The sequence below is a fragment of the Paralichthys olivaceus genome, chromosome 8 (assembly GCF_024713975.1).
Source record: "Paralichthys olivaceus isolate ysfri-2021 chromosome 8, ASM2471397v2, whole genome shotgun sequence".
In the NCBI taxonomy this organism is placed as follows: Eukaryota; Metazoa; Chordata; class Actinopteri; order Pleuronectiformes; family Paralichthyidae; genus Paralichthys; species Paralichthys olivaceus.
Window position 1 is genome coordinate 18,269,989 of NC_091100.1, and position 268,630 is coordinate 18,538,618.

A 268,630-nucleotide genomic window follows, 5' to 3' on the forward strand; every position below is an offset into this window, starting at 1 on the left:
ATCCCATGTCTACATAGTGCATTCTTACAGTGCCCCAGTGTGTCTGGCCACTGCATCACACCAGGAACAGCCACGTTGGGCAAACATACTATGAGCTGCTACGCCGCATCAGAGCTCAGGTATATAACCACTGTTTCCAGTCGTGAGCAAAGCAAATGTATGTTATTGTTTTCCTGACCACTGAGCTGATATGGATTATCTGTGACCTGTCAGCGCTGTGGTGTGAAGATTCACCAGAATCCAGAGTCTTTTCAGAAGCTTTGCCTTCTTTGAAGGAGCTCAGGGAAAACTGTAAAAACAGAGACGCATCGAGTGTGCAACGAAGAAGACAAACCTCTAAAGCTCTCAAATCCTCCTCCAACAATATATAATTTAGACACTTAAACACTTTCCATATGTTTTTTAAGATACTAAACAAATACATGATCTAGACCATTGGTACTCAGGCAGGGGATCATGACCACCTAACGGGCCCTGAGAAGACTATGAGGGCCCCAAAATGTTTAAATGAATAAAAGTTATGATGAATAATCTCCAAAATCCTTTCATGTGTCTGATTGTTTCAGCACTTTACATCTTTATAAACCATTCAACTAAAATGTCTAAGGTACTCAGTGGTTAGCTGCTCATTTTCCAGTGAAGCTACTGAACTTAAAAAGTTGTGAATCACTGTTCTGGTGGCTACAGATCTTTTGCAGTAACAGCAGAGGAAAGATCATTGATAAAGAAAAGAAAATGCCCTCAGGTGACAGGAGAAATATTTTTACAATCTCACTCCATTATTTGTCTGGCAGCTACTCAATTTGATACATTTGGGAAGGGATGTGAAGTGAAGCCTGAGGCTTAAAGTATTTTAATGGCATATTGCATAATGTTCCCTTTAAACAATTCATAATACTTTTAAGGGTAATGTATATGAAAAGAGGCATTGTTATCCAATCAAATATTTTAATAAGGGTGAGGGTTTTATAAGCTTTAACAATTTTTCTAAGGCTTACACAGAGGTAAATTGTAATGAAAAAACTCGACACAGGACAAGAGAACAGAACATTCCAAACAGGCAGGTTTACAACGGGCACTGCACTAGCTTAATAAAATAAAGACTAATTTCTTACACTGCACTGTAACTCTGTTACTTTCACTCTTTAATTTCTTGTTTTATTCAGAACTTGTTTATCTTCTTCTTCCTCATTTGGATTATTATCGGGTGGTGACCAACGTCAAGGTGCATCACCGCTATCCATTTAATCTCTGTGTGATTTCTTTTAAACTTTGTGCTATGTTGCCTTTACATGTGTCATGATCCCTTTTGTGTTTTAAAGGTACAGTGTGTAGAATTTTGTGATATCTAGTGTTGAAATTCCATGTTGCAGCTGAACACCCCTCATCTCACCCTCCCCTTCCAAACAGGAAACAGAAACTGTGGTAGCTTCCGTTTTCATAAAAACTCAAAAGGTGTTTAGTTTGTCCAGTCTGGACTAATGTAAAAAACATGGCGGCCTCCGTAGAGAGGACTCCCTCGATGTAAATATTGAAGTATTTTAATATAAAGGGCCTTTTCTGGGGTAAAGAAAACTACAATTCATACAATTTAGATGTAATAATCTAGTGAAAACATCATGAGGATTATTCTACATTAAATTTCTGCCAATAGTTCCCTTTCACCTAAATTTTACACACTGGAGCTTTAAGTAAATAACTTTGAATGACCTTGTCGTTGAATTGACTGTACAAATAAACCAGCCTTTCCTTTCCTGACATTTTAAAGGTTCTTCAAGACAAAACAACAGAACTTTCTGGGAAGTTCTCAGCAGTGTCTTTGTCTCAGGGGCGTGACAGTCAGGCCTGCAGTGTGTTGAGCACATTGGACACGCCCATGGTTTTCTCGTCGCTTCCTATATAGACTACAGCTGGGTCCCTTCTTAAAGGGGAGGACGGGGGGGGGGGATCTGGCCTGTAACTCCACAGGCTTTAATGGATGTAAAATGTTAAATATGGAGAATGAAAGGAGCTCAGTGTTGTGTGAGCTGCTGACATGATGCACTGTATGTGAGCATGGCACAGAGAGGACGTCCTGGTCCCACTTCTGCCGACATCAGAGCAGCACGTTGGTTCCACCTTTAAGAAAAAACAGCCGGGACCTGCCCTTTAATTCTGCCTGCCTCTCCGCCATGTAGCCACTGTCGGCGTAACACAACAGCGGGACCCCTCATCCTCCACATCCCCAACGCCGCGTAAGCACAGCAGGCAGTGTCCTCTCCCTCCTTGCCATGCCCCGGGTCACCTCGCTGCTGCCCGCCCTGCTGTTCGTTCTCCTGCCGGGCCCGAGCCGGGGATATTTCCCCGAGGAGCGCTGGAGCCCCGAGTCCCCGCTCCTCGCTCCCCGGGTCGTCATCGCGCTGGTGTGCCGCAACTCGGCGCACTCCCTGCCGCTGTTCCTCGGTGCCCTCGAGCGCCTTAACTACCCGAAGGACCGCATTGCGCTGTGGTGAGTGTCAAGCCTCAATTACCAATAAATGCAATGTTATCATTCGTGCCAAAACTTATTTTATAATAGCCTATCATTGAATATTAAATGGACGCTTACGCAGCACAAAGTGTGGTTTGGCGTCATGGAAGACGCACTCAAGACGCGTCCAGCCCTGAAATTAATCTATTGAAATGAGGCCATGTTGGGCCGCTGTGATGGTCGCTTTATTTCCACAGTTTAAGTGAAAATGAGTGGAAGTCAGAGCAGCGTGGCTCCGTGCGCGCACCGGGGTGTCTCATGGAATTGGCCCCTGGAGCGGTGCGCAGAGGGGCGGGCTGCTGCAGCGGAGTGGTGCCCCCGTGAAAAAGTTCCATTCAGTCACAGAGCCTCTCTCTCCTTTTCTCCCCGACCTCCACCCCTTCCTCTTTTTTTTCCTCCTTCCCCCTCCCTCTCCAACTTCCATATATCTGCGCCGCAGACTCGGCAGGAAACCAGAGCTGTATTCTTTGTTTTTAGAATAAAAGTTTTGCACCACCTGAGCTGTCAAAATCTGGAACAATCCATATGCAAACAAACTGTGTGTGTGAAGCTGCCAATTATCAGCCTCTGCAGGACTTAACCTTCCTCTGTCACCAGCCTTCCTGATCACTCTTCTATCCAGCACTGCTCGCTTCCTCTTGTCTTTTTTGATGTTTCTGCCTCCAGATGTATTTTGAAAGATTAGGTTAATCTCTCCTTCAGCATTCAAAGCTGCAGGATTGTGTTTCATAGCAACCCAGTGACCCAGGAAAGACAGAGACAGAACAGTAGAGTGGTGCTTAAAGTGATTTCTAAGATTTTACAGACATGAACTCCGGAGAATGTCCAGACAACGTGGTCTAGACTTTCTGTGGCGTTTCACACACGAACAAAACAGCAGGAGACTGTCCACTCAGATTCATTTTCTTTTCATCCAGAGATATTTGTATTGTTTTTGTCATTTTTATTCAGTTTTGCGTCTGTCGTATGTTCATGCAAGCTATTGGGAAAGCTTGCGGTATCCTCCGGAGGATCTCCTGCCATTTTCTGGAGAATGTCAGGAGATTATCTGGAGTTCATTGCATGTCTAAATGCAGTTTATGTGAGTTTCAGACTAAACATTTTAAATATTCAGTGACATGAATTGAATAATTGCTGTAATTCATCTAAATGTTGAGCTGAATTCTTTCAGTGGTAAAATGAGGCATCCAACCATCCTTGTGTCTCTTTCAACAAACCAGCCCGATGTTCAGTTTTTTTCCCCTCACATCTGTGCCAGAAATTCCCCCTGTGTGTGTGCGTGCATGCAAGAGAGAGAGTGAGTGAGAGAGAGAGAGAGTGTGTGTGTGTGTGTGTGTGTTTGGGTGTGTGTGTGTGTGTGAGACCCTAAACTGTGGCCATGTGGCAGCCTGGGCCCAGTTTTCTCTGTGGTTATTTTCATCTACAGCACATTTTGTCTCTCATGGATGAACGGAAGTTTTGAAAGTTTTGAAATGCAGCATGAAAGACATAAACTGAGCTGCTGGCCCACCACCAGTTGATACCTGCACTTATCAGCCTGACAAGATAAGATGGAGTGCTTGGCAAGCGGCAACACACACCCACTGCAGGCAAACTGCATTATGGTGAGCGTGTGCTCTGCAGGGGCATGCATGATGGATGTTATTAATTTATACATCTTCCCCCTGTGTCATCTGCTTCTTTTCACAGTCGCATACCTGTCAGGCATGGTTCTATTGCCAGAGATGCAAATGTCCCAGATATTTCCATACAAGCTTTTTTTATCCACTTCCTCTTCCATTGAAAACTTCTATTGAAAACTTCACAGCAGTCAGATGTTTCTGTCAGATGAGGAGGGAAAGTTGGCCAGGTGCAGAGAAACAGAGAGGAAAAGGAAGATGGATCGGCAAGCTGGTCACATGCAGGTGCGGGGACGGCACTGCTGTGTTAACGTGCCGCAGACAGATGGGAAACTAACAGGCGCGGCATGCCGACTGTCACTCACTACATGACAGGGGTTTCAGTAAATCCATTTCTCTCATATTTGCACATTCCTTTCCTCTCTCGGCTTGTCTGCATGTCTGCCCCTCCCTCACTGACACACACTGAGATTTGTTGTGATAACACAGACAACAGACAGACGCTGCTCCTCCTCTTCTCAGCCCCCATTGTCTGATTTCCCTGTGCACTCCTGATGCTGTTGATGTGCAACTCTGCTCTAATGGCAACGAGGTCCTCCGAGAATGAAAAGCAAAAGGATAGTAAATCAATATAACACCGGCACCATGATTCATCCTAGGAGATGTTTTGATACCATTTTTCTCTTCACGACTACAATAATTAGACTTTGCTTATCGGTACCAAACACTGATTTGATACCAGTGCATTTTTAAAGAATAATAACTTGTTTGATATATTTTTAACAGAAGTATGTTTTTAAAACAAATACATACAGAAAATTAATAACATAGAACTTCTTTTATTATCTAGTTTGACAATCACAACTGAAGTTCCTTTTTTCATGTGGGACTTTCCAATGTGACATATTACCAAATTGCTGACCTTTTAGCTAGCTCTGGTTGATGCTACACTGCCGGAAATCATTTCCGCTTGACCGCTCTAAAAACAGTTCTTGCTAGTGGCAGTGCTGCAGATCTGCTGTTTTGGAGTGGCGAAGAAGAAGTGCTTTCTTGGAAATGGATATTGCAGTTTAAAATGTGATATCGGTTTGGTTTACTTTCAGCAGTATCAGCATTTATGATGATTTACGCCTTTGTATATGTTTAATCTAAACTAGTGCAGTGTGCCTTCTAAACCTGTCTGTTTGGAATAGGCTGTTTTGTTAATGCAGCTATCTGTCTGCAACTGGAAATGTGACCTGCAGTAATTTATCCACAGGAAGTAAAGACAGGCTCTGCAGAACCGTGAAGCTACTGCACAAAGAGCTGTACACCTGTCAAAAGCTCGACTCTGTACGTAGAAGACTGAACTGGAGATTCAGTTGTTGTTGCACTAGTTGTGAACATGCTGTTGTGGTAATCAACGTCACAGTTGCTGCTGCTACACAGGGCTGGTCACTTCAAAGTTTAAATAAAATTGAACGTATCACTTGTCCAAATCGTAAAAAATTCAAAACACTACACTGTTGTAAATAGTAGATATCTATATATGGACAGATGGATGATGTCTTATACAGGTGTTGGTGCACTTATCTCTAAAGCTTCATATCTCAGTATTATTTATGTTAACACTGGATTAAATGACTATGTGCAATATAAAAGGCTTCACTAGTGATGCGCCTGCAGAGACTTGTCACCCAGCTCTGCCGTCTGTGAGGGAATCTCTCTTTCTCTTCAAGTTGCATTTGTTTTCACAGGTCCCTTAGAAGTAGGCCCTAAAAGTAGTAGATCCTGGTATGACCCGAGGAAGGCTGTGCAGATACTGATAGGGTCCAGCTGGACCAGTCCCAAATGGCAGTTGCCATAGCGACCAAGGTCGTAGCACAGACCAGACGCTCGTAATGGATATGATAAACCGAGCCTCCGGTTGAGAGAGAGAGTGAGTTAGTCATAACAACAGAGTTACAAGGTACATGGTCGTCTCTTGGGAGAGTATGAAAATACACAAGGTGACTTTGGAGATTTATGGTTTACAATGTGATTCCCAATAGAATTCACTTTATTAAGTTCTCTATGTGTTTAAATACACCTGCAGAGAAGATAACCTTCAGAATTGGGCTAACATTAAACAGTGTTCTTGTACCACTCGTCTTTATTCTCCTCAGCCGAGCTTCAATGAAATGCTCAAAACATCTGGGTGTCCTGAAACGTCGTCCGTCACAAGTTAACCAGCTCACATATTTCACGCTCCCCATCAGTATTGTTCTCAGCAGCAGCAGCAGCAGCAGTTGGCAGCTGCTTTCTGTAAAAAAATACAAAATCTGTCTGATAAACCTGTTTCTGCCCAGCACCAGACAGCAGGAGATTTAGGCCCCAAATGAATGCTAATGCTGCTTCTCTGGACGTGCAACCAGGCAGGTTCTGGCAACATTTCCACCATAACTGCTTTATAATATGTTAGCGTTTGAACTTCTGTTTCAGCCAGTGCTGTTAATGTGCTGCTAATAGATGCACCGTATGAATGTGTGTGTGAATGGCACTGTAATTGAGTGGTCATCAAGACTAGAAAAGCGCTGTATAAATAAAAACCATTTACCATTTAATTTGTTTTCTAAACAAAAATATGTACGAAAAAATTTACTGTATCCGGATACATATGATGTTGTTGGATCTATTCCAATATAGTGATCGGAGAAAACTGATCTAAACTGATCTGCTTTTCTCCCTAATTTGAAATATATCTGTCTCACTGCATGGAACTGATTGGGATCATTCTTCTATGTGAAGTATAACGAGGATATAACTTCACATCTCTTTGTTTCTGTTACTATTTCTGCAGAGACATTACCTCACTGATATAAATGAATGTGGACCAGAAAACAATGGGACCCCTGCTGTGAGAATACCATATGAGTGGCAGAACAATAACTGCCGGCAGATATTCATAAGAAAGGCACGTTCATGCACTGAGACTGCTGCAATGCTCAAAATTCAGTCTGTGGCCGAATGCAAATGAATAAATGTGGAATTTTAAAATCAGTTGCACAAGGAAACCTTTATGATTTTACTTGTTCTCTCTTGTTGGATCAGTGTATTCCTGTTATATCACAGCTGTAATATTAAATACCACAGATTTTATCCATATTTCCGCCCCATGGCCACAGGTAACGGTGGATTTGTCTCACACAGTCGGTGGTGCAGCAGATCAAGGTGCACAGTTAAACGTGACTCTTTTTTTTTTTCTGTCTCAACCTCCCACAGGGTGGCGACAGATCACAACATAGACAACACCACAGCCATCCTGAGAGACTGGCTCATCAAGGTGCAGAATTACTATCACTATGTGGAGTGGAGACCTGAAGATGAACCCAGGTACTGAGTGAGTCTGAGTGTTTCAGTGTGTGTGTGTGAGACATTTTTCTAAGTGGCCTATGCTTGTCTCAGTTCCTTTGAGGAGGAGGTGGGGCCTAAACATTGGAATAATCTCCGTTATGAACATGTGATGAAGCTCCGTCAGGCCGGGCTGGACACCGCCCGCGAGATCTGGGCCGACTACCTCCTGGTATGTTGTCATCCACTCTTCTTGCTTTGTGCTCTCAGCGACTCTGTGACTCAGCATCAGATGTGTGTGCAGACGAGTGGAGTAACCTTCACAGCATTTTAAATACTCATCCATCTACTGCATCTGCTGATAGCTGTTCATGTGTATACATTGAAAATTAAAGTGACAAAATGAGTTACTAATGAAAATGTCATGTTTTATGCTGGTTTGTTGTTTAGATGACTGCTCAATAATGTTAAGTTGAATGTTAATTTCTTTTAAAAAATAAAAAAATAAAATAAAGAAGAAAAGGGTTTTAATTGCTAACAACAATAGCATGTTAGCAATTTCCCATTATCTAACTATTCCAATGTGACAGTGGTAACCACAACAATATATTATTTTTATCAGTATTATGTACAATTGGCAAATAGTGTTAAAATAATAAATCAACTCACCTCAACACATAGTTCAAACTCTTTATTATTTTTGTATAAATAAGTGTGTATATTTAAATGTATTCTTTTATTTTTAATTTTATAAACATTTTTATTATATTTAATAAGAATCTATGTAAGGTATCCGCGGGTTGCAGGGAGAGCTAATAATATTAATAATAATAAATGATAATTAAACATTATAAAGTATTTAAAAAAAATAATAATAAAGAGCTTTGACCAAAATTTATAATTATGAAATTGGCCGTATTGAATTCACTGGATGCTGAAGGAAATTATTTTTTGCTGGTGATCGACCTTTATTTTTTGGAGCCGCTCTTGGTGAGCTACACTGCAGCAAACACACAGACATGCTGCGTATATGTGTGTATATCACACACACACACACACAGGGTTTAAATGTCAAGTTCTACTGTTGACAAAACTGTTCTCCTTGGGACACGGAGCAGCATTTATTCAAAACACAGCAGTAGTGTGGTCTGTAGGTTAGGGTTGTTGAAGGAGCAGTGAGGAGCAGTGAGGAGCAGAGAGGAGCGGCTCTTTCACACTTCCTCTATGATCACTCACATGTTGCTGTGGCCCAATCAATCATTCGTTGTCAGCGAGTGACATTTTGTCTGTGCTTGTGTGTTGATTGTCATCAATATCATGCCCTTCTCTTGTGTGTGCAGGTGGCTGACTGTGACAACCTGCTCACCAATCAGGATGTGTTGTGGAAACTGATGATGGAGAACAAGACCATTGTTGCTCCCATGTTGGAGTCCAGAGCTGCCTACTCCAACTTCTGGTGCGGCATGACTTCACAGGTACTACAGACATGTCCCCACTTACACCTGTTAAAAAGCACATCTCACTGCACAGTGCATATCTGCTGCACCAGGTTTAGATTGGAGGAGCTGATTCACTAAGGATGTGGTGTTTGTATCTGCTTTGACCAATGTAGGAACACTTTTGTCAGCCAGATGGCAAAGATATAAACAGAAAGAACATTTTAAAATACTGAAGAGAGTGATTAGAAATCACATACAGTACAAAATGAAATGTATATTTGTATTAAAGGGAATTCAATTCACCCACTGTGCCGATGCAGCGGTGGGTGAAGTGTTCGAGAGAGGGGTGAACAGCGTTGCAGCCAAATACAATACAATTGAAGTAACTGGTGGCCACTTTTTCAAATGTAAAAATCAATTATACATCATAACAATTAACTACAAAACAAGTTGTTGTATGCACAGTTTGAAAATGTAAAATATTATCTGGAATGTGCAGACACTTGGGTGCACAGTCATGTCGGAATGATTTTGATTAATCAAACTTGCATATCTGATGTGTCACACTCTTGCCGCCTGTGATCTATTTCTGTGTGGGCACGGTGCCTTCAAGGACTCCGCTTTTTCTTCTTTTCAAATCCGAGTCGACATTTGAACATCGTTTTGTCCTCCAGCACAAAATAAACCAACATCCACTGTGTGTCTGCCTCTGATTCCTCCACAGAAATTCATTGACAGATAATAGCGCCTGTAGCCAATAGGGAAGAAGTGTCTTTATCGATCAATATTACTGTCAACTCAATTAATTTAGAAGCAAAACAAGGAGTTCCAGAAATGATGTTTTAAACTGACATACAGTTGATTGATGAACTTTCAGCAGCAGTTTCAAGTCAAATCAAAGAAGTTTCCCCGACAGCTCTTTTATTTCATGTGGAGATGATATACATCACGTGTATACTGTATGTCTGTATTTCTACTCAAACCTGCAGGGTTACTACAAGCGTACACCAGCCTACATGCCGATCCGTAAGCAGGAGCGTCGTGGCTGTTTCGCTGTACCCATGGTCCACTCTACCTACCTGGTGGACCTCCGGAAAGAGGCCACCCGTCAGCTGGCGTTTTACCCGCCGCACCCGGAGTACAGCTGGGCCTTGGATGATGTCATCGTCTTTGCCTACTCAGCTCGCATGGCGGGTGAGACGAATGTGGGAAAGACATACTTGTCATCTGGAGGGATTATTATTTAACGTCTTTATGGAAATGCTAAGTTGTGTATGTGTACGCATTTTGTGCCTTTCTGTCCTCTCGTCTCAGATGTACAGATGTATGTGTGCAACAAAGAAGCATATGGGTACTTCCCGGTGCCGATGCGCTCCCACGCTACCCTGCAGGACGAGATAGAGAGCTTCTTGCACACACAGCTCGAGGTCATGGGTGAGTCAAGATGTCAAAGTGGGCGCAGACTGTGATTAAACCTGATCATTGATTGATTGATCCATTGTTATCCCAACAATCTTTCTCTAGTAATCTAATGTTGTGCTACTCTATAGTAATGTGTTTTAAGTATTACTGTATGGATTACAGGATGCGTATAATAATAATTACAATACTCATACAGTAATGCTAAAGCATATATATATACACCACTGTTTTATTATTTTAAATACAGATTAGTGACAAATTAAAGAAAAAAACAACATATAGACATTATATGGTGTTAGTGCTTCTTATCTCCTTGTCACTTTTAATGACAAAGTGAAACCATGCTTTTTTTATTTTAATGAATGTATTAAAAATCAAACTTCCTGAAGACATTAAATCTTGATAAATGATGACTCTTTTCACCATCATTGTCTTGTACTTGACAGCAAACTGAATGTCTGCAGGTTTTGAGCTCGGTCAGAAAAGAAGAAACATTTAAATACGTCAACTCTGATCCTTGACTAACAATCCAGAAAATAATTAATCAATAATGAAAATAATAATTCTTCGCAGCCGTGCAATGACGCCTTGTACCTTGAATGGAAGCACCTGCATTGTTGTTTGTATTTGTATTTAACTCATTTGTTTAATTTAAAGTTAAGTTCAATCATTTAATTCTAAGTTTTTTCTTACATTTGTCGCCCATCTGTACGCTCTCTACATACACACTAATATCAAAGTAGAAGTTAAAGTACGGTTCATTTTCTGGAGCTCCCAGTTGTTCCCTGCACCACAGTTTGGGAAACACATTTAACATTCTCTTTGTGACTTCCTCCCTTTTTTTCCTTTGAAAGTGAAAAATCCTCCACTGGAGCACTCCAGCTTCCTGTCTCTTCCTCCCAAGCAGTCTAACAAGATGGGCTTTGATGAGGTACACACACACACACAGACACACACACACACACACACACACACACACACACTCACACTAAGGCTCACACAATAACCAAAGCACACGTGTGAGATCTTGTGTTTCTCTTTGCACCCAGGTGTTCATGATAAATCTGGTGCAGAGATCTGACCGTCGTGAGCGCATGCTGAGAACTCTGTACGAGCAGGAGATCAGCTGTAAGGTTGTCGCTGCTGTGGATGGCAAGTACGTTTCTCATCTTGTTTCTCTCCCACTGCCTGTGTCTTCCTGATTTGTGCCTCTGCAACACCGTGTAGATTGATGTAGGGAGGCAGGGCTGAGACAAACAACCAGGTGAACCAAAGCAGGGTGCGTGTTGTCTTCTAAAGAATCCTTGAACACATAGATGAAGCTTGACTGGGGGAAAAATTATTCTAATCTTTATGTAGGTTGTGTTTTACATATTCAATCATATCTTCTTAACACCAGCCTTTTGTATATTTGTATCCTACATTTTGCTGCAGCCTGTTTTCACAAACACACATTTATATAATTTATTGTTTCCATCTCTTATCTCCTCTCTCTCTCAGAGCTCTGAACTTGTCGGAGATCGAGTCTATGGGGATTAAGATGCTTCCAGGCTACAAAGACCCTTATCATGGTCGACCTCTCACCAAGGGTGAACTGGGTTGTTTCCTCTCTCATTACAACATCTGGAAGGAGGTGAGACTCTCTCGTACACGTCCAGGCCTCCAGGTTTAACTGTACATGGAAGATAACGTTTGCTAGTGAAAGGCACAGTAACTCAGTTTGTGTGAGGAAAGGCACCTTGTTTTATTTATCTTTTAATAACTGCACTAGTCTTTTGTGAAATATGTTTTGTAGCAGCTGTTTCTTCAAAAGAAATGTGTTCTCTTTGTATTTTGACTCCAGTATTTTTCAGGGAAGATGAATGAACACAACAGGAACACAAAGTGTACAATGTTGTTACCATTACTTCTCGATTTGTAATAATTTCGATCAAGAGTCCAAATGTTATTATACCCGGAAAGAATTTTAGCACCTTTTCCATCTTCCTTACATTGATCACACTATTGTGTAATCAGGCTCACCAGCTTCTCAGCAGCACTGTCATGCTCTTAATCCATAAGTGTGTGTGTTTTAGATCGTGGACCGTGGCCTGCAGACATCCCTGGTCATCGAGGACGACCTTCGCTTCGAGATATTCTTCAAACGTCGTCTACAGTCTCTCCTGGAGGAGGTGACGACTCACAAGCTGGACTGGGATCTCATGTGAGTCACGCTCCAGTGAGCGGGAGGGGAAAACACGATGTAGTAAACAGAGAGGATTATCATCCCCCTGCAGTGAAATCCGTCCATCTGTCACACATGATATCTCAGACGCCGCTATTCACAGGCTGAAAACACTACTGGAAATAATGCGCCTTACCATCCCACTGCTAAGAGCTTTGCTCCAGCAGTTTCACATTCACAGAGAGACGTGCAAAGAGCCACTGAAATAGAAGCGCAAGATGGGAATACTCCGGAAGTCCTGTTGATTTTCTGCATGTGAGAGGACAGACAGTTTGAGCCCTTTTAAAACTTGGATGGACATGAAACTCCTTCCTCATCTTTTGCATTGACATGACAGCAATAGATAATTTATTTAATTCAACAGCTGAAAGTCTGAAACAATGTTCATCTCTTTGTGACATAGTTTACATTGGACCTAGTTCGTTTTGGATTTCACATTGTACTTTAGGAAGTGAACTAAAGACTTTTGTATGACATACGTACGTCCTGTCGACATCACCTACGAGGGCTGCGTTTATCTGTACTTGACATTGACTGGTTTGCAGATTGGTGTGTAAATGAACATGAAAATGATTGAACCGGTTCATTTTGTTATTTTGTTGGCACAGTAATATCATTATAGTATCACTAACAAATTCACCAACTTCAGGTGCAGTTCTTGACCAATTTGAATGCAGCTAATGACACATTATATTGTCAGAGATGATATCATCATATTCAAAGACTACAAGCTGCCTCTGCTTCTTTTTTTTTTTCTTCTGTTGTTGAATGCTGTCTCAACTTCCTGCAATTTTTCTGAACCATCCAAAAAAGAGTTGACACATTCTAAACGATACAAACCATGCTTCCAAACCACCTCTTTTCATTACCCAAAATTCTGGTCCATTGATCTGGAGCGTGAACCGAGGCCCCTTTCATTATTATATTTTGATTGAGACTAAACTGAAAAATCAGAAGGTCTGTACAAAAAGATTTAGGTGTTAAAAACTATATCAGCCTTTGTACATTAAAATAGAAGAGTAGAAATCAACTTTGAATTCTAAAGAGGGCTTTGATTTAAAAAGAACTTCACTGAGCTTAACGTTCTGCCACATGCACCACTAGCAGCAATCTGAGGCTAAAAATGGGCTCCTTCCCTCTGCAATATACACAACTTCCCTGAGTCCAATTATCCGCTCTCATAGCTTCTCATATCGCTGCTGCACAGACGACTCAACTACACCTGTCATTCCTGCAGGATGACCCCACAGTCTCGCATGGATGAAGGAATGCTCCCTCCCGACCAATCAGTGTCTCCTTTGTGTCATGTTTGATGACCAGTTATGCGTCTCTCACCATGTTGCATCTGTCCTCCTGGTCGTGTCACTTTTCAGAATACAACACAAGATAAATCAGGCCTCACCTGACTCAGTATGCCACCCAGCAGCCCATGGTTATCCCTCGTGTTGATTACTGCGACACCCCTCTGGCAGGCCTGCGTTCATGCGCAGTGAAACCCTGACAGATGGTCCGAAATGCGATGACAGGTCTCGTCTGCAGTCAATCAGCTACACATGATTTAAATTCGAGTCACTGATGTTTGTCTACAGTTTGACTTCTGGGTCTGCACCTATCTGCTTGAACTCAATCATACGGGCTTATGCTTCTTCTCGGCCACTAAGTCCAGACTTTTCTCAGCTGTGGTGAAACAAGCTACCAAATGTTCAGAACTGGGGCGTCCCTGTCTTTCTACATGAACCTGGTGAAGACTCCTCTCCTCCTCCAACACCTCCTCCGACTGCTCAGACTTGTTAAGAACAGAATGTAACGTATTTTTTTGGGCTGCAGAGATGTTTTTGTTTACAACGCATGTACAGCGGCGTCGTCTCATTGTGAGATATTTGTATTCTTTTTTTCATTTTTGTGTCTTTTTCGCGTGTTAAAGAACATCATCAACACAACCACTTGCTCTTAGTGAATATTGTGGAAGGTCTCCTGCTGTATTCTCCACTTAAATTGTGAAATTCTCACATTCAGCCCGACTGGAGAATGTCCGAAGCTTCTCCAGAGTTCTTTTTGTGCTAGAAAGCAGCGTAACGGTCACTTTCAGTGGACTTCTTTAACTTGTTAATCAGATTTAGCACCGCAGAACTCAGTTCAAGTTCTCTTACTGTTCTGAAGCATTCGTCCACCAGTTGTAAGTGGCTTTGGACAAATTCTGCTGCCAAATGCGTACATGTGAATGAAAGAATAATATTTTATTTGAACATTGTAACACGTCCAGCAGTTTGAAACAGTTTCCTTTTGAGTTTAAGGTTTAGATAAAAACATTTCCAGGAAATAGTTACTTTTTTCGAAAAAAGTTAGGTTAGGTTCATCATTTTTGTACTAATGATATTTAATAATTTTATTTCCTTTGCTCTCACATTCTTGTACAGTTACATCGGACGGAAGCGGATGCAGGTGGACCATTCGGAGAAGTCTTTACCCAACATACACAATCTGGTGGAGGCTGACTACTCCTACTGGACGCTCGGCTACATGTTGTCATTACAAGGAGCTCAGAAGCTCCTCATGGCCGATCCTCTGAGCAAGATGCTCCCTGTTGATGAGTTCCTCCCTGTCATGTATGACAAACATCCAGTGTGAGTATAACCCCCTCTGCCCCGCTACCCTTCATCTTCTCTCTGTTCCCTCTCATCTGCCTTTTCTTTTTGCTTCTGGCCTCAAGCCCTCTTGTTTATCCAATCTTTGTTTCACTCATCAGTTCAGAGTACATGGACCACTTTGAGAGGCGGGACCTGCACGCTTTTTCTGCCGAGCCTCTCCTGGTCTATCCGACCCACTACACAGGAGACCCTGGCTACATCAGCGACACGGAAACCTCTGTGGTTTGGGATAACGAAACGGTCTCAACTGACTGGGATCGAGCCAGGTCGAGGAAAACTCAGGAGCAGGAGGAGCTGAGCTTCGAAGCCCAGAACTCTGACGTGCTGCAGTCAGAACTGGAGAACTGGAGCGCACGGGACGAGCTGTGATGGGGGGTGGGGAGATAAGGATGAGGTAGATGGAAGACAGACAAAGCTGTGATCACATGGGGCGATGGATGAGGAGGGAAGGAATAAAACAGAAAGCAGGAGAAGAGGTAGAAAGGCAGAGCAGACGGACATGTGGCTGATTGAGCATAGAAGCTTTTCCTTGTTCGTTTCTCTCTGTCCACTATTTCATCTGTCTCTTAAGAGAGAAGGTTAGATGTAGTGATTACTCATGTATAGTCAGCAGCTTTTGTTTTATTTATTGCATCCAACGCACATTCCTTGACCACAGTCTGGTCCTTTTAATTATTCCATTATTTTTATTAAACATTTGCTCAGATTTGTCCCAATCAGTATTTTAAATAAATTCCTTCTTAGGTGATTTTACTAAACAAAAAATGCATTATATCCTCTAACATGCCTAGAAATGACTGCCGGTAACATTTCAACTGTCCAGCATAATTTCATATCACTTAAACTTCCCATATAAAAGCTGCAGTATGGTTTGGGTTTGAAATGAGACCACAGAAAAACAATATATTACTTTATTTGGAATAAAACGTGTTTCAGAGTAACTTTTTTTTGTACAGTGCTTTTTCTCTGTGTCATTGGCTCCAGCCTGGCTTTTGAATACTTTGCCTAGAAATGAATGCCTGTTGCAACCTCTCATCACCAGTTGCAAATGTCTGTTCTACCGACAATTACTTCTCCTGATTTATTTTTATAATAATCCTCAAGAAGTAAACTATCCTGTAAATCACAATGACAGACAGAAAAAACTTATTGAAGGTACACTTATTTGTTTTTTCTGCTTTCCTCTTCAGTTGTTCGTCTTGTGGGTCACAAGGGTCCTCACAAGTCCAAACCACTCTGTCTTCCTCATCACCTCTTTTATTAACTACACGCTTTTTAGCTCAAAGTAGCCAGTGTGTTATTTATTATACATTACTTAACCTTCTGTATGTTTTTCACTCGTGAATGTATTAGCGTTTTTACTTTTACACTTCAACAACCTCAGTTTGCTTTAGTGTCTGTATTTTTCAACACGCCTTATGTTGCAGTTTTGAATGAAACTTTATACTTTTGTTGCATTGTGATCAGAAAATGTTTCACATTTTGCTGTAGTGTCTTTCTTCTTTTTCTTTAATGCTTCCTTTTTTTTTAATACCAAAGAGCGAATAAAACCTTTTATATTGAACGTCTTAATAAATGTTTTTCTTGTTCTACAGAACGTCTATAGAAAAGTGAGTGCACTGGAGTAAAGGTACCTCAAAGCTCAGTGAAAAGTACTTGGTCACACTGACTGTAAAAAAAAAGTTTCATTTCAAGATTCATTTCTAGCCAAAGCTCAAGTGGCTGAACATCAAAATACACTGCACCGCCTCTCTTCCTGGCACACAAACGAACGTCCAACAGCTCAGTTGAGACATTTCTTTTAATTAGTGCCTGCTGGTGTTTGCCTTCCCTGCCGGTACATAATAGTCAGTTTGCTGCTTATTCGCTGTGTTTACTCAGACGATCCCGTAATGGCTGCTGACCTGTGGAGCATGACTCTGCAGTACCGACTGCATCACTTCCATCATATTTGTGTCCAACAAAGATTTTGTCACTGAATCAGAAAATACATTAAAAATGTTACTCAGTACTTCAAATTATTTTTTAAAAAGTAAACTGCTGGTAATGTTTTCCTGATTCACCATCTTAGTTTAGCACATTAGCCATTTTCTAATTTGCACTAAAAGATATTCAGTACGCTACAGTTGAGGATCGTATACTGTTGAGCACTTGCATGTATTTGACAAATTGAAAATTTGCTCTAATGATTGTATCGGATGAAAACAATTTACAACTCAGTGAGAACATGAACGTCTTCACCAAAATCAATCACAAACATGTTGGTCTTGATCATAGACTGTATACAGATGTGTCTGCACTGAAATGAAGATAAAATTTCTCAGATACATATGCTGCGATCTCTTTTGGAGCCAGAGTCTGTGCAGTAGCGATCAGGGGATGGAGCTGTGGTATCGAGGTACTACTGAGACACACACTCGACATATAGAGAGTCCCAGCTGTCAATCATGATGTTTCAGTGTGATAAGAACGACCTTAAATAATAGACATTTATTTGACATGTACTTTCACTTTTGAATTTGGTCCATGTCCCATCCACTAACATGGAGGAGGCCAGGTTTATGAGCTGTACTGCAGCCAACCACCAGGGGGCGATCCAGGTGATTTGGCCTCACTTTTGCAAAGCCATTATGTCGTCCATCTTGATTTGCTGTCTATGGTTTTTACAAACAGATTGAATTGCCTCCCATAAACATGAGCATGTCGGGTGTGTGTTTGCTCAAATTCTGTAATGCACAGTATGTGTAGTGTGTCATGGTTGGCTGTTTGTATGTGTGTGTGTGTGTGTATGTGTGTGTGTGTGTGTCCGTGTAGTCTGTGCGACTCAGACTAATCCCTTCAGATCTCTCTTTCCTCCCCACCTCTATATTTACCTCACCCCTCTCTGAGATTAACCCCGGCGTTTTCTGCAAGTGCCTCGGCAGATCAATTGCCACTTCTCTACAGTTGGACCTTCTGAGTTTTACTGCAACCAGCTCCACTTAAACTATCGACTGTCTCAGTTCATTTCCTTGACGCTCTGCATCCTGGCTGTCAAACCACCTTGATAACAGGATGCAAAGGAATCATTATCACACTCTGAGGGCTAGAAGAGTGACATCAGTAATTAGCGAGACTCCAACTAGCTGCATTAGTGCAGGATAAGTTAGGAGGGCTCACTTGAAGCTCACACAAAACACATCTCCTTCCTATCTTCCTATGTTTGTGTTCTTCCATTTGACCTACATGTCTGTCCTCGCTTCACAATCCAATTTGTCCTCTTCATCCATCCTTTGCATCCCCTCCCTTCTCCTCATTAAGTAATAAGATTGTTGCTGTTGAGCTGGAGTTTTAAGGCCTACAGACACACACACACACACACACACACACACACACACACACACACACACACACACACACAGGAGCAGCAACCTCTGCCCCTGAGTTACAGCCCTGCCACACCTCCAGCGATCTATAATCTCTCTCAGTGGACGACAGTGAGCAGTGTGAAGATAACTCGGTGCTGAAGAGGCAGTGAGAGGTGTCACTTAAATAACAACGTATTTAAAGGAAGACGGCAGACGCAGAGAAAGAATGCAATGGCATGAAAGAGAGAAGAAACTCTGGACATATTTCTTTACCTGTGGGAGTTGAGGAGTTTCAAGGTGAGGTAAATTATTTTTGGTGTATTCAGCTGCCACTGCACCTACACAGACTGATGGGCTGTTAAATTAGCCACTAACAAAACAAGGCAGCATTGGTCGTATATATCTGGTGCAATCGATCAGCTTCAAAAAGTGAAGCGGATGATTGTGAAATAACGTCTCCAAATGTAGGATTTAATCACTGACCTTTCCAAGTCTTACAGTAAATCCTCCTCTCTTTTTTTTCTCCAGTTAAAGTCCAAGCGCTGCTCAATTTCAAACATATTTCTCCTACATCAGCCTTGGAAGTTTCAGTCCAGAGCTGCAGTCTCAAATAGATCTGGCACAGCTCAGAGCCAGAGAGCCAAAACTAATTTGCGAGGTTATCGCTGTCAATTCTCGGCCTGCAGCGACTGCAGCGACAGTGAAATACAGGCTGGCCGAGACAGATAAAGCACATTTCTCAGCTGTTGAGGCCTGAACTTTATTTCTAAAGCTGAAATTTATTTTAGATGCAGTTTTTTTGTTCTGAACCATAAATCTCCTCTCAGAAAACCCAGTCTCATAAAAGCCTTATTCATCCCGGTTAGCTGGTTGTGGCTGGGCTGCAGTGTTGTTGTTAGATTATGATTATTTTTGTCTAGAAAAAAACCTGAACTAGATGTCCTTCAGTCGGCCGCAACATCAATAAGTCAGTGAGCAGCATCAGTGAATTGAATATAAGGCCAAAATGTTTTTACTGAAAAATAGAGAAGGTTACATTTGTGGACCTATTTCTTAATGATAATAATAATAATGTACAAATGTATAATTTCATTTGTATAGTGCTTTTAACAATTCTCAATGGCACTTTACATAGGATTAAAAAGAGCAGATAAAAGCAGATCAAAGAAAAAAAACTATAAACACAACATTCACATAATAATCACAATTGAAATATAAGATGAATGTTATTTTTAAATAGTGTTTAGAAGGTGGGCAGTTTGGACGGAAGGACCCAACTATGAGGAGCAGGGTATTTGTCTTTAAATGTCTTTCTCGCAGCTAAACAATCATATAGAAGACTGTATTTCATCAGGATAACAGGAAGTCCTGATTATATGTATTGTATATGTATGTCTTAAGGTGTAGGTTTGCTTGTGCTGCTCGATCGCTGTCAGACACATCTGACACAGTCCTGATGCAGCAGATTAGCTGCATGTTTTTTAGGAGGGTTTTCCAAACTTTAAAGAGTAACATAGAGCACCAGATTAAAAAGCTGTATTTTTGTGTATTTCACAGGCGATGAACAGCACTGATAAACATTATGCTTCTGTACTGTAGCACATGTGTATTTACAGATTTTAACACTTCTTCTGTCCACATAGGGCTTTCACCCTTCCCTGCTGCTTTCCTGTCATCATGGTGGACTTGTTCCTGAACCGAGTTCTAGTCGAGAACAACTGGGATCAGGATGAACTCAACACTGAGCGCGAAATCATCGGGATCCTGGAAAACCGCATCGTGCTGCTGTTCTTTGCCTCCTCCGAGTGCAAAAAGTGCCAGGAGTTTGTTCCTGTTCTGAATGAGTTCTTTACAAGGCTGAAGGATCCGGCCTACATCGAATACCCCAAACTGCTTGCACTCATCTTTGTCAGGTTTCTGTCTTTCCTTCATTTTTTCTTAGCTCTTAATGCAGGGATTTAATTTCACTGTTTTGTCATTTATAATATTTCAATTTCCCATGTCCTCTCTCTCTGCAGCATGGACCAATCAGAGGAGCAGCAGGAGAGAGTCCTCAAAGAGATGCACAAGAGGGTTCTGTTTCTGGTGTTTGAGGACCCGTACAGGAAGTAGGTGGATGCTAATGTGTGAATGTGTGAGAAGCTGCATAAGGCTTCGGGGCAAACTCAGTTCAATATGACAATGGAATTCAATAAAGCACGTACCCCTGCCAAGACCCAACTTGCCTGAATTTCAATCAAGCAGCACCAAATTGTACAAAATCATCAGTATCAGTTTCCTAAACATGCCTGATTGTTTTCCATCAAGATCAGTGAGTTATGTCCTGGGAAATTGGTGAACATGTCAAAAAAGAAAGCCCCATTTTGCGTGTTAAAACAATTGATTAAGCTAATCCTGGACCAGCCTCTTTGTCCACATCTACTCCTAAAATGTAATGGTTTCTTTCCTGGTCCACGTCCCATTCTTCCACTAAGAAAATAAGTTCAGTAATTTTTAAGAAATCAAACAAGATTAAAAACATTTACTTCCTTGGTGGAGGTAAAAAAGTCTGTTCCATGGAACAATGATATTTCAGAATTATTTGCATTTGAAATACATGCACTTTCTTTGTCTGTGCTTCAGGGAGCTGCAGGCCATGTTCAAGGTAAAGGACGTTCCAACAGCCGTGGTCCTTCGTCCAGACGGCTCCGTCCTCTGCCCGAACGCCGTGCAGGACATCTGTCGGTTCGGCTCCGACTGCTTCAGTAACTGGCAGGAGTCGGCGGAGCTCATCGAGAGAAGCTTCATGCTCAACGAGGAGTTTGACAACCTTAATCTGCGCAGTGCCACTGAACCTGTGAGGAGACTTAAGTACAAGACAGAGGACGACAAGAGAAAAAAAAAATGGTGGAAGTTGTGGGGCAAGGCCAAAGATGGATATACAGAGGAAGAAGAGAAGGATGAAGAGTGGGATGAAGAGAGAAAGGAGGGAAATAAAGGACCATGGAGGAGAAGATGAAGAGAGAGGGTGTAAAAAAAAAAATAGAAAAAGGCAAAACCTTTTGTGTTGATCCTCTCTAGTAAGGATGTCTTACTGCACTTCAGGTCCAGTGTCCTGTGTAATTTCATTTCATTCACTGAAAATGCAGCTTATTCAAGAAATATTTTCCTGCCTGTTGTAGCACGTACTGAAGAATCTTAAAAGGGCACACTGAGCTTCTTGTCATGTAATGGCATGTAGAAGCATAACATAGTGTACAGTGTGGTTCTATAGATCACAAGGGAAAAGATCCAGATGCTCACTCTTAAGAAATCTGCCATGTTGCTGTTTCTACTGCTACATATTGTATTTCTTATATTATGATTATTCTGTTATTGAGGTGTTAAAATACGATCCTGTTTAGTTTTATCAATTTGCCTATAATGTCTGCAGTTAACTGAGAATGAAAGGTTTTCAGCCATGTCAGCTGAAAAGTTTTCAAACACAGAAACACACATGTTCAGAACTTGTCTCTGCGGAATTTGTTGCATTCACTTGAGAAAAAATATGCTGCTGTTTTTCTTAATGTATTAGATAGCTCAAAATCCTTTTACTTTCCATCTGATCATTCTCAGAGTCTTGAGGTTTCTGCGCAAGCTAATAACAATAACATCTATTTCGCTTTAGCTGTTTTTTACACGCACTGAACTCTGGAGATTCTCTGCACTTTCTCTTGTGGAGGATTTGAGAGCCTCCGGATCATCTGCAGACTTTCTAGCCCCTTAGTAGAGAATCCGCAGAGATTTGGGACAATACGATGTGAGAACACAGTGGAGGATCCCCTGCTGGATTCACAATGAGTGAGTGGGGGGTTGTTGATGCTTCTAACAGGCAACAGACGCAAAAACGAAAACACAAACAAAAAGAAAACAAATATCTCCTTGTGAAAAAGTGGTGTCACACATAAAGAATTCACCATCAAAGATGTCCAGAGAGTTTGTGGTGCAAAGAACCGACACCAGTGTCTTGCCTCTTGCCTCTGCAGCGGAGTTAATACATCACTTCCTGCCTCTGCCTGCTGCACACGGCTGCTCCACCCCTCGCCTGAATCCTGTGGAGGATTTGCAACTGTTGTGAACGTGTCTGTGCAGAGAACCTCCTGCTGTGTTGTTCATGTGTTAGAGGATCCTGCGAGTAAAGTCCGGACTTTATCCATAAATACAAGGATCTGCCAATGTCTTAATCCCAAACCAAAACCAGGATGGCACTCAGTATTGTGCTTACCTCCATGATGGCACCAAATTTCACAAACTCATTTATGTCAATTCCCAAAGATCCAAGATCCATAAATTCTTTTCTGGGGAAATGGTGAAAATATTGAAAGAAAGTAAACATTCTTGATCTGCCCCTTTTCCAGATCCAGACCAACATTTATCAAAAAACAAACAAACAAACAAATGGACAGGGGTGAAAATCATAGACTGTATGTAAGGTAATAAAACAGGTAATAAAACTGGATCAAACTACACAGGTGGGACATGCTTGTTCCGATGAGACTAAATGAGAACTTCTCTTTTTGAGGTATAGGCTATCTCATTAATTACGAAAAAGAAGAGCTGATTCTTTTTTTTTTTTTTTCATGAAAACCCTATTCTGAGATAACAATGTCATTAATTGAGCAGATTTTAAATTATATTTTCTTTTTGAGTGCAACATGCCCGGAACATACAAGCACTGATATATGTGTTTAAACTGCTTTTCAGGAGACAGGAATCAAATACCAACTCAACTGTGCAGCTCTCCAGATTTATTTTAGCTTTTATTTTATTCTGTTGTTCTCCTTTTCAGACCCAGTAACTCACCTCATATAACTCCATCTCTAGATATGTCGGGCAACTGTTTTGAAAACTACAACCTAAGTACAGACGACGATACGCAGCTCTTTGCTCCTGCAGCTCTGCTGGATGTATAAATTGAGAACTGTTTGCCAACACTTGGTCATAATATGTAACGACTTTGTGTTTCTCTGCTTTTTTCTGTTTTAGCATTTTTAAGCCCACAAGTGGAAAAAAAAAACATGAGTTATTGCAGCTTTAAACTAAATATAGGCGCTGGCGCCTGCTGGTGTTTTAACACTCACATTAATATTTTATTAAACACTGGGTTATCTATTTTTTAGAATTATTTTTGCAACTCTTTGTTATATCGTGGTTTGTCTCCTGAGATTTTTATTTTGGTACTAAATAGTTAAACAAGTACAAGTTGTATTGTTCTTTAAAAAGAGAAATAAATGATCTTTACTGCTAACACACACTGTGTCTGTCTCTCACTGCTGTGGCTTTACGGCCAAACCAGGCTGAGTCAAACTATATGACCAGATATTCCCTGTAGTTCTGCCCCTCCATTACCTACTGAACAATAAAGGTCTCACTGTGGCTCACTTCATTAGCTCTTTCTCTTTTTTTTCTAACATGTCTCTTATTCTGTTATCTCTGTGGAATTCATTCACACGTATATGCTTGCTTAGTCACTGCCCTCTCTCACACACACACCCACACACACACAGACTGTGATCACTTCATACCACTTGTCCCTCTGTCACCTTGTCTTTCAAATCCCTCTCTCCCAGACAAAGGAGAGGGAGGTGGAGTGCGTGAGCGACACACAGGACAGAGGAGGGAGTGAAGAGCCACTGGCATCAAGGTGAAGGAGAGAGAGTCGATGAGTGAGTATGATTCACACTGACAGGCAGTGAACTGACTCAAGTGCGGCCCAAGAAGAAATGAGAAGAACAAAAACTTTAAATTAATGCTGGTCTCGTTTTTGGATTTGCTGCCTGGAGGAGATAATATTTGTTCGAGGTAAGCAACTGTGAGGATTATCCGATTGAACAGTGGGAAAGATTATGTGTGATTAATGGATAGGTGTGTGAATATGACTGAGTGGAAACATACTGTTCAGTACTATACATACTGTCTTTATGCACTGACATGTTCGCATGTAAAACCCTCAGAACTGTAACTGTGCATTTTCCTTGATTTCCCATTGACCCAATGAACTTGTCTGAAGATGTTTGAATCTCCCCCTAAAGCCTCCTAAGCCTCAGTCCTTATCCCTGTTGACCCTTCATCATGGTGGACCTGTTCATCGATCGGGTCCTGGTGAAGAACAACAAAGAACATGATGAGCTGGACACGGATCGTGAGATCGTCATGCAGCTGCAGAACCGTATCCTGATGCTCTTCTTCGCCTCGGCTGCGTGTGACGGCTGCCAGCAGTTTGCTGTCACGCTCAGCGACTTCTTCAAACGGTTGACGGACGAATTCTATGTGGATCGCTCTGCTCAGCTGGTTCTCTTATACATCAGGTACAACACACACACACACACACAAACACACAAACACAAACACACACTAAAGTTAATTAAAGTTTTGTAAGTTATTTTTGAAACAGTTTTGTTTCGGTGAAATGCTCTTCATATCCTGATATAAAAAACAAAGTCTTCTGTGACCCTCGCAGGACTGTAATTGTCATGACACTGGCAGGCAGGCAAGTTGTAAGAGAAGATCTGTTTATTCAGTCCAAGAAACAGGCAGAGTCAAAACCAGGAGATCAAAATCAGGCAAACAAATCTATCAAGGGTCAGGCAGGTATCTGAAGTCCAAGAAGGCAAAACAGGGTCAGAACAAGAGGGCAAAAGTGAAAATACTGGAGAACTTGGCAAAACACAACACAAGACAATCTGGAAGGGATCAAGTGAAAATGACTGGATTATATACTGAGGAACTAATGAGTAAATGGACTGCAGGTGAGGAGGTGGGCGGGGAAAACCAGGAGAGGGAAATGAGATGATTGCAGGGCAGGGAAGAAAGGCAGGCTCTGAAATGACAGGAGAGTTAGTGATGAGTCATGGAACCAAAATAAACATAAAGACAAACTAAGAGTTAGTGTAACTACGTTAGAGTAATAAACACGACTGATCATTTCAGTCGGAACAAATGAAATGATCGGCTGGCATACCTGTCTGTCACTAACAGACCTGCCTGTGCTCTCATGAAGCCACCACTGAAAAAGAGACAATAGTCACAAGTTAGCATGTGAGTGTCATAAATGTCAGCCTCTAACGGTTGTCAGGGGGCGTACCTGTCAGCATCCAATGTCATGCATTTACAAAGTAGGTGTGTTTGTGTAACCTTAATCTTAATCTGTTGTCTCAAATGATGCTGAATATTCTCAGATGTGATATGTCGTTCCATCATTTCCTTCTCAATCATGCCTTCTCATCTGTTCATATCTTCATCAGAACCAAGTATCCTCATAAGAGCAGAACAGACATGAAGACATTGACCTTTAAAGAGATATTTTTAAATTGAATTTTAAAAACCCATCCATATTTCCCAGCAAGTGATTTCTCTTTCATTCATCAGTTTGGACGAGTCAGAGGAAGAGCAAGAGAGCTTCCTCAAAGAGCTGCCCAAGAAGTGCCTGTTCCTGGCCTATGAGGACCCCTACAGGAGGTGTGTGAGACTGGCCAGTCAGTTGTGTGCACACCCTGCTGATGGATGATTGCAACGTAAATATACCACCCTGCCTTAATCCATTAGCTCTGTGGCGATGTGTATGCCAGCATGTGTGTGTGTGTGTGTCCCCAGGGAGCTGGAGGCCATATTTAATGTGGAGGAGCTGCCCACAGTGGTGGTGCTGCGGCCTGACTGCTCCATCCTCGCCCCCAACGCAGTGGAGGAGATCCTGTTCTTTGGCCGGCACTGCTACCGCAACTGGCAGGAGGCGGCGGAACTCATCGACAGGAACTTCATGATCAGTGAGGACTTCGAGGGGAAATCCATGCGCAGCTTTAGCGACCCTGTGAGAAGACTCAAGTACAAGGTGGAAGATGAGAAGAAGAAAAAGAAGAGGAAGAAGGGCAGAGGTTGGGGTAAAGGCCGAGAGGGGGAGGTGGATGGAGAAGAGGAAGGAGGAGGAGGAGGGACATGGTGATGAAGACGAACAGCAAGAAGGAGAGACTGGAAAGGTTGCCATGATTAGTTAAAGCAATATTTCACAATGAAATATCAGACATTAATTAAAAAGTAGAAAAACTGATGTTAGTTGTGATTGGTCCTGACATCAAACACACCTCTGTCTGTGCACATGCTGACTACTAATAAAAAGTAATGTACCACACTGATGGAGCAATAAATGCTGCTACCTCAGCCAGACTCAGGAATGTCTTTGAATTCAGCCAAAAACCCAGTCAGGCCAAGGTTATGTCTGAGCCAAGTCTAACCATTACAGCTTGTTTTATTACACCATGGAGTCTATTCTGATCATTCCTCCATTTTCTATAACACGGCTCTGAAATCTATTTCTTTTTTTTCCACATGATGATTTGTTGCATCCAATCAAAACACGCCATGCACAATCTGAAACCAATGAATTAATCAGCACCATTAAGATAATTTTGTTTTATTGAGTGTTTATGAAAGTCATGCTGCACTTTACAGACTACACACAAGAAGCAATCAGAGCTATTCAATGGGATGCAAGTGAAATAATTGAAAATCTGGCTTTTATACATAATCAGTGATTTCCTTTAACTAACTCTGACTCATCGTCTTCTGCACCATAGAACGTGTTCAGCCTTTGCACACTTCTGTGCACACGGAAACTCTACTGATGATGCTTTTACATGTGATCAGTCAGAATCTTCATATGCAACATATCCACTAGCAACTACCACGCCCCAGCGATGAGTCTTTCAAAGGTTTCAATGGACACTGATGTGTTGGGTTTACAGGAAAGTGGAAGGGACGTTGAAGGAAGTGGTTGAGTTGAAGATGCCTCTCGTAGGCTAGTTTGGGAGGATGCACTGGTGACCGGGCGGATGGAGACTCAGTGTAGGGGGGTTCCGTCTCAGGCATCATTTCACACCAGCTTATCATGTGAATAGGTATGTGGGAAGGAGGATGAATTGATGTGGGTAGTGATGAGGGAAAGAGGATGAAGGGATGATGATATTGATGAGGAAAGGAGCATGAATGACGGATGAGCAGAGGAGGGGATGAGATAGAGGGATGAATGGATGTGGTATAGGAGAATGAATGGAGGTGGATAGAGATGAGAGAAGGAGGATGAAGGGATGAGTGTATTGATGAGGGAAGGAGGATGAAGGGATGAAAGAAGGAGGATAAATGGATGTGGGTCAGGATGAATAGAGGTAGGGGTAAGGTAGAGGGGTGAATGGATAAATGGATTTGGGTAAGGTTAAGGGAAAAGATTAATGGGTGGTGATAGGGATGAGAAGAGGTAGGGATGAGGTAGAGGGGTGAGTGGATGTGGGTAAGGATGAGAGAATGAGGATGAATGGATGTGGGTGAGGATGAGAGAAGGAGGATGAATGGATGTGGATGAGGATGAGCAGAGGTAGGGATGAGGTAGAGGGGTGAGTGGATGAAGGGATGGGAAAGGGTGGGTTGAATAATCTGACACAAACAGGGTGAGATGGGTTGACCATGTTGGCTTGACAGAGGAATAGAGGTGTAGTTGAGGCGTGGCCCTGCTCTTGATCCTATAGTTACCTGATAGTTCAAGAGGGAAGGTTGTGATCTGAACCTGAAGTACACTGTTTGCTGCATACAATTACTCCTTAGATGCATATACAAACAAAGCATCAGTGTTGATCTTTCTATTGCTGGAGAAATGAGTGTAGTGGTTGTAAAGCAGATGCAACGTGCAGGCAGAAGGATGATGAAGCCAGCATGTCCCCAGGTGTCATGGAGGTGTGACTGGTTGATTGGTGGGTTCTGTGAGCTTTATAGATGACAGTGACGGGATGATCGATGTTGAAGCATGCTGTGTCTGAGGCAGACTGACAAATAGGCCACATTTTCTGTCAGAGCTGCTCTAAACAAAGCTTTAAAGGATATTTTGCAAATGTCCGGGCTTGCTGGATGTGCTGCACTTGCAGGCGGCACAATAAACTCCCCTTCTCTCCTGCTCCTGGGATGGAAGACGTGAAAGTGTTCAAGCTAAATCAGAGCAGGTCAAATGTGTGGAAAGAGACAAAGGGCTAAATGAAGGGGAGCTGCTGTTTTATCCCCTGCTCCTTCTCTTTTGCCAACACAGCAGCTTGTTGTTGCTCACTAAGAAAAACCTTGATAATATAGTCGAAGCCCCCCTCCCTCCCCTTTCTCTCTTTCTCTCTCTCTTTCTGCATGTCTCTGCACACGCGCGTACACAAACACACAAGTGCACACACAAAAACGCACACGAGATTGCGCGCTCTCGAATGCAGAACGCGCAACAAGCTGGAGAGAGAGAGAGAGGCAGGAGAAGAGGAGAAGGACGGATGCAAGGCGAGGCCAGGAGCAGGAAACCTTATCTCTCTCTCTGCTCGTCCAGCTGCTCCTTTTTTAACCTCAGCATCATTTTATAACACGATCCCTGCTTTCCTTTTCTTTCTTTTTGTATCTTTGTATTTTAAAAGCTGCGTTCGCGTTCTGATGTGCCGCTGCGCCTCATCACGATTCCTCAAGGATATGCAAAGCGGCTGTTATCACGTCGACGGTAATTTCCATGAAATGCAAGGATGTAATTGAGCGACGTCGGAGGCGCTTATGATCAACGATGACAACAAGGCTGTAGGGATCGACGGCAGCTTTACAGGCAGAGAACGGTCTGCGCGTAAAATCTGCGTCTAATTATTGTTTTCGCCCAGCGGTCGCGCTATTTCCCTCCATCCGTCCATCGGGAGCTGTAGAAGGCCGATCGCCCCGCATCCTCTCTGGGCATGAAAACTCGTGGGAATTATGATACCAACGTGACGCGCAGTCACACAGCACTCAGCGGGGAAGACGACGCGCCTCGACAGGACGGAGGGAGGGTGTGAGGTCCAGCAGAGCGGAGCCCCGCACCGTGCGCTCATCACAGGAGGAGGAGGAGGAGGACGCCCAGTTGTTGTTGGACACATCGCGCTAATGACTGCTCTATAGCCCAGCAGGTATCACCCACCATCAATACCCCCCCTCTAAATATCTCATATAGTATTAGTATTATTTTCATGCGTCGGGCAGAGAGACAGCGCGGGGAGTACAGTGCGTGAGGGCGCGGAGAGACGGAATGCGGGAGACGCAGTGAGCGAAGAGGAGGAGGAGGTGGTGGAGGAGGAGGAGGAGGGAAACCGGAGGATTGACGGTAAGATATGGATATAGGCTATGAGGATGCACCCCGCCCATACTCTCTATATCTCCCTCTCTCCTCGCACGCACACGCGCACGTACGTGATCAGTGGGGATGGTGGAGGTGCCCTGCTCCTCTGCTGCTGCTGTCAGGGCCCATTTGATCACTGAGGGACAGGGGTCTGATTTGCTGCTGTGCTGGGCCTCACTCACTGCTGGCTGCCATTACAGCTGGGTCAGTAGTACAGGAGTGCTGTGAAATATTCATGGGCACGTGAACGGGCCTCCTCCTGAGGAGTGCAGTAGAGAAAGTGGCATATCATGATTTTCAGTGTCCCGTGTTGCATGGTCCAAAGGGTCTGCCATCGGTGGGTTGGTTTGTGAGACCCTCAGTGCAGTTGTCTGGTGAACCTGTGCACACTTCAAGTGCTGTGTATAAACGCAGAGTCTGGTTTGCAGGTTTGCCCAGATGGGAACATGAGGAGCGAAAGAGAGAGGAAGACGAGCGTATGCTGAGTGAGAGTCCATTATCAATATTTCAGAGAGGGGAAGAGAGGACTGGGTCAGTGGAGGAGGCCAGGGAGGGAGGCAGGGGTGACCATGAAGGAGGGGGGAGACAGACAGAGATGCAGCGGTGGAAGGACGACGAAGGAAAGATGAGTAAGGATGAGGAAAATGAGAGATGAGAATAGAAAAGGAATAGCTGTGTGGCTCCAACTCCTCTGTCAGGTGGAATTTCTTAAACACTTGTAACCTTGACTGTCAAGATTTTGTTTCTGTTGAATTTCTCATTTGTGTGATACTAGCAACAGCTTGAAGATTTTGCATATGAGAGGTGAAAATGATGAATAATTTGAAAATATTTATTGCCTACAGAGAAACGTTTGTGAACGCACATTGTAATAAGGTGACTCACTGTGTGCGTGTGTGTGTGCGTGTGTGTGTGTGTGTGTGTGTGTGTGTGTGTGTTTGTGTGTGTGTGGCTGCACTGTGCATGTTAGATCGAAAAGGAGAAGAAAAAACATAACAAGGTTTACTTCCATGTAGGGATCATTTACATCAATCACTGAGGTGAAAAAAGAAAATTGATTTGCTTACAGCACACAAACACGCACACACACACACACACACACACACACACGCACAGACAAGGATGGATTTGATGTCATTTGACTTGCTAATGCATCATATTGTTTTGTGTGTTACTTCGAACAGGTTCTCATCGTGTCTCTTTGCATCAGTCAGACACAGTGAGTTAGTTGTCTTGCGTACACGCTGAGCATCAATGCAGACCTGTTCCGAGCTGGGGGCGGATATATCAGTGTAATATTAATGCCATGACCCGAGACTGGCTGGTTCATATAGTAACAGAGTAGCTGATTACTTTCATTATGGAGCAACCGGCAAATTATTGTCATGATCAAGTATTAACTCAAAGTATCCAAAGCTTAGCGTGATGTAATGCCTGTTTTTTTTGCCCAACAATCAACAATTTAAAACCTTTGATCATATCTGACAATAAAAATTGTATATGATCGTATCTGAGATGCTGCATATTATGTTTTTTTGGAAATGTTTTGCTTGAAAAATTACTAAATGAAATCAAAATATTAGTTAATTCAATTGAAAGCTGTAATATTTCTGCTTATCATATAGTTGTGTCATCCTGGGACTGATGGCAGCATCACAGTTCAGTCATGCAAATTCCTGTTGTACTGGAGAGAGGAATGGAGATGGCCCGTTTGATTCTCAAATCCATATCCTTGTTTTTCTTTCTCAAAAGGCACAGATAATGTTTTTCTTTACATTGTATTACATAAGAATAGCTATTTATTACAATTTATTGTTGTGTTTGTTAATTCTCATGTCCAATTGGCTTGGGTGATATTGTTATACAATGTAATATATGAAATATACAATATTAATTATTTTAATGATCTTAAATTTGCTGAATAACTCATTTGTTGAGATGTTTGGTTCATCCTGTGAATTGAATATTCGACAAATCAAGTCACTGCAACACATTGATGAATGAAACCTCAAATCTGGTGGTTTACATCTCCTACAGATCCTCAGGGTCTACCTTCCTTCTGGTGCACGTTATCATCTCACAATATACCTATTGTCTGATGCGGCTGAATCACTTTCTGCCATCTTGCAAACAAAAGCCACCGGCTGCTCTCGGCACTGCTCTGTCTCACCTCGGTCAGTGATGGTAGAAGAAGCGGATGACATTTTGACACGCCTCAGGATCGCAATCTTGTTCTTTGTCCGAGTGACATGTTGAAACATCTAATATCATAGTAACATCTTGTGCTGACACACAAATCATGTTTAGTACAAAAGGGCACAGAGGGACATCAAGTCTGACACGACAGCCAGCAGACTACACTCCACCTTAGCGTTGGTTGAAATGACGCTTCCTCTGAAATGCCCCAGGTTGTGACTTTTCTGAATACGGTCTCATACCTAACTGAATGTTCCCGTCAGTTAGAAGGTGAAGGATTCTCATGTCGTGCTCTAGACATCAGAAGATGAAGTCGTTTCAAATGCTGAAAGAAAAGGAAAAGATTACACACACACACACACACACACACACGCACACACGCACAAGCACACAAACACACTCCCTTTATCATGCTGGATTCTCAAACTTTCCATCACATCATCCATTTAGGCTACATCATACCACTCATACATTTCTGCAACTCATTAAAAACCCTTTGCAAATATTTAACCAGCCCCGAGACGTTTGGTTCCTGGTCACTTCACATACTAGAATGTACATGTTCCAGGAACAACAAGGCTTTAATTGCAGCGTTTACCTGCTGTTTTATTATGAAAACTACGAGCAGAAAACTAAGATAGATCTAATCTCAGCCAGTGTGCTACATGGGTTTGCACAGCCGTAGGTACACGTTCAGTCCACACTGTCAGTCCTGCAGCATCCTATTTCCTAAGGTGGCTACTATCTAATTATTGGCAAGTGTTGATTTGAGCAAAAATACATTTTCTGCTGCTCACGCGTTCAGGTAACATTGATTTGATTGTTTATCTCATGATTAATTATTGTTGTATACAGCTGTCATATCTACAGTAAGCTCCAGTCAATAATCAGGAGGCGTGGCCTGAGGTATAGGGCCTTTTTATATCAAAGTGAATGTACCTATGAGTTTCTGACTCATTCACCCAACAAGTTCTCCAAATCAAGCTGCAAAATACATGATATGTCCAAGCTCTTTAACAATAGGCTACCACTAAAGAAATCATGTTCATCAATTGATTGATCATTTTGTCAATACATCTGAAAATAGTGGGAAAACACGCAGTATAATATCCACAGCCCAGTGTGATGTCCTCAAATCTCTTGTTTTGCCTTTGCTTGGGACCATTTTGGAGGAGTTGCGATTGTGATGTGTTTTTAATCATCTCTCACTGAGTCCTGTGAGAAAACATCTGGCTGGAAGTGTTTGTTGATATTTGAGAGTTGGGATGTTCTGCCAGAAGCAGACTGTTTTGGCCTGGACAAGTTAACACACACTGTCTGTCAATATGGTGCAACTATTAGTTGTGCGAAATGCTAGTGATGACAGTTTGTAGGAAAACAGATATACCGAACCTGTATCTCTGCCAAAAGGAGACCAACTGAGATGATGTCAAACTGTAAAATCTGACAAGTGGCTCTTGCTTACAGAATATCTAGGAGAGTGATTGCCTCAAAAAAGGTAAGTAAATATAACTATTGGTTATGTTTACTTCATATGTGGTTATTATTCAGATTCTAAACTTATTTGTAATTATTTAATTAATTTTATGAAGCTGTTCCAATTTCAAAATGTCTGGTAACATTACCTTGTTCTAAATTGAGCAGGTTAAACCACTTAAGTTAGTCTGACTTAACTGAATAGTTGTGTTTACTCACTAGAAACCAACAGTTAAATGAAATAAGTAAGCACAACAAAGAAAGAACCAAGTCGTATGCTACTTGAGCCGTTCCTCTTATAGCTGTGCCCAAACAGAACAGAAGATTTCTGTTGCTGAGAAGGGCAAAGGAGGAGGGAGGACTTAATATGGCATACAATATATGATAATATTTACAATGCAGAAATTGGTGGGATGTATGTTTGATACTGATCAAAATCTCACCCTATCATATCATTATCTTAGTGATTATTACCCCATAAACCTCACAACCACAACCCCCCTAAAAAAAAAATCTCTTGTAAAGAAACAGAGCCTTAAGACCCGGCTCCCTTCAAACAGCAGAAATTCCCATCACTAAAATATTCAGACTGGGCGATCAGCTTGAGCAAGACTTATCTGTAATCATAAAACTATGATGCAACGCTGGATGGTTCCTGTGCTGCTCTACTGCTCTACTACATTCAGTTCAGGAAGACCAGTTTAGTCAAGAGAATATATAGTTTTATACCAGTTTTAGGCAAAACAGGTAAATTACTCACATTACATAAGTTGACCACTCATGCAAAAAGCACAGGTATTATACAATTACTGAGTGTTTGTGTGTAATTGCTCTCTCTGTGCACCCCATAAAAAGGTTTCATTAAAAGACCATTTCACCTCTTGTTCGTCTGGGTTCACAATTTTTTCTTTACTTAAAGTTATTGTTTTGTCTTTGCCACCAAACCAAAATCAAAGAATATAAAATAGCTACCAGATTAGACAAAGAAAAACATCAAAACAACAGAAAGCTTAAACCAGCAAATGTTGGACCTTGGATTATTTTATAAGTAAAATATTTGCAGATTAATTTTCTAATCACTGCAGTCTCTTTTCAAGTCATAATTACAACTGGAAAAATTTGGATTATTCTAAAAACTTAATTATGACTTAATAACATGCCAATACCTGAAAACCACACTAACATGGAACCAGTGGATATGATGTTCTATCAGTGTGCAGTATTTCAATCCTCACAGGAGCACCGCAGGGCTTGCGTGGTGTTTCTCTCTGCGTTCGCAGGTATCTCAGACTTGGCAGTGACAAATTTCAGCTGCTCTGCCTGGCGCTGCACGATGATCAGCTACAAACAACACAGTGATAAATGAGCAAACACACGAGAAATCCTAGGATTCTCAGACCCTGAGAAAGTGCTTCTGAAACTGTGAGAGCGTGTTGTGCTGAGGGCAGGATTACGATCTGGATAAATATATGAGGGACCTTAATGTTTAATCAACAGTCCTGCAGCTTTTTAATAGACTCAATTCTTCAGGTTAAATACAATCTCTTGACTTCTCACAAACCATCCTTGTCTATGGAAAACTGAGGAGGCTTTTTGGCCCTTTGGCCTTCCATAGAGCACACATGCTGTTATTACCTCCACCAAGTAGGTTGTGTTTTCATCTGTGTTTGTTTAGTTGTTAGTCTGTCTGTTTGTGTAGTTTGCCGGATTATGCAAAAAATACTAAATGTATTATCATGTCATTCATTACTTCCACCAAGGAGGGTGTGTTCTCACATCTGTCCGTTCGTCTGTTTGTTGGTTTGTTTGCAGGCGACATTTTCATGAACATTAATGGAGGTATGAGCCACAGAAGAACATATTAACTTTTGTTGCAGATCCTGATCAGAGGGTGAATTCAGGAGTTATTTGTCTTTAACATTGTTGGGTTTTGTTTCTAAGAGAATAATGAATGGATCTAGATGTTATATACTGTATGAGCACTGGATTTTGAGATGTAGATATATGAAGACTAATGAGTACCAACCTAAAGCTCTGGATATACCTGCAAGCAATTTCCTGCTATTTTCTGTGTATATATTAAAGCCTGCCGCAGCATGTGTGCAGCAAAGACACAAATGCAGCACAGGTCCTCATGCTCTGAACTCAGCCCTGAGAGCCACCTGTGTTTCCTGCCTGCAACAAGCGAATGATTGACAGAGGGCGACACCTCCATTCCCCAGAGGCTGGCACTGACCAGACAAACACACAGGCTTTAAAACCCTGCAAGTGGCTCTGACTGTGGCGTGAAGGCCTCAGTCCTCTGGGAGCTGCAGAGGTCAACAGTCTGAAACACAGGCTTGGAGTCGCAGACGGCGCCATAGTGTTTTTTAAAAATCTTTTCTTAATCCTTAAACGTTGTCAGCGGTAGAGAGAGACAAGAAAATTCTCACCACTGTTATTATCAGAGAAGTATTTCAGCCATTAAAAGCTTGAGCTGTCAGAAGTCTAATCTCTCGTCCTCTCCCTCATTTCTTGATTGCCTCTCTCCATCACATTCACACACACTTTCTCTCTCTCTCTCACATGCACACAAACACACACACTCATTCATTCTTCCATTAGCAACACAACAGTATAAGTCTGTTTTGTCACTTTGTGCTTCATAGCGATCCACCCTCAGGCACTGATAGCTCTCTGACCAAAGGAGGGGGAGGTTACTCTCCCCTCTCTCCCCCTCTCTTTGTTGATTTCATGGCCTCCACCTCTCACAGTGTGAATCTTTGTACCTGCCCTGATTTCACATCAGTCTGAATGGTTTCCAGCACACTGACTTTTATTGGCGTTTATGTTTCATTCGCCTCTCAGCAGTGCAAATGTCAATTTTCATTCTTATTTATTGCTTCAATTTTTTTTGAGGAGCCAAACCACACAAGATGTCTTTGGCAGACTCCTGACTGACCCATCATTAGGGCATAATTTTCACAGTCATGTTGTTGATTGATGATTTTGTCTGTAATAAAAAAAAAAGTGAAAATGCCAATTACTGCTACTAAATCAAAGTCTTTAAATGTTTGCTTTATCCAGCCAGCAGTTCAAAACCCAAATATGTTGAATTTACAATAATATTTAAACACAACAAACCAGTATATTTCAGGAGTTGGAACCAACAGAGAATTGCTAACTTCCCTCATAAATAAATGAACCCCCTGAAGCTCATTGGCATGTGTCATGACACAATCTCATGCTGGGAAGTCAAACGCTGTTCAAACCCAGAGGAACTTCATTTCAAATTCAAGTGTTGAAAAACATTCAAATACTCGCTGAAACATGGACAGAAATTAATTTCAAAACATTGAAACTATTTGTGTGATGTAGTTATAAATTAAATTGAATCGACCGAAGAGGTGTAACACACAGTAGCAGCTTGGATCTGAAATGGCACCCACCTCCACCGTCCCTTTATACAACCACTTTTAAATTAAACACTAGATGTATTTTCAATCAAATCTTACACACACTCATATATATCAGTACCCTACATACCTGTATTCTTCCAACATACCCAGGAATTATTCTCTGAGAAATCAACAAAAATGTCTTTAGAAAATGTCCCACCTCGCAATGTTAGATAAAGTGTAAAAAACTCCTACACCCTGATCCAGATCTACACCCAAATTTGAAGGTTATTGACCCATCTTTTCATCAAGTTTCATGGCAAATCCATTCACAAGTTTTGTGTAACTCTACTAATTTAACAAATGTGGATGAAAACAGGGATTTAAATAACCTTAAACCTACACAAGGAGAGTCAGAAAGAGAAAACTACTGTCTTAATGCAGTATTTTAATTACCAACATAGTTTTGCATGATTTATCTGTTGTTACTGCGCCTCGATTAAGACTGTTAGGTACATTCAGATACGTCATTCAGGATGGTAAACGTAAACACAGTGAATACAATGTCTCTGTATGTACTTTGTGTATATGTACAGTACATTAATGCCTGTGCATATGTGTGTGTAATTTATTTCACTCCAGGCCCACTCCTCACACACTCTCACTTAGAGGCTGCTGCTCCTCCAAGTAGGCCGGCCGGTGGCCTGGGGCTGGATTTTGGTTGCAGGCAGAGAGCGCAGTGCTGCGAACAGGGGGCCTGGGTGTGTGGCTTTGTCAGGGCCCATCAGTGTCCTTGCTCTACTTACTCTGCATCAACACTTAAGGCTGTATGTGTGTGAGTGTGTGTGTCAGAGAGAGAGAGAGAGAGAGCAATGGGGGTAGCAAGCAAAAGAACATGCTGCCATAAGGGTTTTGGATGAGATGAGACGTATTGTGTGTTTGTTTGTGTGTGTGTGTGCATGTTTATGTATGTAATGAAAAAATGGAAAGGTTCTCTTTCCGCTGAGTCTCTATGTGTGTGTGTGTGTGTGTGTCACTGTGGTCTTTTATTACTACAGTCTTGTTGGTTCAGTGGACTTAAAGAAGGAAGAGATGTCTCTTACCTTTCTTCTCCATGGGTGTATGTGTGTGTGTGTGTGTGTGTGTGTGTGTGTGTGTGTGTGTGTGTGTGTGTGTGTGTGTGTGTGTGTGTGTGTGTGTATGTATGTGGGACTCCATACAGGCACAAGTCGTTGAATGCATGTTGGACATTTGTTAGGGAGTGACCTAAATCTGTCTGCCGTCATTACCTAACAAGAAGACGGAGAGAACAGCAAGTCACGAATAAATACACGCAAGGACACATGTACACGCACACACACTTCTGAGACCATGATGCTAGATTTTGTGCAGCAGCAGATTGGAAAATGCTAAGCAAGAGAGAATAAATGTGATGCCGTGCGTGCTGCAGTTCAGCCTTCATCCTCCCGTATGTCCGGGGCCAAGAGTTCAGTCTATATTAGGGAGTCGTATTACTGTTGTTCTCTTGTAGCTCGTCCGGCTGTGTCCCGTATGTTCCCTCGTAAAACTCCACAGCACAGCATCGCCCTCTGATCACCTGCGCCTTCAGTCAGCTGTTTATCCTGTTACCCCTGCCCTGCTGGGGGAGAGAGATCTCCGCCGCATCATTTATTTAGGATTACTGAAAAGTGGCCTAAGCCGAGCCCGGCCCTCTGCCTGGGTGTGTGTGTGTGTGTGTGTGTGTGTGGATATAAAGATTAAGGCTCTTTTATGGGTCAGTGGCCACTGTTGCTCCTGGCTAATTACGGACCTAAAACACGTACTCACACACTCGCGCTTTTACTCACAAACACACACTCAGATAAACACACCCTGCATATCTCTTCACTCTCGCTCTCTCTCTCCCTCATACACACTGCACTGTGCCATCTCCATGGTAACAGCAGATTGAGGGACTTTTCACAGCACTGATTGCCCAATTGTTATGTCTATTTCTCTCTCTCTCTCTTACTCCTCTCTGTCTGATTCTCTATTATTCTGCCCCCCCCCCACTCTGCCTGTTTTCTGACGGTCATTCTCTTATTGTCAGTCTGTTATATTGTCCATTTAAAACACACACACACACATGCTGTATACAGAGTTCTTCTTCAATCTCACACTTCTTCTGGTTTCTCTCCAGGCTCTCCTAACACGGCCGGTGGTGTGACGTGCTAACTCTTCCTGCCCGGCATGGCTGCGTCACTGTGGTTCCTGGGGGTGTGTGCGCTCAGCCTGGCTCACGTCGCCCCCTCCAGCCAAGGTAAGCGTAGCAGCACTGAGGTAGTAACCTGGTATGGTGCTAAAGAATTACGGAAATTTAAATGCAAAAGAACAATAGTTTGTGCCTGTGTGACGTAGATTTGTGACTCAGGCCTCATCCACACTACTAACTTTTGTTTGATCAACTCTGCTATGCTTGGCATCCACACCACTCTGTAGTTTTAGAGCTGCTAAAACTGTGAAGTTTGGAAACGCTGCTTGCTCCATTTTTGTTTTAAACCCCGGGGCTGTGTTTTAGTCTAGACAAGCAGAAACAGAGATGTTTGGAAACGACGTAGACACTCAAAACTGATTGTTGATTCGGTCTTTCCAGTCAAGACATAGCCTTCTCTGATTCATCAGGCTCCTATCACATAACCACCTTCTGGAAAAAAACCACTGGCATTAGCCTCGGCTACCAGTGTAGAATGAAACATCAATTACAAGCATTGCTGACCTGTTACCAGCTGTTCAGCAGCAACATGATTCATTTTACAATGATACAACTGCTTATATGTAAAGGAGACAAGATTCGAGCAATCTGTGTTTCACTTGATGTACATTTTCAGGGCTTCCACATGGAGTTTAACTTTGGTGAACCACAATACTGCGTATTCGCTAATGTGTAGCCGCTCACTCAGGTGTGTTAGAATGGACGAGGATTAATACTGATACGGAGCCAAAATGCTCTTGTAGACAGAGCTTGTTTTAGTTTGAAAATACCATTTTGAAGAAAACGTAGCAGTATGCTTGTAGCCTAACATGAAAGACATGTGAAGCTGGACTCAGATCACTCGAGCCACAGAAAAGCCCTGTCATCTTGGCAAAGTTTGGGAAATGCTGTGTCATGTGCAGCTCGCCAAAGGGATGGATTCAGTAGTAATCAGGTCATTCAGCACCACAGACAGTTACAGTTATCTGATCGCCAACATTACAGCTGAGTTTGATCCTGATGCTGCAGACACATTCTGCATGTGTGCATGATGATATATGATACTCCAGGTCATGTGAACAACTGGATTAAGGTAATAGTACTGCTTTCTGCCTGCAAAGGAAAGAAAATGAATTCCCATATTTGTCAAATAGTGTTGAGCACCTGACAATCAGTAGTAAAAGCTTTACCCTCCACACTGACTGGAAATATAAACTACTGTGATGCACCTATGCATCACTTCACATGCAGGTGTCACAGTGCAGGTGTGATGTGATTTATATCATCAATCACACTCTGCATCCAGCAATGCTTCCAGTTAGCGCTTTCACATGTTTTAAAGATTAAATAAAATCACACATGCTAATGCTTTCATCAATTGAATGTATGTAAGATGTTTGTATGACATTTACTTGAGGGATTATCAAGGCACCAACTCATGATATTACATATCTAATTTATTAGGTATAAAACAGGTATTTAAAGGGAAAATTCAACCAATTTCCCACATGAAGCTGTGGATCCTCATCACTTGTGTCCTTTTCAGTCTGGGGAACGAATCGCTCATAATGTCACGGTGGCTCTCGAGGGAGCTTTTCACTGTCCGAAAAAAACAAACCTAAATGATGTCATCAGAGTCAGCTCCGCCTGGGCTTTTAGACCACAAATCATAACAGCCTCATAGAGGCAGCGTATTTCAGCCTCTGCTGCAATTTTCACCATTTTCTTTAGCGGAGTGACTCTGGGGACGGCCAGGAGCTATCCACCACTTTGGTCCTGAAATATCTCCACTGCTATTACATAGATGGTCCTGAATTCTTTTTTCAGATGTTTATGTTGCTCAGACGATGAATCTTTCTGGTGATTCTGCAACACTTGTTCACGTTTGTGGTTTTTGGTTAAATGTCTCAAGATGTAATAAAAATTGGGAAAACTTCAATCCGCACACTGTGATTTTGAGTTAACATGTAGACATTACCAATCTACCAAGCTAAAAGTACTGTTCAAAAGCAGAGCCGCTGGTGTTGCTTGGAGTTTTCATCAACTTTATGAAAAGGTGCAGCACTAAATTGCTGGAGTAGCCCTTAAGCTCTACAAATAATTTCAGTCCCTTACGTCCTATGAAGAGATAACAATGACTTCGACTAAATTAAATCTGTCAACTAAATTCTCCAGTGGTGCAATCGTATAAATGTAAAATCTTGATTTTTGTTTTCTCTATTGCTTCTTCCACCTTTCAAATCTCACCCCTCCACCATCTTCCTCACCCCTGTCCCTTATTGGCAGCTATGTCCCGGGCTGCCATGCCATTTGGGCTGCTGCGCAGGGAGCTGGCATGCGAGGGTTATCCAATAGAGCTCCGCTGCCCTGGAAGTGACGTGGTGATGGTGGAAACTGCCAACTATGGACGCACCGACGACAAGATCTGTGATGCAGACCCCTTCCAAATGGAGAACACACAGTGTTACCTCCCCGATGCATTAAAGATTATGGCCCAGAGGTGTGTATGTGCTGGGATACACACTGTATACTGTGTTTATGTTAGAGCTTAAATGAGATGGCAGACACACACATTGTCTTGCAGTTCTTGTGCAGTTTGCATTTGAGTACATGTACATGTGAATGTTTTGAAAGCAGGTCAACCAATCAATGTGGCCTTCTACAGTTTCACACATACAGTTTGTGCCCACTGCCGCAAAACATACGTGTGGATTGGAAATGTAAGACAAAGCCGTCACTAGTGTTGTACATCATGTGTACGTGCAAGTGTAGTAACCTCTCCAGCAGAGTGTGAGTGCAGGGCTGCACCATTAGCTGTGTACTCAGCAGTGTTTTCCTAGAAGAACTGATCAATATTCACTGGGAGGGAGAGGAGACAAATGGAGTGTCCTTTGCTTCCCCTTTCCTGTCTTTTAATCACTCCCCCACCTTCTTTGTTTTCTCATTCCATCTTCCCTTTCACCAATCCATTAATCTATCCATCCATCCATCCATCTGCTGTTCTCCAGGTGTAACAACAGGACTCAGTGTGTCGTGGTCGCAGGGGTCGACGTGTTCCCAGACCCTTGCCCTGGAACATACAAGTACCTGGAGATCCAGTATGAGTGTGTCCCTTACAGTGAGTATGCATATATACATTAATGCACACATACACACACACACACACACACACACACACACACGCACACATGATTCCACGTAGATGTGTGCATGTTGACAAAAAAAGCAAAATAGAAATTTAACCTGTTTTTCAAGCTACATTTTAGGTTTTAAGGTGTTTTTTGTTCTTATAACCTCTGATGTCGACTGTGTCCCTGAAAGATTGAGGGAGAGAAAAGTTTTTTTTTCTCAGGAAGTGTGCGTGTCTGTGCGTGTGTGTGTAAAGTACAGACAGGAAGTTGGATGAAGAAAGAACAGAGTGAGAAACTGTAGGACATTTGCATACTACATGTCTTCTCTGTGTGTGTTTGTGTGTGTGTGTGTGTGAGTGAGTGCATGGGTAAGGGAGAGTGTGTATGCAATTGCGCGTGCATGCGTGTGTGTGTTTTCTTTTCCAGATTCACGCCACAGGAGTTGCTCTCTTTTCTCCACAGGAGCCTGATTAAGGAAAAAAGGACAAATCTGGGGGAGGTGGAGAGAAGGAAGGAAAGGGGAGGATGGGGGGTAGTGGAGGAGAGTAGGGAAGAGGAGTACACCGGGTCTCTTTTGGTGCTTCTCCCTTTCTTTTATGTGAACTATAATGTTTGTGGTGAGAGAATGAGCTCCAAAGTCTTTATCTGTGCAATTTTTTCTTTTCTTTCTTTCTCGCTTGCTTGTTTTCTTTCTTTCTCACTCGTTCTCTCTCTCTCTCTTTCTGTTCTCCTCTCGCGCTTGCTTTCTTGCTTTTCTTTTTTTCTTCACTTCCCTTCTTTCATCCTCTGACTTCTCTTTCTTTCTCTCCCTCTTTTTTTTCCTATGCTTGAGTAGAAGTGGACCAAAAAGGTAAAGACATATACATTGTAGCATCTTGATCTCTCCTTACCCCCCGACCCCTCTCTTTTCCTCTCCTCCTCTTCCTCTCTCTCCGACCATCTCTCTCTTCCTCTTATACCCTAGGACGTTGTTTCGTAGTCATGCTGGATGTTGCCCCCCCCTTTTTTCATTTCCTTCTCGGTTCTTTATTTTCCTCCATTTTATCCATCTCTTGTATGGAAACTCGCCTTTTATCCAATTTTATCCAGGTTCTGCACCTCGTCTCTCTTCTTCTTGTTTCTCTATTTCTCTCAGATTTCCTCCTCTCTTCTTCTTGGTCAATCTCTCTGTCTCCTATTTTCCCTCCTCGCTCTATTCGCAAACAAATCCGCAAACACATACGCAAACACAACGACTCACACAAACACGGACATAAACTTCTTTAAACTATTTCTCTGATCTACTTCCTGTTCGCACACAAGCACCCCCTCTTTCTTTCTCTCTTTCTGTGTTTCTTTCTGTCTTTCCTTCCTTCCTTCATCCTCCTCATGCTTATTTTCCCTTTTTCTTCCCTTGTAGGAAGAGCCCCTTATTTATCTTCATAGGAAAAATAAGACCAAATGTGTGTGATTGTGTATCCGTCCAGATGTGTGCTTACTAAGCACTGTTTATGTGTGTGTGAATGTGTGTGTATGTGTGTGTGTGTGCATGCCTATTTGCATGCCAGTGTGAGACTGTACAGTATACATATGTGTCCATACAGTTATTGACATGTGGGTGGACCAATCGTTGTGCTCGGTGTAACTAACCTGCCCTCTCATTCACTTCAAGGCAAAATTTAGCCCCGCCTTCTGCGTCCCTGATTCTACCTCACACTCTTTTTTCACTCTTTTTGCACTAACCCACAGACACACACACACACATGCAATCACACACAAAAGGACAGAAACACACTCACACACCTTTCATTGCAGTGTCCCTGTTGTATTACTCACCACACACACACTAACAGTGTGTGATTACACGTTTACCTCTCTTCTGTTGCTTGCCTCTCGAGATCAGCACAGGTGTTTTAAATGCCTCTCTCTTTTTCTCCTCATTCTTTTTTTCTTAATCTCGCTGCACCAACTGCATCTAATTCAATCCATTTTTCATGCATCGATCCATTTTCTTCCTGCACCTGCTCCACGGTCGCTCCACTCTTTTTCTCACTTCCTTCCCTGCTCTTTCCCTCCCACCCTCTCTCTCTCTTTCTTCTTCCTCACATCCTGCTACTCCTCTCTGACTCCCGTCTTCCAGTTTTCGTATGTCCTGGCTCGCTGCTCAGCATCCAGCCGACCTCCTCCTTCCTTGAGGCAGAGCATCAGTCTGGTGCGTGGTGTAAGGACCCGCTGCAGGCCGGGGACAGGCTATACGTCATGCCATGGACGCCATATAGGACAGAGGTGCTGTATGAGTACGCCTCCTGGGACGACTATCGCCAAAACAGAATCACAACCACCTACAAGTGAGTAATGTCTGTGTGACACTGAATGTCTTATGGACCCAGACAAAACAAGCAATCAATTTGAAGAGGTGTCCATGGGTCCTCTGGGTCTATAAACAATCTTTTTTAATTAATTTTTACGATAAATAACTTTTATTTGCTCTTGAGGGACAACTTCATATTCAGTTCAATCAATTTATTGACACAGAGCAGCATTTATTTTCTCAAAGAGAGATTAAAACCCTTGACAACTTTAAATAAGCAAAAATTAGACCTGCTGACTTGACCCCAGATTGATCAACAGGTCATTTCATTTAGAAGACAATTCTGAATTTGCCTCCCTGAGATCTCTAGAGTTCATCAGCTGACGTACAGAGGCAGATAAAAATCCAATCCACCTAAAACTGTGAAGAAGATTTTGTGTTCCTGTAGACACCATGACCTAAAACATCAAGCTGATTGTGAAATATGTTTCCAGGACCTTTAATTCTATTTCTCACTTAATTAAATCAACCACCTCTTCATTTAAGACTGTAACTCCACATGTGGACTACATATTTCTTGTCATTGTCTGTCCTAGGTTGCCTAGCCGTGTGGACGGTACAGGCTTTGTGGTTTATGATGGCGCTGTGTTTTACAACAAGGAGCGAACGCGCAATCTGGTCAAGTATGACCTGCGGACCCGTATCAAGAGCGGTGAGGCGGTGGTGGTTAATGCCAACTACCACGACACCTCACCTTACCGTTGGGGAGGGAAGTCAGACATCGATCTGGCGGTGGACGAAAACGGCCTTTGGGTGATCTACTCTACTGAAGCCAATAATGGACGCATTGTGGTCAGCCAGGTAGGTGCAAATGAAAAGAAATCAATGTTAAAAGAGAAAGGAAAAAAAGCAAAGGTTTTTAAATATGCCAAAGCTCTCTCACCTCCCATGTCTCCACTCTTTCCTTTTTGCAGGTGAACCCATACACCCTGCGGTTTGAGGGTACATGGGCCACCGGCTTTGACAAGCGCGGGGCGAGCAACGCCTTCATGGCCTGTGGTGTGCTCTATGCCGTGCGCTCCGTCTTCCAGGACGATGAAGGGCAGGCAGAGGGCCGGGTTGGCAGCGACATGGTGGTTTACGCCTACGACACCAGTCGTGGACAGGAGCTGCCTGTTCAGATACCGTTCCCCAACCCTTATCAGTACATATCCTCCATAGACTACAACCCCAGAGACAACCAGCTGTACGTGTGGAATAACTATTACGTACTGAGATACCCGCTACAGTTCACTCCGCCGCCGCCCACTAAAGGTTTGCAGAACAAGTGAAGATGTGTAATTGAACATGTGGTGAATCTAGAGAATGAACTGTGTTTTCATCCTCCACCCCCAGGTCCCCTCTCCTCTCTGATGACGACCGTACGCTCCTACACAGCTACTGTCGCTCTGACCCCGGTGCGACCGTCGGCCTCCCACCCAATTGGAGTCATCAATCGAGGGCCCTTTGACCAGCGGCCCATCACAGCCATGGTCCCTCTGACCCCTCGCCCTCCACTGCGTGTCCCCTTGGCTCCTGGAGGCCCCGGCCAGGTGGGCGGATGTGAGGGCCGGGTGGCACGAGGGGTGCAGTGGCCCCCTACTCTGAAGGGAGAGACGGTGGAGAGGCCGTGCCCTAAAGGTTCACTTGGTAGGTGTTGCATGTGTGAGCCTGTGATGTCAGTGCACGTGTGTGTGTGTGTGAAATCTGCACGTGTGTTTCTGTATCTCGTTTCCCTTTGAAATGTAGTCGGGTGTCCTCTCTTTGAACTGGCTTTCAGATGAGAGAGTAGAAGCGATAGAGAGGTTACAGTGTTTAGACGAAGTGAGTTCATCAACTCCTCCTCTCGCTGTGCAGCTGTCTTCCTCAGCCTGGTGCTCCCTCTGAGGAGAGGCTGTTATGAACATAATGTAGACAAGCCTGTGGTGCATCATGTTAATCGTGTTGGGCCTGACTTAAGCACAGAAGTGATGTTCACACTGGAGCATTATGTAACTTTAAATCATGTTCAGAACTGAAACGAGTGTTGCTGTTGTCTTATACTTGCAACTAATATGCAGAACTGGTGGGTTCTAGATGCTCTGTTTTTCATTAAATATCCCACAAACAGATATAAAAATAGATATTTAGTTCAAGAACTAGAACTAAAGACTTCTTAGTTTGGTCCCTGTCCTATCCACTAACATGGAGGCAGTGGGACATATAATGCAGCAAGCCACTGGGTTTGTGAGATGCTTTGGCTTCACTTTTGGGGAGCTGTCATGTTGTCCATCTTTATGGTTTTACCTCATAGTTTCGACCAGCACTAAAGAACAGACAAAGTAAGTGACCAGCTTGTGAAGAAACTTCAACAAACCAATAAACTAAATGAGAGAACAACCATTTTTATGATGAGGTGATGAAGACAAAACCCCAAAAGCCCAACGTAGTATAGTGATGGTGGGCAGAAACATGACTGCAAATGAACGCTAATGTCACTCCATGTATTCCTCGATATAATCATTTTATAACTTTATTACTTTATAAAATTATATTATATTTAGGGTCCACCTTTTTCTAACTTATTAAGAAGTTAATCCATCCCCAAATGGTCAAAACGTATATCAGTGCAGATACCTTTCCTGACCAGAAACATCCAAAAAAGATTTTAAAAAACTATTAGCATCATTTACAGAGACATATTTATTTTTTCTTCATATTTTTAGATTTCATTTTTTCCAGGTGTACAGTATATTTCATGAATATTTTGTGTCAGATGATTCACGTCAGGATCTGTAGAACATGACCTGTCCTCTCTCCTCTTGGACTGTCTTTGTCATGGTGTGTGTCTCTGCAGGTATAGCCTCCTATCAGTGCATGTCATCTCCAGTGGGCTGGAGCTCCAGAGGGCCTGACCTTTCCAACTGTACCTCTCCCTGGGTCAGCCAAATTGCACAGAAGGTTAGTCACACACACACACAGTCACACACACTGTGCAAATGTCCTAAAGCCAGACAGCAAGCCGTTCCCCCTTGAATGTCAAAATATTTGACATTATAAACGCCCCCGCCTCACTCTAGATTAAGAGCGGAGAGAACGCAGCCAACATCGCCGGGGAGTTGGTCAACCTGACCAGGGGGCGGATCTATGCCGGTGATGTCAGCATGTCCGTCAGGCTAATTGAACAGTTATTGGACATTCTGGACTCCCAGCTCCAAGCCCTGAGACCAGCCAATAAAGAGTCTGCAGCACGCAATTACAACAAGGTAAATGCTTCCTGTTGTCAGAGTGGATGTGTACTTGACCTTTCCTGGAAATGAAAGCTGAAAATGTCAGACTATGATGACTCTCACTATAAATGCTTTTGTTCTTTTCAGCTGCAGAAGAGGGAACGCACCTGCAGAGCTTACGTTCAGGTAAACGATAGATAGAAAGACAGACAGACAGACAGACAGACAGATAGATAGATAGATAGATAGATAAAGATGGATAAATTAATAACAAATCTTTCTTCTTGTCAGGCTGTCGTTCAGACAGTTGATAACCTGTTGGGTCCAGAGGCTCTCGTGTCCTGGGCTGACATGAGCAGTGTGGACCAATCACGCTCCGCATCACTGCTGTTAGACGCAGTCGAGAAAGGGGCGTTTCTATTGGCCAACAACCTATACGAAGGCCGTTTCAGTGACAGAGCACCAAATGTTGGTACGTGGCGGGTCAGTGGGGTTTTTTTTACACCTTGTGGAAAGTCACCAGCTAATCCAGACTTCTGTGTGCGTGCCTGTTCATGTACAGATCTGGAGGTGTATGTGCTAAACACAGAGGCGGACATACAGGACCTGACGTTCCCTCACTCCTACGACAGCGACAGCATCTTGCAGATATCAGCTCTGGCGCTGCAGCAGTACAGCAACAATGGTCTGTGACATGCAATGAGACTCATGAACATTTTGTACAAGTAAATCTCAGAAGTGTACGCAGCACAATAGACCATGGATAGGACAAGTAATGGATTGTGGAAGTGACACTAGTTTTTCATTATTAAAGTAAAGGAAAAAAGTCATTAACCTTATGAAAAAGGATATAAATGTCCCCCTCTTCACTGTGTCATCCTCTCCTCTTTGGTTGTCCTCTGCAGGCCAGGTGAAGCTGGTCCTCTCTCTCTATAAGAACTTGGGCTCCTTCCTGACAACCCAGAATTCCACTCTGAGGCTCGGGCTGGGGCTGGGCCAGGGCTCAGAGGTCAGGCGTAAGAGCCTGGTGGTCAACTCCCATGTGATCTCTGCCTCTGTGCACAGAGGATCCAACAGAGTGTACCTCTCTGAGCCCGTGATCTTCACCCTCAGGCACCTGCAGGTGTGTTTACCTCAAGATTAACACCCAGAATGAGCGAACCTCTGGCTGTGAACAACGTGGTCACTGTGTGTTTGTCTCTGCAGCTGGAGAACCACTTTGGCCCCAACTGCTCCTTCTGGAACACAACAGGGTTTTCTGGGAGCGGCAGGTGGGCGACGCAGGGCTGCCGCTTGCTGCACACCAACAACACACACACTACCTGCGCCTGCAACCACCTGTCCAGCTATGCTGTCCTCATGACTTATCAGCAACCTGTTGTAAGTAACACACACCACAAAAACAGCATGTCACACTATTAAATTCACCGTCACAGCAGACAGAAGCAAAATAATTAAATTTTTACTGCCAATATATCTCATTGAATTGTTCTATTTTCTTAGCCTGTAAGAGATTAACCATTTATACACACCATATCCTAGATTATATTTATATACACCATCCTCACAACTACAAAAATACAGATTACTCCGTTTTTAATGTTGTTCCTATCTGATTCGTTTCTGATTCGTTAAGTCAATTTCTGAAATATAATAAAAGGTTTAATTTTGAATAGATTTCAAAGTTATTTTAAAGAAGTACTTATGTAAAGTCATTCATTCTTATTTGCATAAAGCTGAGGTACCTATAAATTAATGTTGATACAATGTGTGATGTTCATTTATTTTTTATTTATACATTAACAGGGTGAGGGTTAGCACACAACATAACTAACTGCAGTGAAATATATACTAAATTACATTGTACTTAATTGTTGTACATAATTCATCACTTCAAAGACAAACCGTTATTTTCTTACATTAGTGTGTATGTGGTCAGCAGCTGATGTGAGGTTATAATGATTTTTTTTCTATTATCATAATTCTTGCATTTATGATTAAGTGGTGCAATGACCGAGAGATTGAAAGGCCAATGTTAGACATTAATATTACTAATGCTTTTTAGACTCCCAGGAGCCAGACATTAATTTTATAAATCCTCCAACCTCCATCTTCATACTCTTAAGTCCTCCTGACAACTATGCACCCATTCGCAATAGCACAGTAGGACTTCACCCCCACTGCGCTCTCCGAAATGCTGTTTAAAAATCAAGCAGAGAGGGGGTGATGAATGTGGGTTGTAGCTGTAGGAGAGAGAGAGAAAGAAAGAGAGTGATTTAAGCTGCAGGGTATTTTCCTCTGCCAGGAAATTGAATTCAAATGTTGTTTTTGATGAGTGTTTATACCATATATTTGACACAAGGACACACAACCAGAGGCAAAGACACACACACACTTCATTCCTTAACCACAAAAATACTCATCACCGACCTGCGTCAACAGCATTCATACATGCACGCTTTATGATTAACTTTGTATCTTCTCTCCTCTTCACCAGTTCGGGGTCGGCGTAGAAGAGCTTCTGGTCTATGTGGTTTCTTGGGTTGGCATCTCTGTAGCACTGGTGTGTTTGGCCACCTGCCTTACAACCCTGTGCTGCCAGGGGGCACCCTGGCACACAGACCACAGCACCATCCACTGCAACTTGTGGGCCAACCTGCTCATCACTGAACTGCTCTTCCTTGTTGGCGCCAACAAGACACAGTACACAGTGAGTGCTGAGATACTAGACTGATATAACACTGAAGTATTGGAAAGGCTAACAATATGTATAATACTAAGGGTAATATTGTGGTATCAGAAATGATTTGATATGGTTTGTAAAGCAGCTTTTTGGGGCCTAAAGTACCATTGTGTCACTCTACAGGTGGTGTGCTCCATCATTGCTGGCTTGCTGCACTTCTCGCTGCTCTCAGTGTTTTGCTGGTTGTGCCTGGAGGGGGTGGAACTTTACCTGCTGCAGCGGGAGGTATTTGAGGGTCGCAACTCCAGGAGGAAGTATTTCTACCTGTGTGGCTACTCCATTCCTGGGTTGGTGGTGGCCGTGTCTGCAGCAATAGACTTCAGAGGCTATGGCTCAAAGACGGCGTAAGTTGACTGTGTATTTGTGTAGATGAGTACATTTATTTGTGGAACCAATTCCAACATCAGTATATTTCTTGGTGTGTGTGTGTGTAGATGTTGGCTACGAACAGACAACTACTTCATCTGGAGTTTCCTTGGACCTGGTGCTGTCATCATCATGGTGAGAGTTCATGCTCACACACATCCCAAACTTTTCATATTAAGCACGAACATGTTATCAATTTATGTTGAGTCATTATTTAACTGTGTTTGACCTTGTTTCTTCCTTTTTGACCTCAGTTGAACCTTGTTGTCTTGGTGATGACCTTACATAAGATGCACAGCACCGCAGCTTTGAAGCCAGACTCCAGTCGCCATGACAACCTGAGGTTCGTATAGTGCCTTAGGCTCTTCTGTCGTGGGTGATTATGAGCAGAGCTGCACTTAGTAACAAAACAAAGCTGAATTATCAACTGTAACACGTCCTGGACTGATAAATACAAACTTTGATTTTCTTCTCTCAAAATTATCCTCTGGGAAACCTGTGAAAATGTTAAAGTGATTAAAAAAAAAAAACTATAACTTCCCCCTTATCTGTAGTGTCAGGGTTCGGTGGAGGGTGACGTGAGAGGGGGGACAGGGAACGGACTCAGTAGGGAAAAAGGGAAGGGAAGGACAAACTGAGGGGGAAACGTGACGAGAGCTGACGGGACACATGAACAGAACAGAACCAGAATCGAGATGACGGACAGGACCTGACCAGAAACGACAATGACGAACCAACAACCACAAGGGGGGAACACAAAGACTTATATACACACTGGAACTAATGAGTAACTGGGGACAGGTGGCACAAGACAAACAGGTGAACCTGATGAGGGCAGGAAGTCAATAGGTGAAAACACACAGGGAGCAAGGACTACAAAATAAAACAGGAAACACTGAACAAACTTATCAACAAGAACAAAATACAATAACCAAGACAGGGATGAACACAGGAGAGGCACAGGGTGAAACATAGCGAGGGACAAGGAGGGGAACACAGAGAACACAGGAGAATCACCGGGTGGAACATAGTGAGGGACAAGGAGGGGAACACAGGAGAGGGACACAGAACAACGCAGGAGAATCACAGGGTGGAGCACAGAGGAAGGCAGAAGGGAACATGAGAGGAACACTGAAAATACATAACCGTGACATGTAGCAACATTTAATGGGTTCTCTCCTGACCCAAAACTTGTAGGTTTCATAGAAATCCATTGGTAATCCTTTTTTTGGCCTAATCTTGCTCACAAACTAACATACAAATCAAGCAACGGGTGAAAACATTACCTCCTTGGTGAAGGTAATAAAACAGATGTGATAATAATACAGTCTTTTTTTGTCTTATTACAGCTCCAGCATTTAAGCAGCATTTTTAGTTAGTTTCAAGTCTTTCACAGCTTTTGGAAAACTACAGTGAAATGTGCAACAGCAGCCTCGATGGCTCCACAAAAGTATACAGTCTCTACATCCTTGAAAAGGTCAAACTTTAGTCAAGCTCTATAAATGAAACATAAAAGGAAAATAAACTTGCATTTGATAAAGTATAAAAGAAAGCTGTGGTGGCTAGAGGTTATTCCAAGTTTAAAATGCATCTGCATCCTCTTTTTATTCTATTTCTTCAGTTCCTGTTTCAAACACAAGACAGCTTGTTGAATTTGGGTGTGTTCACTTACCACCTAACTCCTTTGCTGTCTTGTGAAATGGAGAGTTAAATATTCTGTATTTCTCTGTATACTTGCTCCGATAGATTAAGTTGTTGCAGGAGCTTTTCTTTTTTTCAAAAATAAGATATAATTTATCTGTGTCCTCTTTCCCTTCGGTCTCTATCTCTGCAGGGCGTGGGCCGTGGGCTCCCTGACGCTGCTCTTCCTGCAGAGTGTCACCTGGTCCTCAGGCCTGATGTTCCTGTCTGCTCCCTCTCTCCTCCTGGCTTATCTCTTCTCCTCCCTCAACACCGCCCAGGGCCTCCTCATCACCATACTGCACTGCAGCCTCGCCAGGAAGGTCAGGCTCTGTGTGTGTGTGTGTGTGTGTGTGTTCTGCTCCTGTCTGTCATCATGTACGTTTTAACACATACATTTCATGTTTGAATATTCCGACTAGGGCCAGAAGGACTATGGCCGATGCCTGCGTCTCTCGCAGTGCTGTGCAACCTCCTCTTCCAGCTCTCCGGACTCGATGAAGGGTTCTGCCCTCCGGTCCAACAGCCGCTACACGAGCAGCCAGAGTCGGAGAGCCACTGCAAACAGACAGGTACTCTACAAAACAATGCGCCTCTCTCTCTTTCTCTCTGTCTTTCTCTCTGTGTGTCTGAGTCAGTTTTGACCTCTTGTGACCTTTTCCGCTCCCAGAGTCGCATCAGGAGGATGTGGAACGACACCGTTCGCCGGCAGACCGAATCATCTTTCATCGCTGCAGATGTGAACAACACTCCTACTCTCAACCGAGGTGACGATCATGCTCATTTGTCTTTTAAATCTCAGCCCTGTGGGTGAGGGATGTTTGGCATTTATTTTCTCCCGCTCCTCTCCTCCACCCTCAGCTGCTTTGGGAAACCACTTCCTCACTAATCCAGTGCTGCAGACTCATGCTGGAGCCTCCCCCTATGACACGATGCTGGCCCAGGGATACAATCAACCGTTCACCTCCACAGGTGCCTCTCAGTACAGTTTACTGGGATTCTTTCGCTGCTCTTCTCTATTTATTTTTTCTATACAGATTACTCTCTCCTCTGCTTTCTGTTGCTTTATTTGCCTGTCCTTTTACTTTTAAAAACACAGTAAGCTTGTGCAAGACCCCATTTGGACTTGGTATTAACATCCATCCTGAGAGATCCGATCACAAGTGGACATCACTGTTCACAATTAAAATGTGTCTCCGGTGACAACTTGTGATTAGATCTCATGTCCCTGCTCTATATACACAAATAATCACACATGTTATTTGTGTTCACGAAGACCAAATCGGTCTTTTTTATGGATGTGTTTGTGTATGTGAATGAGAGAGAGACAGGGACAGAGAGAGAGGAAGAGAGAAAGCAAGTGAGTGGAGACAGAAAGGGGGCTGAAAGGATGAATGTGCAGCGTGGTCTACTATAAAGAAGATTTTACTTATATTTATTTCTCATTTGAAAAAGAGAACCAGTCATCATGTGTTGGTCAGTGTGGACACTGAGGTGATGGCTATAAACAAAAACGACATATGGTCACTGAGAAGCGTAAAAATCAGGTGAGTAGTTGGTCCTTCACATGTGGTCCAGGACTCATTTGCATTCACATAGTGAAAACAATGTGGTGGCATGTGTCACAGACCAACTCCGGATGTTGTTTTACTGTTTGATCTCTGATCTCAGGACTCTTCTTGGTGCATTCACACATGTAGCACTGAACACTTGTGATCGGATCACTCAGGATGGATATTAATAAAAGGGCTAAACAGGGTCTAAGACTTTTGCACTTTAATTTCTGTACATTGGGAATGTTTGCAATTTAAAGCGCAAATGTTTTGTTGTGTCTGTCTTTTCTGATTTTCGTTTTTCAAACTGTTTGTTTTTTACATGTTTTTGATGCTCTCCCTCTCTGTCTCTCTGTCTTAACGTGGAGCAGTAGGAACCTTCAGAAACAAGCAGAGTACGAGCTCCTTTATTGTGCTCACTTAAAATCATTGAGCGCCACTTCCTTGTGCACTGTTGTTCTATTCATAGATCTGTGCAACACTTGCACACAGTAACGACTCATAGACCATGAAAGCATAATATGCATCTCCTCCATGTGCCTGCACACTGAACATTTTCATCAAATAATATTGTTAATACCTGAATCTTCTTGGTAATTCTGCACCCTCACTAGAGACAGGAAAACTAAACTCTGCACTCTCATGCATTCATTCATGTGCATCGCTTCATGTAATTCTTTAATTGCATCTCTGTCCTGCTGTAACTGTAGTCCTCCTGTTTCTCCTAACAGAGGGTGGCGTGTCCCAAAGCCAGGAGTCCTGTGGGTTGGACAGTGTGTGCCTCAACGGAGGCTACACCCCCAACACCTTCACCCTGCATGGTCTGGGGACGACACCTGGGTCCCGAGCCGGAGTGGTGGGTAGCACTGACCTCCTGAGAGAGGGAGGAGTCGGTATCGGAGGGGAGGACATCTCACCAGCCCTACTCACCCCGCACGGAGCCACAGATCTGGGCAGTGCTGGAATGCGCCGGAACCTGTCTGACGCTGCAGCGCTGGAGAAGATGATCATCTCAGAGCTGGTGCAGAGCAACCTAAGGCCCTCTGTCCCCATGCCGGTTCCTCCCGAGCGCTACGGCAGCCTGGCGAGGCCTCATCACCACGATAGGGCGGCCCTGATGCACACTGCCACACTGACTCGACACCCACAGCCAGCCCAGGACGGCTGGGCTGCCACCATGCAGCCAAACACACACCACAATGCACAAGATGGCTGGTCACATACAAGGCACCACACACAAGACGTCGAGACACATGCCACAACACGCGGGCAAGATCATGCTACAACGCCACGCTTACAAGATGGCTGGTCGCATGCATATACTTCTGGAGATACTGAGTCCCGTGAGCTTCTTAAAGACGGGGACAGGTCGCAGCTGCAAGGCACTCTGGGACGCCGCGGGCTACAGGACAGGCAGCAAGCACGTCCCCCTGATGTTCAGGCTCGGCCTTACTCAACACTCAGCCGCACCCCTGGTACTCTGTCCCGCCACCGCGGCACGGTGGAGTCGAGTGTAGGGACGGAAAGAGAAAGAGAAAGGGAGAGAGACTGGGATCGATACAGGGACAGGCCCCTTCCGCCTCCTCCTCCCCCTCCCCCACAGGAGTCTGAGCCCCTCTACAAGGCTCTGGAAGAGCCGCTGCTGTCGAAACAGAGGGAGGCAGGTGTGGAGGCGTGGAGAGGTGGCCAGAACAGAGAAAAGGAGGAGACATTTCACTTAAAAAGGGACGGATTGATTGAGGAATGGAGGGGAGGAGCCGAGCGAGGGAGGGATGATTCTTTTACCTCTCAGAAAAGAGACGGAGAGATTGATGAATGGAGAGGTGGAATGGAAAGAGGGAGGGATGAACCTCATCTGTTGGAGAAGCGAGATGGAAGATTGGAGGTGTGGCGAGGAGGAGCGGAGGCGGAGAAGGAAGAGACTTTCATAACCCAGAAGAAAGATTTCGGGATTGAGGTATGGAGAGGTGGGATGGAGAGAGAGAAGGAAGAAACCTTGTTTTTAAAAGACAGAGATGGATGGAGGGCAGGGGTTGAACGAGAGAATGAGAAACAGAAGGATAGAGCACTGGACGTGTGGAGAGGAGGGATGGATGTAGACAGGGAGGAATCTTTCCTGTTTGAGAGCAAAGATGGAGGTTTAGATGGGAGAAAAAGAGGGAAAGATAGAGGGTCTCTTCGGTATCATGGCGAGAGGGAGGATTCAGAGAGCTTTGCTCTGCCTTTGACCCCTGATCTTGACCTTGATCCTGACTCCTCACCAATCTACGCCAGAGATTCAAACCCCTCCCCACTCTACCCGGGGGAACGAAGCTCGCCGCCACTCAGCATCTTCCCCCGAAGCTCTCCCCCGACAAATATTTTCGCTCCACGAGACACCAACTCACCTCCCAACAACCTCTACTCTCGACACTCCCCCCAGGTGTACAGCCGAAGCAGCTCCCCTCCTCGCTTCTACACCCGCACCTCCCCTCCGACACTTTCATACCCCGACAGCAGCCCTGAAGGTCCGGAGGAGGTCAGCCCTGCCGGCCAGCGGCCCGCCCTGGAATTGCCCTACAGCCTGGGGCGACCCCCGCTGGGGCCACGGCCCAATCACCTGCAGACCTTCTACCAGCCGCCGCCGCTGGCAACCAATGGAGACGCAGCTTACACTGCAGAGCCCACCTCTGAGGGAGACGATGGACAGATGCAGCGGGTGACCAGCCTGTGACTAGGGCGGTGGTGATCGGGGCATAGAAACCAAGGAGGAGAAGGACGATGGCGATAATAACAACAACAAATGATGATTATGATGATCAAACTGATGGAAATGATGATGCGTATGATGATGAAGAAGATGCCAAGGAGGGATGAAGAAGGTACCGAAGATGAAAATGACAGCAATGGCTCCTCCCTGCTTCTATCTCCTGATCACCACGAGATTCCCCCCTCTCCATGTTTTGTTACTTTTCTATGACTGTGATCCATTTCTAACTCTTCCTCCTCCTCTTCCTCTCCCGCTCCTCTCCTTCCTGAAACCCTGCTGTGTCTTCCCGTCTCATCAGTGCTTATCCTTATTGGCCCATAGTCTACGTTTCTATGGATTCATCGGCTGGGTGTCGCCCCCTCCCTGTAGCAAGCAAACAGTGTGTCAAAGAAGCACTAATGTGTTGCCAAAAAATCCTTTCAAAGAACATGTGCATGACTTTATAGTGGCTTTACGAGGCTACATACCATAGGAGGGAAGTGCTGAATGCATATGTGCGAGTGTGTGTGTGTGTCTTGCTTGATGAGCATGCGTGTGTGAAAGGGCACGTGTGTGTGTATGAGCGTGTGTGTGCGTGTGTGTATATATACATCATTCTTGTATAATTAATGTATCACAGTGAAGCATTTTATCAATATCAACTGGGGGGCTTCTTACACACAAACCCCTGCTACTGAGTTTGAACTCTTGACCAATCCCATTTCACAATAAGACCAAAACCTCCGCCCCCCTCAAACACCTCCTCCTCCAACCTCCACCTGCCAGGTGATGGAACTCGTTGCCGTGGAGTTTGTCATAGCAACAGAACTCTTGACTACGGAGCCAGAGATCATATAAAAACCTCAGAACTTTTCTGCAACCCCCTGAGATCCTTGTACATATCGACCTCAAGTGTTCTGATTGTCTTGTATTGCTATTGAAGTTCAAGTAAACATGTGAAATAAATGTTTTGGTCTTTGTGTGGATGTACAGAGAGATGGAGGGTTTCAGAAAAAGGAGAATGACAGTAGAAACGATGGAGAACATGAAATTTACATACTTCCTTTAAATCTCTTGGCATACTTGAGGAACTTTTACTTTAAATACATACTGTGTATGCACACTATCTCTGACAGGGGATATTTGACTGATATTTAACTTTTTAAATACTTTGAGGTTAAAAGTATAAAATATATAAAAATAGCCTATACTTTTGCACAACTTAAGTTTGCAGGACAAAAGTATTACTACTTTTACTTCAGTTAAGGACCTGTGTATTTGTGCTACATCTGTTGATGAAAAAAACATATAAACTGTATATACTTTTTTTACATGGTGCTGTTTAAATAGCTTTATTGGCCTTAGTGTTGTCTTCGGAAAAGAAGAAAATTACAGTTAAAAAACAAGTCAGAGGAGTATACATATACATGAGTGAAAATAGTAAAGTAAGGTTTAGCTATGGTAAACTATTGTTGCTAAATAATTAGATGTTGGACTCCTTTGTTGTGGACTCATCACATAAATTATACTCATTATTCAAATTACCAGTGGCAAATATTTTATTTCCCTAAAGGTGTTCTTGAGATATCGTGTTCACAAGAACAGGACGTCACCATGACCTTGACCTTATACCTTTGACCACAAGAATTGAATCAATTCATCAAAATAAGCGTTTGTACTAAATTTGATATTCCCTTCCTGAGACCTTCCTGCGTTCAGACCAAAAACCTCACAGTGACCTTGACCTTTGACCAGCAAAGTCCATTAGACCATCTAATTCTAATGAGTATCCAGTCCAAATGAAATGAAGAAATTTCCTCAAGATGCTCATGAGTGATTGTGTTCACGGGAATGGGACCTACAGATGGATGGACAACCTGAAAACATAATATAATAATACAAATCAGTCAGATGATGTGTAATTGTGAGCATAGCCTCTTCCAGCTCATAGTTTTGGTTTAACTGCAAGACGTAGAGTGATGGTCTTTTAAAAGAATATGCATTAAGATGTTAATTCTTTACTCTCAAAATGATTATGTAATTGTATTTGAGTAAAAGACACAAAGTGAACTAAAATAGTCCCATTTTTTTAAGAAAATTGCCTTTTTCTTTATTGATCAGTGTGCTCTTGAAATAGTGAGTAGCCAAGAAAAATGCTGTACATATTAATATAAATCCAACCAAAAACTAGTCGCAAATGCATTCTTCTTCTATATTCAATATCTATCACATTCTCATAGTTATTCTTTTATCAGTAAACTACAAAATATGACATCGAAGTGGTACAATACACGAGGAAAGAAAATTGCTTTCTTGCTGTTTGTGCTTCCTTCAACAACCCAACCATATTCAATGGCATTATGTAGAAAATAAAAGAAATCAGATACACATTTGTATAAAATACATTCTACATAGCAAATCATTTTAAAGTGGTAATTAGTAATACTAACATGGAAAAAAGTGCTTTTACAGTATCATTCGATTTGTACAAAATCTGTATATATTTACAGGTGACGTTTCGAGTGGTAGTGGTCGCTGTGTGTGTTCAGTCTCATCTCACAGGTAAGTATCACATGTTAAGGTCATTCACAAGGACAAAAGGTCAAGTGCTCATGCTGATTATGCAACACTCTGGCGGAGCAGGCGCTGGAGTTTTCAGCTCGTTCCCTCTTCCTTTCTCACAGCTCATATGTCCTTTCACTGTTTCTCTCTCTGTCTGAGCACTGAGGTATGTGGTTGGACTTCACAGGAAATGGTCTCACATTCTTCACATCTCTTGTTTATCCGAGGCAGACTGTAGGCAGCAGGTGGATGTTGGTACCGGCAGTCGGGGGGTGGTGGGGGCCAGGTTTAGCAGACAGTGTGGTGGGGTGACAGGGGGGTGTCCAGGGTCTCAGTTGGAGAGAGGGCTGAACTGGAGCTTTTAAACATGGAGGAGATGTGGAAGGCCTGAGAATACACCGAGAGAAACGGGTTACTGCAAGTCAAAATGTCTTTTTTGAGCTGTCAACTAGATTATATATCTGCTCTTTGACGAAATACATACATGCTGGTTTTAGTATCAGATTTATTACCAAAATAGAAGAAAACAATCTACATGGGTTGAACATGGCTCATAACACAACTTAGTTTCAAATCATCTAGGACCTTGTAGGACCGATGCTAACATACGATGTCTCTACATCATGAGCTTTTCAAATCAATGCTGAAACTCAAACGGCTTGGGACGACTCATCAGGAAACGTCAGGTGAGAATCCTTCTACTTCATACGACATTTCTGTTGAAAAGTGTGTGTGATGCTACTGGATTCATAACTAACTTAGCTCTAGCAAACTTATGGGTTATATATGTGTGTGTGTTTTAGTGTGGGGTTGGGGAGGGGGTGTAAGTAAGTGTCAGCCCCACTTCCCATCACTGCATTCTCAAGGCATGTTTTTCATTTCCAGGGAGAGACACTTCATCCAAACCTTAGGGGTAAAGTTACACATTAACAGACTTGCACTGATGAACAAAAACCAGCAGACGAGGTATACTGACCACCCAGTAAGCAGTGAGGGCTCCCTGTATGTAGCCTGTCAGCACGTCGGACGGGTGGTGCTGGTAGTCTGAGATGCGGGTCAAGCCTGTGTAGACCGCCAGCAAAACCAGGAAGAACTGCAGCGCCGGCCTGAGCAGCCGAGCCCCACGCCACGTCAGCCTTGCCTGCAGGTAAAACTGCATCACAAAAACAAAACAGTGCTAATTAATGCAACAGTGCAGTCATCATCACAGCCTTTATTCCAACCTTACCCTGTCTTTACAAGAGTATCTCACCATTTATTAGTGCATGTTCCCTGATCTCCTGCTGTTTTAATTTGCTGTTAAAGCTCTTTACTGTTAATTCAGACTCAAACTCCACATTTACTTGAAGTTCAGTCACCACAGAGCTGCTATGAGTCACGTTTTTTTAACACAAATACTATCTTCCCTCACTTATTAAATCTAAGTGTTGAAATAATGGCTTTTATTCTAGGTATGACGGTGGGTTGAATGTATTTAACTAGAAAAGCACTCAGAGAAGGTATTCCTCTGCTAAGACTTATTGGCAACCATATCACCATAATGCATATTGAGATCAGATCTAATCTGGTTCATAAACAAACAGATAAACGTACAACAAAGAAAAGGATAGGAGTGAAAACATAACCACATCGGCAGGGGTAAAAATAAGGAAAAATGGTTTGGGGAGTAAGAAACTGATGTGGATCTCAACCTAATCAAATAAGAGAATCATAGTGGAATCGGGTGGCTGTGGCTCAGGAGGTAGAGCGGGTCGTCCACTAACCAGAAGGACAGTGGCTTGCTCCTCTTTGCATGAATGTGTGTGAATGGGTAAATGGCAAAAACTATACTGTCAAGCACTTTGAGTGGTCATCAAGACTAGAAAAGCTACTGTGGCTGAGGGGCTAGTGCAGTTGTCCTCCAACCAGAAGCCCTTACCGAAGTGTTCTTGGCAAGATGCAGAATCCCAAAAAACGGCCCCTCATAGATGTTGAATGCCCTAATTGTAATTGTAAGTCAGCATCAGCTAAATGAAATGTAAATAAAGACCACTCCCCACAAGCAAAGTCTGCCACCAGCACAATAGACACTGCCATTCGCCATAATATCAAAACAACAAATGAAGTAATATGTTTTGGAAGAATGGTATTTTTCCCTCCAGCAGCTTCTGATGTCTCCAGTTTTGATGACAATGGAGATTAACAACTCTGTTGTCGCTTACAGTAAGTCCTTCCTTTACTAATCATAGTACAGCACTACAGAAACATGAGGAAGTATTAGAGTTAAGGAAAGTAATCACAGATCAGCAAGCAGAGATTGCAAACACACACACACACACACACACACACACACACACAGATATGCACACATTCACATACTGTATGCAGGCACTTGCAAGCATGAACACAAAGTTTCAAATACACATATAAATGCAGGAGCTTACACACACACACACACACACACACACTCGAACACAATAGAGGAGAGCAGTGAGGCGGTGAGGCGAGGTCACACTCCTCCCACAGCAGAACAAAGCTGTCCCTGTTTGTCCCATTCCTCCATTCAGTTCCTCTCTTCCTCCCTCTGCTCTTTCATGCTCCCTCGTTCTGCTGCTAACTGGACTGATGATGGGTCCCCGTTTCATTCACTCCCGCTTTGTATTTCATACAGGGATGGTAATTGGAAATTGGAGAGACAGTAAATTGGGTTTGCCGGTGTTTGTGTGTGTGTGTGTGTGTGTGTGTGTGTGTGTGAAAGACAGAGTAGTAGACAGATAGAGATACTCACTGCTAAATAGAGCATCGTGTACATGGCAAAGGAAGCATGGCCAGAGAAGAAGGACTTCCTACAAACGTGGAGAAATATTTATGACATTATAAGTTCAATTTATACCTACTTCTTATATTATTATATTATTAATTATACCACAATTTACACTCACACACACATACATACATACATACATACCTCGCCTCTTCCTCTTCCTCTGGCTGTCGGCAGGTCACTGTTGCAATATAACTTCCTGGCGTGCAGTTGAGTGATGCATAAGTGACCCCACACACAGAGAGGAAGTGTGGTCGTAGCCGGCCCACACTCAGCTTGGCCATGTTGGTCAGTGATTGGCCGATGCAGCAGCCAAACAGGAAGCAGCCCAGCTCCTTGTACAGACAGGACACGTACAGGTTCCTGACAAAGGACTTGGAGCTGACGCCTCGGAAGCGTACCCTGTAACACTCCCCGAGGACGATCTGGTGTGAACACACAACCGCCATATTACAGTCTCCCTATCCTCCTCACAAGCTGGGACATGGTATACATACAGTTTGAGTAACAAGGTGACTGCTATGATGTGCACTCACTGTAAGGCCGGTGATGACGATGCCACCGGTGATGAGTAATTCATCTGGTATGGCCTCTCGGTGCAGATGAGGATAGGTGATGCTGGGGTCCCCACACATAAAGCCCCTTCTGTAAGGACTCACTGCCTTCAGCTCACATGCGAAGAAAGGGATGGTGGCTGCAAAGGAGGAGGAGGAGAAGGGAAATGAAAAGAATTTGATGGAGTGGGATATGGTTCGGTATTAGAAGAATCCCTGGGTGGGTACAGATATTCCTCTTTGTGGTGAGATAGGTGAGGTACTGGAGAGGATGAGAGGGAGGAGAAAAGTGGAGTAAAACTAGAGGTTGAGAAAGGGAAGGATTGTAAAGCTGTTGCCCTGCAGGGTACAGCATTTTTTTTTTTTACATTTTTGCATCTGTAGTGTGTTAGAAACCTGTGTTATCACATTAGCTCATTCAAACATTATCCAAAGTTTTTGCTGGGGGGGTTGGTAGGAAAAACTGCAGAGAAGGTCCGGAGCCTCGCACTCGGTCATTTGCGTTCTCACGTACAGTACAAAGAATGTCGGGTGATTATCTGGAGTTCAGAGCCTCTCTGAAAGCAGCTTCAGGGAGCACAGTAAAAAATGAGGTTACGTTTGATATACATATGTCCTATCGTCATCACCTGTGTGGGTCTATAGCCACTGATTGGTTTGTAGACGGAGTGCATGTGACATCCGCTAACTTTTTGGAATTAGGTGCATAGATAGTATTTCCGTTTGAATGGAGAAAATCAATTAACTTATTTTTGTTGCAACTGTAATGTAATTATGGTATTACTAGCATTAAAACTTGGTCCATTGGTTTTCTGAGGCGTCTTTCAGACCTGTTATTTTGGTTTGGCCTTTACTTAAGATTCCGAATGTCCATTCCACACAAGGTAAGGGTGGAAACGCCCTCAGTCTCATCACATTTCCGTTGGAACCAAAATAAGATCTAATACCCAGCATCAATGGACATATAATAAAACTGACAGGAGATATGACATAAGGGGATTGATGAAAGAGTAGAAGGTCAAATAAGGAGTAGTTTTACAGCAAAATAAGGGTGGGAACCAGGACTTTTCTCCTGAGAACCTAACGAGTTAGACAACTGTGAGGAATGTGAAGGTCACAACAGAACTGCTCCACTGGGACGAAAGACGCTTAAGTGACTGTAGAAAGCTCCCACGTCCTGACTGAATACAGACCGAATCCATTGAGACTGGAAATAGAAGAGTGAGGCAGGCCGAGCTCAAAACAGACCGAGTCTGGACTGCGCATGAGCAGTGTGTGTGTGTGTGTGTGAGTGTGTGTGTATGTGTGTGTGTATTTGTGTGTGTTGTGTGTATTTGTGTGTGTTGTGTGTGTTGATGAGAAGAGAGAGGGGATTTGTTTGTGACTTCAGTTCAACTCTCTCCTACAAAACAAAGAACGAATGCTGCAGCAGCTCTGAGCCAGAACCAGCCTCACACTGTCTCTGTCTGTCTCTGGTTGTCCTTGCTTTTCTCTCTCTCTCTCTCTCTCTATCTCTCTCCATCCATGTCTACACATTAGAGAGAGGAATGAGAGAGAGAGACAGAGAAAGAGAAAGAGAGATGTCTTGGACGGCTCCGTCATTTCTGCACACGTCCAATCGGTTGTCGGTGCAGACTACCTCTCAGTCCAGCTTTTTCCAATATAACCTACATTACATAACCACCCTACATTCACATATAGGAAACATGGGAGGGAGGGAGGGTCAACGATTACAGCAGTCACACACACACACACCGTGCATTTATTTATTTATAACAAATACAATTCCCCCCTGGCTTGACTCTACCCTGAGAACGGGAGGTTGTCATGGAAACTGTAGAATTCCCTGGGCAATGCACAAACCAGCTGGCACGGAGGGGCTCGGGAGCGCGCATTAGTGGAAAAAACATTGCCAGAGATACATGTTGATGGAGAGAGAGAGAGAGAAACTTTCTTTCTATTTTTCCTCTCTTCTTTCTTTCCTGCTTTCTCTCAATTTCTTCACAAACCCGAAGTTAAAGGTCCAGTGTGTAAGATTTAGGTGAAAGGGATCTATTGGCAGAAATTGAATATAAAATAATCTTAGCATTATTCTCACTTGTGTGTTTCATCTAAATTGTACAAATTGTTGTTTCTTTACCCTAGAATTGCACCTTTATATTTAAATACTTCGGGAGGGGGTCCTCTTTACAGAGGCTGCCATGTTTTTGACAGTTGTCCAGACTGGACAACTAAACACCTTTTGAGTTTTCATAAAAATTTAAGGCTACCACTGTTTTTTATGTTTGGAAGGGGAGGGTAAGGTGAGGGGTATTCAGCTGAAACATGCAAATTCAACACTTAATTCCACACACTGAACCTTTAAGTAGCTGCATGATATTCTGCAGACGGGCTTGAATGTCTTTGTTGACTAAATAAAAGAGGCAGAAACAAAGTGGAGAAGAGCTCAACGTGGTTGAAGTTAACCCTCACTACACTAGGAAGGATTGAGGTTTCAACTGTCATCAACAAACTTAAGAATGAATGGAGACTATGTGTAAGAATATAAAATTCGGTCCGTTATCGTGATAATCAGTTATTCTCTCAATCAATTCATTTTGCCTTATTGTATGCCATTTAATATTAAAACTGCTTTTAATCAATATAAACTGCCCCTCAGCACACCAGTATAAGTAACTGCATCGTCTGCATTTAAATGCATTCTCACACTGCATGCTGGACAAAATAACGGAGACATTTATGATATATGCTTATAATGTATATGCTTAGTATATTACTTAGTATATATACAATATGACATTGTTATACTTTAATACTGTAATAATATTATACACTTGTTATATAATGCATTCCAGTACAATCTAAATCAACAACAATGACCATATAGCAACTGCAAACTTTCAGATTTGTTGTATTTGCTGTTAATTGCACTGCAATTTTGTTGGAACACTTAATGAACACGTCAATAATAAAAACATTCAGCCTTGCATTCAACAGTTAGTTAACATCTCTCGTGTACCTGCGCTGAAGCCTGTATATTTATATTTACCAAGGAAGAGGCACAGGAGGTCTAAGCCGACCAGAAGTTTTCTTTTGGACAAAGCCGGTCCAGTTATCTCGATGAGTTTCTTCCCGGTGCCGTTCTCCATCCCCATCCCTGCTGCTGCTGCTGCTGCTGCGGCCAGGCTGCTCTTGTTGTCCGCCAGTCTGAGCTGGAGGTCCGCGCTGGAGACGCCGGCGCTCTGTGGCACAAATCTATCCAATATGACGACTATTGGCTCAGAGCGTACAAACTTGTTGGCGTCAGAAACCGTGGGAGAGTCCTCGAACTAAACGCTCATGTGCGAGGCTGCGGGGAGAGAGGGGACTGAGGTGTGAGCTGCCTCAGCACTTAATGCGCTTCCCTCCTCAGCACGTGTTGATTAGTTGTCAAAGTGGCATTTCCTTTTTACGCATTTTGGATTTCATCACAGAGTCTGCAGGGTGCAACGTCACCAGAAAGATATGCAGCGCATGGAAAAATCCTCACTGGTTGCAAAAGTCATCTCCTGGGGGTAAGGTCTCTCTCTCTCTCTCTCTCTCTCTCTCTCTCTCTCTCTCTCTCTCTCTCTCTCTGAGGTGAAACGCATCAATGCCTCACAGACGTGAGTGACGGTGATTGGCCAATTCTCCATAATTGACCTTTCACCTGCTTTTTAATTGAGAGTTATAATAGAAAGTTAGCTTTGCCTGACATATTTGCAGGTCATATAGGATTGATTGCTGGCCCTCTCTACTCCCTGTTGTCTCCTTAATATATAGGTACAAACTTATGAGCATGCAACTTATTAAGTATTCAAGTGACATAAGAACACAACATTAGCCTATGCAGTCCAAAGGCACAGGGTAGATAGGGGAGGAGACAGATGTCAGACCTAAAAATCCATCTCTTCAAGGTCTATGTAGCTTCATGGGCCAAATGAATAAATTAAATAGTAGAGAGACATCTGGAACAACTGCGAGAATAGTGTTTTTGATGAAGGAGTATCTGATGCCTCAAATTGTGAAAATGGTTATGTGCAATAATTTATGATTTATGGGTCAGCTTTTAAGTGACCTATAGCTTATATTAACAATTTATTAACCACATTCGTTTGGGAAATACACATATTAACTCTCTTGCTAAGAGGTAAATCATGTGTGTACAATACAGGCAGCTGCTGGTTATAGCATAATGATAAAGATCCACATGATGACAAGGATATAGGGAGCGATCCATCTATCCAGAGGTAACTGGCCAAGTAGGGTATTCCAGACATCCATCTCCCAAACCATGCTCCCCAGCTCTTCCTGTGGTATCTTGAGGCGTTTCAGGCCAGACAGGAAATGTAGTTCCTCCAGCGATTTGAGGTCTACCCCTGGGTCTGCTCACCATTGGGCATTAAACCTCCAACGAAAGGCGGTCTGGAGGCTTTAGATGCTAGAACCACCTCAACTCCCCTTTCTGACCCTTTTGAATCTTTGGTATTTTTTAATTTTTATTTATTTTAACAAATTCATTTTATATCACATCTTTGTCAGACAATCCCACCTAATTTCCTCTTTTTTTCTATTTCGGGAAAGTGAAGTCGGAGATTTGGCAATTGAAACTTAAAGGTCCAGTATGTAAGATTTAGTTGAAAGAGATCAATTGAGAGAAAGTGAATGTAAAATAATCCTTGTGATGTTTTCACTAGTGTGTTTCAGCTAAATTGTATGAATCTGTTGTTTTCTTTACCATAGAAAGGGCCCTTTTTATTGAAATACAAACTAAACACCTTTTGAGTTTTTATGACAACTGAAGGTTTCCGCAGGTTCTATTTCACTTTTGGAAGGAGAGGGTGAGGTGAGGGGTATCCAGCTGCAACATGAAACTTCAACACTATATGTCACTAAATATTACACACTGAACCTTTAACAGTCATGGTAGTTTGGGTTTCCATTTCACAGTTTTGTAAATAAGACAAAGTAGTTTCCAGTGTTGTAAGTGTAGTTTCATTATTATGTATATGAGTGTATGGAAATGTGTTGTAATTTAGCTTTGAGTGGAGAGGTGCACTTGTTTGCACTTGTTCTGAGAGCTGCTATGCCTGCAGCTGCAGCAAAGCTTTTAGGACAAAAAGGTTCTCTCCTGTAGGGGGCAGTAAACGCACCACCAGGGGAGGTTTTCATTTGTCTCTGCTGGTTGGCCATTTGTGCTTTCACATCTGTATGTTGGAAAACAGAAATAGTGAGCTAGCCACTAATTCTCATGTGAAGTGAAAACAGAGTCAGTGACGTCCCAGTTAGAAAACCCAGCACATCACAATAGTTTCTATTTTGTCACAAAGGCCAGTACGTAATCCTGACCACAGAAAATCCGTGTGTGTGTTTACATTCATAGCTTTACTAATTAATTGCCTTCAGTGAGTCTTTAAATTATTTTTGAAAAAGATCTCCTTTGGTATTTCATCATTGTCAGGAAGGGGTATGATGCCCCATGTATAAACTGACAAAGTAATTACCTTCATATACCACAATACAGCACAGCCCCTCGGTGACTAAGGCTGTATGTCAGATTCTTTGATGAAAGGTTGAAAAGCAGAGTCCTGAAACAATGTTTTGATTTCTTTAACCAACTGCTGACTAATCAAAACTTATCATTAAAAAACACTATTATATTAAGCACACACGTACACACACATGCTCCAGCACTCAGGATACAGCAATATAAAGCCAGAGCATGTTCTTATGGACAAAGTGCTGCTGTTTCTTGGCATGATTGCACTTTCATAGCCAAATATGGAAACTTTTGTGGAATTTATCTTTATGTGTGGTTGCGGCTGATCGTATTCTGACAGTTTGTATGTGTGTGGTCAGTTTCGGAAAGGAACACTTTTTTTTTGCGCTGCAGGAGCACATGACTGTCATTCTGTCTCGCAATGATAAACATCTCATTTTTTCTGTTTCATGCTGACTTCCCCATCCATCACCCACACACAAACAGTCCCTGCAAATTTTCTAACCAGCTGCTTCAACTTGTCATTCCTTGTGATATTTTAATTACTGAGGCACTTTTTGTAATATGTGTGTCATAAGCTTACATTACATCTTATGGGAAACTTAAATGTGGGGGAGGAATTCAAATTTACCTGTATATTGCAATATTCCAAACATTTTGTGTGTGTGTGTGTGTATGTGTGTGTGTGTGTGTATGTGTGTGTGTGTGTGTATGTGTGTGTGTGTGTGTGTGTGTATGAGTGTGTGTGTGTGTGTTTGTGTGTGTGTGTGTGACTGTGTGTGTGTGTATGAGTGTGTGTGAGTGTGTGTGAGTGTGTGTGTGTGTGTATGAGTGTGTGTGAGTGTGTGTGTTTGTGTGTGTGTGAGTGTATGTGTGTGTGTGTGTGTATGAGTGTGTGTGTGTGTGTGAGTGTGTGTGTGTGTGTTTGTGTGTGTGTGTGAGTGTGTTTGTGTGTATGAGTGTGTGTGAGTGTGTGTGTTTGTGTGTGTGTGAGTGTATGTGTGTGTGTGTGTGTGTGTGTGTGTGTGTGTGTGTGTGTGTGTGTGTGTGTGTGTGTGTTTGTGTGTGTGAAGACTTTACAGACTTGAAATAGTAAAGGGTTGCTCTCAAAGAAGATGAAAAATTCCCCCCCAAAAAAACTCAATGGGGGGAATGAGTGGAAAGGAATAACAGAGTTCCCCCTCCCAACTGGAGCTGTGCAATTGATAAGAAATTATTAACACATAATAAGCTTTGTGGACGGCATAATTACTTGCCGACAGGATCTTGTCGTTAGTCCCAGTTTGCTATAAAAAAAAAAACAGTGTCTTGAATGCATATAAAAGAAAGAAAGGGTTTTTTTCACCCCAGTCCAAATGTTTGTTGTTTTGTGTGTTTGCGAGCAAGATCACACAAAAACAGCCACCAGAAGGATGCAGTATGGGTCAGAGTAGAACTGACTGAAATTTTGTTGTGGATCTGGATCAGGGATGGAAAAAAGAAAATGTTTAAACTTTCTTTTACAATATGATATAGGGTGTTTCAACAGGCGTTTACAGTTAAGTACAGATCCAAATAAATACCAGGGGACTGTTGGGCCTTGTTGGAGCTATGTACTGACTATCTTTCCACTGTTTTTAATAATAAGCTCCACAAAGGAGGTTATGTTTTCACCCCTAACTCCTGGTTTGTTTGGTTGTTAGTCAACTGCACTACACAAAAAACTACCAGACAGATTACCACCAAATTGTATTTATTCATTTTACATTTTCACTTATTTCCCATCAAATAATTTATGGATCTTGATATCATTTGGTGCAGCTTGATTGAATTAGGTTTGAGTGATGTTAGTTGTTAATATGATTATTTGATTGATTCGATATTGTATTTGTGCTTTGGCAACACAAATGGTATGCCAATAAAAATGATTGAATTGAACTGAATGCTGAATGAGTTACTCCTAAAGGACAAGCCTTTTTCCACAGTGGCCATTTTGACATGAAACTGCTGGTAAACACGAGTAACTAATCACATAACTTTTTCTAAAATGCTCAATGTTCATGAGTTTTGACATGTTTCCTGAATAAATAGTGAAAATATAATTTTAATCATGTACAGTTTTTCTTTGTAGTTTCAAAATATATCTGGGGAAAAGGTTGCTGTATCCAACACCTTTATTTTTCCCTCTGAGATTATACCTTTGCATTTGCTACATAATGTTACTGCAGGCTGCATTAGCTTCAACCAGGTGTTTGTAGTTTTGTAGCTGTTTTGGGAATTTGGTGGAAAACTGTTTACCACAAACGTTTTTTCAAATTTGGATTAATTTAGATTTTTAGCAACATCCATCACAAGTTTAGCTGTCCCGGATACTGTGACCCACAGTCAGTAAATAGTTTTGCCTTACATTCACTTCCCTTTCAGTAACAGCCACAAACATTCCCTCGCCATTTCTCTGTGAGCGAACTGTGCAACGCAGATCAGCTGATCACATCTGGTATTACAGTCTATCCAAAACATGATGAATGGGCTGCAAGTTCTGCAAACTATTTCTTTATTTCATTGCAGGCTCACTATTTTAATTAACTCAGTGCAGCTTTCAGGACTGTAAAAAGGCAGAGTGATGCATATTCCACATCTCACTACCATACCTGCAACAGCTGCTCAGTCTTCATGATCAGGATCCGTGCCAACTGTAAAAATGGAAACACAATCTGCTCAGCCACAAAAGTATAAATACAGGGAATGAATTAAATGACACATTTGAAATAGCATCCAATATATGGATGTGACTTCAATGCAGAACAATAATATATGCTGTCAATGCTCTAAATCATAACACGATAAAAGTACAAATTACTGATCTTTCATTTTCCAGTGAAAACTGGAAAATCTCTCATACTTTTCTTATTCTCTGTACAGCGAAGAGTCCCTCCCTCTCGCTTTCTCTCTCTCCCTAGCTCTCGCTCTCGTTACACACACGCACGCACACACCGACACACACACTGTCTCTCTACCTCTAACATTGACCAAACAGTTACTTGTAACCTTTAGCACGTTTTCACCTTTAAATTGAATGATTTTCATAAACAAAGGGCGATAGTTCCCCACATCATGAATACCGTGACCGCACGTACACGCACACACACACACACACACTCACACACTCAGTACATTCACATAGAGGTGTGACGCTCTGAGCTTTTTTTCTTTATTTACACTCGTGAAGCACGTATCAAGTCTCACGCACACACCCCTGCATTAACTTGTGGGGAGAAAATAGTTTTCCAATGCGAGGATCCATTGGAAAAGTTCTAATTGACCATCTAGTTTCAGGTTAACGTTATTTAGACTTTCTCTGTGTCGTAATGATTTATTTCCCTTTCGTTTTCCGCCTGGCCCTGAGGCGCAGGCACACTTGCGCAACAGCAAAGTGAGAACTGCGGAAAGTCTGCTCGTCTGGTTTTCACGCCTTCTCAGCAGGGAGCGAAGGAGGGGGGTCGTGCGACAGGGAAACCCATGACTTCCGGATTTTTCCTGCCCACATGAAACCGTCCGCTCAGTATAGGTTCATAAAAAGGCACAATGGAGCACACAGACCCAACAGTCGCCCGATACCCACAGGACTTATCTCTGAGGACCTGGACCACCCCGGCACTTGGAGCTGTACCACCTGCAACTGCGTGCGTTTGAACATCTTGACCTGTGTTGACGCTCCAACACGAAGCTCGACGAAAACTCAGAAATGGACGTCGAGTCTCTCCAGAAGAGTGGCCATCGGCGCAGCAGCCGCCTGAACGCGTTCCTCGTCGTGTCCGTCATTTTCCTGTTCGTGGCCGTGGCAGCTGTGGCTGCTGGAGGAGTCATGGTGGTGATCGACCTGCGCTCCAAACTGAAGCCTCTCAGCTTTGACTTTGAGACAGTGAAGCTCACAGGACACGCTCCCTATCCAGAAAGCAAGGTGAGCCAATGACTCCTGTTTATTTGCCTAAACTTGGAATAAGTAACTTTTTTAAGTTTGACTCATGTCTTCTTCACATTTTAACCCACTTCACCCTTTTTGTTCTATCAACAGATGAATAAATTTGCATACCTGCGATTCAAATCAGGTAAGTCTTCTTTAATTTAATAATGCAAAGCGATTTAAATTAGACTAAACATGATATAAAACAAATAGTAGTCCGTTTTAAGTCCATGAACTAGTTCCCCTATCCTTTGTCTGCATCAGTAGAACGGTTAATGGTTAATGGATTGCACTGTAATTGCGCATATCTATATTGCGCAGAAATTCTTACCGGTGCCAAATCAGTTGATACTTACTGTAAGTTAACATGAGACAGTTACTTCACCGATAGAGCTGCTGTCGCACGGTGTAAACACCATCTAAAGGAAATGTGTTTGTCTCCTCCTGCAGGTCAGTTTGAGAACACCACCGCCATGCCCTGGACTCCAGTCCACTACGGTAAAAGAATGACTGTGGGAAGCAACTTCCTGTTTGAGCAGGACTCGCTTACGCTCAAACAGGTGGGGATTTACTTCATGTACATTGAGCTGAACTTCACCTGCACCTTCAGGTGCAAAGCAACCGTCCTCAGCGTGCGTGTGGGCGATGCGCTCACCTGTAAGGTGCAGCTTCCTGATGTGGCACATAAGGAACAAGTGTACAGGAAGTGCTGGACATTGACCCAGTTGGAAGAGCAGAGCCTGCAAACTCAGATGACAGTACCAGAGGACGGACTGCCGCTCTGGAAACTGGAGCAGAATGGCTCGGGATTAGGGATTTTCGTCGTGGACTAACATGGATGTTGTGGTGGAACTATTGTTGTCAAGATGCAGATATGCTCATGACCCCTGGCTCATATCTCAACAACAACACCAGTTTGCGTTGTCTTCAAGTCCAAGCATGTGGAAATGGGCAGGAGCTTGTGCCATTCTCCAAATTAAAGTTGTAAAATGGCGAAGCTCAGCAGGAAGATGGAATCACAGCAGAAGTCGCTGTCCTGATAATGCAAACAGGAAAAGACTAGACACTCACATCATTGTTTGTAAATATGTGTGACACTCTATGTGATGTATTTATTTCATGATGCTGAACTATTTATGGACTCATATTTATGATATTATTGCCATTTTTTTTAAAGAAATGTATTTTCATGTAGATTCCACTACATTAGTGTTGACGTGCAATACACTGTGCTTTTAAGCAGCCTATGTTGGGTTACATTGACATGACTTAATCAATTCATAAAAGTCTGGGAGCGTAAGGTTGAGGCTTATACAGAAATGTATGGTTATAATTCTGTTCCACCTCAGGGACCTCAATTAGATCTAATGGAGTTAACTCATGTAATCTCTACTGGCAAATTATGAGTCATGAATGAGGCTACACTTCAAATAACTGTTGCATAAACAATTGAACCTGATCAAAACATGAGCAGAATTATTTCAATGTATATTTATATGTGCACTAGCACTGACTACACATTATTAAATGTATTCTTACTGTAATCCATGTTAAACATGGACATTAATATGGATGTGGTGAGCGCTGAGTTCATAATGCTTTGAAAAGCAGAGGATGACAATTGTGAAAGTGGTTGTGACAAGTGGAATATATGAATTGTTTATGGGTAAGGGAAATTTCCCTTCTGCTGTTCAGCCAATACCGGGAACTGGATGTACATCACTTCCTGTTTGTTTACCATATATGTGGTGTTGAGGTAAAAGAACAACACAGGAAAAGAGCACAAGAAGCACTCATTTTCTTTGTCAAAGCTGAAAAACTTCATTAAATTCTAAAATTTTGAAAGTAGTTTTGCTTGATCTTTACTTCTGGAGAGATGCTTTCCCAAAAAAGATATAGTCATGTTTCTGTGTGTCTGGCTGTGTGTGTGTGTGTGTGTGTGTGTGTGTGTGTGTGTGTGTGTGTGTGTGTGTGTGTGTGTGCATGCGCGCGGTCACAATTTAAAAGGGCTGTTTGATGGTTAAGACATAGAGTTAGGTTCAGCTTGGTTATGTAGAGCGTGGGTGTTAGACATGTATTTGGAAACACAAGGTTAACCGCAAGGAAATGTATATAATATGATCGGTAATGATGCATTTCTTATTAACGAGTGTCTTCACAACTCTGGAAAGATGGGTGTGTTTTTCTACTCTTCTTCCTCCATTATTTTCATTACGGTCGGATACTCTTCAAAACAATTGATTCTCAAAATGAGAAATGAAAGAAATGTATTGCTTGAATTCAAAGTGTGAGATGTATTAATTAATATTCATCTAATATCTAATATCAATATCTTTATAACAGATATGTATTATTATAAATACTAGAATCACTCAGTTTCCAATATGAGCTTGTTATTTTTCATCAAGATCCATGAATTATTCGCTGGGAAGACGGTGAAAATCCCCCAAAAAACTTAAATGAAAAATAGATGTATGGCTAAGGACTCTGTATGTCAGAAAAGCTTTGTTTCATTGTCTTGCAATTAATTGTTAAACAGAATTATAAATTCACAAAATGTACCAATCCCTACTTTGTTTGAGTAAGATGTTCTCTAATTAATCTACCAGATGTCATTGCTGTATGATATGTTCAGGGTCAGTTATCCACATGTTTTGGTAATGTAGAAAATTGCAGCACTTTTGAAAGGTCTGTTAAGGTCATGGAAAGCCTGGGGGAAATTACATGGTAACCTCTGTGGTACAGACCTGGACAGAACACCAGACCTATGTGTAAAAAAAGAAAAGAAGGGGGAGGCAGTAGCTCAGTCCATAGAGACTTGGCTTGGGAACCGGAGGGTGGCCGTTTCAAGTCCAGCATAGATGGAAGCTGGAGAGGTGCCAGTTCACCTCTTGGGCACTGCGAGGTGCCCTTGAGCAAGGCACCGAACCCCCCAATTGCTCCCCGGGCGCCTTCATGGCTGCCCACTGTTCCGTGTGTGGTCGGTGTGTGGATTGTGTTCTGTGTGTTCCGTGTGTGCTCCGTTCACACGGATGGGTTGAATACAGAGGTCAAATTTCCCCATGTTTGCATGTTGCATGCTGTGTGTGGAACCATGAAGAGGAATCTTAATCTTAATATACAAAAAGCACTGGTATAATATACATAGCAAAGAAATGCATCCTGCTCAATCGGAAACAGCAAAGACCCAAGCGTTTCAACCATTCATAAAAACAACTGGAATGGTTCATCTGTACCATGAAAAATAAGGGTGGTGTTTTTCTGAGAACATCAGAACCCTTTATGACCGTATGAACCCTCCACCTGCTCTGGCTTCTGAACTATGCTTTGATTCAATGCAGAAAACCTATGACCATATTTGTCTTTTTGAAAATGAAGCAAGAAATAATTGAAAAAAAGGAAAGGAAAAACTAATCCATCGTTCACCCCGGATCCAGATCCTCACCCAAATTGTATGAGTTCTTCCCTGACGCATTCAATGTCATTCTGCCACGTTTTGTGGAAATCCATTACGCAGCTTTTGCGTAATCATGCTTAAAAACAAACAAACGGAAAGTGCTGAATCATAACCTCCTCAGCAGAGGTAATAATGACAAAATGATGAACCTGCAGAGAGTTATCACACCAATCTGTGGCCACCTCAGCTTTATGAGGCTATAAAATGAGCTGTTCAATCTGAAGCTTTATTGTTTTTATTCACCCTGACTGCTCTCTAGCATTTTCAGTACATTAGCTCTAAATATCTACTGCTCACCACCTGATTTACAAATGGTGCTAATAGTTAATATGCCAAGAAACCTGACAATGCACTAGCAGAAGAAGACAGTGATATAAACATTCTACCATTGAAAACAGATGCAAACAGAAATGCATTTATCATGTTTGTTTGACCTTAAAATCGTATCTTCTGTTTGCTCACAAGAAGACACCACAATGAATTTGAAATCCATGTTTATTGCTAGTGCTGCATTTGTTCGTTTCTGCACATCTTGGCTTGTCACCCTTGTGTGCATGTGTGTCCTCGTGCAAATAGTTGAGACAAACAACACAGGGACTCGACACCTCCATAGTTCTTCTATTGGTCAAAAGCCCCTTTAATAGTGAATTTGTAATGTAAATTTTGAGTGTGTGGTGTATTAGTAGATATGTATCAGTAAATAACCTAACATGAGTAGTTCTTTTGTGAGCAGAGCTGCAGGAGTGTCGTGTTGTTTATGTTTGTGTCACTCAGATGCACAGATGTTTGTTTGTGTCTCCGAGCAGGAAATGACCCACATCTCAGCAGCATCTGTGGTCAGTCATTCCACTTATCTAAAATGTTCTCAGCAGTGATGCATATCTTGCAACCTGTCTGCCTACCTGGTTATACAGTTTCCTGTACTTTTCTTCATTATTGTCAGGCATTTATTGCTTTCACCGCAAGAGTCTCTTATTGGCTGCCAAACTCATCTTTTCTTATAGTCCCTGTACTGACATGTCTCTTTTTTTTTCCACACTGTTGCTGTGAAACTGTGAAACGTTCCCCTGAACACAGAGAGAAGTGCTGAGTCACCCAAACCAAGCTCAGCACAGCAGAGCTCTCACCCCCTCCTCTTTCTCTCTTCAGTGCATCCATGCTCAACCACATCCTCCTCTGCTTGCACACACACATACACACACCATGTAGTTGTTTGTATATGTTGTGTAGCTTACAGATCTGTAATTGTGTCATGGCTTGCATGTCTTTGATTTGTCTGAATGTGCTTGAGGTATCAAAGCTGGTTCCAAACAATCTTTTATGTGTTTGCACAGTTTAGTTTATGAGCAGAAAAGAATGATAATCAACGTATCTGTGTGAGAAATGATTTAATCAGGAAGAGATGCCACCTCACATTTTTGTTTGATAAGAAAAGATTATTTATTCACATGAAAAATATGTAACAAACTATCCGGTAGAATATAACCTGAATATCAGATACACTTTTTATGATATGACAACTGAGTGTTGCTTTTTCATGCAAATACATTCATCGGGTAGAGTATATTCGATTATATACACCTTGTATAAATTGGATGCATGAAATTTAATACAACATGTTGTGTAAAAGAACTCAGACATATAATCTGATCACGAAAAGGGACAGACGTAATTCGTAATGCTTCTATGGAAGTATCATGAAGGCCCCCATGAAGTTGTCTGTAGATCCCGGACGAATCTTCTGCATATTCTCCAGCGTGACAAAGATTTGATCTCCTCTCTGCAGATGGAAAATCCCAGCCAGGAAGCTGTTCCACAGATATTCCCCGTTTGAAGTCTTCGCACTCTCAGGTTTTGGTGTCCGGCAGCGTAAACTAGATAAAAAAACAAGATGAGATTCCTCAACAGTAACTCACTTCACCACGATAAAGACAGCGCTGGCTTAGTTCGCCTTTAAGTACACAGTTGTGAAGTTACAAACAGGATGCAGCCGAGTAAGCACAGGTGCAGCAGCAGAGCGAGGAAGTCAAGTCTAACCTTTTTGATCTCATGAGTAATATTGAATGGCCGTAGGCGCTGGTGTCTTTCATGACCTTGTGCTGGATAAGTGAACACTCCAACACAGCATTCAATTGCACTTTGGAGTACAGGTAGTAGTAACCTTCCCTCTCCACCAACAGTCGACCTTTGTCATAGCTCATGTTGTGGGTGATGGCGTCGCCACTGTCATGTGTCCACTGCACCACATTGTTGTCCCCCCCAGGATTGTTGGAGCCTGAGAGAAAGACGTGATAAGAGAGTTTTTGAATGAAGAAGATACAAATTTTAATCAAATTCAGCCATTTGGGTCATTTACAATATTTAGTTTTAAAATGAGGGGAGGGCACTGACCCATCAGGTGGGCAAAGGGCCTCTGTTGAACCTCCTCTAGGTGTGGTTGCTGTATGGGAATCTCATTGAGCTCTGTTCAAGAAAACAGGTTTAGATCAGTCAATCAATCAACTGATGGATCAATCGAAGTAAAAAAACCTGATCTAAGTGTACACGTTTGGTTTTGCATGTTAGAGCCTGGAAGTTCTGTTTCAGCAACTTCATTTCATGCATTCAAATAAATGAAGTGAAGCATTAATGAATTTACCATATAACTGTGACTGTTCTTCCCTCTATGTACAACATAATCAATAATGATCAGTCCGTACCTTTAGATCCCACTTGACCCATTATTGTGCCATCCTGAAAGAGAAGAAAAGAAGTGAAAACTCAAAAATCCCTCTGGACCTGCACACATCTGGTATTGACATCTGGTTTTTGTGATGCCATCATAAGTGGACAGCTCTAAGTTCAGGTGTTAACACACACAGATCAGATAGGGATCCGATCGCACCAGACCATATTCCGAGATGGGAGATACTTTTCTTAAATTGGTGAAAACCTTCTTCACTACAGCTGCACGAGATTCATTCAACCCCTCCTGACTCCTCTTATCTCATTTCAGCACAGTGACACACAAACATTGGTCACATCTGTAAACTCAAACTGGGTCAAAACAAAATAATTAGGTCTTAACTCACACAAATGACATTTGCATGTTAATTTGCATGTAGCACGGGGACTGAAGATCTGATCACAAGTCACAGGAAACACAACATTCAGGGCACATTTTAGTTCCAGGTGTGAACACATGCACTTAGCACTGGCCACTTGTTATCGACTCTCTTAATACAGGTGTTCATACCATGTGTGTATGGGGCCACTGTAACCAGCTTTCGACCAAGGTGAACCTGGTTCGAGAGCTGTTTCGAAGTTGGTTCAACTTGCAAATCTTTTAAGAACCATGTTGCTTTTCACAGGTTAGAGTCGCCATATAGCCGTGTCATTATCGGTGTATATGTCTCTCTATACGTCTCTGATTTCCCAGGAATACTACCGCTGACTTCAATCACAACATCAACAATGGAAGAAGACAGCATCTCTTTTCGAGTGTTGCTCCTGTCTTTGGAAATCTTCATCCAAATACAATGGGTCCGAAGCATTTGTGCTGCTCGTCATGATTGCTTTTAGGTTGAGTTTGAAGACAACACACAACACAGTGGTGATTTTAATGGTGGTCCAAATGTTTTAGTTGGTATTATTGTTGTTGTTGATAACAATAATCCCGACTCCAGCCCCTGAAGTAAGCGATTTATTTGTCTAGACCAGCAAAGTGTTGGTGCCAGCTTTAAACCAGTTTTTGTGGCTGAGAGCCAGAGCTTTGGCTGCCAAAACTCAAAAAAATGGTTTGAGATTCGAAACTGGCTCTGACCCGGCCCTTGAATTTCCTTGGTGGAAAAGCCCTGGGACACTTATAGACAATGGTATTTACCTGCTGTTCAGATGATTTAGGGTTGGACAGGTTCAGGAAGTAAGGATGAGACCTTTCGTGGGAAAGGACCTGCAGTGAGACAGAGAAAAAAAAAAAGGAGAGCGAGAGATAAACACGTTTCAAAATGTGCGTGTTTGCAAACAAGATGGTAAAAGTTCAACAGCATGTAAGAACTGGAAGTGTCCTGCTACCTGGAGCTCTAAAGAAATGTATATGTAGAGCTGTAGAAATATCAAGTCATTCACAAATTCAATGTAGATACGCATTTTTTGTGGTGTTTGCAAACTAATGCTGTAACGTAATTCATTCTTGTCATTTACTAAAGGCAACAGATTGAATTATTGTTGCAAAAAACCACATAATAAATATAACATGTTACATGTCAACATTTTCTCCTACTGAGAAACCCAGTGAAGTTATGAGTCTTCTTCTGCTATTGCTTTGGTTTTCTTTATCCTTATATTTTGGATGATGTTGAAAGATGAACTTAACGTCAGCGTATTCAAGCAAGTGTAAACAGAATTATGAAATCTCCTCAGAAAAGTGAAGTTATATTGAAGGTTTGCACTTGAGATAAATAGGAAAGGGAAGTGGAACTAGGAACAGACACATTTAATCAACCTATATCTTAAAGAGTAGATGATTACCCATGCACAAATTTCAGCTATCCACGTCATGTAAAGTGAAATAGGGAAATTCTAGAGGAAAGGAATTTCCAAGTACTCTCTCTCCCTTTCACATAAATGAACAGACACACAATCACATGCAGGCATCATCCTGACCTCCGTTTTCTTGTACAGCGTGTAGATGAAAACCCCCTGCACGACAAGTCCCAACATGACCAGTCCCAACAGCAGGAGGAGAAACTGTATGCCTGCCCTTGCTCTCATGGGTTTCTTCTCCCCAGGCACGGAGTCACAGTTTGAGTAAGTGTCCACAACAAACACCTGGGGACAGGGGCCCACATCTGCATCTGCCATACCGCACCGGATCACACCTCCACCTGGGGCGCTGGAGCTGAAGTAGTGAGGAAAGGGATAAAGAAAGACCTTAGGGGTATTAGGTAGAGCAAAAGAACACGGGAATAGAAAGACAGAGAAAGAAAAAAAGTTTTGCAATGGAGTGACAAGAGAAAAAATTGAGAAATAATTGCCTGAGGGACATAAGACATGGAGACAGAGCCTCAGGCGTTTTCTCTACTCTGCTTACATGATGGTTGTAATGCAACCTGCTTCTGGGAAACTAAGTGATTTCTACATAATGTAACTACTGCGAGCGCACAAGACAAGACAGTAGAGGCAGGTTCTGTGAATCAGAAACAAAGACCTCAACCCTACAATTTCTTTTGAGAGTGTTTGAGGGAAATTACCTTGGATATCAATGTGCACCTGATGTTCCTCTAACAGCTCAGGCAATCATCCAGCAGTGGGGGGGGGAGGTTCTCACTCACACTCCCTTGAATCTCCTCTGGGATAAATTAGTAAAAATGTTTTTAAATGCAATAAATATGAATATAATCAACTACATTTAATGAAATACCACTCAGTGATTTACATTTTCTTGATACCTCACCTTTAAAATCTGACCCTCAGTCTGCACCAAACACAGATCCCAGCACTCCCTCACCTCTTGTGTCTGTTCGCCTGCTGTCAGCTATCACTAATATTGCCTTCAAGCGTGCTCATATATGCAGGAAATGAAGATGACATGGTTAACAGGGTGAGAGAGAGAGAGAGTAGTGTGCATGTGAGTGTGTGTGTGTGTTGGACACTCCCCAGAAACACTGAATGTAGTTGTCATCCCTCAGTTGACAGTTCCTTTTCTCTCTTCGATTTTTCCTTCATTGTATTTCATGTTCTGTTCAACACTTTCGGTTTGTTTTCAAAGTCTTTTTTTTTTTGTCAGTTTCTGAGAAACATGTTGCTTTGTGTAGCTGAGTTGTGTGTTTGTCACATGTGCATTGATTTCTCAGGGTGACTTAAATCTCAGTCTTTGTGACAGTAGAGGCGTTTAAGGAGGCTGAGTTTGGGGTTAAGCTAATTCACACCTGTTCTTTTTGGCTGCTACAACAGAATTGTCCTATCGCTTATTCATCTGCACTTAAATACATAATAAAGTGAGCATCACTCACACTCACAAGGCCACTCTGCCACGCCACATATTCGCCACTATTAGCCTCTCTGGTGAGCAACTCTTTGCTATTCTTTATTTTTGAGGAACTCAGGAGTCTAATTCCAGCTGTGTGCTGCAGAGGATTGGACGCAGAGAATGTAGCTCAAGTGTAACGCTTGATGTGGCAACATCTGCGTCTTCAGGATTTCCTCCCCTGCTTACTGTCACTGTTGCTACACACTTGTCATCTTCCATTTTGTATTAAAAGTGATTTATCAGAACAAGTTAAGGATCTGCTTTGTTGTACTTTTTGCACTTGCGACATACAATAATGCACGTGTGGAGAGCAGAATTGCAGAAATGGGGACAATTATAGATATTTATTTTTTATTTTATCATAGAAATACTTTTGTTTTTCTTTATAAAACTACTTATGTGCTGTACGTGAACATTGCTGTTGCATCTTCAGGAGTTATACATACATGTATAATAATAATAATTATACTTACTCAGTGTACCTTCATGTGTTCAGTCTGTCATTCACCACAGACACATACAGGTCACACAGTAGCTATAGTAACGGTCATGGTGGCGGTGGGTGAAGACCTCAGCTCCACGGTGATTGGAGGAGGATTGCTACTCTTCCTCCTCTGATTGGTCTGCGGCGCTGCGCTCGTTCTGGCTTCTCCGTCCAATCACAGCGTCGCAAAGTTGTGCTGCGGAAGAAGGACGCCGAGGAGATGGCTGAGCTCAGATAGCGTCGTGATTGTGGCCACCTTCACCATGGCGCTGGTCCGGAGGAGAGACGGAGGCTGCGGGGGGCGGCTGCTGGTCTTCGCGCTTGTTTTCGGCTGGTGCGTCGGGTCTGTGTGCTGCTTCGGACAGAGCCAGGACAGCGAGTTCACGTTCCTGGTGCCCGCCGGAAGATCCGAGTGCTTCTTTCAGACAGCGGCGAAGAACGGCACGATGGAGGTCGAATATCAGGTAACTACTGTGTGCGTACGCGTGTCTGGGTGTGCGCGCGTGTGGGTGCGCGCGCGTGTGTGGGCCATATACAGTCTATGGTGTGGGCTTGTGTGTGCTAACCGCAGCCCTCCAGCTAGCTGACACGCTTCTTGCATATTATTAATAAACCACGTCTGTGCGGCAGCTGATATGACAAGTCATCACCCGACGTAAACTCCACACTGTGGGAGTCAACCTGACTAATAATGAACCATTGCATTTACTCCAGAAAGGTTTGAAAATGTGTCATGGCAAACTTTATCAGTCCAGCACATCTCGTGTATGAATACAACGATATAACACACGTGCTTCACTTCACAGAGATCAGGGTTACGATATTTGGATGTAACAATACACTCCACACTGCTCAGAGGAGGTTTCTGTGAGTCACTGTGTAAATAAACTGCAGGCTTAGTCTGAAATCTTCACATCCTGGTTGTCTGTGGTCATCCAGCAAGTTAAAGAACTGAAGGGACATCCCAGTCCTGCTTCTAGTCCTGATTCTTATCCTGGGTCTAATCCTGTTTCTCGTCCTGGTTCTAGTTCTGCTTCTAGTCCAGGTTCTAGTCCTGATTCTAGTCCTGATTCTCATCCTGGGTCTAATCCTGTTTCTCGTCCTGGTTCTAGTTCTGCTTCTAGTTCTGGTTCTAGTCCTGGTTCTTGTGCTTTTTTTCTTCCTGGTTCTCGTCCTGGTTCTAGTCCTGGTTCTCATCCTGGTTCTAGTTCTGGTTCTAGTTCTGGTTCTTGTGCTTGTTTTCGTCCTGGTTGTAGTGCTGGTTCTTGTCCTGGCTCTAGTCCTGATCTTAGTCCTGGCCCTTGTCCTGGTGCAGTGTTGGGGCAACAGCTGGGAAAACATTTGTGCTCTTGAATTCTTCCACTCACTAGTCTAGTAGTGTTAACTAGTTCAATATCAGCATGTGGATGACAACAGCTAATGTTTATATAAAGACTCCCAACCTCCATCGGCATTCATCACAAGCACAATGCATGATGGTACATACTGCCTGGTTAGTAACCTTAGTTGTACACAACTTTTCACAATGCATTATGGGATACGAGTCCTCTACATAATAATTCTCACTTTAGACAGCACATAAAATGGTGAACATACTATATAGTGGATTATACAATTTTATCACGGCAGTCAGCAGATACTTGTTGGTTTTTTGGCCTGACATATAGTGTGAATTGTGGGACCTTATGTACACTTTGATTTTTGTGTATCTTTCTAAACAATAAATCCGTTTTACACGTGTTCACTTTGAGTAGCTCAGCAAATACGTTTCTAAATGGGAGATATCAGTTTTTGATTTTTAATAGATTTGTAGATTAGAAAATAGTCTCAAAACATTGTTATTAATTTATCAGCTTTGTTACTAAATGTTGATTGATGGGCGGAATTGTTAATTTTATCCAATTTTATCTGTTAAATCTACGACATAGTAAAGTGTGAAAAAACAGAAGGGGTTTATTTACACAGGAAAATTGTCTCCGAATGTAAAGATTCACTAGTCCAAAGCATGTTTGTCTAGTGGGAGAGTCAGAAAGACGTCATGCTCTCAACTGCATGTATTTTTAATCCCTCTTGAAAGTGTTTGGCCTCGTGGCATTGTGGTTAAGGCACTTGCCATATAACTGCAGTGTGCCTAATATGATTGCTGCTGAATGTCCCCAGTCTCTGTAAACATAGTTCTTATTCATATCTCAACTCTGATTATTGAATGAATTTTAAAAAAAGGGGAGAAACTTCTGATCATACTTTGAGTCTGCTGCTCAGTATGTGCATGTATTTGTGTTTACATCCAGGTGATCGCAGGTGCTGGTATGGATGTTGACTTCACCATACTTTCCCCAGAGGGAGTCCTGCTCATCATCGAATCCCGACGCTCTGACGGAGTCCACGTGTGAGTGCAACACCACTCTGGATCATATTTCATTTCTCAGCTCTGTCGGACTTGCTTTTTATATTTTATTCTCTCTTATCGCAGGGTGGATCCCACGGAGGAAGGGGACTATCAGATCTGCTTTGACAACAGCTTCAGCCGCTTCTCAGAGAAGATGGTGTTCTTTGAGATCATCATTGAGGGTCAGGGAGGAGACGTGGGTGGAGATGATGAGTGGACAGGCTTAGAGGAGCCTGAAGGAAGCCTGCTGGAGTACAAGCTCGAAGACATCAGGGTGAGATGCATGTTTGTGGTTCTGATGTTACTTCAAAAAAAGGAAATCTCATTCATCGAATCAGCTGACCTGTTTACAAAAGCCCTGTTGTTGGAAAAGATGTGTTTTAATAGAATCTAAACCACATCTAGGCAAGAAGGAGAACTGAGAACAGAGTTGTTTGGTATTTGTCTTCTTTCCATCAACATAAATACTATAAAGACAACTTTTATTTAAGATCAGAAGTGCCCTTGCTTTTGTAGCATTTGCCTCACAACCAAAACGTATTAGTCCCAGCTTGAAAACAGTCGGTCAAATGATTATTTTCCGTCTTTGTTCATTAGATATCAAGCGACCTTGCTCATAAGTCTCTTCAAAGACTAACATCAGCCTTATTCTTTTTTTTGTACTGTCAACAAATCCCAGGAAAATACAAACACCAACATTATTGTATGTTTGGCTACGTTTTTATATTATTTCTCTGTCCAAACTCTATGAAACACCCATCAGTCATCCCCACTGTCACAGGGTGATGTGATCCTTCATTATAATGAACATAGTACAACGGTTTTTAAATGCAGTTGATTTGAGGTCACTGTGCTGTAAATTCTCAGTGGATCACACAATGTTTATTAATCTGAAAATGGTCTCCAACAAAATGCCCCATGTAATAACCACGGGGCCTGGCGGTTATATGAATAGAAAACCATGTTCTGCAGTTTCTGACACATCTCTTTTGTCCTCAGTAGGAAGAAAGTGGCAGGGGAAGTGTGAAACTATTGACAGTCCAGCTCACGCATTGTGGGTTTTGGTCTTCTCGTCGAATTTGCTGACAGTGTGGAAAAGTAAAATAACATGAGCTTTATCTTTGAGCATTAACCTTTAGCTAATACGTGTCCACAACCACTAACACCAGCTGGGAATATTCGCTGCTCTGAGGGCAGCAGAGGGCGTGCCTGAAGTAAGCTGTGATGTCATTTTCCAAATACTCCATATTACATGTACACATGGATAAACAGAAACCTGAGTTTTTGAAAATATGTAATTCCCAAATGTAGAGGAAATATGTTTTTCTTAAAATATCTGCATTAGTGTGGACATGGCATCAGCAGCAGTTTTTTCTGCAGAGAGGAGTGTCCTGACTTTAGAACTATTGAAACATTTTCTGTACTTTTGAAACCAACTTGTCCATCTGTTATCTTGTTTTCTTAATTGTATCTCACCTATTTCCTCAGGAGTCCATGGACTCTCTGCACAGACGCTTGGAGCGCAGTCGGCAGATGCAGACGGTGCTGCGAGCCTTCGAGGCGCGGGACCGAAACCTGCTGGAAGATAACCTCTGGAGGGTCTCCTTCTGGTCCTGTGCCAGCATGATGGTGATGCTGTGTGTGGCCTTTACTCAGGTATGTAGATGCACTGGGGATACATTTTTAAGGTTTGCAAGAAGTCGGACCACAGAACACTCAACATCATGCTGTCTGTGTGTTTACTTGTCCATCCTCAGGTCTACACTGTCCGTAAACTGTTTGACGATAGGCGGAGAGTCTGCACATAAAGAAAACGTTGTGCTGCACTACAAGACGGGCTGGGAAGGAAAACAAGATGTTCAGCTGGTTACCCATTCAGATTGTGCGCCATCACTTTTCATTTTGTCTACATGACAGTTCAAGTTCAACTGTAGAGACTCATTCTTCAATCAGTTTGTGAGGCATAATTGAATTTCATTGCCGTAGATCATGAAGGGTAACCAGATAAGGAAAAGGAAGTTGAAGCTGGTAATTCCATTTCATTTAGTGCCTTTAATGTCAAATTTGACCACAGACCACTGAGAAAGTCCTTTTTGAAAGACGCAGTCGTCATAGACCAAACAGCAAAGCTTATGTTGCTGCCCTTTTTTAGGGGATTTTCTGCAAAAGGTGAAATTAACCTTATTAAAGTGTAAAGGTGAGCTATAAGACACAACTCAAAACAAATGGAGAGAACTCACAAATTGATAGTTTACAATGGATAACAATGTGCAATAGTGTTGTTGGCGTCTTCCTGAGTGTGAAATCCTGCCGTTATATTGATGAATTGTCCATTGGTCTGATTGTTAAGTTACTGAATTGTTTTAATGTTCCAGTCCAAGGTCATGTGGGCAAATAAGAATGTAGACTAGGTGACGCATTTTCCTATAACACGTATGTGTGTGTCCTTCTGCAGACACACACAGCGTGTCTGTTCAGATAAGCATTGACACAATTCAGTGAACAAATACATGTGTTTCTGGAGGATAAAAATTGCTTTTACTTTGATTTGTTTACTGTGTCAACAAGTGACATTTTGTTGTACTCAGATGGCCATAGAGTGGCATGACATATTCTATGAGATCATTTTCATAATCATGGGTGTCATTTATATTAATAAATACATTTTTTACACGGTTATATCCATGTGTGATATTAGTTGCCTTTTTAGTATAATAATGTTATAAGGGCCATATTGAAGAAAAGAAATCGTAAACTTTGTAATATAAATATTGATATTTTAAAATTATTTATGAGATAAGAAACAAGGAGAATCGGTACTCGCCTGAGTTCCACTCTTGGATCCATAATCTTGGACCAATGTCATTGTTTCTTGAGAAATTATAACAGATGTAACCAACATCAAGAGCGTGTGTTTTTTTTTTTCCAAGTCATGATACTTCTGATAATGTGGTGTAGATGTGACAAAGTATTCTGTTTGTGAAACCTATAGGCTACTAAAGAACAACACTTGCGACAGGTTGATCTTCTCATAATCTCGCTCTTACATGATAAGCAGCCGAAAATTTCGACTTGGTTCTCTAAGTCTCCAATTTGGTTTTCCCTTTAAGTGGCCCAAATACTCTGTTGTGTTTGAGAGATCTGACAAATGAATCATTTTTATAATTACCCACGCCAAAGAGGTTATGTTGTCATTGCTGTTTGTCTGTCACTCAACAGGATTATACAAAAACTACTGGACTGTTTTTATTCAAACTTGATGGAAAGATGTGGCATTGACCAAGAAAGAAGCCACTCTTTTATTGTATGGATCTGGTTATTTTCTCAGATATCCAGGGAATAATTAATTGATCCTGATGAAAAAAAAAAAACAGACATGTTCAGAGGACTTATATTTTTTGATTGTGTGACATTTGTTGCAGATCCCTCCCCCAAAACGTCTGGATCTAGTGAATTTAAATGTGGTTTCATTTGGGGCCTGTTGGGCCTTGGCAGATGAATGCACTCTACCATCATTCTGGTTTGTTCTTGAAACATTATTAATTGCTTCTTGTGCCAGTCAATCATGAGAAACCCTGGTACTGTTGACAGATGTGTTTATGGTAAATGGTTTGTACTTATATAGCACTTTTCTAGTCTTGCCATTCACCAATACATTCATACAGTGCATCTATGGGCAGTACTTTTTCTAATGCGGCCAATTCTGGGTTCAGTATCTTGACCAAGGACACTTTGTATATTTTCAAACAACATAACTAAGCTTATCACTATTTTTCCCAGAGCCATGGAGGAAGCCATCAGGAGCTGGACCCACATGTAGAGATGCTGTTTATTTTTGCAGATATTGATCCCTGGTTGTGTGACCTTATTAAACAATATTACCTTTCTCAAAAACAACATTGATATTATGTGACATTCAGCTGAAGTTGTTTTAAAGGTTCAGTGTGTAGGATTTAGTGGCATCTAGCTCTGGATATAACAACATATAGTACTGTATGTGGACCACGTCAATATGAAGTTTCCTGATCTTTTTTTATTCCTCTGTGCCAACTGGCATTATGTTTTCACGTTGTCCGTCCATTCATCCATTCATCCCATTCCTTCCAACACGATATCTCAAGATTGCCTTGAGGGAATTTCCTCAAATAAGGTACAAATATCCCTACTTAGGGATGAACTGATTACATTTTGATGGTCATTTTGGGACCTCACAAAGCAAATGTTTTGACATGTGAAAAAATATGTTGACATATGTACATGGAAACTGCACTAGTTACAGATCTTAACCAGTGCAACTAGTTCTTAATTTTACTTTAGAGATTCTAAGTGAGGAAGCAAATTCATGAGACAAAGTATTCAGGGAGTATTTATAGACACAGAGAAAAGTGAGATTTTTGATAAACATTCGACAATAAATGCTGAAAATAGCTAAATAACTAAATATACCTGTATGTACACAGATGACCAGAATAGTTATTATGTAATTCGCAGTAAGATCATTTTTAAATTGTGAATAATACTTTCCATGCAGCCACCTTTCCCTTCCTTTAGTGTCAAACTAAAACAGCTGTAGACAACGGAGACTTTTTGATGCACTTAAACTTCTGAGCAGACTCCTCCAGCTCCTGCTGACTGAGTCCAAGTTTGAGTGAGCAACATCTGTTTCCTTCACCAGTGGTTGGGACGAGAGGGGACTTGTGGGGGTCGCCTGTGTGAGGAGAAGATTATTAGAAGAAGGCTGTGAAGATTTCTGCTTTAGTTTCTGATCGTTAGTGGAGCAATAACACAAACATGACAGAGACAGAAAAGATCTCTAGAAACGAAAGGAATGGGACAGCATACCTCCATTCACTACACAAAAGCAATATGTAACTATCTTTACTCTGTGCTGCCACTGGCAACCACAGTTACCATGGTGAACCACAGCTCTATGATATAGTAAGGACAGAAGGTCATGCTGGTCTGCGCACAGAAAAGTGAAACATTCTTGCGGATGCTCGGTTCTCTGCGTTTCACTATTGTGCAAATCTGAAGGTTCTGGTCTGAGAGATGCACTAATCATATCATGAGCTGTTTGTGCAGTGCTTGACAGATACAAGAGATAATAAGGAAAAAATGAAAATGAAAAGCAAGTAGAAGCACCAGATACCACACTGTCTTTTTCTATGCTTTTATTAAGTTCATCACTTTATACATAGAGGCCCTTTTTTCTTGCATTATCTTTATTCCCCACTATGGCTTTTTAAGATGATACTTTGAAGTAATAACAAAATTGTTCGTGCTGGAGGCACTTTATCACCGAGGCTGTGAGAGGTAACCGTCAGGGGACGTTTTGGCTGGGCAAGATCACCTATTGTGTAATTATCAATAACACACCGTAAAACATCCCACTGCTGCGGTGCCGTGCCCCCGACCTTCCTCCTCCTGCATCTCATGTTTCATTGGCCCACAAAGGAAGGATACTAATACTACCTATTCATACATGTAATTAAGCTGAAGCACAGAAGTATCATTGGTCAGTGTAATTTTAATAAGCTCATTTGAAGGCGGACTTTATAGATCTAGACTTTTATCAAAAAGTGTTGCTTACTTACTGAGGTGCTTAGTGTTTAAAATTACAGACAAAACATTAGCAAGTCAAATTATTTCTAAATGTGTTTCTTTACCATTATATAAAAAAGTTATGATCATACATTGTTTCAAGGCACATTTCATTTCAAATGAAACAGAAATTCAAGATGACCTGCTTGATTCATGACCTGCGAATTTATCCCTTTTCATTATAATATAGGCAAAATTTCAACATGTTAAAAAAAAGCTACCTACGCAGGAAGTTACAAAATGACATACTGAAACAGCATCAGGAAATATAAACATGTAAATGTGTGTATTTCTAGTCAAGCAGGGAGGGCTCTGAAGGACGAATGACAGTGGGTCGGTTGGGAGCAGCCGGGGGTCTTCTGCTGCAGGAAGAGAGGTGAGAAAGAGGGTGGAGGGGAGGGAGGGAGGGATGAAACATGCAAGGCAAAATATCATGAGAAAGTCATGCACCAATGCCTCCCAAATCACCAAAAGTTACAATGCACAGAACATCCCTTCACCAGCAACGCCAAAGCCACAAGTAGCAAGAATTTAATGTTGTGTATTTGAGTGTGTAAGTGTGTGTGTGTGTGTGTGTGTGTGTGTGCACAGAACACGAGTGGATCCTACCTGGGAATCCCTGGCGGCAGCGCCGGAGGCACACGGGCCGGCCTCGATGGGACAAGAGGCACAGAACCAGAGTTGGCGTCACCAGCGTAGGCCGTTTGCCCCGGTGGAGGGCCGGGTCGAGAAGGCACGGGCGGCACTCCGAACGCTGGTGAGGGGTTAAGAGGGGCTGGAGGACCTGGGGTGGGCCCTCTCACATTTGGGGGTCGGCTGGGAGGGGGCGCTGCTGCTGAGGTGGGACGGGATGCTGCAGGAGGACTGAGAAACAGGGACAGAATTATTTTTCAGTTGAACATGAGATATCTATTACATTTAAGATAATAGATTCACAAGAATAAAGTCGCAAATTTAAGAGAATCAAGTGGGAATAATAAAGTTGAATTTGTGGTATTACCAGATCAAAGTAATACATTTATGAAAATAAAGTAATCATTTTAGGATATGTGACTTTAGAGGGGGAATATCAGAAGCTCAGCCTGTCGTCTCAATTAACATGAGAAATATAGTGAGTCTTGTTACGTTATACTTTGATATAAGTTTTTCAAATGACAAAACACTTTTAGAAACTCAGATTTTTAAATTTTTTTTTAGGAAACTAAGCGTCTATTATGAATAAAGATCCACAGGAATGTGGATGAAACTGGCTCTTACGTTTGGCGTGTTTGTCTGTGGTTTACTGCAGGGCTGTTGTTGGTTACATCTAGTCAAGAGGGTTATGTAGTTTCTAAAGAAACAATGTGAACCATCCTCAAGTTTCTTTGCCTTTTGGACTTTGTGTGACTACACTCAGTAATCTTAGACTGGAAATATTAGAGAATCCGTGCTGAATAATAAAGTCAGTTTAATGTTAGAATACATCAATAATAAATAAATACTTGTTTTATTAAATGCCTGAAACTAATAACGTGACTTTGATATACTGCCTGCTTATAGTAACATGAATTTTTAAGAACATTTATTTTGTTTTGATAACACATTTCTTTTAATGTCAACCATGCTATTAATATTACAACATGATGTTAAGAACTTTTGTGCATTTCCTTTCTTTATTGTTACCTTGGCTCCTTGGCCATCCAGGTGTCGTCCACTGGTGGAGGCACGGGTGTAGAAATAGTGGTGGTGCTTATGTCTCCAATTAAAACCAGAGCCTCTTTCAGAGCATGATACATCCTCAGCATCTCATCTCTCCTCTGAGCCTGCTCCGCTGACTCCTCCATCAAACTGCCCTGGTCTCCTGCTGAGTACAGATAGGCCAGCAGCTCCGAGTGGATGAAGTCCTTTGCCTGGAGACGGGGGTGGAAAAAGGATTAATATTGTAAGGACTGAGCTTTGTTACTGATTAATTACTTTTTATTTACCATACTCCTCTAGATCTGAGAACCTTTAAGGAAAAAGAAAGAGACAGTTAAGGCCGAGGACGTACGCTGTTGATCATGAGGTGCATGATGGTCTTGGGCATGAGGTCTCTGATGGACTTGTTGACGATGCCGATGTAGGAGTCCACCAGGTTGCGGATGGTCTCCACTTGTCGCTCCAGCTGAGGGTCCATTGACACGGTGTCGCTCGGATTCATTGCATCTTCGTTCTCAGGCTTGAGGAGACAAAGACAAAGAAGAAGAAAAGACGATGTGGTGATGTGTTTATTTGCGGTACGACTCTATGCTACTCTAATACATCTCACTGTACTCTGTTTTAGACTCCCCAACACTTTACACTAATGTTGACCACAAGTCTTTTTGAGGAAACTGAACATGTATCGAAACACCAGAGTTTTTTTTAATGCTGGACTTGAATCTTTGAGAAATATTCTTTGAATATTCTAGTGATGATCCCTGGCAGTGAACTTCCTGGTTCAGCTGGGCACTGTACAGTGTCAGCAGTTAACAGAATAATACTGTCATTAGCTTCACCAAAAAGATTATGTTTTCCTCTGCACTATATCTAAAAATAATTAATCTTATTATCTCCCAAAAAAATGTTGGCGTTTAACACTCTCACCCAAATAAATGCAGACAAAAAAGTGTCCTATACTAAGCCCCTTTCAACCCTGATGACATCATGATGGGTCTAAGCGCCAGATGGACCCACTTCACCACCCCACCCTCCACCTTCATTCCACTTTTTTCTCATATGGTGCATGACAAAACATTTTGCTCATTTTTCATGTCTCTCCTAATTTAAAATGTGAATACACTCTTGCATACCTGGTCCTTCTCTGGGTAAACTCCAGCTCTGAGGAACGAAGCCTTCCAGCTGTCAACATCCTCCTGAGTGTCACACGCCAGCTCAATCTGACGCAGGTCTTTGTACACATTCCTGTGGGACACAGGAGCACAGCTATTAATCAGATGAAAACAGATAAACGCCATAAACACTCTTGTTTTAGATGGAATCCACACCTCTGCTCAGTGTTGAAAATGGCGAAGACGTGTTTGCTGGACATGAAGCCTTTCTCCACATCTCTCAGCTTCAGGTTGTCCAGAGGTAGCATGTACTTCTTCTCTTTCTCCTGATTAAACACACAGCAGTGTTGTGATAAATAATAATGAAGAAACACAGAATTCTCTGCAAAAACACCTGCAACAACAGAGGAACTTGAAGCAATTTCTTTACGTGTACAATAAGTACGTATATATATATAGTATTTTACTATTCCATGGCAGTTTTACTGCATTCACAAGAATTGCAGTTTCAAAAATACCTAAAAGGTACGCTGACATGGAAAAGAGAGAATGGTGCCACTTTCTTTCCCACTCCTCACCCTGAATTTTTTATTAACAATAAAAAACATTCAGACCCCAAGCCCAATATAATTAGTTTCCACATGTGGCTACAGGGGGCGCTATTGCTCAGTGAAAGTTACATAGTGTTGCTTTAAAATAATCACACTAAATGACCTGAGCCGACTTACCTCCTCATCTTTATACCATGAGAGAGACTCAGCCGTTAGGACAAACCAGTAGTCCTTGGATCCTCCCTTCATGATACTGATGTTGATGGTGAGCCAGCCTCTGCGGATCACCTGCACATAAGAGCCCAACAGTTGACTATACACCGTACAACCTACCGGAGGAGAAATGTAGATCTACAGCAAGCAAACACTTGACACCTCAAACAACTGAAACCACAAAGTGGATAGTGTCAACATTAAATACAGCCATTGAAAAGCAGTAGGATTCACCATTGAAAAAAACATCACAGACAAATGATGACAGGTTTCAATGTGAAGTCACCTTCTCTGCATCCCACTCTTTGCAAGACTGACAGAAGACAAAGGGAAGAGACACACAAGGACAATAAGCAGACATATGCAGAACTCTCGTCTGACTATTGTAACCATGGATATCTTAAAGAAGTGGATGACACCAGATCAAGTACACCTCCACATGAGCCTGACATGTTGATGCTGTAATTAATGTTATTCAGTTTATTTTTTTTTAGATGAAAGCAAGATCCATCAGGAGAAGAAGGAAAAGCTGAGAACAAATAATACATTTAGTTCTAGTGGATGTTAGAGAGTAAATGAAGGCTGCAGCTTTAACTGCCTTTATAACCAGAGAAGGTATGTTTCACCAGTTCTGGCTGTAGGATGATGTTTGATGAATAACACGTTCAACCGTGTCTAAAGCAACATATTGATACATGTTTGAACTGTCCACACTCGAAGTCTGCAAAACCCTGATCGAATCTCTTTTTTTTCAATTTACAGATGATATGATAGGACGAGACAGGTCCTGTGTTTCAGCTCTGCTCCATTCTGTGTCTGTGTGCGTTTACTCCAGGTACTTCAGATTAGGCTGTCTGGAGGCTACGTTGTCATTGCTGTTCATTTTTCTGTTAGATCAAAAGAATAAATTCTTGGGCTGGTTTTGTTGAAACTTGGTGGAGGATTTTTTTTTAATCACTTTCTTTCACACTGCGAGATTGGTTGGATTACTATTGACAATGACATTTTTAGGGGACTGATAATACAACAAGACAAGGAAAGACACAGGGAGACATGTAAAAGGATCGAGGAAAACTTCATTGGTGTATTCGCTGGGCACAAAATTGTCATGAGAAAGAAGTGATACAATTTGGCCACCACTAGAATCTGGTTCTCACAGTACATCCAACTCTTTCACTTCCCTGTCTTTCAGCAAGGAGCACATATCTCTTGACTGACCGTTGACTCCCCCACCCACCCAAAGAGGAAGTGACCAGTGGCAGTGCGTGGGGTACGATACTTACAAGAATCTCCCCCTGGGCCATAAAAAAGGAGGAACAGAAGAGTAGAAAAGAGGAAAGGGAAATAAAAAGGGAAGACAAGAGGGGCACAGACAAGAGTACGTAAATGTGGAGCAACGTAGGGCACCAGTGATGAAGGGCTGAGACAATGTCAGAAAGAACAGGAAATAAACAAACAGCAGGAGAAAGCAGCTGCTATGGTGCTACAGTGGTGTAAGGCTTTTCTATGGGCTGTTTATGGTGTCTGTTGATTTACCTGGTTAGGCATGACCCTCTTCTTGGTAATGTTAGCAGCAGTTCTCTGCTGGGCACTACAGGAGAGAGATACTGTGATGTTAACTCAGACAAACTAATTACTCAGATCAAAGAATGAAGGAATAGACGAACAAAACCACATGGTGTTGCTTACATTTTAGTGGTCACTATAGCCTGACCCCTGCCACCCTTAAAGACTCCTAGACAGAACATTTTAATGAGGATTTGTTACATATTATATATTTAAAAGGATTGATCCATTCCCATCTTCCCAACTTCTTGAAGAGTCACGCTGATGCACTGTATCATATGATTCCCTGGTCATGGTTCTCTGTACCTAAAGCAGCTGAGGCTCTGATAATGTGTTGAGATGTTGTATGAGTGGAGTGATTCCATGTGCTGGTGGCAATGTCTCTGTACAACAGTACAAGTCCACAACAATAAAATTGTCACTTTAAACTGGAGCAGTTACACAGTGCTCCTGTAAATTCTGGCTTTCTCGAGAATTTTGACTGAGCAGTTTTTGCTATGCATCCAGTGTAGGTGAGATCCTGCTATCAGAGTGGTGAAGTTATATTTTTCACCTATTGATGTCCAGTATGTGTCCACAAACAACTAACTGCAGCACAGAAGCCAGTGATATATCTGAGAATGAAATGATTCAGAAATGCTAATCTTGCCACCAGAGGGCACTGATAAGTCTATTTTTCATTATTATACAGTGACAAATCATTTCCCCCTCAGGGGCTGGCTGTGGTGTAGGTCATAATCCCCAACTCCTCCATGTTAGCAGATATGACATGGACTAAACTGAGGAGTCAAAGTGCACACAATTACTTTTTAATTTTAGTTCGTTTCTAATCAGAGGGGTGTTTGTTCAATCAAGTTTTTTTCTAAGATTGAACTTGATCAGCTTTTTGTGGCTTCAGTAGGAAGAGGAGATATGGTTAATAGCATTGTTTTCAGTGTGTGGTCAGGATACATTTTTCTACCATTTCTAGTTGCCACTGAAAATGATTTCCCTCCCAACTAGATTCTGATTCAAACCATTATTGTCCCTACTTTTGATTTATCGTTTGATTCCCTGTGTACTGGCTGACTGATGTTACAGAGCACGGGACGGAGAACATGTGTTAATCAACTAAGGAACATTGCCAGAATTCTCCCTGTGTTACATTTAAAGATACAGAAACTATTTTACATGCTTTTGTCTCTTCACTCCCTGAACACTGCAACACTCTACTCGTCTTGATAGGGAATCTGGAGAGTGTCCTCACACAGTACAGAAGTGAGCTGAACGGTTTTAACCCTATAAACCAGTTGGAACTCATCTCCCGGTTTAAGTCTCTTTACACTGACATCCAGTCGATTATAAAAAATAATATTACGGTTATTTTAATTAAGTACAATTGGGCACTTAATGGTCTGACTCCCCAGTATATCACAGTCCTTTTATCCCCATTCCATCCTGCTCACATCTTGAGATCCTCTGCCAGGGGCCTTTTAACTGTGTCCTTTAAATGACAGCTTAATACATACTTGTATCATACTGCATTCACTGTTTTTATTCTAATTCTAGTTTTTATTATTGCGATGGGTGGTCTTGCTTGAATTTGAGTGTTTTTATTATTTTATTTATAATTTTGTGACTATGCCTAATTAATCAGTGTTTGCAGCTGACTCTTACTTTGCAAATCCGATGAAGTCCTCATGGTTAGTGTTGATGTAGGAGAGCTCAATGTCAATCAGCAGCAGAACCTTGAGGAGCGAAACAGGACAGAAGTTTTTATCATGTTCTCTTTCTCTCACAAACATACACACACACACACATTCACTTACACACACTCACCTGGTCTTTGGTCTTGCTGTCTCGCTCTCTGACATAGGTGGTGACGATCCTCTCTGTCTCTTCTCTTAGTCGAGGGTATGAGCCCAACTGTAAACACACACACACACACACACACACACACTGCTGCAGGCACCGTGACTTACACAACAATATAAACACATTGTTTATCCACATAAGCAGTTAACCAACCACTGACTGTAAATATGGTGCAAATACAAAAATATTAGGCAAGACACAAAGAGTGAGGAGGCATGCACTAATGAGTTCACTATCAGCTTGAGATTTCAGGTTCCAGGTTGAAGATAGAATAGAATCTGAGTTGCAATGAGACAGTGAATTAAAATCAGTATTAGTGTTTAATGATCTCAAGCTGTTAGAGAGTCTCAACAAATCAGGGAGGACTGAGGAGTCAGGTTTGAGTCCAGAAGGAGGTGAAGATTGAGAATGCTCTGGTGGAGTACTGCCAGGGTTTTTATTATTGGTGTCACTGGTGCAGTAAAGGGTTTATCACAGGTTAAGTACACACAAATCACCTTTGACAGGACAGGGTGAAGAACAGCCACTGTTGTGCCATTTTAAAATCAGCCACATTTCTTAGTGTGGGAGTGGGGATCTGATTTGGTGAATGAGGCAGGTGGAGGGGTGGTTATATCACAGGGCACAGTGCATGATGGGGTATGGGTGTGGGTCCAGGATCAGAGCAGGGAAGGTTTCCTAGTGTTGCCATTTAAGCGGGAACCAAAGGGAGTGTTGGGTGAAGCGTCAAAGCAGTGGAGAGGGGGCAAAGATCAGCAACACTAGACAAAGACAAGTTAGTTCAGTTGATTTTTTTCTTTTCTTTGACTGCTCTGAATCAATCTTTGCTCTTTGCTAACATTTATTTCCCCTTCACTCCATTCTCTTTCTGCCTGTCTCTATTTATCACTTCATTCCGTCAACCTGTTTACCTTTTCAGTGCACTTCCTGATCAGGGTGACAAGCTCGGTGACGACGAGGTCAACGCATTTCAGACAGGGGTCTTTCAGCTTAATGACCTGCTTTTTCACTATAGCCTCAAACGCCAAGTCAGGGGTGAACAGGCCTGTCCTGTGGTGAGGCGTCGTTGGATGTTTAATGTAAGGAGGTGTAGCATGGGCCACGGTGAGGACAAAGGGAACGTGGTAGAAAAAAAAAATGGCCCAAGTTGGATGGGAGAGTTTTGGGGAAACAGAAAGAGTTTCAAGAGGGAAAAGAAAGATGAAGGTGAGGAATATGACAAAGAAAAACAAGCATTTGGTTAGTTCTACTTCATGTTCAGAACACAAACAAGCTGCAGGTTCTCATACATGTTCATGGCAGTTTCTTGTCATGTCAGCCTGTGACTGTATGACTGGTCAGTCCACCACTTTGGTCCAGAATAAAATACCTCAACAAATGTCTGCAGGATTTCCATGAATTGTTCAGATGTTTACAGTTCCCAGAGGATGGGTCCTGATGATTTTGTTGCTCCTTTAACTTTTCCTCTATCGCCACCTTTTGCACAAAGCTATTCAATGCAGCAACAGACCAAACCCCCAACCTACAGATCTCTTGTGTTATTATGAAATTATTATAAACTTTTTTGGGGGCTTATTATGAAACTGTGGCTGAACAAATCAGAACATGGCAGGACAGCACAGGCTTGGTAATTATTTAGAAACACTGCTTTGACCTGGTGAGACAGGGCATTATCCTCAGTGGAGGTTCGTGGTCTCAGAGCCCTTCTAGTCTTCCTATTGGTCTCAGCTGTACTTCTCATCAGTGTTTGTTTGTTCGTTAGCAGGATTACACAAAAACCTCTCTAACTGATTTCCATGAAATGTTGTGAAGGGGTTGGGCACAAGCTACAGAAGAATGCATTGGAGCATATCTGTATAAAAGGGCAGATCCAGGAGTTAGCCTTGATGGAGGAATGCGTTCTCCAAGCGCCTTTCTACTTCTACAAATAAGAACATACACATGTTTAACATCTGGAGCGTTGCATGCTGACATTAGCATTTAGTTAAAACAACACTGTGCATGAGTAAAGCCTCTATAGTGTTGCTAGCACGACTATAGACTCTTGTTTAAGCTGTAGCCTAAAACCAAGCCTGCAGCTTGTTTTGCAATGAACTTGCACAGGAATGTGTAACAGTTTGTCTGCTTCTGACACCACACCAGTACAAACAGGACATTCATCTATATCTACTGATACTTGCTCAAGCAAACTTCAAAGCAGTGCTGTTAAAATGAAGCCCTCTGTTTGAATTCTGCACCATATTTTTCATTCCATAGCTGTGGCTTAACACAATCGTGTGGTTCCAACATGGCCCCCAGCAGCCCAGAAGTTGCCCAGTCTCTGTGTGTATGTACGGGTGTGGCAGCCAGGCAGGAGGCCATGCAGTGATACCTTATTGGTGCACTGTCTGACTGTGTTGATGAGCTCCTGGATGACCAGGTCGATGCATTTCAGACATGGAGTTTTCAGCTTTATGATCTGCTTTTTCACTATGGCCTCAAACGCCAGGTCAGGGGTGAAGAGGCCTGTCCTGGAGGACATACGAGACACACATGGAGACACGGAGCAGGAGAGGGGGACAGAAAGACACCCAAAGGGAGAATGTGAGACAGGCTAAAGGACTGGGAAGACGAGCAGACAGACACTGAGGACGACAAGATGGGAAGAAGTGGAAGAAGAACAGGAGGAGGTGGAGAGGCAGACAAATATACGGCCCATGAGCAGGCAGGAGGAACAAATAAAAACTGGTCACAGATCAATGAAAGTAAGGACAGACAGACAGATGGTCAGCACATTAAATGGAAACAGACACTGACAATTGAAGACAGAGAACACTGTACGTCTTTATGAAGCTGACAAACAAAAAAGCTGACGGACAGGTCAGTAGACAAATGTTAATGTTTTGTTTGCAGTCTGTCTCAACTTGCCTGACACCATGGATGTTCTTGATGGCATAGCTGATCTCTTTCCTCAGCTCCTTCTCATCAAACTCCATCTGAGACACGGTGCGAAAACACACACAGATTTTAAATGTTCTTCGTAAAATAAATCCTACTGTTCAGTGCCAATCGTTACACCGACACACAGACAGAAAGCCATTTAAGAATAATCTGAGTGCCCTTGCTTGTTATTGGAGTTATGAGAACTTAGGCAACATAGCTACAGTGTGACACCAGTATTGTACAGATGACTACATCAGGACAAGTACACAGGAGAATAAACAATAATAATAATAAAAATCATAGGAATAGAGAGCAGTTCCTGAACAAATTAAATTACAAATATATATGACTTTAATGTAAACAATGACATTTATGAAATATAATAAATATATACATATATGTAAATATAAATCATAACAATAGAGATATTCCATAAAAACCTCAATGACAAATATAGAAATGACTTTCATGTGAATTTAATGTAATTATTGAAATTTCTAATAATAAAAGTAACACTTATAATAGTCACCTTCACCAGCTCGAAGGGGAAGCGCTCGTGAAAGATGCGGTTGATCTTGGCTCCACCGGACAGGTTGGAGGTGTCCACCTGATCTCCAGAGCCCTCGATGCACTTCTCAAAGTCGACACCAAACTGCTGCACCATCCTGTAGATTGTACGTAGTTTAAGAAAAATGTCACAACTTTTTGCATGAATGTACTTGTGTGCCTGAATCTGAATGCCTAGGCACTGACTGAAGTAAGGCTTTGGTCTTGCGTGTGGGGTCATCAGGGCGGAAGTTCTTGTACTCCTCCACCTCCTTCTCCAGCGACAGCAGCTGGCTTTGCAGTTTGCTACGTAACCCCGGCAACGTGTCGCGGATGTGGTTGGTAAGTTGCTGGAAAATATAAATGAAAAAATATTTAAAGACCAGTCCGTTCTGGTATTGAATCTCAAGTTAAAGCATCCACATGCACTTTATTATCTAATGTGGCTAAGGTCAGAGCAGCAAATCTCCATGAGACAACACAGTGAGGCACAAATGATAACATCTAAATCAGTCCCAGGGTTTGTGTGTACGTATGATCATTATGTGTCTCACCTGGTTGAGGGTCTTCTGCAAGTGCGGTGTGCCCATGCGTTCTGCAATGTGTCTGTACGCAGGATGGGACAAGAAGAACTTCCTCTCAGCAGCCAAAGCAGCACGAATGTCTTTCTTCCCATCGATGTCCTTTTGACTGCGGTTCACCACCCCGATGTAACCTGAAGAAAAACACAGACCAACAGGAGAATGTATTTTGCCCCCAGAAACTGTAAGTATTTCACTGTTTAGTAAAGTGGTGGATTTAAATAGAGCCTTTAAAATATGTGTGTGGCCTCACCTCTGCGAAGCGGTAGAAGTTTGTTTTCCAGGATGTCTTGTGCATCTGTCCCTTCGTCCATCAGGTCCAGCTTAGTGATCACACCAATGGTCCGCAGACCTAAAGACCAAAGTGTCACAGGTAAAACTGATGCTCTAGCCAGTTTAATTTGAAGAAAAGGAGTGATGTTTGGTTGGGTAGGGTAGTCAGGTAGTCAACTGTACAGTCAACTCTAGCTGCACTGCTCCACTGCACTATCCACAGTCCTCTACCACTCACACACTCTCAGTCTGGAGGTCTATATGAAGCTGCAAAGATTTCCCATGTCTCCCTTTGCCTGTAAATACCTCTGGTGTTCTACATCAATATTGCTGCTTGCTGTTTCAGGCCCAGCACCATCACCCCAGCATCGACCTGCAGGCTCCAGCAGGAGGGCTGAGGACATTTGCTAACCACTCCCCGTTATCTCTATGTAACAAGAACCTAAATGCCCATCTCTATGTTGATGATGTGATAAGCATGTTGTCTGACTGAACCCATTCTGTGTTGCTAACCTGTTGTAGTTTCAGAACCTTGCAGCTTATTTGAAATAAACATAAACTGCAGCTGTGACTGATGAGAATGTCATTGGTTTGGTGAATCATTTTAAAGGACAATTTGATCAAACTGTGAAAAGAAAAGTTCAGAGATTTCCCAAAACTTTTATGACAGAGACCAATTGACACTAGAACAGCTAACAGTGCTTATATGCTAGAAACAACCTAAATAACTGGTGTAAAACATGTGAATATAACAAAGTTAACCTTGAGGTATGTGTATGCTGAAAAACAAAAATTGTTAACACAATAAAAATAAGTAATACAAATAAATTAAGGTTATATTAAAGTTCAATTCTATTAAAATTACTTTTATTTGCACAAACTTAATTAATTAATTTGTGTGTTACCAGTTAATTATTACTCAAAGTTGGTTCAACTATTTTAATTTCTCGGTGTGAGGTAAAATTCCTGTTTAAAAAGTGATAATTTACTAAAACTGCTAAATATATATATATATATAGTTATTATCATATTATATTGAAAATGTTTAATAAGATCCTCTGCATTGAATAAAAGGGGTGAAAAGCAGTGATAATTACATTTAATTATATCTCATCTGTGTTGCTGGAAAGTCTTTAACAATGTAAGTGTTAATTATTCAGATGAGTCGGTGCCTGTGCTGAGGCAGAAGATTTATAGAAAGAAGAAGAGAACTAATGGCTGCAAGATACAGCTGGGAAGACTTAGTGTTGAATTAGAGCAAACAATGGCTCCATTTAGAAACAGTCCAATATCAAAAGACGCACAGATCAACATGATCCTCCAAAAAAAACACTTGCATTCTTCAACACTTCCTCTTACCCTGAGGGTCCACCTCCTTGGCTATTTTGAGGGCGTCAGAGTTGGCCAGGTCACTGTTGGCCGGCGTGACGGCCAGGATCAGACAGCTCTCCTTAGTGATGAACTGCAGCAGCATGTCTCTGATCTGATGCTCGATGTCCTGAGGCTGGTCCCCCACTGCCACTTTGGTCATCCCCGGCAGGTCGATCAGGGTCAGATTCAGCACTGAGTCCACGAGAAGGAAGGACTCAGTCACACAGAGGTTGAAAACTCACTACTACAACACAATACGTTTTCACAGAGTGTGAATGTGTGTGTTACCATTAGGGGAGTAGACACGGAGGTTGATGGGGATCGGGGAGATGCCCTTGTTAGAGCCGGTCAGACGGTCGGTCTCTGCTTCAATCTCCTGACGGACTTCGTCAAAGTCCACAAACTTGCGGCCCTTACAGTGCAGGAACTCAGCATATTCTACATAGTAAAAATGAGAAATTCAGACAAGAGAGACATGAACAGGAGATTTATATACAAAGTCTTTACAAAATACTGTATTTTATATTATATTGTATTATTGTTAATATTGTATTTTATATATATTTTCTTTTAATCCTCTTTTTTTTACCTCCGCCCAAGGAGGATATGTTTTTTCGTCTGCACTTCTTTGTGTGTCTGCCTGTTAGTTAGCAGCATAGCACAAAAGCTAGTGGATGGATTACCACAACACTTGGTAGACAGATGTGGTTTGGGTCGGGGGAGGAAACAGTAAAGTTTTGTGCAGATCCAGGAAATTGTTTTAACGATCTATAACACTGTGAAATTGGGAGTTTTTCATTGATTTGAGAATAATTCATGGATCTTGATGAAAGGACTGATATTTATGAGTGTGTGCAATTTGACAATTAAATATGAAAAGATGAAGATGTAGGGCCTTTACAGAGGTATGAACTCTACTGAGCACCATTCTAGCTAATATGATAAACTGCTTATTCCTTAAGTGTTTTGACCTGATTAATCTCTTATTTTTAGTTTTTATTGTTCTATCATAATGTACTCAGTGTTGCATTTATGCCTAAATTATGCTATATAAATAAAGTTCATAACTATTATAAGACGATGTTCACATCTGCTATACATTTGCATGTATACAACTACAGGATCTCTATGTCAAGTTGATGGTATGTAACCCACGTTTCTAACCTTTTGCACATGGCATAAATTGATTCTCTTTTGTTTAGCTTTGTTAGTTTTTAGTTTAATGGGGACTAAAGAATATAAAAACCAGTAATGCCTGCAACTTGCCTGCTTTACTGTTAACCAGCTGGAGGATAAGAGGACGACGGGTGACAATACCAGACCCTCTGGGCAAAAAGTCCCTGAGGAAGAAACAGAAGTGAAGTTTAACAAACATACACTAGGGGGAAAGGATATTGACAAGAAAATGTCTGTTTTGGACCAGCAACACACACACGGCCTAGATTCACTATACTGATCCATGATGCTTCATTAAAATAAATACAAAAGATCTGGAAAGAAACAAAAAAAGGAAAAGTATTTCATTTTCAAAAGACACCAGAATACTGCAAATGTATCTGCTCATTCCAAGAACCAAGCTCTACATTTCCCTATGCTTCCTTTAATCACATATGCAGACCTCTATGTGAACGGGTGCAATATTCATACAAGACCAAGATTGACTTACAACCCTATCCATTATAAATAGTGCAGAGGGACAGGAACGTCTCCCTCTGTTCTCGTTACACACACGATCATGAGAATGGAAACTCCTGTTCAATAGAGCTGTGATCATTTCCAGGTCACTGGCAACACATCTCTCCGAGCCATGCCAACATGTCTGTCTGTGTCTGCGTGTGTGTGTGCCTCTGTGTTTGCCAGGTCAGTGGCAGAGACACAGTTGAGCTATATCGTAAGGTAACCAGGGCCACACACACACTAAGACAAACACACATTTGTATGCTCACACCCTGTGCCTGTTGTCCACTGCTGACAGAGCAGTCAGGAAGTTACACAACTGTGATCGCCATCCTCCTTCCTCATCTCTTCCTGTCACTCATGAAAGCAAATCAGAAATACGATGATTACCAGCAACACAATTCATTAATTCAATCGTGAAGTCATGTGTTCTGTGAATGTCTGCTGACAAACATTTACTATTTAAATGTGAAGGTGTGGTCTTTTTTTGTTATTGCAGAATAAATACCTCTGGGCTGTTGGTCTGACACTGTTTTAAGACATTTAATATTCTAGACCAGGGGCAGGCAGACTGTGGATTCGAACCCAGACACCATCTATTTACAATATATCGGTAAACTCTTTACACTTTATAATTCTTTTTTTTTATTCCTATAAAAGTTTCTACTTGACCTGAGAAAAAAAGGGCTTATTATTTTTTTTATTCATTAGAGTACTTATTTAGAATTCCTCCAGTCCAAAGCGAAAACTGATGATAAATATTATTACATTACACTTCCTTTGATTTGACAGTCATTTGTTGACTAAAAAGGTGTTGATACGTCTAATATTTCAATATTTATTGCACTGAAGTGCTAGTTAGACATAATGTTCTGATGCTTTGCTCGAGGAAATCATCTCTATCTGGACCTCTGAATTTTATTCAGTAGCACAACTCTAGACTTCTGGAGCGGAAACTATTTGAATCAATGAATCCATCAATGGAAAATTAATCTTCAACAGTTCTGATTGTGATACTTGTTATGATCTTTTAAATCCTGCTACTTAAATTTGAATATGATTGTGCTGACGTGCATCATTTATTCATTCTAAATGGCACAACGCAACATCTCAGGCTCGATACTTACTGACATTTTAAGAGACCTTTTTTTTTTACTGTTTACAGAGGTGCACTTTGGCTTTTTAGTTTGGTCCATGTCCAATCACTTAACACGGAGTAAGCAGTATTTATGACCAAATACTGTCGCCACTAACTACGTGGCTATGGAGACGCTTTGACTTCACGTTTGGGGAGCGGCCATGTTGTCCATCTTTATATACAGCCTATGATTCAATCCCATAAACACTTGGTCTAAAATCACGAAGAAGAAGAAAAAAGAACACACTGAATCAGTCATGGAAATTAAACTGTCGCAGCTTTGATTGACTTCAACGAGTTCTCACAGCCTGCGTTACACCTCCGCATGTCGCAGGCCTAATTAACAAACATATACCCTTTTGTGGCTATATGAGGTGCCCAGTGTGTCATATACACATGACAGTGCAGCTGGTGACATCACTGATGACCCCAGCACAAACACATCAATGCCCCTACTGTCTCCCCCGGCCACTGCTTGGGACTCGGAGACAAAAGGCAACAGGGGGAAAAAAGGAGACATGTCCGTCTAATCCACATTCCCTATCTCTTGGACAACAAATGAAATCATTCTCACATGTCGAGCAGTTAAGTGCTCTCATTTGTGGCTCGACCCTCACTTAGAGATAAAGACACAAAGCTGCTGCTGCTGCTGCTGCTGCTGATATCTTCAGTGGATTAGGCCTGAGCTGCAGCAACGTCTTCTTCCCCTTCCCTTTCCTCATTCCTGTAAAATGTCTCGACTGTTAAACAGAAAAAGTGACTCTTCCCCACATTGTTGGAAACTGGGCCGACTGAGCCCAGCATGTGGCATTAATGTTGTTCTTTCTGCTACTCATCATCCAGGATGATCCAGAACTGCTCATTGAAATTCCCTTGGTACTCACTCATCAACCACACAAAGAGAAAACGTGTTTGCATGCTGGGAGCACAGACCCCTGCCACTTTCATTCATACTTTCAGTGTCACTCACCAATTATTGATTTATTAATGACAATGACCTCATTAATGGCACTAACATTTTTTAGTATCTTACCCGGGAAAGTAAAACATCAACCTGACCTATGTAATATGACGTCCATGGATTTACTGCAGAGGGAAGGTAATCTCAAGGAGAAGCAGACTTTGTAAATGTTTGACAGGATGGAGCTCGTGTGAGGCTGCTGAGGGCATCACATTTTAACTGCACAGCTTGATTTGAATCTAAAGTCACCTTTTTAAACCCATTCCTCCAGAGTCAGTGTCTCACAACAGCTGTTTTCTTGCGTAAAATGCGTAATTATCCACCGTGAATTGCTCAGCTCCAAAATGGAAAGAATCCGTTAGGGGGAAAAAAACAGTAGGAACTGGGAGGCACCGACACACAGTGCGTAACAGAGCGCTTAGTTGGCGACTTTTACGCAAGAGTCTGGTTTGAATTATAAGAAAAAAACAGACTTGAACTAAGAAACATTCACATTGGCTGTATCAGATTAATCAAATAAAACATAAACGTTACAACCTGCCGACGAAATTCTCCAGCACCGAGCTCTTCCCTGCGCTCTGCCCGCCGACCACCGCTATCTGCGGCAGGTCCAAGTTGCAGCTCTGACCGATGGAGCTGAAGGCGTCCTGGAGCTTGTTGATGAGGGGAATGAGGTCTTCCATCCCCCGGTTTCCCATCGCGGCACCTCGGTGTGTCCAGCTGGGTCTTCTTCTCCCTCCCGGTCGAGTGGGAACCAGAGAGGGTCGCTCGCTCCTACAGCAAAGCCAAAAACTTCCCAGATGGCGCAGCGGTCTGCGGGTTTATCTCATCCAGCCACAGCGGAGGTCACGATCCAAGCGTCCTGACGGCGTCCAGAGCCCCGGGGAGCTTAACAGCTGCACGATCGCATGTTGGAAGTAGCGACATTAACACAGAAAAACTTCTGTCATCATCCGGTCAGGCGACACCCAGACAGGACAGTGTGGCTCCGCCTCCAGCGTCCGTGTGCGCACTCATTGGTCAGCTGGGATGTCAGTCAGGTCACAAGTACATGTCATCATTTTCATTTTCTATGGATTTGGATTGAATCTGACAAAGCAGGAGAATTCCAACAATAAGCTCATTATAAACTCAATGATTCTGTTTGGTGGGTTTCACATCCATAACTGCAGACAGGTTACCAATAGTTTCACAATATGTCCATGTAGTTTATGACACAGACACTTAAAAGTAATAAACTGTCCAAATTCACCTTGAGATTTTCGATGATAACATTTCCATGTTATAAATAATGTTTTTACTTCATGCATGTATGTACTTTTTAAGTATCTATGGTTTTATTTATTGTATTAAAATATACAAAAGTAGCAAAGCAGGGAAAATAGATTAAACACATGTTATAACAGTGAGCTTCAGTTGTAGTTTTAACTTCCTGTGTTTTGTGTGTTTGACTGCTCCATGGACTTCTGGTTATATTTCATGGTATTTTATTTTTTGTGTGCATCTCATTGTAAAATATTCTGTAGAGAAATAAGGTTCAGTTACTTTCTAGAGCAACTGTGTTTTTTCTTTGCATCTGTATTTCTGCTGATACACCAACAGCACCGAATATTTCATTTCCACGGAGTACAATTACTGTTTTAAACTATTACAACAAGAAGAATTAACACAGGGAAAAACCCGTGAGAAATACGTGTAAAAATAGTCACTCAAAAGCAAAAAAAACAGCTGCATTGGTCACTGAATCAGCCACACGATGGCGCTGCAGAGCAAAAGAAGATACACACGAAGTCACTGATTTGATAATATACATCCTGAATATAAAAGGAAGGCTCGATCAACTGAGAATACTGATGTCACAAACCTGCACATTTTAAAACTTTAAAAGGAATGAAATCACATTTCTTCAATAACAAGCTCATAACAATTGTAAGAACATTTCACTTTTTTTCCATGAACATAAATTCTGCAAATTGCATTTGTGAATAATGTTTAGGAATTTTCACAAACTGACCATTTACATGAAGCGTGTTCAGATATCTCAAAAAACTGGAAAATGTCAAGTCTATTGATAGCATTCAATAATCCTTTACACTATAGTGCAGTACAGCAAGTAGATAAATCAGTAAGGGGGGAAATCAAGAACTATGTCTAATTGATAAAACGTTAAAATACCCAGAGAATTATATTAGAATTCTTTAACACAGAAAAGATGTAGACCAATTATTAATAGCCTGTCATCCTATAAGTCAAGGGAGTTAAATCTAAGATACAATAAATGTCTATGAACCTTCATTATGATCTGTGCATGCATCAATTGTCTAATTCTGAGTCAATACAACCACAACCAGTGACTCTCTTCTTTGCTGTAGTAATTCCTGTGACCCTGTGGATAAAATGGTGCATATAAGTACTAACTGGAATGATAACCTAAGTTATAGTATGTGCAGTACCCTGTACATCTTTGTGCCTCCTTAAGTAAAGCTGAGTATCAATATACAACAAGCACATTTTTGCTGAGAATGACAGACTGTGGAATTCTTGTAGTTTCTAAATATTATATCCAGAGCACAAATACAAAATTCAGCATCCGTCGTTCAAAAACGCGTAATCACATAAAAGCTGAAGAATGTTTCTCCACACACGATATGTAAATCCTCCGCTGTATGTCCCACTGCAAATATCATTAAAACACTGACTTTATTTAAGTTCCTCAGGGTTTTTGACTGTAGAGTAGAGAGAAGAAGGCTGGGTGCCACCCTGAGTCATTCTGACTGATGAGTATTCAGGCTGAGGAAACATTTTATCCATGTCGGGATGTGGATTTTCATCTATGGAGACTGTGACAACGTCCTGCTGGAAACTGATGCTGGAATAGTGGAGCTGCTCTGCAGGAAGGTTAGCGGAGGCATAAACCGTCAGAATTGTATCTTCAGAGCTTGCCCCCTGGTTGGGTTCCTTTATCTCCTCATACACTCGATCGTTGTGATTTTCCTGGGGAGGAGGAGGAGTGTGACAGATGTGACGGATGCAGGTTTTACACATACTGTGAAAAAGTGAAATAAATGTAGGTTCATATGCACCTCTGAGTTTTGTTGAGCGTGTGTGCTCTGCATTGTTGATCCCCCTGCAGGACGTGCAAAGAAAAAATGTGCAAGTTAGGCTTTTCATAATTAATTTCAAATATTAATATGACCCCTAAATTACTGTATTAACATCTCTATGATAGGCTACCAACAAGCTTTTTGCCATTCACAGGAGAATTCAAGACAAAATGAACAAATGAGCAAATGAAAAGTTTGTGTGTATTAATGGGGTTTTACATGTTAGTGTACATGCTACTCTCATTCCTCACCTTGTCTCCTGCAGAGTTTATGTATGAACACTATGAGCACAATCCCAACTATCACCAACAACGCCAGACACACTACCATAACGCCAATCCTTCCTGCAACCACGACACAAGGAGAAAAAGCTGAAGGACACATGCAGGCAGCAGAGGACATGTCAGTGAATGTTTGTGTAGTAGAAGTGAATGGAAGTTATTTTTGTTTTTTTCTTCACAAGAATCAAAGTGATGAGGTCACCAGAGTCTGAATGGTCATCATGGTGGGTCGTTGTGGAAGATGGTGCTGCTGTTGTCTGCTGAGGTCCTGATTTTTCGGTTTTGATGCGTCCCTCTGTGGGTGGAGGGAAAAGAAGCCCCAAGATTAGAAGTGTGAAGGACAACATGAGGGACACACACACACACACACACACACACACACACACACACACGCACACACACACACACACACACACTCGTGTCTCCATGAATCGAAAGAGTGAAATTTCTGCACAAACACACACACACACACACACACATTCTAGTACTTCTATCTGAGTGAATACTCACAATTCATTCCCTGGCCTCGAATGCAACCATCACATCTAAACTTTAATCCTAACCCTCAAATCAGCTGAAGTGTCCTCACTTTCCCAAAATGGTCCCAACAAAAATATAAGTACAAAAACACACCCACAAATAAAAACCCATTCTGTGTCACATACATCCATAGTTCTTCTGTATTCCTGAGAAAACATCCGCTCAAGCAGTTTGGGCTGTAGTATTAAAATGCAACTTTACTCTGTAAGAGTTTGTAAAATATATCTTTTCTTTGAAGACTGAAAGTAAGTGAAAGTAGCTCCAGCACAAATATATTTCTAATTATTTTACTGAATCTTTTGCGTAGGTACAAAAAGAATGTGTGTTAGAGTGTTTCATGTTCTCAGAGTACTCACCTTTCAAAAGGTTGATTTTGGTGTAAGAAGCATTGTGCCATTTCCTGTCTGAGCCACACCAGTACGTTCCAAAGTCGGCTGTGACCAGATTGTTTATGTTCACCTGGAAGTGCTTCAATCTTTGGTTGTCCCTCATGGAAAACCTGTCTTTATCGGCTTTTGTTTCACCTTTTGTTGTCTGTATTAACACCTCACAGTTGAGAGGAATCTCCCCCTTGCACAGGGATTTTGTATTGTTCTCATGGGAGTCTGGGTAGGGACACTCAATTTGAGCAGTTTTCTTACTGTGAGTCGCTTTTGCAATTTTATCCGTGTCTGAAAAAAAAAAAAAATCAGGATAAATGCATTCACTGCTCTACAGACTCAATCATGTTTTTTACTGAAGAAGTGGAGTTTTATGGGTCAAAGACTCTGTTGTGTCGGTGAGTTTGGAAACAGGATGATTATAAAATCAGATCAATACTTACTTACAATCTGGAGATGGATCTGAGTTAAACATATTTTGACGTTATCATAAACGGTGCTCTGAACACACCGGTATCTTCCAGTATCCTCCTGCCTCAGCATGGCTATATTCACAGTGTAGACGCCCTGCTCTTTATGGTCTGTCAAAGAAAACCTGTCTTTCATTGTCTTAGGTGAAACGTGCATTGAAATCAAAGTTGTGCAATCAGAGCTTTCATTTTCTCGTTGGAAGTATTTGATGGTGCTTCCTTCAGCTCGAGGGTAGCTGCAGTTGATGTTAACAGAGCCTCCAAGAAATGCCGTCTGCCACACTGGTGCGTTGACACCTGCCAGAGAAATGTAGCATGACCGGGTGGGAACTGAAAGTGGAACTTTTCACATAGCCTCATACAGTTTTACTTTTTCTTTTCACTTCTTAAATAACACATTTCATATTGCATTACAAATGTTAAAATGCAGACGGTCTGCTTGTTTGCATAGGGCTACACTTTGTGTATGAACAAGCTCATTGAGGACATAAAGAACAATAAAACACTAAAACCTTGGGCCTCACTGATTTGGAAAAAATCTATTGAGACCTGCAGTGTCGTTGGTAGAGAAGGAAAAGCAATTCAGATGGTGACCTTGTTAGGCCCTGATGCACAGAAGGACATGATGCGACGCCTCTTGAACAAATCCAAGTTCAAACTGAGACGCACACACAAACACACATAAACCCAACTGTGAAACTAATACATTTTACACAATGTGTACATGTGGAACCTCATCACTCACAGTAAGAGTCAATATCTAAGTAGACAACAGGATTTCCTGGCATTTCAAAAAACATTATTAAATATCATTATGCATTAATAAGTATCATAGTACTGGTACTAATATTGGCTGTAATTAAATGTGAGATAACTTTTACAAATATACAGCTGGGTGTAGTTTAATCAGGAACTATGTATCACACTTCAGACATATACAGTAGCTGTGGAAATGATACAACTGTTTCCTTTAAAGAGTAGAAGTATTATAAGAAACATTTGAAATAATTTCCTAAGACATATGCTTAAGTACTCTTTATTTTACTTACATCTGATGTGCTCATCTTCTCCTTTACTCCCTGTCACAGACAGAGTACTCACAATAGCTGACATAAGAAATGCAGGGGGAAAAAAGTTATTTCATCACAACACAGTCAACAGGTTTTAGCCTAAATACATTTCACACTCAACAGAAACAAATACAAACAGGATAGTAATAATATTACCTGTCATTAAGCAAATGAAAAGTTTCATTGATATTCTCTCAGTCATGGTTCAGGTTTTCCAAGTGTACTGTGAGATGAATCTTATCTTTTGTCAGATACTGAGTTTAATAAAACTTCTCTTCTCTGATCTTCCTGTTTCACTCTCTCTTCAAACTTATCTGCATTATAATTCAAGACATTTGCATTTAGAAATTAGGATGTCAGTCTTTTTGTGGTGACAGAGGGTGTGACACAAACAGAAAGGCATAAGAGGAAGACAGATTACAGGAAGAGAGGTGGCTCTTGGCCAACTAAAATTCAATGTAACCATGTCTAACAATTTAACTAACTCTAACTCAGTAAAGTATTTGTCAAATTAATGTTGAGTTTTAATGTAAGGCAGAAAAACAAAACAGGAAAAGATAATAAAATATTCTCTTCAAGAAGGTTTTCTTTTTATTTAACTTGGACTTTTGGGTTCCTCCTAATAACATGTCCATCACAATAACATTGCATAAAAAATAAGCACAATTTAAATTAAATATATAAAGATAAACCCCATGAAATGTCACTCTTTGCCTGAAACAAACCATGCAGTGGCTCTGGAGGCGGGCTCTTGTTAATATTGCATGTGTGTGTGTGTGTGTGCGTGCATGTGTGCGTGTGTGTGTTTATTCTGGGTGTTTCACTTCTTCTTTGGAAAATACAAAATCGCACAGAAAAGAAGATCCCGTTTATCTTTTATTTTATTGCGGTTAAAAAGCATTTCTAAATAGTTTTTTTTACTAGAAGAGTTATTTCTGTCTCCATTGATCATAATTTATATGTCAGAAGAAATAACAAATGAACTCTGACTTCAGACAACAACCAGTGAATTCAGTCTAAGAAATGTGCAAGCAGTGGGTATTCACTGTACAGCAGATATTGTTGCTGTGAGCATGTTCAGCACTGAGTTCAGACATTACAATACACGGCTGATTCATCTGTTGCCATGTGTGTGATGATGGAGTATGTGGTCTCTGCAGGGCTAGGTGTGACACTGCTGCGGTCTGCCTGCGTGTTGAAGTTGACACAGGAGTAAAACAGTTCGTCTGATAGGTATCTGCTGGTCTTGGGGCCATCTGTGGCCTCATCGTCTTTAGCTGACGAAGAAGAAGTGATGATATCGTGGTTGTTTCCGGTCAGACTGGACGGCGATGCATAGTCAGTCTTCTGGTACTTTCCTGTGTGGAGAGTGATGTTACATCGACAAAGTTTTAAATGCCTGCAAAGTAAAATCTGTATTTTTCACTTTGACTTACTGAAAAATAATCAATATTTATACTGGCATAATTTTACATTAAAAGCAGCAAATAACCAAAATACAGTAGAATACATTGCCATCTGTTCAATGTTATCTTTTTCATGCATTATGTCCTGAACCAATATTCTGTCAATTTTATATATTTTGCCCAGAAATAATAGCATTTTCAAGAGGGTTGTACCGATGCAGACACAAGGACAACATGCAAACTAAGACCTAAGCCAAACTGGAATTCTAACCACAAACCATTGATCTAAAAATGAAAACACTGTATGAGCCTTGTATTTCTTCTTAATGAGCAGAAAATACAATAAATGGTTGGATGTAGTCTAAAATATGTTTACCTATGACCTACTAGCTTGGGTCTGTGCCAGGACCTGAGTCTGGTGAGTTTCGTTCTCAACGCTGATTGGCTTTCACGACATGGTTTCATATACATTTTTTTGCTCAAGGTCAAATGAAAAATTATTGTCTTTGTGTGCATGGCCACTTTGCATTGACTTTGTCTCATCACATGAAAACTTCCCTTAGCCTTTGGTGTGAACACATCAGCATTACACACACACCAGTGCTTCTACATGGTTGCTATGGCTCTCTGACACAGTGTCATGAGGTGCTTGTAATAGCGTTCAGGTCTTGGTTTTCCCATGTCTTTGCTATTGTGTATCATTTGGCTGTTGTGGTAGTTCTGGGCATAATATAAAAACTTCCATCATATCATATAAGCACTGTTTGTTTTTAACCAGAGGATGTGCTGATGTCTCCGTTTCGATGTTTGAAGAATATCAGCAGCACCACGGCCAGAGCCAGCAAAACCACCCCGAGGCCTATTCCAGTGTACATCAGTTTCTCTGGAGAAAGGAGACAACATCACATCTCAGTGGAGATACATCACTCAGGACTCTGTGTCTCACATATATGCATATCTACACACCTGCAGAATCTGACTTAGTAGGACCTGGTGCAGTAAATGCAAGATGTGCTGCATTTGTAGAAAATGCAAGATGTGCTGCATTTGTAGTAAATGCTTCACCTACAGTTGATTGTGAAAAGTCACCATCAGGGTCGTGTGTTCTTCCTGAAAGAAACAAATAAAACAGACAGAGTGATGTTTATCTTCTTCCTTGTCTCGTTTCTGTTATAGTGTCTCACTTCTTGTCTGTTGCAAAAAAGAGAAGATCAGTACGTAACACAAGCTGTCATGAAATGTCGATCACATTTTGTGAAAAGGAAATGGAATAAAAAGGTTAAAGTGATAAAGTGACGACAAATGACAACGCCATAAAAATAGTTTCTGTGCAGCGTGGACTGAACTCACCCTTTATTACTGTGAGGACGACTTTGTTGAACGTGTCCTTAAGAACTCTATCTATTCCACAAAAGTAGGTTCCTGTGTCGTCCTCTGTCAGATGAGAGATGGTCACAGAGAACGTGTTTCCTTTGTCTTCGATACTGTATCTGCTCTTACTCTCATCATTGCTTCTTATTAGGACGTCTTTATCCTTACAAGGATCCTTGCAGAAATATTTGATGTTTCCCTCTGCATTAGTGTGAGAGCATGATATTGTGACGTCTCCCCCCAGATCTCCTGTTACAGATGTAGCTTCAGTCTCCCAAAATCCTGCACAAGACACAGAGACAGCAACAAAAGTCCATTCAGCCTTCAACAACTATTTCCTATAAACTCTCATGTCAATAGATTCACTCCTGTAAAGCAGTGGTCCCCATTAACAATCCCTATGTGGAAGTTGTTGACAGAGTTTTCTTTAATGTGAGTATTTCCAGAAGTCCTCATAGGCAGATGTATGCAGTATTTCCCAAAACATCAAAAACCTGGAAAAATAACCTGAAATTTATGTTATATATTTTATAGTTTTTAACCCTGTCACTGTTTTTGCGGTTAGTTAAGCTGATTTAGAGGTGCACCCACTGTTTTATCTAAACAGCTCTCAACAGCAACTACAAATCTCAAAGTTTCCTCCCAGCTTCGTCAAAACAGTTTAAAAGACAACAGAGTTAATAGATGAGGCTGAAAATCAACAGCGAGGCAACAGGAAGTGTCATTTTTAAAATTAGAAATGTGAGAATGAAAAGTTGTGAGTGTGTTCACTGAAACAAAGACACAGAACACAAACTCAAATGAGTCAATATCAGGAAACTTACCTCCCACAAGAATCAGAATGAGGAAAACCTTGTCCATGCTACTCATACGTCTTTGTCACTTTCCCTTTGCCTTTTACTGATCTCTGGTTTCATGTCTTTGTAGCTGTGTTTCCTCTTTGCTGTTGCACCACCTATGTTTCAGTAGCTTCCTCTGTTTTAACCTCACTCTGAAACCACTTAGAAGATGTGAGTAGCACCTCGAACTACCCTCCCATCCTTGTCTCACTGGGAATATAATAGTACAGTGAATAACACATTCATGTAATATAACTTGATTTATTTGGGGAAAATGTATCTCATATCTAATTTTCCTTTCTTCTATTTCATCTAAAATTAAGAAAGCACAACATTACAATGAATTTTGAATTTATAATTGTTCATAAACAGTATAGGTTCATTCAAAACTTATAAAACATGGGCGTTTTGGTCACCAATCATACTATTATTAAAACTCTATTAGCACCAAGGTATCTCAGAAAGTAGGAAGTTACAACTGGTGGTTTAAGGTGCTGTGTAAAGTTTTAGTAATAAAAGACCCGAATTGTAAATAAACTGAGGGGTATCAACAGTTCATCTGCGTGGGTCCCTCTTTGGGACCACAAAGCTTGTGATAAACATGATCCTCCAACTGGCTGAGATCCAGATGTTGGTACTGGCAGACATGTCCTCGTACATCCACATCATAATATTCACTGAGAGTGACAGCGGACTCCCGGTGATTTGGCGTTAGGTGGGAGCAGAGGTCAGGAGGTGGGGGTGATGGAGCTGAAAGAGCAGCACGGTCCAAAGGTGAACAGGTGCAGCTGGGTTCAGGTTCAGTTCCTACACCAGGCGTCACTGTCTCATAGTCATTCGATGTCTGTGAAGGGAACAGAAACACGTCCTGTATAAGAGATCAAACTATTATCTCCATGAGATTGTGTGTTTGCAAGGTAATGTGGTGTCTTTAACAGGCCAAAAAGACTAAAATAACTTTCACACATGAAATTATCAAGACATTCACCAGAGGAACTGTACGTGTGAACTCAAATGACCAAATCCACTGGACTGGACCAGATGAACAGCTCTTCATTCTAAGTTTGTGTAATGTCTGATTGAGCCCCTGGCTGCAGACGTTTCTGTCACAGACTGACCTCTTCGTTCTGGGGTGGGCCTGATCTCTGGTGTTTGACAGCGTGCAGGAGACACAGTGTAAACAGACACACAAACAGTATGGCTGCCACACACATCGCCGCAGTCAGCAACAGTGACATGTTGAGCTCTGCAGGAAAGAACGACATGTCCAATTACCTCGAAGAAGATTTACACACTTTAGATTTGAGTAATATCAACGCAAATGGCACACACACACAAATATAAATCACTCACTGTCCATTGGGACGTCTGTGGGAAAGTTGGATACTTCATTTACTGAGTGCAAAGAAAAAAAAAAAGTATTTATGTTGTTTATTTATTTATAATATGTATTTACACACAAACAAGCTTCATAAACATATTTTAACAGGAATAGAAAGTTCAAAAAAGAGGAAGATGACCCTGACTTAGTTCTCATTTACGGTATGAATGGCCTGACATTTATACCCTGCAGGTTGACAGATCTATCTATCTATCTATCTATCTATCTATCTATCTATCTATCTATCTATCTATCTATCTCTCTATCTCTCTATCTATCTATCTATCTATCTATCTATCTATCTATCTATCTATCTATCTCTCTATCTATCTATCTATCTATCTATCTATCTATCTATCTATCTCTCTATCTCTCTATCTCTCTATCTCTCTATCTATCTATCTATCTCTCTATCTCTCTATCTATCTATCTATCTATCTATCTATCTACACATGGCTGTACCTTGAGAGACGTTCAGGTGTATGGCACTGATATGATCCGGGTGTAAGCTGACGTCCACCCCGCACCAGTATGTCCCACTGTCCTCTGGGACAAGTCTGTCCACTTTGACCAGGAAGAAGGCCGCAGTGGTGTTGTCGTACAGGGAGAAGCGTCCATTTGTTTCCCACTCGTTGTGTTGATCCGTGCGTATCAGGTGATTGTCATTGTCGTCCATACGGCAGAGGTACTTGGCGTTGCTCCACCAGCTCTGTGGGTATTCACATTTGAAGTAAAACGTCTGACCCTCCTCACCGGTCACGGCTGTGGTTCTGACACTGATCAGAGCTGTCAGAATGATAAACTCTGTTAGGTTTGTAATTAGTTTTTGGTTTGGATCAGTTTGAGTCTGTCACAGCAGCTTAAAAAGTCCTAATGCATAAAGGAATCAGCTTACCTGGGATTTGTGATGCTGTAAAGATAAGAGTTATAATTGTTGTCCATGAGATCCAGGCTGCTCCCATCACTCCCAGTTTACTTACAGATCACGCTGTCACACTCTCTGCTGCTATTGTGTTCAGTGAGGTGCTTTTCATGCCTCTTCCTCTTTTTTAAACAACCTGTCCACACATCACACTCAACCTATGAAAGTGAAATTATGAACTTATTGTAACTCGTGTGAGTCAAAAACAACCATCTCGTGTCCTCATAAACTATATCCCACACCAGCACATCCTGCTTCAGTTAAGGGGATAATGCAAGTTTAGTTTGTTGCATCCTGCAAGGTCGTCACATCTTCTATTATAATTCATCAAGGTAAAATAGAGCTGATCTAGTCTCGAAGAAGACTCAAAGTTTTTTTAACACACAGTTTACAGTTCATTTGTGTACAGCCCTTTCTCTATCACACACAGGGGTTACTGAGGTGAACACTTGGGTATGAGGAATGAGGGAGACTGGTATCAAACCACAAGCCCTCCGGTTAGTGGACGACCCGCTCTACCTTCTGAGCCACAGCAGCCCATGATCACAAACTAACAGCCGTGACAAGGATCATCACAAGCCTAAGGGATTTTTCAGAACATGCCAGTTCAATGTATTTTACCACTGACCTGCCATGAAGAAACAGAAAAAAAAGAAATGCATTCACTTTTTCTCAATTGACACTTGACATTAAAATTACTCATCTGTTCCAAATCCTATCGAAACTTTGTTTGGCTATTAATTTCACCAATGCACAACAAAATATACTTTGTTATAAATATGTAACTATCATTGTGCGTCTGTATCTTATCATGCATTAATAATATCTGATCTGTAGAACAACAGATTAACATTCTACTGACAAGCACATGGGGACTGATATTTAATTGGACCTTGATTTAATATGAATGTGATGAGATGACACGTGTCTGTTGTAGAGGACTGGATGAGGAAGCTTTGTTCATTTGATCACTTCTTGCCTCTTCTTTCATTACCCTATTTAACAGTTTCTTTGCTGGGATCCATTTCCCACCTCTCTTCTATCAGTTAGATTAATATTAATCTCTTCACATTATTCCAACAACACATCCTTTCTTTTCACTTCTTTATGAAGAAGATATCACTGTCCCATGTTAAACACAACGCAATAGGTTTCACTGTCATGTGGAAATGTGAAATTCTTATTTGGTGACTTTATTCATAAGACAGCTTGGAGTCACCAGAGTCTGAACTTTTAACATAAATACAGATCAGCCAAAAATGCGGGCTCAATTATAGTTTATAGTATTTTTGTAATTGATAAATTCATTTTTTTTTATTTCATACACACACAGCATCATCACATACATATGAAGAGCATGATACAGAAAATAACAACATAACAAAAACGAATTAAGAAACAAATAAACAAAACAGTGACCGCTGTAAATAACATGATGTCTTTCATGACCTATTTATAAAGGCTTAAAATGTTCTCATTTACCTCACTGATCTTCTCTCATGTCTCCATGCAAGAAGATAATGGGAGCCACAATTCTTCAAAACATGCCCATGACTGTGTTTTTCAGGAGCTCATTTCTCTAAAGTAAAGAGTTTTAATATTTGGTCCACAAACATCTTAAAATATGTATGTGAGCAAAAAAGGTGAGCTAAGCCATATTATATACCATCAACACAACATACAGACCATGTAGTTGTACATGTGCAGAAGCAGAGTGAGTCGTACAGTTCAGCCGCATAAAAACTCCATAACAACATACAAAACTCACATCTCTGAGATGAACTCAGGCTATTCAGACAAATTGAAGCCAAACCAAAGTGAGCGGGGCTCAGATTCAGTGGAATCACTGCAGGTTCTGTAGTAAACAACTGAGACAGTGCTCAAACCGCTGTCTGTCACTTTGATCATAGCATTCCTCAGTGCTGCGGGTGCATCGGTGTCTTTTCTGAGACAGCCATCACCGGCTCTTTGTGATATCATGGTGCTGAGGACATTTGCAGCTGAATGTCTTGACTCTGTAGCACCTCTGGAGCAGATGCTTTCACTGATATGAAGTGGTGCGCTGTACTTGACCTCTGCGTACACAGAAGTTGAAGGATCCTGTTTTGGGTGGTGAGCACCAGAGTTCTTCTCAGATAATCCCATCATCGACCACACTTCTTTTTCAGTGTCATTGTTCTCATTGTCGAACTGTTGAAAAGTGAAAAGAGATAAATCTGCATGTCATTGTGTGTTTGACTGTGGGCTGAATGTAATTTAAAAAAAATAAGACAGGTGACTCTCTCCCTGTCTAAATCTCTTTAAGATAATGAAGAAGTGTATTTCCTAAAAAGTTAAGTTATTGCATTAATTCCTGTATCACTGACAATAATTGTCTGAGCTGTGGTTTTAAATTGTTTAATGATGAATAAAGAACCATGTGGTGAAAGTGAATTTGGAAAACCCCCTCCACATGTCGACCGTGTTTAATTTGCTGTCAGCATTATCATCATGCGTCTCTGTAGAAAGAAGGTTGTTAGGCCGTGTGGAGACATATTGACGTGTTATCAACTCTCTGTCTCATACCTCTCCTTCATCTGCACTGACGAAGTCTCTGCGTTTCCTGAATCTTGTTGCCAGCAGCAGTGACACACTGAGCGTGGCGATGCTCCCAACAGTAGCGTACAGCACCATGTCTGGCCAAAGGCGAAAAGTGTCTCAATCATTTTTTGTTTGCGTCACAAGTTACACCAAATGATCAGATAGAAACTCACCTAGGCCGGTGTTCTGTTCTCCTGCAGACAATGACTTAGTAGGACCTGGTCCGTTTGTAGAAAATGCAAGATGTGCTGCATTTGTAGTAAATGCTTCACCTATAGTTGATTGTGAAAAGTCACCATCAGGGTCGTGTGTTCTTCCTGAAAGAAACAAATAAAACAGACAGAGTGATGTTTATCTTCTTCCTTGTCTCGTTTCTGTTATAGTGTCTCACTTCTTGTCTGTTGCAAAAAAGAGAAGATCAGTACGTAACACAAGCTGTCATGAAATGTCGATCACATTTTGTGAAAAGGAAATGGAATAAAAAGGTTAAAGTGATAAAGTGACGACAAATGACGACGTCATAAAAATAGTTTCTGTGCAGCGTGGACTGAACTCACCCTTCATTACTGTGAGGACGACTTTGTTGAACGTGTCCTTAAGAACTCTATCTATTCCACAAAAGTAGGTTCCTGTGTCGTCCTCTGTCAGATGAGAGATGGTCACAGAGAACGTGTTTCCTTTGTCTTCGATACTGTATCTGCTCTTACTCTCATCATCGCTTCTTATTAGGACGTCTTTATCCTTACAAGGATCCTTGCAGAAATATTTGATGTTTCCCTCTGCATTAGTTTGAGAGCATGGAATTGTGACGTCTCCCCCCAGATCTCCTGTTACAGATGTAGCTTCAGTCTCCCAAAATCCTGCACAAGACACAGAGACAGCAACAAAAGTCCATTCAGCCTTCAACAACTATTTCCTATAAACTCTCATGTCAATAGATTCACTCCTGTAAAGCAGTGGTCCCCATTAACAATCCCTATGTGGAAGTTGTTGACAGAGTTTTCTTTAATGTGAGTATTTCCAGAAGTCCTCATAGGCAGATGTATGCAGTATTTCCCAAAACATCAAAAACCTGGAAAAATAACCTGAAATTTATGTTATATATTTTATAGTATTTAACCCTGTCACTGTTTTTGCGGTTAGTTAAGCTGATTTAGAGGTGCACCCACTGTTTTATCTAAACAGCTCTCAACAGCAACTACAAATCTCAAAGTTTCCTCCCAGCTTCGTCAAAACAGTTTAAAAGACAACAGACTTCATAGATGAGGCTGAAAATCAACAGCGAGGCAACAGGAAGTGTCATTTTTAAAATTAGAAATGTGAGAATGAAAAGTTGTGAGTGTGTTCACTGAAACAAAGACACAGAACACAAACTCAAATGAGTCAATATCAGGAAACTTACCTCCCACAAGAATCAGAATGAGGAAAACCTTGTCCATTCTCCTCATACGTCTTTGTCACTTTCCCTTTGCCTTTTACTGATCTCTGGTTTCATGTCTTTGTAGCTGTGTTTCCTCTTTGCTGTTGCACCACCTATGTTTCAGTAGCTTCCTCTGTTTTAACCTCACTCTGAAACCACTTAGAAGATGTGAGTAGCACCTCGAACTACCCTCCCATCCTTGTCTCACTGGGAATATAATAGGACAGTGAATAACACATTCATGTAATATAACTTGATTTATTTGGGGAAAATGTATCTCATATCTAATTTTCCTCTCTTCCATTTCATCTAAAAGAAAGAAAGCACAACATTACAATGAATTTTGAATTTATAATTGTTCATAAACAGTATAGGTTCATTCAAAACTTATAAAACATGGGCGTTTTGGTCACCAATCATACTATTATTAAAACTCTATTAGCACCAAGGTATCTCAGAAAGTAGGAAGTTACAACTGGTGGTTTAAGGTGCTGTGTAAAGTTTTAGTAATAAAAGACCCGAATTGTAAATAAACTGAGGGGTATCAACAGTTCATCTGCGTGGGTCCCTCTTTGGGACCACAAAGCTTGTGATAAACATGATCCTCCAACTGGCTGAGATCCAGATGTTGGTACTGGCAGACATGTCCTCGTACATCCACATCATAATATTCACTGAGAGTGACAGCGGACTCCCGGTGATTTGGCGTTAGGTGGGAGCAGAGGTCAGGAGGTGGGGGTGATGGAGCTGAAAGAGCAGCACGGTCCAAAGGTGAACAGGTGCAGCTGGGTTCAGGTTCAGTTCCTACACCAGGCGTCATTGTCTCATAGTCATTCGATGTCTGTGAAGGGAACAGAAACACATCCTGTATAAGAGATCAAACTATTATCTCCATGAGATTGTGTGTTTGCAAGGTAATGTGGTGTCTTTAACAGGCCAAAAAGACTAAAATAACTTTCACACATGAAATTATCAAGACATTCACCAGAGGAACTGTACGTGTGAACTCAAATGACCAAATCCACTGGACTGGACCAGATGAACAGCTCTTCATTCTAAGTTTGTGTAAAGTCTGATTGAGCCCCTGGCTGCAGACGTTTCTGTCACAGACTGACCTCTTCGTTCTGGGGTGGGCCTGATCTCTGGTGTTTGACAGCGTGCAGGAGACACAGTGTAAACAGACACACAAACAGTATGGCTGCCACACACATCGCCGCAGTCAGCAACAGTGACATGTTGAGCTCTGCAGGAAAGAACGACATGTCCAATTACCTCGAAGAAGATTTACACACTTTAGATTTGAGTAATATCAACGCAAATGGCACACACACACAAATATTGTCCATTGGGACGTCTGTGGGAAAGTTGGATACTTCATTTATTAAGTGCAAAGACAAAAAAAAAGTATTTATGTTGTTTATTTATTTATAATATGTATTTACACACAAACAAGCTTCATAAACATATTTTAACAGGAATAGAAAGTTCAAAAAAGAGGAAGATGACCCTGACTTAGTTCTCATTTACGGTATGAATGGCCTGACATTTATACCCTGCAGGTTGACAGATCTATCTATCTATCTATCTATCTATCTATCTATCTATCTATCTATCTCTCTATCTCTCTATCTATCTATCTATCTATCTATCTATCTATCTACACATGGCTGTACCTTGAGAGACGTTCAGGTGTATGGCACTGATATGATCCGGGTGTAAGCTGACGTCCACCCCGCACCAGTATGTCCCACTGTCCTCTGGGACAAGTCTGTCCACTTTGACCAGGAAGAAGGCCGCAGTGGTGTTGTCGTACAGGGAGAAGCGTCCATTTGTTTCCCACTCGTTGTGTTGATCCGTGTGTATCAGGTGATTGTCATTGTCGTCCATACGGCAGAGGTACTTGGCGTTGCTCCACCAGCTCTGTGGGTATTCACATTTGAAGTAAAACGTCTGACCCTCCTCACCGGTCACGGCTGTGGTTCTGACACTGATCAGAGCTGTCAGAATGATAAACTCTGTTAGGTTTGTAGTTAGTTTTTGGTTTGGATCAGTTTGAGTCTGTCACAGCAGCTTAAAAAGTCCTAATGCATAAAGGAATCAGCTTACCTGGGATTTGTGATGCTGTAAAGATAAGAGTTATAATTGTTGTCCATGAGATCCAGGCTGCTCCCATCACTCCCAGTTTACTTACAGATCACGCTGTCACACTCTCTGCTGCTATTGTGTTCAGTGAGGTGCTTTTCATGCCTCTTCCTCTTTTTTAAACAACCTGTCCACACATCACACTCAACCTATGAAAGTGAAATTATGAACTTATTGTAACTCGTGTGAGTCAAAAACAACCATCTCATGTCCTCATAAACTATATCCCACACCAGCACATCCTGCTTCAGTTAAGGGGATAATGCAAGTTTAGTTTGTTGCATCCTGCAAGGTCGTCACATCTTCTATTATAATTCATCAAGGTAAAATAGAGCTGATCTAGTCTCGAAGAAGACTCAAAGTTTTTTTAACACACAGTTTACAGTTCATTTGTGTACAGCCCTTTCTCTATCACACACAGGGGTTACTGAGGTGGACACTTGGGTATGAGGAATGAGGGAGACTGGTATCAAACCACAAGCCCTCCGGTTAGTGGACGACCCGCTCTACCTTCTGAGCCACAGCAGCCCATGATCACAAACTAACAGCCGTGACAAGGATCATCACAAGCCTAAGGGATTTTTCAGAACATGCCAGTTCAATGTATTTTACCACTGACCTGCCATGAAGAAACAGAAAAAAAAGAAATGCATTCACTTTTTCTCAATTGACACTTGACATTAAAATTACTCATCTGTTCCAAATCCTATCGAAACTTTGTTTGGCTATTAATTTCACCAATGCACAACAAAATATACTTTGTTATAAATATGTAACTATCATTGTGCGTCTGTATCTTATCATGCATTAATAATATCTGATCTGTAGAACAACAGATTAACATTCCACTGACAAGCACATGGGGACTGATATTTAATTGGACCTTGATTTAATATGAATGTGATGAGATGACACGTGTCTGTTGTAGAGGACTGGATGAGGAAGCTTTGTTCATTTGATCACTTCTTGCCTCTTCTTTCATTACCCTATTTAACAGTTTCTTTGCTGGGATCCATTTCCCACCTCTCTTCTATCAGTTAGATTAATATTAATCTCTTCACATTATTCCAACAACACATCCTTTCTTTTCACTTCTTTATGAAGAAGATATCACTGTCCCATGTTAAACACAACGCAATAGGTTTCACTGTCATGTGGAAATGTGAAATTCTTATTTGGTGACTTTATTCATAAGACAGCTTGGAGTCACCAGAGTCTGAACTTTTAACATAAATACAAATCAGCCAAAAATGCGGGCTCAATTATAGTTTATAGTATTTTTGTAATTGATAAATTCATTTTTTTTTATTTCATACACACACAGCATCATCACATACATATGAAGAGCATGATACAGAAAATAACAACATAACAAAAACGAATTAAGAAACAAATAAACAAAACAGTGACCGCTGTAAATAACATGATGTCTTTCATGACCTATTTATAAAGGCTTAAAATGTTCTCATTTACCTCACTGATCTTCTCTCATGTCTCCATGCAAGAAGATAATGGGAGCCACAATTCTTCAAAAACATGCCCATGACTGTGTTTTTCAGGAGCTCATCCCTCTAAAGTAAAGAGTTTTAATATTTGGTCCACGAACATCTTAAAATATGTATGTGAGCAAAAAAAGTGAGCTAAGCCATATTATATACCATCAACACAACATACAGACCATGTAGTTGTACATGTGCAGAAGCAGAGTGAGTCGTACAGTTCAGCCGCATAAAAGCTCCATAACAACATACAAAACTCACATCTCTGAGATGAACTCAGGCTATTCAGACAAATTGAAGCCAAACCAAAGTGAGCGGGGCTCAGATTCAGTGGAATCACTGCAGGTTCTGTAGTAAACAACTGACACAGTGCTCAAACCGCTGTCTGTCACTTTGATCATAGCATTCCTCAGTGCTGCAGGTGCATCGGTGTCTTTTCTGAGACAGCCATCACCGGCTCTTTGTGATATCATGGTGCTGAGGACATTTGCAGCTGAATGTCTTGACTCTGTAGCACCTCTGGAGCAGATGTTTTCACTGATATGAAGTGGTGCGCTGTACTTGACCTCTGCGTACACAGAAGTTGAAGGATCCTGTTTTGGGTGGTGAGCACCAGAGTTCTTCTCAGATAATCCCATCATCGACCACACTTCTTTTTCAGTGTCATTGTTCTCATTGTTGAACTGTTGAAAAGTGAATAGAGATAAATCTGCATGTCATTGTGTGTTTGACTGTGGGCTGAATGTAATTTTTAAAAAAATAAGACTGGTGACTCTCTCCCTGTCTAAATCTCTTTAAGATAATGAAGAAGTGTATTTCCTAAAAAGTTATGTTATTGCATTAATTCCTGTATCACTGACAATAATTGTCTGAGCTGTGGTTTTAAATTGTTTAATGATGAATAAAGAACCATGTGGTGAAAGTGACTTTGGAAAACCCCCTCCACATGTCGACCATGTTTAATTTGCTGTCAGCATTATCATCATGCGTCTCTGTAGAAAGAAGGTTGTTAGGCCGTGTGGAGACATATTGACGTGTTATCAACTCTCTGTCTCATACCTCTCCTTCATCTGCACTGACGACGTCTCTGCGTTTCCTGAATCTTGTTGCCAGCAGCAGTGACACACTGAGCGTGGCGATGCTCCCAACAGTAGCGTACAGCACCATGTCTGGCCAAAGGCGAAAAGTGTCTCAATCAATTTTTGTTTGCGTCACAAGTTACACCAAATGATCAGATAGAAACTCACCTAGGCCGATGTTCTGTTTTGCAGAAGTGTAGTTTGAGTCTGTAAGACATGATCCAGTATTATTTCATTTAAATTCTGTTTATTATTCATTAATTAACTTCATATTCACATTAATAATAATATTTACTTGCCATCTGTTATCTGCTTTGTATGGACAGTGGTGTCCATTCCAGATGTGAGATGTGTTGATTTGGGAATATTCTGATTTGTCCATGTTACAGAAATGTCAGGTGTGACAGTCGTCTTCTTTGTCTTAACTTTATTGGGATCTGCGATGGAAATCAGATTCTTAACTCAGGTAAACATACAAATACAAGAAGTTTAAACTACTTAACATAACAAGTCAATAGGTTACTGTAAGCTAAACTTACCACATACCACATACAAATTAATAATGTGAATATCATGTAAATGTAAGAAACATCCATTCTTCAAAGAGGACAAGCTTAAATGCTCGCATTTGCATTTGACACCTGATGGTGAATGGGGAATGCAGAGAGAAAAATAAAATCAAGCGCACAAATAAATCCTACTCAAGGTGATAATGATAACATCATGCACTTACTTTCCTTTACATTCAGGATTACTGGAGCAAACGTGTCAACACCGGGACGATCCACTCCACACCAGTATTTCCCTGAATCTGGCAGCCTGAGCTTACGGAAGGTCACAATGAAGAATCCGTCCGCCGAGTCCACCAGAGTTATCCTCCCTGACTCAACCCTTCTACCAGATTGTACAGTAGCCAGTATGTCTTTATTTCCCTTACACGGATTCTTGCAGAAGTATTTATTTTTTTCTGAGGCAAATTTGTGGGAGCACCTGACTGAGAACTGACCTCCCTCGAAGACCTCTATATTGCCTCCATCTGTCCACATAGCTGCCAAAAATTTATTTTGTATCAAGAGTTAAAGCATCTTTAAATTTTGAATAAATAAAAAAATAAGCATTTATAGGAAGATACTTACCATATAAAAGACAAAAGAAGAGAGAAATGGTCTTCATTCTGATTGATTACGTACTCTGGAAATTTTCTTCTGTCTCTTGAAAAGTCTACACAGGGATTAATGTTTCCTCTCTACCACTGAACCATTTTGTGCAAATTAGATCACATATGCACTTAACCATCGGCCCTCTTCCTGTGTGATGAAAATAAATAGCTGCAGGCAACACATCAGCCAAAAGAAGTCCAGAAGTGCTGCATCATTGCTTGAAGTGGCCCACGTGTGAATGCAGTCTCCCCTGTTCCGTGATACTGTTCCCCAAATTGACAGCAGTGTGTGAGTGATGTATGGTAGTGCTGCACATGGATGCACTGTGTAAATGTGTGTGTAAGTGGGTGAATGACAAACCTGTACTATAACACCCTTGGAGTGGTCATCAAGACTAGAAAAACTAAATAAATACAGACGAAACAAGTGTTATAAGATGTGAGATCATTGCCAACTGCATTTTGGTCATAAAACTTTTAAAGTTCAAGTTCACAGTTCAAAGTGTTTATTGTTGCACTGTCCCTGTACACTGAAATTATTTCTTTGCCTTCCACTAGGAATACAGTTAAGATTTTTATAGCACAGTAATCTGACTAATAAACTAGAAAGTGCTGTGTATAGGCGTTAGAGGATGTGTAACCCGCCATCATTTTGTTTTCATGCAGTTGCCTAATCACAGAAACAAAGAAGTCAGTGATGTTGCACAATTAAAATATTAAATAACAAGAGCCATATGATAAAGAACAAGAGTGAGAGAGTGTGAAAACACCCATTGGACATGTTACTTCAATATTTCAAAAAGCCCGTTTCTACTTCTGCATAAACCCGACGCTGCAGTGTATGGTGTGGGAACAGTGTAACATTGTCCACTATGACGAGCTGGTCACCTATGTAAGTACACAGCACAGTGACACAGACAAAAGCAACTGGTCTGCTCTGTGGCATTGTTGTCCAGTGGCGGAACACACACAGTCACACAGAGATTCACTAAGGAGGTTATCATCCCTGTTTGGTGGCTTGTTTGTTTGTCAGGATTACACAAAACCTGCAAAACTGATTTCCATGAAACATGTTGGAAATATAGGCCAAGAAAGATCCAGTAAAAGTGGGAGATGCAGGACTTTTTTTCACTTAATTTAGAGCACTGATTTCCCAGGGAATAAAACATGGACCGTGATGAAAAAAATTCTGGATAATTTAGGGGACTGACGAGTGTGTGGATCCAAATAAAAATCTGGATTTCAATTTCATGTCATGTGCCTACACTTCTTTCAGCAGCTGTTCAGAAACAGATAGGGCTAGAAACCTTTAACTACCACCAATGTGTAGTTGAGATAACGTGGCCTTAGTTATGAGGATTGTTTGAATTCAAAGGGATTGTTGGGCTTTAGTGTCGGTATACCCTCTGTGGGAGTACTCGGCCCACTCTGGGAAAAGATGGCTTGTCGAGGATGACTGTTCAAAGTCCTTTATTATTATTATCCGCCTCGTCAGGCACACACACACATATAATACGGTCTCTCGACCCACACACGTCCACACGTCCAGTGGTCAGAGTGATGTAGATACACAGGATCAAAAGTATTGATGCTCACAATAATGTATCCATCACAGAAGTATAAACCAGCCGTAGCCAGGTGAAGCTTTTAGCTGCACTTCCTGTCTTTATGTTGTTGTGCTATTTTCTCATTCACATGAACACATTTGTGACTGCAGCAGGAGATTTAGATTTTTTTGTTTAATGTAGAATCAGCATGTGTTCATACAGTAACTCTTTAAGAATAACTGATTCCCTCTCTCCATGGAGCTCCTCTCTGTGGCTTATTTACTGTAATACATTAGGAACTTTGAAACTGACTTAAAGGGATAGTTCACCGAAAATTTAATTGAAGCGTTTGAGTCCACAAAATAATTCTGGAGTTCCAGGGTTAAACATCTTTGCAGCAGAATTGAAATATAATATAATTATTATGTCTGAAGTCACCATTGACTTCAATTGTATCAGATTCAGCTGCTACAGTGTTTACTTTTGAGACTCCAGAAGTGTTTTGGGGACTCAAACACTTCACCCAGCCCCCCATTGGCATAGTGGTGAGTAGATAATGAGTGAATATTCATTTTTCGGTGAACTATACCTTTAATCTCATTTTAGAGGATGAACAGCACAGCGGGGATGTCCCTGATGATAATCACTGTAAAAACTGCAGTATACCACAGAGAATTAACCCCCTTACTAATGTTACAATGTTATGCATCACATACCTGACATGCAAAGGAAGAATTCGCACCCCCACATAAATCTATTCAATGTTTGAACTTTATTTGATAAAACACGGAGGAAAGAGTGTGGCGAGGTGTCGGCTCAGAAACAGAATGATCCCGCTCAGTCCGCAGTTTGGGGATCCAGTGCCTGGTAGACGGCAGCATACTGAGAGGCATCCTGAGCACTGGACTCTGGATCAGGCTGTAAAGACTGCAGCTTTACCATCCCCTGAGTGCAGGCACCATCTGCATTTTCCTCACAGTAATCGGCCTGTGAAAAAATCAGAATAACCAGGAAGATAAAGATTGAAATAACTATTAGAGTTATACACCTAATACAAATAAATATGGTGAATAACAGAGTGGTTGCTCACCTCACCCTTGTTTGCTTCAGGTCTGCTCTGACCTTCTGACACAGAAAATGAGATTCATTAGCATCTTGGCAGTGTGTGTGTGTGTGTGTGTGTGTGTGTGTGTGTGTGTGTGTGTGTGTGTGTGTGTGTGTGTCCTCACCTGCATTACTCCTCCAGTGTCCGTAGAATACAAGAGGGATGAGTGCACAAACCAGGAGGGCCAGGCTCACCGAGATAATGATGACCACTGAGGTGTCTGCAAACAGCAGAGAGAGACATGCCTCAGGGCCTCCAAGCAAAATAACACAGTCTCTGATTTCTCATCTATTTTTTTCTTTGGGAAAGAGGAAAGAGCAACAGTTATTTTTGTAATACTCTCTGTGTTCGAATGACATGTTGTAATAAACTTTGTAATGTAGCGATGTATATTTCTCAGGTTATGGGAAAAGGGTTGTAGTTTTAGGCCATACTTACAACTCCAAGTGTCTTGTGCTGTGGCAGAATGAAGCAAAACTCTACAGCCCAACTTCCACAGCCCAATCTAAACCTACGTAAATTGTCTGTACTGAATATGACAAGCCACATGTTGTTTCTGTTCTGTCAATAAAACATTTTTACAGATTGATATCCAATTCACAACAACCTTGTCTGGATGGTGGCGCTATGACAAACATTTTAAGTTAAATCAAAACATTTCCCTTTCTGCAGAAGAAAGTTTAGAAAAAGCCTCCTGATGTCAAACTCACACAGTTTCAGTGAAGATCAGATTTACCAGAATTAAAAGAAATATATTTTTGGGAGGAGAGGCTCAGTTAGAGAGGAGGGAGGGGCTACATTTTTGACCAAATTACTATAATAACATTACTTTGAAATATGTAAGATGTTCTTTTTTTTGTTGTTGTCTTGAAGCTTAGTGTAGGAGCGTATAGCTGCAGACGGTGACCTTTGAGTACCTGTGAGGTTGATGGTGGCTTGCTTGTTTGTCTTCTCTGTGGTGGGCAGCGTTAGCGCTGCGGGGGACGGCTCAGCTGTGGTTTGAAAGCTGCCATTGGGCAGAGATCCAGGAGATCCAGGAGGAACAGTGGAAGCTTTGAGAGAGAGTGGGGCAGAGGAAACTGTTTGTGTCTGTGTGAGAGCTCATGTGACATTGTGACTGCCTTATAAAGAGTGAAGAAGCGTCACAAGACATATATTATGAGTAAATATAATTTCAAACTTTTCAAGCAAACAAGTAGATTGTCGGCTACAAGGACACCCTATTGGGCTCAGTGTGTTTAAAAGCTATCTTAAAAGTTTATTGTAAAAGTATGATCAAAAGATATTGATCATTGATAAGGATAGTTTACATGATAATTTTTTGTGGCTTTTTTAGCCTACATGACAGAAAGCCTAGTGTCTAGAAGATGAGGAGTTGCCATGGTTTAACAATCCTTCAGTTCAGAAAACATAACCTCCAACTGACACATTGACCTTCATTAATTTCTTCTGATGAATGAAGGATTTGTTCCAGCATTTCCTCATAAATTCTCGGATGTTTTACACATCTATCAAACAGACTCACCATCTAGTACTATTAGATTGACCTCCTGGTACAACACCTCAAAGCTATTCTCCACTCCGCAGCGGTATCGGCCGGTGTCCGCCCTCTTTAGCTCCTTTATGGTCACATTGAAGACCCCATATCCGCTGTTAACCTCCATGCTGTATCTCCCCCGCCAGGTGACCGCCGACCTCTTGCCCTCCGACTGAATGAGACGGTTTTCCACGGAGCAGACTCCTCTGCAGAAGTACATGTTGTCAAGTTGGGAGACGCTGTCTCTGGTCCAGCCAACGGAGCAGTGGATGGATACCTCTGCTCCAGCATGGCCTCTTACCTCCAGCACTGCAGAGGTCTTCACCCATGCTACTGTAGAAGGGATGGGATGAAAACATTAAACACACTTCGCAATATACCACTGCTTCGAAGTTAATTGATTCACAGTGTCTGAGTGCCCACATTATCTACAGCTACAGCTACAGACCTACAGCTCACCATATATATTTATATATTTTATCATATTATATCTTTCTATAAAGACTGGAAACAAGTTAACTTAGCAGAATCTTTAAGATCACTGATGATTAATTAATCTTGCTTGTTTGATCCATAAAAAATAGCTAGCCCCTGTTATGTAAGTCTTTAAGCGAAGCCAAGCTATGCTAAGCTAACCAGCAACTGACTGTAGCTTCTTAATGAACAGACATCCAAGTGGTGTTGACCTTCTAATGTCACTGTCTGTGTGACATTTGCTTATATACCTATTTACACAGCACAGATATCATTCATTTGCAGTTATGCATCTGGTCACCTGATGAATTTTAGTCCAATACTTATTCTCTTTTAGCTCTATCTTTGGTCATTACCACCTCAAGGGAAGAATATGGCTCCTTAGCTGCTAAAGTGAAGATTGAAGAACAGTGAGAGTGAACATTGAAGCTATTGGTCGGACAGCAAAAAAAAAAAGAGCTTTATCTCAATCAAAACTTAAAATCAAGGAGGCTGCAGGAGATAAATCTGTAGGTCACCACAGCAGCTCCTCTATCATTATTTTCACATTATCATTTGATTTTATAAAATATGAATAATAGTTGCTTTAAATGATGGATGGAACATGGGAAGTTCATTGCTTCACACAAAAATCTTTCATTGTTCATTTTATTTTACTTTGATTCCACTTTTGTTTTTACTCTTATTTCACATTATCTAATGTATCTGCAATGACCCATATGAATGTGAAAAAAAAAATGTCCCCATATTTTTTTTAATATATTAAGTTTTTGAGTCAATTCAGTATCAAACCATTATATCTTTTACCTTGTGTGTTATTTTTCTGTCAATAAAATGTTCATAAATCAACTGCAGATTCTGTATGACTGCACAATTTCAGGAATTGTGTACGACAATCAGCACAATTTCAAAGCTTCTGTAGTGGATACATGAGACATTTTTTTTCTGAATATCATTGGTGCAATTTATCCAAAAAAATAAGTCAATGAGCATTGAGGGTTTTCTCTGTTTTCTATGGCGAGATGCATCAAAACTCACCTGAGAAGTAATAAAGCACAGCGACATGAAGAATCTTCATTCTCTATCCAGGTTAAAAAATGAACGGAGTAAAATGTAAAATTCAGTCCAGCAGTATCAATAAATTGCAGCAGCCCGCTTCAAATTTGTCATCTGATTCCGTGCCATAAAACACGAGCGTCTCGAAGATCTGGAGACGCTACAAAGATGTGGCTGTGCAGTAAATAATTGCAGCCCCTCAGTCGTCCTCAGCTTGTGTGATCAGTAAAGGGGCATGATTCTGTTTTACCATGCCTGTTAAGCTACTAACAGAGGACATACAATATTGTGTAGTTCTCCGGCCTTCTCTCTCTCTCTCTTTATCCTCTCCTTCGCTCTGCTCTGAAGAACCAACTTTGGACTGTGATAGAGTATTACATTTTTGGTATTTATCTATATAGTTCAGGCTGTTGCAGCTCTCTGTGCCTCTGCTCATTTAGTACATGAGGCTGCAGGGCATCAGATTCAACAAACAGTCTGCTGACTGTGTCATGGGTGTCAGAGGACAACCCGAGGGCTGTCCCATAAAGCAAGAAAACCAGTCCGACCACACTTCAGGAAATAACAGTTATTTCCAGAGACATTTATTTCATGGAACGGATTAAAGTTTGAGCTTAATATCCAATGAAATGTACTTCCTACTTTCATCCTTTAACACTGGTTATAGGCTTAAACATCACCTTACCAGTCAGATATAAATTTCTCCTGTGGGACTGAAGTAAAGTCACTGTGGTGGGGAGTTCTTCACACTCTCCATTTGACTTGTTAAACAGGTTCCACTTCAATGCAGCGTTCTAACAGATCTGTAGAGAGACCCTGGTATTTGAACCTTTTGTGGGGTTGTTTGCATAATATGAGTCGATTAGGTCACATGAGTCACAGTGTGAATGGGAGTTAAGATGCCTGGGGAAGGATCTCAAGACTGCCTGATAAATGTTGTAGACCACCTCCCATTCCAGTTTGATGTCATTTTGCTGATTTTGTGAAGGTAACAGCTCCAGCCATACATTGAACCTGACAGACATTGGCTTTGACCCCCTCATGCAACTCTCATAGAATAAAAATGCATTTACATTGCATATTATATTGGATTTACACTTGACCCATCGGCATAGTGGTGAGTAGATAATGAGTGAACTTTCATATTTAAATGAAAATTCTTGAACTATCCCTTCAAGAATGTGATGTTAAGAATCTTAATCTGTTATTGAGCTAACCCCAAACCACAGTTAAAGTACTGTGCCCACATCAGCCCTCTTTTTTCTTTGACTCAGGTTGAAACAAGGTCACATTCAAAAGTGCTTTATTATCCTGTGGTGTGTGCCAGCATAGCCACACAAGCAAGGTATTGTTCTCGCCACAGTCTGTTTGTATGTGTGTGTGTACAAAATAACTTAACAACACACTCTCCTATTCCCCCATGCAAAGATCTACTACATCATTTCGGCCGAGTCTCAGCTTCTTCCACATTCATTTCAGGTGTTTCTTCATCCTGATGCTGCTGCTGCAGTCACACTTTGCTCTTATGGAAGGAGGCGGAGTCTAATGTAACCTGCCTGCTCTGATTGGATCAGTGAACCAGTGGCCCTCTTGTGATACATTACTTTGAAACCTAGAATGTCACCAATATTGAACAAGGCCCAACAGTCCCATTAAATTCAATCAAGCTGCACCAAATTGTACACACCCATAGATAACAGTTCCCTAAATATGCCTGATTGTTTTACATAAAAAAACGTTTTTTTTGTTGAAAGAATTTTATGTCAATGAGTGAAAAAACACCCTCCTGGATCTACCCTCTAATTGTGAGCTGCACCAAAGTGCAACAGGTTCTTCCCTGACCTGTACCACCAGGTTTCATGAAAATCCATCAAGTAGTTTTTGTGTAACCATGCAAACAAACAAACCAACAAAAAACCAGAGAGGAGTGAAAACATAACCTCCTTGGCTGAGGTTAATATAAAAAGAATGTGTAACATGTAACACTGTGAATTGTAAACATGTAATGGAGAGGAAAGTACAGATGCTGATATATGTAGTAGTGAAAACTAGAAAGCACCCAAAAATAAAAAGCTGAAAAATGTAACATAAATGTATTTGTTACATTCCACCACTTGGAACGCAAACTAAAACTTAAATACACTGAGAAATTATTCATGATTAAATGGAAATGATGTAATCATAACAACACTATGAAGGCAGCATCTGCATTAACTTTTGCATCCAAGAGACAGAATGTAAACCAATCATTAACTAATCATCCATTATCATGACCTTACCCTTAGCATTGCATGATTGGGGTATATACGGTGTTGGACAGGGTGTTCATCAACACTATAATGCTTTTCATTTCAATCTAGAACACTTACATAACAAAATTTCATCACTCCCTGCGTGAGCTACGTTGCTAGTTGATTTTAACAACGAGTTTCTCTGAGCACAAATATTCTTTCCAGAAATGTGCACTTCTGAAGTATGTAAGTACATCAAGTGAAAATCTTCATTGCAATTTCATACAAAAGAATAAAACTTCTCAGAGAGAATCTTTATTACAAGAGTTCTCACATAATAAAGCATATATGTTATATATTATAATACACTTATTTTTCATCAAAATATAATCTATTCATTAACCAAACACCAAACAATGCTGGTAATATTTACATTTTATCCTGTACAGCTGCACTATTTCATGCTGAGCATCTTCCCACGAGGGGAAGAGTAACACAGTGCTGGACAGTGAACATACATCTCCCTCATGAGTCTGCCCTTTAACATCTGCTGTAAATTTTACCTAAATGATTCATAAAGATAATATAAAAATAGTTGGCAGCTTCGTGTAAGCAAGTCCTGAAGGTCTTTTTGTCTTGTTCAAGATCGTGGGAGGACCTGAGCGATGGTGTCCCGGGCACTCTGACTGAGCCTATCTGGGAACTTGACCTCGTACTCCACTATGAGGTCACCTCGACGACCGGGCCGTTTGGGATAAGGCAGCCCTTCGCCGCTCACCCGCCGCCTCATCCCCGGCTGCACAATATCTGTCGTTGGCACGTTGACCGTCCTGTTGTCCAGTGTGGGTGCATTGACTGTGCAGCCACACAAAGCCTGATGGGATGGAGGGGAAAATAAAAGGCGAAAAAATATTAATTAAGATCATAATTAGAACCTAACAAGGATTTTCACAGATCATTTCCAGGTGAAAATTATAATTCTCAGGTTTACTCTTAAAGCAAAACTTTAATGAACAAAAAGGGATAAAGTTAAACATAATCTTAACTTACATCTCGGAGAGAGATCTTGGCTGTGTAAACGATGTCAGAGCCATCACGTTTAAACAGAGGATGTGGCTTGTCCTTCAACACAAAGACCACGTCAGCTGGAATGTTTCTGGGAGTCTCATCCCCCTCTTTAGGAAATGTGATTTTGGTGCCTTCTTTCCACCCCTTCTTTATCTGCACCTCCAGGATTTTATCTTCTGTCCTTAATGTTCGCCCGTCTGGGTTCAGTCGTTTGCGAGAGATCTTCATTTTCTTTGTGCAACCTGACAGGACCTCCTCCAAGGTCACCCGCAGATTGTGAACCACAGGGGGGTCCTGCTGCTTCTTTACAACACTACTGTGACCACCCATTCCTCCCATACCCGAGCTGAAGGAGCGGGGGAACCCGCCCATTCCACTGCCACCCATCCCAAAGCGAGCAAAAGGGTCGTCAGTGTCCATGTCTTCCTCCTTGCCCCCATTGCGGGCGCCGAAGAACTGTTCAAAGGGGTTACGCCCACCAAAGAACTCTGCAAATATGGCATGAGGGTCGCCCTGGAAGGTGTAACTGAAGGCGCCAGGACCATCACCACCACCAGCTGAGGGGCCGCCGCCTTTCAGACCTGAGAGAGAGAAACAATCATTTAATGTAACAAAATGTGGTACGTTACTTTAGAATGTTGAAATAGACTGAGGAGTGTCGTCCATGAGGGAGACATCCATTTACTGTGCTCACATATCTTCATGCTGTTAAATTTATCATTTACTCATTTGTTGCTGATACACAGAGCAAATATATACATGCAGATGCCATTATAATTCAAAATTGATGTATCTTATATGTTAAATCTAACCACTTGAATTCCCAGCGTGTAAACATCACCACCATAACCACAGTGGCAAAAACTTACAAAACCTACTGATATGGCTGTTGAGCTGTGAGCTATCGGCCTCCTTATTTCACATTTAATGTGGTATGGATGTATTACAACACACTTTCCACACAGGGATAGAACATGAGAACAATGTGAACCTGTGCAATGTTTATACCAGAGCTGCTGCCATGGTAACACCTACAACACTGCACCCATTTCCATCCATGACTCAAGTATCATACAGCAGGGGGTCTATAACTAGGGTCAGCGGACCCCCGAGGGTCCTTGAGGAAAGCCAGGGGGTCCCAACCAAAAAGAGGAAGAAGATTAACCCATTGGTAAAGTACGAACACAATGCATGACTATTGTGGCCCTGAATTTATACTTCCTGCAATGAAACGTCCAAAAGCAGAATTGCAGTGCATCGTGTGACATCTTCAAACAGTTAAATATATTAAGATGAGGATATTGAAGATAACAGGAGCTGGAATGGTGTTTTCCGCCCCACGTGTCAGGTCTCTGTGTATATGTACCACTGACTTTAGTGACGTCACAGTAAAAGCCCCTGCTCTTGCTTCAGATCGTTTCTAACTTCATGTAGAAACAAGTTCAGTGAGATCCAACTTTCCTGTCTCAACAACAACACCCAGCCCGGACTGAAGGCCTGGGCTGGGGGGAGCAGGAGGGCGCCATGACAGCCAGGACAACACGACTGTCTCCTGGTGCTGGTCCCGCGTGTCACTGCTGTTGTTATTGTTTCTGTCCGCTGTGGACATGTTGTTTAAGGTGTCACTGTAACGACCATGTTTAAGTGACTGGCTGATGAATCGTACCTTCTTCGCCGTAGCGATCGTAGATGTCCTTTTTGTTCGGGTCGCTCAAAACGTCGTAGGCTTCGGCGATTTCTTTGAATTTCTCCTCGGCTCCCGGTGACTTGTTCTTGTCGGGGTGATACTTCAGAGCCTGCTTACGATACGCTTTCTTGATGTCCTCCTCCGACGCTGCTTTGCTGATTCCCAAAATGTCGTAGTAGTCTTTGCCCATTGTGACCAACGCGCTGCTTATTCAGTGCGACATGAAACGTTCACGGACCCTGTCGGTGGAGATCAGCTGTGTCTGATGTGTCTGCCCGTCGAGCCCGGGTCTCTTTTTTTATAAGCCCGTAGAAACTTCCAGAGTTTTCCATAACCGTCCCGATCTGTCTGAGCTGTGACGAATCAGCAGGGACCCACCCAGTAGACCTACGCTGCCTTCAGGCCCTGTTGGAAATAATCCTCACAGTGACTCGCCGTGTCCAACATGAATCCCTCACGACACAGTAACATGGATCCGTGGCTCGTCTGGCGGTAATACTTTATTACTGATTGTGCTGCACGTAATTTTCTGTTTTAACCTCGACTCATTGCAACAAAAACAAATGTTGGACTTTCTTTGCAGTCAGCAAATTGCAATGCAACATACAACAAATAAATCAAGAAAAGTCGACATTGGCCTTGTGCTCAAAAACTTAAAGAGAAAAGAAAAGAAGAGATCTGATTAAACCCTGCACCACACCACAGAGGACCTGTGGACAGACTGTTGGCAGCAGCTTGTGTTGTACTTGGGTGTGGCCCAGATTTGAGGCCACTAAATCCCCCTGCATACCCTTTGCTGTTGTGGTGCACAACATGGACATGTAAGGCAGAACCATGTGGCACGTCAAGGTCAGACAAAATAATCCTAAATCTGGCCACACTATACCCTTACTTGGATACACACTTAAGTATAAACAGTGCACACCATTTGGATGTGTTTTCAAAGTCTGTTTGAGAGATTGTTGGGTAGAAATGATGGGCCACCTCTGAAAGATGGAGCATGCTGCCTGCTGGCATTTACACACAAAACAGGTTGATCAGTTATACTGTGTGGACTTATCCAATTTATATAGCCAGTCAGACAAGACCAAACATCACAATTAAATATAAAATGAGAGACATAATACTGTAACACTGCTCTGTCCGACTTTAAATTTTGTTTTAAATAGTTTTCAAATACTACAGGGATAGTGTTCATTGATCAAGAGAGCCAGAGTTAGTTCAGCTCATTTTCATCTGTTGTCCATGTAGCAAGTTTTTACAAGACAACCTGAAAAATGATATGAAATGACCTTATGTAATTAAAAATTTTAAAATATGTATTTTTGTGTTGTTTAGATTAAGTACACGTTGGTTATGTCTTGACTAATGCAAGCAATTCAAAGCCTGGGAGTGGCTGTTTGAATCTGTACTGGGCAATTAACAAACTTTATTAGGGTAGAATGGCAATTACAAGGAAATAACAATAGAAAATAGACTATTTAAAGGTGGAATCATTATTTTATATTATTTTGTTCCTACATCTAATTAATAATGAACTATTTGTATCGAAGCATGCACTTATATAAGTAACTGAAAATCTACTTCAGCTAGAAAGTCTCTTTATTTTATCTGGACTGTTCATTTACTATCTGTTCTTGTCCTTTTATTTGATTTGTTGTCCCTCTTATTGGGAAGCACTTTGTAAATGTGTTTTGAAAAGTGCTTTATACATTTTTATTTAGTTTGATTATGGGAGTAAATAGACAATTTTGACCTTTAGCAGCATAAAAGAGAGGCAGAGAAATAGGATCAAATAAGAATAGAAAACTTTATTTTGTTTGAGAATGAGGTAGACAAGTGATGAATGAATATTAAAATAAAGGCAATAGAATAAATTAAAAAAATAAAATGCTGTGTATGTGCATTATTTACACCTTTCATTGTAGTGGTTTGTATATAAATGTTATAAAGTAAAGTGCAGTGGCACAGGATGATTGCATGAGTGAGTAGAAAGAAAACATTTGTAAATAAATATAAGGACATATTGTGATGGGCAGATGACACAAATGTGCAGTTATTTTCTGTTAGAAATAGTGCAAATAGAATGAGTACAGTGACATGAGAAATCAAATCCATGCAGTATTTTACTTCATGTAGATAATGTTCTCCATATGTAGCCTAGATAAGAAGCTGAGCTACAGAAGAATATTATTATTATAATGATTGTATCTCTACAGTTAAAGGTAGAACTGGTCACAGATGAGCAGTTCGAGTTTGTCTTTGTCAGTCGGATCTGAAGTAAGCGCAAATAAATCCTATGACGTCAGCATAACCGTGACCTCTCCGCTTCCTCCAATCCCATTGGCTACGGCGTCGAGAGTGGGGGCGTGCTCGTCTGATTCCCTCCTATTGTGATTGGCTGTGATACCGGTTCGTCACCCGCCTGGCGTGGCCTCAGCAGACGTATATTACGCCTGTGATTGGACGTCGGCCTGTCACTCAGCGGAGTTAAGGAAGGGGCTGCGGAGCGCTGCCAAGATGAAGCACTACGAGGTGAGTGGCGTCAATGAAACTCTAAACCGTCAATGGCGCGGCACACGGAGCCAGACTCTGACCAGTCTCCATTGTTCGGAGCGTGTGTGGTTCTTGTGTGAACACGAGCGGAGCAGTGGCAGAGCTGCGAGGCTGTAAACACGGACAGGAAGCAGCGCACGCTGCTGCACCACCGCCGGGTACGAGCTGCTGTCTGACACAGGCCTACTGAGGCCGCTCGTTCACGATAAAGCGCCGTAATGAGTTAACTCATGTCACGGTGACAGCTAATGTGCACCCGCACGTATGAGGGATGAAGCCGCGTCGTGTATTTCTGAAGATGTCCACATGTCTCTGAGATAAATGGTCACCAGCATTACCGCCCCCTCTGGCTGGAATGAGCCACAGCGCTTCTTATCTTGTTATTACTCAATAATGCAGGTGAACAGTCAAGTGCGAAATCTCAGCCTGATAAAGCAGACCTCATGGATGAGGTGATTTATTATTAGTATTAGTATTAATATTAATATCATCATAACGGTCGAATCCTACTGAGCATTGGGGCAATATTGAAAAAAATGGCTTTCGAGTGTAAAGTCGTAATATTACGAGAATCAAGTCATAATTGAGAAAAAAGTCATAATATCACAGGAATAAAGTTGTAATTTAATGAGATAAAATCGTAATAATATTAATGATAACTTTATTTGTATAGCACTTATGAAAAAAAAGTTTACAAGTGCTTCACAAAATCCATGGCAAAAAATGAATGAACAAAGATAAAAGGTATTCAGTTCATTTTTAAGCTCCACACCATACGATATTATCGTCGAGCCATTAAGATATACAGAGAAACCCAACAGTTCCCACACTGAAGAGAGAAAAACTCATTAACTGAACAAAACCTGTAGAACCAGACTCAGTGTGGGCGGCCATCTGCCTTGACCGCATAATGTTATGTTAATAAAGTTGTAATTTAACAAGGAAAAAGTCTTAATAATACAAGAATAGAGTTGTAATCTACTGAGAAAAAAGTCATATTTGGAGAGTGAAGTTGTAATTCAATGAGAATAAAGAACAAAAACAGGAAATAAGCAGTGGGAGGAACCGATGCTCACCCTCACCCTGACCCTGGATCCAAAATCTTGATTACCTATTTCATCGTTTCTTGAGAAATCACTAATCACCTTGAATATCACATAGATTGCAGTTGCTTTGGTACCAACCATCCACAAAAGAAGCAACTCTCTCCTAGTCTGTCAGTTCTTTCCTCAGAATTGACACAGTTTCTTTCACATCTGTCCAAAGCTCTGATATTTATGATACTGTGGTGCTGATGTGACAAAGGATTATGTACTTCGTTATTTGTGAAACCTATAGTAAAGTATAACTTGACAAGATGGTCCACGTTCCTCTTTTTTAAATTTTAAGTGACGAATGATCAAGCATTTCTTCTGATATTCCCCATCTACCATGACACAAAGCCTAAATTTATATTATTCTCATAATAGTACGACTTTACTCTCATATTCCCACATTTTTCTTGTAACATTACAACTTAATTCTCAAAATTTCCGATTTCTTCTCCTTTAAGTGGAACTAAAACTCTGTTGACAATCGAGGGATAAAAAGGAAAAAACTGTTGAATTTTCCCTGAAAAAACCCTGTTATCACTATGCTACTTACCCATTGTACTACTGCTAGAACTGAAAGTGTGTCTACATGTGAACAAGTGGAATTTCTTGAGCAGATGAAACCCATCAGACAGGATCTGAAGCAGTCTGACAGAAACTGAGAAAACCAGTGGCTGCTCTGGTTCCACTTCTTTCTGTCAAAAGTAACCTATGAGGGACAAAACAACATTGACAACAATGAGATACACTGAGTTCATTTTGTCATTGATTTAAAATCAACATTGATTAAACATATAATTTAATTTGGATAAGAAATATCTTTATTTCATAACAAAATAAAACAAATAACACTACAAATCCTACTTGTTTTTCACACTCTATATTCCACTTATCATTCAGTCCTTGTACAGGTGTCAAACCTCAGGCCACTCCTGCGACCCTTAACCTCTGCTCGACTCACCTCTTCTATCCTCGTTTATCACTTCCTAAACTCTGTCACTCGTGGCTGACCTACCTGCATTTGAAAACTACTCACCTTGCACAATAAGCAAAATACAGAATCTGGCCATGGTACAAAGTTTTGCGGCTACAACACAGCTCGTTTAACAGGGTTACAAACTATGGTGTAACACCATGCAGCTGTGTGAGTGCAAAGGTTTTTCCCTACAGTCTATGGTTTTTACGCATGTGGCCTGAGAAACTGAATGATTATGAAAAGATTTTGTATTAGCTGTTCAACAGCATTGTAAGGAGGCAGAAATGTGAGGCCACTTCAAGTCAAAATATCTCAGCAACAACTCAAAAACCAAACTTTCTGGACATTATAAACTTGGTGAAAATGTGACACATTTTACAATTCAACTTATTCTGTCACAATTACTCATACTGCAGTTTTTTCTATTGAGAATATTTTTTCAATAAATGTGGCATTGGGAAAATGACATGACCACCAATTTTCTGTGACCTATAATAAGGGACATACAATTTCCTCATTGTGGGACTAATAAACAGACAGAGTCCAATCAAAAAAAATTGAGGTCATTTTTGTAAGCATTTGACGATTTTATCAAATCAATTCAAACTTAATAGCACATCAGTGGATTCCTTTCATGGTTTTGGCTTTTACTGTTTTCTTTCCTTTTACAGGGTACAACACGTCAAGCTAAAGTTAAACGGAGATACAAGGTCAAACTGAAAGTACATGCTTAAATTATACCTTTTTAAGTTGCAATCTTCACGATGTCTTGCAACAAAAATCAAATAGCAAGGTTTTTTCATTTGGTCACTGTACCAGTTTATTCTTCGTTTCATTGCATTTACACCAGATAGCACCAGAGAGCTGCATCGGCTCAACAGCGATCGACTTCATCACTTAAGTACAACATATGTGTGCAACATGTACAGGTTGTTAATCTTTCTAAACACAAACATCTTTAGATTTCAGATTGCCCTCCTACCTTGACAGTTGCAGGCAAAATTAATGGAAAGGAGTCGTCCACCGTCATAATCAAAGTTTACTTCTCTCAGATTCACTCTGACCCATGTGTCCATTGCATTGAAAGACTGTCACTGCCAAGCAGAGGCTTTATATAGATGCGAAGGGGGAGGTACAGTGGCAGTGGGTACGCCTGGCATAGAGGAAAGTGAGATGGGGTTATTTCCCCGAAGTCTCTACAGCAGTGTCAGGTTTCTTGCTCGTTTTAAGGGTCACTTGCACAGTACAACACATGCTCCATGTATTATTAGTTTGAGTTTTAACAGACAAGTAACTCAGTGAAAATTAGATTAAAAAATGAAATGCATCCCATCTGAAATGGCAAAATAAAGGAAACATACAGACACATTTTATTTTGTATTGTAGGCCACAAAAAATGAATCACTGAACGTCCTGTTTTACTTTTACTGTCAAGGATTTCAATGACGTTTACAATGACCCCAACATTCTGATTATTAGCCTTATCCAGAATAAGACATTATTTCGATTATGGCATTTTCAACAGCTAATAGAATATTCCATTGATATATTCACGTTGACATTTTACAGAGCATAACCTGATTATCACTCATGCCATTAAGTCCACTACACCCCAACCTTTAACCTGTTCACATGTCAGTGTCATATTCCGATGCCTTGATCGGGTTAATATTACAATATTTGTGTCTTAGTGAACATGTTTCAGGTCTGTAGATTCATCCGTTAAAGTGCATGAAAAATTGTTACGCCTACACTTAGGCTAAGCTAAGGTTAAGCCTTAAGCTTTGACACTTGTGACTATGTCTGTCATTCACTGTAGAAACTTTATCCAGACTGTTCATTAGAGAGCGAGGGGTGGGTTGGAGGGTGAGGGGGCTGGCTTTACCAAAGGGGAATGCCCTGAGTTAATCCCTTATAGTCTGGAGTGTTACCATCCCTCGGTGGCAGGAAAGAGCCACTCCCTGTGTGTGTGTGTGTGTGTGTGTGTGTGTGTGTGTGTGTGTGTGTGTGTGTGGTGGGTCGCTCAGTTGCCTCAGAACAGTGACGTTATAGTGTGATCAACATTGAGCCCATGACATCACTACGTAGGCGCTGATGGGAAGGGGCTGCTTATGCAGAGTCAGCAGTAGACATTTATATTTAGCTGGAAGAGGAAGACAGGGGGTCAAACTAGGAAAGAGGTGCTGCTGTTTGTCATAATTACGCTCCACCATCTTCCCACTTAGCCAGGAGATGAGATGTGTCAGAGGTCGTCAGTTGTCTTTTTTTAGGGGAGGGGTTGTGTTTCAAAACCAAGTCTGCTGCTGCTCTGACATGAAGCTGCTGCTCTTGGCTCGAGAAGTTTCCTTCACGGGATATTATATGCACAGATCTATTGTGGACGCTTTGCCAGGGGGATACTGGGCATTCCTGTGTTTGCAACTGTGCACACACACACACAAACACACACACACACACACCCACACACATGTGGTATATGTCTGCACTCTGGGGGGGGGGTGAGTGGTAGTTAAATAAAGCAGCAATGTGAAGGAATGAAAGAGGGAGGGAGAGTGAGAGAATGACAGAGAGGAGAAAGAAGAGGGAGGGGAGGGGGCGCAGATTTATTTCCACAGCTGAGTGCTGCCCCTCTCCTCTCAGGCTCAACGTGGATCTGTGATAGACAGCCGAGAGGAGGCAAGTGACAATAGAACTGAGGAGGAAGCGTGAGGGGAAGAAAGGAATAATCTTAAGAGCAGGAGGAGGATTGAGGACATGGATGCACTAGCACTAGAGGCCACCAGCGTCAAAAAGACGACCAACGGGACAGTGGCGGTGGCCCCGCTGCTGGCTCAAGCCCCGGTCAAACGCAAACCTGCCAAAAAAGCTAAAAAGGCTGTTGTTTTCTTTGAGGTGGAGATACTGGACGCCAAGACCAAGGACAAGCTCTGCTTCCTGGACAAGGTAAGAACTTTTTTATTTTTTTTTTCAATTTTATGTATGACAAATTTAATCTTGATGCAACTGTACTAACCTCACCTGTGCCGGAAGTCTTTTTAATAACAGCTTGTGTGTGCCTGTGTTTCACTAATCTGAACAGGTGAAACACGTCTGGTACCACACTACTAAAGCGTCTGTGTGTGTATGAGAGTCAGGCGTTTTCTAGACCATAGAGCTGCTGTAGCTGTTATAACTCATGAGACCCTTCCACACAACACTGCTGGGTGCAGTTCTCCGGGCGAGGCAGTGGGTCTTTGGCACAGACACGCACAGGACAAAATATCACAAACAACTGTTCAAGCGTCCACCCCGATGTGACAACAAGCGATGCATTTGTCGAGGTTAACATCTCACGTGACTGTCGGTGGTTCGACTCCATGTAGACATCATACTAGACATTAGCCTCATCCTATGTCCTCACAGCTGCAGGTGTGTGGGTGAGAACAACATCCCTCCTTCAGGAAAAAAAAGTTTGTTCTACGTATAAATGATCTCGTTCCAGATGAGCAACATGAGATGTTGTGAAGGAGAATCTCCTCATATGTATAATCAACCAGAAACAAAGGCACTGGAAAGATTCCAGTATTTGAAATGTAGCCACGTATCTGGAATACATTTCATCTGCTCTAATATGTGACTTTGAGATGAAAGGTGATTATCAACCTACTGATTAGTGACTTTGTTGTAAGTTGAAGGTCTCTGGATGTTGCTCGAAGTTTGTCAAATAGTACATTTTCTGTAAATGTTACCATGTAGTTCATCTCTTGTTATCTCTTGTTGTGCTTTAACAGAAACAAAAGTCTGATTCTATATTGCATTACTATAGTCATCTTTGTCCCCTCTTTGGGTGAATATACAAATTTAGGATCACCAGTGCTTTCAGGTTATAATGAACTAGATACATGAACTTATGTTACGTCACCTGTGGCCAGAGATGTCTTGTACATGAGACACACACACATGCTAATTGTGTAAATCTACATGATATAAAGCTTCCAATATTTTTTTTTGTGACTTAACAGAGGGAACCGAGTCAAAACTATAGATATTTTTATACTTTCCAGGTCATAGAGCATATATTTCTCTTGAGGACTTTTAAATTCAAGTGTTGTCATATTTACTTCCATCAGGGCGGTTATGTCCGTCTGTCCATTGGATGTTGTTGTTTTATAGCAGGATTATGCAAAAAAAATTGAACGGATTTCCATGAAACTTGGTGGAAGGTTGGGGCATGGGCCAAGGAAGAACACATTAAATGGGGATGTAGATCTGGAATTATAGACGGATCCAGGAATATGTTTTTCCTTTCTTTAGTAATTAATGGATCTCTATGGGAAACAATATTAGGCGTATAGCTAGAAGAGTGTTTGCAATTTGGTGTGGCTTGATTAAATTTAAGAGGACTGAATTTAAGTATTGCACTTCAGTATATAGCCAGTCTCGGTGTGATATTGACTAATGGATTTAGGTTGTGTTTACTGTTGTGATTAAAGGGTGTCACTGTTATATTTGACACATTTATTTTCAGAGGCTTTTTAAGCCTAATGTTTAATCAGGTATATCCAAAGTAATTAATTCTCATCAATCACTCTGTTATTTTAGTTTCAGACCAATTGAATTAGTTAGTGCTCTGCCTGTAGGTCTGTGCTGCAGCATTAGGATGGTTTAGTGTGTTGTTAGTGTGAGGTCTGCTGGAGTATAGAATTGCATTAGTGTTAGTTTACAGTGGTGTTATCAGGGCTGCTGCACAAGACCCCAAAAGTACAAGGTGCTATCTTTACTGGATTATACCTTGTTGTCGGCTTAGCAGAGTTTCCATGGTGAAGGCATGTACAATATTAACACCTTTGGATTGACAGAGATAGGTCTGGACTCTGGACCTTTATTTTGGGGGTTGGGGGTGTCACAGAGAGGTGGTTTCTCAATGATGTAATACTGCTGAAAATGGCATGTGGTCTTCAGGAGGACGTGAACAGAAGCCAGGTCATGCACGGTGCGACATTACTTCAGCCTGCAGCTGAGGGATCATAGAGACTGTGAGACAAATCACTTAAGAAAAGAAGTTCAATTGGAAAACAATGACAGAATGTTAGTGATGTTTATAATTTCTTAATTTCTGTCATGAGAATTAAAAGAGAGTGAATTTCAAGAAATTTGTCTCTTAACTTTCACTGTGAGAAAGACTATGGATACTTACGCTCAGTGTAATTTGTAATAACGTGGTGTTTTGAGGGTTATTCTCTCTTATATCTGTTCAATTTGATCAATTTTTGAAAGTTACTCTCAGAGCAAAAATGTGTGCACCACATCAACATGTAGATTAATGAACTCTTAAAGCCACAGAACATCACATTTTTCAAATTACATGCTTTCATAATTTCTTGCTTGTGCTCCGATATCTGTGTGCATTTGTGTTTATGTTTCTATAATAGATTTATATCCAGGTAGAGGTTTTACAAAAACATATTTACACATTTACTGCCAGAATGTTTGGAGTTTGGAGAAACTTGCCACTGAAGTCATAAACCACAACGACCTCAGAGAAACCGGACGCTGATGCCAAATCTATTAAAACGTTGTCATGTGCAGATGGTGTTTTTATTTAGTAATCGGCCGACAACTATCAGTTTCCATTCGCTTCACTTCACGAGTGAAGCAGTGGCCTAAAAGAGACACCGTTAGAACAGAGAGCAGCTTAATGCTGGTTCGTAAAGTCCAGTGTGTAAATGCAAACATAACTCATGAGTCAGTACAGTACTGGAAGGGCCTTTGCTGGCAGACTGGGAGAAGTGTGGTTGTGTGTATGTGTGTGTGTATGGGGGGGGTATGAGACATAGGCTACCTTTGGGTACAAATCAGAATAAAAACCAGTTAACAAGGGAAAAAGCATTCTTTAAGATCAGTGGTTTAGCTCATGTTTAGCGGGTGGTTTCCAGGAAATGAATGCAACATATGTAATGCTCCAAAAAGTGACCCTAGCGGTGTGTCTGTGTGTGTCTGTGTGTGTCTGTGTGTGTCTGTGTGTGTGTCTGTGTGTGTGTCTGTGTGTGTCTGTGTGTGTCTGTGTGTGTCTGTGTGTGTTTGTGTGTGTTTGTGTGTGTCTGTGTGTGTCTGTGTGTTTCTGTGTGTGTCTGTGTGTGTCTGTGTGTGTCTGTGTGTGTTTGTGTGTGTCTGTGTGTGTTTGTGCTCTCACGCGCTGAGGTTCTCTGAAACCCTAATACCAGCTGTTAAATAGCCCACATCCATGGGATGTGTGGGCACAGCCAGAGCTAAATTTACCACTAATCACCATCATAAATGGAAAACAGGATTATTATCTTATCCTGTGTGTGTGTGTGTATGTATGTATGTGTGTGTGTGTGTGTGTGTGTGTATGTGTGTGTGTTCGTGCATGTCCTGCCACTTATTTATTGTGTTGTTATTTGTAGGTCGAGCCAAATGCCACTATTGGGGAAATCAAGTCTATGTTCCACAAGAGCCGTGAGTGACGTTTCTGTGCAGACGACTAAAGCTTCATATATCAGATTTATGTAAATGTTCAAACAGCACACAGAAACACTGACTTTATTTCCTGTGTCTGTTTTCAGATCCTCAGTGGTACCCAGCACGACAGTCCATCCGCCTCGATCCCAGTAAGTCAACTGTGTGACAGTTTATCACAATGATTAAAGTTAATGTAGAACTTCTTTTTTTCTTAAATCAACACATGATTTAATGTAAATCTCAATAGAGTGAACGTGTGTGTTTTCCAGAGGGGAAGTCTCTGAAGGACGAGGATGTTCTGCAGCATCTTCCTGTGGGAACCACAGCAACCTTCTACTTCAGAGACCTGGGAGCTCAGATCAGCTGGGTCACGGTGAGTACGACACTGAGACGTCCAAACACGGGGAAGCAAGACGAGCCAACATATTCAGACCAGGTTCAACAGTCCAGACAAACTTGCACGCAGCAGAGTACGAGTGGGATCAAGCAGAGCTATATTGAGATATCCAACTGGGAAAAACGAGAGAAGGGGGCAGAAGGTTCCTCCTGACCCTGAGGTTAATTTGCTGCAGTGAAGTTCACTCTTAGAGGAGAGCCATGTAGGGAAGAGACACAATCAGCAGAGGGTTTTATTAATGTAGCTCTCTAACACCTCAACAGGCCAAGTTATAATCATATCAAGAGACTAGAGGCTAAAAAGTACGAATCACTACAGTCTTATCCTCTGACTTACCCCTGTCCTTTCTTTTTTCAGGTCTTTCTGACAGAGTACACTGGTCCTCTGGTCATCTACTTGATGTTCTACTTCAGGGTTCCTTTCATTTATGCACCTAAATATGATTTTACCACCAGCAAACACTGGGTCGTACAGTGAGTGTCTCCAACACACACCTACACGATTTTCATATGGTTACTTAGAGCGTTGGACCTCGTTCAGACCTCGTATCAACATCCGTCCTGAGTGATCTAATCACAAGTGGTCAGTGCCAAGTTCAGGTCTGAATGCATCGTGAATACATCCTGAGATCTGATGCCTCAGAGCACAATGGGAGGTGGCCTGAGACGCATGTGTCCCCGTTGTTTTCACTGTGCATCCTAGGCCACTTTGAAGGACTGCCTACTCAGCTGAATCAAACAGAGTTTTAAGTTTCCCAGTGTCTATACATTGATTTGTTTGATGCCAGAATATTAACACGGACTAAAACATAATGATTGATTCTTTTTTTTCAAATGGGTAAAATCTTTCTTCGTAGTAGAACTGTGTACATTACATTGATTCAATCAGACCCTGCTGACTCTGCTCAAACGCTTGAGCAGACACACACACGCACTCAGTCTAGGTTAATTATTATTAGGTTTTCATGAACACATGACGAACTTGCTTGTTTCCATATAGAGCAGGGAACTGAGATCTGATCACAAGTCGTCACAGGAGACACTTTTTAATGCCACGTGTGGACAGACAAACTTAGTTCAGCCAGGACCACTTTCATCAAAATTAATTTGATTTCAATAATGAATGCAATAAGTTATATCTGGTGGGATGGTTGCGTTCTGGGATCTCCCTGCCCCTCCACATGCATACCTACAGAGCCTAAGGAAGGGACAGTACACCTCCCTACCCATGAGCCTTCATGGATCCCCAGCACTGAACACGACATTGATGGGGTGGAGTTGAGTTGTGACGTAGCTTCGCAGAGGAAGAGTTGGCAGCTAAAGCTTAAATAAAACACACAATATGAGCTTTGCCAATTGAATGCAAAGGAGGGGATCGGCTGATGTGAGCTGGCACAGATATCTGCTGCTGTCAGACTCGACGTGTCTAAGCTAGCGCGATGCTTAATCACTGATCACTTGTGATTGTGTCTCGAAATGGACATTATATCCAGGTCTCTACGGAGCTTCTGTCTCCTCGTTTAAGAAAACACCCATTTACTTTCTTGGCAAAAATGTGTTACTGTTAGGTTCTCAGTAGCAGGAAGCATCCTCTTTAATTACTGCAGCAGGACTCACAGAAGTGCCTCTACTTTTTTTCCTCAGTCTCGCCTGCATGTGTCACTCCTTCCACTACGTCAAGAGACTTCTGGAGACACTGTTTGTCCACCGCTTCTCTCACGGAACGATGCCGCTACGCAACATCTTTAAGGTGAGATACATTATTATATTATCCGGTCCGAACGTCGCCACGTGTTAATGTGATGTAGATTGTGTGGAGCGAAAGGTGAATAAATAACTGTTTATGGTTTGACAAAGTGTATCTCTGCCACAACACGGACGCCTCAGTGACAGCGCTCCTGTCTTGTTTTCTGTTTCAGAACTGTACGTACTACTGGGGCTTCGCGGCATGGATGGCCTATTACATCAACCACCCGCTGTACACGCCGCCCAGTGAGTGTGCGTGTCCCCACCCCCGCAGACACAACAATCACACATACAGTGGCATTGTCTAGTTGTAGCTTCTTTGGATCACTGACAGTATGTTATTGTGTCTTGTTGCAGTCTATGGGGAGCAGCAGATAAGACTGGCCCTCATCATATTCTTGGTAAGAATCTGTGATGTGTCTTTAATTTGACTGATAAATGAAAACAACATCATTTAAATAACGTTTGTCCCATTTTTGATTTACAATATTTACTAAATATTTCTTTAATTATTTCGTTGCTACTCACTGAGTATTATCAGCATCAGTATGGTTGGTTTGCTAATTGCTCTGAAGAGGCCGGGTGGTTTGGCTGCACACAGGTGAATCTTGACATAGAGGTCTGGGATAGGTTGAGAAAGGTTAGTGATGTATTTACAAGGACAAGAGAGACGCCATTGTGTTGATGGTGAAATTATTTGCTTGACAAAGTACCATTAATCTCATCACAATACTCTCATGGACATTGGACTCTTAGATTTATTTTTTGGTTTAGAGTTTGACTTTAAAGTTTTCCCTTTTTTTTCTTGAGGACAAAAAGCCACTACAATGATGATGTACAAAAAGGGGTTTTGCAGACTCAGGCCCTAACTTTAAAAGAATCTATATCTTTTTCTCCACACACACGATGCAGTATGAAATCACTAATGAGGCTCTGTGAATGTTTTCTGTCTCAGTTCTGTCAGATCGGCAACTTTTCCATTCACATCGCTCTCCGGAACCTCCGTCCACCAGGTACTACTACCAGTTCTGGCCACAATCAATATTAAAATTAAAATAATTCACATTTTTCTTTTAGGAATAATGACATGTTATTCTCAGAGGTCATTGTAATAGAGTTCGATAAAATAGGATTTTTGTGTATTCAAAACATTGTAAAGTTACTGTTCATATCAAATATATTTGAATGCCTTTAAATCAAAGCCCCTGAAAACATAATTTTATATTTTAAGTATTTCTCTATAACATTTAATATCATAGCTCAAGCAGGGAGTATTGGACAGTGTGTTTTACTGTTGATATTAAAATCCAAACATGATTAGATGGATTTGAAAACAATTGTGACAATCCCTTTCTTATCCTCTCTCTTTATCCAGGCTCTAAGACCAGGAAGATTCCATATCCAACCAAGAACCCCTTCACCTGGATCTTCCTGCTGGTCTCCTGCCCCAACTACACCTATGAGGTAATGTGATTTGTTATGGCAGCTGATAGTTAGTTTTCTAATCAGTACAGCTTTAAGTCTCAGGAAACGATTGTCCCATTTCTATTATTGTATCCTCTGGACATTTTTGTGTTTTGCATTTTAACACTGAAAGTGGCGCGTTAGAGCTGCAGCTGCTGCCCTCTGCTGGTCAGTCTGTGTCTAACACCCCTCCTCCTGTTGCAGCTGGGCTCCTGGCTTGGCTTCACCGTCATGACACAGTGTCTCCCAGTGGCCTTCTTCACTTTGGTGGGTTTCATCCAGATGACCGTCTGGGCCAAAGGGAAGCATCGCAGCTACCTGAAGGAATTCCGCGACTACCCTCCCCTCCGCTCACCCATCCTGCCCTTCATCCTGTAGAGGACTTTTTCTGAACGCTCCCTCAACCCCTCCAGCCCCTCTGTAGTTGTAGGAGTCCAGTACTGTCAGCATTAACAGACAGGGTGCTGCTCCTCTTTTCTTTCGTCCAAAGTTTACACCAGAATTTCATGGATTGACTGACAGAATCTGTGTCCTCCTCCTTCATTTCCTCCCAACCCACATTTTCTTTCTCCCTTCCTGTTCTTCATCCCTGTCATGTTATGTGAAAATATAAAACAATACACTTGTGCTGTTTTTTTGTTTTTTTAATGACCGCTAACAAACTCATTCTGATTGGACAACTGGCCTATGTGCTTTTGATCTCCCAGAGCAGTCGTCACTCTCAAGCTACCCAGCGTTCATTGACAGACCTGCTGTGCGCAAGTAGTGAGACGTCCTCCTGCTCTTGCATCATCTGATACTGTTGTTTTGGGGCTGATTCTGCATCGAGTGAAATTCAGTTTTGATATCTATTGCTCTAAGTTTTAGACCATGACAGCATTTAATTTTGTTGATGTCTGAAGTAATTTATTAAAAAAGAAAAAAAAATGATGTGTTGCTCTTTTAGATTCATTACAGGTGTTTAAATAAAACTTAAATCTACACTAAAGGATCTTTTTACAAAGCTTTGGTTGATTTATAGGACAGAGCTTTACACAAAGATGAATTTCAATCATGTCAGACTATTATCTTTGGACTCCTGGGCAGAAATAATTAATTTAAAATCTCTTTCCCTTTTCCTCTCGCTCTCTGTGTTTTAATGTCGTATTACTGGATGTTTTTTTCGAAAGTATTCAGACCACAGTTGGTGAAGATTAATCAGTTTTGTTTATTGTGAACATCTTATATACAAAGAAGAATTGGAGGATGTACTGATTATGCGGCTTCAGCCTTGGCCTCGATTCTCTTCTTCCTCAGCTGGAGCCTCCTCTCCCTCTCGTACTCCTTCATTCGCATCACATAGCTTTAGGCAGAAAAACACAGGGTACATGGTCAGTGGCAAAGGTGAGTGCACATCACCACATTGGATTAAGTCAAGTTGTTAAAAAGGATCTTAAATATTGAGTGCTAGGTACTGGTGATAGTATCTCATGTTTTTTAATGTTTCAGTTTTGGCAAAAAGGCTTTTGTAAGTGAGTCCTAAAGGAAAGTTTTCACAGTTGTAAAGAGACCAATGTCTTAAAGGTCTGCTTGGACTGTAGTGCTCAGAAAAAATTGAAATGTGAATTTCTACAACAAAAAAAAACACCTACACTTGCTGAAAGAAATCTTGTGATATGATCAAAAGCTCCAGGGACAGCTACAAAGTAGACCTTGTGGTATCTTGAGCATAAAAACAGTTTCATCATACTGACAAATTCTAAAGAAACCACACCTAGAAATGTGTCTCCTGTAAAAACTTACTCCTGGTGTTCACAGTAGTCCCAGTCATGTTTCTCGTGCTTGCAGGCCAGGAAGTTGGGCCAGTTGTCTCTCTTGCACTTCATCAGTTTCAGGAGATGATGAGCACAGTAGTCCCTCTGCTCCAAAGGCAGCTGGGCCAAGTTCATCTGCTCCTGGCTCGCTACCATTTCTGGCAAAAAGAAAAAACATTTACTTTCAGTCATTATTCAGTGTACAAGCAACTGAAGTGACTTCATGGATGGTCGTGAGTCTAAATGACTGACTGAGAACAGTTGGTTTAAATCCTGTGCAGGGGGGTGACTGTACAATCTTCATTACACAGCACATACAGATCAAAGAAGTAGATTTACTAAATGCTCTGTAACACACATTTTAACACTGAACATGAACATTGGATTTACTAGCCCTCTCAAAGCCCTTTGAGATAATCAATCAAGCTAAATTGTACATGGTTTGAAAGTTTGACCTTTTTAAAGTGGGCCCACAGAGACTCACTTAGGGCTGGGCGATATGTCCAAAACTTATATCGAGATAAAAGGAAATTTTCATCAGTCGATATCAATAATTATCACTATTAATGTCACAATACGGTTTCTTTTACATTTAAAGATCCAGTGTGCAAGATTTAGGTGAAAGGGAACTATTGGCAGAAATGTAATGTATAATAATCCTCATGATGTTTTCACTAGTTCGTTTCATCTAAATTGTATGACTTGTAGTTTTCTTTACTCCAGAAAAGGCCCTTTATATTTACATGGAGGGGACCCTCTCTACGGAGGCAGCCAGGTTTTTTACAGTAGCCCAGACTGGACAAACTAAACACCTTTTGAGTTTTTATGACAATTAAAGGCTTCCACAGTTTCTTTTTCATGTTTGGAAAGGGAGGGTGAGTGAGGGGTGTTCAGCTGCAACATGCAACTTCAACACTAGATAATCACAAAACTCACTCTCATTTTTCTGTTCCCAATTTTAGATCCCGTTGAATTGTTGTTACTTACTAAAACTACTCCTCCTGCATGACATGAATAGTGTTTGTGAGTTACACCTCGTACTTTTGAATGCATCTGTGTTTGAGAAAGGCATAAATATACTGCAGTAATTCATTGTATGGGCACCTCATGTAGGACTGAGCAGCAATTGGTGATTAAAAAAAAGGATGTTAGTTCTAATGTAAAAACTCTACAATTTAAATGTGTTGGGTGATAATATCATTTATGTCAGATTTGACATTAAAGGTTCAGTGTGTAGAATTTAGTGACATCTAGTGCTGATGTTGCATGTTGCAGCTGAACACCCCTCCCCCTCCAAACATGACAGAGAACCTGTGGAAGCCTTCATTTCATTTCTGATGTTTTCATCCTAAGCAAATTACAATAAGTGCATTCAACCATGAGGGATCAAACCTAGAACAACAACAACCTTCAGTTGTCATAAAAACTCGAAAGGTGTTTAGATTGGAGCACTACTGTAAAAAACATGGCAGCCTCCGTAGAGAGGACCTGCCCCGATGTAAATATAAGTATTTACATTTAAAGGGCACATTCTGAGGTAAAGAAAACAACAATTTGGTCAATTTAGATGATCACACATTAGTGAAAACATCACAACGATTATTTTATATTCAATTTCTGCCAATAGATCCCTTTCACCTATATCTTACACACTGAACCTTTACCCTCTGTGCTCTTAAATAACTGGGACTTTTAGCTGAACATGTATATATCCAAATGGGATAACTAGTTTATGATTTGTGAAAAATATCATTAACTTGTTATAAGTATTTCTCTCATGTCTTGGGGTGGGGGGGGGGGGTGTCTTATCAAGCTACAGGTAACAAAATCCAGTTACCCAATAACATTAACTTGATGATTTTGATTCATCTTTTATTTATAAAAAGGTGTCAGGGCCAAGGGTTGACATGGGATGAAGGTAAATACACAAAACAGGTTGACCACACTTCTCCAACACCAGTTAGCTGCTAACTAGCACCAAGCTAGCTCGGGTTAACTTGAAATGAGCTAAACCAGCTTGGCTAATGATGACGTAAACAGTCAGCCAGGTTACTGTAAACACGTTATAAGATGGAGGTAGAAGAAACTCTGGGCTGACAGACCTCTCTCTTTCCGCCCATCGAAGCCGAACTGCGGATCGAACTCGTACTTCTTCGCCGGGTCCGGTTCGGTGTCCGTCTCGGTGATGTACCGTCTCACCAGGTGAGCCCCCATTATTGGCACCGGCGATGTTCTACACAAGAAACGGTCAAATGTGTTGGTCTGTCCCTGTTCGATGCTAAGCTAACATCCAACAAAGTGTTTCAGCTCTCTGCCATTCGGTCACCTCCACAAGCCCCTTGCTGCCGACTTCCGCTCTACACCGGAAATAAACAGCTGAGAGGTGTTTCAGAGAAACAGCTTCCCTCCGGATTCGGACAAATGACAAAGGTTCCGGTGGCCCATGGCTGGGGTCGTGGAGAATACTATGGAGAATATTTAAAGATATACTGGTAAACAGACTGTATATAAAGATATAATGAATGTATATAAAGATACAATGAATGAGTATAAAGATATAATGAATGTATATAAAGATACAATGAATGAGTATAAAGATACAATGAATGTATATAAAGATACAATGAATGAGTATAAAGATATAATGAATGTATATAAAGATACAATGAATGAGTATAAAGATACAATGAATGTATATAAAGATACAATGAATGAGTATAAAGATATAATGAATGTATATAAAGATACAATGAATGAGTATAAAGATACAATGAATGTATATAAAGATACAATGAATGAGTATAAAGATACAATGAATGTATATAAAGATACAATGAATGAGTATAAAGATACAATGAATGAGTATAAAGATACAATGAATGTATATAAAGATACAAATGTATAATGAATGTGTATGAAGATATAAACACCTAAGGTAAAAAGACTGTATATAAAGATACAAATGTATAATGAATGTATATAAAGATACAAATGTATAATAAATGTATATAAAGATATAAACACATAAGGTAAAAAGACTGTATACAAAGATACAAATGTATAATGAATGTATATAAAGATATAAACACCTAAGGTAAAAAGACTGTATATAAAGATACAAATGTATAATAAATGTATATAAAGATACAAATGTATAATAAATGTATATAAATATACAAATGTATAATGAATGTATATAAAGATACAAATGTATAATAAATGTATATAAAGATACAAATGTATAATGAATGTATATAAAGATATAAACACATAAGGTAAAAAGACTGTATACAAAAGTATAATGAATGTATATAAAGACACAAATGTATAAGGTAAAGAGACTATATATATGATTATAAAGGCATATGTATACATCTTGTGGTTATGGATGATGAAAAGTGACCGATTCAGCTATAAACTCACATAGACAATAAATAAAGGTATTCAGTGTAAACCGTGCAAATTGTATTGAGCTTTAGCTTTATTTCTCACTCATAGGTCCGTGCAATACCTAATTACACTCACTCAGAGATAACAGTTCCATTAATATGCTTTATTTTATTCATCTAGATACATGAACATTTCCCCAGGAAAAATGTTAAAAATTTCAAAAGAAAGCACAATCTTGCAATGTTCAAGGGAGTGAAAAAAGATTCCTGGATCCACCCCCTGATCCCCACCCACACCAAAATGTACTAGGTTCTTCCCTGACCCATATCACATCCTTCCACCAAGTTTCGTGGTAATCCGTCCAGTAGTATTTGCGTAATCCTGCTTAGTAACAAACAGAGAGCAGATGAAATCATGACTTCTTTCACTGAGGTAATAAACATTCCAATTTTAGCTAAGTGAAGGCCTCACATTCACATTATATCAGTGGCTTTGTGGGAATATATCATGTACAGAAAAGCAAAAAATCATTGTGTTGAGTGTTCAGAGATACTGACACATCTCTTTCAGATTTCTCAAATATAGATATATAATCTGGGCCTAAACGTTCTATTTACATTGATTGTATTTGAGTATATTCATACATCCTACTATTTAAAACTATTTACATCACTAGATATCAAAAAAGAGAATGGGAAAATATTTGTTAATGTCATTTGCATGAACTGACTCTTTAATATGCACCAGTCATGAAGCCCTGAGGAGCTATGTGTTGTGTCAGATTTAATACGTTTTATTTCAATTCATATTGTGTCTTATTAATGGTGCATCATCGTAAATACAAGGGTTGATCGAACAAACACTTTTTTAAAGTAGGTATTTTGCCTTGATATAGTAGGAAAAGTACAGGGTTTGTAATATTTCCACTAAAGACATAAAACATGGCTTTTATTAAAATGTTCTGCTAAAAAAATCAGAATGAGCAATGCGGCTAAATGGAAACAATTACATTCCCCATCAGTATCATTTCAGAGTGCTATAAACACATACAGTATCCCATACACTGCAAGATAAGACCGACCCTAAAGGCATGCAAAACAATTCATCTATCACATTTCAAACTCACACATACACAAGACCTTTTATCACAACCGGTGGGTTACTTTAGTGTTTGGTGTTATTATCCTTTAAAACGTAATTGTTTTTTCTACATGCCCAAATCTAACAGGTGTATTACCTTTTACATTGAAGCTCATCTATAAACCTATTTATGGCCAGACAGTCCAAATCTGAATTCTTGTTTGATTCATGTTATTACTCCTGTTTGGAAAAGTGTTTTTCTTCATTAATTCATTCATTCATTCATCTGTTTCTCTCCCTGCAGGGAAGCCAGGCACAGCAGTGATGGAGGAAAACCCTGTGCAGCTCTATGATGGGTTTTTTATCAATGATAGAGATCCTCTTCGCCTTCTTCTCTGTAGAGATTTGGCCTCCCTGAATCGGAGCCTGACCCCTGATCTCCAGACCGAGTACCAGTAGCAGAGGGGAACCTGGGAGGAGGAGGAAAAATGAATGTGCAGGAGTACGTAAAACACTTCAACTAAAACAAAGTCAGTTTGTCCATTACTACATCCTCTGCTGTGAAACATGTTTTTACCCCATGTTTAGTGTGTGTGTTCATGTGTGTGTGGGTGTTCCCAGTCCAAAGGCTGAACATACAAAAGACACAGCCACCCTTTAGTGAACTTTTTATCTTCCATGGCCTCTTTCTGTACCGAGCACACACTGGTACTGACTTGGTGGTGGTGTGTGTGTGTATGTATGTATGTTTGTTTATTTGTTTGTGTGTGTGTGTATGCATGTGTGTGTACCTGAAGTTTCCAAAACCTCGGCTCTGTTGCAGAGTTTGAGCAAACATCTCATACTTGCGGATGTCATTGTCACTGACAGAGCGACGGGCAAATCGCATTGCCTCTTCAAAGTGGTCCTTTCTGATCTCAGGGACTGGATCAAAGTCCTCATCCTGCACACAGGAATATACAAGGATATAACACTGTGTGTGTGTGTGTGTGTGTGTGTGTGCGTGCGTGTGTGTGTGTGTGTGTGTGTGTGTGTGCGTGTGTGTGTTCCCAGTCCGAAGGCTGAAAGTTACAGAACTAATAACCGCCCTTTAGGGAACTTTTTTGTATTCCACAATCTCTTTCTGTACCGAGCACACACAGCTTGGTACAGCTTTGAGGAGTGGTGCAGAGTATTTGTTACAATAAGCAAGAACACAGCGAAGCAGCAGTCTAACCATGGGGATGTCTGGTCTGTTCTGCCTCTGACGCTCCGCCTTGATCTCAGCCTCAATGGCCTCACGGATGGCCAGTTTGCAAGCTCGCTGGCAGATTTCTGTCAGGTCAGCTCCAGAGAAGCCATCTGTGATGTCAGACAGTAACGCCAGATCCACATCCTACAGGAAGAAGAGAACAGAGCCACAAAAATAGAAATACAGGTGCAGTGAAATACAAAATATTTGGAGTCACATCATCTAGAGAGTTGCCAAACATGTAAAATAAGAAACTCTTGCAAAGTTCTTTTCTTGGAGAAATAGGGTTGGCATATGTAAAGCAATTTTAATATTTAGTATTTTTAAGGGATGTTTTTACTCTAGACTATTTATTTTACAGCTTGAGTTACTATTTCTGCTATTTAATCTTGAATCAATAAGAAAGCCACTGCACAAAGAAATTTGTCCTTGTATGTGTGTGTAACTGACTCGTGCAACAGGGGATTTGCGCAGGTTGGCGTTCAGGATGGCGGAGCGAGATAGCTTGTCTGGGAGCGGGATATAGATGAGCTGGTCCAAACGGCCCGGCCGCAGGATGGCCGAGTCTATGATGTCGGGTCTGTTTGTGGCACCAATGATGAAAACATTCTTTTTGTCGGACATGCCGTCCATCTCTGTGAGGATCTGATTGATGACTCTGTCGGCGGCACCACTTGCGTCCCCACCACCGCCTCCTCTGGATTTGGCAATGGAGTCTAACTCGTCGAAAAACAAGATGCAGGGGGCTGCCTGTCTGGCCTGTACACAGAGAGGAAGTCAGAGATCAGAGAAGTTACAGTGGGAAACACAATGGATTGAAAAGTTGACCAAATACTATGATCTACTCAAAAGGTCCGGGTTGTGTTTCCTTCCAATATTACCGTTTACTTTTCCTCTTACCCTTACCTTATCAAAAACATCTCTGACATTGGCCTCTGATTCTCCGAACCACATGGTGAGCATCTCAGGGCCTTTTATGGAGATAAAGTTGGCCTGGCACTCGTGAGCAATAGCCTTAGCCAGGAGGGTTTTCCCACAGCCTGGAGGACCGTAGAACAACACACCACGAGACGGCGTCATCCCAAACTTCAGGAACTTGTCTGGATACTCAACTGGGTACTGAGGAAAGCAGGAAGAAGATTGATGGATTATTGATTGTTAATTGTTCACAGGTATGAGCAGTGCCTGCTGGTGTGAGTGTGTGAGAGTTTCTTCACCTGAACAAGCTCTTGTAGCTCTCTCTTGACCTCATCCAGTCCACCGATGTCCTCCCAGTTGACCTGAGGCACCTCTGCAACGGTCTCTCTCAGAGCCGATGGGTTGCTCTGACTCAGCGCCCACTGATGGAGGGACAGAACAGTATGAGATGCACTGCACTCATTAGCAAACATTGTGACTTTTATCGTGTGACTACGTGTGTGTGTGTACCTGGAAGTCATCCATGGTGACGGCCAGTGAGTTGAGCAGGTCAGCATCGATGGATTCATCCTCCAGGTCTATGAGAGTCATCTTCTTGCGGATGGCTTGCAGAGCAGCTTCTGAGCACAGAGCAGCCAGATCGGCGCCCACATGTCCGTGGGTCTCTCTGGCGATCTGAATATGTTGATCAACACCCCCATATAAGAATTGATGGTGGTGCATTTGCAGCGTGTAGCATTATTTTCAACCATTGCATGTTTTCATCAGTTTGTAATATTCATGGCACCAATAATTAAATCTAGTCTTTTTGCATCACATCTAATCATGTAAAAGTTACAGAAATCCACTGGATTGTATTGTACATTTAAGAATGACTGAGAACGTCTCCTGCTAAATAAAGAATTTTGTTTTATTTTTGTTCACTTGGGAAAGAAAATCCTAATCCTTAATTTACTTGCACCACTGCAATCTCTACACAGTGAACAAATTACACGAACAAGCAGGAATAAAACTTCAGGAGTTGACCAAGTGTATGTATTTTAAGCCAAGTGGCTTATGTTTCTTGAAGAAAGGCCTCTACAACTTTAACTGACTGAAGAATAAACTAGAAACACAAGCACTTCTGGACTTGTACAGCTCCTGAAGATATAACGACCTGGATGACCTTGAATCTTCACAGATACAGCAATTACAATCTTTTCATAAAGGTTCATAAGATAAAATTTTCATCAAACTAGAGTCTGATTCTAAATGTCCATCCTGAGGACATTAAAGAACCCCTCACTGAATGATATGCATTTGAAATAAATTCAATTATCTAGTATTTTCAGTTTACTGTCACATAAAACCAAAGAAAATCCACAGAATTAAAACACTGCTTGAAAAAACTGACTTTAAAAGTGAGTTGATGATCAAACCAGTTTACTTCTCTGGTTGCTGCACTGCGCTCTCTCACCTTCTCAATGTCGATGTCATCAGACAGCTTCATGTTCTTGGTGTGAATCTGCAGGATCTCCAGTCTGCCTGTAGAATCTGGAATCCCGATGTCAATTTCCCGGTCAAACCTGCCTGGAGAGAGACATCAGTTTATTTGTAAACGTGAGTGTGTGTGTGTGTGTGTGTGTGTGTGTGTGTGTGTGTGTGTGTGTCTGTCCTGACCAAAGCGTCTCAGGGCAGCGTCCACGCTGTTCGGTCGGTTTGTTGCTGCCATGACAACCACGTGAGCTCTTTGCTTCAGGCCATCCATCAGGGTCAGGAGCTGGGACACGATACGCCTCTCCACCTCACCGTGGGTCTACACACACAGACAAACAGTTGTCATTGTCTATTTTCTGACATGAAACATAAAATGCATCTAATGTGAGACATAGTTTCTGCACATAGTCTGCTCTGATACAACAGAAAAAGGCCTCCTAACTAGTTGTTGTCATTTACCTTCTCTCTCTTGGGAGCGATTGCATCCAGCTCATCAATAAAGATGATGGCTGGAGCATTTTTCTCTGCCTCCTCAAACGCCTTTCTCAGGTTGCTCTCAGACTCTCCCGCCAGCTTGCTCATGATCTCAGGACCTTGTCACAGAATAATGTGCAGCACGTAAAACATGTTTTGTCCAACATAGAGCCATTAATATGAAAAACGTGTGTAGATTAGAAGTTCCAATTGGATTCAAATAACTGTGAAGCCTTTTTATTTTTTTTTTTTTCACTTTGCAAGAGCAGGATCAGGTCATTTCTTCATCTCACTGGTACAAATGGTCTCACTGTGTTACTGTAAAGAAAGGCTCACCATTAATGAGGAAGAAGAAGGCACCAGTTTCGTTAGCTACGGCTCGGGCCACCAGGGTCTTCCCTGTACCTGCAGGGCCATACAGCAGGATGCCTCTGGGGGGCTGACAGAGAGGAGGGACAAACACACTGAGTCGAGATAGGACACATATCTAATGTTAGAATAGAAAGAAGCTGGTTTATGGGTGGATGGGGTCAGTGTGTGTGTGTGTGTGTGTGTGTGTGTGTGCGTGTGCGTGTGTGCGAGAGAGAGTGTGAGTGACACCTTAACTCCAATTGCCTTGAAGAGACCCGGGTGCCTGAGAGGAAGTTCAACCATCTCTTTAATCTGGGCCAGCTGCTTCCGACAGCCTCCGATGTCGTCATAGCCGATGTCATTGAGGTTCTCCTCCTCGTCCTGTCACAGGACAGAATGGAAAACTCAGATCAGGTGAACTGTGTGCATAGACTGTAGATAAAGATGGACAGCATGTCTTCACTTCCTCCCAGGCCAGAATATCCCAGATATGAACACTGTTGGGTTCGGTGGATGGAATCGTGTTTGTGAGGTCCCACCAATACATGAGCTTGACCAATCGTGAGTCAGATGTTCCAGCCCATTGCATCTACAGCTGCTAACCAAAAAGCAAACTTACTGGAAAACTCATCGAACATCATTGTGATAAAACCTAAAATCACTGATATCAACTTTGAGAAATATGTTTGAAGTGTATTTTGACTTTTTAGTTTGGTCCATGTCCCCAGGTACAGTTTATCATTCACAGTCAGTTATTATAGAATTGTAAAAGCCAAGTTATGCATGAAAAAAACAGTAAAGATAAAGATACACAACATGAAGTGAAGCCAAAGTACAGCTGCAGTCCATCTCATAAACCCTGCCTCCTCCATGTCAATAACTGGGACTCGGGTTGAAACTAAAAAGTCATAATAATAGTAAGATAATAGGAGGAAGTGGAGGCATGTCCATCAGACGTCATCTATCTTTATTTAATTTGCTTCCATTGTTTGTAAAGAGAATAGCTTTGATGGGATTCTATCCCACACACATCTGCAAAAGTGTTGCATTCCAACTGCTGTCTCAAGACAAATGATGACATTGTTTCTTTGGCACATCCATCCATCCATCCATCCAACCATCCATCCATTATGTCTTTCATTGTGACTCAGCAAACATGGTATAGAGGTTACAAACTGTTTTTTATTGTCCTTCCACAAAGTGTCCCCAGAATGTAATCACTGACGCCACACAAACAAGAGGCTCATTAATGTCCCACAGACCTCTCTTTTGATTGGCTCCCCCTCACAGTATATGACGGTGTCAGGGGCGACGATGCAGTGAGGACTGGGGTCCGTCTCCACAACCTTGAACTCCACTGCCCGCATGCTGCCCCTGACCAGGAAGATGTCATCTGACGGCACATGCGACAGGTGACGACACACAGGGTCATTTGAACTTGTTTGGGGCTTTTGTATCTGTGATGATTTCGGTGGTTGGCGGCGGCGGCGTACTGGTACCTTTGTGTATGGGCCGGTAAGCTTCCAGGAAATACGGTTTTAGGAAAACATCGAAGAGGCTCCCAGTCAGGCCCTCGATGGTATCGTCTATCGGGAGGACGTGGATCTTTTTTCCATACTTGATGTCACTGCAGGCGTGGATACTGTGATAACACACACACACACACACACACACACACACACACACACACACACACACACACACATTATCAGGTGCCCCATGCTTTCAGTTTGATGGCAAGATTTATTGATTTCACATTCAGATGTGAAATCAATATTGCTGAGCTGACCTGTTCTTCTCGTCAATGCTTTTCATTGTACTATTAAACTTGTGTTAACTAACATTATGACAAAAAACAACTGAGATGAACTCTGTGCCAGCCACCTGATGACATCACCAAGGCGGACTCTCAGGTTGCTGCGCGTCACACGATTCAGCCGGATCCGTTCTTCCCCACAGGTGTCGTCACTCAGGACGATGCACACAGTCTGACGTTGTTTCCGCCCCCTCAGCACCACCGTGTCCCCCCTGAAGAGCTGCAGCTCCTCCATCTTGTTCTGATGGAGACACATACACAGAGGACAAAGGACATCATAAAAGACATCACACAACCTGGACACCATCTACTTAACTGTCTTGTTTACAAATACTTTAACATTGACCCACTTTTAGATTATTTTACAAACTGTTTCTTCTAATCAGTGTTGCAAACATTAATTTTGTTGATGTTCTCAGAATTTATACTTCATTTGCTTAATTTAATATTTTCATTGTGTTTCATTCATTTTTCCACATTTTTATTTTTTTATTTTGCATAGGCGCAATTCAATTTAAATACACTACAATATTAGCACATGCATCACGTGCAATATTTATCCATCATATTCATCATGTCACCTTAGAACACTGCACAACAGCTATCATATTTATCATAACCACTTAAATATCCATATTATTTATAACATTAATTATACTGTATGTTCTTTGCACCCTCATTATCTTGACTTGTGATTTAAAGGAACTTAATGACTTAATGTTGTACTTCTTTTGCTTCTTTTTATATTTTTATTATATAGTCAGCTTTTTATATTTCTTTGTATTTTGTTTCTTTCTAAATCAGGCACAATTTGATTTGAGGATGACACACTATTTCGTTGTGCTTGCACAGTGACAATACAGTTCTTGACTATATTTGAATTTACACACACACACCTGTGACAGGCTGACAATGCTGCTGTCGTCACTGACATTTTCATCCACCACAAGTCTGTTGGGCCTGTGTTTCTGCTTCAGGATGGCCGTGGAGAAATCTTCTCCCTTCGGGCTTCAGAACAAGAGGCACATTATGACTCTGCTCTTCACTCGTAGCTCTGATTTCCTCATGTGACACTGAGCTGTATTTAGACTCTCTTGCATCTGACCATAGCAACTATGAGTCCGTAAATATGTGGAAATATTTTATTAATTCAATTTGAGTTTATAGTAAAAATCATCTTTAACATGCAGTAACAAGTCTATCATGTTCAAATGTGCATTAATAAGCATATATACAGTATATTAACCTATAGGCTGCGCCCACACAAGCACATACTGTACGTATGCAGCTGTTTTACTCACTCTGCTCCTCCTGAGCCCGGCATGACTGCTGTCCTTTGTCTTTGTCAGATATCTTCAGTTTTTCACACTCCAGGTTCCCCCCCTCGCTGCCGTCCTCACTTGTTCACCGTAGTGTATCTTCAGGAGCTGATGTAGTGTGGTCTGATTTCTGATCTGATCAGTGCCAGAGGTTTCAGGTTCAGCCCGATCTGATCTGCCCTGGTGTGGTTTCTGGTCTTCCCGAGGGCCCTACCAACATCAAGTCTCACTGTTTTCTTTTTCCACTGCTGCCTTGAGCCTCCATGTTTTTGTGGGAGCTGCAGTCTGTCTGTTTATCAGCAGAGGTATTAATATGGTTCCCTGTCTTATTTGTAACCCCATCATGTGCATACAAACACACACGCACAAATACACACGCACAAACACACACACAGTCTGGTGGACTCACCAACAAGCAGAGATCCCAAGCACTTACCTTGGAGAGTGTCCCAGGCCAGATATAGCATGATATTTCCTCCTCCCCTCTGCTACTGACAGCAAATACAAGCACAAGTGCAGAGCTGGTTGTGGAGAACACATCCTGACTTACTGTGAAATATTTATGGGCTTAAATAAATGCTACACACAGGCGGTTTTCCTTAATTTTTAAAAATGTGTTTTTGGTGCATGGTGTTTGACTTCTTGTCAGTGTGACTGAAGGGAGCTGTTGCTGAGATCCAGCTGCTGTTTAAACACACACACACACACGCACATACACCCACACACACACGCACATACACACACACACACAAAGCCGAACACACACACCTTTATCATACTTCTAACCCTTAACCTAACCCAACATCATCCTAAATCTTAACCTAAATCTAAACCTAAAGCTAACCACAGCCTAACCCCTAACCTTTACCTAACCTAAACCTAAACATAATGAAGACAAGTCCCCATTATGGGACTGTATAAAGATTTAGTAATTCCTAGAACATACACACAGGCACAAATTTACACAAGTGTGGTATAAACACTTTTTTAACAACAACAATATAACATTTGAAGCATTGTGGTGTCTTAATTTAATCTTTTATTACTAAAAATTGTCCTTTCACAAATAACAGGAGACAAGCAGCAGAGGCGACTGTACATCATCCCCCTGTGTGAGACTCAAACACATTCATCCTCTCCTGCACATGAGAACAGAAACGAATGAATCGACGTTAGCAGCGGCAGGAACCACTGCAAAACACCTTCCAACAACAGTAGTAACCTGAACATGTGTTCTTGGAAAAGAAAGAGTGGAAGTGAAGGAGGAATGAGGGGAGAGAGGTAGAGGCGGTTTGAAAAGAGATGTATTGAAGACAGAAACATAAAAAGACACTAAAATAAAAAAACATGGAATGTATGTTGTTACACTGCTGGGGGAGAGGGAGTTGTGTGACGATATGACAACATTTGGTTTGACCGGTAAAAAAACAGGAAAGAAATTTCTGGTGGTATGAGATTAGTTGATTGATTGACTCCGCTTCAGCATATTCAAGTTATTGCAGTGATTTATAAATGTTTAATGTATTTACTGGAGTATGTTTCAGTATATTTACATATTCACCCCACTACACACAGTGGAGAGTTGATTGTTCAGTTCAGCTGGCTGGTGTGTTTGATCAACGTTTTTCAGACTAGTGTTAGATCAGTCTTTATTTTGTTATTAGATTAGTCGAATGTGGGTTTAATGTAGAGATTAGCTCCACACAGGGGGTTATGTTTTCACTCCTGTACGTTTGTTTGTTGGTCAACAAGATTATACACATAAAATACAAAACTGAATTTGGAGGATGGGACATGGGCCAAGAAAATCTTGGAATATATCCAGGGATTGTTTTTATCACTTCCTTTAACTTTGCAAGATTCTTTTTGACATTTTCACAGATTTCCTCAGAAATAATTTATGGATCTTAAAATAAATCAGGCATTTTTAGGGAACAGATATAGATGAGTGTGTGCTATATGGTGCAGCTTAATTTAATTTAAGGGGACAGTTGGGCCTTGGTGGAGGTATGTGCTCTACTGAAGGACATTCTAGTGTTTTCCTTGCTGTTTGTCTGCCTGTCAGCAGAATTGCTTAAAGACTACTCAACTGATTTCAATGAAACTTTGTGTAGGGGTGGGGCATGACCTAAAGAGGAACCCATTACATTTTGGCGCAGATCTGGATCATAGGAAGTTTTTCAGCACATTTATTGATTAATCAGAGAATTTAAATGTTTAGAGGACTGATATTTGGTGCAGTTGGCAGATCTAAATAAAATTCTGAATTTGGTGAATTTAAATGTGGTTTCATAAGGGGATTGAAGTTGTGATCTACCCATCACACGTAGCAAATTAGTTTTACTTGGTCACTATTTGTGCAGGAGATAAATTCAGGCATCTGATTTTTAAGCCACAGTCAAAGTCTATCTTTGTGAAAGCAGACAATAATTTGGTCACGCATAGACCAGAGATCATTGCTGACTCTGTTTCAAACATTATGAGCATATTTTTTATCTTCAAAATCAACCACCTGCTGATCAACGAGCTGACGTGGTGCTGCAACCTCTCAGATGTGCAGGGAAATCATCAGCTTATTGCACCAGATGTTATCTTGACATTGAGGACTGCCATGGGTCGGCAACAACAAAACAGGATCTCAACCTTCCACTCTGGTCCACTTGCTCAATCCAACATGCTGCATTGATGTGTGTATCACCTAACACGCACCCAAGGCAAGAAACTCCTGCATTCCAGTCAAAAAAAAGGACCTCATTCAAAATCTGCATGAAGGTCAACATGAAAGAATGGTTTATGGAGAAACCATCTTGCAGGGTTTTATCAAGAAAATGCAAAGTGCTTGTTCGTTGTAAATAAAAAAGAAATTGCATCACTGTCTTGAACCTCCTGTATTTTACTAAAAGTCTGCTTTCTCCTGCCGATGTGTGCACTCAATTTGGTAGGAAATCCCTGTTGATGGTCTAGAGCAGTCGTAGAGGACGAGGGGAAACACAAACAGAGGTATGTGTCTTTGTTGAGATGAAAAGTAAAGCCTATACTGTATATCCTGCATGCATTTTATATAACTTGAGTTAATATGTAGACACAAACATATGTGTGTGTATATCATGTGAAGGTCGTTAGCAGTCGTCGTCCTCAAAGTGTGTTTTCTGCAGAACCTTCACATGGCGCTCATAGATCTTGAGTGCGGGGCCGAGCCGGATTGACAGGCCAGTCAAAACATCATGGCGCTGCATGAGAAGCAGAGACTTGCCATCGATTTCCTGGCGAAGAGAGAAGAGCAATGCAGATGCGGAGACTCAGGTTAAAGGTTCAACTGTTGAAAGGTTAAAGTACAGATATTAAACTTGTCTGTGGTGCCCTCTGGTGGTTGCTAAAGAGGATCACAGACTCACCTGGGTCATGAAGGCAGCAGCCTGCTCAGGGAAACCTGCTGCTGTGAAATAGCTGACCACATCTGACACCGTCCAGTCCACCGGGCTTCCACTGGCCCCCTCACACTTCATGAACCTACAAATATAAGTAAGAGGAGAGACCATTACAAAACCTGCAGGAGAAAGCCAGCTATGTCAGAACTGACAGTTTGAAGGAGGAATGCAGTTACCGCGGCCACGGAGGTCATGATTTTATCGGCAGTTTGTAAGTCAGTTTGTTAGTTACTTAGTAGGATTGAATAAAAAGTACTGGACAGATTACCAGGAAACTAAGTGGACTGGTGGACTTGGTGGAGGTGCTCTACTGATTGTCGTTCTAGTTCTGTCTTGTTTTTATTCATTGTTTTATTTCACATGTATACATTTTCTGTAGTTCGTTCATTTCTGGAGGATGATTAGAGTGGGAGCATTGGGATTTCTATGTTCTTACATTTGGTTAAACTGAACATTGAACATTTCATTGGTAGCGTCAACATGAGCAGTAGATAAATTGGTTTTAGAGTAATGTTGAATGACGCAGATGTTTCACTCTATTATAGGGTGATAATACAATACAACACTGAAGCTAAAATGACACACTGAGAATGGGTCGAAGTTCAGTTAAATAGTTTAGGACTTCAACTATTCAAACGTAACATTTGTTTGTCTGTTGAGAATCTGACTGAGAAGAAGTGAAAATGTCTGTGGTACAGCTCAGATAGAGCATCTCTAAGAAATGTAACAAGTATCTGTTATCCACAAATGATTAAAAATCAAATATATAATATAGTGAATTATACTTATTTGAATCAAAGCATGTCATAGCTTTAGACCAAGTAAATAGTAGTAATAGTAAACCTAGCAGGACTGCAGTGAGTGGGCTGTTGTTGCCAGGGTGGATTCAGTTTTACTGCAGGTTTGAAATGATAAAGACTTCAAATGAACTGTTTCTAAACTAGTGTCTCTGTATGCAGCATGTCTCCACCAACTAGTACAGTTTTATTTTACATACATGTCTTTCCATACTCAGGTGAGGTCACCGTGATCTTTGACCTTTGTGTGTAAGTTTTAGGTGAAAGGGATCTATTGGCAGAAATATTATATAAAATATTCCTAGTGATGTTTTCACTAATGTGTTTGATCTTAATTGTACAAATTGTTGTTTTCTTTACCGTAGAATTCCACCTTTATATTTAAATACTTTATATCTACATTGGGAGGCGGTCCTTTCTACAGAGGCCAGACTGGACAACTAAACACCTTTTGAGTTTTTATGACAACTGAAGCTGCCACAGGTTCTCTCTCATGCTTGGAAGGGGAGGGTGAGGTGAGGGGTGTTCAGCTGCAACATGACACTTCACCACAAGATGTCACTAAATTCTACACACTGAACCTTTAAGATAATGTGCTCACAAGTCAAAAAAGGCTTTTATGAACAGTGACATTGAGGTTTAAGTCAAAGGGTTTGTTTGTGACAGATGTAATGGAATTCCCATTGGGTGGTCCAGATATATCACATTCACAAGAACCTGACCTTTACCTTTGACCTTCAACCATTCAAATCTAATCAATTCATCTTTGAGCCCAACTAAATGTTTTTATTAAACTTGAAGACATTCCCTTTTAATGTTTCTGAGATTTTGTGTTCATAAAATCTAAAAAGTTTTGTAACATCAGATTAACCTCGACCTTTGGCTTTTGCCAGGACTGAGGCATAATGATTTCCACCTTATATTTACCTTTTTCTTAGCGTACATTCTACATGTTGATTATCCATTAGCCATCGACCAAAATGCAATGAAAAAATTTAGATTTCTGATTCCTTATTCGGAGTATTCTCTTCACATGAAAAGCAATCCAGGGGTTTTCAGGCTCATTTGGGTAAAACATTTGGACTTGTTCACAATAAATATAAAAGAATTTGTAGAACAACCCAAAAAACAAAGCAAGGTCAGATCAGAGCCCTATGACTGTTTTTGCTGTCTCTAGTAAGTCTGCCGTACTCACCCTCCACTGCTAACTCCTCCATTTATCCCTCGCTCCTCAGACAGGCCGGAGTCTCTCGGGGAGGCGGTGGGTGTGAGCAGGCAGGACGACACGCCGACCTCTGTCTTACACTCCATGTCTACGGAGGAAAAATTAAGCTCAATGGGATTCTCTGTTATCGCTGCAAACCGCTGAACACAAACAGGCACAAAGACACCCAAATTTTGCAATGATAAGTAAAACAGAACTCACTGTTGAAGCCTGAGGAGGTGTGGTTGATCCCATCGCGCTGTGGCTGGTTGTGTGTCTGGAGAGAAGAGAGGGCGGTCAAACAAAGATGAAGATAAAAAACGAGACGATGGCACAAAGACGATATCTATCCTCTGGAACGAGTCAGAGCGGAAAACTACGGGTGATAGAGCCGGAGGTAAAATCATGTTGAAAATATCAGCGGGACACAGCCTCGACCTAAAGTGAAGAATGAGGGAATTTGGCTTTGTGACAAAACTGCAACAAGCCATTTCAACCATCTGCAGTGGGAGTGTATATGAAGATGGTGTGAGGAAGGGGAGCACGAGTTTGACAAAGCTGAGGAGTCGTGCCCAGTGGAGAGTTAAAGTCTGTGAGTTTTTCTGCATGTGTCTCTGAAAAGATAAACCACTGCAGCACCTGGTTTGTTTGTCAGCAGGATCACACAAAAACTACTAAACATATTTCCGTGAAACTTGGTGCACAGATGGGTCAAGAACCTTTTACATTTTGGGGCAGGTCTGACACTGTAAATCACAATTTGTTCACTGAACACAAAACGTTTAATTAAGCGCTAAACGGTTACATGAAAGTTCTAACCTGATATAAAATATATGTGTCCATACAACAGACATTTTTGATAACACAACAAAATAAGTGTTTTTTGAGCATGTACTTCGACATCTACAGACAGGTATATAACAGGACATCAAACTACCAGGTTGCTGAATAATTATCTCCACGAAGGAGGTAATGTTTTCATCATTTGTCTGATAGTTAGCAGGAGTATGCAAAACCTGCTGAGCAAGCATACTACTGGTGGAATGATGCTGTATGGGTCATCTTTTTCACTTTCTTCAACATTGTGAGATATGGGCATTTAAAAAACCTTTTCAGAGATTTATAATGGAGTAATACAAATCCAGATCTAGTGAATTCAGATGTGTTTTCATTAAGGGACTGTTGGGCCTTGATGAAGGTTTTAACTATGGTGCCTGCCTTCTTATTTTTATGCTTATTAAACACAATGACAATGATGTGTTGTAACTTTTATGTTTAAAGAAATATGTTTTGCATTATTAAAGTCATATAAACACATAATATCATTATTCAGCTATGTGTGATGTGTGATTTTTAATTATTCATTTGATTAATGCCTAGTGAGTCAAAACCATCAGGACAGATTCACTTACCTGTGCTGCCATATGTGGCTGATCTGGGAGGTCAGCTCTCTCCTCCAGGCGTGCACTGTTACACTGCAACACCTCGACAACTCCCTGGACAGGTGGGGACGGAGTCCTCGCAAGAGAATCCACCCCTAAGAGAGCCGCTAAACGCACAGGAGAAGAGGGGAAGAACAAGAGAAATGATTATCAAGCACTAAGAAAGAAAACATTAAAATCACTGAAATCATTAAATGCAATAACATCCTAAATATGTACATGAAAACTTTAAATAAGTTTAATTCTAATAGGGAAAGAAAATCAAAACAGCCAGGAATACTGTTAGTTAATCATTTGTACTGTATTTGTATAAACAATATGATTTAATGGCACAAGACTGTTTAATTAACCTGCAACTTGCTTTACTTTGTACTCAGCACACATATTCACGCACATGCACGCACCTTTGCAACTGTGCTGTTGCTGCTGATGGGGGCTCCTCTGCTTTGACGCTGCCTGGATCTCAGCATCTTCTGCGGGCTCTTCCGTGAGCCCTGGTTCGGTTGTCATGGCTACAGGCGATGGTCCTCCCTCCTCATCAGAACTCCGGGGATCATCACCATCCTCCTCCTCCTCCTCTTCCTCGTTCTCTCCCGGTTCCACTTCTTTGCTGCCTGTTTCCATTGGCTCATTCTCCTGGACAGGAGACGAGGGCGGCGGCTGCAACAACACGTACACTTTCATCAGAAAAGGGGTTGAGGACTTGAGGGTGAATCAAGTGAGTGCGCAGCGCCTGAGTTGTATCCAAGTTGTTGCTCAGGATTGGCTCACCACACAGATTCTAAGTCTGCGGATGCAAAAGACTGTTTGCGCTTCCTCCTCGGTGGTGAAGGTGTGGATCGCCTCCCACTTAGACAGAAATACCGCAACTCAAGCGTGCGCCCGCAGAGAGGGAGGAGAGCGCGCTGTCAGGGCCGATACAAAGGATTCAAAGGGGCGCAAAAAGGGGGCGATGCGGCCTTAGCGAGAGGAGAAAACAGCAACAACAACAGTAACAACAATAACTACAAGGTTATAACCGCGCCTCAAAACCCATGCAAACTGTGATCTGCATGGACACATGATGCGCGACTGGTCAGTCTGCGCGACGTGAGAGAGGGAGGAGAGCGGCAGCGGCGCGTGTCAAGTTTACGACAGACAATAACATGAAAATACAGACTACAATGTTAGATAATCAGCTCAACAATCACACAAACAGAACGAACATAAGGCGCGGCTGCGCGGCATGGGAGCGGCGAGAGAGCGGCAGCGGCGCGTCTCAAGTTTAAGACAGACGCCGCCTACTACTGTACTGTGCGGCAGGCCCAGACGATCCCGCTGTGCTCGGCTGAAGTTCCTGAGAGGAATCACATGTTGTTGAAAACCAGGAACAAACCAGAGGCTGGTCGTGTGTGCGCTAATGCAGAGACGCTCTTTTATGGCTTGCGCGCTTATCCCGGGAGAGCCGGGGGATGCCGCTCCGGAACTGTCTGCACATAGATGTAATAACCCGCACCTTTTGTGCAGGAAGCCGAGCCACACACACACACACACACACACACACACACACACACACACACACACACACACACACACACACACACACACACACACACACACACACACACAAGCGGTCGCAGACATGCACACGCACAAAGACACGATCGTCTACTTTTGCATCGAGGTTTAACATGAAAAAACAAATATTTGGAGCAGCTGAGCGCGTCCTGCTGCAGCATCATTATTTTACCATCAAACCCACGCACTTCAGTTCTGTACAAGTGGGACGTGTTGGCCATATTAAGTTAGCATTGCCCACCTTCTTCGTCGGTGTGTGCTTGTTCTGCAGTGCGCTCTTCCCAAGTCTATCCGCGGACGCATTCTTCTTCGACGCCGGTTCCTCCACCATCACCATCCCCCTCAAGGGAAGAGTGATGTTCCCGCAGCGGGTCCTGCGCAGCCTGCCCCTCTCCACCTCTCGCTCCATGACCACTTTGACTTTGCCTCGGGTCAGCTTCTCTTCCGACAGCTGCTCCTGGCTGCTCAGGTAGCCCAGGATCTCCTTGAGTCCGAGCGGCTTCATGTGGCCTCTAGTCTCGGCGGTGGAAGAGGCGGCAGCGGCAGAGCCCCCCCGGTGGCTCCTCTCGGACAGGCGGCGAACAGAAGCCACCAGCCTGTCTCCCAGGTCGGAGGAGTTGGCGTGGGTCCCCGTCGCTCTGGTGCCCCCTCCTCCGACTCGAAGTTTGGGCTTGAGGGGGGCAGGCTGCCTCTGTTGTTGTTGCGGGAGGCTGCCGACGCTGCCGGTGTAAGTTTTGCTCTGGCTCTCAGCTCCGGACGGACCCTGCTCCTTTCCTCCGCCGACCGCATCACTCTTGCTCGGAATCGTCCTGCTGCCATCGCCGTGCGCGCTCGTTCCATGGCCGACACCGGGCTCCGGGCAGCCCCCCGCTCCCCGCTGCCCTAATCCCTTGTCTCTCGGTGCACTTGCTTTCTCCTCTTTGCAGCCGCTCCCGACAGCGCAGCCCGTTGTTGCGCCACAGCTGAGGCACCCGTTTCCGCTACTTCGGCTGGAGGCAGGCTTGAGCTTCTTGCCTGATGTCTGGGTGTGGGGAGCAGGGCTGGGCTCCGGCTCCTCTCCCTCCTCCTGGTCGGTGAAGCTGTGCGCACTGTCGCCGTTGTTGTTCAGATGGTCGTGTTTGGTCCGCTCCCTCGCTGCTGCCTCCGCACTGCCGCCGCCAACAGCCGCCGTCATAAACTCACTCTTCTTTCGGCTTTTCCTCTGCACCTTCGCCGCGTTCCGATACGATATGGAGCCCTTGTAGCTAACTTTGAGCACCGTCTGCTCTTGGATCAGTTTTTCCAGCTCTGTCCTGGTTCTGTCCGGGTCTGACCCGTGTCGTCTCCGGACCATTCGACAGATCCTCTCCAGGTCCGGACGCGCTTTCCTGGAGCGGAGAGAGTCGATTGTTTCCAGGATCCACTCTCGGTACTTATTGGGCTCGGACATCTTCTCCTGCGGCGGGTGCGGGGTGGGGGTTTGGTCCGGGTGCGTCTCCTTCCCCCTCTGTTGTCTCTGAAGTGACGCTGGAGCCGGAGTGCGATCCCCGGCAGGAGAACGAGGACGGAAGCCTGGCTGGTACGCTTGCGTTGGTTGGCCACATTGTGCGCTTAAGGTAGACCGAAGATGGCGCCTATAGTTCTCCGACGCAGACGCAAATGGCATTTAAGGTGGAATTTGTTCGCTTGGAGCGCATCGTAGATGTGTTCTTTGTTCGCAGCCTCGATCCGATCAACCGGCAGTTTCTAATAAGTGGAAAACACACAATCCAGACATCGAGTGTCGTGTTGTTTTTAAGCGTTACGGCGAACCAGAGCCAACAGATGGGTGGAGGACGGTTCCAGGGCGCATCAGGCGGCTGCGATGGATGTCTGACCTCTGGGCAACAAACAGTGTCATCATATAATATTCACTTTCCTGCGACTTTACAGCTGCTGATGCTGCAAAACAAACCAAAACGTCCAGGAAATACACTCAAGTTCAGTAGAATTTCACCAGTAAAACTTTATTGGAATGATACTCATGTTGCAAAATATTACACTTCATGTTTTTTATGCCACTGATCCCGTGACTTTAGACGCTTCCCTTTGCAGTATGTGTGTGTGTCTGTGTGTGCGTGTGTATGTGTGTGGCAGGGGTGGGGGAATAACACGGTTAACATTAGGAGGGGGGTCTCATTTCCCTAAAAAGTGCGACAGTATGAACCAGCATTGTGCCTGCATCGAGAGGGAGGAAGTCAGTATCACTGCAAAAAACACAGAGGACACAGAATAATATTGTTTTATAACTTCAAACATTTTGTCTGAGATGATGAGAGTCAACATTGAACTGGACATGGAGGAAATACAGCGAATGTGAAGTCTCGACAAGTGGTTTACAATGTCATAATGACAATAATAATAATATTTAAATAGCAGTTTGTAAATCAGACCATAACAACCTATAAATGAGCAGCTGACAAAATGAAGGTATGCAGCCACCAGCAGCTTTTGCCACCATCTCTCTGCTGATATGGTTTTTACTTCAGTTTGATGAATTAAGAGAGTTTTTCCAGCAGCTTCACCTCTGTACTGGTGAAATATGAAAAGTTGAGAAAAGTAGGAGAGCGGCGGGAATGTAATGGACCCAGTTGGTCTCAAGTTGCGTTGACTTGTTCACTGCCCCAGGTTCACTGTTTGTTCACATGGTGTGTGAATTTGAAGAACTGTTTCGGTAATATGCCAAACTTGAGCATCAGCTGACATTATAAGGGGTCTTAAAGTGGACCCTGCTTCGTCCCATAACCATGTCTCAAACTCCAGAGAGAAAGACCCTGGACAACCGGGAACTGTCTTGCCACGAGAAGACAACCACTACATTAAAAGGAATGCGAGTGCACAGGCTTGGAGGAGCATACACATTTTTTTGAAAAGTCCTGCAATGAGAAACTGGTAGCGTGTGGTTGAAGGTGAAAGAAGGTACTGAGTTACATTGTGTTAGCTGTGAAAGCTAAAGTTCTTGGAGCCTGAGCCTTAATAGAAGAAGTCGGCATATTTTGGCCTCAGCTGCAAACGTCATATTTTATGGAAGTGCAGTAAGACGTTGCTGGAGTGGCCCTTCACATGCTGCATATTCCCAACTAGTTTCACTTTATATCAATCAGTGAACCTGGGGCAGTAGAATATTCAAGCATAATGTACAGATGGTGGGGGGAATGGTGTTTTAATATGGGTCCAGGACCAAAATAGAAGGTTGATTCAGCCATGGAAACTGAGCTACGTAAACCTAAATATAATCTGGAATGGATTGTTTAACTCAAGCTTCATGCAAGTTGATTTTAAAAATATAATTTAAATAAAAATGATACATACATATAACTACACATTACAAATGTGCAGTTCTGAGAAAATGCTTGTTATATTTTTCGCCATATGTAAGCTACTTTTGGCAGGAAAGACAAAAGTGAGCAAAAAGATATCCAGAGTTTTAAATTATGAGAGAAAAACAAGAGGTGCCTATATGAACCAAATGATCAATTAGTATCAATTATCTTCATGATGGTCGCACATTAAAATACAGCTTTCTTATGGATGAAACTTGGTGTTTTACAAATTCTGATTGAAAGAATCCGACAATTCAACCTTTTTTGGGATCTGCTAACGTTCTCTGCTGTCACAGCTCAGGAGTTAAGGAGACGCTGGACACCTATAGCGCTATGTGTCGTGTACTGTAAATAGGCCGGTTCCATACTGTGCACTAGGAACATTCTTTGTCAATTCTCAGCACACTAGCTCTGTAATGCTCCAGGTGCTCTGTCTTCTCCTAACTTGTTCAAGAGATTACCAAATCCTCTTTACTTCATCTCCACATGAAAAAAATTAATTAATTAAAACCACGCATGTTTTCAACAGAGTTGCTGTAACATATAATACGTCTTTACAACAAAATTAGTGGGTATACGCAGGTTCTTTAAACGTGGGTAAACCCACAAAAAACACAATTAACTCTTTCCCCATTGCCAGTAGAGGAGTTTGCCTTTCTCTTTCTACAAACGCACCGAGTCACTCTCTCACCTCGCTGTCTTGCTAAATTAGCACAATCACCCGGGTGTCACGTTTCCAACACCGCCGATCGGAGCCGGAGCCGATAAAAACCTGTGTCGACCGCAGAGTTGTTTGACCCAGGATTAACTGCTGATTGTATCCGTTATCATTGCAGACAAAAGCCAGATGTTAGCAGGTGTAAGTGGTCTTATTGACCAGTGGAAAAGGGTCTTAAGACTGTCACATTTAGTGTGGTCCGAAAGGTGAAGGCTGGGTGCTGGGGGAGATGAACATAAACACAAGTTTCTATAGAAGACCACAGAGCCAAAGCACACTATCCAGAGCGCCACCAATGACTGGTCAAAGAGTTGTGTTGACCACCAGCCAGAAGCAGTTTGAGGTAGTCTGCCTCACATGGTCCCTTTCATTTGGAAATGACAAAGGGTCAAATGGTTGATTCCACATGCACAATCAACTTGACTAGTAGCTCTGAGCAGAGACAGCAAGTGCTTTCAAGACCAAACAGAATCATTAACGTTAGCAAAAGCAATTCTTCTGGAAGGGGGAGAACGAACGACGGAAGACGCTAACCAAAAACTCTTTGTGTTCCCTTATGCTTAACTTTAAGTTCGCACTGCACTGTATATATACGATAAGCACGCCTCCTTAACCGTCTGATCCTGACGACTTGCGTTGATAGGATGTCTATTGAGTGATATGTTCAAACCTGAGATACCATTATGTTACACTGTTCCTCAACAGCACAGATAAAACTGAGATATTTCCTAGATGTTCCCTTCTCGTTATTCCCTCGATTGTTAGCGTGACATGACATCATTAGAGCCACTAGAATTGAACAACATTTAAAAGTTGAGTGCTGTACATGTGCACGAAGCCCTGCTATGCTAACAATGATAAGAAGTAAAGATGGAATTACACAGAAAATGTCATTGACTTTTTTCCCCCCTTAAGTGTCATCTGAAATTTGAGCACAGGATCCATCGCTGTTTGTTTCTCTATTGGCTCATCATGCCACAGACATACAGTAAGAGTATGTTGTCTATGATATGAGAGGGTCCATGTTTACATCAAGAAAATTAAGCCTAAACTTCAAAACGAATAGTCATTTAAGCTGACAGTGCATACGTGTGTGAGACACCTTTAAACTTACTTGCTAACAGGCTCGTCCCGCTCAAAACGGAAAGAGCGAGTGAGAAGTCGGTTTTAAATTGCAGACTGAGACTTGAGCTTGTACAAGACTCGATTGGCTTCATGTCATGGCTTAGACTGCTGATGTCTGGATGTTGTGGTTCAGAAGTGAATAAAAGATGAAGGAAATGATAAAAGAGAGGGAGAAACCTTGTGTAGTGGCAACTCTAATTAAGTGGGGGTCCCAACACCCATGAATCTGAAGCACACGTTCATTATAAAGGGATTCATAAATAAGACAGAATAATGAATAAAATACAACAAAAACAGCAACAGAAAAGGCAACACTGCTGGTTATCAGTCTCCTTGTTCTTTTTCCCTTCTCTATCCCATTTTCCTCTCTTTTTTGTAGCTGGTGCTTGTGATTGGACAGGAGACAGTGCTCTCTCCCCAGGTCTCCCACTTGACCAGCGTACCTGTGACTCTCCCTACTACCTTTTTCTCTTCCTCTGTCGCTCTCTTAACTCTAGAACTCAGCAAACTCCTTGGCACATTTCTCAGTGAAGGAGACGCGGATCTCCTCCTCCTCATAGTCGTCAAAGTTGCTGGTGTCGCCTGGTCCTTTAAACTTAGGGACGAATGGAGCTTCCACCTGAACACAGTCAAAAACAGCCGATTTTAAAAAGCAAAGATAACGGAGGTGAACTCACATCCACACTAAATACATGCAAAGCATAATGGTACCTTTTTCTGGTAGATGGCAATCCAGTCGGTGGTCGCAAACCACTTGTGTCCCTTGATGTCGTTGACCCCGTTCTTGAGGTTGCCGTAACGTTTTGTGAGATCAACCTGAAGGATGAAACCAGAATGTTTTTCTCACTTTCACATTAGATTTACTTCTGAAAACAGAAAAAAAACATCATCAAAATGGCTGAAGTCTAGTTTTGGGTATATTTAGGGGAGTGATAGAGAGTTGATGCAGTTTCGTTTGATGCTCGAGTAAATTTAAGGTGACTGTTGGTCATTGGCAGAGGTGGATATATATATATATGTATATATATACATACATATAGATATGTATGATAGCCAAGACTAGAGAGTTAGGTCCTGACTTTCTCCAGAGGTTTCTTTTCACACATGAACTACTCAGTAGCCGGCTACTCAAGAGTTTCTGCGGACCTTATACTCGGGGACTAGATGGAGAAACTCTACAGAAACTCCAGAGGCTCTCAATCAGATTATTTGCGTTCACACAAACAGCCCCTGAGGAGAAACTCCTGAGGATCTCTGGAGATCTCTGGCGCATGTCTGAAAGCAGCTTATGAATCTAAATTTCACCTGTAGTAGATTCCTCAGGAGGTCCTTCAGGTCTGAACTGAAGTGAGATGGAAAACGAACCTGAGACAGAAGAGAAGAGGAGGGACACAGTGTCAGATTAGAGGTGTGAGATGATCATATGACTTTACAAATATAATAATAAAAAAATATTCCAAATTGTTAAAACACAAGAATAATCTTACAGCTACTTCATACAATATGTAATGTTTTTCACTTTGCGACAGCAGTGAGTATTTCCCAGGTAAAATCCTCAGTCACACAGGAAATGATTTTCCTGTGATTTATAAATTCTGACAAACCACGATGGTTTAAAAGGAAGTGCAGTAAAAAAGGATAAAAATCACTTCAAGGTTCAGTGTGTAGAATTTAGTGACGTACTTGTGGAGTTTCATGTTTCAGCTGAATGCTCATCTCATCAAAACTCGAAAGGTTTTTATTTTGTCCAGTTAGGACTACGGTTAAAAACATGGTGCCCTCCGTAGAGAGTACTCGCTCCTGATATTATTTTTATATTAAATATTTAAATATAAACTTATTCTACAAACAAATCTTATAATTTAAATAATACACTGTGAAAACATCACTAGGATTATTTTATATTCAATTTCTGCCAATAGATCCCTCTCACCTAGATCTTACACACTGAACCTTTAAGCTGTGGCAAAAACACAAAAACGATCTTGTGGGTTACAGCTCAGAGCGTTTCTGTTTACGATAAGTTAAAAATGAGTCACCACTGGGAGATGAACACCAAACAGACACAGTAAAAATGATGAAATAACATCAGTGTCATGAAAACATGTTATTAAAAAGATTATAAAACACATGAATCTGGATTATAACAGCCCAGCAATGACAAGAGAGAACTCAACATTATTCCAACAATCACAGATGACTGAAGGCCTATTGTTTGTATGTGCATCACTGTGAGTAGTTGTGCTTGCGTGTGTGGAGATATCTACATGCGTAACCATAACTTGCTGTGTCTCCTGAAATAAAAAGAAGAAGAGAAAAAGATGCGCCTAAGAAGGATACACACAAGGCTACTGTCTGTTTAAAAGGAGATTGTGTGTGTTTTTGAACTGTGTGTGTTTTTAATGAAATGGTTATAGAACAGGTTGTTTTCAGCCTAGTTCACAGTCCACCATCTTTAGCCTGGTCAGTGGCCAGACAGTTTTGGAAGTCACAAACAAAAGCCTCAGATCGGAGCCAGATCAACGCTCAAATGGTTGACGCCACTGTGTGTGAACTCTTTGTGATCTGAAAGGTTCTCCAACACGTCGAGACTCTGAATAGATTTCTGGCAGCCTAAATATCTGATCAAACTACAGCCAATCAGAGTGCAGGTCGGGGTGAAAGTATATGTTGTGGTGAGGTGCCCCCGGAGTTTTGCATATTGCTTTTATGCAAAGTACTAAATTAATTTAGTCCAAGGCTAGATCTGACAATGAGTTAGAAAAAAGTGTGGAGTTATCCTGAGTTACATAAAAGTTAATGGCAAAGTTGAGAATAATCACAATGATTTGCTATTTCTATACGAGTGCGATGTGACAAGAAGATCAGTTGGACTCACTGTGGGTTAGGGTTTGGTTGTGGGATCGAACGTAGTTTAGAGACCAGACATACTCGAGACATTGCAGAGTGGTCAAACTCACCTTCCCTGATACGATCTTTTCATAGATCTGAATTGGCTGGTCAGCAAAGAAGGGGGGGTATCCTGCTGCCATCTCATAGACGAGCACGCCCAGCGCCCACCAGTCCACAGCCTTGTTATACCCCTGGTGGAGAGAAGACAGTTAGAGATGGGTAATCAAGATTTTAATAAGACATGAATGACTTGTTTGTTATTATGAAATATTTTTTAGTCCGATTGATCCTGATTCATCTCATGCTACTATTCGACTGCATTTTATGTATCCAGCACAACATGCCTCCCATCTAAAGGTTCAGCTGCTTTGCTATAATATGGCACATCATGGGCAGTATTACAGTAGTCCAAATACTTTGTACCATCAGGTAAATTTACAAGGTTAATTTTTATGACTCATTTGCACAGCTTTCTTCTTGACCCAGTATTTATTCAGTTATTCTGTTTGCTTTTCAAAAATTGTTAAAATTAACTGTTACATTTTCTTCACGATTGACTCTCACACCGAGTTTAAGGAGGAGCAGTTGTGTCTCACCTTGCTGAGAATAATCTCTGGGGCCAGATATTCTGGGGTGCCACACAGTGTCCAGGTCCGGCCCTTTACACGTTTGGCAAAGCCAAAATCTGTCACCTGGGAGAGGAAAACATCCACAAGGAGGAGGGAATGAGGAGAAGAATGAACATGAGAAATGATACTCTCGGAACGCCTGGCAGAGTTTAAGCAAGTGAAAGAAGGACGGACAGACAGACAGACAGACGGCTGCAGAGAAAGGAGGAGAACGCATCTTTCCACAAGTTGTCGTTACACTGTTGACCAATAGAGGACAGCAGAGCTTGTGCTCGAGGAAGGAACCACCATGCCACAAACCAATCAGCAAACACAGATGATTGTAAATTCACACCACAGACATAGACACAAGCAGATGTGGCTGTTGATTTTTAGACACTTATATAGAGACTTAGAAGAGAGTGACGGCAAAAACCTCTATTTTGTATATTCTGTTTTTAACTAGCTCTGCCTTATTTCTAACAGTAATAATCCAACTGTGTTGACCGGCTTTATTTTCGAAGTGTCAACTATTTTTAAAAGTCTGGTTTAACTCAATTATCTAAATCACACATTTGGAGGTGAAAATATTTTTACTCAGTGAAACTGGGTCCAACCAGTGTAACTGTGATAAAGACAATAACAGTGGCAGTATATCATAACAATGGAAACAATATGTCATATCTAATGTTATATATCATACCTGCCCACGGTTCAACTACTACATGTTACGCTTGTTAAGACCAGGTACAAGCTGAGTCTGGTGAGATGGTGCCATTCAGGACATTTCACATAGATCTGTGTGTAATACTCCTGTTTAAAATAGTCAACACCTCGAAAGACAACCCACAAACAGTAACAGCACCGACTGAAGAGTGGCGCTATATCACTCTTGTTATTCATGCATTTGAGTCTATGACTGTTTTATCTTATTGAGGTTATTGTTCTGGGCTGTATTCATAAAGCACTTTTCCAGTATTATAGCCCACTGAGAGTGCTTTACGGTACGGGTCGAATTCACCCATTCATTCATTAATGCACACATTCATTCAGTGCTTCATACACCATTCATACACTGCCGGCAAAGCCGTCACAGGGAATTTGGGGTTCAGTATCTTGTCCAAGGACACTTCCGAATGCAGACTGGAAGAGCCAGGAATACTGACCTCCTGGTTAGTGGAAGACCGGATTTATTAGCTAGCTTCTCAGTCAAAGGTTGTCACATGGTTATACCTGTGTAACCAATGTGACATCTGGAATTGATGTTACTTGCCCCAAAAAATGTTAGAGCTGCAACACTTAATCGATGAATTGATTAGTTAAGAGACAGAAAAGTATAAACAATTTGCAAGTGAACTCTGTAACTCTAAAAGTTCATTCAGGCCGTATTCAGGTGCTTTACTACATATATGCATATTTGTACCGACAGGGATTTATATAAAGAAATAAAGAGTGAGACATTTCTAATCAGTTTTTTCTATCCCTGCATCAGGTGTTGTTTACCTGGATGTAGCCCTGTTGGTCTATGAGCAGGTTCTCAGGTTTCAGGTCTCTGTAGATCAGGTCCAAAGCGTGCAGATATTCAAAGGTCAGGACGATCTGAGCAGCGTAGAACCGAGCGTGAGGCTCACTGTATACACACACACACACACACACACACACACACACACACACACACACACACACACACACACACACACACACACACACACACACACACACACACACACACACACACACACACACACACACACACACACACAGGACGATAGACAGAGAGCAGTTTAGCAGAGTGTGTAGTACAGAAAAAAAGAAATAGAACAAAGTCCAACTCTAACCCTTAATTGAGAGAATACATCTTAATAGTAAAAAATTTGAATACAAGAGAGTAGAGAGAACACAGTTGATGTGAGAGTACACAGGTCACCATGTTTACTTCTGTATTTGCCTTTACACTGCTTCGCTGCAGTAAAACTTGACGCTGCGTACAGGCTACTAACCTAAATCTGCCAATTCTCCGTAGATGGGAAAACATCTCTCCACCCGGCACATATTCCATCACCATGTAGAGGTTAGTGTTGTCCTGGGGGAAGACAGAGGACCTGTTAGTGACACTCACCCTCGTACACACATGCATTTAATACATACACACAAACACAAGGGATGAGCAAGCGGACGACATAGAAACTGGTCATTTGGGTGAGTGTAAATTAATCTGTTGATATACTAAGGTTAATACCATATAAAAACTCTAATTAAGGCCATCCAAAAATCACCCTTTGGCAGAGCTACATCATCAAGGGGGATTTCATTCTTAATGCACTTGTCGCGCTGACTTCATGTAACGTTTGTTGTCGACTCTGCCATCTGTGTGCTGGACACCACACGTGGACGGGAATATTCTGTTAATAGGTTTATTTGAGGTGTCCACTGTGCATCTAAACAGCTTAACCCAAATAAGGATTTAATTGGAGCACGGCCATCCGCGGGGTAAGTCTGTACAAGCACAAGCAGAGAAGGAAGATGAAAGTAAGAAGCAGAAGGAGACAAATGCTGGTTTGCTTTAGTTAAGTGCGCCTGTGGGCTGCAGCCAAGCTCAGTTCACTCTGTATTTGTTGATAACTTATTGCTCTTAATAGGGTTAATTGTCAATGACGACCGGAGTTAAGGTCTTTGCAAACCATGTCAGTATTTTTGTTCAAAATTGTCGCACTTTTAAAAATAAATACAACCTCACGTTGTGTCAATCACGTTTACACACCAGCTCAAAAACTTTTGTCCTGGGAACAGTTTCGATTTGCTACGATTTTCCACGTCTGTAGTTTGAGCTGTTCAGGATCAACTGGATCACAGAAATAGGTTTTCATCTTTTTTATCTGCAGCCTCAGTGCTGGCAGTTTTATATAACTGGACCAGACTTCCTGAAACAGACTTGGGAAGAATTGGGATAATTTGGCTCCTTGATCAGAGGATGACATTCTCCTGGTTCCTGATTCTTAGGATTGGATTTTTAAAGAAGTGAGAGGACAAAGTCATCCTCACTGCTCGACTCCATTCTTTCTGAATTTTTCAGAACAAGACAATAATAAAAAGTTTCTGTGCGTGCGGATTTTTTATTAGATGATGATTTCAAAAAAGACAAAAAATATGGATTTGGTGTGCAAAGACCTTAATAAAAAGGATGAGATCAGTAAATTGATCTGAGAGAGTGGAGAAATGTGTGTAGGAATGGTGAATGTGTAAATTTGATTATCAGCTGACTGCAGTTCCTCTTAGTGTTTTAAGATCTTTGAGCTCATTGTTTTGTTTCACAATCTAAAATCTCCTCACTGTGTTTAAACAACATATAGGCGATATATCGATACATATTGAACATTTATTATATTTCTATTGATGACAATGATGAAATAATTATTCATATTGTTTTATTGTCCAGCCCTATGTCAGATTTTGTATTTCTTACTTAGGACAACTCACAACAACAACACAGATTATGACATAATATCATGGACAGTTCATGGGCTGAATCCTGAGTCAGCAGTTGAATGTGGCACTTGTTCTGTGTTTCTGCTCACCCATAATACACTGCTCACTCATTTAGAGACAGCTGGGTGTGCCAGGTACAATATGAATTATTTTCAATTAAAGTTCAGCATACCTTGAATGAGTACTCTAACCGCACCAGGAAGGGAAAACTGACAGCCTGAAGAATCCTCTTCTCATTCAGAGTGTGCTCTATCTGTTTGAGCTTCACCACCTGAGAGGCAGAGAGAGGGAGAAAGACAGAGGGAGAGAGTGTGACCATATGTATCTTTCAAAATAAAAAAGAAAGAAATTACGTCTAGAAGCCTAGATGTCCTCTGATATCCTCCTCTGGAGCCATGATCATGTTCTCGTCCAAGGGTACATGCGAGCCGTGGTAGCATTGCTACTTCAGCTAGCATCGCTACTACCGGTAGCAGACGTTTAAGCTAAAAACCGTTTCAAGTAGAATTTGAATGTCCAGGCTTACAGAGACTTGGATGACACCACAGGTGCAGTATGGAGGCATTTTATTTATTTATTTTTTGCGAACTATCCCTTTAACATGTTAATTATGTAAAACAGTGAAATGAATTTTGCCACTGTGTCAATATTTCTGTTTTAATAATGAATTGGGAAACAAATAGAGCTGAGCTGAGATAATGTGGATTCAGATTCAGCTGGGAATTAACACATTATATGCATCTTCAGTAGTTTTAAAACTGGTGCTGGTTTTAAAAGGACTGATAACACTAGTTTGAACTATTGTTCTCTGTTATAATAGCATCTTAAAACTTAATTTGCCTCCTTCAGATCACAGCAGCCTCAGTAAAAGACTTATGTTCACTGTATTGAAACTGTACTTAGCATTATATTTATTGCATGGGTGGCACATCATCTGCAAGCATTAACATTCGAATGATATATTGTTTTGATCAAGTTTTATCTGACACTACTGCTCCAAACATAACACCATATATCAGCTGAAGACAACGTACTAGACGGAATAAATATTTCCGAAAATGTTGAAAAGCTCTATTACTGGAAATAATCCAACTCATTTTTCCACTGACAAACAAGCATATAAAGTAATTTGGCTGCAGAGGGACACAAACTGTAGGAGTTGCTGGAACAGTAGAGATAAGAGATAAACTACACAGTCTGAGCAGGTGCTATCAAAAATGGCTACTAACATCAGCTGCTCTCATCCTGCAGATATCACCCTGTCCTTTAAGAGAGAACTCTTCCACTACAGGAGGTGCAATAGGAACATAAATGTAAAGAACTAATGTGGCTTTACAGTTATCTAAAGTCCCCAGCACATATAAGTACATATTAACAACTCTCATACGTGTGATGGCGTGTGCACATGAACCTGTAAGTCTCTGGACTGTTCTGCAAATCAGTGACAAGGAGCAGCTCTATGACAATAGTGGATTTACATCACTTTTTTGCACAAATGTCATCAAAAATATTTTAGGTATTACATTCACTGGATTAGCCAATTAGTAATATTAATAAAATATTTCACCACAAAAGGGGATCAGAGTGGATGGAAACTCAGGTAGTTTTATTTTAAATTAGCTCCCAAAATGACTCTGCTTGTGATGTGATCTACATATTTTCATAAGCAGGTTCAAAGACCTCGTAGGGGAAAAACAAAGATGCACCTGGATTTGTTGTGTCCCTGCGTCCTTGCACCAGCACGCACAATGAGCTCCAGGCCTTCTCTCGATTTCCATAAATGTCTCAGGCCTTGTAACAATTTCCACATCAATGACATGTCCATGTTTTCTATGAGCGTCCCGTACAAACGGTAACTGAACTTGCCCTTCATGTGTGGACACATTTAAACACACTCTACCGCCCCACTGCAACCCTCACGACCACCCGCCGACCCAGACTGACCTTCTGCTTGTTTAGGATCTTCATGGCATAATGCTGTCCCGTTTCTCTGTGTCTCACCAGCATAACTCGGCCAAACGAGCCTGTGCCCAGGGTTTTCAACCTCTCAAACTGCTCCAGGCCAGCAGTGTTCTGAACGCACAAAACATAAAGGGTTAGTTGTTTTTTTGTGAAAATAGGATGGAGGGGTTTGTGGTGTGGGATGTTATTTTAATTCTTATATATTTATTACATTTTATTGCTTGTTTTATTTTCTATTAATTCTTTTTTTGTATATATTATTTTTATATTCTTTTATTTTCACATTTTAAGCCTGTTCAGCACTTTGGTTAAATGTGGTTGTTTTAAATGTGCTGAGTAAATACGCTTCACTTATTACTATTATTTGCTTTCTGCGTTTCTTTACGTTGTGCATATTTTGCTTGTATGTGGGTGTGCGCAAATGTGCCTGTAAAATGCTGATCACTGCGATCATGTACTCAAAGTTCATTTATGTGTGGAGTTTTAATGACTGGATGACACAGTTGATTATCATCCAGGATCAGTCTCTAAATGTATTTACATTATCTGTATTATTGACATGATAAGATGGATAAAAAAAATCATAAGCAAAATGATTTAATTCAATTAAAAATAGGAACCATCGTCCCACATATTTTACAAAGCACTTTATGTGATCATCCAAATTATTTTAAAATTATCTAAAAAGATGTGCGACTTTCCTCCCAAGTATCAGCTGGTAGAACAGAAAAAAACACACGTGTTAAATAAATATAAATACAAGTGAAATGAAGAGTGTCATAAGAGAAAATAAAGAGAGCATCCCACATATAAACTATGTAACTTTGGTCACACAGAGGAGAACTGAAAGAGTACAGATTTTTTCCCAAAAATATAAAAAATAGCTAAATTTTATAGAGACAAAGTTATGTAATGTTGATAAAATAATATATAATCACACTAACCTGTGCAGGACTCTCCCACTTCTTGAGGAAGTCCTCTTTGGCTTTAGCAAGGAACTCCTTGACTGTGGAGGACAAAACCAGAAACTTTGGTGATGTGTGTAAAGAGCAAATACTTAACAGAGTGTCTTTTGAAATCATTTGTACTTATACAGTCCGGCTAATGCTGTCTCAATATTGCTTAGGTTTTTTAAATGCATGATGATGATTTTCCCTTTTTTGATCATTTCCAGATTTAATGAATACATAACACATAGAAAGTGCAAAAACTGAAAGCAAGACAAGGGGCCCAAACACACCTGGTATTAACAAGTGGTTTTTGTGATCCGATCACAAGCAGATAGCTCTAAGTAAAGGTGTGAATGCACTCAGATCGGATCACACTAGACCACGTTCGGAGGTGGTCTGGGCCACATGTTTTAAGATTAAGATTCCTTTTAAGATTAAGAATTCCTGTGTCCACATTCTTTTAGCAGTGTGAACACAAATCAGTCCTGGGCCACATATGAAGGACCTCCGACTCAGCTGCCATCTCTCACAACGAATCGAACATACACAATCACATCCGACACATCCGTAAACTCAGACTGGCTCAAAACAAAATTGCTTGGTCTTAACTAGCACAAATGACGTACGTGTCAATTTGCATGTAGAAGTGAGATCCGATCACAAGCCACAGGAGACACATTCAGGATGCATTTTATTGCCAGGTGTGAACACACATACTTAGCACGGGCCACTTGTGATCGGATCTCTCAGCACGGATGTTAATGCCAGGTGTGTACTGGGCCAAGGATGAGATGAAAAGGTGCCAAACACGTTTATGCAGATTATGCACCTTAAACATCCAGAACAATCCTGTTCTGTAAATATCACTTTAGATTAAGCTTTATTGTGTTAATTTGATTTTACGGTTGATCTCATATTTAAAGCGGCATTGTGTAAAATTTAGTGACATCTTGTGGTGAAGTGCAGCTGAATACCCCTCACCCAACCCTCCCCTTCCAAACATGACGGAGAACCTGTGGTAGCTTCAGGTGTCATAAAAAGTCTAAAGGTGTTTAGTTTGTACAGTTTTGGCTACTGTAAAAAAAAAAACATGGCTGCCTCTGTATGAGGACCCACTCCCGATGTAAATATAAAGTATTTAAATATTAAGGGCCCAGGGTAAAGAAAACAACAATTCGTACAATTTAGATGAAACACGCTAGTGAAGAAGAGAGGGATCGTGTCAAAGTTGGGTTTAAAACATTCTCTTCTTAAGGCCGTCTATTTTTTGTCCCTGAACAAGTTAAACACTAAAATTGCAGGATTAGAATTTTATGGCCAGGGAAACCAAATTAAAAGAAGCAAATGCATAGGTCACAGGTATAAAGTGCATGTTAACATTTAAACTTCACTGTAAATATTTACCTCCGACAAGGAGGTTATGTTTTCACCCCTGTGTTGCCCTGGTTTGTTTGTAAGCAAGATTACGCAAAAACTACGGGACAGATTACCACGAAACTTGGTGGTAGGATGCATAATGAGAAGAATCAATTTAATTAAATTTTTAACTTATTTAACCAAAAAAGGTGGAAAAGGAATTCTTACTTTCTTGACAATAAACTTTACTTTCTTTGTTGATTTCTCAAAGACTAGCTGTGCATCTTTAAGAAAAAAAAATTAGAAATCTTAAGAGTTGCTATTTATGAGTATGTGAAATTTGGTGCAGATCCAAATAAAAATCAGGAGCTAGTGAGTTTAAATGAGGTTTCATAAGGGCACAGTTGGGCCTTGGCCTCGTATGTGATCTTAGTTCCTATAAATCTCTCCAAACAGGTCGAGTTTTCAAGTCCCTGAAAAAGAAATATGGCTGAGTAAAGTGTACAAACACTATGACACTGGATTACACACTCAAACCACATCTCGTACTCTCCTTCCACCACATGTCTCCCTTTTCACTTAGCTGTTGAAAATATTTGGTTGATAAGATATTTCAAACATTCAAATGTTCTCTAAGTGTGTGTATGGGTACTCGGGCCAGCCAGCCAATATCAAGGCTGACTTCAGAGTTCTAATAAAGAAACAGAGGCAGGGGTCTGCCATACATTTACATACTGTCATACCATAACACTGGAGGGTCACTGGACCTACAGTACAGCAGACACACTGAGACCAGCTCAGACAGACCTGCAGACATACATGGCCTCAGTGTCATTTACAACAGGGTTTCTGTCCACAGCTCATACAGAACCTGAGCAGAGAAACATCACTACATCCTGCTCCATCCTGCCCCAGCATCCACATGAATCAGATCCAACAGATCCACAGCTGAACAATACTCACACTATGCATGCATTAATGTGTGAGTGTGTGTGGATTTAAATATATGTGATGTGTGTTCTTGGGAGCTGACACAAGCGGGATCTTCATGGATCGCAAAGCCGGAATAGGCCTGCGATGGACGGTGTGTGTGTTGTTGTGTGAAGCTAGCACAGCCTGTCGTATCACACCGTCTCTGCTCGTGTCATGGGGCCGGAGCGGAGCAGGTGCTGGCCGGGAGCGATGTGTGCTGGCGGAGGTACCCACCGCTTTCCATCTCGTTGCCCTTCCTGGCCGTGGGCGCGTTGCCCATGATGACAAGTGGACAACTGGCGATCCGTGGCTTTCTCGCCGCCCCGCCGCCTCCTCCTCAAGCCGGTCTTATCTCGATCACAGGTCTGAACTGCGTTTTCTTAAATCCAGCTGCGAGCTCCTGGTCGGTGGTAGCCTGACAGCTGCCGATGCGGTGCCACGGCGGAGACGGGAGAGCTCTGCGGGCTCGGCTCGCTCCCTCCACGGTGTCACCAGCGACAGCCAACGATGTCGAGCGTAACACCCACGGGAAGCTGTCGCTGCGGTCCCCCCGGTCGCTGGGGCTTCGCCGGACCTTCAGGCCGAGCTCCGTCACAGTTGGCCTGGACACGGTGGATCCAGTCTCCTCCTGTACCTCCTTGCAGCCCCCGCCGAGCGAGGCCCCCCCCCGGCTCCCCACCTCTCTCCCCCAGCCCCCCAAAAAAACCACCTTTGGGCGGGGGCGCGACGTTCTCAACCGAGAAGCTGCCAATATGATCGGCTTTCTGAAAGATGAAGCCTCGGCGGGGTCCGGCAGCAGCGGGAGTTGGTCCAGATCAACATCGGCCCCTGAAGGCTCGCAGACAGGCGGGATGACGGAACTACAGCCGAGCGCACGCCCCGCCCACTCTGCCATATACGGTGGGAGGGGGTTGATTGACGGCGTGAAGCGAGGCCGCGGATTGGCTGCATCTGTGGTAGAGAACGTTCTGATTGGCCGTTTGCAAAAAAAAAAAACGGCAGCGTCCAGCCGCCCTATAAAAACCGAGCGAGGGGGGCGTCAGCGACTATTTTCCTCCTGACGACGTGCGCGCCCACTTTCTCCTGGTCCCTGTTCTCCATTGGCTCAGAGCGGCCGAACCGTGGGAACCTCAGTGGAGGCGAGGATTGTGATTGGCTGACAGGAATGCGCGCCCCCACCCTTCCCTAAAAAGAAGAAGAAAAAGGACCCCCCCCCTTCATCACCGCCGCCGAGCGACTGATACACGTTTGGCTGAGTGACGTCAGCCGCGAGATATTTTTAGAAATGTTGGTCAGATTTTGAACGCACGCACGCGCGGCGCGGTCTGGCTGGCAGGGCTTCTAAACAGATAGCAGATAGGCGCGCGCGCGCGGAGGTAAGAGTGGATGTGATGCGGTGGGAAATGAATCACTCACTGGAAATAACAAAAGACGAGTGTCTTTTTACGATCGGTGATGGATGAAGAAAAAAACATACACAGAGTCTCATATCTATATATAAACTGTATTTCTCATATATATCTGCCTTGTGTATTTATTCACTGCAATGTGGTGCCAGTGTCAGTTTGAAACAAAGTGAAATTAAACAATGCACACGAATGTGCATTAAGTCTTATCTTAGTGCCTCCTAAGTCTATGTATCTATATATATAAAGGCAAAAATAATTAAATATCAATATCTAGCAGCAGCATATTGATCATCGTATCCCATGAGTCAGGATGATACATCCATATCATCTGCAATTACAAATTCCCCCATTGTGGGACTAATAAAGGATTATCTTGTCTTTTAATACTGTGTGTGTGTGTGTGTGTGTGTGTGTGTGTGTGTGTGTGTGTGTGTGACAACATCCTTTTCTAGACATAATCCTCATCCAGCAGTATCTCTCCCATCCTCTCCCCAAACCTGCATCACCTACAGGGGTGAGTGCAGCAGATGCCCAAGCATCATCAGGATGCTCAAAAGGCACAATTTCACATAGACCTATATCTGAATATCAATTCCAATAATAAGGATTGGATCTTTGAAATGAAATCATCAAATACTACAAACAGCTACTACCACCTGTTTTATTACATTAAAAAAAATGTATATTTTAAGTAATTTCAGTCCATTCTCAAAAATGTTTGCACTGTCGTATTCCTGTGTTCGGTTAATTGTTTAACTTTCCTGGCAAACTACAACCTCTGTCTGTAACCAACTTGTTTTCATTGTCACACAGCCCAGAATGAAAACGTGTTTAGTTCAGAGTGATATTAAACAAAGACAAGGAGCAAATATTTACAGCCACAGGCAGTTATAAGAGGTCAGGTGATGCCACACATGGATTCTGTCACCAAACACATATTTGAAGCATTTTTTTTTTTTTACAATCCACAGATTCCAGTGCTTTTACCTGGCATTTGTGTCTAACCAGTCACTGAGTATCATTAAACAGTGTAGACATGGGAGAAGCACACAGAGATAACAGATGTATGGATGAAGGATTTAGTCCCTCCATCTAAGAGGAGATAAAATGGGGAAGAGCAGACAGCCCCCGCCTCCCTATGGTTCTGCAGTTGCCTAGCAACTTGAGGCTAGAGTGAAAATGGTGGAGTGATGCTGCTGCATTTTATGAATGAAACTGGGAAAAAGAGAGGCAGAGAGGGGGAGGGTTAGAATGGGATGATGCACACTCACACACTCTCACACACGCTAGCACAGTCTCTCTGCTGCTGAGCTTCTGTCTTAACAAGTGAGGAAGGAAAGCAGCAGTGTAAGATGTGGCAATTATAATAAAGCTGCAAAAGGTCCACAAAACCAACTTTATTAATCCCATCACTGTTATAACAAATACTGAGGCAGATTATATAGTAAGTAAAAAAAGAAAATAGGTCTTCTTATCTGGAAGAAAAAATAAGCACTTAGTAAACATTATTTACAGTGAGCCTAAAATTTCAAAAGCAATTTGACTGCAATGTGGCCTCTGTTTCTCCTTCAGCTCCATGTTTCCTGCAGACAGACATCTTATGTAACATATTAAGAGTTGCTGTTCAAAGCAGCAGGTTTAAGTAAAGGGATGTACTCTGCACAGGCTGTCCAGCTAACTGCAGGTAAAGCTGCTCATTGCAACACACCCCTGAACATGGCCCATATTATAAAACTAAGATTTGTTTCCACCAGACGCTACTGATTTACATGAGATGACACAAATGTACAGAACAACGCATTGTTTTTCTATAAGCACCCAGAGCTACACCTATTCTGACATATATAGGGCTGCCCATAGCATGGACAGAGTGAACCAAACAGGTCAATATCAGTGTAGGAGTATGACTTGCAAGTCTCAGGGGCCATGAGGACACAACATTCCTGTTATACAATCACCACACCCTGATGACTCAAAATGTCTCTGGCTCAGCTATAACGTGATGCAAGACAGAGATATGTCAAAAAAAAATAAAAATAAAAAATAAGGCAATGCTGGTTATGAAGAGAGAGATAACTTTTGCCAGATATCCAAGATGCTATTGTGTTAAGTAATATAAAAAAAGTGTTCCCGCTGATATGTCCATGCTCTCTCATAATGTCCACACGTCACATAGATACATCCATGGCCTCCTTGTCCAGATGTGTGTGCTTTCGATGTGGGTGAGTTACAGAAAATAAGAGCTTCATGTCCGTTACGTCAAACTGATGATTCTTACATGCAGTCCATGGAGTTGTCTGGCATTAGTCCAAGAGGTGGCATCTTTCCTGTTATACAGGAAGGAGGGAGCATGCCGCTGATGTTTGGAGATGGGTCCACGTTCTCGCTGTCCTCCATCTTGTCCGCCAAGCCCTCCCAGTTGATATGAAAGCGGGTGACTCGAGGATTGGAGGCTAAAATATTCCTCTGGAGCTGAGAGGATGAAAGCATCGGGTTAGGTATCGACATTAGTTTAACAATAGGTCTTAGGTTTCTGTAAACACATTTTCATCAGACCCTTTCAGACCCTACCTGTTGAGGAATTTTTGAACACCCTCACACATTACATCTGTACACCATAAGGGGAATATTACCTGTCTAATTCCATACATACTCCCCTCTCAACCAGCAGTGCATTATAGTATCTACATTGAAGGACTTTCTTACCCAATTCAGATGTCCCAGACAGAGAGGCACCAACTCCAACTCTTTTGCGTATTACACCAGTGGCAAGATATAAGGACACAATATGATTTAGGTATGCATGCTTTAGACTTAACTATCCAATAGGATGCGAAAAAAACCTACATGTTGCAGCGAGAGTGAAGGCAATTCTATCCTTTCATAGATGTGCTGATGGAAGGGTGACGCAAGTAGAGGAAGATATATGGGGATGCTGTGGGAGACATCTTGAGACTTGGGGGTGACAGTTGCTCATGTTACTCTGTAAGCGCTTGAATATTGTTGCACCTTCTGGTCTCCTTGATGCATCAAGTCTACATTAAAATCTTCTGCATAAGACATCAGCTGCTGCCTGAGTTCTCCTTTCACCAGCTTCTTTTTTTTAAAGTGGGATGGGATTTTGTGTTTCTTCTTAAAGTTTAATACTGGAGACAATTTTGGCTCAATTTGATAGAGCACGATTAATTCATTGTGCCAATGATGGCATTTGGAGGCAGAGCCTGCGCACTGACGATCTGGGAAATGGGTCTGCAGAATTTAGGTCCCGCTGATACATGTGGTAGACCAATTGCGATTCAGTTTGAGCTGTGAATCATGACATTCCATCCTGCTTTTTAAATCATCAAATGACCAATTTAAATCTAATTTACTGGAAAAATCATTTGTGTGATGGGAACTACCTAAAATGAATCCATCCTGATTAAATAATTATTCAGCAACGAGTATTTGAGGATGGAGGAGGTGGGGTTTATATCCTACACTGGAGCCAGCCACTAGGTGGCGATAAAGACACTTGTTTTCTGTCCAAGATGTCACTGTTGAGCAGTGCAAGGTAGCAAGTAATTCTTTTCACATTCTGTAATTATTGATTGTTTAAATTAGAAATTAATTATTTTAATCAGTTAAGTATCATGGGGCACAATGTGTCATTAGTCAAATTACTTATATTGTGTGACCAACACTACTCCTCCATAAGGTTACCTTTCTAATCACTCTAATCTGAGAATCTAAAACTAGGGTATATGTTGCATTCGTCCTTGATACCTATAAGTATAACAGATGTTATACATATTATCAATCAATTCATTTACTGACTAATGGATCCAGGACTAATGCAATATCCTTATTCAATAGAGTAAGGTTCTGACATTGGTTAGAACCGACTGTGAATCTTTAAAACTCAAACTTCAAATTTAAATTAGGATGGTGCAGTCTAAACATTTTAGTAACGAAGAATTTGATCAGTGGCTTAGGACAAGACCGGAAAGATAAAATGTAATACTAATGTTACAAGGAGGCATCATTATCATGGATTAATTTATCGCTTCAAAACAGTGCTAAAATGATGCACCTAAATATGGCCTGCCCCTCTACTTCTTTTAGAATAAAGAGGGAATAAAAGATAGAAATAGAAAAGAAAAATTGTTATAGTTGTTTTTGATGGTGCTTTTGCCTGCAACACCTATTTCAGAACACCAGAGGACAACAGAAGACAATGTATAATTTAATAGACCCTTTTCATAAGCATGGCACATGTACTACACCATGTGTTTATACTTTATAATTATACAGGTCAGCCACTTTGATAATTTACACTTCTATCTGTGATAGAACTTGGCTTATTGATTTATTCAACATTTATTTTTCAGGACAGATTAAAAATCTATTTTTCAAGGGAAAATTGGCCAAAGGAGCCAGCAGCAGCACCAATAAAAACACAAGGTTGCAGACAATTTAAAAAAGAAAGAATAATCGTGCACAGAGATCCCACATTTTGAGATTGAGATTTCATAAGTAGGCACATTACAGACAGTGACTGACATCTGTGCGTGTGTTACCTGAGTATAGTCTGGTTTGAGAGGTGGGTTTTCTCGTAGTTCAGGGTCTGTGTATTCATTGTTGACATAGTACCCAATACGAATAAACTCCTGTCCACGGTAGGTGCAGGTTATGAGGACCACTGTCACTCCTACAGCGTCACTTTCTGGAATCAGCCCTGTGTTAGGAGCGTCAGCCTGAGGGGACCAACATGGAAAAAAATTACATCAAGGTCGACAGTTACCCAACTATTAGTGCAGTTACAACCATATGAATGAACCAAACCAAGGAATAAAATATATCAGGCAGAACTTTATCTCTAGCTAACAATTAACCACAGCTTACTCACCTGAAAGACAAACATGTGTCTGCCAGCTGGTACCGGGCCCACAAGAACAGAGTCTAGGACCTGGTCATATTCTTCACTCTCAGCTGAACCAACATAGATGATTTTCCACTCCAGGTCTGACAGCCATAAAGGACAACAGTGAGAAGGCATAGCTCAGTTTAAGGAATATCACACACACAAACACGAAACATGGGTATTCTATTGTTAAATCTTTGCTCTAAGACTACTTGTTGAATTTGACTGTCATATTAAGTAGAGACATTCTCATGCCAATTCCAGCACCTGGAATGCCTTTAATTCTGCCGAAAATTGCACTGCACTGCCACTGCAAGAACTGATTTTAGAGAGGTGAAGAAGAAACCATTTCTGGCTATGTAGCATTAGACAGAGCTAGTTCAAATGTCAGCACTTTGGCAATACAGTATTTCCGACTGGAAGTGCACCTCAAAAACTATTTAAAGGAAGAAATTGTGAATTCCAAGATATATTATTTCCTCTTTCAATTATGATTGTCAACTAGATAATACATTCTATGGCATTCATCCTCTGTATGCATTTGTTTTTCCAAAAGGTTTAACCTTAGCCTGGCCATACAACAAAAATAGCAATCATTTCCAGGGGTTAGCAGCATATAGCACATGAGTTGTTTTATTTTTTGATGGGCTTATAATGGATCAGTACTGCGTATCAGCCTATATGCAGAGTCCAGGTTTTGTAATCATAAGGGGAAATTTTATCAGAACATTTTTCATATTAAGTTGTATTATCTCAAAATAAAAGGTCCAAGTCTAGTTGAAATACCATCAGAGAAAATAACAATAAACAAATGAATACTTCCTCTTAGAGATCACTATGGAACCTGTTATCAGGGCATCTCTGGGCACTGTGGTTTACATTGACCTAAACTAACAATAAACAGAAATATGTCTCAGAACACAGTGTGGATAAAAATGTGGTTTTGCTTGTCGCCCAACAGTAAAAACACCGGAGCAAGGGTTCTCTCAAATAGTCTAAATATGATCACATCACACCCATTCTGGCATCATTGCACTGGCTACCCTTGTTGATTTTGAGAACTAATTTTATAATCAAATGACTTTTAAAAGCACTTTCCATAGCAGACGCTCTCTGCATTATGCTTCTGCTAGTAATCTTACATCTGCTAAGCAACATTCCTCTCTGTACCCAGGGACTGGAGACAGAAGGAGTCAGGGCTCCACAGCTGTGGAACAACCTCCCTCTGTCCATCAGAGGTTTAGTTATCGTCTTTGAAAAATACATCTTTATTAAATTGCTTTTAACTCTTGTAAGTTTGTTTCGTTGTTTTTATTTTCATATTGCTTTTAAATAAGCGGTTTTTTTTTTTTTTTGCTTTATTATATCCATTGTCCCTTGCATTAACTTGTTCAAACGTGTATTTGAATTAAGTGCTGTATGAATAAAGTCTGTTTTGATGATGTATCGGTGCAGTAGCTCCAGGCTGAGGGCACTTCGTGTTCAGTGTGTCCCTGGTGCCACTTGCTGTTTCCCTGTTGTCACCCGGCGGTTCGCGGCAACTCGCTCAGCTTGTCTGTTGCTACAGAAACATTACGCGCTCGACCAATCAGCTTAGCGGAAACAACTCGGAAGTACGTATCTGGGCCAATCGCTGCGAGCAGGGGGCGGGCCGCGGAGCGCAAACCCGCCAGCGCCAAAATTCAACAACTCGTCAAAAGAAACACGAGAAACGAGCGCAGAGGACCGTTCACACTGACGTCACCGCCTAACGCAGCGACGGGGCGCTCAGATCTTCACGCGGGATACCACATAAGTTAGCATTCTGCTAACGGGTACTCAAGAGCTAGCATCACTCATACTCAGTAAACTGGTATCACACGCAGACTGAACACAACACCAACCTTCCGGCAAATCCTCCATGCACTCGAACGTTATTTCAAACTGGAACGGGTTTCCAAACGGGCTCGGGTTGTCCAGCACAGCCACATTTAGCACCTGTACCTTGGCCATGGCGGAGCTGGAGACTAGATAGCTTAGATGCTAGGCGAACAAAGTGCTGTCTCTGCGTGCACAGGTTGTTTTGCACGCTGTCGCGTCGTCTGTCTTCAAGTGTGTGAGCTGAAGTTTAGTTCTCCTCTCTGACATCACCCGCGGCAGCTCCACTGACGGCGGAAATACGTCACTGACGCTTTCTTTTCTTCTTCGCCGTCTTTGTTTCCGCGGAACCACCCGCTCCGTCGTGGCGTGCTACTGCCTCCTACAGTTTATTTGTTAAACAACAGGTCAAAATGATGTTTTAGTCCTGGACCGTGCGCGTCTGTTCCTCCTGTCATGTATTATCATTGTAGTCACCGAGGAATATTTTCATTTTTGACAGCTAGGCATTATTTCTAGTATCCTCAGACTCTTTTACCAGAATTATTATTAAAGAATAATCATATTTTTTAAAGTTTCTACTAAATTTCCTGATTCAAGCAATGATAGGGGTGCATTTATATTATTCACAATATTATTCATATTATTATTATTTATATTGTTATTAATATTACTCATTTTATAACGTTATTTTATATTTTGTATTATTATTATTATTTCACCTCAAATAGACAAAAACAACATTTTCTTAGATGAGGATCCTCTGCCTCAGCATGGAATTTAAATACAATTGGTAACCCATTGATTATCTTGATTAAGAGCCAACACACGATCAATGCAGCATTTCATCATCGCTCTGGACTTTGTTTCCTGTGGCATCACATCAACAGAGAATCCTGTAAATGTACTAATATGCAGTACCACATGCCTTCGTCCCTAGGTGCACTATGACCTCTCCAGCACACAAAACCAGCCTGCCAGACATGAGGCAGTTAGACTAATAACTAATAAATGAATAATATATTTAAAATAACTAATAATAGTAAATTATAACTTATAGTAATTATAGTGTATGCGGAATACTATGACACATAACCTTCATATATCTTACTTTTATTATTCCACATGAATGCCTCTTATTGTAAAAATTCACCAATTTTATTTATAAATTTGTAAATGTAGCATATATGATGATATGCAAATGTATGTGTGTGTGTATATAATATATAGTTATACTATAAATAATGTACTGCTATATACAGTATATCTAATATACTGTGTATATATATATATATATATATATATATATATATATATATATAATATTATAGTAGGCTATATATGCATATATATGCCAATGTTTAATATAACATTTCCATATACTAATGCATATATACAGTTAACATCCTTGTGTAATGATCCTGTGCCACTGCACTTTACTCAAGTACATTTCTCCACAAAAACTATTTTTGTACAGAAGAGCGTATATTATGTACATATTCTTTGTATTTTTATCAACTTTTTATTTGCTGCTGTAAAAAGTGAATTTCTCTGGCATGAGATCAATAAAGTATCTTATCTAAACTCTGCTTGTGGGGCAGAAGTTTTTATTTTGCCACAAGGGAGTGTTTGTGAAATCTATGTTCTCTGTGTGCAGTAATCAAGCAGATCTCATGATGTCCCTTCTTACATGGTTCGTCACAGGCACAGAGCTGAGTATTTTGGAATGAACACTCAAAATAGTGTGAGGAAGTAAGGACAGAAAACGTTTTGATTAGAGCAACCACATGTGCTTAAGATGCCATCAACACAGACTCATTGTCAACACAACAATATAATCAACTAATGTAATGTTCATTTAAATTTTGTGAGAGGCTGCTGCATCACATTTCTTATGCATTTTTATTCACAGTATTTGTTTTCTCCGGATTTTCTTGCTAAACCAATTTAGCCAATAGAATCACAGCATTTCAGTTAGAGTAACATTTTCTGTTGTTACTGCTGCAGTTATTAATTGATTCATAGTTTATGAGTTGTCTTATATTCCACATCAAAGCAGATCAAACTCAAGCAGAGTATGAGTTTGATTAAAATAAGACACAGACAAAGAGATTAAGACCATTACATTTTAATCAACAAAATGCATGTAGTAACCTCTAAATCCTTCACATCTCATAGCAGAGAAAGTTTTACATAACAAAGGTAATGCAAAAAATAAAACCAATTTGAAATGGACAGTTTTCTCTCGAGTTACACTACTGCTGACATCCAAAGAGCAAGTACTGCTGGACCATCTGCTGCAAGCCCAAACAAGTTGGTCTGTGCTCCTCGGTTTGACACTCAGCTTCTGTGGGCCAGTACTCGATCCAGGTTCTCTCCCCAAGCACATAATGATACCTGTGGAGAGCAGAGTAAAATACCACATGTGAAAATATGATGGAATATGATATGAAAAAGGTGCAGAAACTAATGATCACATGGGTGCTGCAGTTCTTCAGACACAAAGAAACTTACGATTCATTTTGGTCATCTCTGTGAATATCTTTTGATGTGCCCATGATGAGGTACATTTTGCCTTTGCCCAGATCTAAAGACTCCCTGCAGTGTTGATAACTCAGGAATGTGCGCAGTTTCCCCTGAGGAGCCACATCGTAACTTCCTGCGATTAAAATAAGAGACAGAAGATGCTTGAGGATTGACTGCAAAGCTAAAGGAGAAGTGTAACATAAAGGAACAGTGAGACATTTTGGGGAATATTTGCTTTGTAGCTGAGAATTAAATGAAAGGATGGATTAACAAGAATGTTTGTGTAAAAATGAAGCTACAGCTGAAGCTAGCTAACTTATAGATGGAACCAGGAGCTGCACTTGGTCTGTTTAATCCTACCAACACCGATATCAATTAATTGTCTTTTCATCTGCCCCACTGCACATATCTAAATAAACGGGCTTTCTTTAAATGGGCAATTATTGCTCTGTGTGCTTACAGAAACAACAATGCAGGGGATACCAACGCCTCTTTTCTATTGGTCTTAACATGATTTAAATTTCAGATTGTTCACAGAGGTGATGAATACCTACCTTCTTTGATCCCTTCCAATATCCGCATTGTGTAAATGTCAGTAGACCCACCGTCTGTGAATTCCTCCAGTCTCACTTTGTACACTGAGGAAAGACAAGATACAGATTATAACCTCACTTATTTGATTATTCTAACAATCACTCACTTACACAAACACAAGTTGTTCAGATTGAAACACATCTTAACACACAAATGCAGACCACTTTCATTTCGTCTTACCAAAATCTATTTTACTGGTCGGTGTAGTCTCACAAGATTTTTCTATGCGCTGATCATTGCTGATCTTGCCCTTCTTCTGCATACTGCAGTTCTCTGGAAATAAACAGTAGGCACTAAGTGAATACACCAGTGATGACTTGATTAATTGACAACATGTGCAGGTGTATGGATGGATACTGTACGACTGCACTTAACAGACAATGGAGGATACTGAATGATCTATGCTCCGTGAAAAACTATGTTAGTGTTTGCAAGTTCCTTGAAGAATTTTATGTGTTGAGCATGTCTTTGCATGTTCTCCTTGTGTTTGTGTGGGATTTCTTTGCTTACTATTTCTTCCTCCCACAGTCGAAAGTTAAGCAGATTGGGGTTAGGTTAATTGGAGATTGTAGGTGTGGATGGATGGATGTTTTTTGTTTTCAAACAGACTCCACCCTGTTTACCTTCAGCACATGTGCACTCCTCATTTCTGCAGAGCCTCAGTAGCTGTCCAGCTTTCCTCTGTGGGTGATAGAACTGCACACACTGTGTTTCTGTAACAGGAAAGAAATAAACAGTGGAAAACCAGTGAAAATTAACATTAAATCCTAATATTGCCTGTTTATCTACCAATGAACTCTGACATCTATCTGCCACAGAGGAATAAAAGTTATGGTTTCAGCCTTGATTGTATGTCATGTAAAACAACTACAGAATGGATTTCAATGAAACTTGGTGGATGGAGGAGACATAGCCAAGGAAAGAAACCATTATATTTTGGTTCAGATCCAGAGAAAGGGGGGGGGGTCCAAAAAGTGTGTGTGAGGCTTACGGTCATAATATTCATAGACAGAAACGGCCGCTGGCTGTAAGACGCCCACTTTCATCTTCTGGTGAACCCTAAATGTGATCTCCTCTGGCCGTGTGTGAGAAACCTGCAGAGAAATGTTAAGCAAATGTGATGAACAAGGTCTAGAGAAAAAGAGGAAAGGGGGAAGAAGGCTTACATCTTACCTTGTCCAGGTAGATGATCAGTGAGCCTTTTTCTGAAAGGAGAGTGTTCATCTCATATTTTGCAAGAGTCCTGGCACGTCCTTTAGACAACTACACACACAAACATACAGTGTCAGACACCTTTCAAAACCATTAACATCTCCTTTCTCACGTTGCCTCTATGTGGGTATTCGTGTATCTGTAACAGCTCTTACTAAGTTCAAGTCATTAGTGTTGGGGGTGAAGCCAGTCAGCAAACCGATATCCAAGATCGACATGGTCGCATCACGCTCCTTGTCCTTATATCTGTGCAGGAAATGTACAATGTTCAATTAAATGAGACAGTTAAAACAATATGAAAAACACTTCAGTCAGTATTATTTCTTTATTGTACTTACAAGACCTCTATTTTCAGCTTAAATATACTCTCATCTGCATCAATCCTTTCTGGAAAAGGAAGATAATGCATGAGGATTAAATCCTCTCTCATAAAGAAGAAAAACTTGGCAGAATGATGGAGATGCAGCAGGAAAACACAGTTTGCAGTTATGCAAACAAAATAGACACATACAAGGAGACAAACAGAGAAATGACAGCAAATGATCACAACAAATAAAAATGAAGAGAAGGGCAAATTACCTGGGATAAGCTCCACTGACATGTTGAACTTCTGACAGTCGCTCTCCTTCTTTTGAGGTAGAGCATAATACAGCGACACCATCTGTCACACAATATCACATAAAATGGGTTTTTGTCATACAAGCTTTGTCGACACTAGGTAAAACATTTATCTGGTCTGATCTGGGATCAATAAAGAACAGATACACAGCAGATGATAGAGCTTACAATAAAAAATGTATTTTACTTACTGTCACTGTTGCTTCTCCTGTTCCTTTGGCAGTCACTTTCACATCCTGGTTTATATCATTGATCTGGTGATATAAAATACACACGCACACACATAAACAAACACTGGATCAGCAGAGGAAACAAACAGAAAGTAACATGCAGGTTTGTGTGTGAGAGTGTGCACTCACTTTAGATGTTCTTGTGGTATAGCTGTTGTCCGCGTTGAGGACAATCTTTTCAGGCTTTGACCTGCCTGGCAACAAGATGTCCACATTCAGATCGTACTCTGGTTCTTTAGCAGCGGCCCAGTACTCTGCTACAGCCTGGTACACTATAATGGTAGCCTGGAGATAGAGAAGGAGTGAGGGGGAGAAAATAATACTTTGAATAAAAAAATATATTTTTCATAGGTCCAGATTAATTTACACAACTTAAAGAACAATCTAAAGCTCAACTAATTGTTATACTTGGGGCAATTTAAGTTGTCAACCTCACGTTATTTTACCTCCAGCTTTTCTTGTTTTAGTTGATTAATTTGCTTTGAATAAAATTTCATGAAATGTAATTTTGTTTATTTTCTCTTTGCAATTTGTAAATGAGGTATCAACCTAAATGTATTCCAATGTTAAAGTAAAGTCTGAATGAATGAATGATAATTCAAATGCATGATAACTTGCTAGAGGTCCATATGGAGAGAATGTTTTGTTACCTGAGTTGAGCCATATCCTCCGCCCACCTTCTGCTGTTGGCTGAACCATCTCACAATAGGTCGGGCTTTTTCAAAGTCCTTTATCAACAGAGAAAAAAGGGTTGAGGTCTCTGTGATTTAGAATCAGTTTTGGTTGAGTTTTTTAGAAGCCAACCATATAAATTAGTTTTTTTCTATCATTGCAATTCTTCCTTGCAGAGACTCGACACTCACCTGATACAAGTAGTCAATTATCAGTGGTTATCAATGGTTTTTTACTTTACAAGAAAACTGCAACCAGCATTAGCACAGGCCGAGCAAACAGCCCATTCCAAACTGTTTTCTTTAGAACAGGCACTGCACTAGTCTGATAATCCCTCCAGCCTTTTAGTGAGGCAGCATGGTGTTGTGACTGTTCTGTATTATTGTGTATAGCTCGACATGCTGATGAAACACACTTACTGTAAGTGGGACATGCTTACCTTGGTCTTGACCAGAGCCAGAAGTGCGTAAGCTGTGGCCTCCAGTGTGTAAACACGACCCTTAGGTACAGGCCAGTGGGACAGCTCTGAAGAAAACAACCCAGACAAATCAACTCTCTACTACAAGGAAGAACTTGTGACAAACTTCAGTGACTTAGAATATCTAACTTTGCTTAAAAATGAGGAATTCAAATGTGAGCACATCCAAGCTTATTTACATGAGAATCCAACTGATAATGGAATTTTAAGGCAAATACAGATATTGTTATTTAACATTTTGTTTTTAATATATATATATTTGCAAATGTATATAATTTACAGACAACAATATTTTTTGTTTGTTTGCTTAATTGTTAGCAGGATTACACATTAACCACTCAACTGATTTTTATCAAAATTTGTCGAGAGGCGGGGCATGACAGAAACTAAAATAATACATTTTGATAGGATTTGGATTGGGGGACAGATCCAGGATTTTGTTTTCACTTTCTTTGACATGCATTTTGGCATTTTTTTGCCTTTGACATTTTTTTGTTTTCTCAGAGAATAATCCATGGATCTTGATGATCTGGATCTAGTGAATTTAAATGCGGTTTCACAAGGGGACTGTTGGGCTTTGGCAGAGGTATGCATTATATTTTTGGCTAGAATCCACCCATAATATCAATGTTGATCGGCTCTAATAAATGTAATTATTTGTGGATGTGTATTATATTTGCTTCCATACATTCATATAATATTGTTGGGTGGCAGCACCTGGAGAAGCAAACTTGTAGAGGACATCTTTGTTCAGTCTGCCTTCGTTGGCCAAGGCGTACGATGTTATTGCAACAGCATATGGGTTGGTGAGGCTTTCCAAACGCCTCTCCAGGTATAACACCGATTTTTCTACACTGCCTGGAAGACTCTGGGCATCAGGAGAGAAAAAAAGAGGATAAGGGGAATCAATATAATGAAACATGTAACGCAATGCTTGCAAAAAACCTGAAGGAGTAGAAAGTACAGATATTTGCTGATATGTGTAGTGTGTGGTAACCCAAACCCTAAAAGTGCCTGAAAAAGAATCTACTTAATAATGAATTAAGTGCGGTAACAAGTAAATATACTTTTTGAGCAGTAAATCTGCCACAAGTATTATTGTAACTGTATGTGCCGTGCAAGAACAGGAAGGTTGACAAGAGTGGCAGTAGTAAATAAGGGGTCAGGGGTCAGCCAATAGTTTCATAATGAGAGGTGAGTAAATTAAGAAATAAAAGGGGTGAAAGAAATGTATGCAGAGCAGGTACTCACATTAACAGTCGCAGCACATAGAGTCCGTGACTCCTGCATGGCGATGAGGCAGAAGGCTGTCATGGAGGCCTCTGAATCTGTGCCGCGCACATCACCCTAAACACACACAGATGCACAAACTTATTTCTATTTGTATATGGTGATGTAACTTGTAATGTTGGTCTTCATCTCCATTAAGTTAAAGACTGATGTTGATGAAATTAGTGCACGCACAATCATCTCTCCGTGGGCCACCCTTCCGACTTCTTTGAACACGCCGTCGGGTTGCTGCGCGTTGAGAATCAGGTACTTAACAGCGTCACAGATCACGTTGTTCTGCACTGCCACCAGACTGTTAGCCATGGCGAACACCTTGGCAACGTACGCTGTCAGCCTTAGGAAGGGGAAGGGGGTAATTATTAAGCTCTAATAACTTGCAAACGAAATACACCCTTCCTCTCATAGACATTACTTTACATAAGAGAATGTTCTACGTATGAGTTCATAGATGTTATGATGCCTCACCAGCTGCTGCTTCCGTGAGAGGCCCACACACTAAAAGATCCATCTTTTTTACGGTAGGCAAGCTCGTTCGTGTAGCCTGGACAAAAACAATACAAACAATGTTTTAACTGACTTTAACAAAAAAAAAGACAAACCTGGTGGAAACCTAAGTTGTGGATGTGTCTATGTGTTGTTAAGTTAAGCTGCTTTCAGACATGAAGGGGCTGTATGAGAGAACGCAAATGTCAGAGTGAGAGGCTCCAGAGCTTCTCCTGCCAGCCTCTGAGTAAAAGCTCTGGATAAAGTTCGAATGAGCTGATGTGAGCATGAAATCAGGAGTGAGTGGGTTTGTTGATGACGTTTCTAACATGCAAATGACACAAAAATGAAAAAAAGAATTCCAATATTTCTGGATGAAAAAGCGATGCCATACATGTAGAAGACACTGACAAAGATGTCAAGAGAGATTTTAGTGTGAAAGGAAAACTCCTGAGAAAGTCTGGACCCAATTGTGCAACATTCTCTTGAGTTCATGTCTGAAAACTGCTTGTGTGTTGTAGCTCAGATCTGTGGAGCAGGGGCGGCATGTTGTGTGTTGTTTGTTTTGATATCACTTCAGCCACAGTAAAATTAGGTATGTGCGAGTAAATACATCTGAGTGATCTTACCGGTCTTGATATGCTGGAGGGCTTCATTTCGTTTCTGAAAGCCCACAGTCTCCCACTGGTTGGTTTTGTCCAAATACGTGGCTGCAATGACGGGCAGGGTCATGTGAATCATGTTCTGCTCTCCGCAGCCTGATGGCTGGTAGATCAGGGTACCCATCGATTGCCCACTAATTGCGTTCTCTACCAGTTGACCAACGTTTTCCCTCCCTGTAGGCGCACACACCAACAGAAAAACCAAAGCACTTTCAATCAACAGAAAGAAACAAGCAAATAAGAACCAATGAATTAATTGTGTAGGAATGTGACACACTACATGTCCAAATGCACCGTGATCCCACCTGTCACAGAAATCTGTGTGGTAGTAGGTGTGTTTGGAACCATATCTTTCCTGGGGATTCTACTGTTGAGAATTTCCACCTGTTCACCTCCTGAAGAGAGAAACAGCATCAAATCAAGTAATAATAAAAACACAATATGACTACATTACTATTGAATGCAGTTGTTTATGTGGTAAACTCACCTGTTTTAGAGGGGTCTAGTGTTATAATCTGTGGTTGTTTAATCAGTACACCTTCAGGCTGGAAAAGAAACACCAGGACAAACATTAAAAATCACAACTGCTTTTTAAACGATATGTTGGTGTAGAAGAAAATAGGCGTAGGCAACCGGCTGCATTGTGAGCGTTATACATGCTTAGGTACTGTCACTTGCAGTAAACATAAACAAAGATGGAGACACTTGAGGAGATCAACATTTGGCTAATGTAAAGATCAAGACGCAAAAAGTCAATGAAACGTCATACAAATAATTCCACGCCTGGTCACACAGCTTCTTGATAGAACTCATCGCCATTTCTGCCCCTGATGACGTGCCCACTGACCCCATCAAGCTGTCAATACTGCCCCGACCTATTATGTGGTGATTAGATCTTGCATACATGTCTCATAAAACCTGCAAACTCCAACTAACATCTGGCTTTTGTTTGCAACAGCAATGGATACAATCGATATTCACTCCCTGGTGAAATAACTCTGCAGCAGACATGGGTTTGATCCGATCGGCAGTGATGGAGAGGTGACACCCGGTTGGGAGTGCCAATTGGGCAAGACAGCAAGGTGAGAGAGCACCTCAGTGTTTGGTGAGTTTGTGATGTAGAACATGATGCACCAGGGAAAAACAGAAAGGCAAACTCCTCTTCTGGCAATGGGAAAGGTGTCATTCACCTTTTTTAGCATGTTTACCTGCCTTTAAAAAACTGCTTATACCTGCTAATTGTGGTGTAAAAGAGGTATATTACAGAGTGTGTTTCTCTTACCACCACCCGCAGCACCTTCACGATTCCATCATTGAGTGATGAGTCTTTAACAGCTGCTTTGACCTCAATGTTGAATTGTCCTTCCTTCATGGGAATGATGACGAAGGGGACGGATCGTGTGGTTTGCTGCCCGACTTTGACCTCCTGGCGATACCTTGTGTGTTTAGAAGCCACGCTGCACACATTCTCCTCCTCAATCAGATCCACACGCACCTTGACAAAGAGACAAAGATAGAGCAAAGAGTGAGGTATATGTGCAGTGGATCAAAGATCTGCCTCAAGAAGGAGCAGATACATTTTATTATGAGGATTCTTCTTTGATGATTTCTTTGATATTTGACCATTTCAGGTACACTTTGATGTAAATAAAAGAAATTAACAACAATTTTATGGTTAAAATTGTTATTCCAAAAGAACATTTTGACCTTGAGAATGAGAAAGAGCCATGTTTGCCACTACAACACATCTCCAGGGTTTCTTCAGGTTTCAACAACTTAGATTTAAGACTTTTTAAGACCATAATAAAGGAAATTTAAGACCTGTGTCAAGTACAATTACATATATTTTCTAACAAACTACAGCGAGTATCAGTGTACTGTGACAAACTCTGACCAAGGTGTTTGTAGACTCAGCTATCAGTCCCATGTTGGTCTTGTTTTTTAGTTTTAATAGAGTATGCTAATATCTATATCACAAAGAAAGAACTATAGCACAAAGAGAAATTAGAAACTATGCATGAAGCCAAAATATTTATCTCAGAAATACATAATGGTAATCTTAAAGTGCAACTGATTTAGAATTAAATTACCTACTTAAACATATTTAAGACCTAGCATGTAATATCTTACCACATTTAAGACCCTTAAGCCTAAACTTCAACCAATTTTAGACCCTGAAGCCAGGAGAAACAATCACTTAAAGGTTCAGTTTGTAAAATTTAGGAGAAAAGAATCTATTGGCATAAATTGAATATAAAATAACCCTAGTGATGTTTTCTCTAGTGTGTGTCACTGTATATATTTATTGTTGTTTTCTATACCCTAGAAGAGGCCCTTTGTATTTAAATACTTTATATTTACACTGAGGGGGTCCTCTCTACGGAGGCCGTTTTCTTTGAAAACAGAGGGGAAAATGATCATGGTCTCATTGACTTTGGCCTGAAACAACAAAGCAGTGTCGCTCAGACTTACTGTGATAACGTCAGGGCTGTAGTTGTGGAGGATCGCCTTAATTTCTAGCTGCTCTCCCCGGACAGCAGAGTAGGGCAGTCTGAGATCGATGAAGAAGTCCTTCCTTACGATCACTTCCAATGGTTCTCCAACGCAGATTCCTTAAAGAAGAGAAGGATAAGATGTGATGAAACAAAGAATGAATAAAAAAGGGTGTGAGGGATGAGAGAGACTTAAGATGATAGTTCTACAACTAAAATTCAATGAATCGTCACCGTGGGTTCTTGACAGACTGATGCCAGTGAATTGCCAGGTTGTTATTGAGTCTTGCAAAGGAACTGGCTTCATAAATGATGTGGACTCACTGAAACGAAGAAAAGTTTAAAGAAGGTTTTCAATGTTAGTGGTGTCATGAACGAAGTATAGCATTTTTGAATGTCTATTTTAGTTGCCTCACCAGTTGGGTGTTTGTCGAGGGCAAGCAGGCAGTTGTATGTCTGACCACAGCCAACTCTCAGGGAACTTGGTGCGAGAAGAAATTTCATTGCTGTCCATGTAACTGTCGTCCTCCTCACCTGGAAAGTCATTAACAAGGAAGGTTACAACTTTGATTGCCTTATAACCACCAGTCTGACCCAAAGATCTTAAAGGATTGACACAAAAGTTAAGCCATCTTGGTCACCGCCTGGCGGCTGACTGTTGTATAGGTGATAAATCTGGCCTCCTCTAAAGCTGCTTTCAGACACGTTCTTCTCTGGAGGGGCTGTTTTTGAGAACGCAAATGTCCGACTGAGAGCATCCAAATTTTCTCCAGAGTTTCTCCAACCAGCCCCCTAGAAAAAACGCTGCATAATGTGAGCAGATGTGAGAATAAAGCATAAGGTTCTATGGAGGACTCAATGTGAGCAAGTGGGTATGTTGATGACGTTTCTTAAATGCGACAGAAGCAAAAATTAAGTGATAAATCGTTTCTGTCATTGTAGGTAGTTCTTATCAAAGTGATGTATGTTCAAGTGGTAATTTTTTCTGATGAGTTTCAAAAAAACTAGTTCTTTGATGACTGATTCATGATTGGTTGAGTGTGTGGCTCATACCCCTGATCACTACTGCTCAGACTCTGATTCCAAATACGCATGATGGCAGAGAGAAAGCAGAGATGTGTCTTCCATCTTTATATACAATCTATGGTCTGACCGTGGATGACCCACCCAGCCCTCATCCCCCCTTCCCTCATCACCCAATCTCTTACTGCGAGCCAAGTCGAGCTGATCCTGCTTCATTTCGCCCCGCAGGTTCTCCATCTCTTTGCAGCAGTGCAGGAAGGCATCGACACAGGATGCACCGTCCATGATGTACTCACTGCGCACCTCACAGGTGTATGACAGGATGGTCTCCTTCATGCCTTCTGAACAACACTCTCGCTGCAGTTCATTCTTATACTTATTCACTGGAAAGAGGGTTGAGGAGAGACAGAGGTGAGAAAGGATGAAGTACAAAATGAAAGGTGAGTATTTTAAATCAAGGCAAATTAGAAACAGAGACACATAAACTATTCAAGTCAGTCTTATCCACATTAGGGCCATTATTTATTCAAAATTCAAATAGTCATGTGTGGACTAGAAAGTTTAGAGCTGTACTACTTACCTAAGGTGGTCGTGACGTTCATTACAGTGGTAGCTCGTTTCCTCCTGGCGGGGACCGGACATTTCAATTCTGCAAATGCAACACAGACTAAATGTTAAGTAGAGTCACCGACAGAGGATATAGTTTGACCTTAATCTTGACAGTTTTATTAAATTAGTGTCACGTAAGAAGGAAAAACAAATGAGAGTAAAGCGGTGTCACCTTGTCTGTAGGGAGTCCCAGAGGCAGCACTGGACTCGAACAACAGTCCGGCATCGTAGAACACACTCATACTGTTCTTCCCTCCACCGGGTGTGCAGCCTGTGTCGTATTTCTCTATAATGTCCCACACCTGAACAGAGCGGAATTCATTTAGACACAGAGATACAAACGTACAGGTTGCGGCATGAAGGAAATAAATTAATCTCTGATACTCCAAAAGAAAGACGCACTTATGAACACGTGACAGATGCAAAAGTGAAATAAACAAATATCTCAAGATGAAAAAGCTGTGCCACACATGTACAAGACGCAGACGAAGATGTCAAGAGAGCTTTTGGTAATAAGGGCCGATGCCACTGTCAATGTGCTGTAAACAAAAACATGTGATCTCTGCAGCCGGATGAGTACATTACATCCTACCTGCTCACTACCCCCCTAAATGCTTCAGAGATTTCTGTGTTGTTGTGAACGTGTCTAAGCGGAGAATCTCCAGCTGCGTCATTCATGTCTGAATGTGCAAACTCCGGGGTTCATGTCTGAAACGAGCTATACTGAAAACTTGTTTTACATCGTTGTTAAAATCACCACCTTTTAAAATATTTCCACTGATAACGATAGAATAAACATAATTGCCTTTTTCTGGGTGATGCGGTGCTTGTTATTGAGAACGTAGACACCTTTGTCCACTGCCACCAGTCCCACCATGGCCTCTGGAACTCCGGTGACTTTCAGACCAAACATCTTGCGAGGCTCGTAGGACGGAGCAGGTCTTGATGATTCCAGCTTCAACTAAACATGAAGGGGAGGGCAATAAATGAATGGGACGTGCTGTTTTGTGCCTGTTGAAGCACACATAAAAATATACCCCACAAATACAGAACCAACTTTTTCACTTGCCGTGTTTTTTTTCTTCTCTTAATTAGTTTAACTCTGCAAAATCAGTGCTGTGAGTCTTACTGTGCCCATGCAGGAGTCCTTGACATCCACCCATACGGAATCTGACACCACCTCATTGTCATCTAGATGGTAGTAGGCTACAATGCGGAATGATGGCAGCATTACTTTGGTGATGGGAATTATCAGGGAAATCAGCACTTGGCCTCTTGTCCTGTAACGACCACTTTGGATCAACTGACCCCTGCTCAGGATCTAGGGACACAGATTCACACATCAGTAAAACGGGAGTTGATAGGTTACGTAGGTCGCAGAATGAGGCACAGAAAAACATCTCTCACCAGGTATGTGATGTCAGTGTCTTGATTTGACTGCTTTTTTAGGTTGAGGTTAACTTTTAGATTATCTCCTAATTCCAGCTCTGCTGTATCCACTCCTGCAAAAATAATATTTTGCAATGAGTGCGAGACACTGAAAAGTTCATGGCAAATACTTTGCCATCACTGTCATATCATCACTATCATCTGAAGTTATTTTTACTTACCTATGTGGATGTAGTTGTTGCTTTTAGTGTTATATGGGAGAGCTGTCATGGTGGCTTCTGCTTGTCTTGCAAGTGGAATAAGAGGATCGTTGGTCTTAGCCTGCAATAAGATACACACGTGGTTATAAGGAAACACATGTAAAAGATCTCTGTACTATCCTATCCAATCCCAACCTACTGTGGAATGACACTGAAGAGAATAGATGAGGGTTTTAAAGTCCTACTCCAGCAGTTGATTGTATCCCTAAAACTCATCACCTTAAAATGGCTTAAATGTAACACAGCACATTCCGTCCTAAGTCTGTGACTGGGATATGTACATATGCTTATGTGACCCTGCCCCAGATCCCCGTCTCTCCACCCTCACAGTGTAATCTGCGGCTGAGGAGCCTTTTCCAGTGACTGTGGCTTTATCCACACTACTATGTATTACTAAAATTATCTCTGCCAATGTGAGAGTTTGGCCCATATTAGTTTTTTATTCCCATCCATAATAACACACCTGAAAGTGCATATCACATGACCACATAGACTGGGCATGACATGCCAGTGTAGACAGGAAGATGTGCACATGCCGGTGTACACAGGAATTGCTCCAGGAATAGCTCATTTCTTTCGCATGTAACCAGTTGTATCATTGTAAAATGCAGAATTTAACTGCACAACACCTGTAATTGATTATCCATGTTGCGTTCAACAGTGGAAGCCAAGGCTAATGCCATTTGTTTTCAGGGTCATGTGATAGGAGTCTGAAAGTCGTGTCTGGAAAAGATCCAATCAGCAGGCGGTTGTGTGTGTCTACGTCATAATTTCCAAACATCTCAGTTTTAAATGATGTGAACACCAGGCTCATCCACAGCATAGTTGCTGTGTTTTCAAACAAATAGAAGTATGAATGCAGCCTTGGCCCCACCCGCAAGTCGACAGAATTGGTTTCTTAGGTTTGAGACATCACAAACACTTAATCTGTTTTTGTCTTCTTTTTTTAAACACTGGCATTTGTTAATTGCAGTGCTAATGTGGAAATACTCAGCCATGCTGCTGACTGCCTATTTCACTCAAAATTTTTCTTTTATACAATAGGAGTCAAGGGTTTTTATGCACAGTATATAAAAGGTATATAGAAGGCACAAAGGGGGACATGTAGGAATTTAAGATCCTACTCTTGCTTACTTCTTCTAGTAAATTTGTAACCAACAGAACCAAAATAACAAGCTAAATGTAGCTGAAACCTGCACAGAGCTGCAGAGTTGGGTGATAGGAATCAAATTGAAATAAATTGCAAAAGACAATTAATAATGTGCTTTGATGCAGGTTTCAGCATCCATTTGCAAATGAGCTGTGTTGTATAAAGGGGAAAAAATGAAAATCAAGACACTACGGTTCACTTACAGTGACTGGCAGTCTTGCCACTCCAGCCATTGTGTTGACTGTAAGCTTTGCAAAGCCATTGGCTGCAGTTAAACCCTTCACAGCACCTGGATCCACCACCACTGCAACACCTTGTGCTGGAGTTTCATCTGGATTTGTGACTTCAACCTGCCATTAAGGAAACAAAAAGTCAAATAGTGAGAAATTTCCACCTGTATTATCATAGCACACAGTTAATCACATCTTATTAAGGGCAAATGAAAGGAAGAATGATGAATATTGCCCAAGTGCCGTCATTCCACGTGGGCCAAAACAATTTTAGAAAATTGAAACAAATTCAAGAAATATAGAACGTTGCTGTAATTTGATAAAATTGCAAAAATGCGTCAGAGATTTACCACAATATCGAAGGTCATTCCCGGTTTGAAATATTTGGGCGTTTTCCTGAAGTGGATGGTGTAGGGTGATTTGACAATCTGGATACCTCTCAACTCTGCCTCCACCATCTCACCACCTGTGCAGAAACACAAACGCACACACAGGCTCATTACATTTGTTCACATTCTAAACTAATATGAAAATTTTCATTTCTGACACATATCCTATATGAAGTTTTTAATTTGGCTGATACCTTGGATGTTTTTAGACATCTATGACATTGAATAAGATGTTAGAGCTGCTGAATCACACATGATCAGACATGCTGAAATGGCACAAACACACAGTTTGTCTTTCTTACCGCTCTCTGTCAGCACACTGACGGCTACAAATAATGAATTCCCCACCAGGGCATTGATATCCTGGAAGCTCTGTGTGATTTGCTGTCTCTTCAGTTGGACCAACCCGATACCATTGTCGATCTAATGTGACATAACACAAAAAAAATGTAAACACAATATAGTGGAACAGTTGGACAGTAAGCAGTTAACAGTTGGAGGTACTGGTCAGCCTGGCTTCATTCTGAACATCATGAATATTTAATATCAGCAGATAGGAATGTGACAATGTAATGAAATGCAATGCAACTGGCAAACTGACAGACAGACAGACACAGAACAATATTATAGCATGTGCTCACCGATATTCTCTGAAGAGAGCTGGGGAAGCTTTTCTTCTCACCCTCAAGCACAACCCCAAATACCACGTATGCTGTGCCACTCACCTCTTCACCAAACAGATACCTAAAAGCCAGAAGCGAAGGTTTAAACACACAAAGAAGAAAAATTGGACCATTAAAATTGGGATCATCAAAATGTAGCAATGAAATGGGCAGATCCAGGGTTAGAGCCAGGGAGCACTGGCCCCAGTTGAAATCTGATAGGGCCCTGAAGTGACCATGTCGTGTAAGTGGTCCTTTTCTTAATAAATAAAAAATAAAAATGAGTTACTAACAATACTTGCAGAACAAAATGTGGTTGAACAAGGAAAGCCTTTGACAATATATTCAATGATAAGTGGCTTTGCTCAAAACTATCGAGCTAACAGTGAACAAGGAATGACTTAAATGTGCACCTTTTTGGATCAGGAGTTACACATGGATGTTGGATATTTAATTGGTCCCTCATTGTAAATTGTTTTTCTAAATTAGAAAAATCTTAGATCCACCACTTATCAATGACAATGGACTAAGTCAGCAAAAGCTCCAACACAACCAATTCATTCGATCAGTCCACTAATGAAAACACTTCTCTGTAGAGCCACAAAACAAAAACCTTCACATACGTAGCTTTGATGTTGATGGTGAGATCTTCACTCTCCACATAGAAGAAGGGGCTTGTAGACGTCAGTTTCACCTCAAAACTGGGCAGCACTAAAACATGAAAAATTGAATATATCAAGTAAGTTTATTGTGTAAGTAAAAATAGATGAATGCTCTGTAGGTTTTACAGTAAATATCACAGGTAAAAAGGGACTCACCATATTCTTTGACCTCGAACTCTGCAGAGAAGCTCTCCTGTGGGTTGCTGTGGAACTTAGCCACGACTTTCCAAAGTCCAGGGCTGCATGCACACACAAACACACACAAAGACACACACAGACATAGACACACACACACACAAACACACACAAAGACACACACAGACATAGACACACACACACACACACAAACACACACAAGCAACAATTAGACTTAAAATGTCTGAAAATGACAAATACTGCATCTAAAGTACCCAGGTTGGCCCTCTAATAAATCATGAAGTCTGTCACTGTTCTGTTAATTCTGTCTATCCAATAGACTCTATATAAAGATAAACAACATGATGCCCCCCCAAATAATTGAATTGAACTCAACTGAATTTAATTTCATTGAATTTATTTTAATACTCACCTGACAATTTCAGCAAGTTTGTATTCTCCAGAGTGGATTCCTGATTTCAGAGAGACTGGATCAAGAGGTAAAACGATGTCTTCAGGAGTCTAAAAATAAAAATCATTGGGCAACCATTAACAGCGAACCCTGCCACTTATAGTGAAGTATAACAACAACAAAGACTTTTCAACAACATCCCTCAGTGTTATCAACTCAATGACGGACACTTGTTCAATTAGTGATGGAAAAACTGTTACAACAGATCCCTCAAAACATGAAATGTTACTTTGAGGAACGAGGTCCGCTAAATGTTTTTTGTAATTTTTTTAATCTAGGAATACGTGGGAGACAAAGGTGAAAGATGGGAAATGATGTGCCATTGAGCTGATTATAATTATAATTCTTATTACGTGTTAAAATACAAAGTTAAAATTCCATACCACAAACTCAATGGCAATGGAAGCTTCGTTTTGAATTTGTTCATCCCTCTCTACCGGCTCCATGGTGGGTGTCACTGCAAACATCCTGTAAAGAACTGACAGTAAGAGAGACAGAGGTTTATTTACAGTGCAGTTGTTCATCAAAAAATAGAAAAAAAAATGCATCAGTCCAGCTGATAGAAATAAATCAGATGATATATTTTACACTGGCCTACATGCAGAAATATGGGTGAGTTCCTCAGCGCTGAAGTGGTAATGAACTGACCTTTACTGTTGGGGGTGTAGATTGTCTTGTCAGTCTGGATGAAGATGAAGCCAGACTGGAAGGACACCAAGACGACTTTCTCCAGCAAGCGGTCGGGGAACTGAGCTTGTAGGTAGACGTACTGCTTCAGTCTGGGGTCTTTGCTGAAGCCTCCAGCAGGGATCTGACGGCAGCATGTAGACAAATGAACGTGTGCAAGGAGCATTTCTCTCTGAGGTAGTGATAGAAAATGACGCCATTTAACAGCAACAGTGTTTCACATACCCTTATTTGTCCAAGTGCCTGGAAGTTTTGCCCACTGGTAAGCGTCACAGATGTGGTTGCCAACCTATTGACCTTGGTCGGATGGTTCATCACGTTGATATCGACTTTAATGTCTCCTCCTGTGCAGTCTTGACACTCCACAAAGATGTTTTCTGTCGTTCCTACGCGCAACAAGTTCGGGGCAGACATCACCTTCCTACAGAATATAGGAGGGAAAGAAAAAGATAGAAAACATACTGTCATCTATTTGCACGCGCTCACACAGAGAAAATTTGTTTTGGCCCAGACCGTCACACTGCCACTGTGTAATCCAGCCCATACAGCAAAGAATAATGGCAATTGAGTGGTCTGATCCTATTTGCTAGATCTGGGCAACATCTAAGCCATAGCAATACTGCATGTCAACCAAAGGTGGCCTGAACTTGTTTTGTGGTATTTGGGCCATATTCACCCTTTACCATGTGCACGGCACGTTTCCAAAAAACGATCCCATTTGCAAGAAGCAGACTCCTTTCTTTGTCTGACAAGTAGGCATTTTAAAGCTACATCCGCTATGTTTAACAGCTTGCTGTACTATTTTGATTTGACTATGTACTATTAAATACTTTGCCAATTTAAATATTTTACTCACAGACCAAGATGAGCTTTCAATTGTCACTGAAGGTTTATTTGAATTTGGCATGTTGCATATGATTGCGTGAAAATATTGGTTATTTAATGAGTAGATTAAAATATAGATACATATAAATTGCTGAAAATGTTTTGTTATGTTCAAGTTTTTAATTAGTCATATTAAAAATTCATAATGATTATATATATATTAAAATAGCTGAAAGAAATTGCTTTAGATGCTTAATAAAGACTATAGGTTCAGTGGGGTTAATGATTCATCTAAGTGAATTTTTTTTCATAGCAGCCTCCTCTCTTTTTCTCTCTTTTTTTTCCTCTGCTTTTCAGGCACCAAACCACTGTCTCAGAGTGTGTGCTAAAGTTTCTATTCATCTAAATCAGATAAAACAAATTTCATCACGTCTCTGGACTCTGTTTGCTTTGTCTGCTCTGAACTTCTCTCTCCCCGAATACATCAGACTATCCACTTTCAAACCGCTACTCAAAACTCACCTCTTCAGAATTGCCTTCAATCTATAATGTTATGTTTTTTATCCGAGTTCCTTCAAAAGGCTATACAAACAAGATTCATTATTATTATTATTAGTCAAAAGATCTGTAATAGTTTATGGGTTCTTTCCTGGTCCATGAACAATTGTTCCACAAAGTTTTGTGGAAACCCGCTCAGTATTTATTGGCGTAATCCTGCTGAAAAACAAATGGACAGGGTTGAAAACATAAACTCTCTGGCAGAGGTTAAAAAGGCAGATCTACTCACAGTGGAGCTCCATCAACCAGTGAGGCGATAGAGGCAAAGGCCAGCGAGGCCAGCAGCCACAGTTGAGTCCTACCCATCCTCCTTCCGGATTCTGTTCTGCTGACAATGTAGACTCTTGCTCTGCTGCTCCCTCCTTTTTATCCTTTCACCTCCCTCCTCCACGTACTTCAACTCCCCACCAGTTCACCATCCCCTTCCCAAAGCCCTCTGCACACATGTCAACACAAACACAACTACACAATTTCCCAGCAGCAGTTGAGAAACTGATCAGTTCAGATAAAGGTTATCACCTCTGTGAAGAAAAAGATAAACAAGAAAATCGATACTGGTCAACATCTGACTTATTGCTAAACATGAATAAACAGGTCATTGCAGAAGCTATTCTGCCTTAGCCATCTACGGACATTGATACTTTTTTAAATTACACATTTGCTTTTTTTGTTTTGTTTAGAAATTCAATAGTTCTTCTGAGTTTGCTGATTCAGAGCACACACACAATCACACACAAGCTAACACACAGTCACCGACCTTTAGTGGGATGAACAAAGAGTTTCAAAATGTGGGATTTTTTTCCAATTACAATCAGTTTCAAAGGATTATAGTTATTTGATTGTTTTTATTCTTTATTCAATTATATAATTCTTCATCACAAAATTCCATGGCTCAATGGATTCAATTAGGCCTTGAAGGTGTATTTTTCGATGACTGGATACATCAAAAGTTTTATCCCATTGTTTTAAAATTATACAATCAGGCTGCAATTATGTGGATACTGAATTAATATCTTTTTAATGGTTATGCTCAGGCACTCAGGAATTGTTAAAGGTACAGTTCTTTATGTGTGAAAGGCAAACTCTGGAAAATGTCTACATTTTCAGATTTCTTGTCTGAAAACAGCTTCTGTGCCACAAGGCTCCATGAAGAAAAGGTGCACAGGCTAGAAAGCCCTACACATATATCTACATCCCATTTACATTATTTTAACAGGTTTTGATCAAACAAAGAGATATTTCCTCTCAGAGTTGCTGAAATCAACTCGAAATAGGGTTGTGCCCCAACCGATCACTGAAGAAATACTGCCATCCACTGACCACATCTCACAACATGTTGAAACTGCATATTGTTTGACAACAAGTTAACAATTACATAAATTATGCAATCGTGTTTTGACCATCTCAGGAATATTCCCAAAAATTTGATCCAAATATTAGAGATGCAGAAACAATCATACATGCTTTTATTACCTTGCGCCTTGATTAATGCAAATTCCTTTTCTCTGGTCTTAATCAGAAAATCTTGAAACGATTGCAGCTTCTACAGTTCAATCAATGTTCAGCAGCCAGACTTGTAACTAGAGCCAAGAGACATGATAACATCACACCTGTTTTTACATTGGCTCCCAGTTTTTCTTTTAGATTGATTCTAAAATGTATGTTTTTTAAGGCTCTTCAGGAACCAGGCCACCATTTCTAATCTTTTAAGTCCTTTTAATTTACCTCTGCGCAGCTTGAGATCTGTGGGCAATGGTCTGTGGTCACTTTCTGAATCCAGGCTGAAAACTAGTGGGACAGAGCATTTGCCATCAAGGCCCCAAAGCGCTTGGAATGAGACAATGATTATTATTGTTCTTTTATTTCATTTATTATTAACATTGTCATATTATGTATCTCTTTCTGAATTTCAACCAATTCTCTGGTAATGTGTAAATCTTGAGGGAAAAAATCAATCATGTGTAGGGATCCTCTGCCAAAAGTGGATTTAAATTTGCTTAATAGGGGTGTAGGCTGATTTCAGCCACTGTGTGGTCACATGGATAAGAAACCTGTAACTATCACCAGTGTTGCTTTAGCTGAAGCTTGTTTTGATTTAAAAGAAATGTTGGTGCTTGACACAGTGTCTTTGTTCTGCACGTCAGCATTGCTATTTGGCCATGAGCACAGTTTGTTTGATTACTATTTGAAAGTAGGCCACATGCACAGAGCAGATAGCTCAACTGACAAACTGAACTCAGCACAAGGCTTCTTCTCTCTAATCATTTATCCCAAGCTTTCATGAGGTCTGATTGATGGGATTGATTTGTATTCTCCAAGGCTGATAATCAATCAGTGAATCCACAAATATTTTCTGTAGTGAGCTCTGTGAATTATTACAGAAATAAAGACTAGAAAATACTAAAAAGACATGGCAAAAAGAATATGAACGAGAGAAAGATTTAAGTAACGTGGGGTGAGAGAGCTCAATGCACTGCAAATTCCCATGGAACTTCAGCCAGCTGAGGTTCATCACTTGTTTGTGATTCAGGAAGTTGTCTGTATTTGCACTTGTTGTCACTTTTTGCAATGCATGTTTAGGCAAATTGATGAAGATGTTTTCTTACTCTTCTATTTGCATGCATTGTCTTGTTTTGAAGTGCGTTGAGCTCTCCCGGCCACCGTAGATATACACCAGTTTCTGATTAGTGTAGGCCGGACATGTGACTGGGCTCATTTGCATCCGCGCAGGCAGGTGGATGAGGTCAGGTGAGGTGAAAATAGTTTCAGCCATGCCGCGACAGGGTGACTCTCCTGCCCGCTGGAGAATGAGTTTCATCGGTCTCCCGGAAATATCTTGCCTTTGAACCAAAGGGTCGACACTGAAGGGCACGTGGGTGGGACGCTCCACACCTGGCAGGTGAGGCCACTTCATCACACGTTTACCCGCAGTAAAGGTAAACAAATAAACACGCAGTCCACGGTCAGAGCTGAAGGTAAAGTGTGTGTCAGCGTCAGGAAGGCTGCAGCAGCTCCGTCTCTCCTCCACCTGTTGGCTCAGGGCAGCAGCTGGAGCCGCGGCGCACTCACCTGAGCGGCGGAGGAGGAGGAGGCGGCACCGGTCAGACAGGTGCAGCAGGATCTGCCGCATTCCACCGTGCGCAGGTATGCGTCCGCGCTGTGGTGGCGACACAGAGGTGCTGTGGCATTTGGTTTGTCCCACGATTAGAGAGGAAATGAACGTGTAGTGTGTGAGTTAGAGGAGGTTAACACATTATCGTCACACGAGAAGAAGGAGCTACTCGTCTGTGTCAGGACATTTATGGTGAGGTGATTGTTTGTCCTTTTATCTTTATGGTTTTCACCAAGTGTTAGTCTGTGGTTTGGGTGTTTACCTATCACAGGAATGTATGTCAGTTTTATAGACCCGCCCACGCACCCATTCTTCGGTGACTGCATGTGTGAGGGATTCGTCTAATTCAAGCTGCAAACGTATAATTCATATATTTGAGTTGTTCTATGCATTATTTAATGCTCTCAATTTAATACTCATTTATTTTTTAAATGTTATTAAATGCAGAAAGATGACAAAGATCACTATTTACCCAAAGCTATAAAAAACTTTCGAGAATCTGAATTGATTACTATTCATTTTCTGTAGCTTTGTTTGAACTTTCAACTGCAATGACTGATTCATTGAATTAAAGCTGATTAATAAATTAATCATCACCATAAAGCTATACTGATGATTAACTAATTAAATAGTGTTTCTTTCTGTTGTGCTTTTTGTGAACATAAACTTTTGATGGTGTCACTTACACCTATTTTTCTATTTTCAGTCTAAATGATCAATCTATTATCAATCTGTGCATTAATCAATTAGAAGAAAAGATAGCTAGTTGCACATGCAGACATGCAGTATACTCCATTTCAGGTTTCTTGGCTTTTTGGTTATAATGGACTCACAGCCCTCAACAATTTAATGCAATCCAACAGGCTTGCTGTAAAGACTGCATGTAAGATGTGTGTGTCTGTGTCTGTGTGTCTGTCTGTCTGTCTGTCTGTGTGTCGGAGAGGTCTGAATTCAGTGGTTACTGTTGAGTCCATACTTTCCCATGTTCCTCCTATAGACAACATCATATCCTGGTGGGATTTTAAACACTATGCTGCTGTTGTTGTCATGGTTATAACATTATACTCTTGTTCAACATTTAAAGTTGTCTTCCAAGTCAGTGTGAAGAATTGATCAGAACTTTCTACTGCTATAAATCCCTCCCACGTCTGGAAAAAGAATATTTACATTACAGTTGTGTTGGTTTCAGGTCTCGTCTTCATTTGCTTTAACCACCAGCACCAACATTTTTTGACTTCATTCACTTTCAGAAGTGTATTTTATCGTTAAATGGAAACAATTAAATGTTTAGTAAAAATTTGGTTATGGATTAATTTGTCATTGTCACAATTGTCATTGTGAAAGAAAAATATTTTTAAAAGACTTTCAAACTTACACATCTTTGTGTTTGGGAGTTGGTTGGCAGGGTTGAGCAAAAACCATGAATGAAAACCACAAGACTTGGTGGATAATTGCAGCATAGGTCAGTTAGGGTGTTTACTAGCGGATCCAGTGTTGACCATTCTTCTTGATCTTTATGAAAACAATTAGAAATGGCTTTTATGAATGGGTGCAATTCGGTGAAGATTGCCCCAAAAAATCCAGATCTAGTGAATTTCAATATGGTTTCATATGGACTGATGGGCCTTGGTGCTCTACTGAGCTCTTGTGTTCTTTATGGTCTGAAATTAACTAAATGATTCTTAATGAATCAGATCAATGAATTGATCAGGGAAATACTGATACTGCAGATTAAGTGATGAGTAGAACCGTCATCAGCTGTACGTGTACCGACCCCTCTGACATCCTGACCTGTGTGTGACTCCCTCCCCCAGGTCTCTATCACCATGGCGATGCAGGTGTCGATGCCCCCTGCGGTGTCAGTATTCGTCTCCACCGGACTCTCCCTACTCAGTTTGACGCTGCTGCTGCTGCTGTGTGTCATCAGGAAGAAACGGAGGATGGAGGGAACATACAGGCCCAGTGCGGAGGAGAGGAAACAGACAGGAGCAGCAGGATCTGAGAAACCTGGCCTGCCTCTGCCGCTGCCCAAAGAGGAACGACTCATATGATAGAAGTGGCCTTGCATGCCTTCTCTCCTCTGTCACTGTGTAAACCTGTGGATAGATTCCTGCTGGTTTCTAATGTAGTGCTGCTGCTAATCTGAGATCATCCACGTTTGTGTTCTGCACCAGGAATCTTCACATAACATTTTGTGCTGCACCTTTTCATCCCCGGTGATGACACATAGACTGAACAGACTGTCCAGCACATGTGTCACTGCATGAGAAGAGGAAATATGTCATGAGTTAATATTCCCTCATGAGTTAATATTCCCTCATCTTAACTAGTTACTCCCTTTATCTGCCACATGAGGGATATGAGCTTAAGTATATTTTGTATTTGTACAGAGGTCACTGTAATTGTATATTTATAATGTGTATAAAAATGTATAAAACATGTCTAGAGGAAGAATATTGATTAAAAGACACTAACAATGCACTTTTAAGTCCGCTCAATTTCATAGAAAAACTCAAAATCAGTGTTCACAGTGTTCTGTAAATAAACCAACAATGTGCACACCCAGTGCTGCAGCTCTTTCTGTTTATTATTACCAAAGTTACCAAATATGAGGTTATTATCCTCAGCGTTTGTCTGTTTTCTCTTGGCATTAGCTCATGGAGACTTTCAAACACATGCGGTTGTATAATACTCAAACTTGTGTATCTGACAAGCTGTAGCTGATACTGTATGTAAACCACTCAGTGTCCTCACTGTTTAGAAATTCATTTATTTCTTGTGTTTAGCCGTGGTTCCAGTCCTCTCCGTCAAGTAAACTAGGTTCATATTATTCAAAAATTAGTTAAAATATTCTCACGATTTATCACCTGACCGTTTGTGTCGCCAAGAATGAGTTTGTTGACCTGAGCCACACGGTGCTGTAGTTTATTTTGACTTGATAACACATAATGTAACTGCAGCTGAAAATGGATGTCAATACAGCAAATTAACTCTAGTATGTGAAACGTTTAACTAAAAAGTGCTCCACTGTTCTTGGTGCCTTTTTTCAAAAGTAAAAATATATATTTGTCCCAATTTTTTTTGCATCAGCGACAGTTTTCAGGTTGTCTGTCCCATTCTTGTGAACACGATATCTCAAGAATGTCTTGAAATGTCATGAAGAATGAGCTGGTTACAGTTGGGTCAAAGGTCGAGGTCAGTGTGAACTCTGACCATGTTCGACCATGTGAATGTGAACACAATATATCAGGAATACCTTCAGGGAATTCTTTCAAATTTCTTTCTTTTCAGTTCAAGATCTACGGTCTGGAGGTTAAAGGTCATGGTGGCCTCACAAAACATGATGTCTCAAGTCTGCCTTTAGGGCAGTTTGGCAATGCTGAATTACATCTTCAATAGCAACAACCGGACTTGTCACCACCAACAACAAACAGCGTTATCATTTAAGCTTCAAATTTCTTCTTAAGTTCAGACACTTTGATGGGAGGGGCCTTTTTCTCCTCATGGACCTCTGGGCAGTTGTTCTCTGATGTATCTAAGTGACGTGGCAGGACGTGGTGGGTTTGTGTGTTCTCCTTGCTCCACAACACGTTGCCCGGTCTCCCAGGTTCAGACGAACCCATGATCCTGGACCTCACCTGAAAGCTCTGGCTGGATGTGTGACAATGGTAGCGTTCCACAGCAGACTGCACTTTCGGCGTAGAGGGGGTTTGTCTTAACTCTTGCTCTGTTTTCATTACTGCTTCTTCACACTTTTTTTCCTGGCCTGCTGGAGGTTGATGGTCAGCGACGAGGCTCTGAGGCCCAGGAGAAGCTGTGCTCTCTGGATTGGCACTCTCCTGTTGTCCCTGCTGCTCCTTCACCATGTTGCGATCATGGGGATTCAGTTTTATAAGTTTGTTTAAGGATCTTGTAACCTCTTTTTCTTGGTTGTCCTGGTTCTCATGTCTCTCTTCTGTGGCTACACCTTTTTGTATTTTATCTGTTTCTCTGTGTCCTTCAGTTACCTCGTTACTCTTATTTCTCTCATCTTCTATTTTTTCGTTTATCCCTTCATCCTCTCGCTTGTCTTTCACTGGTTCTTCTCCTAGGCTCTCTCTCATTTCCTCACCTCCTTTCTTTCTCTGTTCCTCAAACTCCTCTTCCTTAAATGTATTTGTGTTTTCTTTTTCTCCTCCTTGGTTCCCATTTAATACTTCTTTCACTTCTTCCTGTTTCTCTCCATACTCTCTCAGTCCTCTTTCATTTTCATCACTTTCACATCTTGCCTGTAGACTCTCCGGCTCCTCGTGCTCTGGTACCCTAATGTCTAGGTACGGCCAATCAAAGTCCTCCGTCACGTCTTCTGTGGTTTCCAGATTCCAGCTATGCAGGCTGCCACTGCCGCTGATGGACAGACACAGGCTCTCCTGGCTGGGGTTGATTGGACCAAACTGGAATAATAGAAATAGCCCATTAGACTATAGTGTGTGTGTGTGTGTGTGTGTGTGTGTGTGTGTGTGTGTGTGTGTGTGTGTGTGTGTGTGTGTGTGTTTGTGTGTGTGTTCTTACCTTTGTGATATAATCATGACTGTCTGGACCGAACAGATCCAGGCTCCGGGTGCCGTACAGAACGCCACGGTCATGGAAGCTGCGGGAGCTGAGGGTGTCAAAAATCTCCCCGAGCAAATCCATCTCCTCTGGGTCACACAGCAGCGTATCTTCCCCCTCTTCTTCATCCTTCTGGAGGTCAGAGTCAGGCTCAACCACAGCCTCAGACACAGCTCTAAGAACAGAGTGACACAAACAGGCTGGATATTCTCATGTTTTACCTGGGTTTCCCCGTTTCTCTGTCTCTTAACTCCTCTGGTCAAAGACATTCACTTACTTTAAGTACATCCAAATATAATATAATATAAAATCCAACAATTCATCATTGTTGGATTGTTTGGATTCTGGACAGCTCAATCTGCTACAATACATCGCATTTTGTAAACCCGCCAGATGTTTGTGTGCAAGCTCTTACTTTGAAAGAATAGTTTGTAACTACAGCTGTGAGATAAATTTATTGAAATAACATGTGCAATAAATCCCTCTGAAATGAATTGGATTAAACCAGCAAAAAATCAAAATACCCCAGTAAAGTACATGCCTCAAAACTGCATAAAAGCACAGTACTTAGGTCAATGTACTTTGTTACTTTGCACGCCTGCTCACCCATCCGATGTATCTCCTGTGTCCTTCATGTTGTTCTGGTCTCTGGGGCCCCTGAATCTGTGCACAGGCCGACGGGGACGTGGCTGATACCAGGCGACACAGACACAAAGCGTTAAAAATGAATGAGGCTGATGTGTGCAAATGAGACATGTGATTGTTTTGAGAGAGGTCTCACTATCCCGAAGTGTTGTGTGATTGGCAGGCGATCCTGCAGGCAGTCAGATTGGGCACGGCGGTGTGACACTGATCCTCCTCTCTGCAGGGTGTGTTCTTCATTGTGGGCCTGCAATGTACACACAAAACAGGAAGGATGGCAGAAGTGACACAGCGAACTTCTGCAGAATTTACACCAAACAAAGCGCATGCCAAGATAAACAGGAGCCCACCTTGTGCATCAGCAGGTTTTTCAGACCAGACTTGGTGAGACCTTTGGCCTTGGAGGGAATAAAACAGATGATGAGGAGAATTGTGTTGGCGCTGCACACAACATTCACTTGCTGCACTCCTCCCAACACAAACACCTCTACTCACCCTCATGTGTGCTTTGGACTTCATGTTGAGGATTAGCGCTCCTCCTCCTTTCTGTCAAGAATGCAAAAGCAGCCGTGTTGCATTTTTCAACAAGTTTGGAAAACAAAATGCCCAAATACAAAAGTGTATCACTAAAGATGAAAAGAACTCACCTTTAAATTACCAACTAACTGCTGATATGATTTACTTGTTCCTGCAGATCAACAGACATACAGAGGATAAGTGATAAGTCAGTAATGGAACATTTGAGACACACACACATTGAGACACACACCAGCTGTTGTTTCACACTTTTGGATTTCTTCTTCGAAGAGGTCATCTGGTTCCTTCCCTTTGTTGAGAATATCCAGGCGGCCATCTACGAACTAAAACAATACAAATATTATTTATTATTTGAAAGACAGGATTATTTCAACAACAACTGGATTTTAATGTCAATTCTGTGGCTTTAACCACGTGGAAATACCAAGTCCCATATAATTTACCACACAGATTTGGTGAAAAAATCCATTATATTATTAATCTAAAATCAAAGGATGTGTGAGACATTTATTATAACCAGCTGCAACATTTCACTTCTGTTCTCTGCCATACGACCTCCTCTTCACTGTTATAACTGCGGTATTTATCCAGCAGATGGCAGCGCAGGGTTTACCTGTTTGAAGAGCTGTAAGTGAACAGCACTCTGCAGGAACTGCCTCATACTGTGAGATTTGTGATCTAGAAACAGCTTCTCACTGAAACATATTTCACCTTCCTGCAAAGAAGAACAGAGAGAGAGATAAAGAGTCAGAATAGATATACACAGACCTTCTGTTCCGACCTGATAAAGCAGATTTGCTGAGTTTACATGTATATTTAAGGAGAGATGTTATGTTCATATTTAGGTTCAAAAGTTTGTATGTAATAGTCCTACTCAGGTTGACCATGACGAATAAGCAAAGGCAATCTCATAACCAAAATGACCCAATCGCTAAGTGGATGTGAGTGTCTACGTCATCGTTTTCATCCAGACTAAACTGGAGTTTTCAAACTTAGTCAGGGTTCTAAAACTCCGGAGTAGTGTGGACACCAGGAGTATCTGCAGCAGAGTTGGTGTGCTTTAAATGAAAATGGATTGATGCGGATAAGGCCCGATAAAGTCCAGTCAACACTGATTGGCCAGTACCTTAACTTTCCAGACCTATCACATACACACGAAACATATTTGACACACTAGAGGAGAGAAAACCTAGAAAAGTAGAATGTCTCCTTTAAAGTGCAAACTATTATTTACCCAATGAGTGAGTGACTCACCTCGTGAGTTTGCAGTGCATCCCTGTAGCCTCCAAACAGCAGAGCCTGAGCTTTCAGGAAGGCCAGAGCGACCCCGCAGCCAGGAGACACGGCGTGACGCTTCAGACACAGCTTCAGCCCAGACATCTGGAAACAGTTTCCCCGACACAACATTAATATGGATGAACCTACAATGCTACTGCTGTAAACTAATCACGATCACAACGGCAACCTTCCATCAAATGAATATGAGGAGGGAGTGTGTAAGGTGAAAGAGGGAGGAAACGTTTTGTCTTTTATCTGACACTGCAGTAGTTCTTCCATCCCAGGAACTTTCCACAATTACACATTCCAAAATGTCCCTGCTCAGGTGATTTAACTATTTGGCTTTTGCGAAAAAACTTTTTGGGGCAGACTACCAAACCTACAGCTGCTGCAAAATTTGGCCAAATCCAAAATAACAACATTGTCTTGTTGTTTTAATTGACCTCACCTTGGTTCTTCATATATGGAGGAAATACACAAGAATGTGTAAAAGTGACTTCAAAGTTCAGTTCCTGTAGTTTGACTACCATGCATCACCTCGTTCTGTGCTACAGACCATCATCTAAAAAAAGCTTTTAGTTAATGTTTCAGTCAAATTTTCCTTATGACACAAACAAAATGACAAAGTGTTAAGCAGGAAACAAAAAGGAGACTCATATAGAATCACAAAAAAAGCACACAATCCTACATACAGAGAATTTATTACCACATCTGAAGGTATCCTCTTAAGGTCATCAAAGGGCGTCTCTAGAGTGTTTGTGTCCACATTTAGAATGACAACTTCTTCCAACCCACGACTCCTCACCATCTGTCAGACACACACAGACAAGTCATTTCTGAGGACAAACCTGGTGGTAGATTTTCAAAGGTTTGGTATTTGACTGAAGCAGTTTTTTCATCAATTTACCTCAGCTAGACTGGTGTGGACCCCTATTAGGTAAGGCATAGGTGCACTGTAACCAAATAAAACCTTTTATTAATCCAAGGTCAGTGCACAGGAAGCTGACGAGATGGACAGATTCTTACCAGCAGTAGTCAAGTAAGTGAGGTGGCAGGACAGGTATGAAGATGTGTTGCCAGTACATGGGGTATAACACAGCGCTGAGTGCATGCACACAAGACGTCAGCTACAAAAACAAAATGGAAGGCAGAGTTAGACGATAACAATGCAAAGGACACACAAACATGTCCGCGTGGTCATGTCATGTTGGCTGGTATGTGATTTCAAGGCAGCACAATGATGGATATTATATTTTCACCCCTGTCCATTTGTTTGTTTGTTTGTATGGTGGATTTCCCAATATTAATAGAATAAATTCATAATTTAATGAAAAAAAGAATCATAATAAATACAGAAACAACCAGTGCTTGTTGGACTGTCATTCTGGATCCACATTCTCAATCACTAATCTCATTGTTTCCTTGGAAACCATGAAAACCCTTTGAGTATCATTCAGATGTAACTAACTACAACTCTGCAGTCGTCCGCTTTCAAACTTCCCTTCATGCAAAAAAAAGCCACTTCCTCCAAGTCCGCATGGTTCTTTTTTCAGAATAGACACAGTTTCTCTCAAACTGTTGAAGGTCCTGATATTTATGATGTGGAGCTGATGATCCAATAAATGAAATATTTTGTTATTTGTGAAACTTATACTTAAGTGTAAGATGCTCTCCCCATTTCACTGCGACTGATTATATTATATATTATTATATATGATATTATTTTCGACAAGCTTGAGTGATTTCAGTCTTCACTGGAGGTTAGGTGTGTGCTGAAGGGTTATTTGTAGACATTATGACAAGTATGATTTTAAAAAAGGGTAGTGCTACCTTTTTAAGGCAAGGCACTAACCTTTTTTAGGCAAGGCAAAAATAATACAATAAAAAATAGTAGGATGAATATTGTGAGTCTTACAGTGCTGAGTTTGCTGGCAATGATCAGAATGCGTCTCTCAAACAGCATGCTGGCATAGACCTGGAGCATGTTCCCGACATCTACTGCCACAATCAGCTCTGTTAAGTTCCTCTGGTAAACACACACACACACACACAGTAAACCAGTTTAAATGGGCAAAGTATATTGCACAAAAACCCACTCGCTTTACAAAGGATTATTTTAATCTGACAAACTCACATTTTCAGGGATGGAAGGGAGACTTCTGGGGTCTGGAGCAATAAAGTATGGAACCTGGTCAAAATGGTTGAAACAGACAAATGTTAATAAACCTGTGTGACTTAAATGAATAACGTATTTTTTGCTGGATTAGTATTTTCAGCATCATTCAAACAAGTGAGCATCAAAGGCTACAGGATCAGACTTTGGAGTTTCATTGCAAAATTCTGGGAGAATTTTTTTTTCCTGCTATTGTCCTTCATTGTGTTTCCACAGGTTTTCATCATTAATGAGGTACTAATCCATTCCTGTGCTTGATTAAACTTCATCTTCACTTTGAAGCAACACTGAATTACCGCAAAGAAATATTAATATAACTCAAAGAAACGCGATATGGGAGAGTACTTGCAAGAAAGTAAACGCTGTGGGTAAAACAAAAACAACAACATTAAGAGAAGATGGCAGGACATGAAAAAATAGCTCAAAATAAAACCTAAACCAAATGAAAGAGGTGGGGGGCTGGTGGAAGAGATGCCTCTGACCAATATTGAGCAGCAGGTGCAGTTCACTTTCTGAAAAAAAAAAAGTTCTCTTCATGCCATCTCCTCCTCACCACAATAACTGCAGCCATCTGCATGCAACTCTGTGCTGATTAGCTTCTACCTTTCAGACGTTCTAAATACAGACACCGTAACAATCACCGCAATTATTTTGAGGCTCCATTCTTACAATCCCAAGTCAGTGAACCGTCAATCTAATTTAGGAGCTGCTATTTTATTGTTAAAAAATGTTGCATATTTTTTCTTTAAGTTCCCACTAATGCACTCTACAGTTCTTGAATCAATAGTACTAAGTTGTTAAAACGAGGTTAAAACTTGAATATTGTCTATACTTTTGAATCCAGGAATTGTTTTAGTGTATGAATATGTAAGAGGCAGATTTTTTAGAATGAAATGCAAAAATCCACAAAATCCACTCAGCTGTACCTTTGAGGTATTTCTCATAAGACTGCGGTCAGTAAAATCACGGGTTATGAATACATAACAGTAAGTGAGTTAACAAACTGACTGAATGTAGGATGTTAATGGTGTTAAAGTTTGAGTCGAGGGCTGAGAGACAAGGTTTTAGTCTGTACACATGCAGGTTTAGTCAACAAGCACAGACAGCTGACGTTTTCCAGCAGGAGTTAGTTCGTCTCTGCTCAGCAGGACTCACCCCCTCTTGTCCCTCTGGGTGTCCGACAGGATGGGACACCCCTGTGCTGACCAATAGCTGCTCTCCCTCAGAAAAAAAAACAGCACACTAACCACCAACAGAAAACAGCCATAAAGTTGAGGTTTCACCCCTGGTTGTTATTGGCTTATTAGAGATTTACCATCTGCAGAGTGACAGATCCCGCTGTCATTGGTACGGGCTGCTGGTAGAGAGCAGTCAACAGTGCTTTCATCTCATTGGTCTGTTGAGAAGACATTATGTTAATTATACCGTATGAAAGACTAATGTAGAAGCTGAAACAAAGACAATAGCTGTGGAAACTCACCTGTCCTTTTGTCAGGTAATCAGCCAAGTTATTGAGAAGTTTGTAAAACACCTCAAACCATGGAAGATAACTGATTTGAATGGAAGAAAAATGGGTTTAATTGAATTGTTAAAGTCATGATTTAACTTGACGCATTCACACACGCACACACACACGTACCTGAGTATGCAAAGGCAGGTGTGTGTGCTGTTGGCAAGACGACAGAAGCCGAAGCGTTGGCATCCCTCAAGGTCAGTGAGAACGAAAGTGAAGTGCTGCACGGCCACCCCAGCCCTCACTCTGAGCACATGAACAGAGGTGGACACATGGAAAACAAAAACAGGCAAGAAGCTGGAGTGAGGTGCAGACCAGCCAGTTTCTACTCACCTCTGTATGTCATATGGGAAGCAGAATCTAGGTAACGTATGATAGGACTCCTAGAAGAGAGAAATAAGCAAAAGCAAGTCACCTCAAGAGATCAGGAGTCTGCAGCCATGCTGGTGTATCTGTGAGGCTGTAGATGCAGGTATTTGTTGGAGTGTCCTGCTGCTAATTCAAATTTTACCTCCATCAAAGAGGTTATGTTTTTGTATGTGTTTGTTATTTAGCTGGATTACACAAGAACTACTATTAAACATTGGTCTGGATCCAGATCCTGACTTTTTTTCCCAGATCTTTAACAGTCCAAGACGTTTAGGGGACTGATATTTATGAGTGTGTGCAATTTTGTGCAGATCCAAATAAAAATCCAGATCTAGTGAATTTAAATGTCATGTCATGAGGGGACTGTTGGGCCTTGGCGGAGGTATGCCCATTCTAATCATTCCGGAAGCTAAAGGAACAAGAGTAGAGAAAATCAACACTGGTTTTCAGACTAAAAGGAATCATCTTTTTTTTATTAACATGTGTCAGTCCCTTTACTCTGATGAAGGCCCTGCACCAAAACAATGAAATCCATTGGTGGAATAAAGAAGAATCTTCTGGTTAATCGGCTATAGAGTTGTGTTGTTAAGTAGCTCTAATGTAGCATGTTAACACGCTAACATTTGCTAATTGGTGGACACAAGTACATCTCAGGCTGATGGGAATGTGAAATGTTTATCAAATTAAAACTAGTGCAGATACTGCAGCTATATGAACAATCAGGGGATTACCAAAGATGTTGAACAGGAGAAGTCACCAAATCAATCAAGTTATAACTAGAATGTCACTCAGTAGAGCACACAGCTCAGTCAAGAGCTGTCCCCTTATGAAATCATTCAAATTCACAAGATAATCCTGCCAACTATCAAACAAACATAAACTCCCTAGTGGAGGTCAAAGTTCATCCTCTGGGTATCATGATTGTCTGAAGAAAGAAATCATGGCAGTCCATGAAATAGTTAATACGATATTATAATCTGCACCACAGTGGTGAATGGATGAACCAATTGACATTACAATCTGTAGAACCAAGCTGCTGCTGAGGCTAAAACAAGCTGCCGTGGTCATAACCGCCACCAAAAAGGTCAATGTCTTCATTGCTGTTTGGTGGTTTGTATGTGTGACTGATTTTATTGAAACTTAGTTGAAAGATGGGGCATGGGCTAAGAAATAAACCATCACATTTCGGCATGGATCCAAACAAAGGGTCAATCATTTATGAATATTGATGAAAAAAACAGGCATATTTAGGGAACTGATATCTATGGTGGACTCTACTCTACTGAGTGTCATTCTAGTTTATGAATGTGACATTATATCCACAAACATAATGTTACAGGTGCAGGAGACAGGGGCTACCTCATCACTGAAGTCCTCGGGAAACTGAAACAACACACCAGGATCTGTAAATGTAAAAGAAATGAATAGACATCCTCGCCCAGCTTTACAAGGCAGAAAGAAAATAAAGTATAAATGGTAAATGATCAGAAATGGGCAAATTCATTAACTATCGCATGAGAATACGAAATGTTTTTTAAACCCGTTCAGCTCGCTAAGTTGTCTGTCACATCACCACATGTTCGCATCTGTTTCAAATATGACTAGACAGCAGGCTGTGTGGTTTGACTGATCACATGACAGGAAGCACAAGCAACTCTCAGCTCTACAGAAACACCACGCACTAAGTCTTAACATTTTATTATTTTACTACACAGAAAATGATCTGGAGATGCTTTTTTGTTTTTGAAGCCAATCTCAGAGGGTGATAAACAGTCATGCTGTGCGTCAGGCTGAAAAATGATGAGAAGATAATGAGCTAAGTCAGAGGAAAGTGTTTCAGGAACAAGTTTTTATCAACTTCTCTTTGACTGACAAATCACTACACTCATGTAGATCACTGTCCTGCCTAACCTGGCCCTGCAGGGAATGGGGACAGAGGCCTCACCTTTGTCTCTGGCAACAGGGCAAGTTGCTTCAAAGAACCAGTGGAAGGTTCGATCAGGGTTTTGTCTGACAGGAAAGACATATAGCAAAGATGTTCAAGATGTAGTACAGTGCATTACCATTAACCACACATCAATGTTGAATTTACTCTAGATTCATCACTTCTCTGGAAGCACAATTCTCTAAACTTTCTGCTCACAGTGAAATAAAAGATAAGGGTAAATGTGATGTCTTCATTATAGACAAAGAGAGAGAGATGTCTAGACGGATGGATGGATGGATGGATGGATGGATAGATTAAGGTATTGGGCACATAGCACACAAAACAAGATGTGAAAATATAACTCTACAAATATTAACAGTAAAGATCTAAAAATTCAAGAAAGTATAATAATCGAGAGAAATAGAGAGATCACAATGTGCATTATACAAATATATATATTATTAAACTTAGTTCTTGTGTAGTTTCATCAACGGGTCCAACATGAAATGTATATAAGTGATTCAGGGGCAACAGAGCTGCTACAGCAAACTTCCTGTGCAGTTGCGAGAGGAAGTAATGAAAACCACAAGAACAGAGTGATGATGATGATGATGATGATGATGATGAAAGTAGAAGAAGAAAATGACTTGATATAACTTACTTCAGTCTGGAGCCCATGCTGTCTGAATGTGCTCGTGTCCATGTGTTAGTCCAGGGGGGTAGAGGTGTTCAGCAGGTGCCCACCCTGATGTGGTGTATGTGAAGATAGAGGACAGCAGAAACAGCAGTCTGCACAAACAGCGACAGAGTGACCCAACACTTCCTGATTTGTCTCATTATGTGTTGTGTCAATGTATGCGTGACGTCTGTTGTAAACCACCTCTTCTGAGCTCTTCATTGCTCAGCCTTTACTTATTGAAAAGATCTAATCGTATGTATCTGCATGAGAGGATCCAAATTGTAGAATAACATCTCTGCATTAAGAACCATTACTGAATTCCTATGATTTGATTTTTAATTTCCAGTTTTAAACTTTTAAAAGCTGAAATGGCCATTATTAAACTCATTAAACAAGTGATCTCCATGATTTTGTAATGTGCCAACAACATTAAAGCTGTTTGATATTTTGTTTGTTTAGGGCTGATTAATGTAGTGGAATGTAAAAGTAAGTAAAGTACAATGACTTCCTTACTAAATACACCTTCTGTGCCTTATTTAATCTAGATTTATTATTAGGTAATTTTCACTTTACATACATGAGCAAATATCTGTACTCTCTACTCCACCACATTTTTACACTGCACATGTTTACATTGTTTTTTTATATTTTGAAAATGAATAATTGGTGCAATGAAGGCCAAGACTCCATAATGATGTAGGGGATGTCTGCAAGTACTTTGACTTTTAATACTTTAAGTATATTTAGAAGTACTTACTTTCTTTTACTCGGTAGAAAGGTTGATGCTTTTACTTTTCTACATTTTGTCTATTAATTTGTACTTTAAACTTAAGTTAAATGCTTGAGTTCTCCCTCCACCACTGTTTATGAAACAGTGTTGACTACAGGAATATTTCTATAATGTTATAATCTTCCAAGTAAACAGGCTGGGTTGGTACTTCTATCATATCAGAACATTTGCTAATATTGGTTTCATAGTGGAAAACAAGCAGTGTCCATATCCTGCTGAGGAACCCAGCTCAAAGATCACACTGACTCCTTGTGGTCATTAAGCAACATTACAACATCTAACAATACAGGTCTCCATTTTAGTTTCATACTGACATCGAGAGGAAAACCCTCTTTTTGATTCATTCTATTTAGTCTTAACAATTCTAAAGAGATATTTTTGGAGAGGTTGCTAGCAGGATGAGCTTTACTGAAATAATATGAATTAAAACCATCTACGATATTTGGAAAATTATTTTAAAATAAAAACAGTAGTTTTTTAAATTATGTATCAAACACAAGTTCTTCAAACACACAGAAAGATACTTTTTCCAACAGGTTTATTTCAATCAATGTCAAATAAGACGAGTGATCAGATATTGGTGAGTTGAACGGTTTTATTGATGGAACTGCTCGGTGATAAATGAACATCACCTGAAGGCTACAGAACAAAGAGCACAAGCACACGTGTTAGCTATCTCTACATGAGAACTAAGATGGGAGGGTCAGCACAGTGTTACAAATCCTACTCAAGGTGGAGAGAGGAAGAGAGATGTAAGAGAGAGGAATGAAAAGAAAACAGAGAATACAGGGGGAAGAGAGCAAGGGAAGAAGGGGGCTGTAAAATAAAGAGTAGTGAACAGAGTAGGGCTGAAGTCGGGGGAAGAATGAATGGTTGGATGGAGTTGTGACGAGTGCAGTGGAGAAATGATGAGTGAATTCAGCCTCAGGCCAGTTCCTCTTCTCCCTCCTCCTCAAACTCGCCCTCCTCAGCCGTGGCATCCTGGTACTGCTGGTACTCGGACACCAGGTCATTCATGTTGCTCTCCGCCTCAGTGAACTCCATCTCATCCATGCCCTCGCCGGTGTACCAGTGGAGGAAGGCCTTTCGGCGGAACATGGCAGTGAACTGCTCGGAGATGCGCTTGAACAGCTCTTGGATGGCTGTGCTGTTGCCGATGAAGGTGGCAGCCATCTTGAGCCCACGGGGAGGGATGTCGCACACTGCAGTCTTGACGTTGTTGGGGATCCACTCCACAAAGTAGCTGCTGTTCTTGTTCTGCACATTCAGCATCTGCTCGTCCACTTCCTTCATCGACATTCGCCCGCGGAAGATGGCTGCCACGGTCAGGTAGCGGCCGTGGCGTGGGTCGCAGGCGGCCATCATGTTCTTGGCATCGAACATCTGCTGAGTGAGTTCGGGCACAGAGAGGGCTCTGTACTGCTGGCTACCGCGGCTGGTCAGGGGGGCAAAGCCGGGCATGAAGAAGTGCAGACGTGGAAATGGCACCATGTTGACGGCCAATTTGCGGAGGTCAGCGTTGAGCTGGCCGGGGAAACGCAGGCATGTTGTCACACCGCTCATGGTGGCAGAGACTAGGTGGTTGAGGTCTCCGTAAGTGGGTGTGGTGAGTTTGAGGGTGCGGAAGCAGATGTCATACAGGGCCTCGTTGTCGATGCAGTAGGTCTCATCTGTGTTCTCAACCAGCTGGTGGACAGACAGGGTGGCGTTGTAGGGCTCCACCACTGTGTCTGACACCTGGAGATGGAACACGCAGAGGTCAGGGCACTGAAGAGCCAGAAAACGTTAAAAAACCAACAAAAAGAAATGGGACATAATCTCTGTACCTTAGGAGAGGGCACCACGCTGAAGGTGTTCATGATACGATCTGGGTACTCTTCGCGGATCTTGCTGATGAGCAGTGTTCCCATGCCAGAACCGGTGCCACCGCCCAGGGAGTGTGTGAGCTGGAAACCCTGGAGGCAGTCGCAGCTCTCGGCCTCCTTCCTCACTACGTCCATGACGGAGTCCACCAGCTCAGCTCCCTCTGTGTAGTGGCCCTTGGCCCAGTTGTTACCTGCTCCACTCTGGCCTGGAGGCAAAGGACTCATTACAATCTGCCCTTTGAATGTTTATATCATTAATAACATCATTACACCCACAAGTATTAATAATACGACTTTCATATGGCAAGCAGTCCGATAGAGCTTAAATATGACAGCTACACAACTGTTCCTGGTTTGTCTCTATCTCTCTCTCTCTCCCTTCTCCGTCTTCTTTTCCACCCACCTCTCCTCTCTTTTTTCTCTGCTCACTCCAATCAGTCGAACCAGATGGTCACCCACATTGAATCTAGAGGTTTCTTCCTGTAAAAAGTGTTTGCTCGTTATGAGTTTCTCTATAATTTTTAAGGTCTTGACCTTACTATGTAAAAGCAACTTGTGATAATGTAAGTTGTTACTTGGCAAAATACAAATAAAACTTGTTGACTGTTTAGCCTTATTTATCGTTACTGTCTTAGTTTGTCATTTCAACTCTAAAACTGTTTTAATTCTCAATATAGACAGCATAGATGTGCATGTGTGTGACTGTGACTGTACCAAAGACAAAGTTGTCTGGTCTGAAGAGCTGGCCAAAGGGGCCGGAGCGGACAGAGTCCATGGTGCCTGGCTCCAGATCCACTAGGATGGCCCTCGGGACGTATTTCCCACCTTGAACACAACAAGCATGTGTTAAAACTATCTATTAGAAAATACATATCACAGTAGTATGTGTGTGGTTGTGTTTTTACCTGAAGCCTCATTGTAGTAGACGTTGATTCTGTCCAGCTGCAGGTCACTGTCTCCATGATAACTGCCGGTCGGGTCGATGCCGTGCTCATCACTGATCACCTCCCAGAACTGCGACAGGACAGAGGGTGAGATTAGAGACCAGTTGGTAAAATCTTTGACAGTGTGAAGTTATATATTGAGTGAACAGAAATGACCTGCTGTTTATATTACACTTGACAACATGGTCCAGATGTTGAGTATCCCTTGTACATTTGAAGGTCTTCTGCACTTTGTATTTAGGTTACCAAGTACCAGTAGATGTTAGCAGGTGTTAGTGGCTGCCAGTGGATGTTAAGGACATAACTTCCCTTAGCACCATCAAGTGTTTAGGCTTTGTAATCATTGATACAGGCCGAACTTGAGTACACTGAGGCTAAAGGTGAAATCTGACTGGCTACTGGATTGTATGGCAGTACTTTGAAAGCCATGTGGCCCGCTCAGTAGATCAGACATCATTACCTCTATGCCTTTTTAAACTAAACGCTTTCCAATGTTCTGCCGCACTCATTTTTTCCACAACACCAGTTGATGCTATCCGATGTTAGTGACCATCAGTGGATGTTAGGGACAATCTTCAGTTGTTTCGGTCTTTTGATCACAAGACAACCTCTTCTAAGGCAGGTTGATCACACCTGGGTGCATGTCACTTGTATCTTAGAGCCCAGTTACGATTTTTGCTACTGATCCAGAGCCATTGGCTGCAGCGTTCTGCAGTGTGTGATGTTTCTTTTATGGTTTGGTGCAGGGCTTGTCCATGGATCCCCAGATCTTTGAGTAACCTGATGATGGATGTTGCAAGGAAACCCCTGCAGCCAACCTCCACAGGGCAGACTAATGCTTTTCAGCTACGTTGCTCTGCCTCAAAACCCATTTCTGCATACTGCAGCCTTTTCCTCTCATTCGCTTTATCAACATTATCCTCCCAGGGTACTGTTAATTCTACAAAGTTGACAACGCCCAGGTTGTTGGACCATCGTATCAGGTCAGGTCTTAAGGTGGTAGTGACACAATGTGATGGGACTGTGAGCCACTGGCCCACGTCCAACATCTTCCAGTCTCAGGCTTTCTTCAACTGACCACTCCTGGTCCGTGGAGCTCTCTGTCCCTGTCCCCCCCCTTACGGACAAATGTTGTCCTTTGAATTGCGTAGGAAGTATAATATTATATAAGCATTATATACATATATAGATTTTTTTGTTAATTTGCTATATATGATATTGCTTTACTGCCCAATTACTATTATAATATTTTTAACTTAAAATTTACTGACAGCAAATCTGACGATAGAGTAATATAAGATAAAACTAACTCATCACACCAGCTTGACAAATGTGAGGATTTTCTGCTTTTATACAAAAAATGTAAATTGAATATCTAGATTTTGGACTGCTGGTCAGACAAATTTAAAATTCCAGTTATCATTTGCATTAATACTTATGTTAGACACGGTCTTTTCTCATACATTTTGTTGATGTGTTCTCTGACATGCAACACCTATTGCACTTCTGTCCATCCGGGCGGGGATCTCTGAGGTTTCTGCAATGTACCGATTGCTAAAACCTAGGATGCATTTGTGAACATGGGCTTTACAAATGATTTATTGATTAATGGGTGTATTTGTCTATCTTACAGAGACATTATTAACCGATTGAAAAGAATAAAGAGTAACTGACAGATTTGATTATGTAAACTCTGTCGGTTGAAGCCATGGAATGATATCTGAATATAAATGGATCTGCATCACGTTCATCTTCACTTGACGGATCCCTGCACTGAGGCTGATGCCATTCACATTGCGTCATGCAGGGATAAACATCTGCGTGTTGACCTAATTACTGATTTAATTTACCATGATCCAATGGGTGTAGGGGAAGGTGTGTGTGTGTGTGTGCGTATGTGGGTGGGTGGGTGCCTGTCGGCTTTCCAGTGAATTCCGAGCCACACCTCGATCACACCACCCTCGATCTCTCACACACACACACACACACACACACACACACACACACACACACACACACACACACACACACACACACACACACACACACACACAGTGTTCGTTGGATTGTCTGGTTTCAGAGTGAAACATGAATCTCGGTTCTTCGCGCCTCTGTCTCAGTGACGGTGCTCGATTGCCGCGCCTCATGTGACCCCGGTGGGGACATCTCTGCGGGCCACCGCCCATCCTCCTAAAGTTTCTTTGTGCACCACGAACCCTCCCCCCTCTCCTCCACGCTGACCTATATACTGTCTCTGTTGGGGAGACATGGCGTCGTCAAGGGGCAGAATACGCTCGAGTCCGGTCAGATAAAGCGGTGAACAGGTCGATAAGGGCCGCGGCGGCTGCGTGCTAGCACGTTTTCATACCTTAGCTCCAATCTGGTTCCCGCACTGGCCGGCCTGCAGATGCAGGATCTCACGCATGTTGTCGCTGCGGTGTGTGTCGGCTCTGTCTCAGAAGAAGAAGCTGCTGCCGGACTCCGGTGCTGCTGATGGCTGGCTGGCTGACTGCTGAGTCTCGGTCCTGGGCGATCCTGGTTCGGTGGACACTCTCGTGCTGAATGGCGCAGGAACTGTAGCTGTGCTGGAAGACTACGCAGTTTCTAGTCACCTTGCTCCTCCCCCTCTATTGCGCATGCGCCCTACGTCCCGGTGCTGCAGCATGACGTCATCGCCATGGCAACGGGAGCCGGGGACTGCCGGAGAATCGGCTGGTGTCTGAGCGCGTGCCTGCAGGACCAGCGGCTGACACTGCTGACCGGGCTGAGACTGCAAGTCATTCAGACGGTTCTACAAATGCATAGAAACACAGAAACGTGTGTCTGGATGGGAATTCTGCCAGTCATTTCAATCAATCAATCAAATCCTAACAGGAGTGAGGAAAAACTACCCCCCAAAAAACCCTTTTAGAGACCAGAAAGTGACGAATCCCTCTACCAGGTCAACATCAACAAAATATTTATTTATGACAAAAGACAGTGTCTGACATCAATGGAGAGGTGTATTATTCTTTACAGTATTTTTACGAAGGAAATTGTGTGAAAGAGTTGAAGGGAGCAGCAACAATGACAATTGGAATGACAGTGCCAGTAATAGAATATGTGAGTAAGCATATTGTATATCTTAGCAATGTGGATGTGGCCGACTGGATCCATCCATCAATCCATCCATCCATTATCTACACCGCTTATCCTTTTGCGGGGGAAGCTGGAGCCAATCCCAGCTGACATTGGGAAAAAGGCATGGTAGCCTACACCCTGGACAGGTCGCCAGCGGATCACAGGGACAACATAGAGACAACATCCAGTCATACCTATGGTCAATTCAGAGTTTCCAAATAATCTAACCCCAATCTGCATGTCTTTTGACTGTTGGAGGAAGCTGGAGTACCTGGAGATAACCCACACAGATATGGGGAAAACATACAAACTCCACGTAGAAAGACCCTGACCTTTTTGCTGTGAGGCAAACATGCTAACCACCGCACCACTGTCCGCCCAAGGTTGTGAAATGCTTTCCATAAATCACACACAATGTAAAACTTTTAATATTTGTATGTAATATTTTGCCTATACTGGTTACAAAGATGAGATTTATTTTCAAGAACTTGCTCAGATCAGTATCCTCTGGAACAATAGGGGTCCTATGTCTTTGGCACCCTTATTTGAGTCCCTCATTCAGATGATCAAAATTAAAAGCTGATGACAAAATCATACATAGACCATTATCTTACTTCACCTCATCTCATCTCATCTCACCTCTCTTCATCTCATCTTATGCACTTTTTTCTTTCAGCTGTCAGACTTGAACACTACAGCCTTGTTAGTTGGACCTATATCTACGTATGTGTTTATATGAATGATTTACCAAACAGTTGACATTAGCTGACATTAGCATTCATTCAGAGTTGTGTCTCTGGCTGCCTAACAAGTCCCATCCAACATTAAAGGAGACATATTTTGCTTTGTCAGTTTCTTTCCTCTAGTGGAGGAAGAGGAAGTGCAGCAATGAAGTGATGTGATTTTTAACAATTAAGACCTGCTGACACTGGTGAAAGTTGTTTGAAGAACTAAGTACATGCCCAGCTTGTTCAGGAATTTGCACAAATATCATAATCTGATTTCAGACCTTTGAATCACTGTTCAGTGATTGGATCATTATGTGAATGCGTGAAGTAAAACAAAATGGCCTTCAGTCTATTTGTTGGCCTTATGTGGAAACAATAAGCTTCTGTAGTAACGCCTGATATCCACAGAGGGGCTGTAGAGATCTGTTATTCTTTAGTTGATCACACTCACTTCCTGTCCCTGTCCGCTGATCTTTACTGACCTTTGCTCCTTTTTATGCAACTATTTACATATAATAATGACATTACATTTTATGGCATGTAAAGATGTTTGTACCAATATCACCAAACCTCTATGAATTTTGATGTATTATTATGATTTTTTGTCTTTGTATATTTATCTCAGACCTATTTGCATTTCAGTATACCACCTGGGAATTACATTTGTTTGCCTAAATAATTAGAATCACATATAGATATAACTCTTAGGGCTGGTTTACTCATGAAATATGATGGTGACTCACAGCGTGTGGTTGGGTGAGTCTTTACAGTTCTCTCATTTTCCTTTTTTAATATACTTATATCTATCTGGATTTTTTTCAGGAGTGCATTAAGTTTTCACAGACCTCTGGATGCCTGAGGAGAACAGTGGAGCAATTAAAGAACACACACACACACACACACACACACACGGGTACAGCTGAAATTGCCTCCTCCTTTCCTTGGGTGGATATGAAGTGTGCTTTGCATATTGCCCATTAACATATCCTGATGTCATATGTTAAAACACTCCATGAAACCCTGAATGCCTCAGGTCACATTCTCCTATAGTGTCACATTCGTCTCCCTTGCAGTCTCACCTCACTCATCACCACTGTGTCTCCTGCTTTACATCAATCCAGTCTAATCCACCCTCTCCTCCCACAGCATGTTTCATTGGAATGTCACACATGGACAAACACACGCACAGGCACATATGCCTTTCTTAAGCACTGTTACTGCTCATAAATTTTAAGGTGATTTAAATATATTACTTTGAGGGGAAAGCCTGACCAATAGTTTGTCATTTTACGCAGGAGCTGCCAGATACACCTCTCGACATTGAGGGGAGTCATGAAGCCACCCAGTCCAAAAGACACAGTTAATTCACTTTCTAACAAGACTGATAGTTTGTTTTATTTGTATTAGTTCTAACTTACTGTATTATGACACCTTTGGTTTGTGTCCTTATCATCAAAACATACATTTTCACACAAATAGCAAAAAGCATAAAATACATTATTTACAGTAGAACCCCACATAAACCGCTGGGATTCTAAAAGAACAAGGGAAGTGGTTTTAGCTGTTGGCTATTGTTGCTAATCAAAGTAGCAGTGCAGGCAAATACAATAATGTATATACGTTTCGACATTTTACAGTTTTCTTTCACATGATATTCAACGGAGAAGACAAAATAAAAGGCAAACAGAAATAAATAATATGTGAATGAAACAGTAAAAGTGGCTTGTATTAAAAAAACATGAAAATGCATTTGCTCTCAATTTAGCCACACTGAGTTACAGGCTCCATTAAGTTACAGTAATATGAAATGTAGAAAAACTCAGAGAACAATCAGGAACATATAGGAACTGAACTGAACCAAGCCAATTATGGATAAACTGAAGACGGGGGAGTACGTAGACTAACTGACAATTTCTTGAGTAGAACATGGACGCCGTGAATAAAATGTTGTGTAGCCTATTATATGTTGAGAGGATTTACACAACACCTTCCAACATTTTTATAATGATAGATAAGGTTTGACAGGCCTGGTTGACTTTATTGATGGAACCTCACTGCTGCGGTTCCATCCCATGATTGCTACTGCAGACTCTGGCTCCATATGCACAAGATGGCAATGTTGATATCCAGAATAGTTTGGCTTAATTTCTAGGTAGTGGGAAGAATTGGAAACACGTCGTCGTTAAAAAATAAACCCGAACAAGGAGTTTCAAAAAAGTCCACAAAATTTAGTCCCAAAGATTAATACAGACATGAACATAAATTACATAATCTTTGATTTGAACTCTCTTATGTGTCAGGAATTGGGGGAAAGCAGGACCCAAACACACAAATAAAATATCTAAAGGTGTCCTTTAATAAGGTAAAAACAACAAGATGCAAAAGAAAGCACAGTCCATAACACAAGGTTAAAATAAATTCAAAGCAGAAAAAAACACTAAGAACAAGATGACACTGGAAACACGACAGCGAGTGACGAGTGAAGGAGGACGAACTGAAGCACAGAGACTTATATACAGGTGGGATGATTGAACACAGGGGGAACACATGAGGAACAGGTGCAGACGATCACAAGGGCAGGAAACAGGACAAAGGCAGGAATAAAGCTCACCCAAGGAGCAACATTTCAAAATAAAACAGGAAACTGAGAACTCAGGGAAAAGCAACCAAACACAAGCAGTAAGCAAAAGGTCCAAAATCCAAAAGTGTACAACCAAAATCCCCCAGAAATATTTGTCTCAGAGCAGTGATTTATTCAGAGCAACACGCAAGTTGACAGCATGTGTCCTATGAATGCTGGATTTAAAACGTTAGCAAAACACTGGACACGTTTTCCAAAATTATGTCTAAATGAAGTTGTTGTCCTCTAACAGGAATGTAAAAACAGACAATAGCTGCAGTATAATCACAGTTTTTATGCAAAAAGTGAAGTCAAGTCTCAGATGTTTTTAATGACTTCAGTCACATCTCGAGTGGAGGTTGTTAGTGCAGCTCTGACTATGCATAAATGATGTCATCATGTATTTGATGAATAGGACATACAAGCTGCCTGTAGTGTGTTTGACATCTAAATGTAGCAGATAATTAAAATACATTAAACAAGATGAAATCTTATGAGCAGGGTGTGGCAGAGGGAATCATATGAGAATGTATTTGACACACATCATCACGTTGATTGGATCCCTTCCACGAGCATCTTTTGTGACTAATCTTCATCGCCATGGCAACAAAGAGTAGGAAAGATTGTAATTCAAACAGTTTGGCAGATTTTTTTACTTCCTCTTTCCTCTTTAAGAAAATGAGCTTTATTATAGAAGATGATTCTCTTTTTGCTGCAATGATATAGATAGTTATGATTGATTGCTCTGAAACATCCATTTGATGGTGAGTGAATACTGTATGAGATATCTCAGCTGTGCACTGTATTTGAGTAAAAGACTAAACATCCAGTGTGAAAGCTTTAGCAGGATCTGTTGGCAGACATGGAATGGAGTATATATGTGTTCCTCAGTGCACATCAGGAGTGGCTTTCCCACACAGTCTGCCATCATGTTTCTGCCTGGAAAACACAAACCAAACACTGGCACTTTTGCTTTTTTTTTTACATCACATGAAGACTACCTTAAGTTCTCCTACACACTAGAATACAATTTTAAATTCGAACCCAAACAATCCTGGGATAAAACTAAACAAGCCCGACCCGAATCCCACAGGCAATTTGCATTTTTGTGTCCAAACCTGACCCGAGCCCAATATTTTCCCCTATTACTGACACTACATTGTAATTTTTTATCTACAAAAAATCAAATAGATGTCCAACCTAAGGGGATCAAATCTACTGCAACCCAATTTGATTTGGGCCCGACAGGCTCAGGTATCCTCACTCGGTGCACCATCGAGAGTATCCTGACTGGATGCATCACGGCCTGGTACGGCAGTTGCACCACCCTCAACCATAAGACTCTACAGAGGGTGGTGAAAACTGCTCAGCACATCACCAGGACGGAGCTACCATCCATGGAGGACCTCTACACCCAGCGTTGTAGGAAGAAGGCTCACAGGATATTAAAAGACCCCCATCACCCCAGCAACAAACTCTTCTGTCTGCTGCCGTCCGGCAGATGGTACCGCAGCATCCGGACCAAGTCCTCAAGACTCAGGGACAGTTTTATCCCACAGGCCATAAGACTGTTGAACACCTGAGCTCTGTGAAAGTCACTACATCTGTTTATAGCAACATATTCATTTAAACATTATAATATTCATACACACAAAGAACTATATTTACTTATTTAATCTATAATAATTCTCATTCTGCTACATCTTTCTATTCATCATATTTCTAAGCTACACAAAAATAAATTAGTGCATAATTCTGTTATGCATGGTATATATGCACAGAAAAAAATCCCTGTTCACACCTAGAACTTTTTTGGACACTGATTTGTACAGTAGCCTGAAAGATATGGGAAACGAAATGTGCTGGACTGTTTCACCAAACCACAATCCTCAGTGACGTCATCTTAAATAGTAACTTAACTGAAAAGACACAGATCGTTGAATATAAATCAACAGCCACTCAAGCCGTGGCATTTACTCACTTTATAAACTGTATTGTTGTGGACTATTGAACCAATTGTATTCTTTTTTTTGTTTTACTGATCACAAGGAGGTCTTACTATGTTTCTTCCTTCCTGTGTAAAGATTTCATAAAGCAAGTTGTATTCATTTGGTTACAATATGCAACATCACCACTGGATGTCAGTAAAAAGAGTTTATGAAACTAGCAGCAGCATCATTCACAAACTTCACAGGGTTTACTGTCACTTCTCTCTGCTAATGTTCTTCATCCTTGTTATTTTCTAAGAAATATGAAACCTTCTCTTCACTGGAGTTTTGGAGGAAAGTGTAGTACCTGAGATAAACACCAAAAAAAACAAACAAAACCTTCACAGAATCAGTCCCAGCGTCACGACAAATCAGGACAAAAACACACATTAAAAGCAGTGAGGCGACAAAACATTTGCTCATGCCTGTGACAAAGACACAACATGAGAAGGAAGAATAGTTAATCTTCTGGTTACAGGGTAATAAGACAAACCACTGTGCTGCCTTTATTACCTCAGATGAGTTTACTTATCTGCAGACCGCCTGTTTTATCTTCTGGAATTTATCTGAGCCATGTGAAACCGCTTGAAATTTACGACTCATCCATTTTGACAATATGAAGGATGAATAACAAGATAATTAGTGCTAAAATCTTTTTGTCATATGCTTGCTTTAATCCAACTGAATGTTCTTTACTTTTATCATTGAGTTAATACCAGTATGATTTTGCTTTGCTAACTGCTTCTCTGAATCATCTCACAATGTCCACATCACTTGAGCAGCAGCACCTCTCCTTCTCCAGCATTACAAAGATCTGTGTGCAAAAATGGAACATGCATGAAGCAATCTGCAGCGTCTCTCAACATGTGCTTTGAAATAGAATAATTTTTCATGTCTGTTGCTGAAGTAGAGCTTTAAAGAATGAACAAAAAAGCATAATATCGAGTCATGAGTGAAATTCACACTCGTATGCATATTGGGTTATGGCTCACAGGCACGTTGTCATGCACATTCACAGCGCACTGCCAAAAGCACTTATATTATTCCATTATCATAATTACAGACATTAAGAAGGCAAAACAACTAAATTAGCATCCAAATAAACACACCAAATGCAAATCGATGGAACTGATTTGTGAAGTATGTCTTTAAGAAGCAGTTACGTTTGTATGGAATAGAAATGTAAATTCTTCCTCTTGTGACGCCTCCTCAGCCTCCCTCTCGCATTCTCTTTTTTTCCGTATCAAGGACTGTAAACACAGGCTTTCAAATCATCTTACAGCTTTACATTTAGATAAACATGACTCTCATGAAGGGCTGTGAAAATGCATGTATGTCAACGATCATTGCAATGGCAGGAAAATGTCTAACATGCACACACGCACAGAGGTTTCATATTTCCGCAGCCAAAACTTCAAAATAGCATTTCTCTTTTATTCCTGCACATGCACATTAATTATTCAGTGGGTGATCAATAGCCTGCAGCATTGGTTACTCACAGAAAGACTAAACCAAAATCAAACAGCATTCAAAACAATGGGGTCGTATTAAATAAGCTGGTTGGTTTAAAAACATCATCTGAAGGGTTTCATTCTATAAAAATCCTTTTGCATATCAAATATATAACATTTTAATGCTAAATCATTGCATATGCAGTTTCTCTTTCATGCTCTTTTTATGGAAATGGAAAAGTCATCTCTTTCTCTTTTTCTTGAAAATAAAAGGCGATCTATCAACCTCCTCCCTTCCATTCTCTTTTGTCTTGGCCTTGTTTTTATCAAACCAATACTGTCCCTGCAGCCTGTATATGTACAGACAAACAGACAGATAGAGAGATGGATGGATGGACAGAGAGAACATAGGAACACAGAACATTCTGAAGGAAGGATGATGCTGAGTAAATTAAGCAGGTGAATCCCTTTTCAGTGTTGGTCATGAAATAAATTGTGAATCTTCCTCCTGTGTTCACCCAGTGAGCAGATCATTTTAATGTCTGACGCTTTACTGCTCTCAGAGAAAGTCTGCAGCCAATTAGGGGTTAGGTTAAAGGTTCAGTGTGTAGAATTTTGTGACAACTATAGGTGAAATTGCATGTTGCAGCTGAATACCCCTCACTTCACCTGTGGCCATTCTAAACCTGCCTGTTTGGAATGGGAGGTTTGCTTGGCTACACCACTGCTGCTGCAGAAAGAGCTGTACACCTGTTTATTCAAAGTTCAGTAAAGCTCGACTCAGATCCCTGAACTGGAGAATTAGAAGAAATTGTCACTGCCGTTATCGTGAACACACACACGTTGATGAGTCCAAGTGCACAGAGCATTAGTCACTGTTTATTTGTTTATTCAAATATTATTACTATTGAATGTATCACATATCCAAATCACACCAAATTCAACTACTTGGGCCCTTAACAATACGCATGCCTGATTACCGGAATTATGACACAGACAAAGATATATTCTACAGGTCCAATATAACTGATGCTATATTCTTGCTGTCATCACACCTAACCAGTAGGCCCTCTCTAATAGGTTGTGATTGGTCTAAACCCAAACCACTGTTGTTTATCTCAAACCTCTGTAGTTTGGCCACAAGATAGCTTGGAGCCTGGCAACATGGATTCTTGCGTTTTTAAGAAATTCAGCCATCTTACGAAGTATTGTTTATTTATTCTGTTGCACAGAACAATAAAAAACAAAGTAAAAAGTGTGGGTGTCATGTGATGTAATATTTGTTGGCAAGGAGCAGCAATATCTTGGAGTGTAGTTGTCACTTGGAAGGTACCAGAAGTCAATTAAAAAATTTTATGGCTCGTAACCTTGCTTTTTATTTGATAGAGCCAGCCTGGCTGCTTCCCATTGTTTCCAATGTTTAGCTTATGCTAAGCTAACTGTCTTTTGGCATCATCTTCTCATGAAACTCTCCAATATATTCTAATATATACATCAAAATCGCCAATACGTTTTTTGCAAATCTTGAGAGCAAGAGTCCTAGAATAGCTTACAAATTGGCTAAAGAAAAAGTTAACCACTTGACTTAGTTTAAAGAGTTACAAAAACCCATGCATGGCAGCAACAAAACAGACAGCAAGCAAGTGGTTACCTTCAGTAATGAATTGGGTGTTTACTAAGTATTTTTTCATCAAATACCCATTTGAGAGCCTTTAAGCAATTAGGTTGTATAATTAATCATCTCTGGATTGATTTCTGATGTTTCCTTATTCACATCATTAAAGCACTTTTTGAAAAATGATGTACTTTCTTCTCAAAAGAAAAGAAAATCAACAAAACGATGGAGGGCAAAGGAGCAGAAGTCAGTTTAAATAAATATCTTATCTGCAGTTGCAGTGTTAGGACAATCACAGACACTGTGAGAAATCTCTTTGGCTTTGACGCTGTAGTTGGCTGGAGTGGAGGTTATCCCAACTCAATCATCCAGACAGACTGTGAAAGTATCTTTGTCAGTACCCCTGCTCGAAAACCTAAAAGAACATGAGTTCAGTTGAATACTTTTAAAGCTCAAATATTAACAAGCAAACAAAATGGGAAGAAGACTTGTGACTGAGCCCTGAGACTGATGACAGGTCATGTTTCATGTCAAGATGTTGCCTCAAAGTCAGTGACGCCACAGGAGAGAAAAACAGAGGAAATCATTAAACACTGGAGTGCAGAGCTCATTAACTGAGGTGCATCAGTCAGGAACACAAATAATGATTCCTGGAGACCCTCACTGCATGTTGTCTTCACAACCATCAAATCATTCTGATAATGCTTTGTCACATTATCTTGTTCATAACCTTGAAGTGAGGTTGACCTTGTCTGCCGTCCCTACATAGTGTTTAGAGATATATGATTAATACACAGTGGTGCAAGAGGGTACTCGGTTCAAATCCTGGTTTGGTTGGGGTCTTTCTGTATGAAGTTTGCATGATTTCCGTGTTTCTACGCAGGTTTTCTGGACTCTGGCCTACTCCCACAAAGACACAAAGATTGGGGTTTAGTATCTAAATTGACCATAAGTGTGAATGTTGTTCCTGCAATATGTCCAGCTGGAATTAGCTCCAGCCCTCCCAGGATCCTCAATGGATAAACCATATGGATAATGGATGAATGATGTCATTTTTGATAGGTGACGTACATACGCTCAGAGTGAACTACACATACACCTTTCTTTGTTTAGTCACCCATGACTTGCTGCTTAAATCTCCAGTGTTTTTAATTATTTAAATAGCTCCGCTCATACATTCAGAGCTGGAGCAAAAGCAATTTTGTACGAACCACCTTTAATTCTGTGTTCGGCTGTGTACCCTTGATGAGGCCCCATGCCACTAGCTCTCTGCAATAAGCTTTTTGGTTTTGGTGGTTAAGTTGAAGACAGAAAAGTCTAAGCATGTGTACATGCACCTGGGACTGTGGTGGGTGTTTGCTTTTAAACTTTAGCCTATTGTGTTGTGTGTGCACAGTCTGTCCTTGCTATGGCTAAACATGTGATTGAAGATTAGAATGATGTGGTTTCGTCTCATGTGTTGTCTTTTTTTTTCTTTATTTCAGATCCCTTTGTCCGGGGGCCCCCAAAGTCCCTTGAAACACTCCTGAACTAGTTGAATATATTTCCATGTTGAATCAATCAGAAGTTTGATGGGGCACTGACGACATAAGAACAAGTATGAACAAGTAGGTTTTTTAGAAAAAAACAACAACCTTAAATTGTAATTTTAGTCTTGCATGGCTGTTGGTTGGTCCATCACTTTTGTCCAGACTGAAACTTTTTGACAAATACTAGATTCCCTGACCTTTCCTGCAGCAGCATTAGGTTGGCATTTGTGGTTCAGAGGGAAATGCCACAAAGTGCAATCATAATGTTAACTTTTTATTTCTTCAACTTTTTGGTGAGTGCCATGATATCGGGTGCAGACAAACGTGTTTCCCTCAGGAGGAACTGTATTAACCTTTGTCTCCTGAATTTCCATCTAGCACCATAATTAGGTGAAAACTTAACTGGGTTAATTACCAAGTAAGATGCCTACAAATCTAATTCCATTAGCTAAACTGATAATTAGCATGAGTGGATGCTAAGAAGCTAAACTAACAAGATGAACATTGTCATTACAATACCTACCAGCCTTATCATCGATGGTGTCGATGTACTATAAAATAAACCATACATTAACACATGATGTTTGCCTCCCGGTGTGACCAGTAGCCAACATTTGCCTGATGCGAACATGTCTGACCTGAACAGTCCCTAGTTGTCAAGACGTTTTCCGGAATTCAACAATGGCTTTAGTTAATGCTCCCAAGCAAACATGACCAACGTTAGCATGGGGACCAAATGCTGTTGGTGGGGTAAAAATAAGTTACTGCTACTGACAGCAATCAATCACTATCAAACAGAGGATGGAGCACAGTTAATTTTGAATTTAAGAAAAATCTGTCTGATTATCTGCCTTGGGTATGATTCATCAACACTGTACAATTATCAATCAGCTTCCTGATTCTCATTTGATGAAGGTTAGAATTGTGCTTCTCCTGTTATTTTTACAATGCTTGTCCAGTATGAATAAAAACTAAAGCAAAAAATCTCAATTACACCTTCAATGGACATTTTTCACATTTCATTAAAGAGTCACACATGATTGAATTTACAGCTGACCACCTTATGTTACAGGACACCAGATTTTATACACCTCTTGCTTTGTGATACGGTCTTACCCTACATCTTTCACGGTCGACTAACCCCAGAGTTAACTGCCCTTTATGGATTATTGAGATGGAGATTTATGGAGTTGATGAGAAAGGAAGAGGGGGGAAATGGGTGAGTGATGAGAAAAGTAATTGGGAAAAGTCAGTGGATGTCGACAAGTCTAAGTTATTTCACCCGTGGCTTTGGATCACATGGACTTCTAGTTCAGATGTGTGATAGTTAGAGAGAAAGAAAGAGTCTGCACAGAAATCTGTAGATATATGCTGCACAACATCAGGAGAATACGTCCCCTTCTCACTCAGGTTCTGGTCCAGGCTCTTGTCATCTCACGCCTAGACTATCGAGACTTCCTCCTGGCTGGACTGCCTGCTAGTGCCATCCGACCTCTGCAGCTCCACCAGAATGCAGCAGCTCGACTGGTCTTTAAACTACATAGGTTCTCTCACAATACGCCGCTCCCTTCACTGGTTAGCCGGGGGCTGCCCGCATCTGCTTCAAGGCATTCCATCAGACAGCAGCTATTGCACTTTTGTCCGTCCTGGAGAAGGATCCTTCACATGTGACTCTCTCTGATATTTCTAAATTTTTTCCCCTGTTAATGGGGCTTTTTAGGTAGTTTTTCTTCACTCTTGATGAGGTTTAGCACAGAGGATCCCACTCCTTGTTAAGCCCAATGAGACAGATTGTGATTTGTGAATATGGGCTATATAAATAAAACTTGATTGATGATTGATTGAAAACTGCAGTTTGGATAAAACAATCTTATTTAGGAAATGGCCTTGCATTGGCTGGATGTTCTGATAGCAGCCAACACTTACCCAGAGATTTCAAATGCCAAGGAATCAGCAGTTACCACAGTTTAACATTCTGAACACTCCTGAGATCTCTGCAGATACCCTAAAGACTGGAAGGACCCTCCTTAGAAAGCTTAGTTGTGTATGATTATGACAGTAATTATCAAATGCTAGTTCAGAGAAATAAGATGGGAAAATAGAGACTGTAAGAACTTCATTAACACACAACCAACTGTCTGTGAACACCAAACCAAAACCTCAGAGTCACAGAGGAGGACCACAAGATGACGCTTGAAGCTTCACACACTTGGGATCACTTGGCTCATCGAGTTCAGTTTTAACAGCTGTGGTTTTGGTGCCTTACGTCACAGTTAAACAGCAGTTACAACATCTTTAGCCGCAGTAATGTGATGCATTTTTTAATGAAAAAGAATAAGTAGGAGCAGTATAAAGAACAGGATGGGCCATTTGCCGTGCTGCAACAAAATCACCTTACCAGCCCAAAAAGTATTTCCGAATTTCTGAGTAGAAGGTCAGTTACCTCCTCCAAAGAGAGTCGTGTTTCATTGCTTTTTTATCGGTTAGCTCTTGAAACTTGGTGGAAGGTTAGGATATTTTACAAAAAAGAACTCATTAACTTTTGGCACAGATCTGGACACAGGGGTGAACCCAGGAATTATTTTCTTTCCCAAGGGAAAATTCACAGATCTTCATTGAATTTAAAGGGACTGGTGGACTTTGGCAGAGGTATGTACTCTAATGAGTACCATTTTAGGTTGTGTTAATACATTTGAATCCATAAATACTTAGTACAGAAAAAACTTTATGTTCCGTGTTATCAGTGTTTAGTCTATGGGCCTAGTGGAATTGCCTCGGAGGGGCAGGGATCTACACACTGCACTGACAAAAAATTAAATAAGCTTGAAGGAAGTGTAATGCTCTGAAATTAAAACTGAATAGCTTTTCAGACAAAAAAACATTTCTAAACATACATAAAAAACATATTTTACCTTGAAGATATCTCATCTTTTTTATCTGCTCCTGCTGTCATCTCCATCTCCATAACCCATTCCTGAATTTTCCGTCTCCTGCACAGCAAGAAGTTTCCACAGACAGACCAGATGACATTGAGTGTGTAAGTTTGTGTGTGTGTGTGTGTGTGCGAGTGTGTCACAGTGGGTAAATGTGAAAGGAGCTTTTTTTGATAAAGACCAAAACATCCAGACCAAGACTCAGGATCAGTGGTCTGACGCAAAGAGAAAATTCCAGTGGAGGTTCATGCTTTCTCTGCTGTCTCCACCAATGTAATCTCTCTCTCTCTCTCGCACACACACACACACACACATGCTGAGCAGATTTTTCAGTCATAGAGTACAGACATTCTTACCAATATGAGTGCTGAAAAGGTTAAGAGCTGATAGAGACAGAATGGCTGCTTTTGCTACTGCATTGCACGCTCAGTTTACATTTTTCACCCTCGGTTGAATAATGAATAGTAAATGTTTCATCATTAAATTGCGAGTGGGAGACTGAGTGGGGCCTCTTCAATGAATCAGGATCATTTGCAGGCCAAAGTGTCCCAGGCATGTTCATCTCTTTGTAGTTTGCCCTAGACACACTTCCTTAGCGTTGTGAGTACTTGGTTCTGTTGTGAGTACGTTTTCTATTTACCGAGCATGTGTTGTCGATTGATGAAGATGTTATCTCTCCATCTGCATGTGTCTTGTGTATTTGTGGTGGTGCATTGAGGCATCATAGTTCAGGGTCTCCAAATTAAAACCAAAAAAAAGAGTAACCAATACAAACAGTTGGAGGAAATAAGCAGCAGCTAGCTGCTAATGTTCCTTAATCTTCATTTTGTGTCTTTAGAAGTTAAAGCAGAGACGGTAAAATCCACAGGTAAAGTAGATATGATGCAATTAAAAGGTGACCAAGATGAGATACATTAAGTACAATTGGTGAAATCTTTGGGTTTAAACATTGTTGAAAACATTTTGGATAATGTAAATACCCAACTCAACAAAATGCATAGCTCAACTTGTTTTTAGACATTTTAATTAAGAATTCTAACATATTATATCTTGAAGTTGAATACTGCAGCAACACAGCTGCTGACAACAGATCACGTAGACAACACAATCATTATAAAGATGCCAGTCAAAGTTAGTTTGTCTCAAATATAGCACCCACTACCAGCAGCTCACTCCCACTACCACCAGTTAGCAGATAACCTTGGTAAAGAGGCGCACTGTGTATATGTATATAAACTCACCTCAATTTTTGGTGTGCAATGATCACTTTTAGGTGTTCACAATCTGCCACCACCATGCACCCTAAATGATTTTGATCTGGAACCGGGTCTGTGAGAAACCAAGAAGTAAAGAAAAGGCGAACAGCAACAGATGCAAGCATGGAAACAAAGAGGGGAAGTAGACGAGCAGGAGGAGGAGGGACGGTGTCAGTGATGCGGCAGCTGGGGGTTATAAAACTAATCTATGCACTCTTGTTTTTCGGCTCAATTAATTAATGTTGATTCGGCTCATTGGTGGTTTCAATTCTCCACAGACTTTCTGTTCTCTTTGAATGAATCTTTTAGTGTAGTCACTGACCTCAAGGCTCACATACTACTTACTGAAAATTGAATAATAATCAAAGCCCCCGTTCCTTTCCAAACCGAGCCTCTGTATAATCTACTGCAACACACAGGACACACACAATACACACATACATCAAGAATTTATGAAATATGGTATGAATTAATCAGACATGATAACAAACAGTTGACCAAGAGTGTGAGAGTGTGGCCAGCAGCACTGCGCGGAGCAGCAGCACTCTTCAAGTGGTGAAGAGCCTTGGGAACAGAGAGGAGAGATTGGCATATTATTCTAGAGGCATGTACACAGCACTCACATGTACACCACACACTAACATGTACGCTGCACTTCACATGTACACCACACTCACATGCACGCTGCACCCAAGAGTTTATTACTCATGATAATGAACCTAATTATTCTTCCTCCTACGAACCGTGGCCACAAACAGCAACAATGTTTGGCCTAGTACAAACTCGTCCAATCTTAAATGCATCATATCTGTGATCTTTTAATGAAATCCACAATTATTGTGCTCAAAGTGCAGTTCTGTTTATTACCTTCACCAAGACATTTATGTTTTTTATGCAACATTACACAAAAACTGAAGAACTAACTTCCATGAAACTTGATGGAAGGAAGAATTTTTGTTTCTTTTTCTAAAACATTGGAAGATTTACATTGGAAGATAACATTTTTGTTGATTTCTCAGAGAGTCATTTGTGGATCTTAATGAAATGTGTGTGCAATTTAGTGCAGATCCAAAAAAACTCAGAAAAAAATGATAAGGAAATCTTTAGTATCAGAAAGTTTGGTTTTCGAATAAGAGGTAAAAGAAATCAAATGAATAAATGATGAATACAATTTCAAAAATTATAGAAATAAATTGGATAAAATATTTCAAATAATAAAATAAAAATGACATTTAATACAATAGTGGTATGAACTTGTAAAACAATTAAGTTAAATGTGTGTAAAACAAAGACAAACAACCATTCAAACTATTCAAACATTAGTCTCAAATGAATCCAACTGCATGTGTTTGGCCTGTGGGTAGAAGCCAGAGAACCAAGAGGAAACCCACTCAGACACAAAGAGATCGTGAAACTCTACAGGCTGAACTGGGAATCAAACCAAAAACGTTTTTCTTCTGAGGAGACAGAATAGAAGAATATTTGGCAAATACACATTCTTCTGAAAGAATGATACCCCTCCTGTGTGAGTGTAGGTTAAATATGAAGCTCAGCATGCGTTAAGTTTAGCATTAAGACTGGATTATTCCTTTATCAAACCAGGCAACCACCAGAAACTTCAGAGCAACTGCTCTTGTTCAAAAATGAGTATATCATTCAACAACTACACAATCTTGTTGTTACAATTCAGTGTTTGTATGCATTAGAGGTGTTGGTAGGTTTATATTGTTGCCATCCCTTTTAGAATAAAATTTCTAAAGAGCTGGGAAGTGACAGAAGGGAAAAAAGAAAATATTCACATGCAGATTTAATAACTCTCCCATCGTACCATCACTGATTCAGGTTGTCTCCTCTGAGACAATCCTTATCACAATATTGTTTTCTACTGGTTTCGTCACTCACTGTAATAAAACTGGGTAAGGTCAGAAGGCCCGGCAGCTTTGATGCCCTGGAACAGTCCCTGTGGGGAACTGAACACCGCCTCGCACTCTTTGAAATCCAGAAGCCGTCTATGCCAAATATGGCTTGCATTTCAAAGTGTGTACCATCCTGTATCCACATATAGAGGGACATACTGTGGTGATAAGCTCTGAGAGTTTAAAGCACACACATGCATGAACACACACACACACACACACACACACACACACACACACACACACACACACACACACACACACACACACACACGTATGAAGTTCACTACACTCATAAGGGGTTTCCACTGTTTACATTCACTCCCCTAAATTGAACTCTAACCACTATACATCTTTTCTTAACTCCACTTTTCTTGACCCTTACAACACACACACACACACACACACACACGCACGCACGCACGCACACACGCACACACACACACACACACACACACACACACACACACACACACACACACACACACACACACACACATGCACACACACACACACACACACACACACACACACACACACACACACACACACACACATACCCTAATGGGATGATTAAATTGTTTGTCATTAAAAAACCTTGAACAAACACAGCAGCAGAGTCTCTGTGGACATAGTTTCTCTCAAAATGTGCTACTGTTTATACAGACCACAGCATGAGAGAGGAGATAAGAGAGGACCCATGTGACTGCCAATACACTACATCTATTTAAATGTATACATGATCATGCACAGTTGGTTCTCAGAGGCTCAGGCTGTTTGACTCAGATACAGCCATGTGAATCATAAGCCAACAAACTTGCTTTTAATAAACTAAAGCCTTTAACTGAATCAAAACTATTTGTCCTATATCCACACACAAGCACTTGAAAGCACTTGAAAGCAATTCAATATTATCTTTCCATAAAACTCAAAATTGTTTGTGAATTTTTGTGGAGCTTCCCTACTTGGTAAATACAAAGAGCAGTTTTCTCTGGCTCCATAGTACTCCTCATGCCTGAATAACACATTTTTGATGGGTAAAAGTGCATTAGCAGGCAAAAAACATGACACTGACAATAATAAAAGATATGTGGAAACTGTGATTGATTAACTGGAATGAAATTCCAATCTGTGCAAGGAGCAGAAACTGAATGGAAGGTAGGAAAATATGCATCAACCCTGTGGCCTGCATTTTTGTTTTTCATCATCTTCTTTGCAAGACAAGTAACAGACAAGGAAACAGTTTCAGAGTTATTTTTGACGAGGATATGTCCCTTAACTGCCACATAAAACACTCTCACTCTCCATCTTAGCCCAGGAGGCCAACATCTTCTCCACGTTTCAGAGTAGACTAAAAACTGTTCTGCGTGCTGAATGTGTGCCATGGTGGCAGACTCAAGTCGACTGACTGAACCACCTTGCGTACTTCCCTTTACTGATATAACATAAAAGGTAATTAGCAATCGCTTGAATCACATTTAAATGCTTTTGCAGTATAATTATCATTTAACAGTGTTTCCATGCTCTCAGGTGACCTGCCACAACCTTACCTGAACTACAGCCACATTTCTAACACATCGTGCCGTTTTTCGCATATTCAGAGGCTCTCCCGTCTAAATACACTGGTTAATTATTATTATTAATGTTCTCAGTGAGGTATTGATGGATTGCTGCCATAGGGAATGTTCATTCAGCTGTTTGACTTGAGACTGGCTCCTATTTGCAAAATGACAACAAAGTATTGCCAGCGAGTGTTTGTTAGAGAGAGTCTCAAGTGTCCGACAGTAGCTATAATAACTATTGGATATCATTCAAGCTGATGCAAAGCCAGAAGTGACTTGATTCTGTGTTACTCATGTGCTTTCTGACACAGGCTCCTCCACTCACCACATGCTGTCATTTGAGTAATCAGTGGTCATATCAATCATGTGTTTTATACCGTAATGTGTTATTCTGGGCTTCTACACTCATCCCTTTCCTCACTTCTTCATTAAACTCACTATAGTCATACGTGAAAAAGAGAAATGCAGCTCTTCTCATCACACAAGGTTGTTGAAGACATGGAGACTGTAGGTCTGATCCAAGGACACGTTGCAGGGCCGAGGAGAAATAATTTTAGTGGCATGAGGTGCAGCAGTGGCACTTTTCTGGCAGATGAGCCGACACGTCATTAGTGGTTATGGAAGTCAGAGCCAAGTGCAAAAGAAATCAGCATCTATCTCTGTCTGCTTCTTTATTGCTGTTACAACTATTATGACTTAATGAGACTTCAGTCATCTGCTTTCTGTAGCAGCCACAGGGCGGGCAGGGCTGATGTTGAGGAGGCTCAGTCTGGATCTCTAAACCAGGAGGCTGATAAAATCCTCAGAAAATTGGAGGGAAGATAAAAAAATTTAAAAAAGCAAAAATATAATCTAATTACTTTCTTAAATAATTTTCATAAAATATAATCTAATTATTTTTAAATTATTATTATAAAATATAATTTATAATAATAGATCTTATCGAAATGTTATTTGCCATGCTCATCTTTCTGATTGCCTGCCAGTCAAAGCATCGTTCATGATGTCATGACGTCGTGTGTAGACCTGGCAGTTTGCGCCATTTATCAAGCTGCTTTGCTCCTCAAGTTAGAGTAGCAAGCGCAAAATGGACAGGTTTTTGACAAGAAAGAGACCGAAGGAACAGACCAACAGCCCTGCTGTGGAGGACACTGCTGCAAAAAAACCTAAGAACTCCTGGCCAACTCATATCAGAAAGTATGAGGCAGCAAACATTAAGTATGGTTTTACAGCCATACAGAACAATGGCACACACACACACACACACACACACACACACACACACACACAAACACACACTTGAGACAAGTTTGATTTCTTTTGTTCTGTTCTTATCGTCAACAGTTTGTTGAAAAGTTTGTTATTCAGTTATTCAGTTGTTATTCACTATTGATAACTTTTAATTACTTATATTTTTTATATTTTATATTTCTTGTTTAATGCTGTTTGCACCGGGGATAAGAGGGAAACGCAATTTCAATTCTCTGTATGTCCTGCACATATGGCATTATTGATAATAAAGTTGACTTGACTTGACTTGAATATAAAACATTGTTGAAAACATGTTAGTTAATAATATTCTTATGCTCAATAAATTATTGAATCGGGAGTAAAAGTAAGACAAAACATTCTAAAAGTTGATGTGTCTTTACATATTTTGTAGCATTGTCTGTGGGTTTGCAAAGGGGGTCCCCGGCCAGAAGCTAATGCTGTTTGGGGGGCCATGGCATGGAAAAGTTTGGGAACCCCTGCTCTACACTATAAAATGATCGTTGGGCTGATTTTTGACAATCGCAGAGCTGTTCCCGATTGGAGGCCAGTCCGAGCTGATATCTGCCCAAATAATCCTGAAGAGTGAAGAGTTTACAAAATAATTGTAGTGCTACCAATTAAGTTGGAGCCTCTCCGATCTCGATAATCAGCTCAGATGGAATACTGAGCATAAATTGCAATAGCCAATGAGAGCACGCTGAATGGATAGCGTTGCCAACTGGTTGTTGCGTACTTGTATAACTGCTACTAAAAACAACAATACTTTTCCTACTTACCTCCAGCTCATGTTACTGTGAGTTTCTGTGAGATTCCAAGTCTCTGGAATTGCCATTATGAAATCGTTTCCTACAAACATTTCAGAAAGTCAGATTTCTTCTCTTTGTGACCATTAAGGGGAAGGTCCACTCTAATTGAAGCTCTACTGTGGGAACAACATTTGATTCATATCACAAACTCTAATTGCATTGTGTTCACGAGGCGTGTCATGATTTTTATTGAATACAGACACTCCAACCACCCCAACGCACAGAAACCCAAAGTAACACACAGCTGTGAGCAATGTTTTTTCCTCTTCTGTTGAACCTCACCCAGTCTTCACTTGTTCTTGGACTCAAGTACTTTCCACAATAGAGCTGTCAAGGCTGATTGATTTCTGCTCCTTTGTCATTGCCATGTCTTTGTTGGGAGCTGTTTGTGTCCTGTTCCTAAAATAACACCTCCTGATTTCATGTGGCGCGTGGATAAAACTTCCTCCCCAGTTTTAACCCACAGGAAGTCATAGACTGAGGCAACATACACACGCACAAACAGACAAACACACACACACACACACACACACACACACACACACACACACACGCCTATGAAGAAGCTGATGATTTCAAACCCACATCTTGCCACTAAAGGTCAAGAAACCATTGGAGAAAATTTAGCCTCATAGCCTATTTATTCATTCAATACCAAATTTGAAAAAAAAACATGTTCAATCGTCCACTGAAATTAAAGTGGACTGGAAGATGACGCTCAGTAATGATGCTCTGCTCCATCTCCTTCCAATCACAGACTCACTCTCTGCTTTCACACCTTGCACTAGGCTGGAGATATTTATGAAACTGAATATTTGCTGGACTCATAACGAGCCTAACATAGAACTAAAATAGACCAGAATTCATTTCATTAATACCTGTAATAGACATGTCCATTTGGCTGAAGCTTTAATTAAATAAATCCACTCCTCATCCTGAGGGTCAGTTTTGGGGAGGGTCTGTGGGGGATTTCTGATCACTGCAATATGTTTTCACTGACCATTCATGTACATAATGTATTTTCCACAATCCTCCCTGCAGACTTCACAAATGCCCATCGGGGGCATTAGCTGTTCCTGGTAGTTAGAATAATATGAGAGTCCTTAAATGGATGTTGCCTGTGTTAGTACAAAACCAGCAGTTTGAATCGTTTTAGTGATGTCTCGAACCCTGGTTTTACAATTTTCAGCCTTTTTTCTTTGCCTGAGCAAGAAGCTTAAGCTTTTAGTAAGAGCACTTTCACACCTTCAGACTTTAGTCCGAGGCTGCCTAATCAAAAGAAGTGATTCCTTTTTTGGATCCAACTGAACCATGTTCCGGATTGTTTGCCGTGTGAAAACACTTTTTCGGACTTAAAACAAACCAGATCATATGTAACAAAGACATGAACCTTGTTTAAAACTTTTAGATGGGAAAACGACGTCATTAAGTAAATACAAGCTTTTACTCTCAACACAAACTTCTTAAGGAAACTGTGAATGCAAAGTTTTTGCAAAAGCAGAATTTAGAAGATGAGTGTTATTATAATTATGCAGTGATACTTATAAAATGTGCATAAACTAATGAGTCTTTAACTGCACATAAGATAACACTATTATTCTGTGCTGTCAAAGTTGCAAATAATGAAATACAAATGTGAAACAGGTTTTCAGACAAGTAAACAAAATGCCTAATCTGTATTTGCACATCCAGATGATGTTAGTCAGTGAATACAAAGTTATTTATGCTGGTACTTGCTTGTGTAAGAATCACTGCACAGTCTGTCTGCCCCCAAGAATTCCCTTTGCTGCAAAGTTTTGTGAAATTCATAAAGAAAACTATCTAAATTAAATGAACTTGATTCAAGCCAAGGTTTGAAAATAAATTTCAAAGTCAGCCCTAAGTGTAGCTACGCAATGCTGCATAGTGTCTCTCATAATGTTGACGTCAGAGAAGCAAAAGACATTTTCTGCATCACAACTAAAGGTAGAAGTTTTGAGTTTTTATGATGAATATGATCATCTGGACCTTCAATGTCCTTAAAATATCTGATGTTTGCTCCCAAGAGGAAACACAACAACTGGTCCAACCTACAAAAGATTCAGTAGAATATAACACATGGAAAAATAAATCATATCTAGTGATATCAACAGACCAACTATATCCAATTTACTTGGCTTGAATTTTCATTGTATAAAATTCATTGGTATTATGATCACTATGAATTTCAGATAAACATTTTTTTTTTTTTTATGAGGTGCTGCTACAACACCTGGATTTAACTCCTGGGGGAGTAAACCTAATTATAGCATTACGATTATAGCAGCTGTCCCTTGCCCCTGGGAAGGAAGAAAATCTAGGAACATGGTTTGACTTGTTTCAAAGAGTAAAAGGTTTGTTGTTGCACTTTCTGCCGTTACGTTTTTTTGCCTTTTATTAATTATGTACATATCATTTTATTTTGTGATCAATTTTGTTTTTATTTTCTGTCTTGCGACTCCATGATTAAACCATTCCAAATGATTACTCATGTCTGTCTTTCTAATAATAAAAGTTTGAACATTGATTATAAGGTTGTTGTGAGTCCACATTTGATGCTATTTCACCGTCCTGTAATGACTGTTATATCTAAAACCTTTATAATTCTGCTAAAATACTATTTTGGTGCATTTTCTAAGCATGGATTCAATCCATTGTGAGATTACTGAATGCAGTTATTCATATCAAATATTACAAATAACCCTGATTATTCAGAAAATTTGCTAAACACCCACATATCACACTAATGAGAAACTTTGACCAACAGAGGGATTGACGTACCTCAATTGTTGGGGCTTTTTTTTAGGGTCACATCCTAAAAGCTCTAATATCTTCCATCTACTATTGTCTTATTGTTTAGTCAGAACCATATTTTCTGTCGTGTCATTCAGTTGATTTCTCCTGTGAGACATTATAATGTAGTGAATATTCTCGGCTCAGACATGGCCGCCTCCAGCTCCAGAGGTTTATATACAAGCATGATGAAGGAGGTGTTTTCACAGAGGCTCCCAGATCACTCAATCACAAACACACACACACACACATTATTGGAAATGTGTGCTTGGCCAATCTATAATTCATCCACTGACAACTTATTACCTTCTGCACATCAAGACTCACATGAGTCTATAATTTAATGCTACAGTAATCTCCAATGGAAGCATGCGCGTTGATTGATAATAGTTCCAGTGATCGGCTTTGCAGCCGAGCATGGTGTGGAATAACTGTGCAATGATATGCATGCATGTGCGCACACATAGAAGGAATTTGTTTAATCCATTTGTCTTATTTTTCAGCTCATGCAGGAACATGCATTACGAGTTTCTGCAGTGAAAGCCTTCACATGATCAGTTAATTTTTTCACTTTTATATCACACATTTAAAGTGCAGAGCCGGTTCTAAACCTGCCGGTTTGGAATGGACTGTTTGTTTGACCTGTGTTAATGCTCCGCAACTACTTCAGAATTGTTCCTTATCATTAGTGAGTCCTCCTCGAATAGTTTTACAATAAACTGTCACTGTTTATTGTTTGTGTGCTGCAGAGCTTTTTATAAACAGTCAATTGTGGAGAGTGAAGTTAGAAAACTGTGTGTTCGTCCCATCTGGTTTCTGCAATGCAGATTTATAGTCCAGAGACTGAAGGCACACTGCCCACTGACAGCTAAAGATTTTTACTTAATTTTTCTTAATATTGTGTATTGTGTAAAATGGTAGATATGCATTCCACAGA

The 268,630-nt window shown here is 41.2% G+C and overlaps 25 protein-coding genes and 1 long non-coding RNA gene across 57 annotated transcripts; 8 read left to right on the plus strand and 18 right to left on the minus strand.

Moving 5' to 3' along the window:
• The first annotated feature begins 1,768 nt into the window (after positions 1 to 1,768).
• Positions 1,769 to 16,738, plus strand: colgalt1b (collagen beta(1-O)galactosyltransferase 1b). The gene is made up of 12 exons (XM_020084158.2): positions 1,769 to 2,488; positions 7,369 to 7,479; positions 7,552 to 7,669; positions 8,778 to 8,912; positions 9,866 to 10,070; positions 10,191 to 10,310; positions 11,153 to 11,229; positions 11,348 to 11,454; positions 11,799 to 11,931; positions 12,374 to 12,501; positions 14,940 to 15,146; positions 15,269 to 16,738. Exons 1-12 carry the CDS (start codon positions 2,271 to 2,273, stop codon positions 15,537 to 15,539), a joined length of 1,830 nt encoding a protein of 609 aa, XP_019939717.2. The 5' UTR covers positions 1,769 to 2,270; the 3' UTR covers positions 15,540 to 16,738.
• Positions 16,739 to 18,569: 1,831 nt separating this feature from the next.
• On the plus strand, positions 18,570 to 23,785 carry LOC109627563 (nucleoredoxin-like protein 1). 2 transcript variants are annotated; one of them, XM_069530792.1, is made up of 4 exons: positions 18,570 to 18,819; positions 20,161 to 20,430; positions 20,536 to 20,625; positions 21,140 to 23,785. In XM_069530792.1, exons 2-4 carry the CDS (start codon positions 20,195 to 20,197, stop codon positions 21,513 to 21,515), a joined length of 702 nt encoding a protein of 233 aa, XP_069386893.1. In that variant the 5' UTR covers positions 18,570 to 18,819; positions 20,161 to 20,194; the 3' UTR covers positions 21,516 to 23,785. The 2 variants fall into 2 exon arrangements, with proteins under 2 accessions (XP_069386893.1, XP_019939718.1); XM_020084159.2 differs by having other exon boundaries at positions 18,575 to 18,814.
• A 278-nt stretch (positions 23,786 to 24,063) lies between these two features.
• On the plus strand, positions 24,064 to 26,695 carry LOC109627341 (nucleoredoxin-like protein 1). 3 transcript variants are annotated; one of them, XM_069530794.1, is made up of 5 exons: positions 24,064 to 24,201; positions 24,319 to 24,337; positions 24,568 to 24,843; positions 25,904 to 25,993; positions 26,129 to 26,695. In XM_069530794.1, exons 3-5 carry the CDS (start codon positions 24,608 to 24,610, stop codon positions 26,472 to 26,474), a joined length of 672 nt encoding a protein of 223 aa, XP_069386895.1. In that variant the 5' UTR covers positions 24,064 to 24,201; positions 24,319 to 24,337; positions 24,568 to 24,607; the 3' UTR covers positions 26,475 to 26,695. The 3 variants fall into 3 exon arrangements, with proteins under 3 accessions (XP_069386895.1, XP_069386896.1, XP_019939393.2); XM_069530795.1 differs by having other exon boundaries at positions 24,095 to 24,337; positions 24,546 to 24,843; XM_020083834.2 differs by having other exon boundaries at positions 24,097 to 24,337.
• Positions 26,696 to 28,754: 2,059 nt separating this feature from the next.
• On the plus strand, positions 28,755 to 57,668 carry LOC109646914 (adhesion G protein-coupled receptor L1-like). 2 transcript variants are annotated; one of them, XM_069530668.1, is made up of 26 exons: positions 28,755 to 29,669; positions 38,913 to 39,032; positions 41,250 to 41,463; positions 41,972 to 42,081; positions 42,930 to 42,944; positions 44,214 to 44,421; positions 44,981 to 45,245; positions 45,359 to 45,698; positions 45,780 to 46,073; positions 47,260 to 47,363; positions 47,483 to 47,668; positions 47,780 to 47,818; positions 47,924 to 48,104; positions 48,195 to 48,317; positions 48,538 to 48,755; positions 48,839 to 49,012; positions 50,130 to 50,342; positions 50,499 to 50,719; positions 50,810 to 50,876; positions 50,996 to 51,084; positions 52,576 to 52,744; positions 52,844 to 52,993; positions 53,092 to 53,188; positions 53,283 to 53,393; positions 54,346 to 54,369; positions 54,706 to 57,668. In XM_069530668.1, exons 2-26 carry the CDS (start codon positions 38,963 to 38,965, stop codon positions 56,685 to 56,687), a joined length of 5,664 nt encoding a protein of 1,887 aa, XP_069386769.1. In that variant the 5' UTR covers positions 28,755 to 29,669; positions 38,913 to 38,962; the 3' UTR covers positions 56,688 to 57,668. The 2 variants fall into 2 exon arrangements, with proteins under 2 accessions (XP_069386769.1, XP_069386770.1); XM_069530669.1 differs by lacking the exon at positions 42,930 to 42,944.
• A 1,118-nt stretch (positions 57,669 to 58,786) lies between these two features.
• LOC109627434 (phospholipid phosphatase 3-like) lies at positions 58,787 to 66,175 on the minus strand. The gene is made up of 6 exons (XM_020083954.2): positions 65,671 to 66,175; positions 62,604 to 62,761; positions 62,212 to 62,492; positions 62,032 to 62,089; positions 60,241 to 60,417; positions 58,787 to 59,651 (listed from the first exon to the last, which is right to left on the minus strand). Exons 1-6 carry the CDS (start codon positions 65,774 to 65,776, stop codon positions 59,553 to 59,555), a joined length of 879 nt encoding a protein of 292 aa, XP_019939513.1. The 5' UTR covers positions 65,777 to 66,175; the 3' UTR covers positions 58,787 to 59,552.
• Positions 66,176 to 69,868: 3,693 nt separating this feature from the next.
• LOC109627407 (uncharacterized) lies at positions 69,869 to 73,927 on the plus strand. Its single transcript, XM_020083920.2, has 3 exons — positions 69,869 to 72,079; positions 72,194 to 72,227; positions 72,533 to 73,927. The coding sequence occupies exons 1-3, from the start codon at positions 71,864 to 71,866 to the stop codon at positions 72,913 to 72,915; spliced, it is 633 nt and encodes a 210-aa protein (XP_019939479.2). The 5' UTR covers positions 69,869 to 71,863; the 3' UTR covers positions 72,916 to 73,927.
• Positions 73,928 to 76,954: 3,027 nt separating this feature from the next.
• LOC109627670 (tumor necrosis factor ligand superfamily member 14-like) lies at positions 76,955 to 82,164 on the minus strand. 3 transcript variants are annotated; one of them, XM_069530328.1, is made up of 9 exons: positions 82,023 to 82,164; positions 80,974 to 81,081; positions 80,771 to 80,868; positions 80,184 to 80,418; positions 79,402 to 79,470; positions 78,239 to 78,272; positions 77,931 to 78,002; positions 77,577 to 77,814; positions 76,955 to 77,413 (listed from the first exon to the last, which is right to left on the minus strand). In XM_069530328.1, exons 4-9 carry the CDS (start codon positions 80,379 to 80,381, stop codon positions 77,224 to 77,226), a joined length of 801 nt encoding a protein of 266 aa, XP_069386429.1. In that variant the 5' UTR covers positions 80,382 to 80,418; positions 80,771 to 80,868; positions 80,974 to 81,081; positions 82,023 to 82,164; the 3' UTR covers positions 76,955 to 77,223. The 3 variants fall into 3 exon arrangements, with proteins under 3 accessions (XP_069386429.1, XP_019939945.1, XP_019939946.1); XM_020084386.2 differs by lacking the exon at positions 82,023 to 82,164 and having other exon boundaries at positions 80,974 to 81,111; XM_020084387.2 differs by lacking the exon at positions 82,023 to 82,164 and having other exon boundaries at positions 80,184 to 80,450; positions 80,974 to 81,111.
• Positions 82,165 to 82,187: 23 nt separating this feature from the next.
• On the plus strand, positions 82,188 to 87,101 carry tmed1b (transmembrane p24 trafficking protein 1b). Its single transcript, XM_020084389.2, has 5 exons — positions 82,188 to 82,497; positions 84,325 to 84,422; positions 84,507 to 84,696; positions 85,911 to 86,078; positions 86,180 to 87,101. The coding sequence occupies exons 1-5, from the start codon at positions 82,297 to 82,299 to the stop codon at positions 86,228 to 86,230; spliced, it is 708 nt and encodes a 235-aa protein (XP_019939948.1). The 5' UTR covers positions 82,188 to 82,296; the 3' UTR covers positions 86,231 to 87,101.
• A 1,674-nt stretch (positions 87,102 to 88,775) lies between these two features.
• dnm2b (dynamin 2b) lies at positions 88,776 to 107,444 on the minus strand. Of its 11 annotated transcripts, none has more exons than XM_069530321.1 (21): positions 107,003 to 107,437; positions 103,956 to 104,029; positions 102,978 to 103,127; positions 102,678 to 102,881; positions 101,299 to 101,397; positions 101,019 to 101,179; positions 100,672 to 100,814; positions 100,448 to 100,583; positions 99,904 to 99,971; positions 99,368 to 99,506; positions 96,961 to 97,047; positions 96,799 to 96,869; positions 95,113 to 95,167; positions 94,860 to 94,871; positions 93,541 to 93,651; positions 93,029 to 93,138; positions 92,834 to 92,945; positions 92,053 to 92,220; positions 91,686 to 91,912; positions 90,633 to 90,887; positions 88,776 to 89,130 (listed from the first exon to the last, which is right to left on the minus strand). In XM_069530321.1, the coding sequence occupies exons 1-21, from the start codon at positions 107,161 to 107,163 to the stop codon at positions 89,091 to 89,093; spliced, it is 2,583 nt and encodes an 860-aa protein (XP_069386422.1). In that variant the 5' UTR covers positions 107,164 to 107,437; the 3' UTR covers positions 88,776 to 89,090. The 11 variants fall into 11 exon arrangements, with proteins under 11 accessions (XP_069386422.1, XP_069386423.1, XP_069386416.1 ...); XM_069530315.1 differs by lacking the exons at positions 88,776 to 89,130; positions 99,368 to 99,506 and adding exons at positions 89,579 to 90,382; positions 97,908 to 98,046; XM_069530312.1 differs by lacking the exons at positions 88,776 to 89,130; positions 99,368 to 99,506 and adding exons at positions 89,579 to 90,385; positions 97,908 to 98,046.
• Positions 107,445 to 107,935: 491 nt separating this feature from the next.
• LOC109627338 (polymeric immunoglobulin receptor-like) lies at positions 107,936 to 116,076 on the minus strand. Its single transcript, XM_069529495.1, has 12 exons — positions 115,912 to 116,076; positions 115,067 to 115,369; positions 114,683 to 114,826; positions 114,492 to 114,599; positions 113,402 to 113,668; positions 112,290 to 112,346; positions 111,214 to 111,537; positions 110,747 to 111,061; positions 110,053 to 110,145; positions 109,821 to 109,913; positions 109,549 to 109,592; positions 107,936 to 109,459 (listed from the first exon to the last, which is right to left on the minus strand). Exons 1-12 carry the CDS (start codon positions 115,955 to 115,957, stop codon positions 109,166 to 109,168), a joined length of 2,088 nt encoding a protein of 695 aa, XP_069385596.1. The 5' UTR covers positions 115,958 to 116,076; the 3' UTR covers positions 107,936 to 109,165.
• Positions 116,077 to 116,171: 95 nt separating this feature from the next.
• Positions 116,172 to 118,409, minus strand: LOC138411173 (CMRF35-like molecule 8). 4 transcript variants are annotated; one of them, XM_069530324.1, is made up of 5 exons: positions 118,203 to 118,409; positions 117,770 to 118,093; positions 117,280 to 117,321; positions 117,045 to 117,172; positions 116,172 to 116,770 (listed from the first exon to the last, which is right to left on the minus strand). In XM_069530324.1, exons 1-5 carry the CDS (start codon positions 118,267 to 118,269, stop codon positions 116,474 to 116,476), a joined length of 858 nt encoding a protein of 285 aa, XP_069386425.1. In that variant the 5' UTR covers positions 118,270 to 118,409; the 3' UTR covers positions 116,172 to 116,473. The 4 variants fall into 4 exon arrangements, with proteins under 4 accessions (XP_069386425.1, XP_069386426.1, XP_069386428.1 ...); XM_069530325.1 differs by having other exon boundaries at positions 117,280 to 117,294; positions 118,203 to 118,360; XM_069530327.1 differs by having other exon boundaries at positions 117,770 to 118,016; positions 118,203 to 118,314.
• A 1,106-nt stretch (positions 118,410 to 119,515) lies between these two features.
• Positions 119,516 to 122,370, minus strand: LOC138411174 (CMRF35-like molecule 8). Its single transcript, XM_069530330.1, has 5 exons — positions 122,212 to 122,370; positions 121,367 to 121,669; positions 120,983 to 121,126; positions 120,795 to 120,904; positions 119,516 to 120,419 (listed from the first exon to the last, which is right to left on the minus strand). Exons 1-5 carry the CDS (start codon positions 122,255 to 122,257, stop codon positions 120,018 to 120,020), a joined length of 1,005 nt encoding a protein of 334 aa, XP_069386431.1. The 5' UTR covers positions 122,258 to 122,370; the 3' UTR covers positions 119,516 to 120,017.
• A 101-nt stretch (positions 122,371 to 122,471) lies between these two features.
• Positions 122,472 to 124,493, minus strand: LOC138411175 (uncharacterized). Its single transcript, XM_069530331.1, has 4 exons — positions 124,336 to 124,493; positions 123,903 to 124,226; positions 123,345 to 123,472; positions 122,472 to 123,070 (listed from the first exon to the last, which is right to left on the minus strand). Exons 1-4 carry the CDS (start codon positions 124,400 to 124,402, stop codon positions 122,774 to 122,776), a joined length of 816 nt encoding a protein of 271 aa, XP_069386432.1. The 5' UTR covers positions 124,403 to 124,493; the 3' UTR covers positions 122,472 to 122,773.
• A 959-nt stretch (positions 124,494 to 125,452) lies between these two features.
• LOC138411164 (uncharacterized) lies at positions 125,453 to 128,254 on the minus strand. Its single transcript, XR_011243808.1, has 5 exons — positions 128,086 to 128,254; positions 127,683 to 127,997; positions 127,118 to 127,386; positions 126,930 to 127,039; positions 125,453 to 126,553 (listed from the first exon to the last, which is right to left on the minus strand). It is a non-coding gene; the product is annotated as an uncharacterized lncRNA (long non-coding RNA).
• A 2,154-nt stretch (positions 128,255 to 130,408) lies between these two features.
• On the minus strand, positions 130,409 to 133,987 carry LOC109627337 (high affinity immunoglobulin alpha and immunoglobulin mu Fc receptor-like). 5 transcript variants are annotated; one of them, XM_069530335.1, is made up of 6 exons: positions 133,810 to 133,987; positions 132,286 to 132,627; positions 131,678 to 131,812; positions 130,885 to 130,980; positions 130,746 to 130,780; positions 130,409 to 130,642 (listed from the first exon to the last, which is right to left on the minus strand). In XM_069530335.1, exons 1-6 carry the CDS (start codon positions 133,847 to 133,849, stop codon positions 130,493 to 130,495), a joined length of 798 nt encoding a protein of 265 aa, XP_069386436.1. In that variant the 5' UTR covers positions 133,850 to 133,987; the 3' UTR covers positions 130,409 to 130,492. The 5 variants fall into 5 exon arrangements, with proteins under 5 accessions (XP_069386436.1, XP_069386439.1, XP_069386437.1 ...); XM_069530338.1 differs by having other exon boundaries at positions 130,751 to 130,777; positions 132,286 to 132,630; XM_069530336.1 differs by having other exon boundaries at positions 130,746 to 130,777; positions 132,286 to 132,630.
• Positions 133,988 to 136,357: 2,370 nt separating this feature from the next.
• On the minus strand, positions 136,358 to 139,229 carry dnajb1b (DnaJ heat shock protein family (Hsp40) member B1b). The gene is made up of 3 exons (XM_020084481.2): positions 138,793 to 139,229; positions 137,109 to 137,707; positions 136,358 to 136,932 (listed from the first exon to the last, which is right to left on the minus strand). Exons 1-3 carry the CDS (start codon positions 139,001 to 139,003, stop codon positions 136,699 to 136,701), a joined length of 1,044 nt encoding a protein of 347 aa, XP_019940040.2. The 5' UTR covers positions 139,004 to 139,229; the 3' UTR covers positions 136,358 to 136,698.
• Positions 139,230 to 141,242: 2,013 nt separating this feature from the next.
• On the plus strand, positions 141,243 to 154,492 carry tecrb (trans-2,3-enoyl-CoA reductase b). Of its 4 annotated transcripts, none has more exons than XM_020084496.2 (12): positions 141,243 to 141,348; positions 146,329 to 146,379; positions 149,844 to 149,895; positions 150,003 to 150,047; positions 150,168 to 150,271; positions 150,653 to 150,768; positions 151,939 to 152,044; positions 152,214 to 152,292; positions 152,398 to 152,441; positions 152,996 to 153,053; positions 153,416 to 153,504; positions 153,709 to 154,492. In XM_020084496.2, the coding sequence occupies exons 1-12, from the start codon at positions 141,334 to 141,336 to the stop codon at positions 153,880 to 153,882; spliced, it is 933 nt and encodes a 310-aa protein (XP_019940055.1). In that variant the 5' UTR covers positions 141,243 to 141,333; the 3' UTR covers positions 153,883 to 154,492. The 4 variants fall into 4 exon arrangements, with proteins under 4 accessions (XP_019940055.1, XP_019940056.1, XP_069386433.1 ...); XM_020084497.2 differs by having other exon boundaries at positions 152,214 to 152,286; XM_069530332.1 differs by lacking the exon at positions 141,243 to 141,348 and having other exon boundaries at positions 145,924 to 146,379.
• Positions 154,493 to 154,691: 199 nt separating this feature from the next.
• ndufb7 (NADH:ubiquinone oxidoreductase subunit B7) lies at positions 154,692 to 157,682 on the minus strand. The gene is made up of 3 exons (XM_020083941.2): positions 157,400 to 157,682; positions 155,287 to 155,455; positions 154,692 to 154,846 (listed from the first exon to the last, which is right to left on the minus strand). Exons 1-3 carry the CDS (start codon positions 157,509 to 157,511, stop codon positions 154,759 to 154,761), a joined length of 369 nt encoding a protein of 122 aa, XP_019939500.1. The 5' UTR covers positions 157,512 to 157,682; the 3' UTR covers positions 154,692 to 154,758.
• Positions 157,683 to 158,829: 1,147 nt separating this feature from the next.
• Positions 158,830 to 167,504, minus strand: LOC109627242 (transitional endoplasmic reticulum ATPase). Its single transcript, XM_020083702.2, has 17 exons — positions 167,335 to 167,504; positions 166,930 to 167,041; positions 166,102 to 166,274; positions 165,717 to 165,859; positions 165,480 to 165,610; positions 164,467 to 164,598; positions 164,203 to 164,305; positions 163,852 to 163,985; positions 163,576 to 163,711; positions 163,373 to 163,485; positions 162,427 to 162,591; positions 162,216 to 162,338; positions 161,905 to 162,117; positions 161,449 to 161,757; positions 160,984 to 161,142; positions 160,559 to 160,710; positions 158,830 to 160,237 (listed from the first exon to the last, which is right to left on the minus strand). Exons 1-17 carry the CDS (start codon positions 167,355 to 167,357, stop codon positions 160,132 to 160,134), a joined length of 2,427 nt encoding a protein of 808 aa, XP_019939261.1. The 5' UTR covers positions 167,358 to 167,504; the 3' UTR covers positions 158,830 to 160,131.
• Positions 167,505 to 168,371: 867 nt separating this feature from the next.
• Positions 168,372 to 177,745, minus strand: samd1b (sterile alpha motif domain containing 1b). Its single transcript, XM_020083776.2, has 7 exons — positions 176,022 to 177,745; positions 174,628 to 174,883; positions 174,194 to 174,330; positions 173,004 to 173,058; positions 172,773 to 172,890; positions 170,748 to 170,862; positions 168,372 to 170,615 (listed from the first exon to the last, which is right to left on the minus strand). Exons 1-7 carry the CDS (start codon positions 177,423 to 177,425, stop codon positions 170,472 to 170,474), a joined length of 2,229 nt encoding a protein of 742 aa, XP_019939335.2. The 5' UTR covers positions 177,426 to 177,745; the 3' UTR covers positions 168,372 to 170,471.
• On the minus strand, positions 177,745 to 194,043 carry prkacab (protein kinase, cAMP-dependent, catalytic, alpha, genome duplicate b). Its single transcript, XM_020084338.2, has 11 exons — positions 193,425 to 194,043; positions 190,857 to 190,918; positions 189,895 to 190,023; positions 188,123 to 188,221; positions 186,465 to 186,547; positions 185,968 to 186,094; positions 184,453 to 184,548; positions 183,925 to 184,047; positions 182,270 to 182,329; positions 181,676 to 181,780; positions 177,745 to 181,583 (listed from the first exon to the last, which is right to left on the minus strand). Exons 1-11 carry the CDS (start codon positions 193,468 to 193,470, stop codon positions 181,458 to 181,460), a joined length of 1,056 nt encoding a protein of 351 aa, XP_019939897.1. The 5' UTR covers positions 193,471 to 194,043; the 3' UTR covers positions 177,745 to 181,457.
• Positions 194,044 to 195,981: 1,938 nt separating this feature from the next.
• asf1bb (anti-silencing function 1Bb histone chaperone) lies at positions 195,982 to 201,671 on the minus strand. The gene is made up of 4 exons (XM_020084499.2): positions 201,386 to 201,671; positions 199,488 to 199,603; positions 199,159 to 199,335; positions 195,982 to 197,071 (listed from the first exon to the last, which is right to left on the minus strand). Exons 1-4 carry the CDS (start codon positions 201,492 to 201,494, stop codon positions 196,874 to 196,876), a joined length of 600 nt encoding a protein of 199 aa, XP_019940058.1. The 5' UTR covers positions 201,495 to 201,671; the 3' UTR covers positions 195,982 to 196,873.
• A 1,800-nt stretch (positions 201,672 to 203,471) lies between these two features.
• Positions 203,472 to 223,489, minus strand: LOC109627599 (complement C3). The gene is made up of 44 exons (XM_020084245.2): positions 223,393 to 223,489; positions 221,897 to 222,103; positions 220,510 to 220,705; positions 220,246 to 220,408; positions 219,981 to 220,075; positions 219,559 to 219,647; positions 219,147 to 219,229; positions 218,952 to 219,039; positions 218,308 to 218,410; positions 217,969 to 218,089; positions 217,628 to 217,743; positions 217,251 to 217,397; positions 215,859 to 215,958; positions 215,656 to 215,750; positions 215,378 to 215,569; positions 215,054 to 215,209; positions 214,421 to 214,550; positions 214,220 to 214,288; positions 213,825 to 214,022; positions 213,033 to 213,150; positions 212,851 to 212,939; positions 212,597 to 212,736; positions 211,407 to 211,619; positions 210,612 to 210,669; positions 210,430 to 210,519; positions 210,092 to 210,298; positions 209,445 to 209,520; positions 209,154 to 209,313; positions 208,941 to 209,036; positions 208,407 to 208,557; positions 207,651 to 207,736; positions 207,190 to 207,267; positions 206,669 to 206,824; positions 206,501 to 206,563; positions 206,271 to 206,352; positions 206,030 to 206,078; positions 205,847 to 205,937; positions 205,653 to 205,742; positions 205,471 to 205,573; positions 205,103 to 205,192; positions 204,660 to 204,752; positions 204,440 to 204,523; positions 203,874 to 204,018; positions 203,472 to 203,756 (listed from the first exon to the last, which is right to left on the minus strand). The coding sequence occupies exons 2-44, from the start codon at positions 221,971 to 221,973 to the stop codon at positions 203,615 to 203,617; spliced, it is 4,968 nt and encodes a 1,655-aa protein (XP_019939804.2). The 5' UTR covers positions 221,974 to 222,103; positions 223,393 to 223,489; the 3' UTR covers positions 203,472 to 203,614.
• A 1,188-nt stretch (positions 223,490 to 224,677) lies between these two features.
• crb3b (crumbs homolog 3b) lies at positions 224,678 to 226,969 on the plus strand. The gene is made up of 2 exons (XM_069530673.1): positions 224,678 to 224,811; positions 226,594 to 226,969. The coding sequence occupies exon 2, from the start codon at positions 226,606 to 226,608 to the stop codon at positions 226,828 to 226,830; it is 225 nt and encodes a 74-aa protein (XP_069386774.1). The 5' UTR covers positions 224,678 to 224,811; positions 226,594 to 226,605; the 3' UTR covers positions 226,831 to 226,969.
• A 376-nt stretch (positions 226,970 to 227,345) lies between these two features.
• Positions 227,346 to 238,653, minus strand: dennd1c (DENN domain containing 1C). Of its 5 annotated transcripts, none has more exons than XM_020083720.2 (23): positions 238,470 to 238,627; positions 237,827 to 237,891; positions 237,241 to 237,284; positions 235,846 to 235,895; positions 235,639 to 235,758; positions 235,480 to 235,549; positions 235,315 to 235,395; positions 235,155 to 235,220; positions 233,961 to 234,014; positions 233,742 to 233,852; positions 232,853 to 232,953; positions 232,734 to 232,779; positions 232,533 to 232,634; positions 231,803 to 231,928; positions 231,162 to 231,263; positions 230,781 to 230,871; positions 230,659 to 230,699; positions 230,507 to 230,557; positions 230,362 to 230,409; positions 230,151 to 230,258; positions 229,976 to 230,058; positions 229,331 to 229,544; positions 227,346 to 229,212 (listed from the first exon to the last, which is right to left on the minus strand). In XM_020083720.2, exons 1-23 carry the CDS (start codon positions 238,484 to 238,486, stop codon positions 228,223 to 228,225), a joined length of 2,781 nt encoding a protein of 926 aa, XP_019939279.2. In that variant the 5' UTR covers positions 238,487 to 238,627; the 3' UTR covers positions 227,346 to 228,222. The 5 variants fall into 5 exon arrangements, with proteins under 5 accessions (XP_019939279.2, XP_069386771.1, XP_069386772.1 ...); XM_069530670.1 differs by having other exon boundaries at positions 235,155 to 235,241; positions 238,470 to 238,620; XM_069530671.1 differs by having other exon boundaries at positions 235,846 to 236,290; positions 238,470 to 238,618.
• A 1,201-nt stretch (positions 238,654 to 239,854) lies between these two features.
• Positions 239,855 to 244,757, minus strand: LOC109627565 (tubulin beta-4B chain). Of its 2 annotated transcripts, XM_020084161.2 has the most exons (5): positions 244,455 to 244,757; positions 242,048 to 242,156; positions 241,857 to 241,967; positions 241,104 to 241,348; positions 239,855 to 241,014 (listed from the first exon to the last, which is right to left on the minus strand). In XM_020084161.2, the coding sequence occupies exons 1-5, from the start codon at positions 244,509 to 244,511 to the stop codon at positions 240,202 to 240,204; spliced, it is 1,335 nt and encodes a 444-aa protein (XP_019939720.1). In that variant the 5' UTR covers positions 244,512 to 244,757; the 3' UTR covers positions 239,855 to 240,201. The 2 variants fall into 2 exon arrangements, with proteins under 2 accessions (XP_019939720.1, XP_069386119.1); XM_069530018.1 differs by lacking the exons at positions 241,857 to 241,967; positions 242,048 to 242,156; positions 244,455 to 244,757 and adding an exon at positions 241,546 to 241,622.
• Positions 244,758 to 268,630: the final 23,873 nt, after the last annotated feature.

Bases quoted from the DNA above. Each gene is read 5' to 3' on its own strand.
- colgalt1b (XM_020084158.2), top strand. From the start codon at position 2,271: ATGCCCCGGGTCACCTCGCTGCTGCCCGCCCTGCTGTTCGTTCTCCTG. The intron at 10,311-11,152 runs GTGAGTCAAGAT...TTCCTTTGAAAG, and splicing joins CACACAGCTCGAGGTCATGG to TGAAAAATCCTCCACTGGAG. The intron at 11,230-11,347 runs GTACACACACAC...CTTTGCACCCAG, and splicing joins ACAAGATGGGCTTTGATGAG to GTGTTCATGATAAATCTGGT.
- LOC109627563 (XM_069530792.1), top strand. From the start codon at position 20,195: ATGGTGGACTTGTTCCTGAACCGAGTTCTAGTCGAGAACAACTGGGAT. The intron at 20,431-20,535 runs GTTTCTGTCTTT...CTCTCTCTGCAG, and splicing joins CTTGCACTCATCTTTGTCAG to CATGGACCAATCAGAGGAGC. The intron at 20,626-21,139 runs GTAGGTGGATGC...TCTGTGCTTCAG, and splicing joins TTTGAGGACCCGTACAGGAA to GGAGCTGCAGGCCATGTTCA.
- LOC109627341 (XM_069530794.1), top strand. From the start codon at position 24,608: ATGGTGGACCTGTTCATCGATCGGGTCCTGGTGAAGAACAACAAAGAA. The intron at 24,844-25,903 runs GTACAACACACA...TTCATTCATCAG, and splicing joins CTGGTTCTCTTATACATCAG to TTTGGACGAGTCAGAGGAAG. The intron at 25,994-26,128 runs GTGTGTGAGACT...GTGTGTCCCCAG, and splicing joins TATGAGGACCCCTACAGGAG to GGAGCTGGAGGCCATATTTA.
- LOC109646914 (XM_069530668.1), top strand. From the start codon at position 38,963: ATGGCTGCGTCACTGTGGTTCCTGGGGGTGTGTGCGCTCAGCCTGGCT. The intron at 46,074-47,259 runs GTAGGTGTTGCA...GTGTCTCTGCAG, and splicing joins GTGCCCTAAAGGTTCACTTG to GTATAGCCTCCTATCAGTGC. The intron at 52,994-53,091 runs GTACTCTACAAA...TTCCGCTCCCAG, and splicing joins GAGCCACTGCAAACAGACAG to AGTCGCATCAGGAGGATGTG.
- LOC109627434 (XM_020083954.2), bottom strand. From the start codon at position 65,776: ATGGGGATGGAGAACGGCACCGGGAAGAAACTCATCGAGATAACTGGA. The intron at 62,090-62,211 runs GTATGTATGTAT...CCACGTTTGTAG, and splicing joins GAGGAAGAGGAAGAGGCGAG to GAAGTCCTTCTTCTCTGGCC. The intron at 60,418-62,031 runs GTGAGTATCTCT...TTTGTGATGCAG, and splicing joins ACACGATGCTCTATTTAGCA to TTTTACCTGCAGGCAAGGCT.
- LOC109627407 (XM_020083920.2), top strand. From the start codon at position 71,864: ATGGACGTCGAGTCTCTCCAGAAGAGTGGCCATCGGCGCAGCAGCCGC. The intron at 72,080-72,193 runs GTGAGCCAATGA...TTCTATCAACAG, and splicing joins CTCCCTATCCAGAAAGCAAG to ATGAATAAATTTGCATACCT. The intron at 72,228-72,532 runs GTAAGTCTTCTT...CTCCTCCTGCAG, and splicing joins ATACCTGCGATTCAAATCAG to GTCAGTTTGAGAACACCACC.
- LOC109627670 (XM_069530328.1), bottom strand. From the start codon at position 80,381: ATGGCAGATGCAGATGTGGGCCCCTGTCCCCAGGTGTTTGTTGTGGAC. The intron at 78,003-78,238 runs GTACGGACTGAT...TTTCTTGAACAG, and splicing joins GGGTCAAGTGGGATCTAAAG to AGCTCAATGAGATTCCCATA. The intron at 77,414-77,576 runs GTTAGACTTGAC...TTTTTTATCTAG, and splicing joins TTACTCATGAGATCAAAAAG to TTTACGCTGCCGGACACCAA.
- tmed1b (XM_020084389.2), top strand. From the start codon at position 82,297: ATGGCGCTGGTCCGGAGGAGAGACGGAGGCTGCGGGGGGCGGCTGCTG. The intron at 82,498-84,324 runs GTAACTACTGTG...GTTTACATCCAG, and splicing joins CGATGGAGGTCGAATATCAG to GTGATCGCAGGTGCTGGTAT. The intron at 84,423-84,506 runs GTGAGTGCAACA...CTCTTATCGCAG, and splicing joins CGCTCTGACGGAGTCCACGT to GGTGGATCCCACGGAGGAAG.
- dnm2b (XM_069530312.1), bottom strand. From the start codon at position 107,163: ATGGGAAACCGGGGGATGGAAGACCTCATTCCCCTCATCAACAAGCTC. The intron at 92,946-93,028 runs GTGTGGATTCCA...TGTGTCCCACAG, and splicing joins ATTTTCAACACTGAGCAGAG to GAATGTGTACAAAGACCTGC. The intron at 91,913-92,052 runs GTACGTCCTCGG...CCCCGTCTCCAG, and splicing joins TGCACCTCATGATCAACAGC to GCAAAGGACTTCATCCACTC.
- LOC109627338 (XM_069529495.1), bottom strand. From the start codon at position 115,957: ATGAGTAGCATGGACAAGGTTTTCCTCATTCTGATTCTTGTGGGAG. The intron at 114,827-115,066 runs GTGAGTTCAGTC...TGTTTCTTTCAG, and splicing joins CGTCCTCACAGTAATAAAGG to GAAGAACACACGACCCTGAT. The intron at 111,062-111,213 runs GTAAGTATTGAT...TTTTTTTTTCAG, and splicing joins GATCCATCTCCAGATTGTAA to ACACGGATAAAATTGCAAAA.
- LOC138411173 (XM_069530324.1), bottom strand. From the start codon at position 118,269: ATGGGAGCAGCCTGGATCTCATGGACAACAATTATAACTCTTATCTTT. The intron at 117,322-117,769 runs GTACAGCCATGT...CTTTGCACTCAG, and splicing joins ACACCTGAACGTCTCTCAAG to TAAATGAAGTATCCAACTTT. The intron at 117,173-117,279 runs GTGAGTGATTTA...TCTTTCCTGCAG, and splicing joins CACAGACGTCCCAATGGACA to AGCTCAACATGTCACTGTTG.
- LOC138411174 (XM_069530330.1), bottom strand. From the start codon at position 122,257: ATGAGGAGAATGGACAAGGTTTTCCTCATTCTGATTCTTGTGGGAG. The intron at 120,905-120,982 runs GTGAGTTTCTAT...GCCTTTGGCCAG, and splicing joins AGAACAGAACACCGGCCTAG to ACATGGTGCTGTACGCTACT. The intron at 120,420-120,794 runs GTATGAGACAGA...ACTTTTCAACAG, and splicing joins TCAGTGCAGATGAAGGAGAG to TTCGACAATGAGAACAATGA.
- LOC138411175 (XM_069530331.1), bottom strand. From the start codon at position 124,402: ATGGGAGCAGCCTGGATCTCATGGACAACAATTATAACTCTTATCTTT. The intron at 124,227-124,335 runs GTAAGCTGATTC...TCATTCTGACAG, and splicing joins TACAGCATCACAAATCCCAG to CTCTGATCAGTGTCAGAACC. The intron at 123,071-123,344 runs GTCAGTCTGTGA...TTCCCTTCACAG, and splicing joins GCCCACCCCAGAACGAAGAG to ACATCGAATGACTATGAGAC.
- LOC109627337 (XM_069530334.1), bottom strand. From the start codon at position 133,849: ATGAAGATTCTTCATGTCGCTGTGCTTTATTACTTCTCAG. The intron at 131,813-132,285 runs GTGAGTCTGTTT...TCTCTCTCAAAG, and splicing joins CAATCTAATAGTACTAGATG to CTTCCACTGTTCCTCCTGGA. The intron at 130,981-131,677 runs GTACTCAAAGGT...TGCTGTTTGCAG, and splicing joins AGCCACCATCAACCTCACAG to ACACCTCAGTGGTCATCATT.
- dnajb1b (XM_020084481.2), bottom strand. From the start codon at position 139,003: ATGGGCAAAGACTACTACGACATTTTGGGAATCAGCAAAGCAGCGTCG. The intron at 137,708-138,792 runs GTACGATTCATC...TCTCTCTCTCAG, and splicing joins CGATCGCTACGGCGAAGAAG to GTCTGAAAGGCGGCGGCCCC. The intron at 136,933-137,108 runs GTAAGTTAAGAT...CCATCCCATCAG, and splicing joins CCAAGATCTCTCTCCGAGAT to GCTTTGTGTGGCTGCACAGT.
- tecrb (XM_069530332.1), top strand. From the start codon at position 146,191: ATGGATGCACTAGCACTAGAGGCCACCAGCGTCAAAAAGACGACCAAC. The intron at 152,045-152,213 runs GTGAGATACATT...TTTCTGTTTCAG, and splicing joins CGCTACGCAACATCTTTAAG to AACTGTACGTACTACTGGGG. The intron at 153,505-153,708 runs GTAATGTGATTT...CTCCTGTTGCAG, and splicing joins GCCCCAACTACACCTATGAG to CTGGGCTCCTGGCTTGGCTT.
- ndufb7 (XM_020083941.2), bottom strand. From the start codon at position 157,511: ATGGGGGCTCACCTGGTGAGACGGTACATCACCGAGACGGACACCGAA. The intron at 155,456-157,399 runs GTCTGTCAGCCC...TCTTTTTGCCAG, and splicing joins CGATGGGCGGAAAGAGAGAG to AAATGGTAGCGAGCCAGGAG. The intron at 154,847-155,286 runs GTAAGTTTTTAC...TTCTGCCTAAAG, and splicing joins GACTACTGTGAACACCAGGA to CTATGTGATGCGAATGAAGG.
- LOC109627242 (XM_020083702.2), bottom strand. From the start codon at position 167,357: ATGCCGGGCTCAGGAGGAGCAGA. The intron at 165,860-166,101 runs GTGGCTGGCACA...GTGTTATCACAG, and splicing joins CGCCTTGGTGATGTCATCAG to TATCCACGCCTGCAGTGACA. The intron at 163,486-163,575 runs GTCAGGACAGAC...GTCTCTCTCCAG, and splicing joins CGCTGCCCTGAGACGCTTTG to GCAGGTTTGACCGGGAAATT.
- samd1b (XM_020083776.2), bottom strand. From the start codon at position 177,425: ATGCCATTTGCGTCTGCGTCGGAGAACTATAGGCGCCATCTTCGGTCT. The intron at 174,884-176,021 runs GTGGGCAATGCT...GTGTTGTTGCAG, and splicing joins AGCACACACCGACGAAGAAG to CCGCCGCCCTCGTCTCCTGT. The intron at 170,863-172,772 runs GTGAGTACGGCA...TTATATTTGTAG, and splicing joins GGAGGAGTTAGCAGTGGAGG to GTTCATGAAGTGTGAGGGGG.
- prkacab (XM_020084338.2), bottom strand. From the start codon at position 193,470: ATGGGCAACGCGCCCACGGCCAGGAAGGGCAACGAGATGGAAAGCG. The intron at 184,549-185,967 runs GTAAACAACACC...TTCCTCTCCCAG, and splicing joins ACCAACAGGGCTACATCCAG to GTGACAGATTTTGGCTTTGC. The intron at 181,584-181,675 runs GTACCATTATGC...GACTGTGTTCAG, and splicing joins TTGCCATCTACCAGAAAAAG to GTGGAAGCTCCATTCGTCCC.
- asf1bb (XM_020084499.2), bottom strand. From the start codon at position 201,494: ATGGCCAAGGTACAGGTGCTAAATGTGGCTGTGCTGGACAACCCGAGC. The intron at 199,604-201,385 runs GTTGGTGTTGTG...TATGGCTGTCAG, and splicing joins CATGGAGGATTTGCCGGAAG to ACCTGGAGTGGAAAATCATC. The intron at 197,072-199,158 runs GTAACACACGCA...TCATCCTCTCAG, and splicing joins TCAAACCAGACTATACTCAG to CTCCAGAGGAATATTTTAGC.
- LOC109627599 (XM_020084245.2), bottom strand. From the start codon at position 221,973: ATGGGTAGGACTCAACTGTGGCTGCTGGCCTCGCTGGCCTTTGCCTCT. The intron at 207,268-207,650 runs GTAAGCATGTCC...CTGTTGATAAAG, and splicing joins TGGCTCTGGTCAAGACCAAG to GACTTTGAAAAAGCCCGACC. The intron at 205,938-206,029 runs GTAAGTACAATA...TTTCCTGCACAG, and splicing joins AAGCTGAAAATAGAGGTCTT to ATATAAGGACAAGGAGCGTG.
- crb3b (XM_069530673.1), top strand. From the start codon at position 226,606: ATGGCGATGCAGGTGTCGATGCCCCCTGCGGTGTCAGTATTCGTCTCC.
- dennd1c (XM_069530670.1), bottom strand. The intron at 231,929-232,532 runs GTAATAAATTCT...AACTGTTTCCAG, and splicing joins AGAGGATACCTTCAGATGTG to ATGTCTGGGCTGAAGCTGTG. The intron at 230,059-230,150 runs GTGAGACCTCTC...GCCTGGTATCAG, and splicing joins TCACACAACACTTCGGGATA to CCACGTCCCCGTCGGCCTGT.
- LOC109627565 (XM_020084161.2), bottom strand. From the start codon at position 244,511: ATGCGTGAGATCCTGCATCTGCAGGCCGGCCAGTGCGGGAACCAGATT. The intron at 242,157-244,454 runs GTATGAAAACGT...GTCCTGTCGCAG, and splicing joins GGAACCAGATTGGAGCTAAG to TTCTGGGAGGTGATCAGTGA. The intron at 241,349-241,856 runs GTACAGTCACAG...CTTTGCCTCCAG, and splicing joins ACCAGACAACTTTGTCTTTG to GCCAGAGTGGAGCAGGTAAC.